The 288,358-nt window shown below is 36.3% G+C and overlaps 1 long non-coding RNA gene across 1 annotated transcript; it reads left to right on the top strand.

Annotated features, from left to right (window-relative positions):
- The first annotated feature begins 7,995 nt into the window (after nt 1-7,995).
- On the top strand, nt 7,996-11,599 carry LOC136767018 (uncharacterized). The gene is made up of 3 exons (XR_010821801.1): nt 7,996-9,925; nt 10,325-10,407; nt 11,536-11,599. It is a non-coding gene; the product is annotated as an uncharacterized LOC136767018 (long non-coding RNA).
- Nucleotides 11,600-288,358: the final 276,759 nt, after the last annotated feature.

Here is a 288,358-nt window from a genome sequence, read left to right as displayed (position 1 = left end):
GAAGACAGAATTGCAAATTCCAGTCTTTGTTGAAAGTTTAAATGGAGTAAACTGTAAACATGAATTAAAAAAAAATGAAAATATCTTCCTTTGTTTGCCATGATGGGTGACAGCTCGGGGACCAATCATGCTAAATTCTTGCTCCAATATTTGCTTTTAATTTTTTTTGTATTATTTTTTTTTAGATGAGAAATTATGTCATTGAAACCACTGATTAAATGTTCTACAAATACTTGTTTCCCTTTGCGTCCCTAGCCATACCCAATTCTGCTGAAGTAAACTTTAATTAGATTTGTGCAACTCACAAACACATTGTGTCAATATTGTGCAATGTGAGTCTCATTATAGATTTTACCCAAAACACGTCAATCTACAATTCCCAAAATGCCATCCATCTTGGGTATTTTGGAATATATCATTCATACGTTATTTGATCAGTTGTTCATAAAGTAAATAGCTAAGACACTCTATGACTGCAGCAGAAATCATCTATTTGAAGAATGATATCTTGTTTACAGAAGGGTCGTGGAGGACACTGGAGAAAAGAACGTATTAGCATACATTAAGGTACAATGCATGGTACATATATCTGAGAAAGTATGATTAAAACATAATGCCTTGTATCGTACACCTGAGGTACAATTAACAGCAGTATGTAAATGATGTACTAAATGCAATGAAATTCCCAAGGCTTGCTTGAAACATATCCAGATGGGCATTCAATATAGTATCAGATCTTAACGGAAATGTAAGTTGATAAAAAAGGGTGATTTACAAGTTGAAGACTACGCAGGAAGATGCTGTACTGCATGCAAATGATACCTGTTAAAAATATATTTAATGCGTGAGTTCTAACGGTAGGTGTCTCCAAATTCGGGCACTCATAAATCAAAGTGACCCAGTACCTGGTTATCTCTGAATAATTTGCAGCTCTCCCTTACCAAAATCCCATCTTGAAATGTTTTTCTATGCATTATTTTGAACCCATTAACTGCAGCTGTTTCACTGAAGGATCAAATTCTGCATTTTCTAAAATAAATTAATAACAAACAGTGAAAAATATGATTTTTAATGTAAAGCTGCACTTCCCCTTAGTGCTTTCAGGTTTTACATGATTTATGTACAGGTACATGGTGTATTTATTATAATGTATTACTAAACACGTAGTTACAGTATATTAGTAGATACAAATCAAGCCAGGTTATGCAAGATACTTTGTATTGGAAGTATAACAAATCCTTCCACTGTACTTCTCCACCTTCTTCATCTATTTCTTCATTATTATTATTATTATTATTATTATTATTATTATTATTATTATTATTATTATTATTATTAGCATTTAATAAGTACAACATATAAATAAGAACATTTTAACATTACTGTGTTGATGTTAGAATGCTAATGATATAAATCAAAATAATTGCATGAAGTCCATGGAAATATGGTAACTACCCAAGCACATCTTTTCATGAAAGTGCTAATTGGATGCATTATCACATTCTTTCTTTTGAATGAGTTGCTTGCAACCCAATTTGCAGATATAAGTGTTTTTATGTATATATTCAAAAATATGTTTCTTTTGTTTTAGTGTAGTTATTTAATTGTACTGTTTATGTGTAGAACTACTATAGTTAGTGGCTACTATTTATATATTAATGTACATCTCCACTGGAACAAGAAACATTAAACATTTATTCTAATTTATTTTGTGCCTTGTGGCTTTAAACTGCTTTCTCAATGTGATAACAAGCAGAAGTAATGGAGGTGTATACATTTTTGTTAATTATCAATACACGTTCCTGTCATATATGTAAGAAAGAAAGTTTGACTTGAAAAAACCTATTGAGATGAGGTCAGGGTATCTGGAACAGCAGAAGTAATGTTGGGTTGCCATGAAATGCAAACCCTGAAATATATACATTTGTTTCCCAAGGTATCTTACCATTTTCATATATTTTCTAGCTCATCTCAATGTAAAATTACATTTGCTCTTAATACTTTCAGGTGGGCTATATTAATCTTTGGAAATATGGAAATGCACAGCACAGGAAAGTGAACATTACCTCATTTTTTGGAAACAGGGATATTAATGTACATTACACAATCTCCTTTTTTATGTGTAAAATTGCTAATATTATGAATACTACAATGTTTATTTAACAATTTACGTACTTTACATTTTAACATATCTGTAAAAGGTCACTCTTTGTCCATCATATTTAATACATACCTACAATATATTTTTGTTTACGTGGCTATTCTTGAGTCCTGATGTTCATTTGCTGTAAAGAAAACTGAATATACTGTCCAGAGCTTCTGCAAAATCCACAGGGTATATACACACCTACTGGGACTTAGCAGCTTGCTGTAGAGTGCTGACACTTACCAGTGGTATTGGCCTACAAAAATCCACAAGGAGCACCATTACAAAATAAATGCTGCCTTTGCATTTTTTTTTCACATCATCATGGTGCAGGGCGGGTGTGTATCGCAATCCATTTTTGTGCGTTAGCTTCACACAGTGAATGCTGAATGAGTGAGCTCAAGGCTACAGATTTTCTCACTGAGTTAACCATTTTATGTGCATGGGCACCCTTTTCAGCTTTAGTAATTTTTAGAGAGAGAAGTGCATTTTTTCCTGACTAGCCCATCAAACCACTTTCAGATACTATTGTTCATTGTTTGCATACCTTTTGACTTAGTTAGAAATAGAATTAAACCAAGCATCTAGGACATAGAGCATCATCAAATATATACACCGATCAGCCATAATATTATGACCACTGACAGGTGAAGTGAATAACACTGATAATCTCGTTATCATGGCACCTGTCAGTGGGTGGGATATACAGTGAGGGAAAAAAGTATTTGATCCCCTGCTGATTTTGTATGTTTGCCCACTGACAAATAAATTATCCGTCTCTAATTTTAATGGTAGGTGTATTTTAACAGTAAGAGACAGAATAACAACAAAAAAATCCAGAAAAACGCATTTCAAAAAAGTTATACATTGATTTGCTTGTTAATGAGGGAAATAAGTAATTGACCCCTTCGACTTAGTACTTGGTGGCAAAACCCTTGTTGGCAATCACAGAGGTCAGACGTTTCTTGTAGTTGGCCACCAGGTTTGCACACATCTCAGGAGGGATTTTGTCCCACTCCTCTTTGCAGATCCTCTCCAAGTCATTAAGGTATTGAGGCTGACGTTTGGCAACTCGAACCTTCAGCTCCCTCCACAGATTTTCTATGGGATGAAGGTCTGGAGACTGGCTAGGCCACTCCAGGACCTTAATGTGCTTCTTCTTGAGCCACTCCTTTGTTGCCTTGGCTGTGTGTTTTGGGTCATTGTCATGCTGGAATACCCATCCACGACCCATTTTCAATGCCCTGGCTGAGGGAAGGAGGTTCTCACCCAAGATTTGACGGTACATGGCCCCGTCCATTGTCCCTTTGATGCGGTGCAGTTGTCCTGTCCCCTTAGCAGAAAAACACCCCCAAAGCATAATGTTTCCACCTCCATGTTTGACGGTGGGGATGGTGTTCTTGGGGTCATTCCTCCTCCTCCAAACACGGCGAGTTGAGTTGATGCCAAAGAGCTCGATTTTGGTCACATCTGACCACAACACTTTCACCCAGTTCTCCTCTGAATCATTCAGATGTTCATTGGCAAACTTCAGATGGGTCTGTACATGTGCTTTCTTGAGCAGGGGGGCCTTGCGGGCGCTGCAGGATTTCAGTCCTTCACGGCGTAGTGTGTTACCAATTGTTTTCTTGGTGACTATGGTCCTAGCTGCCTTGAGATCATTAACAAGATCCTCCCGTGTAGTTCTGGGCTGATTCCTCACCGTTCTCATGATCATTGAAACTCCACGAGGTGAGATCTTGGATGGAGCCCCAGACCGAGGGAGACTGACAGTTATTTTGTGTTTCTTCCATTTGCGAATAATCACACCAACTGTTGTCACCTTCTCACCAAGCTGCTTGGCGATGGTCTTGTAGCCCATTCCAGCCTTGTGTAGGTCTACAATCTTGTCCCTGACATCCTTGGACAGCTCTTTGGTCTTGGCCATGGTGGAGAGTTTGGAATGTGATTGATTGATTGCTTCTGTGGACAGGTGTCTTTTATACAGGTAACGAGCTGAGATTAGGAGCACTCCCTTTAAGAGAGTGCTCCTAATCTCAGCTCGTTACCTGTAGAAAAGATACCTGGGAGCCAGAAATCTTGCTGATTGATGACTTGGAGAGGATCTGCAAAGAGGAGTGGGACAAAATCCCTCCTGAGATGTGTGCAAACCTGGTGGCCAACTACAAGAAACGTCTGACCTCTGTGATTGCCAACAAGGGTTTTGCCACCAAGTACTAAATCGAAGGGGTCAAATACTTATTTCCCTCATTAACATGCAAATCAATTTATAACTTTTTTGAAATGCGTTTTTCTGATTTATTTTTGTTATTCTGTCTCTCACTGTTAAAATACACCTACCATTAAAATTATAGACTGATCATTTCTTTGTCAGTGGGCAAACGTACAAAATCAGCAGGGGATCAAATACTTTTTTCCCTCACTGTATTAGGCAGCAAGTATTTTTCAGCATTTTGTCCTCAAAGTTGATGTGTTAGAAGCAGGAAAAATGGGCAAGCGTAAGGATCTCAGTGACTTTGACAAGGGCCAAATTGTGATGGCTAGACGACTGGGTCAGAGCATCTCTGAAACTGCAGCTCTGGTGGGGTGTTCCCAGTCTGCTGTGGTCAGTACCTATCAAAAGTGGTCCAAGGAAGGAAAAGCAGTGAACCGGCGACAGGGTCATGGGCGGCCAAGGCTCATTGATGCACGTGGGGAGTGAAGGCTGGCCCGTGTGGTCCGATCCAACAGACAAGCTACTGTAACTCAAATTGCTGAAAAAGTAAATGCTGGTTCTGATAGAAAGGTGTCAGAACACACAGTGCATCGCAGTTTGTTGTGTATGGGGCTGCGTAGCAGCAGACCAGTCAGGGTGCCCATGCTGACCCCTGTCCACTGCCGAAAGCACCTACAATGGGCACGTGAGCATCAGAACTGGACCACAGAGCAATGGAAGAAGGTGGCCTGGTCTGATGAATCATGAGTTCAGAACCAAAGTCCCCAGATCTCAATCCAATCGAGCATCTGTGGGATGTGCTGGACAAACAAGTCCAATCCATGGAGGCCCCACCTTGCAACTTACAGGACTTAAAGGATCTGCTGCTAACGTCTTGGTTCCAGATACCACAGCACACCTTCAGAGGTCTAGTGGAGTCCATGCCTCGACGGGTCAGGGCTGTTTTGGCAGCAAAAGGGGGACCTACACAATATTATGCAGGTGGTCATAATGTTATGGCTGATTGGTGTACCTATGCAGTATCATGTTTTGATGGACATCCTATCTTTCCTCTCATTACGCACCCATTTTGAAATCTCTGAAAGGCATAACTCTCAGTTTAAAACAGGGTATGGCAATGGAAAGCACCCGAAGGTATCTGCTTTTCTTTTCCATCCGGAATGAGACCAGCAGGATGCCTTAGTATTCACCCAACAGACTGTTGAAAGGTGATATATTATCAAGAATATGATGAGCAGCATTTGCATATCAATACGTGACAGATAATTCTTTACATGTTATATGCAGTTTTATGCTTTATATTTTTATTATTTTTCATTGTCAAGGTTAAAAACGTCAATACTTGATAATGAGTCCTGTAGATCTCTAAAATGGGACAAAAAAGCAACACTCAATCAAATTTGTGAATCCTACTAATTGTCAATTTTGTTCAGCAGAAATTATTCACATGGCCATAAGACAAATAGAAATACATAATAAGTGCACTACTTCAATTCTGGCTGTATATGTTCAGCTGTATGAGTCAGTTTAACTCTCATTGGCATTAGTGCAATGATTTCCACTTCGATTTGTATTTCAAAAGTATTTTGACACAGAGTTAAACTTTCGTTTTTCAGTTTCACCCATTCAACAAACAGTTACATTCCCTTTCAAACTCATATAAATTAGTTAACTGTGTTAAGGGTTTAATACAGGAGAATCTGAAAGTAAAATCATATATTTTACACATTTATTATAATACCATGCACTCAGATTGATGGGTTAAGTTGCTTCTGCAATCAGTTCCAATTGTATTAATGCCTTATCCATCTTATTTCATATACACAATTATAATATTGCATTTTATAAAGTTTTATGTGCAAGCTCCACATTAATTACACAATGTTTGTGTGTGTTTATGCAAATGTACAGAAGCGGAATACTCTCAAAACATTACGAAATGCATTAGCGCATATGTTACATGGATACAGCCGACTTAGAAATTCTGCTGCAACAAATATTAAAATTAGGGGACATGAGCTGCTCAGGCAGTTTCACTGTCAATAGAAATGATGCAATCAGAAGAAACAGTTCACGGGAGAAAATTCAGAAAATAACACATTAAGGAAAGAAAGAGAACTAAAAGAGAAATCTAACCCATACTAGTATAACACTACATTTATTGTACCTGGTGATGCACATTGCTGTCATTTTTATGTGAATCCGTGGTGATAAAACAGCAACAAATGATTTGCATTCAGTTGTCTACCTTAAAATCCATTGTATTACAGCACATCAGTTACATTAGTACAGAGATCTTAGGAACATATTTAATCAAAGGAGGGAAGAAAAAAATATGTATCACTGTCATAGCTGTCTGGGTAAAACATACTGGTGGGAATACATTTCTCTGTACTGTATGGGTATATAAATATACAGAAATCATGCAGAACACAGTTATGTGGAAAGATAACTTGGATTGTGAAGTTCAGTTGCAAAATAAATGCTGCATTCTAACTGGCAACTCCATGGGGGGCATAATAACTAGAATCTGATAATTGATTCTATATATATATATATATAAAGAAAATGTCAAATATGTGATCTGAGCATAAATATGACTCAAAGCTAAAACATATACTGAAGTTTGTCTCTGTTTGAGCTTTTTTGTGTTCACAAATTGTGTTCTTGATTTGTCTATTACGTTTCAACCTTAGCAAAACATACATACATATGTCTATACATTCAATGAGCATGAACACTTACAATGAGACACTTTACTGAAATCAGAAATATGCAGATGATGCGATGTAAATGTGACACAAATGAGTTGGGAAACAGAAAGAAATGGGAGCATATTTCACTTTTCAGTTTAATTCTTCCAGGTCAAAATAGTTCTGTATTCTTCACTCATAACCACATCTTTCAGTACCCTGACTCTTAATAAAAACATATACCAGACACACACAATCTCCCATCCCATTTCCTGCATCAACACACAGAATGCCATCCTGCTTCATCACACAAAAGACTATTGCAACCATCAGTCAATTAAAGACAAGAAAGATAATGTCTGCAAATAATAAATCAGGCTACCAGATAATAAATATAAATGTGACCCTGTTACAAATCCACCACTTTACTTTGTGGGGAGAAAATTACATTAGAAGGTCAAGTAAGTTCTAGAATATGGTCCTAACCCACACTGATTGTAACACTAGAGTATATATCTGCCTGAATGGATTTAAACTGTAAGTAGCCTCTGTAGCTAAACACTACAGTGTATTTTTGCCAAAATCTTGTCATGGACATGACAATTAACATTCATCCTGGTTACAGCACCAGCTGGATGTGGATTATTTAATATCCAGATGGCAATACCAGCACTGAACATATGTCAATGGCTATTGTGCCCATATTGCTGTAGTCATTTGGTTCCAAAGATTCTTTTAACATGTCTCCTGGGGTTTATTGTGACCACAGACAATTAATCCTGAATGGTTGCAGAAAAGAGTACTGCCCTGATCTCTCTATATAGCATAATTTATACTCAGACAAAATAATCCCATCTCCTTGCCAATGAGTTTCTGTGTAGCTGACATTATTTATATATATTGTGGCACTGTGGGGGTATGTCCATAGTGCTGGGCTCGATATATTGGCGAGGTCTAGGAAAACAGGCTTACACAAAGGCAGGGGCAGAGTGAGTTTATTATTTACAGTGCCCAGGTGAATCAAAAGAAAGAGACATAAAGGTGAACAAAACCATAGCTCCTCTGGAGTCTAACTAAACTTCAACACAGGTCCCTCACAACAAGACACAAACAGAAAACAGTCCCAAATTGCAAATCTGTAATAAAATCCAGTTAAAATCTAAAAATGTATTACCTTTACTCTTCCCTTTGCTTTGATTTCTCTCTCTCTCTCTCTCTCTCTCTCTCTTTCTGGCAGTCCTCCTTATCTCTCCACAACAAGGAGTCTGCTTACTGTCTCATGGAGAAAGGAAACAATTTATGGGGGTGCTGCATGCCTGGTGCTCCCTTGTTCAAGTCACCCTCTCCCTGAATCCAGGGAGGGACACTGGCCCCCTGTAGCAGTCCCACTGTGCCCCTCCCAGCAGAAGACCACACTATATAACTCTTTCACCATATAAGTGAGATTGCGCTTTACGTTGAATACTATTTCAAGGGATACTGCATAATTGAAATGGAAACTGAATTACTCGTTATGTACCTGGAGTACAGTTTATTAGCAATACATGTAATTAAAATATATCATGGACAGCTTTCCACGACAAAACAATATTCTTCCTCTGTACGTTCACAGTGATTCAGTGAATATGTATTTATGCTGGATATAGCCCTTTCACAGATGTTTTCCAATGCAAGATGTTTCGATTCTTTGATGGAAATGTGTCTTTTGTGTGGGAGCTGACACAATAATGTCAAGCATGTCATATTTGTATCCGGTGCTGGTGTTCCCTCCCTGGCTTTGTAGTCCGGAGTGTGTGGGTCCAACAATTCATTTAGTCCGCAAGCTGAGTTAATATTTTGTGATATCTATGTTTGGCACACAAAACAAGCTTGGGCTAATATGTGTTTAATATTAATGATAATTAAAATAGTATGCTTGACTTTGTTCTTGTCATAATTTCACATTATACAAAAGTGAAGAGACTCCATATGTGATACCAACATTAGAGCATATTGGGTACACTCTGCATATGTTAGTCATTTTAACATGGAATATGTATATTTCTGGAAGGATTATGGATTGATACATGTTTGATGGAAAATTATCAATGTAAGTTAGAAGGTTTAAAGAAGGCAGAGTGCTGACGGATTTAACAAAATATTTGAAAAGAAGACTGAAATACTGTTTTGAGATACAGTGTAGGTGATACATTTTGTTTTACTGTAAAACAAATCCAGGCTCTCGAGCTGATAGTAATATCTATGCATACAGAAATATTTGTGCAGTTGAATTATTTCCTCAGGCACCCAAGCTTGACAAAAAAGGAAGGACGCAGCAGATGAAAAGGCATTCAAGACATGATAAAGTAAAACATTCCTTTCAAAATATATTATTCAAAAGATGCTAAGACTCCATAGAGACACACACACAAAAACCTTAAAGAGTAAGTACCCTTAAAATTACTATTTGTAGGTGTAGTGTACCGTTCCTGAAATCCAGGTGGGTACTTCACAAAATGTCAATAGTCTTTTTAGATTTTGCTCTGTACATATTTTCATAATTATATGGATTTGAATGCTGATATACAGTCATTATACTGCCACTACTCCTCTATTTAATGACTTGAACCGTTTTTTGTTGTTTTAATATCTTTAATGGAGGTGAATTCTTTTCTTAGCAGCTGACATTTGTAATCTTAAAAGCAATTATATTCCCAGTAGCTTGCTATTTCTCTAACTGCTGTAATCATTTTTGATGACACAGGAACCAGAGCAGCACACAGCTGCTTTGAAGTAACCTCCACCCCAGAGAAAGCTTTCCTGTTGACCTTGGATTCGGTGGTGCCAGAGAGACAATTGGCAGACATGTTTATCTGACTGGAGTTTCAAAGAGTATGTGTTAAAAAAACTAAAGTTTGTATTGATACATTATAAAATGTATTATGATTTCATTCTTATGCCTAAACATCAGACATGGGTCCAAGTCAAGGTTTTGCAAGTCAGAGTCAAGTTTCAAGTCTTAACCTTCGAGTCTCGAGTCAAGTCTATGATAGAAGAGACTTGAGTATATAATCTGAAATCATCAAATTTGTATACGTTTATTGGCTCGAATTTAATAAAATGATTTAGTAGGTTAACCCTTTGGATTGTATGGATGGGGGGGAGGTTGTACCAGTACTTTAGTTAGAAAGCCTGTACAGTTCCAGGGGAAGCCGTATGGATACCATTGGATACTATAAACACTTTGCATTACTATATTGGCTTCATCTTAATTGTTTTTTATGGATGTAGACTGACTAATCACTGCGAAACACCCCTTATATGGCTGCATACCGGTGAAAAAGCTTGAGGAAAAGAAAGGAAAGGAAATTGAGGTAAGTGAGCATTTTGATGAGGTTAATTTTGATCTGTGCTTTGTTTCTTTGTTTTGCTCCTGATTTGCTTTGTGAATTACACTGTGTATGTAGGTATCTCTCTCCTACTAGTTCCTGAAATAAGGTTGAACCCCAACGAAACAAAACATAAAATGAGCTTCTGTATTGAGTTGCTTGAATGAAATACAAGTAAAATAAACATTTGTTGTATACAATTACATTACTAGAAAGTTAGATCGATTTGCCATGTTTTTATCCGTGTATCTCTCTGGGTTGCGGAAAACAATGGCATTTAGAGTTACTCTACAAATATGCAATGTTCAAGGAGCACATCATTTTTTTGTTTTGCTGATGTTCAATGAGTACCTTATTACAGTAGCTCAGTTTTATTTTATTTTGCTTCTGTCTCGCTGTGTGTAAGTAATTACACTGTGAAGGGGTCAGTATCTTTCTCTCACAGTTGCACTTATTCTTCCAGTGTGTTTATTGCTGTGCAAGTTTGTGGGTGGGGGAGCTTATTCTATCTATCTTTCTAGTAATGCAACTAATCAATACATGTTTATTTTTGTTCCACGGTTTTGCAGACAGCAACTGTGTTTTTCGATGTTACAATCAAATCTTTTAAATTAAAAGCAATTACTTTTGGAACTGGTCCAGACATGATTAACTTGCTAGTTGGGATGTTGCGTTTAGAAAACTTAACACACAGCAGATGGCGCATTATTTGTTTTCAATTACATCATAAAATGGTGTGATCCCACGTTTGATGCTTGCCTAACAAATTGCCACAATTTGCCGGCAGAAAGAGCAACCAGAGGGAAACTCAGTCTGTGAATGAATGACTCTTCTCAAGTCATTGACTCAAGTCCAAGTCAATTCACAAGTAATTAGGTTAAAGTTGAATCTGAGTCTCAAGTCAAGACTTAAGTCCTCAAAATTGTCACCAAACCTCAAGGAGAGAAAGAGGAGGCAACCTCACAGTCAACAATCTTGGCTTTTCATATAATGCTTCCTCCATTCACATGCCTCTTTTAGCCATATTCTTCCACACCACAGAGATGCTGCAGGTAAGTGAAACCAAAAAAAACCCATGTGCCGTGGGCTAATTACTCTCTTTTCCTTCTACAGGTGTTATTGAAACATTCAGGACAGCCAGTAATCGGAGGAGGCGGCAGCAGTCAGCACAATAAAGTCCTTTCCTCTCTTAACTCTTGTATTGTTATCTTTCTTATATCACCAGCTACACACATGCAGAGACACACATTTACCCTTATTAATTCCACACAGTTACAATACTTGGCTTCAGTGACTGCCATTCTTAGCAGCTGTCTTCCAACATCCTCAGCACAAAACACCCTCCTGTTTTTTGATGCTATTTTCAAAAAGGAATGCTGTTTGTGTGTGTGTGTGTGTGTGTGTGTGTTGGGGCTGGTGGCTGTCGGCTGGTTGCTCTCTCTGCCTCTGGTCAGGATCTCATGCTGCTGTCTCTTCCTAACTCTCCAGCCACTCCACTTTAAAACCAGTTGGCTCATTAAAAGAGAAGGAAATCCAGATGTAAACAGTTCTGTTTGAATGAGAGCCAGGTGATACCCTAATTCAGCCATAAGTGTTTGTGGCATTGGCTCAGTAGGATAAAAGAAAATTTCAAGTGTAAAAGGAATACAAATCGAAAGAAAAACATACCAGCAGTGTAATGTTATCAAAAAAATAATAATAACAAACAATTCAATCAAACAAATACGTTTGTGCAATATACAAGGCAATGCACATTTAAATAATGACTGAGCTTTTGTCACCCTCTGAAATTGTCAAGTTATAAGCTCTGCCAGTGTCCTGTTTTTGTGCTCTGCTTGTGGTTTACTTCACTTGTCACTAGAAGGGAAAATATCATGAATATTAGTACCACCCCATCAACAGCGGGCACCAGGGGGAAAACAAGCAACACGGGTGGCTGAAATTTGTCGAGTTAAAGGAGTGGAACTTAATGGTAGCTCAAAGCATAGAAACTATTGCTGTCATAAGACTGTGAGCTCATAGAAGACACAAATGAGGAATTCTACAGCACACTCAAACACTGTGTATAAAGACAAATAAGAATTCCCTTTCCCTGACTGCAGGGGACAGCCTTATAAAGCCATTCCAAAGGTTCCTAGGGATGATATTAAATTTCTGGTTTCTCCGAGAATAAGGACAGACAACAGAGAAGAGTCATTAGATGACATGTAATTGTTCTGCATAACAGCAGTGAGGAAAAAAGCCGCAATTGCAAAAGGAGGATATTTATATTCAGCAGTTATGCTTTAGGATCTATTTGAGTGTTTGAAATTCAGAATGAATATTCATCACCAACTTTAATAAAACTCTCAACATTATTCAGCTTTCTCTGGCACAGGTATAATGCAAACAGATACATCAGTTTAATGAATACAACAGAGGAAGCCATTTCAGACAATTAATCTATTAGTACAGAATGTTTTGGAAGTTTCCATTGTAAGCCTTACGTTCTAAACAAAAAGTATAATTACAGGAATGCTACTCTGATTAAGACAGAATACCCAAGATGAGCACAATGTTTATTAAAGCAGCATCAACAATGAATAAAAAGCAGAAGCCTTACTCTTTGGTTCTGTGTGTTCTGTTTAGTCAGTTTCTCTTTTCAATTGAATAATTTTAAACTATTTAAATGTTTTCTTTCAGTTTAGTCTTGTATTTGATCTCTTTTTTCATGTTCATCATACAGTATACAAGACACGGATGCAAATTCCAACCTTGATTGAACATCAACCCTTACATTTATCAAAATCAGTACTTTCAATTATCTGATCAAATATTGTGACAGATGAAAGGAATAGTATATATTTTTTGTATTCTGAAGTCTGAAGCATGTGAGAAGAAAGGGGAAAGCATAAATGTAACACTCTAGGTTTATTCGTTATGTGATTGAAGTTTATTTATTTATTTCACCCAGAAGCCAGTTTTAAATTAATATAATCTGAGATTTCTTTTCATATCTTTGTTTCAAAGACTTGGCAGCCTCATTACATACTGTATATCACCTGACAATTATAACATAATTCAGCATTGTCAGGGGGAGAAATTGGGCCCAGTAAGCCCAGGGGTCACATTAATTCAGTCAATAACAGACATTTTAACCATCCCAAAGAGCTAACCTCAACAAAAATAGCACCTAGTGTGACAGTGCCACTGGGGTACATGCACACTGAAAAACTAATTTCACTATGCAACCCAGATATTTTATTTACAGTGAGATGGGGCTTGCGAATCCCCTTCTCCCTATGTAGGTTTTGCAGAATCTCAAGGAATGCACCACGGACAACTGAGCACAGGTAAATGGTTTATTTACACAATCAACTACAGCAACAGGGGTGCAGCAGGGCACGACGCCTGCTGCACACAGTCAAGGCCTAAAGCTACTAAGTTACAGTTAAAAATCACCTATAACACAGGGCGATTAATAAAACCTACATGAACCCCTATAGCCCTAAATAAAACACTAATTAGCACCAGGATATTTACACAAGAGAAAAAGATTATGAAGAAAAGTTCACAGTCTCAGTCCAATCAAAGTGCATGGTGTCCGAGTCTCTCGTATGCTGCAATCCAGGCAATCTGTTATCATTGGTTAGAATGTCTTCAAAGAAACAGTATTGCCAATAAAGTAAGATGCACAGTATAATCCTAAAATTATCTTGTTAGCCTCTATATAAAATGGTTTACAGCAAATGGGTATTTGTTAACCAGAAAATATTTTTGATTTATTCCTTTCCCCCCAGGATATATTTAATTGTTACATAAAATCTGCACCTGCTGTGCTAAGAAATTGGAGAGTTTTTTTTTTCCCCTTTGGGAAACATAACCACATCGTGTTATATGTTTCTCATAAACAAAATGAAAATGCTGATGCACGCAGCCACCTTTGGTGAAAAATGCCTACAGAAATTTACATTATGTGATTTGTTGTTTTTCATCTCAGACGTGGGTTTTAACAAGATGTAGTTACTGGAGAGCTGCTAAAACTCTTATTACAAAATTACAAATTGTTCTAAAGACATACATGTTCACTCGATACCTTTTTAGTAGTACTCTTTTTTTAATCATTGCATTTACTTTTCTTCATTCTCAGTTAGTATTAGTAAGTTTATCATTAAAATCAAGTTTCTGAGTGACCAGTGAATACGAGTAACAGATATAAGTCAGTTTTGTATTCATCAATATCCAAAATGCACCAAATGGGATAATGTTGTCCCATCAACTAAAGAAGTAATATCAGAAATACTTTTATAAACTTGAAACATATGACTTCATAACATTAATGCAACTTAACCATCTCCTTCATTTTAACCTTAAGGTAAACAACACAGTAAAACTTAGAAACACATTCTTGTTGATCTATTGTGTAATTTATAACTGTTACCATGAATATGCTAATCAAAAGACCAGAGTTCACCACCCTTTTGGGATCCATACTCTATATCAAGATGAGTGATGGTTCTTATCATAGTTTGGTACAGGCTTCTCCACATTGAAAGTTTCTGAACTCTCAGGTGCCATTTGAAGGTGGCCACAGTGTAAAATCCTTTCCAAACTACTTCATCAATCACTAAATGGTTCTGGCAACATCTTTTTAGTGCCGTTAATTTATTTTAATTAGTATCTCAGAGTAGCATACACACATGACTGCCCTTGATGCTGTAGCAGTGGTTTGACATGCATCCTCCTTTTTAAATATACTGGGAGATGTTTGCCTTTTACAATTTGTAGTGCACTTTTTTCAAATGTGCTAGCTGCATCACATGATCAATCTAATTTGCATTGAATAGGAAGGACAGATGCTGATATTGTGGCCAGCTAATGCATATGTACTATCAACAATTATAAAGACAGATCTAATTAAATATATTTTAATTTAAATATTCTTCCCTATCTAATATTGCATTTCATTTGTATATAAATTACACAGTTAACTTTAAAAACTATATTATGAAACAGAAAAGATTAAAAAAGTATACGGAAGGTCGTATTGCAATGGTGTCCCAGTTTGCTGACACAATTAAATATGCTAGAGAAACTGATCTAAAACCTAAGATATCCCCCATGACTTCTCTTAACTGGGCTAAATGCATTACAAAGTAATTAAAAAAAAGAAACAGTGACATGCAGAGATAATATTCTTTTTGACAGAAACATTTTCAGCATTGCTTTCATTAAAAGTGGTAATCTTTTTTGTCTGAGTTCAAGTACAAAGCCTTGAGTTCAAATGAAATAATGAAATGATAAGATTGGAGTAGACATTTGTCCAAATTGAAAGTCAAGACGAGGTAAAAAAAAACTAAAAACATTTCTGGGCCTATTAGTATGTCCTCTTAACTGTCGCTACGGTCTTCCAAATTAAACAACAAGTGAGAAGTGTACACAAGTAGAAAGGATCTAGCAAAAATAAAAAGAGAGAAAATATATTTTAAGTTTTGGGAAATAAAACATATGCCTAAGGTGTTTTTCTTAATGCAAAAGAAGTGAAGCCCATTATAAGGATTTAAGTAAGTTACTAAGATAATTTTACTTGATCTTAAGGACCTGTACTTACATTTTCTTATTTACAACAAATATATTCCAGCATGCTGTGGAGAAAAGCTTTTACTGAAATGTGCAATTTGCATTGTTAAAACCATTGCATTTGACCTTTTTATTATTATTTGTTTCATCACACTTAGCAATGACACACACATGTCCATTCACAGTGACCTTGAACATTAAGTTGAGCAGGTAGGATGTTTTGGGACCACCTGGAAGGAATTGCTACCTTGTATGGACAGAATTGACACAAAAGTGAAAAAAGGCAGCTAAGGTGAAAATACAGATGTACAATCAGCATGGTGCCTGGGAGAGGAGAAGGAAGTCAAGCGTGTTATTGAAATAATACAATCTATGACCCTGTATTCATTAACCTTTTTTAAAGTTATCTAGAATCAAATAATAAGCATGTTATGTACACATCATGTATTATACAAAGCATTCGATTTAATGAACCATACTGTTTATTTATTTATTTTTAAACCAGAGTACTTCATTTTTACAACAGAAATATCCTTGGAACAGATCAAGTAGCATCAGACAGTTTCAAATAAAAATAAGTAGGCCCTATCTCTATTTTGGTGTAGTGTACTTTGTTTTGTAATGGCTTCTCTTAAACTGCAATAAAGTGTTTAATGGAAAGGCAATTCACATCCTGATATCTGAAGTGAGTAATTATCTTTTACTTTTTATATTTTCTGTACCTGATGTTGGTTTTGGTGTGTATTGTTCAGTCTCATTCAGGAAAGGTAATAGATACAACTTTCTGATTCCAGTTGGAATATTGGTTTAAGTTTTATACCATTTAATGCATGTGGATTGTAACACATCAAAAGCTTACTGAGGTTTAAATTCTTGTCATCTCAATGAATAAACTACTAACCACAATATATTAAAATAAATTGATTCTCCAACACCCTAAAATGGCTTGTTTTATAAAATATTTTCCTGCCAATATTACATTAACTAAAACTAAAGTACATGTTCCTTGCCAGCAATTATTTTGAACAGAAAATTATATATATATATATATATATTTCCATAAAATCTAGTGTTTTAGCAAATAAGCATTTTCTATTGTCTTGCCATTGTGCTAGAGTCACCTTTTGTAAGTAAAAGGATACCCTTACAGGCAGTGTCTAAATAATTACAGTAACTAATGCATACTTTAAATTAGGGAAAAAAAAACAAGGGCAGGGAAAGCAAAATAATTGTATAAATGTAAGGAAAATATGAAATAAGTAGACTCGTTAAAGCTGAGAAAAGCACAGCATCTGCACAAATGTAACAATAGAAAATTGATTTAAATAAGACATAATACAATGCATGGAGGCTAGTTGCTTACTTTTTCATCATAAAATGAAAGTAATTATGGATAATAGAGGTTTTCTATCATATGTCTTCAAAACAATTGCTTGCTTTTTGTTCTGTTGTATACAGCTAACCACAAGCACTTCCTTAACATGTTTCCTGTTAGTAACAACCTATTTTCTCTTTAGAAATTCAGCTTAATTAGGCTAATTAATTTGTATCACCTGCAGTCACACTAAAAAGCTTTTAATACTCTAACCAGTTTGAGCTAATGTATGTAGAATCAATTTACATCGGCTAATGAGTCAGGAGCTCTCCAAACCACTTGTCGTGAAAGGTTCCCACACCCGTCTTGCATATTCTTGCTTCCCCCTATGGTGTAATATCTCCATGCTTTAACCTAGCATTAAAACTAACTTGGAGACCTTATACAGTAACTTAGTTAGAGCAAAATTCCAAATGACTGAAGCGCTGTGTGTAGTGGTGGCTTAATAAATAACACAAGCGGCTGATTGAAACCCTAAATCACTTGATTCAAGTTAAATGAGTTTATAGATGGCACTGCATTATAGGGAGAAGCAATGTAATTTGTCTTTGTCTCCGAAGATGAACCATATGTACCTAAGTCGCCAGTGTTGATCTCATGACCCTGACCTGGCTATCCCTTTTCCACACAGCACACTCTCCTCCCGAGTCCATGCAGTAAGCTTCGCATTTTCCACCGAAGAGATCGAACAAATTAGTTTCTCATTTTGTTGAGCATTTTATCGATCAATATGAGATGAGAACAATATAATTATGTATATTTTACTGAATGCACTTTCTTCCCATGATGCTCCATCCTGGCCACCCCCTCCCTGTTTAACTGGCAAGTGTTTAACTCAAAAAGCCAATATTTAGAGAATGTTGTCCGCAGGGAGACTGATGGGGATACTTTGTGGTGTAAAGGGACGTCTTGTGTGTTTGTGTAATAGCTTTATCATCACCGATATATCCTTGGTATCACTTAGATCTGGACAAAAGTCTCACTGGATGCGTTTTACTGATAACATTCTTATTGAATTATCTCCAAATTAGATTGTGATCGCACAGGCCAAAATGTTAATTGCTTCATTGATCGTTGAGAACCAGGCATGTTAATCAGATGCACAGTCTGACACTTTTTGGGTAGCTTCCTCCACTGTGTAAGCCCTTATGTGCAAGGCACTCTCAAAGTCAAAGGAAGAGTTTGAGCTGGGGACAGCCACATGAAAGAAAACAACAATAACAAATAAATAAATATGAATCCTGCTAGAATTGAACAGATAGTGAATACACATACAATTATTTGTATTATTATAATAAGTCGTAGTTGTTTACGGACACCTTTATCCAAGGCAACTTATGTTTTTATCAATGTAAAATACCATATAAAACAAATGAACAAGACGACAAGCCATAGAAAGTGTTTGCATCTATATATTATTGAGCAAAGCTTCATATCAATGCTTCACATCTGTGTTAAGGGTCCTAATGACTCTTCCGCCAATATTTTTGTCTCCAATAAAGATGCATGTTTTACATTCGATTGATTGATTGATTGATTGATTGATTTAATTATCTGTGCTCAGAAGTGGAGGTCAATGTTGGGGATTCAGCCATTTACACAAACAAAAGGTTTCATGACACGTTGCAAGTACATTTCTTTAATTTGTGAATAACTTCTGCTGTTCACTTCTGCTCTGTCCCAAAGTAACACTGCCAGTTTTGTACACGTGTGTGTGTGTAGGAAAAGGAGTGGCTTTCTGGCATGTGCCCTGGGACACCGTTTCAAAAATCTCATGTGCTAGAATTGACTAGATTAGACAATTAGAAGAGTCTAATAATACCTGGGTTATTTCTCCTCAATATGATTGGCTTGGAAATGTCATGTGCCTTGTCCTATTTCAGCATTTCAGAGATGTGTTTTTTTACTTCAATATTTCATATAGGAATGCTAGGAGGTTTAAATGGCAACTGAATCAAAGGAGTTACAGTTTAGAGACAGGAATGCAGCCAGACTTGACTTTTTTAGCAAGCCTTATGGCTGCTGCCAAAATCTCAATTTTAACAAAACAAAGATAATGGCAGAAACTTCAGAAATCCAATTAAAAATGATTAGCCTTTAAAAAGATAGGTGTGTCAGATTTCCTTGTTAATTTGCTATCTTAACATATAATGAGTCCAGTTAATTAGTAAGCATTGTTTCAATCCAGGTCCTTATTTTCATTTAAAATTAAATACTTAAATTACTATTTTGTAAAGTTGTTGACTGTAGCTAAATCAGTAGGGAATCTGAGGTTTGCTAACAAGGCAGCAGTGTGTCTTATATGGAATTTAAGTCTCTGTAATTCACTGATAAATAATGTCTTTTTATTTTCTCTATTAGTATCGTTCTAATCCATCAGCCACACATTTTTTGCCTTTATAATTATTACCACAAATAATTTATTAGTAATGAACCTCTATTTAATCTTAATTAGAGTATGTTGTGGGTGAAATGTGAAGTGGTGTTCAAACAAAAACAAGAAACGGAGCTGCGGACAGGACGGTCAACACACTTTAGTTATAAAAAATGGCTGGGAACTGTCTGAACAAATGAAGACTGTCTTCTATAATTTAAATAGCAATAAATAACATCAAGTTAGAGCCTTGCACTGCACTCCTTTGCTAATTTGTCTTTTAGTCTGCACCATAAAGATAACAAAGTGCTGCACTGCTTAAAAAATGTATTAGTTTGCTGTACACAGTTTTCATCACTGGAGCTGGGAGTGCATTGTTTGCTAATTTCCTGACGGCTGCCATCAATAAAATTAGCATTTAGTACACTTGCAAAACCAATGCTCTTTGTTTCAAAATGGCTGCAAAATGGGCTGAGGAATATCTAATTTAAATTGATGAGGCTGTTACTGTGCATTCCATTAAATTCATGACTAGACTGCCAAAATACAAATAATGTATTGGCAAAAATATGATTTAAAAAAGACTATCCAAAAAAACCCCAGAAAAACCTAAACGGTTCCTAATGTCTTACAGATAACACTGTGAAGGTAGGGGAAGTGGCTGAATGTAGTCAGAGGCATGCCTGCAAACCTTGTGCAGAAATACATGAGGATATGGAATTAATTGTGGCCAATAGTAATTCTACAGTATAATGAAAATATGATTCACATTACATTAATTCAGTGACTGTGCAGGTTAATTCAAAATATACCAAACAGAATTTAAGATTTTTTTTAAAAATTAAAACTATATATGCACATCTATTTTAGAACCCCTTTAGTGTCTCCTGCTGTTCTTCTCCAGACCACAGCAACTTACATAGGCTTGAACTTTGTTTCCTTCAAATTACCTGTGCTCTAACAATGAAGATAAGAGTGTGGAACGCAGAGTGAACCCTTGACAACCCTCGCCTGGCCTCATCGGACACAGTTCATTAGGTTGCTACCGTCTGTGTTCTAGTCTGTCAAAAGAATCCATGCAGCCATTCTCTCCCTTACTCGGGATATTGAACTAGACCTCTGTCACTTTCCTGTGGGTCCTCTGCCAAGATCAGTGACTTGGCTCAGCTCCATGATCTCCTGAGCAAACAGGTCACCTCTCATTATCCCACGAGCAAGTTTAGTGAAGTGCATCCCATCTTTTATTTAGTTCTGTAACTGCCCGAATACTTAAATACAGAATTCTGCACTAACACTTAATTATTGCTTTGCTATATTGATTTTCCTTTTAAGGATGTAAGAAGAAGAAGAAAAAAAAAACTAAAGTAAAAACACATTAAAGTAAAACATAAAGCTGCCAATGTATAACAACAACAGTAGGTGTTTGAAGACCTGTAATTAGAGATGACACATTTCGGTTTTGCTCCATCCCATCCATTGCGGTGGCAGGCTGTTGCATACACATTCTAAATAGTCAATCATTGTTTATCTTTATGACAGACTCTATTGATAAATCTTTTCCCATTTGCCAAATAAATAAATAATCACATTTCTATCTATTTAAGGCATTAGGAAAGAAGCAGTAATCGCATAATAGATCCTACTGTGAGATACAAGCTTTAGGCAGTTGCATTTTTTTTAACATTGTCATGATTAGAGCTTTGGTGCTATTCAGAATGTGGAGCAACAGACAGATATTAATATAGATATTAAACATAATATATTTTTCTGGATCTCTTTTAATTGAAAGACTGCTCTACTGCAATTGCACTGGCACCTCCATGCAGGGGGTAGCAACATTTCAAAAGCAACTTGTAGAACCTGTGACCTTGGAAACTTTGAGGACTGAGACCCTTAATACTATGAGGATGTGTTTAATAAAATTAAGGTGGAGTAGGCTGAGGAAGTCGCCACCCAAGAATGGAAACACAATATTCAATTTTTTAAATTAGTATTAGATTAATGACGGAAAAGAATATATACAAATAAATAACCTTTATTCAGTCTCTAATTAAAAATACATACAAGCACTTTGAGGTGATAACACAGTTAAAAGAAGGTTCATTCAAAACACCCACCTTAGGTACTTCTTGGCAACTTATTCCTACATAACTTTCATGATGATGATTATTATTATTATTTTGTTATTTATTGACACCATCTCTTTATTGGTGTGATATTTTTGATATATACATGTATACACCTATGAGCCATAACATTATGACCACTGACAGGTGAAGTGAATAACACTGATAATCTCGTTATCATGGCACCTGTCAGTGGGTGGGATATATTAGGCAGCAAGTGAACATTTTGTCCTCAAAGTTGATGTGTTAGAAGCAGGAAAAATGGGCAAGCATAAGGATCTGAGCGACTTTGACAAGGGCCAAATTGTGATGGTTAGACGACTGGGTCAGAGCATCTCCAAAACTGCAGCTCTTGTGGGGTGTTCCCGGTCTGCAGTGGTCAGTACCTATCAAAAATGGTCCAAGGAAGGAAAAGCGGTGAACCGCAACAGGGTCATTGGTGACCAAGGCTCATTGATGCATGTAGGGAGCGAAGGCTGGCCCATGTGGTCCAATCCAACAGACAACTACTGTAGCTCAAATTGCTGAAAAAGTTAATGGTGGTTCTGATAGAAAGGTGTCAGAACACACAGTGCATCGCAGTTTGTTGTGTATGGGGCTGCGTAGCCGCAGACCAGTCAGGGTGCCCATGCTGACCCCTGTCCACTGCCGAAAGCACGTGAGCATCAGAACTGGAACACGGAGCAATGGAAGAAGGTGGCCTGGTCTGATGAATCACGAGTTCAAGGTGTTGACAAATTCCCCAGATCTCAATCCAATCGAGCATCTGTGGGATGTGCTGGACAAACAAGTCGATCCATGGAGGCCCCACTTCGCAACTTACAGGACTTAAAGGATCTGCTGCTAACGTCTTGGTGCCAGATACCACAGCACACCTTCAGAGGTCTAGTGGAGTCCATGCCTCGACGGGTCAGAGCTGTTTTGGCGGCTAAAGGGGGACCTACACAATATGGTTGAAACTGGGGGAACACAATATATTTTTTTCTGTAATTGTTGAATTATATATGACATAAAAACAGCAACTACAAAAAAGACATAAACCTTTGAGAACCTCACTTATATGTTTCCTATAAGAACATAAATGGGAGCAGGCTTCAGATAAAGTAGGGACTATGGATGTGTAGTTTTTATTTTCATAAAGAATGTAACAGACTGACCGTTTTGTTTAGTTTTTTCTGTAAATGGAAGAGATTGGTGGATCGATATGCTATGAGGGACCAACTAAGTACTGAACATGAACTGAATAGGCCAAATTACTTTGTAACTGTTCCTTTAAGTAAGAATATTTCAAACTTTTTCAACAATGAGTCATTAACATTGTTGAAACTTTTTTTTTAAAACAGCACACTAATAAGAGATTCTTCTCTTAAATGCCTCAGATCTGAAGGGTCCTTCTACTGTATCTGGGATAATAATACAGAACACCACATTGTTAAGTATGATTACAGTGTATTTCCACAGGCACAGAGCACCTACACTGGTCTGGGAAAGAAAATCTATTTGTCTTTTTATATTTCTCTTTGTATCCAAAGATACTCAAGCAGAAAAACAATATTAAGATATATGAAAATCCATAAAACAATATATGAATGTTAAATGCAATTGAAATTGAAATGTTTGATTTATTGCAATTACAGCATTTGTCTACTCAAAAGCATTAAGCACAGAGACCAGACACTAGAACACATGTACTGTACATTATGGAAGACAGTGTAGCGTAAGGTACACTTATAAATTTCAATTAAAGAAGTGAATTTATAGTATCACCTTATCACGAATCCTGGAATCTTGTAGAACTCAATTTCTGTAATAATTGGACGCAGACACCAATTCCAAAGATATAAATTGTCAAATTTATTCAAAACAAAGACTAAATGTAGCACTACACTAATTATACAAAAGGGAAAAACTAATTAAAATTCAACTCTAGATCAACAAATCAAAGACAAATCACTTCCGTGACCAAATCAAAGACCATGGGATCGCATATGATAACACAAATCGTTAAACAAAAAAAGGTTATAAACACATTGACTACAATACCGATTAGTAAGACAAAGGGGAGTCTCTCGTTAGTATTATTAGTCAGACATTAAATAACTACGCAGGTTAGTATTTATGTCAGGTAAATTCTCGTTATATATATATCAGTCTCATTTACGTTTAGGTGCCGAGAAAGATCCTATCATTACTTGTTACCACAATTTCCCTTAACTGATTATTATTCAATGATTAAGGATAGGCAGGGCAACCAATAATCTAATGTCTATTAACTTGTGTCAATTTCAGACTAAACAGTTAAACAGGAATGAGAAGATATTTCTCGGCGTTGACAGATTTTATTTCTAAAATTATCAACAAAACAGTTTAATGCAACACACATTTATATTTAAGAAAGCTAAATGATATTACACATTCTAGAGTTATGAATCACAGATTAACATTTCTAATTGATTTCTCAAATGTCATGAATCATGAACTCCAAACTGTTAAACTTATCTGAACTTCGTCGCAGAGAGGCCTCTCTGTCTTCGGGCTCAGATAACAGCACACGGCACGAGGTCCGTGTGGTTTGGAACAAAGGCAGTCCGGTTCGGCTTTGGCCAAGAACTTCCACTCAGTCGATGCACCTGGAAGTTGGGGTTTCGCGAAAGTAGAGTCGTTTCCAAACAGATTTTCCACTGGTTTGAAGGCTCCAAGGTTGTGCACAAAATCTTCTTGGCAAGCAGGGTCTCTCACCGTACTTATTTGAAGACAAAGTCTTTGAGGAAAGCAGGGCCCTATTTGTTCCAAGGGTCAAGTTTCTTAAGACTCAAAAAGCTATTTAAATGACTGACACTTTCGTATACAGTCGACTTAGTCAATTGTCCAGCTGTAAAACTCCACTGATCAGGTGGGCACAGGCGGGCAGCGCAGTCTGTAAAGTTCTTTATTTAATAAAGTCCTTTAAAAGAATTCTTCGTACGGCTCAATCTCCTTCTCCCAGTTTAACTCTTCTGTTGCCGGCAAAGACTTGGTTGGTTTCTGGTTCCGGTTCTGGCAACAGAGCTACAGGTTGAGCTGTTGCAGCGAGTTACTGGTTCAGGTGAGAGAGAGAGAGACTGACTGTCCGCTGTTCCTTATAGTCTGTCAGATTAATAGGTGATTGGTTCCTGAGTTCTTGAGATTGGATTTCTGTTTCAGCCCCCAGTGTCCTATTGGAGGGGGGCTTGATTTATGACTGATGTCAATCCATGCCATCTTTTGGAAATGCCGGTTGGCCTGGGTTCGTAGCTCTATGTCGGGATTTCGGCTCTCATCCACTTCAAAGAGTTTTTATCACCTACAGGCCCCTTTCTCCAGACATCTCATAGCAGAATTCCAAACTATTTGGCCTCTTCTCGGTGCCATCCTCCCCAAAACTGTCACTTTGATGCAAACCAGTTCCAAGCTGATGAGCTAAGGAAATCTGATAACTTTGGGGGGGGAAGAGGTCTTCTTTAGATCAGTGCTTCAGCTCAGAGCCCAAATGCTCTTATCCAAATACACCCAACATAACGCTACAACAGCAATAGTCTGTAGCATTTGGGCTCTGAGCTGAAGCACTGATCTAAAGAACTTTGGGGGGGGAGAGGTCTTATCAGATTTCCTTAGCTCATCAGCTTGGAACTGGTTTGCATCAAAGTGACAGTTTTGGGGAGGATGGCACCGAGAAGAGGCCAAATAGTTTGGAATTCTGCTATGACATGTCTGGAGAAAGGGGCCTGTAGGTGATAAAAACTCTTTGAAGTGGATGAGAGCCGAAATCCCGACGAACCCAGGCCAACCGGCATTTCCAAAAGATGGCATGGATTGACATCAGTCATAAATCAAGCCCCCCTCCAATAGGACACTGGGGGCTGAAACCGAAATCCAATCTCAAGAACTCAGGAACCAATCACCTATTGATCTGACAGACTATAAGGAACAGCGGACAGTCTTTCTCTCTCTCTCTCTCTCTCTCTCACCTGAACCAGAAACTCGCTGCCACAGCTCAACCTGTAGCTCTGTTGCCAGAACCGGAACCAGAAACCAACTAAGTCTTTGCCGGCAACAGAAGAGTTAAACTGGGAGAAGGAGATTGAGCCGTACGAAGAATTCTTTTAAAGGACTTTATTAAATAAAGAACTTTACAGACTGCGCTGCCAGCCTGTGCCCACCTGATCAGTGGAGTTTTACAGCTGGACAATTGACTAAGTCGACTGTATACGAAAGTGTCAGTCATTTAAATAGCTATTTGAGTCTTAAGAAACTTGACCCTTGGAACGAACAGGGCCCTGCTTTCCTCAAAGACTTTGTCTTCAAGTAACTACGGTGGAACCCTGCTTACAAAGAAGATTTTGTGCACAACCTTGGAGCCTTCAAACCAGTGGAAAATCTGTTTGGAAAAGACTCTACTTTCGCGAAACCCCAACTTCCAGGTGCATCGACTGAGTGGAAGTTCTTGGACAAAGCCGAACCGGACTGCCTTTGTTCCAAACCACACGGACCTCGTGCCGTGTGCTGTTATCTGAGCCTGAAGCCAGAGAGGCCTGTCTGCGACGAAGTTCAGATAAGTTTAACAGTTTGGAGTTCATGATTCATGACATTTGAGAAATCAATTAGAAATGTTAATCTGTGATTCATAACTCTAGAATGTGTAATATCATTTAGCTTTCTTAAATATAAATGTGTGTTGCATTAAACTGTTTTGTTGATAATTTTAGAAATAAAATCTGTCAACGCCGAGAAATATCTTCTCATTCCTGTTTAACTGTTTAGTCTGAAATTGACACAAGTTAATAGACATTAGATTATTGGTTGCCCTGCCTATCCTTAATCATTGAATAATAATCAGTTAAGGGAAATTGTGGTAACAAGTAATGATAGGATCTTTCTCGGCACCTAAACGTAAATGAGACTGATATATATATAACGAGAATTTACCTGACATAAATACTAACCTGCGTAGTTATTTAATGTCTGACTAACAATACTAACGAGAGACTCCCCTTCGTCTTAATAACCGGTATTGTAGTCAATGTGTTTATAACCTTTTTTGTTTAACGATTTGTGTTATCATATGCGATCCCATGGTCTTTGATTTGGTCACGGAAGTGATTTGTCTTTGATTTGTTGATCTAGAGTTGAATTTTAATTAGTTTTTCCCTTTTGTATAATTAGTGTAGTGCTACATTTAGTCTTTGTTTTTGAATAAATTTGACAATTTATATCTTTGGAATTGGTGTCTGTGTCCAATTATTACAGAAATTGAGTTCTACAAGATTCCAGGATTCGTGATAAGGTGATACTATAAATTCACTTCTTAAATTGAAATTTGTAAGTGTACCTTACGCTACAGTCTTGTAGGGAAAATACTTGCAATCCTGCTCTTAAGGGCCACAGCTCATTGCGTGTAATGTGTATGAGGTAGTATATTCTGTGGGACTCTTTTTCGAAGATTAGTCAAGGATAGTTTTTAATGATGGATTGTCATACTGTTGGTCAACAAAGGAACTATAACTTGAAGAGTATAAAGCAAGATTCTTCCAGATATTAATTTGCCTTTAAATTCCAATGGTAACTTTTAGGAAGAGGAAATAATTTTTATAGAAGGCGATGCCTACCGCATACAATGCAATGACTGAAACAAGAGCCTTTATTTCATATTGTGCCTTTATAAATCCGAGGCACTTTACAAAAAACAAAATAAAACTGAATGCATGACAACATTTATCAATCAATGATTAAGTCATTCAATAAGAAGGGATCACAAATTTAAATAAATGGTAGAGAAAGCTGAAAATAATTATATATATATATATATATATATACACTCACCTAAAGGATTATTAGGAACACCTGTTCAATTTCTCATTAATGCAATTATCTAACCAACCAATCACATGGCAGTTGCTTCAATGCATTTAGGGGTGTGGTCCTGGTCAAGACAATCTCCTGAACTCCAAACTGAATGTCTGAATGGGAAAGAAAGGTGATTTAAGCAATTTTGAGCGTGGCATGGTTGTTGGTGCCAGACGGGCCGGTCTGAGTATTTCACAATCTGCTCAGTTACTGGGATTTTCACGCACAACCATTTCTAGGGTTTACAAAGAATGGTGTGAAAAGGGAAAAACATCCAGTATGCGGCAGTCCTGTGGGCGAAAATGCCTTGTTGATGCTAGAGGTCAGAGGAGAATGGGCCGACTGATTCAAGCTGATAGAAGAGCAACTTTGACTGAAATAACCACTCGTTACAACCGAGGTATGCAGCAAAGCATTTGTGAAGCCACAACACGTACAACCTTGAGGCGGATGGGCTACAACAGCAGAAGACCCCACCGGGTACCACTCATCTCCACTACAAATAGGAAAAAGAGGCTACAATTTGCACAAGCTCACCAAAATTGGACAGTTGAAGACTGGAAAAATGTTGCCTGGTCTGATGAGTCTCGATTTCTGTTGAGACACTCAGATGGTAGAGTCAGAATTTGGCGTAAACAGAATGAGAACATGGATCCAACATGCCTTGTTTCTACTGTGCAGGCTGGTGGTGGTGGTGTAATGGTGTGGGGGATGTTTTCTTGGCACACTTTAGGCCCCTTAGTGTCAATTGGGCATCGTTTAAATGCCACGGCCTACCTGAGCATTGTTTCTGACCATGTCCATCCCTTTATGACCACCATGTACCCATCCTCTGATGGCTACTTCCAGCAGGATAATGCACCATGTCACAAAGGTGGAATCATTTCAAATTGGTTTCTTGAACATGACAATGAGTTCAGTGTACTAAACTGGCCCCCACAGTCACCAGATCTCAACCCAATAGACCATCTTTGGGATGTGGTGGAATGGGAGCTTCGTGCCCTGGATGTGCATCCCACAAATCTCCATCAACAGCAAGATGCTATCCTATCAATATGGGTCAACATTTCTAAAGAATGCTTTCAGCACCTTGTTGAATCAATGCCACGTAGAATTAAGGCAGTTCTGAAGGCGAAAGGGGGTCAAACACAGTATTAGTATGGTGTTCCTAATAATCCTTTAGGTGAGTGTATATATATATAATAGATTTAAAAGTATGTGTGTAATGTGCTAAGAATTCCAAAGTTTATACACTTTAATACAGAAGTGAAATGCCAAAGCTGTGTATTTAAGTAGTGTTTCCACCTTTTCAACAGGGAGTTTTTCATTTTGGTGTCTCATATGACTGTCCTAAGACTTTGCTGGTAATATCAGAGGAACTCTGGGCTGTACTATACTATCCAAAGGCTGTGAGGTTGCATGTGAGTCTTTGTATCCAGAAAAAAGAGGCTAAGTGTTGGGGAGTGGCACTAGATAAATCAGACAGGGTAGGGAGGGTCTGCCTGAATGACACTTATGATGGCCTATAGAAGCAGCTTTGTTAGACAATTACATTCACTTAGCTCCCATGAACAATGTCCCACCCCCTTTGAGTAGTATTCTCTTTTTCAGATAACTGGTGTTGCATTTGCAACCTATAGTTTTTTCTTTCATGTCTTGTTTGACTCACAGGCCTATATTTCAACTTTAAATTTACAATGGATAGAAATGGATGAAAATGATTTCAAAGCGGAAGCTGAAGGTCACAAAAATTGAATTACACACCAATATTGTTCACCTTTTAGCTCTATGTAATACCCAATATTTTTTTTCTGTCATGAAATATGTTCCATACAAATGACATACCATGGAATTGTGTGCCATCTGGACATAAATTTGTGGGACCTTCTGGAGATTAACATTAAATTTATTGACAGTTGTCCTAATGCCCTCAATGCTCAGCCTCTTTTTATGTACAACACAGAAGGCATAAGGGGTACTGTTGTGAGCCAATCTATGTAAATATCAACAAAAGGAAATAAAATATGCGCATGCTTGAATAAAGAGGCTATGAGCAAACAACAACAACAACAACTATATATTGTAGTATTTGGAGTTTGGATTTGGTTCAGACGAGAACATGTCAATTATTATATTGCCCTCAAAGATATATTGCCCTACTATTCAGACAACATTGGACAATATAACAAGAATCAAAATATAGTGGCATTGTAGCTCTCTGTTGGCAACAAAGGTATTCCCTTTGGTTAATCATTTACCCCTCCTTTGAATTCAGTATTTATTATGTAAATGTTACCAACTCTAAACTAAACTTACTGATTTGTCATTTTAAATTTCACAAATCATCTCAATACAAATATCTGTGGTTTATCAAAACAAGGGATTTCTGTTGGTCTTTGTTTTTAGTACTTTAGTATGCTTCTTGAAAGTATATAACACATCAACACAGACTGCGTAGGTAACACACCTGTTATGTTTTTCCCAGCTCACCTCCTGATGATTTTTGAATCTTCTATGTCTAATACAATCACATTCAAGATGTCAGCTTGCATTAGTGCAGAGGGTGTGTAGCCAAGGCTGCTGTCTGTCTTGCATCACTCACTGTTGCTATAGAATAATTATTCTCAGAAACTTAATGCAGTGGAAGTGCCTGTAGTTTTCTATACCACAGGGCTGTTTTTCGAGCAGCTGAGAGATGTTTGGCAGAGAACAGCCTCAAAGACACATATCTTGCACAAAGTCAGGCTAGCAACTAGAAAATTATCGCCTTGAAACTGGGAGTTAGAACAATACTCAAAACTGATGTGAATAGTATAAAGAAAAAATATTTGAGATGTTTTGCTTAAACTTGACGCAACACCCAATGACATGCAACTGAAGTACTGCAATTATTTTAAACTTATTTACATAAACAAGTTGAATGTATTTATCCAAAAATGATGCCATAATTAAATAATGTCAGATGTCTGTAAACTTTAAGGGATATCTGAGAGATTCAAACTTCTAAAGAGCCTTAAAAAATATCAGTGCTCCTAGGAGAGCCCAGTTTAGGCTCTTCAGGGTCCATAGATGAAAAATATATTCTAAATAAAACATAATTCAAGATTCAGCTGATCCCATGAATATATTGGAAGGTGAAACTGATCTAAAATATGCAATCTTGTGTTTAAATGACTCTTCTTTTACTGTAAAATGAGAATTTGACATTTGATATTACGTTTTGATTATAAATTAGATTTAGGTTAAGTCTGAAATATTAAATTACTTCCTAGTGCAGGTTTATGCTGCCTCTTGTCGTTAATTTCTCCTGCCTTTCAAAACCTCTCAGCATAGGTCTTTAGGTTTTGCATTCCTTCCTTTAGTCCTCCAATTCTTTTACGTTAAGTTATTTTAATTTCACTTCTGCTTAGCTCGGTCATAAGACTGGTGAATCCCAAAGGGCCTGCAGTAGCTTTGATCATTTTCACAATGTTAATTTCTGGGTTCTTGTGTGCCTGAAAACTGCATCCCAATTTCTTGGTGATTTCTCTATGGATTTACATCATGTTTTGCTAGAAAATGGTCTCTCGTAATACACACATCTTTCTTTTAATGAACAATGTTCAGCAGAATGCTTACCCTTCCTTCATTACTTTTTAAAAATGCAACAGAGTTTTGGATAATTTAGCAAATATAAACTAAAATGCTCCTTTCCCTGTTTTTACAATAAAGGAAAAATAAAACATCAGCATGCAGAACATACAATTTTTACACATAAATATTCTTAGTAAATTTCTTAGTAGAATTTATTTAAATTAAAAGAAGTATGTTTTATTATTGGTGATCCCCTGATATTTTTAAGTAGGAGCTGTAGACCTTTTATTATTATTTCAAACTTTTAAATCATTCATGTGATCTATTCATGAAAAAAAATATTTTAGATTTGTTTCTTTCATATTGTTTTACTCTCCAGCTACCAAACATTAAGATGTGTCTGTAGTCTGCAAGAAAATAATGAAAAACTAAACAGCTTAATTTTGTAGTTCAACATATCCTTCGCTAATTCTTGAGGGTTTATCTGCTTTTTGTGCATATGAATATGATTATGAAGCAGTCTTAAAAGTACCCAGCTCATTTGATTGCATGATTCCATATTGTGGTCACATTTAAGTTGATCATCTATTATTATTGTTATCATATTTTTAAAAGAAATTCAGTTATGGAAATTATTGATGATAAAATCGAGTATAAGATGAGAAAACAGATGCGCACTATGACAACATTGCTATTTGCCCTAAATACACATTTATCTTTGCCTACAGCACTAAATTCGATTAATAGCACATCAAGCTGAAAAAAAGAGGAAATTAAACCTCATTTAAGAAATGCAATTTTAACACAGCAGCTTCTGACAAATTGATACACAACTTATTATACGGCAGACTGTAGTGCTTTTTAAGAAGTAACTCTTGCAAGATGTTTGACCAGTAGAGCTCAATTCATTTGAATAGACTGGACACAAACATAAGTTCAAAAGAAAAAAATAGCTCTATATTATAAAACAAAGGTACACTAACTATGTTAAAGTATTAGAATAATAGATAAAATAGCCAGACAAAGGGATAGAAGTCATTTGATTATAATAATGACATTATCCTACTTGATACTTTTGGTTACTCTTCATATTCCTTATTGTTACTCCTGCACTAACTTCATATGTTAGTATTGGTTAGTTATTGCAAAGTTCATTTTATCAGTCTCAAACACTGGCTTGGGAGAAATGTTGGATCACTTAGTTATTAATGGACACCAAACGAGCATGATGGGTTGATTGGCTTCCTCTCATTTTTAAACTTTCTTATGTTCTTAACACGCACATGGCTTGGAATGTGAATGATTGAGGCAGATTATTCTTTAACTCTGGTGCCATGAGAAAGAAGTGTAATGAAGAGAGTGCTGGTCTTTGTAAATACTGACAGAACAAAACAAAACAGTCAGCCACAGCAGCAGGTCAATGGTCTGTGATCCATGAGGTGATGCAGAACCATCAGAGAACTCTTCTGAAACTGTATGTTGATCTCATAAAGAGCTACTGGAAGTTCTGGTGTAACATACGTGACTGGGAGTTGGCTGTATGAATATGTGTGTCTGGTTACTATTTTTGTATGTCTATTTGGAGTCTGAATACCAAGGTCAAGATATCAAAAGCTACAAGTTGATGGAGCTCTGGCCCCTTCACTGAAGAGTTAGTATATGGTGCGCAAAATAACTCATGATATGGATGCATGTGGACTCACTACCACCTAAAACTTGATGGGATATCATCACAAATTAGCATACTCATCTCTTTATCTTTGTTACAAAAAGGGTAAGTGCTTATACAGGGCAATGACATCCTTTGGCGCATCATTAAACACCTTGAAGCACCTGAATCTCACCGTTTCAGACAAATGACAAACCTGTCACAAGGGGTGTGAATAGTGTTCAAAATCTAGGGGAGTGGTGTCACTATAACAGGCTCATATACATAATGAGCCCTGTACAGTCGCTTCTTTGAAATTCCGCAGCAATTCCACAGAGTGGCATCACTGTCATTGACCCAAGTAATGACACCATTACAGCATACAGAGACAAACCTACTTCATCAAAAGACATGACCTCTGATGCTGGGAGATTGAACACTCTTCCAATCCTAGGGTAATGACATCACTGTAACACAGTGGTTCCCAAACTGTGCGAGACCCTTTGTGGGGGGTGTGGGGAAAGAGCTGAACGGGTAAAACGTGAAGGGGATCTGACAACCGTTGATTGCCGCCCTGCTGAAATCACATTGGATAATCTTATTTCTTTTGATATACCTATCTCTATGAAATGACTTTTTCCACACTTACACACATTAAAAACAAACTGTACTGTCCCGAATAATAAGAGTGTAAATCAGTTCTCGGTTATTGGATTCTTCCATATCCAATCAATGAGATTCAGTCCAATGAAAATAGTGGATTGTCAGATAGCAGCGTCTGTGAAAGCCACTAATTGGTAGTTTCAGACCAAAATACACAGCATGTGAGGTGATAATTACGGTCAAATAAATACATAAGAATAACTTGCAGCTCCAAAATGTCATTGAGTCGTGGGAAATGAGCTCGCCAGGACTCTGCTACATAATATTTTGGAAACGCATTAACATAGAATATATATATATATATATATATATATATATATATATATATATATATATAATTAGGGATGAGACCAAATAGTCGAAAATATATATAAAATGGGTAAAATCGTACGAAATGGAAAAAGGGTGTAACTGTATCTTCATGCTCACTCGTTTCATTAATTTGAGTGAGCAGCACTAGATGGAGTAAGAATAGATTCATGCAGAGAGATTCCAATGTAAATGGCCGAATAGAATTGTGAAAAATGAAATGCAAACAAGTATTAAAGTGTATTCATCCTTGTTAAGAATTAGGGCTTTCAAAAAATAAATGTAAATATAAATATGACCGTGTTAGACATGGGGGGGCATGAGCTGTGACTCAAATGTATTTGGGGGGGCGCCACCCAGAAAGTTTGGGAACCACTGCTGTAACAGACGCATATACACAATGCACCCATGTTATACACAGTTATAGATTGATTTGGACTATTGTAATGGTTATGTGTTTTGGAAATGATAACTGAACCTTTAGTTAAGAGTAGACTTTATATACTACATCGAGAGCACTGAATGTTAACTCACATTCTTAATAAATCCCCTTAAAAACTCTACCGACATAACCATCACTGTTGTTGTTGCTGATACTTGTAAATCCAGTCTCCCCCAGCTCCCAGATAAATATAATCTTTTATAAGACCTTTGCCTTCATCTCTAGTAATCCCTGGGACAGGATGCCAAGAAGTTTATATATATATATATGAAATTGTAAAACATCAATGGAAAATTCCATAAATATCCACAGATATTCCTGGAATTTGTTTAACTGGATGAATGGACAACCTGCATGTTACACAAATTGATGAGGTTTGTGGTTACTACTGCCACTACTTCTTATAATAATAATAGTAATAATAATCAGAAATAAGTCAATAAGTCAATGAGATGTGACTATTCAGCAATGCTCATCAGATTTCTATCATGAAGTCCCAAGACAGGCAAGCAATCCATAATTACATTGTTCTTCAAAACACAAAACATGACGAAGTAATTGACTCTCCTCTGATATGCTCCTAACACTGATATTGTGAGTATGGTATACAAAGTAATTTCAGGCTGGTTGTTGCCTGCTATAAGCACGCTTCATTAGCTGCTATTGTAAATAGAATCCATCTGGAAAAACATGGATGAAGGGAACTGTTAATGACAGTCAGACATGAAGCACAGCGTGATGAAAGCCGTGTGCAAAGCGTCCAGTGAGCTCACTAATTTTATTCATAACCCTTTTGTATTCTAAAAATATAATATCCCTTTGCTTGTGTTGCACACACGTAGAGAATAGTCAATAGAGTTCATTTAAGCGTGTGACCTTAGTAGTCAGTGGAAAGCACAGTACTGATCAGTTATTTTTATTTGTGTATTTCAGTCTGCACTCGACTTAATTACTAATACTGCCTTTCATATCCTCCATGCCAGGAATATAGAATACAATATATACAATGTACCAAAAAACAACAACGACAACAATTGGATGCAAAACTCCACTGTGTCATGTATTAAGTGAAACCAGCTTTCTCCATACTGCCCCCCTCCCCCACAAAAAAATAATGTTTTTTTGATTTATAAAGCATTTAAGGATATATTAACTAAGTTATCATTCTATAAATGTATGTGTTTATTGATGGCAGCAAATTATGTGATGCAGTGCCAAACTCATACATTACATACCAATCTACTACTGTAATGTGTAGCAGAGATAATAATGGATGGATCATGTGAATCATGACATTGTGATTATGGTTAAAATAACATTGTAGTTACGAAAACCATAGATGGAAATGTGGACAAATTGGGTTTACATCTTCATGGTTAAAATAACAAACAAAATGGTGCAATATGGTGGTATATACATTTTATTTATATCTATATTGTAACATAGTAAGCATGTTCTAGTGTCTGAAAATATTATTTCTGTGTAGGACTACCCACAGGTTTGAGTGTCTTGAACAGATATGTGGGAACTGCAGACTTACATATAGTATGTATAAGTAATTCTCCATAATCTCCTTAGATTTTGACATTTGCTCATATTTAAACTGAAATCCTGGGTTTTAAAATCTAGAACTGCACTTGGTTTAACTTCTTGAGTTTTAAGCATCAAGGAGCTATAATTAGTCATTTTCAAAAGAGCATATTTACATTTATTCAGCTGTTTGCCATTGATGTTCAACAAGTTCTACCATTTTGCTTGTCAGGAGTCTTCCAATTTTATTTTTTAAATTAATAATGGGAAATAGGTTTTACTTTTAGAGAATAGTCTGGGAATAATCCACAGTGCAAATGGTATTCTTCAAATGTAAGTGTACTGCTGTTTTCATGATTGTTTGTGATATGATAACCCAGGGCCGGGTTAAATCAAAACCTTGACCCACCCTCTAATAGCAAACTACAAACCTGTTCATCATAGCGGTTACATTTATGATTAGAAGAAAGTGGCATCTTATAAAAAATTAAGCCTCAACTGTAGTCTGTAGTTTTCTATTAGCAGGTGGGTCAAAGTTTTAATTTAATCCGGCCCCTAGTAAGCAAAATGTAGTTTATCATTACAAACTAACACAGCTTCAGCAATATTAAGAAGATCTTTCTATAATTGTAACTTAGTCATTCTAGACTATTACACTTCCACTCTGCTCCACATTAACTGAAAGTGATTGTAAACTTTCTGATGTTTTTCATTCCCCTCTCCCCCCTCCGACATATCACAGGTTCATTAAGTTTCAACTTGATTCCATTCTGATTTTAACAAAAGAAAGAAAGAACTGTGAAGGGGTTTTAATGTGCTGTGCCACCTAAAATTAGACCAATATATTTCAATTTTTCAACCTGAAATGAAAAGCTTATCTTTCTACAAAAGAAAAAAAATGATCTCCCTCCTTTTACTTTCAGTTTCTTTCTTCTTTCCCATTTAAAGTAATTTAGATTTTGATATTGATGGGAAAATGTCTATTTGAATTTATACAGTAACATTAAAAATGCATACTGAAGCCTCAGCAAATTAAAAATTCATCATTTACCTTTAATAATAAAAGCACTACTTTTTTACTTAGATATGTGAATGTTAATGTTTGATATTTTAAGTCTATGTAGAGAGAATCTTAATAAGACAAGGGTGAATTCTCACATTCTCATCTCAGAACCCTCTGATATGAAGTTGATTCATAAATACAGCAGTATTGGATTTCAGTATATCTTCACCTCTCTATTATTAGCTGTTATGTAATCTGCTATTAATTATGAGTATATCAACACCCATGGAACTGGTGTATTTTTAATTAATTTGTAATTTGACTTGCTATTCTGTTTAAAGGGCATTATGTTTCCATAGCTGTTAAAGATTATCACAGTAGCTGGTGGACGCACTGTCGCTGTGAGATTCTCATTTGCTGGTGTTAAGAAGCACCTGAGTCTAGCTAACATGTTCAATATTAAAGCTCAAAATAATGATGCTTCATACTGACCAGCAAGGCAGCTCAGCAGACATCTGATAATAGGAGACAGTATATGAAGCACACAGAGACTGATACAAAGCAATTTTTGAATTGTTTGATCATATCATGAAGAATGTTGTTAGTTTATTTACTATAGGAGAAATAATACATATTTCTGACCACAGAAATGGAATCTAAACCGAATATAATTGTTCACATTGTGAGGCTGACGCTTCATTAAACTAACCTTTCCTCTCCATCACAAAATACTTACTTCTTTATTAATATGGGGAATTGGATCTGACTCACCTCTGACATTTTATACCTTTCGATAGCTGTTCTTATCGAGGTGCAACAAGTAGTTTTTCAGTCAATGTTTCTCCATCGTATTTCAATATGGGATGCTCACTATATATTCTTACATTGCCTTATATTAAAGGTCCTTCTGAAAATGAACAAAAGCTGTGGAAATGAATCTGCTAAGAGCAAAGTCTTTTACAATCAACTTTCATTTCGAATCACATTTGCCAATCTCATATACAATCTCATTGGCCGATGTCTTTGAGTGGCCTGCTAACATCAGTGTCCTTGCTACTGTGGCAACTGCATTAACTGAACTCATAGTCCAGCATCCAACATTTTTTGATGTCCTTGTTTCCAGTAGGCCTTTTGCACGTGTTACTCCTAACAGTAAATGGTATTGAGGGGATCACATGTCATTTCAAGCCCAGAATCATTTTACACTTCTATGTAAGTGATGCCCAATTTATATAAAGATGAGAAAGTATATATGCGCTTATAGAAATCCATGTCAGTCAGTGTAAACTACCTTACTGCACCAAATAACACTCTTTAAAATGAATGGTGTCAATACTTTTAAATACTAATGCACACAAATATAATGTATTCATTTTTGTTTGTTAGCCTACAGTCACCTCTTTAATCTATACATTGGATGTCTGAGGCATAGGTGCTGAGTCCCTTTATTTAAGTAACCTGCTCTCATCATAAATAAAGGTATGGAAACACCAACATTAAAGAATTAGAAGATAGTGCTGGCTGGTGACATCATTGTGGGGAATGGGGACCACTGAGAGACCGACATGAGAATACTACTCTTACTGACGACGGAGTGGTGCTGGCAGAGCTTGCACCGTTGATTCAGGATTTACTGGTAATAATTCTGAGAACAACTTATTTATCATTTAATCATTTAATCTGTCAAGGAAATGTTCCATGCAAAATAAATTTATAAATACATATTCAACTTCTTTTCAATAGATGGCACTGCAGTTCCTTAATTGTATTTTATTATATTTCATATTTATAGTTTTTTTTAAGCCATGGTTCTGTTTTGCTTTTCAATTTCCATCCATATCAAATCAAACGTATAGCATTTACTGAGACACTGACATGGAATATGTGGCGTTTTGTCCTGTTTAATTATCCCAATTAAAAGTATACTGACACCTCTGAGAAATGTTGTCATAATATTCCATCTGCTTTAATTCTGCTATGCTGTGGTTATCATATGTGTGCTTTAAATCTCAGATGGTTCAAGTGGTATACTTTAAAGCTTGTTCCTGCCCAGCTTGGAATTAAGTGTATATATGATTATTTCTGCTGTAAATCTATACAAAACGAAACCATTTCAAAATAAAATGTAACATTTTTATACTGGTATAGACAAATCATAAGTATAGCACTTTCTGTGTTGCAAGGCAAGTTTAGCAATATGCAATATGGCACACCTATATTGAAAACATTTTCTTATATATAAGATAATGATCAAAGGAAAAACTTTTAAAATGGATCAAATAAAACATCCCTTAATTGAATTATATTGCATATTCTATATTGTTGTTTTATTTAATAGTTTTTTGCATTCTTTTTGTAACTGGATGATGGGATTAATTGGATCAAAAAACAATCCTTTACTGCCGAAGAAAGAAAATTTGCCATTCTGAATAATGATTTTTTAATTCTCTGTGAATGCTCTAGGAATTTTATCCCTCTTTTCTGATGTGTTTAAAGAGAGCTCCTGCTGCTCCCTGTACTAATTAAATGTGTGCACGGAAGCAGCCCGTCAGTTAAGACCCCCAATGTTTATGTCTTCAACGGTTCTATTTAATGTTATGAATCAGAAAGTCAATATGCAGTAAATATTTTACTGCTTCCCCATTTGCTTACTTTATTCTGCATTGTTCAGCGTGTTTTATGTGTACTTCTGTTTCTTTCTCATCTGCTATCTCAAAACCATTATATCTGACTGCCTCCATTGAGTTCCGTAATGCAATTAATGATACACTAAATATATCAGTTATTTTACAGGTTTAGGATTTGTGTTTATTTTAACTAATTTGTAAATTGAACAGTCAGACAATTACTAGAATAAGAGCACTGGTCACAGAAATAGTCATTTGTAAAAACCATGAGAGATCCCCTTACACAATGATTTAAGTTAAAAGTTGTAGTTTTCTTTTCTAAATGTAATGCTCTTCAAATACTAAAAGAAAAGGACTTGGACAGAGCTAACATGCTGTGTTAGACTAAACTGTGTTAGTGTGTGAATGGAGACATTTAGGGAAAATGACACTTCTTGCTGAAGTGATGTTGAGAAGTACTAAGTGCATTCTCAGTACTAAAAATTGTGAACCTGCAGGAGTTGATATGAGAGGCTGAAATGAGGTCCTGTCCACACCATGAACACGAAATATCCCACGACTCCTCACCAGAGCTTGTATGCTGAATCAAAATAAGTTATAAACTCTGGCCCACAGCCCCCTTACCAATTCAGTTTAACATCTGTTGCAGTCCAGGCACTGCTACTTCAGCTTGTAATTATTGATTTATCTTTCCAGGGCGTTTCTGGCATCCAGTTTACAACATTGCTGATATGTTTGTATGTGTTTTATTTAGTTTTTTACACAACCAAACAAAAAAACGCATGCAGTCTTGATTTCTGTGCAGTTCACTCTCCTTCTCTCCATGACTGCTATTGTGAACCTTGTTTCTGTCAGGAAAGATTTTAGGACATTCCAATTCATTCTTTGTTGTATTGTCTATATATAAATGTATACATAGTAAAATGTTCACATTGCATGCTGTACATGATTGTTTTGATCCACAGTACTAGTAATAGCACAGACTTCCAGATCCAGACAAGACTATATACAGTATGTGTATGTGACTGGTGTGACCTACAATCTATTTCAAGTTAAACATGAATGTCTGACTCTGAGCTTAAAACCCAAAATGTCAGACAGATCAAACAAAATACAGAAACCATTATGTTACTATCAAGCACTGCCAATTAAAAAAAATAAAGGAATGGGAATGAATTATAAAGCTATTTAAAGACTTAATGAAATGTACGTTTTTTATCGAAGGAATCATTATGTTTTCCCTACAAGGGACTTTACTATCCCCTGTCAATTGTTTTATAATTATCTAAACCGGTGAGCCATATACTGTTTCTTTAGTGTCCTAGTGACACTGCCACAGGGATACAAACATGTAACATAATTTTCCACATTTGTATCTTTACCCTTTGTGTAACTGAAGCCTTGTGTTGCTGAGATGAAAAGACGTTTACAAGAATCCAGTGAAAACAGTGCCTTTGAAATGTTGACCTAATCCTATGCACTTAAAGAAATATGATTTGTGGATTTATTTGTTTTATTTTAGCATTATATTCTGTGATTGCTGCACTTACTTACTCACTTTAATTCTCAGCTAATAGGACACGATAAAGAAACTGTTAATGCAATTAGTTTATATTTAGTTTGGTACAAAGGGAGAAATATGATATATTTCTGTCATAATAAAGTGGTTTTGTTATTTTCTTGTGCTGAGTATAAAATGCTAAATGGCATAATTGTTTGAAATAAATTAAATAAATAAATCACCCTAGATATGCAGTTTTTAAGAGCACAGTGTGAACACTCATATAATTTTCTATATCTTTAAATTAAATAATAATAAATAAAACAGAAAAGTGTTCTAGAAACCCAAATATGATATATTGTATATTTAAATATTTTGTTTGAAATCAAAAACTAACTACAAGATTTGCTGTGTAAATTGTTTAAAACTGGCAGGAAACAAGGGATATATATATATATATATATATATATATATATATATATATATATATATATATATATATATATATATATAACATCCCAATATATAAACCCAATATTACTCTGGTTAAAGAACAATTTGACTCCAATCTACTCCTTGGACCCAGCTCTCCCAGCTGGTATTTTATCAACACAACAAGCACCATGCCATCTGTATTGTGAGCCTCAGACCAGAGCTGGAAAATTCCTATTGTTTTAATGCTCTTCGAACCTTGGGAGCACTCTATCAACTCCACTGTTTGCCAGCAGAGCTGAGACAGCGTCTGTTTATTCTGGTTGTTCACTCTTTAAGACTGCTGACCTGAATATATCAATCTTTACATCTAGCTATGGAAGTGTTGTTCATGGCTCCTCTGGTTTGAATGTCTCCCTAAGCTATTATTTGGTTAATTTGACAATTGTGTTGCTTAAAAGGACTTTCAAAACTGATACGTGGACCACTATAAAACTGTATAGAACTATAAGACCTACTGGAATACACCTCAAGAGCTGCAGTTGTATATCAATAAACTATGACATATCTTGTATCACCAATTTGTTTCATTATGTGCTATGTACCATTGTTTTACTTCATCACATTCTGAAGTGAGAATTGTAATGATAATAAATGTAGAGATTTCAAACTCCCACATGAGTGCAACTGAAGCACATGAAATCTCATCACATTACATCACAGGCAAGTGCAAGAGTAGAGAATTTTATCATCCACCCTGGAACCATTCTTAGTCTTTCACATAGTGTAGCTCAGACGTCTGCCTATAATTAATAATGCTAATCACTGCCTCTGATGTCTCAATGCTATCGGCGATGTTTCCGTGTTATCTGACTGCATCCTCTTCTACAGTCTATAACACCACAGTGATGCAACCATTGCAATCCCAGCAGGTATTTTTAGAAGGCCTTGAGCATTCCCTTGCCAAAGGTAAATTTGTGATTTCATATAATTACATATAATGGCTTGCATTTATAGTTCATATTTTTAAAGATTGTTTAAAAGGTTGCTGTGTTCCTCCTGTTCCTTGGCCTTTCATCAAAAATACGCTCATTTCAAGATCAAAAAGCACCTACACTACAAGGCATGTTCAAGCTTTCAGTGAGATTATAACTTGTGGATTATATCAAATGTTAGTTTCACAGCCTCTCTTTCCGTCACTTTATATATTAGCCCATAGTCACATAAAAGATGATGGTTTTCATATTTACTTTGTCAGCGGATATCAGAGTGTCATTATGTTGTACTCAAAACAGTAGATTTTGACACACCAGAAGGAGCTTCTCACGTAACAGTATCCTTCAGGCCTGTCTCTCATATGCCCTGGGGTGTTTTTATAACTGCCAGGTGTTCTGTTAAGTGACATAAAATATGGTACACGTTCTAGAATGGAATACGTTTACAGTGATGGGATTGAAACAGTTTTCGAAATTTCTAAGATGTCACACATATCCAATAGCATCCCCAGATTATCAGTGCAGATGTTTTAGTTTCATTACACGTTCATCACTTGTTAAATTATTGATGACAAATTAAGAGAGTGTGCTCACTGATGTGGGCATTTCGTTTCTTCTTCTTTTTGTTTTTTTATTCCAATCTTACCCCTGCTGTGCCGCCATTTGCTGAAATATCTGCGAAATATGTGTTTTCCATCACTCTATCATACCTAGGTTTTTGCCACAGATGTTCGTCGCTTTACCCACTGTTGTGCTGATGCTCACCAACGCCATTGTAATCACTGTTGTAGCAGCAGGTGAGGATGCTGATGGTTTATGTTGATATCTGCTAACAGCTATCTTGGGGAGAAAGGTTCTCCTTTATTTATAGACCAGGCGAACATATATGAGTAAGGTCACCCTCAAATCCCAGAAGAGCTGTTTGCCATTTGCTACTGTAACAAGATCTCAGATTCTGTTTTATATGATAGAGGACCACAGACGAACGTAGGTCATGCAAATCAGGAAGCAAAGAAATAAATGACCCAATCCATTTAAAGGAAAAAAAAAGTCAAAACCATCTTTTCTTGACCTCAATATGTGCTTCATTTGAATCAAAAAAGAAAAATCTAATTGAAAAAAAGGCTGGGACTTTAATACTGTGAATTTAATTATCAATATGTCATGCAGACATAAAATGTAAGATTGCTCAAAACGATAGCACCATGTATTAGAAAACTAAGGATCTTGCTGGTCAATCATGAGAATAGAAAGCATTCAAGATGAAGCCCCATGACATGAATTAAACAATAAGGCAGAAATAGCAATTGACCCAAGCTGGTAACATGCTGAATATTATAAAGTATGGGTTTAATTTTTATTCAGTTAACTCATAAGGGTTTATCAAATCTGAATAGATGTAGCATATTGTGTATACCAGGGGCATTTCTAGACTTCAAGTTTTAGGGGATCCAGGATCGGGGTGGGGGTTGTTGACAGTGTTTTGCGGAGTTACTTCTTCATTCTTGGATTCTTTTGTTGTATTATTTTAAGGGGGGCTGAGAGAAAATACAAGGGGCGGGTGACGGTGTTTTGATGGACTGTTTGACACTGCACCGTTGCTTCATAATCATATTATTTTTAGGGGGGCTGAGAGAAAATACAGGCTAAATAGAGTCTAGCGACCAACTCAAACCAACTAAGCTATGCATTTAAAGATTACCCTTTCCACTGACTTTTACAACCCTAAGAAACATCCTACAGACTAAACTACTTAAATTGTCTGTGCTACATCAGGGGATGGCTAAATAATATACATACAAAAATAATTATATAAATAAATACATAAAAACAATCCCTAAAAAATAGCAATTCTGGTTTATTTATATCAATCAAACAATCTATACAAATATGTATAATTCAAACTGCTGCCTAAGGGAATTAATTCCACAGAGTATGGGACATACTGTACCAACTAAGGAAAGCTAATCAAAAATACCCATTTGGAAGGCAGAGAGAGGTAGAACGTTAGTATCAGCAGAAAGCAATGTGAAGCATGGAGCGTAACAGTGTATAGACTGGGAAATGTGGACGTGTGTTGGTCTTATTTTAGCAAGAAAAAAAGTAAATTAAATTCCATGAGCAACAGGAAATCAGTAGAGTCTAAACTGGATTGTGTTTTCTTGTGATGACCTTTAGCGATTCAGGACCCAGTTTGTGTGTTTGAGATTAATTCAGATGTTTCGATTTTAATATAGTCAATATCCTGCTGACTAATAATCCATCTTAAAAACAAATAAAGGCAAGAGTAGTGTGTTGGAGCTTTGTATCTGTAAGGAAATGGATATCAGAAATGTTTCTATTAGAGGGAAATAATGCAATTGAATGGATACAATTAAAATGAATATTAAAATTGGATTAGATAGGAATTATTTATTTATTCATTTATTTTTGGAAGTTACATTAGCCTGTTCATACAAACCAGTGTAGGCGAGTGGGATGATTCCTCAGGCTGGAGTGTTGGGAAAGTCACTTTTCACTTTTCCTGCAGTGGTGAACACAGGAACACACTGGAAACTATAATTACTAATTGAGTAAGACCGTACAATGCTATGATTTGGTTGACTTGATAATAATTTCTGTTGTTTCATGACACTGGGCTCTTTTGTATTGGAGACTTGCTATTATTATTAAATATATATTTTTGTTGATACATATATGATACATATTTGGGCTTGAGGTAGCCGCCATGGCTTTTGTGGCTGGTCGGTATTCTGAGATCCCTTACTTGAGCACATATTCCAGCTGTGATAAGGGGTCCTTTCCAAGCCTTTCTAAAGTTTTGGCAATTGCTCCCTGAGAGATGTGTAGGGCTCTACACTCCCTGGGTTTGTACTCCTCATGCTTCTCCTTAGTCTCTTTCATCATGCCTTGAGCCTGCCTTATTACTGGCCCACACCTGTCACTGAATTCAGTGCACTTATTCTGCTCAGTGTGGGCATAGGCCTTGCTGCGTATTGCACAGTATTTGATTGCTTGGTGTGGGCAGCCTTTAGTGTGGTGCGTATCATGTGGTGATAATACAGTTTAGCTTTACCTATTATAATATAAATATAAACTTATAAAGCTTATATATATATATATATATATATATATATATATATATATATATATATATATATATTATTGTGGTGAGTTTTCAACATTGCTTGGTTGGCTCACACAATAGCCCAACAGTCTGGGCCCTCTCCTGTTCTCTCTCTAGACCCACTCTCTGGGCCCCCTCATTATATCCCATGGGTTCTCTTACCACTTCTATACAGATGACACCCAGATCTTCCTTTCTTCTACCTCTTCTAACACTTTAATCACCTATCACATCTTTTCCTGCCTCTCTGCTATTTTCTCCTCGATGCACTCGCATCATCTCAAGTTTAACCTTTCCAAATCTGATCTCCTCTTTTTCCCCTTCTCCTCCTCACCTTCTTGATCTATCTATTTCAATGCAATCTGCCACACTCTCCACCTTATCTTCTGCTACAAAACTTGACCCCTCTGTCCTACACCCACATCTCCACTCTACACACACTAATTCTTTCTGAGCAGCTCACCAGAGCAGCTCACCAGCTACTCATCTCAGCTGCTCGTCCAGACTCTGGTTCTCTCCCATCTGGATTACTGCAACTCCCTCCTGGCTGGTCTGACTCAATCTGCTTGTCGTCTGCTCCAGCTCAACCAGAACTCGCAACCAGTTCAAGAATTTGACTCTTACCTAATGTTGTCTTGACCAGACTGGACCTAGGCTGGGATTAAATCTGTAACTGCTATGATGTACAGGTTTTTAGTTTGCTATTAGCAGGTGGGTCAAAGTTTTAATTTAATCCAGCCCCTAGACACCTTCAGACCCTCATCTCCTTTTACACTCCCTGCAGACCACTTTGGTCCTCCTCTTCCAGAAGATTCTCTGTACTCCTTATCTGCTCCCTTTCCTCCAGAGCCCACTCATTTTCATCCCTTGCCCCTAAGTTGCGGAACGACCTTCCCACTGAGGTCAGGACAGCAGAGTCCCTGACCACCTTCTGGCAATTACTCAAGACACATCTTTTCAGACTGTACCTGTAATACAGCAGCGTGATCTCCTTGGCTGCTCAGCACTCTTGCTATTTTGCACTTTATTAAACCATGCTTCCTTCTGCTCCTGCATACTTATGTATTGTTAGCACTTCTATTGTTTTACTGCAACTTCTCTTATGCTCTCTCCCTTTAGCACATACCTAGGACTTAACTGCTTATTGTATTTTGTATTCATGTTATTACTGCACCTTTGTAATGCTTATTGTTTGTTGTGGAAGGGCCTCTGCTAATAAATACATGAACACATAAATATATACATATATACAATCATAAATAATAATACTACTACTAATAATAATAATAATAATAATAATAATAATAATAATAATAATAATAATAATAATAATAATAATAATAATAGCATGATTTAGCTCAAATGTAAACAAACTAATAGTTAGGCTTCATCCAAGCCAGACTAAAATGACTGAAATGAGTTTTGACATATTGGTCATAAAACTTGGTGAGCATGAAATCAGACATATTTAAGTTGTTAATAGAGTGTATTAAAATTTCAGTCACTGGAGAAGCTCAGTGATGCCAGACTAAGGAGACTGCTTATAAATGTGTGATGAGATGTTCTTATCTGTTTAAGGTTGACCTGTGTTGTAAAGCCACGCATATAAAACAGTGGGCATAATGTAGGTAGTTAGCTTTCTGTGTATCAGGTAAATAAAGCATGACAGGGATAGACATTCATGTATGGAAGTGTTGAGTGTAAGATTAGTTTTATATGAACTTCTGAAATGATACTGCTGACAAAGCTATGCCTTCATTATCAGGTCACAGAGCACAGACTGCCAATGCTATAAATGGCTGCTCATGCTTACCCTCTGACTGCTTTAATATTCATAAAAATAAGACCATCCTTTTGAAATCAAATCATTTCATTTTCCAGGTGACTTCAATGTCTATAAATCATTGAAAATTGGTAAAGAGAGGACACACAATCTGTTAATAACATGTGCAGCCATAAGACAGAGCATCTGATGAACTGCACGAGAGGAAACGTTAAAGCATGGTTAAAATGAATAGTTGTTTTAGTTGTCCTCAATTGCAGATGCCTGCTTAATAGCACCCTCTCGGGCAATACATTTAAATATCTTAATGGCTTTGTCATTTAGTATTGCTCCAGCAGCACAATTTTATTATTTTCATTAGTGCGTAGCGGTGAAAGTGTGTGGGGTGTGAGTCTGTGTTTGCTAATGTACTGTGTTCGAGAAATTAAAAGTGCTGGTTTGTAACAACTGACATGGCACTGTTTTCTAATGAAAGGTTCTTTAAGTAAATCCTTGAATGGACATAAGCTGAGGTTAAAAAATACCTTTTGTGTGTTTTGTGGTTGTGTAAAACATACAATATATCACCAGTCTTGTTTGGAGGGGTATCAGCAGTTAATACAGGAATCTTTGGAGTTTCTTGAAGTGGCTTATATGTATATTGAGATTTACAGTTTACTTAAGTAAAAATATAAAAAAAATTGATTAATTCAGTTATATGTATGGTTTGATGAAGTAAAGAATAAATGTAAAATATGCTTTATCTAAGTTCAAAATTCATTACACAACTCATATGTTATATTCTGTTCATGCTGCTGAGTTTTGAAATCCTGGTCACCTTTATGAGAATCAGTGGCGATTATATACTACTACTACTACTACTACTACTACTACTACTACTACTACTACTAATAATAATAATAATAATAATAATAATAATAATAATAATAATAATAATAATAATAATAAAAATAATACTCAGTATTAAAATATTTTCCAAACATACAAACTTATTAATTGCAAGATGAAATTCTCAGTTGTCTGACTACCAGTGAGTGATAATAGGCAAACAATCTGTTGCCAAACTGAACTAGAGAACGCCTCTGTGCAATTCAAGTAGGCAAATTTCTGATCAGGGCTGCAGTGTATTTGCTGTAAAGTGAGATACGGATCAAGCTATGTACTTGTAAAATGGAAGATTGAAACCCCATTGATATTCTGATCACATGTAGTGTTGACAATGTTTACAGTGCACAATACTGGAGGTTTTGACGCTGGTATATGAATTTAATCTTCATTTTGATGCAATATCTAGTTTTCTCCATTTTAGCATGTACTATAATAATAATCAGTACAAAGTGTATCTATAACGTTGACACATTATTTGCTTGCTGTTGTATACAGCTTGCTCATAACATGGTTGAACTAGTGAATTTTTCTTTCATTTGTCTCTTTTTTCCCCATTCCTAAAATAAAAACACGTAGTACAATACATCTTTTGTGAATAGGTCCTCAAAATATTAACTTCAGTGCTTTGGTATTGTAGACTAAGGATAGACTAAGGTATCTAAGGATAGCGATCTAACAAAAGCTCACCTCTTCTCTGAAAGGGATACAGTGAAGGAAGTGTTGTGCATGTATTATATGTAGGTTTGACCTTTATGTGCTCACAAACACAATGTACCATACAGCCTGTGGCCATGAGCTTTGTATGAAAATTGATTTCAATTTAATATCAGAAGATTTATTTGAAGTTCTAACTTACTCTCAAAAATCCCATTGCCTTAGGGTGCCAATTAATTTTTCATCTCTTTGTGAATGAATGTTTTCGTCGAACTGAAGAACAGCTGGCAGTCAGGTATGTGCAAAGCCTCACTATATGGGAAGGCTGCTTGGCTGGATGGCACAAAGGCCACGAGGTCTTAAATGGTACAGAGTAGGGATGGGAAAATATATTATTTATTACAAAATAAGTGGTAGGAAGATCAACTAACTGCTTGAAAGAAAGATAAAGGTCAGGTGCATTTTCTTTTTTCAGTTAACAGTAAAGATAACACAATGTTTCCATCCAGGAGTCTAACAATGCAAAATATTCTATCTGTATCTCTACTTGGCCCCAAGACCCATCCCTGAAAGCTCTGCAAGAAATGATTAAGGCAAGACAAAAATACTACCTTTAGGTCTATCAGACCATGACAGGAGGGTTAAAATGCAACCTAATTATATTGTGCTAAACTCTCACGCTTCATTTTCATCTGCCACTTGCACTGACTTGAACAACTCAGCTACTCTTTGGTCTGTGAGACAGAGCTGATCCACATACTCAAGTGGAATTCCCTGACTTCTCACACAGGATTTGTGTGCATTTCAGTGTCACTTAAATGTGACGCCTAACTTTGTCTCTTTTCTGGCCCAGAACATCTGTAAATAAGTACAGCCCCCTGGGGCTCAGAATCCTTAAATCTTTCATTCTATTTACATTTTCAGCCACGTATTAAAACGATTTATTTGCTTAACTGCACATATGTTTTCCCATGTGTAGTGCACCACATAATTCAAATATCCAAGTACAACACTTATATTTAAAAATAAAAAAATAAATAAACAAATAATTTGTTGATATCAGTAATTCAAAGGTCAGGATGAAATCATAGCAGACTATAACCATGACTACAGGAGGTTAGAGCATACTGTACTGTTAGAGTTGCTTAGAGGTTTGAGGAAACACATCCAGTTTGTAATTAAGTCAAGAATGTTCAGACTGTATAAACAAGTATGACAATTATTGGTGGTGAGGTTAATGTTTTATTGTTTGTTTGTTTTTTTCTGGAAATAAATGCTTAGTTTTCAAAATCCAATATGCTCATATTGGAAAGGGTCTGTAGCTGAACAACCAATGTGAGAATGTTTTGTTGACATTAGTTACCACCTGAAATATTATTTTTGTGTACAAATTCTTTATGGAGTTGTGATTTTTGCAATTTACAATCTTATACTTCAGCAGGGTCTAAAGTGAGAATTAGGCCACTCATTCTAATTCATATCACAGTGTCTTTGTGTTATAAGATGAGCTTGTGTTGTATTTAAAGCAGTAGACTGTTGAAATACTCACCAAGGTTGACTTCTAAATATGTCTGGGTTGTAAATGGGTGGTTCTGGGAGGTGGGTGCAGTAAAGGTTTGGAAACATGCAGGCAGATGGTGCTCTTCTTCCTCCAATATTTATGTGTGTACCAAAGCACGTTTCAGGAACAAAAGTATTCTTTAGCTGGTCTCCTGTATTCTTTAATAAGCTATTACTGTATGAAAAGTAATAACCAGAATAACAAAATGTTACATAAAAGTGAACCCGAAAAGACTGTTGTGAGGTTATACAATATATATTTGGAAATACAATAATCAACATTTGTGGATGTGCTCGGATGCAGCTGAATGTTCTTCATTTAATGGTGCAATAAATTTAAAGCATCACCCATGTCTGTTTGCATCTTTAGAAAAACTGCCCTTTAGATGCATGCTGTTTCTTCTCTAGAGAAATCTTGTCCTCATTCCGTCAGTGTAAGTGACTGCACAAAAGTCTGCTCTTTGCTTGATAAACATACAAATAAACAAATTCAAGTTTATTGTGCACTGCGCCTGTTTGTTTGCAAGCAACTAATCAGTATGAGCTGAAGTTTAATGAAGGAAAAAAGGTACAAGAAGGGCAACTGCTTGGGAACATGAAAACAAAATTCATAAAACCTGCAAGAAACAGCTTTCCAGCAATTAATTAAAATGATTTGCTGGCAGTATGACTCGCACAGCAGGTTAGATCACATAGTCAGATCATTTAGTTTGTGTATTTATTTATTTCCTATCATCCTCAACAAACTAGTTGTTTGTAAGTCAAAGTATAATATTTATGTGGCCCTTCTATCAAGAGGGTCTATTAGGATCACAATTTCCCTATATTTACTTCTTGAATGACGTAATCTGCTGTATAGCTTAAATGACTCCACAGTGTCTCTCATGATGAAAAGGCTGCATTAAAAATTATTTCAGTCAGTGCTGTTATGACAAAGACAGTTGTTCTTTTTTCCCTTTTCCCCTCATCTTCAACAGTGTGAATGCCTGAGCTCAAGCTTTTTGTGCTGTTTTTAGCTTTCTACCAGTGATCTGTTTCATAAAATATTTTTGCTTTACTTTTACTATGTGGAAACTAGATCCATTTTGGTGAAGTTCATTAATATTAGCTTTTAACTTAATTCCAGTAATGTTTTCCAAATGTTGTAAGACCTAAAATAATCTCCAGTTACATTTTGTAATTAATTATATATGTTATATATGTATATATTATATATGTTTGCAGCATTTATGTAAACATATATATGATGTGGTTATTAAGAGAAAGTTCTGTCTCTAAAATAGCGAAAAAACTAAAACAAAACAAAAAACTACAATTTGCATCACAGCACACACACACAGGAGTTTCCATTACTTTAGGCCCCTACTGTAGTACATTTATTTGATTAAAACCATTAAACCATAGCAATATTATATAGAAGAAAATTAAACTGTGATTACTAACATAATGCATGATTGACTCTCTCTAGGAAACAGGTACTTGCATATTTTCCTTATTTACACTCAGTAATTACATGCTTGGAAATGCTTTAAACAAGCCGCCCCATTTTGTTAATGATTTTTCATAGGTCACAGTATGCGGATACATCGTATGTCTGATTTTCAGCTCACATTTACTTATCATATCCTATATTTCCATAATGTATTGGACCTGGACAGGGTAAGAATGGGCAATGTACTCATCTCAGTCACTAAGTGTCCCTTAATGGATTGTCTTGCTATTGAATTGTAACATTGGTCATGGAGAAGAAAATGCGTCTATTACAATTCAGAGAACAACTTCAGCAACAAAACAAACAAAACACATAATGCAGATTAGAAGTGATTTTAAAGTATTCAAAATATAGAATTGTTATTATTTGACTTGTGTTGTTTGTTCTTGGCATTAATTGAATAGCTACACTTTGAATTCAGAGACGATCCCTTCAGGGTCTGGGAGATACAAAATCAATTAAATAAATGTCCAAGTTCCTCCAAAGAGGGACTAACTAATTACATTTTAGCGGTGATGGGGAACTCCTGAGAGTTTGCTGTTGCCAAGAAACCTGAAAAGTGATTCATTATTTACGCAAAAAACTATTTACAATATTGGTTGCATGCAGACACCTTTCAGGAGCTACAGTAAAGATCTTCCAATGAATCCCCTACTGTGGCTACATACCCCAAGGGACAACCAAAAGGCAGACACAGGGAGGGTTAATATTGTAACATGCATGTAAAGTGCATCTCAGCCAGTGATTTTCAACCAGCTGTAGAGCTTTTGGTGAAGCAGTAGCTTGTGCTGCTTGGAGATCAAGATTCATTGCCTTGATTGCATACCCCTCCTGCAGTCACACTCATGTCAGGATGAAAATGAACTCTTAGAGAGTGCCAGTGTAATGTTCTAGGCTTTAGAAGTGGGCACTGCTATATGTCAGTGATCTGCATATCTAGGGCATGGCAGATTGCATGCCTCTGCAGAGTTAATATATATGTATGTGTGTGTGTGTGTGTGTGTGTGTGTACGTGTGTAGAACTATAACCTGTACTTTAAGCAAGACAACATGGTCAACAGAAGTGTGCATATTTCAAAATCCTAAAGTAAGAATTGTATTAAAAAGTTTATTTAGGTCAGGTTTCATTATTTGAATACTAAATAAATAACACTTGGACAAATATTTACAGTGGTTTGTAATTTATTAGTAATTTATGTTGTATAATTTGCTACAGTCATATGTGAGAGTTAGTGCCCATAACTGACAAAAGTCATGTTTAGTTTTTTTTCAAAGATGGAAATATCTTCATAAGAAATTGGTTTGACAAGGTCACCCTGCCATAACTGAAAACAATATGGAATCTAACTTTTTCCTTATACTCATAGTGTAATATAATGATACAATGCTTTTAGATGCCTTAGGAATGAAATGTTACAATGACCTACAATGTAGAAAGATAGATCCTTTAAAGACAATGTAATTTGTAAACACCAGAAAGTTGGGTAACACTGCTTTATTTGAAAGCTGACCTGAGTTGACAGTACTACAATGCAATAACATTCCACCAGACATTGATCAGTTTTTGTACTGTACTACAAATCTCAATTTAGTTTAGAAAGCCAGAGAGAAACAGTTCAATTAAACTGATGTGTAATCAATTTTTGACAGTTCTATACGACAGTCAATTGACAGTACTATATGTAATAGTGATAAAATAGTCCAACTGCATTTCAGATCATGAAAGTGATATAACATTTAACAAATATAACAATTCAAATACAAAAATATAGAAAAATATCTGCATAACCATAATTTGTCTTTAAGTTGCATTTATTTCTCACACTAAATGACCTCAGGTTACTTGTAATTCAGTTAAAGGTTTATGTTATATATGTTTACTAATGATACGCCAGCACAGATTGATCATGTGATCTCTGTAAAGTAATTTAATGGGTTCTTGAAAATGCAGAGATGAAATCTTATTACGGTCAGTCTGTAAGACAATGACTAAGAGCCAAGCTGTGTCACGTTCAAAAGGATCTGACAGTAGGTGTCTGTTCAGCAGGAGTGTCATTATTACACACAGTATCTTTGACTGGCTTTTCACAGACATCTGTCATCAGAATCCCTTAAGAGGTAATCAAAAAGGAAAATGTCTGCCACCAAGAAAACGGTGACCACCAGCTGCTGGCGACAGACCAGGAGCACAGACAATTGAAAAAACCTGTAAGGTGTAACAATTTTCTAACTGTGACCTAATTGACCAATTACTTCATCTTGGAGGGAACGTGCCATGCTGGGTCCAGTGCTTTCAGAGCTGCAAACAGATCTGAAGGGGGTCCAGTCAAATTGGCACTCACTATATATTCTAGGAATGTGGCACTTCTAATTCATGTCTGTTTCATTCCTGCTTGATATGGTTTCAAACTTTGTAGTAGCAGACATGTGGGCTGCTATCTTAAAACCCAAATCTTTCTAAAAGTGACTCATTAAGGAGAATCCAGCATTGCTGTAAAATAAAAGATAACCCCAGGGAGAGAACCTAATAACTGCCACTAAAACAAAATGGATCACTGTGACCCAGACAAATGGATTAGTGTGACATACTCAAACTGAGCAGTCTGACTCTGAAAAGTGGATAAGTTAAATTATAAAGAGCCCAAATTGTGGGCCTGGGCTTCTGAGACGCTAGGGAAAGGTCATGGAGATCTGTAATGTATGGTTCTGATGTCAGGACTATATATAATAGTTTACAACCTTAGAACATGAACTGTCTCCATACTATAAAAATGAAAAATTGCAATAAATAAATATATAATGACCACAAATGAAGATACAAATGCATTAGAGAATACAGTCAGGGAATGAAGACTGTCCTGGATATCATAAGTTGTACAGAAGCAAATGCAAAAATGAATTATAAATAAAACCTAGCTGAAACCGCCTTTCATCCCTGAGCACTTAAAACACTAAAAACCCTACACAAAAAATATAACAAAGAGGAAATAAGAAAAGGAAACTAGTAACATATTATAAAACTACTATTTCCATACAACTATAACACAAACACACAAGGACACTAATAACTCTCTTCCCCTTTCTTTCACAGGTGCGATCAGCGCTCGACCTGCACAGGTCAGTGAGGTGGATCTCCCATGCTTTCTCTTCTTATGGATTCACAGTGGATCTTCCCTTTCTCCTCTTGCTTTGCTTGAGGCATCTCTTGTACCTTGAAGGCAACCTAAGATACACATGCAGCAGGTGCTTTTAGATATATACACAGAATGCAATGAAGGAAGCAGATCATTAGGTAAGGACTGTTTAACCAATGAGCATAGCTAAAATATACAAGTTAGTCATTCCTGTAATTTAAATATCACCCTGCTTTTAGCAATCGTAGTAAAACAATACTCTGAATATACTACACACAGTCTCACCAGCGCATTCCTGGTTCATTTAGACATAGATTGTATTTAAGTTACAAATAGGTCAGAGCGATTAATAAAAATAGATTTGACTTTCCAAATTACTTATCAAATATCACCAAGTAGCTGAAACACATGAATAATGTACACAAAGTATGTTTTTATTTCTATTAACACATTTTTTTTTTTTTTTTTGGAATATCATCTTAATACTGGCAACTTTGGTAACCAGCTATATATTATGGTTCTCGACACTCTCATTTCTATGAAATTAGCTTGACCCGCAGGGGACAGAACCATTGTATTGGAATTGTAGTATCATTTTGTTGCCATGGCAGAGCTACAGCACTGAAAGCAACCAGACCCTCTGTCCTGATTGTGTACGTTTAAATACAGCAGTTATAATATATTTTAGGCTTGCCAAGAACAAATGGACTTGAGTAGGGCCACACAAAAGAGATATCAAGGGGGCTTATTAACTTTCACAAACAGAGAAGCATTCCTAAATTAAATTCAACATATTAATACAATGTATATCTCACTAAAATCAGAGTGTAATCAAAAATAATTTAATGTAAAAAAATCACATGGTGTTTTTAGAGGCAGTTGAGAGTTTAGGTAATGTAATGTAAGGCATGTCTACTGGAATTTAGCTTGAGGCTGCAGCTTAGTGATTTTCTGCCCTTCGGGATGACTGTCACATGGACTTAGAAAATAAACATGCACTTATTTAAATTGTTTTCACATGCTGCAACTTCACAAAATCATTGCAGCATCCAAGAGAACATATATATATATATATATATATATATATATATATATATATATATATATATATATATAGGTATATTTTAATCAATACAAAATACATAAAATGTGTGTTGTGGGGTTAAGACTGTACTTTGTGGTACTGTTCTAATTCACTAATTATTTATTAACTTACCACACAATAAATAAATTGGCTCATCTGTCAGACATCTACATCAAAATGTGTAGCATCAAAATACATAGATATTTGAATACTAGTGTACCCTTCTTTGCAAGAATTAAGAATACATCTAAAATAGATCTATCATAAGCAGTACAGTCTTCTAGAATTAAGTTAAAATGTAATATTGTATTCCTAAGTTAGGCACTTCTTTACTAAACGCTTGGAGAGAGTCTCTTTGGTTCTCACGTCGTGGCACAGCTCTGAGGTAGATGTTACTACATAGTCAATTTCAAAAACACATTAATTACAGCTGTCAATAACAAAACAAGTACACTAGTTAATTAAAACATTATTATACACCTTATGTAATGGAAGACATCTAAAGAAGAGTAAAAATGTAATGGAGTGCATTTGGAAGAAACCGCATGCTGCTGAAAGGAAATCTACCCACTTGCCTGAAGAGAAAACTACTTGATCAATGCATATTACCATTCTTACTTATAGCTGTGAAACCTGGTCATTTAATGCAAAAATTATACAGAAACTGCTGACGACACAAAGGAGCATGGGAAGATGTATGCTTGGAATAACAAGAACAGATAGAAAAATAAATGAATGGATCCAAGAACAAACGAAAATATGTGACATAATTGAAAGAGTGAAAATGTTAGTAATGCAATGGGCCAGACAAATTTCAAGAAGAACACATCAAATATGCACAAGAGAAATTATTGAATGGAGGAGGCCTTCATTCACCAGTGGATCGATTTAGGTTGATGATAATGACGGGTGGTCAGTCCTTTTCTTCCTCTTCTCTTGTCTCATTCATGTTTTAACTTTTAATCTATAGTACCTCCCCTCGTGTACAACTCCTCATACGCTGTCACTATATATATTTATTTTCCACAGCCTTGCTTTATATTATGGTTCCCCTTTTAATTTGAGTAAGAGATTTTCAAATGTGATGATAACACTGAAAATCTTGAAAAGGGGTCAGGCTGGTCAAACATCATTGTCTACCGCTCATTAACACCGGAGGGATTATTTGATTCGAAATTTCCTGACATTGATTTCACAGATCCTATACCATCTGCTCTTAGGGGTACCCATGGAACAATACATGAATAAGAAGAAATACAAATTAAGGTAAAAAAAATATAAATCAATGGACTGGCAGTGAAAAGCTCACAAACACAAATCATTGTGTAGCTTGGACATGCTTGGGTAACATTACTTAATGGAATGGAAACAAGTTCATATCAGTCTACTAAATCAACAAAACTAAAATGGTGTCAGGATCTGAATTGCATAAAAACAAATAAAAAAGTAAACAAATAAACAAAAAAAGTCTAACAACAGGGACAAGGTTATGTACATAAATGCCCAATGGAAGATTAAACGAAGGGAAGTTAATTAGTTTTGAAATATTCACCAGCAGGAGTTGGCCCAAATATGCAATTTGACATATGAATGGGAGGTAAAATACAGGCAAAACTGGAAGAAATTAATGAATGAAATGTAAATAAATAAATAAAAGGTCAGCGGTTGACATTGTCTTCCTTGCTTAAAAAGATCATTAATTTTGATGTTATTCCTTTCATCTTCTCTTCATAAGATTATTTATTAATGAATTAAATCTTTAATTAGTTTGTGAACGTGCCGCATCACTGAAGTAACATTAGGAACGTAGACAAATGTTAGAACATCATTCCCAAATTCATTAACTTTTATGGACGATTAGTAACCTGTCAATGTCATTATGCAGACGCACAATAATAACGGGGAAAACATATTTCCTAAAGAGACATTTCATATAAATTTGAAACAGCTTTAAATCTTGGTAAATTGAAAATACATTTTGTAGAATGAGTAGTGCTTAAATACAATAGGATCATAACCAGATCTTTATCTTTTTTTTTCTTCCTAATTATGGACCACATTGGTTCCATTAGATGGCAGCATAGCTTTAATATTTCACCTGAACAGGTATTTTCTTCAAAACATATTTCCTTTCTTTAAAGATTAAGCTTGTTTGATTTTTCACCAAAAATTCAGAACAGAGAGCTTTAAACCAAGGACTGAATCTGCATTAGGACCACCTTGCATTTCAGGCTTAAAAAGGTAAAATAAAATCCAGTATTTTTCTTTTCATTTAGGATTACATTTCAATATTTATGTATGCATGTGGTGGTGATTTCAGTTTTTGAGAAATGTAGGAAAAATGGATATCAATTCTAACTTACTATAGATATACTTTTTGAATAGCAGAGTCAGTATTTAGTGTCTTAACCACCATTCTAATATAACATTGATAGATACTGTTAAGGATATGTTCATATTGCAATCTCATCTATGCACTATATCTGTGTAATGCAATCTGATGCCGTTATTCTGTAAAAATTGTACAGGACTTCTGTATAGCTCTATAAATGGATTTCTCAGGAAACAGATTGTTGAAACTTACATTCTGAAACCTTGAGATATATATACAATTCAAAATAAACACATCATATATTTTCATACCAAAAAGTAATGTACGGAAACAAAGTCACTCGGTTTTAAATAGACCTGGATTTCCAAAATTATTCAGTTTGATCAATCATTAGAATACCTCCCGGCATACAGAAACATGAATATTCCTTATATTGTATGGATTTACTGAAATGTGTGACTAAAATCGAAAATGAATTCTTAACATGTAAAATGTCAAAGTAATGAACATGTTCCTGCATTTTACAAATAAGGTACATCAATAGAAAGCTTTTAGTTGTGAAATAATGCCATTAAAAAAAGGGAAATGTAGGTGTTTTCCTGGTTTAAGGTTGCAAGTCAACCTTTTTTCACCTATCACATGTACTGACACTTACATTTTCCTGGGTTCTAAGACATGCCACTGCAATTTAGATATGGTCTTTGGACTAGTGACTTTACATCTTCAATATTGCTCTCCAGTAACCTCTGCCTTCATTGCCATGGCATTTTCCAAATTGCCTTACATATGTGGAGGGATAAATGAGTGTTTTATATTTTACAAATGTAAAGTATGCTGCAGGGGCTCCTAATACAAAGAATCCTGACATTTCTTTAAGCAAATACACATACTTTGACAAATGATAAATTGGTTATTTTGTACACTACTGCATCTGTTGCTGGACAAAGAGCATTGCATGCATCTGCGGGCTCCAGCCACCATGACTCACTTTACAGCTTGGTGTATTTCTGATGGACAGAACGGAATGGATGAGCAATTTTCATAAACACCCACTATCATGCTTCTAGTGAATTCAGAGAGATAATTTTGCTCTCATGATATTGTTGCTGATCAGCTGCTCAGAGCTCTCTTGAATCTCACATACAATCTTTCACCACATCACACAGCAATACAGTGTGAAGTAGAGGATTTTTAAGTTTTATAATCATTCTCCATTTTCTGAGCTAATTAGGTTAAGCTTTGTCTGATTACTTGAAACACATATGGTTTTAATGAGGGCACCATCAGTAATGTATCTGCTACATATAAGCTATCTATATAAGAAACAAAAATAATGTAATATGTTCATTTAAAATATGCATTAGTAAAAAGTGATGTTTTTTCCCCAAATTCTAGCAAATAATTCTATCTATCTATCTATCTATATATATATATATATATATATATATATATATATATATATATATATATATATATATATATATAATGGGTTTTTACACATAATGGGATACTTACATTAATAGGAAATTGATGTGATATCAATTTTTGTATTTAAATAGCTCAAAAATGTAAATAATATTGTTTAATTCATTGTCAATTTTGAAATAGCAACTCAAGGCATCATATCTCCAGGCATCATGTTTTCCATGTATAACTACAAAGGTACAAAGGAGAAATATGTATGAATGTCATGTATATGTATGTCACCTTCTGATGCATTCCTTGTCCAACTGTGACATATTTTGTAATGTCAGCCTTGAACTATACACATTGTGAAAATAGCGAGTAAAGCATTTAACACGCAAGCAACATACCATATCTTACAGGCAATTACTGGTTGACTGGCACATTCTTATAATATTTTTATATCCCCCCTTGGACTTTATATTACCTGAAACCTACTTTTTCTTCTGATCTACGCAATCTACTCCACACTTTCAATGTGGGAAGTAACAAATCAATTCAAATTAAAAACCTTCATTAGATAAGCATTCATCCCCCATGGTATGACACTTCTAAATAAGCTCAAGTGCAACCAATTTCCTTCAGAATTCACACAAAGGATGAATGGATCCATCTGTCTGCAATAAATGTAGTTCACATGATTTCAGATTAATTACAACTGTCCCTGTAAGATCCCCACATGCATTCCTATGGTGAAGCATGGTGGCAGCATCATGGTATGGGGATGCTTTGTATCGACAGTGACTAGGAAGCTTGTCAGGATAGCATGGAGCTAAATACAGCCAATTCCTTTAGGAAAATCTGTTTCAGTCTGCAAAAGACCTAAGACTAGAACAGAGATTGACCTTTCAGCAGGACAACGACTCCAAGCACACAGTCAAAGAGTGAATGTCCTAGAGTGCCAAGCCAAAGCCCAGATATGAATCTGATTGAGAATCTCTGTTAAGACTTGAAGAACCTGATAGATACTTACCCCAAAAGACTCACAGCTGTAATTGCTGCCAAAGGTGGTTCTACCAAGTATTGACTCTGGGGGGTGAATACTTATCTAACCAAGACATTTCAGGTTGTTTTTTTTCATTAACTGTTTGAAATGATCTTGCCTCTTCAAAGTGTTGAGTGAAAGGGGAAAAAAAACATTTATATGTATAAAAATGTCAGGTTGTAACACAACAAAATGTGAAAATGCCCAAGGGGGGTGAAAACTTCTTATAGGCACTGTATGTGAGTGTACGAAATGTATTTGTATTAATGTTCCAGAAAAATAACATAATTCATGTAAAATGCCATGCGATATCAACATATTTGCTCTCTGTGCATCGCCAATATATTTGGTTTGTATGGATGTTTGGTGCAACATCTCATTAGTTATGCATAGTTTATACATTTACTGCAATTACTGTAAGCATTCTATATTTTTACTGTACACACAAAGAGCCGTGGAGGTGTATGGAAATGCCTGTATAACACTTGTATTTCTTATACATTTGCCAAATGGGCTTAGTTTACATTTTGGTATAACTGTGAGACGCTTCTAGACAACTTTGAAATGGTCTAAAAAAATTAGGAGCTGCAAGAGTATTTGCAGGTTTTTTTACTCACGGGTATTTTTTTAATTGATTTTTAATACCGCTGGAATCTGACCAATCCCACGACATTGTTGTGCAAAACAAGATCTGCAAGAAGCCTGTGTACCACAAATCATTTCAGATTTGATACCACAAATTAATTTGCAGTAATGTTGCTAATGCCTCTGTGAGCGATTCACAGTGCAAACACTTTTTTATTTAATTGAACCGCCTCTTGACAATCAAATGACAGATGTTTTTGACTTGGGCTACAATAACCAACGTTGCATTTTCGAAATCTCATAGAATCTGACAGAGAGAAAACAAAAGAAAGCAAGCAAGCTAGAAAGGAACAAACAAACAAACACAAACAGCATACATGATTGTATGTTGGTAATTCCAGGGTTAAGCTCTAGACAAAGTTTAAAATTAAGCCCATTACCTGTCAAGTGTTTATCACTTTTTGGACAGTAGTTCATCTTGACACTCAGAAAATCTGTAGTGTCAATCAGAACAATCTATTTGGAAACCAATTGCCTAAGCTACTTTACTTTGCAAGGTTTGCAGCAGTAAAATGTTGGTTAATGTATATGCAGGGGGAAGAAAAGCAAGGGAAGAAGTGACTGTGGAGGAGGAGCAACCAAATCTTCTACAAGGTCCTGACAAATTATTTTCTAACCAAGATAATATTCAGAATGGCTGAATGATGCATTCAGTTGTGGTTGTCACCAAAGTAGAAAGGCTTCATGGCATCATAAATGACTGTTTAGCAGGAAGGATATGGGGGATGCTATATTGACTGAAACAGTAAAAAGAAAATTACATAATCAATTGTTTACTGGATGCCACATATAATCTAAAGGAAGATTCAATTACATAGGACCACTGAGGCTTTTCATCAGCCGAGTTACATTTATAGCAGCAGGTTATGGTCCTATTCAGGTTAAAATTGGCCTCAATTGTGAAGATGTTTTTGGACACATTGCCTGTTTCACCAATTCACAAAATACATTTTAACATACTGGTTTTTATTTCTGATAATGTCTTTTCTCATCTAATCAGATAACTTGAGACATCCTCTATAAAAACATTCAGAGTACTTGCTTTTTGATATTTTTAACTGGTCTGTTTCTGCTGTAAGATTAACTGTAGGTTACTTTCATACACACTATGAAAAGTGTGTTTTCCACACCCTCACATTCATTTGGCGCAGTTAAATATTTTGTAATGTTTTGTTGACTTGCAATCAGGCTTGGCCTATTTTATTTTTCCACAATGATTTTTCCCTTTGGGTGATGGTGTACAAGTATATTTGAAAAACTATTGGTCGTTAACAAATTACTGACATCTCTAAAGACTTCAACAGCCAATTTAAGAGGTTTTATTTCATTGGGGCATTAAAATTTAAGGGAGATTTTGGGTGAGAAGGCAGGTTTAGAAGGTATAGACTGCATGTGATCCTTGGAGTTATTAATGGACACCAAACAAGCACAATGGGTCAAATGGCCTCCTCTCATTTGTAAACTTTCTTATGTTCTCATGTTCTTAAAATGACATGTGATGTGGAAGGTGATTAAGTGACAGGGGCGGGTCACAGCACAAATAAAAACAGTAAGAAGATTAATATTCACACCGGATATGTAATGAAATTATGATCTTCTGAAAATAATATTTTTGGATATTCCATTTTGAATTTTTAAGATTTTTCAGATCATTAAAATAAATAAAACAAATAATGTTTCTTCTTTCATATCCTCACAGAAACATGTACTTCCCTAGGATTGCAGAAGAGAAGGGACATTGATGTACATTTTCATTCCAAAAGAAAGTTAATCCTTATTATAAATTCAGTTTGCAATTTCAAAGATCTCCTGGAGCACTAAGAGATATGGAAACAGAGCAAGGGAAACCAGAAAAAGATAGGTCATAAAAATTAATTTCTCTTGAATGGAACTTTTTTAAACAAATAAAATTTGCATTGCATGCTTCATAGACATCCATTTTAATGTCTGGAACTCCAGAGTGTGATTTGTATCATTACCATTTTTATTAGGAAAGTTATTTTTCCACACAAATGAGTAGGAACTTCTGCTGTCTAATCTATAGTTTGACTGCCAGCACCATCCGTACCATCAATCACATATTGTTAATATAGTTAAATGAACTGCAAAAGTCACCTGCAGAGATAATTGCAGTTTTTATATTGTCAGAATAACTATTTGAACCACATTATATTTTAATTGTAGGAATTAATTTTAAATAATGTGCTATACTTCATATATGTGGAAGTATACTTTATCTGTACATATTTCCAGGAAACATTTTTAAATCTATAGCATTAGTTCAAAAAAATAAAAGCAAAGGTTAGATTCTTGTCTATCTTTGGTCTTGGCAGGGCTTCGGGTAAGGAGAAAAGCACAAAAGAGTCATGGGAAGAGAACATACATGCATGAGCATGCTTGCAATTGACTGCGAAAAGGGAAAAGGAACCTCACCCTGTCTCCTTGTCATAAGAGGTTATATCCTGAGTTATGATTTATTTTATTTTATTGCCATGTGTACAATATGACCCTGTGTCTATCCGGGGCATTTTAATAAAGGAGGACCCATGTAAACCATCTTCTTGTCCAGAGACTGGAATGCCTGCCACAGCAGTCTTAGATTTCAAGTGAATGGTTATTCCATATCTAAGGCATTACATGATGCCTATGGAGTATGACATATGAGGATTCACAAACAGACTTTATTTTACAGTGTCCAATGGTGGTCACCTTTTGAATTTATACTAATTAGAATTATACATTTTAAGACATTAGTTCAGCAATGCCATATTTTAGTGCAATTACAGAATGCCTTGTGTCATTGAGGGAGTTTACATGCAGTATTTTTAACTCATGTAGTGATGATGCGTGTGTACGTTTGGATGGAAACCTTGACAGAATTAGGTTTGTGGACAAAACAACTGCCACAGAGCAGGACAGGGTCAATACTGAAGTAAATTATGTAAAAATTATGAAAACATGGGAAAAAATATGCCCATTTCCACACGGAAATATGCATTTAATGTGTAAATGCTACTTAGATAATTGGGTAACACTTTATGTTGTGTCCATAATTACTGTGTATTTACACTGTAATTATTTGGCATAATCACACTGGTAGTTAACAAGTAAATATGCAGTAATTAGGGACACTAAATGTAAAGAATTACCCTAGCACAGTAAAAACATTGTAACCATGGAAAATTACAGTGTAAATACAGTGTAAATAAACATAATTACACTGGTAGTTACAATGTAATTACAGTGTAAATACACAGTAATTAGGTATCTATCCTTAAATGCATTATAAGTGCAAGAATACTGGTCAGTTTATTGGGGGTTTCAAGGTAAAGTAAGTTTGCTGATGGTTAGCAATTTTTTTTTTTTAAGGTAATTGCAAGGCAGAACGTTTCCCCCCATAATCATTATGCTCTCTATATTTTTGTGGGTCTATTGAGAATTGTATAGTACTGTACATCATGTTGTAATGCTAACTTTATAAAATGCTTAAATTCATGGCTTCATGGCTAGCTCCATCAATGACATGACAAAACACTCAGGTAAAATCAGATTAGTATCATTTACATATTAGCATCTTCTGAGAAATTAATAAATAAATACTACTACTACTACTACTACTACTACTACTACTACTACTACTACTACTAATAATAATAATAATAATAATAATAATAATAATAATAATAATTAATTCCATTGCCCTTAATATGTATGACGTTGTGTAAACAGCAGCTTGTCCTGAGTGCAGTAAGCTAAAACCATGTAAAACCTGAGAGAGAGAAAAAGGTCATTTAATCTTTGATGCAAGCATATTGTCTTTGATCATGTAGAGTTATGTATTTCTTTAATTTCAAAGTAGGTCCATTACCACCCATCAACTGTATATCATTTGAGTGAATTCTTATTAATTTAGTTGATATTTAATTGTATTTTAAGCTTATAAAGAACAATACAATCTGATTGGAATGCTACAGTGAAGCAAATATAGTATATGATACTAGTAGAAATTAGAGGAAGTGGATGATAAGCAAGCAACCTGTAGAAGATGAGCAGAGAGAATGAGAATGAGGCAAAGTGAAAGACAAGGGATTGGAGATTATGTCATTTTTACATAAGTGAAGGGGCATGAACCATGGTTTCAAAACAATGTCTGAATCTAACATGACCACAGCAGTTTCTTATCCAATTAAAAATCTTGTGAGCTGACTGCCCCGGAAGAAGAGTTCATTTGCAGCAGCAAATGTAACACAGAATCCAAATCCATGTAAAGTTCTTTTCCATAGTACACCTTTAAAAGTGGTGTACAATTTTAACAAGAAAATTACGTCCCTCAGGCATAGCGGCTATGAAGCTGTTGCTACATCTGAGTGAATTTGAAAAGAATGAAATCAAAGTAAACTATTAATCTTTCATGAAGAGAGCAAATTAACATGCACTAGTAATAAATCTGAGCCTCAACAGATCCTTTGCAATAATAATATCAAATAATCAACATTTCTCTTTTATCTTACACAGAACACTGAGGTAGAATGAAAAGCCATTTTATTCTAAAGTAACATTTGAGGGAGAAACTAATTACAGCAAACATATCCATACCGAAAGAATAACAATTGGAAGTGTGATGGCAAAATAACATTATTTTTGTTTGCAATTAGGAACATGCTGTTGCAATTTAAAATATCATGGGTTTGACTTTTAAAGTGTCTCCATTATAAAGCAAACATGTGAAACTGCTTGATGCACAGAAGTTAGTAACAAATTAAAGGAGTGTAGGAATTGAAACAGGTGAGATATGTACAAAACAAATATTTTGATCTTGACTTTGGAAACCCTGAATATGTGGTTCTACATCACATTTAAAAATAGTTGCAAAGGCAAAATAGCTATACAGTATGATGCTGCTTGATTGAAACCATGTGTTTATGGTAGTTTTAAATCGTGTTTTTGTAATAGATACAGTACATAATACACAAGAAGCACACATTCATGATATGCATCTCTACATCTGATAGAAGGAGGGAATGTCTTTTAAAGCTGAACTTCCTGACTAGAGATATTTTATTGTATCTAATATAATTGTAGTAAGTTTAAGACACGTAACTTAAGAAAACGGCTTCTGACGAGCTTCTCTTGCTTCTGGGGTCCTGTGTGTTTAGTCTCTATCTGTATTGCTTGTAGTCAGCAAGTCACGTGAACCCTAAAATTAGATCACTTCTAACCTTTTCACCCAAGACAGAAATTATAGTGTGCTTATCTTGTTGCCTTGGGTTGGCTATAATTGCATATCACACCTGGCTCCAAAAAAGAGGGTGAAGGAAAAGAAACTATCAGTAAAAATGTCACTTTTGAGGGATTTACAATCTTGCTTTTCTAACAAAAGGTCACCAATGCTACAATAGTGATTAAAATGTCTTTGGATTTCAAGTTAGTTGAACCAGTTTAACATTCATTATGGACAATTATGTCATGTCATATTTATATCACAAAATAATCCTTTATAATGCACGGGTTCTTCCTTTTGAATATAATTCCTTGTCTTATCTGGATATAAAACAAAAAAAGTTTAAATTTGTCTAAAACTTTAAATTGATTTTTAACCAACTTTGGGGGATCTTCATCATGAGTGTACTTTTCAAATAATTTAACTGCACTGAACCATTTTCCATAAAAAAAAGTTGAGTCAAACACATTATGAACAACTGTCTTCTAGTATTTGTCTTTTGTTCTAAACATTTTGTAGTGCAAGTCTTTCTTTTAGTTTCCTTGCTTATCTCTCAACAGCTCTGGCGTAACACCATTCAAAATACAATGTGTACATAAAACATTCATTTATTTTGCATTGATGTGCAGATAGAGTAGCCTTATCTTCCCACAGCATCCCAACTGTCACTTTTTATCATCCCCATGTACCTCTCTCTTCCTTGGTAATCATCCAGCAATATCAGAAATGGAATAGGCATTTCTTGATTAGAGTAACTCCTGTAAATAAGATTTACTATTTGCATTGTTGCATGTTTCTTTTTCAACAGTTGTATATTAACATGCATGTTCTGCGTTGGATCCCCACCAGTTCTGCTTTTCAAAGTAATTTTTCCATCATTTCGTTTCTCAAAGCCTTTCTGAAAATGTTGAAATATTGCATCATGTGCTCTGCTGATATGCTCTGCTTATCTGGAATTGGTTTAATTCCAAGATGGGTGGAAATAGAAGTGTCTTTAAGGTGGCCAAGTGTTGTATATCATTTTTGGCAGCAGGCAGTGGACAACAACTGCTTAGTAAAGTAAAACAGACCCTTTTTTTCTGTTTAAACAGCATTCATCAGCAGAAGCTTTAGCACACTTGTCCATACAGAGCATGCAATTCCTCATTGCTGTCTGTCATTAAAAAAAATTAGTACTTTCCAGCAGCATAGTGACCTTCACACCAGGTTTCAGCAGACTTATATCACTGGTGTCATATGTCTCATTTCTAACAGAAAAGCTAGTTCATCAAATGGCTGAGGTCTTCAGCGATTTACTTTAGATCCAGCTAGGATTTCTCTCAACATCATGTCTTCCCTTCAGACATAAATTCAGAATCTTTTAACCAATCTATATTGAATGCACATCATTTTTTCCTATGAGGCACATCTGGAAAACACCTGATTAGTTTAGCATGGAAGTCAATTCATATTTTAATTTGTAAACATGTGCTGTATTTACTTATTTATGCACTGAGGCTGTTATTGATGGCAATGGGATCTATGTTTCAATCAATACTCCAAAAACTGCCCAAAGGTTATATTTATTTGAGATTCATTATAAACATTTGTATACATATTCATTATAAGTGCATTTGGTTCAAATCCCTTCTTTGAATCCAGTCAGTAATACAGATATATGCTTGGTTACATTCCTCCAGCAGAGCTCTTGCAAATCCAAAGAGGGAAATGGGTCTCATGTCCCTGACCTATAGGCGGAGCACCAAAACCACCTCCTGTCCTGCATCTCAAACTCACACCTCCCAGATGATAAGCTTTGCGCCAATTAAAACAGCGGTGAACAATGCATTGAATTGAACTTTTTAATAATGTAGAATACTACAGTGGAAAAAAGCAACAAGCAAATCTTAATGGAATTAAATATTTACCAGGCAGTTTGCACATTGTGCTATCAGCTCCTTTGCTACAGAAATCCCATGCCATGTTCCTTTGTTTAAGCATCGTTTTGCTTCTTTGCTAATAAGTGTAGAAAAAAAACAAAAGTGTGGACATAATGTATTTCATTGTTTTCAGTCCTGAAAAAACTGCACTAAAGACATGGTAAGAGGAAGAATTGTACCATGAATAGTGTATAATTGTATCCATACCTTTCAAACTTTCATTAACACAAAATATCTGGCATTACCCTGGGTGATGACATAATACAAACACACACACACACACATTATTAATATTAGTATTCTAAACACACAGAAGCAAAATTATACAAAATGAGCTTTGTGTAGTGAATTCATATTCTGTAGAATATCATGTATTGTTTTCAGTTTGAGATTTTGAGACAGAACATGTCCTAGTGGATTAACACAATCATCAAAGCTGCAGGAACTAAAGCACCTTCTAGCCAACAAGTATAATAAACAATGTTTAATTGTATATTAGTAACTATATTTAACATTTCACATGGTGCTTTTTCAATTGGTTTCTGTGGATCATTAAGATTTTATTTAATGTTGCACAATTTTTTGGATCACAAATTTGTCTGTTTCAGTTGTCTTTTAATTTCTGTGTACTAAACAGTCTGGTTGCCATGGATACCCCCTAGGTATTATTACCTGCATCCTGAAAAAATATGATTTTTTAATTACCATTAACATCACGTATCCCAATATACCCATGATGTACAATTGCATGTTATACCTAGGAAAAGCAATATGCATGATCATTGTGGAATATATATATATATATACACACACACACACACACACACACACACACACACACACATCACACTATCTGTGCTGTATAAGTCAGCAACTGCGTTTATCAACCTACATACAACACCTGAGGTGATTGACAGAACTGTTGCTCTAATTCAGGAGTTCACACAACCCCAATATACGCATGTAGTAGAAGGTAAATTGAGTTTATTTTGGCCTAGACTTGCTTGACCAAGGGATTGATGACCTGGCCATGAGGACGAGGCCATCGGAACCCCCCACTAGGTGGAATGAGCCAATGAGCTGCTTCAGGGATGGTGTGTGGGTTGGAGTAGGGATGCAAAGCGATGAATGCTTGGAAAGTGTGTGTGTTGCCGGATACTTATGCTTGAGAGGGTGGAAGTCAGGCTCAAGATTAGGGATTGTCTTCCTCCCGAACCTCAGTTTATAAACTCCATCTGTTACTTGTGTAATTAATGACTAACAGATGATCGGGATACAAAATGTGTTTGTCTGTCCAGGTCTCAGAAATTGATTCTCATGATCCTCATGTGACCTGGAGAGAATGCCAACGCACTGGCATCTGCTCAAGACAGAACAGCAGGCCAGTTAAAACTATTATAAGGGATAAGTGAAGTGCCTTGAAACAAAGAACCAGTATCCAACAACAACAATATACAGGTGAGAAACTAAATCACCTGTAAACATATTATGTTTTCATTATTAATATTATGGTTGAAAAATAAAGAAAATTAAAAGGTCGTGCTCATCTGCCATTCTCCTCATAACTTCAACCAACTAAGAGGTTCATAAAATGTTCATTGTATATTGTCATAGTCATGATTATTTTATTTATGGTATGCCCATGTATTGATGTATTCCACAAAGGTACAGTACATCTTGGACAACCTTATTGTATATAATTTGTATCTAGAATTTGTGAAACCCTTCCTGCTTTCCTGCAGCATCAGAAAAAGGAGGAAGAAAAACATAAATTAGTAAAACAGTAAGAATCCATAAAACGTGTTTGTATATCTCTCAAGTTTTTCAAGTAACTATTGTGAAACATTCATTACAAATTCAATAGTATTGATCCAGCAGTCTTTTAAACATGTCAAGGAAGAGAAATTATGATTATGAATACTGACCACCTGCATGGGAGCCTTTTTTCAGATGCTGGGATTGTGCTGCTGTGCTTACTTGGTCTTTTACCAGTTACCTTCTCTGCTGCTGAACAGAAATTTCTATATATTTGTCCAAGTATTGATTCTGCTGGTATTGTAGATGACAGTACTTTAGTAATTTTGTCTGTTTGTGTCTGTGTGTGTGTGTGTGTGTGAAAATACAAGAAAATACAAGAACTATTACACATCCACTCCTAAAAAACAAACAAAATAGCAAATTATGAAAGAAGAAACCATGACATCAACAGGTTATGCTGTTTAAGACAAATTATCTTAAAATAATAGGTACCTCATATACAGTAACTTTAAATGTACCCCATGCCTGCATATTTAAATACTTTAATGGTAATACACATTAATGGTAGATTTTTCCAAATGGTATGAGATCTGTGAACACCTGTTACTGTATGTATAAGTATTATCTAGTGTTATATATATGACTGCAGTTGAGAAAGAAAATACGTTTATTTTTTCTCATGTATACCGTCAGTTTTGATGTAGTGCATTCATACATAGTTATAGTTAGGTCACGGAAGATACATTATTATGATTATGAATAGTGGCCACCTGCATGTTTGCAGTTATAAATATATATAGCCTGCCAGCTGTCTAAGTAAGTCCAGATAAGCTGCCACTCAATTAATCATGAGAAGCAGAAATCACACTTGGAATGTAAGGATCAAATACAGATTCTATGGTGCTTTATTCTTCATTCTCTAAGATGCCTAGGTTTTAGGCACAATAGATGGCCATTAATGTATGTGCTATTTAAGAAAGAACTCTAACACTAGAGATTCACATGTTTATTTGTTGTTTATGTTTAACTTTCCTTAATCTTTGAACTATGGGAGAGAAATTGGTTTTGCAATTTGAGTGAATTTCCTATATATAAAGGCAGTTTCATCATTCAGTTTTTGAAGTGTACAAACATGAAGAAAGAAAGGGGTTCCAAGTGTAATGAAAATGTTCAAATGTGTGTAGAAAAGACTTAAAAAATGCTACTTCAATGAATGTACTTCTCATGAGATTTTATTTATATAGTCCTATCTTTCAAATAAATCAAGTTACCATCTGATAGAAAAATAATTAAATTGTGTATCAAGTCTATAAAATAAATATTAATGTTGATTGGCATGCATCTTTTGCTTTAATTCAATGTCACCCATCTCTAGATTTATTTAGCTTTACTCCAGCAAATTAAAATCCATTTCATAAGTGCTTCTTGGGTGAAAGCAATGGCACAGAGGAGATTCATTTTGTAATAAAAATGCTCATTTTTACAGTGGTTACAATGTTAAATATGCTTTACCTGGTATATTGGCAATTTTCAAACATGTTGTGAAATAAAATGTTATATATCCACAAGATGTTCTCTCACTAAACTAGTTGAATCATTTAAAAATACAGAAAATAAAACTCCTATTAAAACAAAATGCTTTCCATACCTGCATAAGAAGTGTATATGATTTTATTTTTAACTTTTTGTCAATTCCAGACCTATTATTTCTGAGTGGCTTCTTAACAGTATGTTTCTAACAAACAGAAAGCTGTAATTAATGGACACAGTTGGGTATTCTGTGTCTTTTGAGAATTATATCTAAATCTAGTATCTTATTTTTTGTTTCATAAAATTAAGAGCACTATTCTCCCTGATCAAAGTCCACAGTTATCAACAATTAATTGAGAGCAAAGTGAAAGCTTTAAAATGGTGTTATATAAGCCACAGAATTGGACAAGCTCTTCTTATTCCTATCTGATGTTTCTTTTTTTCTATAGATTGCAGCACTGGTGACTTGACAAAGATGAGAACACTCTACACTCTTACATTCAGCTCTCTTGCTCTAATAAGGGTCATTATCATGATTCTGGCAGTTTTTTAAACATCCCAATTATACAAGTTACAAAAATCTGCTGCAGTGGATTTGGCATGCACGGTGAAAGAGCAACGAAAGGATGAGGCTTTCCACTCATCTCTTCACATTGCTGGTAGACTTTCAGCATACAATGAAAAGATAGGTTGGATAAGTATATAAGAGGGCAGATGAAACTCAACAGATGGAATATGAAAACTGTTGTGTTTAAATCAATTTAATTTACCTCACAAGGTGCCATATTACTTCTCGCTTTAAAAACACAATCTGTTATTGTTAGAGAGATATTCTTATATTTTGGCTATGCTTATGCGTTTATCATTAAAAATGCAGAAATTAAAACAATGCTGTTATTTTTTATCGTAGTTTCTGTACATTTCAAACTTTTGTTTTTCAGTTTAATTATACACAATGACACAAAAGGTGACATGTCACTTTGAAAGCAGAATTTGTATCATATGCTGCAAATATGTAGTACCTACTTAGAAAAGCATTTATATGAATATTGCAAAGAAAGGGAAATAAAAGTAACAAAGCCATATAAAGTTACGAGCAAACTAATTAGAATACAAATTGGGGAAAGGTCTATCGGGTTGAACACTATTATACAACAATTGCGTTATTTTTCTGAGCATTCACCTTTTCCTTGTCACTTGCTTTTAATCATTGTCCTTTGGTTTTAAGTCCATCCCAGGGGACAGATGTGTTTTGTGAACACCAGAAAACAGCAAAAAATACAAATATTTTCAGAGTCACTCAAGAGTAGGATTACCACAGGTTCTTTGTTTAAGTGATGCATCTCTACTGGGTATAAAAATCATCAGATTTTCCAAACGATAAATAATGGCTGAGGTCACAGACACAGAAGGCACATTCCTCTTCGTGTGGCAGATGCTGCTTCTGAGGATATCTGTAAAAGTGGTGGTTATGTTTTTTTGGAGGGAGTGTATTGGGGCTGAAGCTTTGGCATTTGCTAAATTATATCTGCCTCCCATTTATAAGCAATCCATATGTAAAAGAGGTTGGGCTGTTAACTGTATTGGAGAAGGGACGTGACTGATGCGAAAATGTGGCTACAATACTATTGATAATTGTCATTTCAAGTAGTGGTCACTACGGCCACACCGGCCAGTTCATACATAAACACACACAACATCTGTCTTCAAGCTAGAACAGGATTAAGTGGTCTTTGACTCTGCAAAGCTTTGATTGTGTGATAAATTCAGACCAATGTACTATCTATGATGCTGTCTCTTGCACCTGCTGTTTGAAGTGCCAATAAGGATATTGTTAATTCATTTGATAAAAGACTGTTTATTCTCTAACTCCTGCTACTCTTCACACTGTGCCTGGTCTACATTCTTTCATCTGCAGCAAAGGCATCTCAGGAGGTGAATGTCTAAGTCTATATATGTGTGTTTCATCAGCCTGCTCAATTATTGATCTTGATATTTATCTATGCATTTAATATATTAAGAAATTAGTTGCACTGGACTGTATGGGAAGGTATGTGTGTTGACAATCCCCAACATATGGTGTCACGATTGCCCTGACACACACTATGAATAAATAAAAAGAAATGTTGAGGTATAATGTATCTTTGGGACTATAATCTGGACAGTGCACTAAGCTGTACCAAAAAACAAGAAAAAGAACAAGAAGAATCTCCTTCAGCTCTTTGTGGCAACCACCTGAGACTTGTGAAGACAAAAGATGAAAGGATGGATTGGGAGGGAGATGAAGACTGCCGGGATTAGAAACAGTCAAGAACAGGGTCCAGACACAGTCTCTAACAGTGCAAGTGCAATAGTACTGAGTACTCTGGCTTAGAACAAGCGATCAGAGACATTTGGATTCGAACCAAGTTCTCAGGCACATCTCTGAATATCATCCACCAGCAGAGTGACGTATCTGCTATGCCAAAACCAAAAAACAGCCCATTGCTGGGGGGAGGGAGTGCTTTGTACACTCTATTAAGCTCAGAGAGTGATAACGTCACCATAACGAGCACATACACAATGAGCTCATTTACACACTGTCCTGAGGACCCATGCTCAAGTGGCCTCATTACAAACTGCACTACAATAGGGATAATTCCATTCCTAAATGAATCACATGAAATTCAATATTCAAAATCTTGAACGTCAAAAGTCACACATTAATATATTTCCAGCTCACCAGTAATAGAAGACATTATTTAAAAATGTAAACAAATACAGTACAAAGGACCCCAGAAAACAAAAAGAACCTGAAAAAGACTCCCAGTTAAAATAGCATAATTTTAAAGGTAATTCTATGCCAACTTGATTGCCAATGTTTCTCCTTTATCTTTTATAGTGGATTATTTAGAGTGCAGTAATCATCATCGTGCATTATCATAATTGAGAGCGTTTCTAAAACTAAAACGCTCTCTAGCTTGTCTGCTGATTGCTGATCCTCGTGGTGTTTGTACTTAGCCTTTTGTGCCCATCATCTTGTAGCAAAAGATGTCAGCTATAAAAAGCTCAGATATTTCCATCTGTATATTTCTAAATATTGTCAACTTCCACTGGGAATTCTAAGGCAAGCATAATGACATATAAATTAAGTATAATTACTTTTAGGTTTCAGAAAGGGAACCGTGTCCTGAATAATTTTATTGTTGGAATAAAGCAACTGGTAAAACTGATTTAAGGTGTATTTTTGAAGTAAGAACGAGTACAGATTATTTGTCTATAGCTGGCTCAATTTCTACAATGAAAGTGATTTGATGGATTTAACTAATTTGTGAGAGATTTCTATGTAATAATGATGAGATTTAGCATTAACTACTTGGTGTAAAGAAGTGTTTCAGAAGCAATGGATTTATACCATCTGGAGAGACTTAGACAAAGCAATCTTTGCATTACTCCAGCACTTATAGTAGTGCATACAGTTTAAATACAGCGTGTAATGTTTTAAAAGGTTGTGTTTTAAATATTTAACAAGCCTTTTGCTATTTACAATAACAGTTCAAACTAACCACCACCCATTTTAATAATTACATATTTATACTCTGATTTATTGTAGATTCTTGTACATTCGCTGGTGTATACAGTATGAGAATATCCTCTCCAGAGGTGATGTTTAGGCATTATTAAGATGCAGCAATTGCTAATTATGTGGCTCAAATTTTTTCTGGTGGCACATAGAGACAACACCAACTCCATCTGTCCCCTCGGCATTGACTCTTAGTCTTATCAATCAAAGACTAGATATCATGCAGATGCTGCTTTTTCATTATTTAAATAGTCAGGGATTTCTTACCTGCAGTAATTCCAAACCCATGCACAGCGAACCAAAAAGTCAATCTGTTACTGTAAATCTGCTACTTCAGAAGACTGGACTAGTCTGTCTAGGGGTTCTGGTTAAAAAAGAATAGGGAACAGCTGTTGAGCTTTTGAATTCTGTCGGTATCTAATGAGGCCATATTTGAAATGGCTGAATATTGCTTTTTATTTATTTTGGTGAAATTGAAGGATACAGTGTTTGTATTACACACATTTAAATAGTAAAGTTAATATAACCACCAAGTGTACAAGCTAGTAGACTCTACACAAGTGATTTGTTAAGACCACAAGAAGAAAATCTGTTGTGATCTATTCGATGTTTTACAAGCTGTTGACATATTTTATCTCAAGATCTCTTTTTTTTTATTTCACCTTTACAAGACTGTAATATTTGCCATGCATTATAATAAACTTTAACTTAATGTTTGTTCATATCTCCTACTGCACAATCTAAGAAACAACAAATATTTATGGCAGATTAAAACTATGTGTAACAATACTTTTTGGGTTACAAAGGTTTAGCGTCTTTTACATTTGTTGGAACAAGTAAATATTTAATTATTATTAATATCATAATTCCAAACATAATTTTACTTCCCTTCTGGGGGATTGTTAAGTGCTTTATAACTAGGATATTTCCTTAGGGAAATAAACTTGAAACTGTTCTTACAGTTGTCAACAGAGAGAAACAGTTTCTCATAATGTGGACATTTGTATGCCAACAATCTTTCCATCAATATACAATTAAGTATGACTATGCTTTGATAGTTTTTATCTTTGTATAGCTGCTCATTTTTCTGCAATATATGATACCAATCCTTATTTAATAACCGTGACATGTCCTATTTTTAATTGTGTCAGTAGCATTATGCATTTAATTGACTGTCATAAACATAAATGAGCTCCAAACATCTCAATATGGCTTATTACAAATATTTTAATCACACTTGATCTATTTGTTTGTAAGCAACAGAAGTAAAATCAGCAATATGGTGAGGCAAAATCTTGATTTTATACCCTGTGGAATTAATCTTGCTGTTCAGAACTGATTCATTGCATAAACCTCAAAATGTGTTGGAGCTGCATTAAAAAATAAATATGACGTTTTGCTGTAAATATAAAAGACTCCAAACAAAGCATAGAACACCAATTGTATTCACATTCTGGTATAACATAAACTACCATACAACATTGGTTATGGGTAACCGCAGCAATATGTACTGTATTCAAAACCACTTGTAACAGATACATTGAGATATTTTAGCAACTTTATAGATCATGCTTTCCAGATTGGGTCCATATTATATGATACGTTTGACATACTCACCCCCGATTTCTTTCCCAATACGAGACAGGGGCTTTCTAATTGGATAGGATAAAGAGGCCTCTGGCAAACAGGAAACTGCCTTCCATTGATATGATTGTATTGGTACCAATGTAATTGTTATTTTTCTATTCTCTGTTTACATCCTTATGAGATATTAAACTATAATACAACTCTATTGGAGTCTAAAAGTCTAATTCAATGGCCTTCAACATTTCAGCCTGTAATCACACAAGGGCTGTGTTCTCAATGTTGTTGTCCAGGATGTGCATCTCACAGAATCTAAAGAAACTGCAACAAAAGACTCCCAATTTCAATAAACCATTTTCTCTAGTGCAAGGTGACTTGAAAGTGACTGACTTGTGACTTATAACTTAGAAGTGTAAATACTCATGGGGATGTAATCAATTAAAATACATCATACAGACACAGCTGTTTAAGTAACATGGTGATGTATATTGCTATATTTTCCTTGCTATATTTTCTTATTATGTATTCTTTATAAAGCAGTTTCACTGTAAAAGCAAAGTGCTAAGGGCTTATTGAAAATTATGATTGCATTTAAGATGATATATTATTTTAGTCTTCATTATTTTCACAGCCATATATTTCTTAACTGCACTGTTGTAATAGCAAACTCTATGCTAAAGCTTCAAAATAAAGATTTTTTGTTTCTTCTTCTTCTTCTTCTTTTTTTAATCTGTGAAGGCCTTAAAAAATACAGCTTGGTTCAAAATGTCAGTGGCCTTCAAGTTTAATGAGGCCAAACATTAACAAGCTAATTTGCATATTATGTCAGCTGAGAGGTGATAAAAATGTATGATCAACCTAAAATGCTTTTTAATATTGAATTACAATATTGAACTGTCTTTTCTTTTGCTCAGTTCCCAGAACACTAAGAATAATAAAAGCAGTTACAATAGCACATATCAACCGTAAAAATACAGAATAAGGCTTTGAATATATTATATTCTATTTGTATACATTTGAATGTGTTTTTGTTACTTACTTATGTTTTATTTCTTATTTAGGGGCCTTCATCGCAAATCAGGAATCTCCACTAAAGCTTCTGGTTTTCAGTCAAAATTCAATCATTAGCTTTATTAGTCAATATTAGGGCTGTCAGTCGATTAAACTGTTTGATCGGTTAATCAATGTGCATTAACGCAAATCAAGTCGCAATCTCCTCACCGGTCTGCAGTCTTTCAAGTGGTTGAAAAACACACGCATTGTACAGAATTACAAGTGTCCTACAACTGTAGTCAGATTGAGTAGACACTGAGAGTGATTACACTGCAAATAAACACTCGTTTCATCTATGTGTTTTGACTACAGTGTTGCGTTTATGTTCATATTTCCATTTAAATACCCTACCACATTTGTGCTAGTTGTATTCAATCGTTTGCCTTTCATTATTATACCACAGCGTTTAAAGAGCTATCGGTTAAAATGAGCGGTTTTGGCTCTTATAAGTAGTTTGAAATGTCGCTCAATTCATTATTTGATTAATAGACCCGATTAATCAATTAATCGAGGCAGCCTAGTCAATATTAACATTATCTTTAGTCATTCACGAAATACTTCTATAAAACCTGGGGTGTGGAGTGGGCTGTCCATAACACATAGCCTGCTTTGGCTGTATAGCTGTAGATCCTGAAACAATATAATTTGGACCTAAACCTAAGCCTATACCTTAACCATAATTAAAAAATGTGTGCGCTGCAAATTACTTGTATAGGCATTATCAGCATTACTGCAAATGGATTTCACCCAGCTAAACATTCGTGATATGAATACTAATATGATTTGCGGTGGCAAACGACCAGCCTTTGTAAATCACTCTTATTATCTTACACCATTATTTGACATTGCTATGATTTGCAAAGGTGAGTTCAACTTTTAATTTACATTCATATATATGTGGTGATGATTCTAATATTCTGCGTATGTTAAGTATTCAAAAGGATGGTGCATCACCTCTATCTGTGTTATACTCCGGTGCCCAGATTTTAAAATTATGCTATTTATTAAGTGGTATTCAGAAAACATTAATTGGGTTTGGAATATTGATATAGGAGGACAAAGCCATGGAAGCATATGTGCTAAGTAGATATTAAAATGGTGCCAAAAACTTGCCTGCGTTTCAGCCAGTGAAGTGACACCTATTGATAGATTGCCACAGATGTCAGTTATCAAGCTAGAAGCATATGGGTTATGACTGAAATACCACTGGGATGATAAGCTTTGTCACTCTTTATTTCTGTGTAGCAGAAAGTGCTTATAACATAGTGATGTGGGCATTTTTACTAAGTATTAGGCCTTGTAAACAATACTACATGTAAATACTACAATTTTGCTGCAATATTTGCAACACTTTAAATAAAATACATATATGAACAGATAACTGTGAAATAAAGTTTTGGAAATAAATTAAGATACATATTTAATAATGCATGTTAAAGAAAGTGTTAAATTCCTCTGTTTTTCAATTTAAGATGCAAATATATAAGATGGTTATTAATAAGCAGGTTTGTGGTGACTTTTCCCTCTTGCAGATGCCAAGTTTGTCCCTTAACCCATTTCCATTAATATCGAACAAGAATGTTATGTTCACTGGCAAACTAATACAAATTCTCACCAGCAGCACAAAAAAATACAATACAGTACACTAAAACAAATGTAATTACGTAAAGCATTCCAAAATGTTGTTGGTGTCTTAAAAGTGTTTAGCTATATAAGCAAATTGTACTATAGGGCACAAAACCTACTGCAATGTAAACAAAATATGTTACATAAAAGTTATTCATTTGTATGTAAATACTTTACATCAGCTACAGACCTGCTCCCCTCTCCACAAGAGACCATATATGATCCACTGTGAAGCCTATTTCAACATCATACTTAAATCATACAACGGCTTATCACTATTGACAGCAACTGCAAGATAATTTCAGTACTGACATATTCTCAGCATAAAGTGTAAAGAAAAACATCATTTTCACACAGGTGTGCTATTTCAGTTGTATATTTAGTTAATCACAGCATGCATATTTAATTACATTCTTGTCACTTATTTATTTCTCCTGCTGTACATAACTAGTTGTCAGAATGAACTTGAACATTCACTTACAAATGTAGACCAAGGCTCAAATTCAGCACTGCTCACATGTGAAATGTGTTTGTAGGTCTGAGCTCAGTCCCCAGTGAATATTAGTCCGCATCACAAAATCACCATATGGTTTGGTGCAACCTGACAAAATTCAACAGTGGTCTTTGAGGCGTTGGACAAAATGGCAGGTGGAATTCAGGTCAGGAGCTGTGCTTACTGAGCTGTGAGAGGAAACTCTCACGGCACATTCTGGCAATCTGCCTGATTGTAACTAGTGAAATTGTTTTTTACTTGACTTGAGTAGTACAAGCCCAACACACGGCCATGAGGTAAAGAAATAACAGAATAACAGGGTACTGGCTTCACCTCCCTCCTTTTCCATTATTCACATGATGTGGAATATATTAAATCTGGGTATGTTACTAAGCGGTACCTACACCCCCCACCCCCCAGACAACCCCCTCTCTCCCTCATCCCTCTCTCTCATATATACACATATACAGTTAGGTCCATATATATTTGGACAGTGACACAATTGTCATCATTTTGGCTCTGTATACCACCACAATGGATTTGAAAGGAAATCAAGTGGAAATCAAAGTGTAGACTTTCATCTTTAATTTGAGGGTAGTTACATCCAAATTGGGTGAACGGTGTAGGATTTACACCCGTTTTTATATGTGGTCCCCCCAATTTTAGAGGCTCAAAAGTAATTGGACAAACTAACATAATCATGATTTAAATTGTGAGTTTCAATACTTGGTTGCAAATCCTTTGCAGTCAATGACTGTCTGAAGTCTGGAACCCATAGACATCACCAGATGCTGGGTTTCTTCCCTGGTGATGCTCTGCCAGGCCTGCACTGCAGCTGTCTTTAGTTCCTGCTTGTTCTTGGGGTGTTTTGCCTTCAGTTTTGCCTTCAGCAAGTGAAATGCTGCTCAGTTGGATTCAGGTCAGGTGACTGACTTGGCCACTGCAGAACATTCCACTTCTTCGCTTTAAAAAAGTCTTGGGTTGCTTTCGCAGTATGCTTCGGGTCATTGTTCATCTGCACTGTGAAGCGCCGTCCAATGAGTTTTGAAGCATTTGGCTGAATCTGAGCAGATAATAAAGCCCTAAACACTTCAGAATTTATCAGCAGTCACATCATCAATACATACAAGGGAACCAGTTCCCATGGCAATCATACATGCCCATGCCATAACATGCTCCACAGATGAAGTGGTATGCTTCGGATCATGAGCAGTTCCTTCTCTTCTCCATACTGTTCTCTTCCCATCATTCTGGTACAGCTGCAGTACAGTCCTGGCAGAGCATCACCTGGGAAGAAACCCAGCATCTGGTGATGTCTATGGGTTTCAGACTTCAGGCAGTCATTGACTGCAAAGGATTTGCAACCAAGTATGGAAACTCACAGTTTAATTCATAATTATGTTAGTTTGTCCAAATACTTTTGAGCCCCTAAGATTGGGGGGAACACATATAAAAATTTGTGTAATGCCTACCCAGTTCACCCAATTTGGACATAACTACCCTCAAATTAAAGATGAAAGTCTACAGTTAAAGGACATGTTGATTGTTTCATTTCAAATCCATTGTGGTGGCATACAGAGCCAAAATTGACAATTTGTCACTGTCCAAATATTTATGGACCTAACTATATATACAGACAGGTGACAAATTAAAGGAAAAACTTGAACAAATCCACAGGGCACGAGGGGTCAGTGAATGGTTTGTTGAGTATGAAAATTATGTGAATCATATGCTATGGCCTTCGCAGTCACCAGATGTCAACCCAGTTGAACATCTATGGGAGATTTTGGACCAATGTGTTAGACAGCACTCTACACCACCATCATCAAAACACCAAATGAGGGAATATCTTTTGGAGGAATGGTGTTCATCCCTCCAGTAGAGTTCAGAGACTCATAGAATCTGTGCCAAGAGCATTGAAGCTGTTCTGGTAGCTCGTGGTGGCCTTACTGAGACACTTTATGTTTTTTTTTTTTCACCCATCTGTCTTGTAAAAATATTAAGACCCTCTTATAGTTTTCATATTTTGTTGTTGGTAAGACAGAAGCCATTACTAAAACTAAGTACCTGAGTAATCCTCCAAAAATGTGTCAAAAGATGTTGTGGTCAGACAAGTCCAAATTGGAAGATTTTTGTCTAAATGCCAAGCATTATGATTGGCACAGACCCAACACAGCACATCTCCCAGTCAATACCATCCCTACAGTCAAGCATGGTGGTGACAGCATCATATTATGGGGATGCTTCTCCTCAGCAGGGACTGGAAAGCTTGATATAGTTAAAAGAAAAATGGAGCAAATACAGGCTAATAAAACAAGAAAACCTGAGTCATTCTATTAAAGACTTAAAATTGGGGTAAAAATGTACCTTTCAGCATGACAATGATTTTAAGCACAAGGCCAAAGCGACATTGGAGTGACTTAAGAATAAGAAAGAGAATGTCCTTGAGTGGCCCAGTCACAGTTCTGACTTGACTCCTTTTGAGAATTCATGGTAAGACTTGAAAACTGCTGTGCATAACTTATTCCCAATCAACGTGAGAGAGCTGCTTGGGCAAATTTGCGAAGAACAGGCAAAAAATGTGGTAGAGACGTACCCAAATATATTTGTATCTGTAAATGCTGCCAAATATTGAGTTGACCCTTGTGTATGGATCATTTTGTAATTTCACAAACTGGGACACCATAGGAGGGATTGAATACTTTTGCAAGGCACTGTATATATATTCCAAATAAATTCATACTCCCAATGAAGTGTTAGAAATAAAGAAAATACAGGTATACACTCAGTATTTATTAGTGCAAATATATTTAAAATTAAATAACGTTCAATAGTGTATTCTTATTCTCCTTTTCACTTTCTTATTAATTTGTTTTAAAAATCTTGCTGTTTTTATGTCACTTCTGATAAGAAACCATAACATAATGTATTCTAAAAATAGTTAAGGTATTTCCTCACTATCTGTTTCTTTCAAGATTAGCAGTTGTCTAGCAGAATATATACATTCAATTCCTGTACCATGTTTGTGCTAAAGAAACATATTACTTGGTTCTAAGATGGGATCTGTAAAACAGGATATATTTGAAGATAATATCATGAAAAGCTTTCTTACCAAGCGAACATTACTGAAATGCATAGCAGTTAAGTTCACTATGTAGAGGCTATGGTCCTGAATCAAATCAGGTTTTGAGAAAGTCTGGAAGCAGATCAATGGGATTTAAAATTATATCACATCCAAAAGCTGTAATCCATTCTTTGTTGTTTCTTTTAGTTTGATATTACCCTCCAAATGGGAATAACACAATGCACGTGATATGCCACAAAGCAGCGAGATAAGGATTTCTGTAGTCCGGTATTAATTTTGCCTTATCTGTTAGTTTAATTGGATCACACAGTATTACTCAGTGTAATCATTTTGAAAATGAGTCTGTAAGTGATGAACCTCCATCTATGTAGGACAAAATATCTGACATGTTAAAGCTACAGAGCCACAGAGATAGATGCAGATCAGAAATGCTCTTTATATTTACTATATTATTTTAACATCCTTCATGCACTTTGCATAATCTAGAGTTGGATTGTTTTCAATTAAATAATGGCAACTTTAATCCACAATATTTATGTGAAACAAAAGTCTGTTCAAATTTAATCAGATTTTGCTGAATGAAAGGCTTAACTATGGGAAGCAAGGCTTCTGAAACAAAAACAAAAATAGAAAGGCAGTCATTTGTCTGTTTCAATATAACTCATCATGTTCTCTTGATCTGCATATCTTAACAACCAGAAAAACAAACAACTTTGTCTTTTTCACACACCTCACCTGAGGTTACTATGCACAGAGTGCTTTAAATCTTCATATCACAATTTTACATCCAACCAAAACCTCCAAAACCTTAAGACAGTAAATTCAGTTAAAAATGCTGTCTGACAATATACCAACATCACCACAAAATGTATTTGTTTGTATACCTTGTTTTCAAATTTGAACATTACAAATTAGCTTAATTTACCCACTACCAAATACCACAGAAACACAGGAATACTTTTTTGAAATCTGTGTGTATATAATATTTTATATATATATATATATATATATATATATATATATATATATACAACATTTCCAGGATAAAAGCGCAGTCAAGGGATCTGTAATTGTGCACTAAGCCTGCCATTATGTAACTCCACCAATGACTGTGAAGAGAAGTACCTTTCATGTTCCCATTGGAGAGTTTTAGTTTAGCAATATCTCAGATCAAAAACCTGATTTATACCACATAATAAAAAGGATAGCCTAATGTATTATGTATATTTTTGATACTGAAATACAGCACTAGATGTTATAAAAAAAAAAAAAATATATATATATATATATATATATATATATATAAACATTATGCCAATATACATAAACAAGCAGTGGAATTGTGTGTGTTGATACTGCATTTCTCTACAGTTGTTTCCAGGCTTATTTTGGCATACAGGTTAAATGGGTTCAAAAGGTCAGAGCCCCTGCTGGCACAGTTTCTTTTGAATATTCCCCTATGAGCCATGCCCACTAAAATGACTGGAATATTTTTTTTTCAGATATTCCATTCAATGATTTCTTTGCTTATATTCAAAATGAAATGCACTTCAAACTTCAGCATCTGTGCTACTTAGTCATTAATTATCAGTAGCGGATATTTTCCTAGATTTATTTTCATTTTTTTTAATTCTTTACCGCACATCTTTTTTGATTTATTTTCAGAAAAGTTTAGCGGTGCAATAATGACTTAATGCTGCTAATGATTCTGCGAATGATTCGTATTGTATATATTTATTAATGCAAAGACTTTTGACAGGATAGCAGAAAGTGAAAAATACATTGTATTTACTTTATTACATCTCTGATTGTCTCATTGCAAAGAGTGATACAATAACAATGTGTAATTGCCCTTGAGAATGTTAAAGCATTTGAGATGTCTTTGATATGGAAGGCTAAACATTATATGATGTTTTGAACCATCACATTTACAAGCAGGAAATCCTTCATGGGTTCCGAAGGTCATGGCAAGTTTACCAATTTTTTACTGGCTGCTGATTGATTTTGCTGTTATATTGTAATGATCTAAGTTTTCTTTCTGGAGGAGGTGGGCAAACAAACTCAACTAGAGCTTGCTTTGCATAAATATTATATTATTAAATTGATTTATGTAGGAGCACTATGAAAATTGCTTTTGGTTTTAATATTTTATGCAGATATAATTCTCAAAAAGAGGTTTATGAGGATACACTTTCTGTTTGTATGGTTTGTTTTTCTCCATTCCTGATGAAATTGTAAATTTCAAATATTGACCTTACATGCAAAACCTTGGTCAATGGCACCTGAATAACATTATTATACATGCATATAAAATTCCTTTTCATGAGTTATTAATCGACACAGCACTCCCCTGTGCTTTCTCCATTTCACCCAGTGATTTATTTATTAATATATTGTGTTCGTATATCCATATCTATCTACCTATCCACACTCACACACACACACATCTACACGCACACATATACATAAATATCACCATCAACCTATATATATATATATATATATATATATATATATTACACTTCAGTTTTGTATTTTTAATATATATTTTTTATACTAGCGAAAACTTTTTTCCCTTAAAAAGGTGGAGTATGGTATGCAGATGGGACAAATTCCTAATTTAAATTAGGATGGGGCTGTAGATTTTCTATAGGCATTGATTATATATATATATATATATATATATATATATATATATATATATATATATATATATATATATATATATATATATATAAACATAACTCCATTTGGCTTATAATTAATTTAATTGAACACTAAATATCTGCATTTCAGTATTGCTTGGACAAGTTAGTCACTTGCGATGGTCAAAATATGCCCCACTAAACCACTCCACAGAAATACAGCTCAAGCATAAAGAGACATGAATATTGACCAACTCTGTTGCACCCTTCATATGATTTCACCAGGACATGATTATGGATGAAACACTATATATAAATATTGTTGCACATATTGCTGTTGTGCCCAGTGGATTGACTACTATAGACTTCCAAAAATACCCAGAATAAAAAAAAATAAAGCACTATGAATTAAAAATAAAAAGAACAACAAAAACACAACATTCTTCCTCACATTTTAGAAAATACTAATGATACATATTTAATAATAAGTTACCCTGTGACTTTAAAAACATTAATTGAATATTGCATGTATTTATTAATTTTCTTCCCCAGCTTGTGTGTTAGTTCTGAGACAAAATATGGTTAGGGCAAATATTTATAGCATTTACTAATACAATTAAAAAAAAATCTATATTGCAACCTAAGGTGGATTATCCCTCAATAAAAATAATGAATTCATACATTTAATCTTTATCAATATGATTTAATGTGTTGGTTGAAAATTAGATTTGCTGCTATTATGGATCATTGTGGTGGTTAGGATATATTGCACTTTGGTCCATGTTTGAATAAGTGCCAAATGATTTATCATCTCTTTCTTCAAAAGCATACACTATCTTTTCCAGATGATTGGGGACTGTGTGGATTTGTTAATTGAACTGATGTAAAGGTATGCTGCAATTTGCTGAACTGAAGGGGAATGCAATAAGAATGTAATGAACTTAAAAGAAAAAAAAAAATATATCAAAAACTCTTACTAAGAAATCTCACCAAATTTTCTGCTTAATTGATGGTCTCCAAATAGTGTTATTTTTCTCCTCTCTCTCTCCCCCTGGGGCAGACACTGGACACAACACACGGGACACCCTGGACAGGACACCTGTCCATCACAAGGCAACATGTATTGCAGGTAGTTTTATAACAAATAAACTACTATTTCAGCACTTACAGCAGTATGAAATAGAGCAGATGTTGCAGTTAGTTCTGTCACATTAGCCAGAAAAGATCATAGCTGAGCCACTGTATTCAATTTTGGAAGGAACACATTTTCAAAACATTTCAGACAATTAGATGAATAAAGTCATTGTGTGTTCAGAGAAACCAATATATTTAAAATGCAAGGACCGTAAATGGATTCATCATGCAACACAAGAAACGTCCCTGGTGTGTATGACTTTCTTAGAAGGAGGCAGACACACATGACTATCATTGCATTTCTGAGAAAATGTCTGTGGTATATTAATAGAGGAGTTAGTTGTCTGTTTGGGAACTGAAATATATTAGATATATATGGGGTATGGAGAAAACAAATCAAACTGTATATTATCTTTTGCTTCCACACTTCTGCCGGTGACCATTTAGTTCTGTTATTCCCACCACAGCAACCTACACATGAAATTGGAGCCTGTGATGGCTTGCCAGATATTATGCATTCATAATCAGCATTCACAAGCAATAGTATTTGAGGGGATAAATTAAATAAAACAATCAGCATAGAGCTTATAGATATTGATACATAACTATACACATTTCAAATGAAGGGGTATTTATATGTATAGAGATATATAGAGAGCGATGTACTTTTTGCTATGCAGCATTCTGCTTTGATAAGTGACTGTACTGTTGAAAGCAGATGGTAACTGAAGTACATTTTACTGCAGAATTTAGTCCTCAACAGAACAATACAAATACTTAAACGTCACTTACAGTACTAGAGAAAAATAAAAACCCAGCATTATTGACAGGATACAACTGGCAATGCAGCAGGATCTGTGAATAAATGCACTTACCAATCCAGTGATATCAATGTCCCTATAACTGTTCTCATTTGCATATGTTTAGACGTCATTCTTGTAATTAGGTATCTCTCACAATAAAATAATGTGATCTCCCAGCTGGTTTGTACACTGGGTGGGGTTGAAGTTGTCACTATCTATTGCAAAGAACATCTTGGATTAACAAAAACTGAATACAAAATTGAATAAAAGTGACATCATAGGATGTAGTCTGGCTGTAGTCTGGCAATTCAGATTTTGAAGTAAGAGTAGATTTGCAGTTACCAAAAGTAATATTAAAATAAATGCAGAGTGATCTAAAAAACAAACAGACTGGAGTTTGATGTACAGCAATGGATGACCTTTAACGAACAGCTACAAACAGCACGGGAATCTTCCCCATTTGTTTCATTGTCTCTTTGTAATTTAGTCCGATTGCTTCAGCTGTGTTGAAAAAAAGTAAACATATCCTGCTGTTTATTCGGAGTGACGGCTTCACTGTTATTCTGTGCAAACTCCCCCAGTAAACAGAAATTGACAGACATGAAAGCGGCGCCTTGAAACTCTCCCATTGAAAATATAATGTTTCACCTTTGAAAAGGATAAGGAGGACTCAACTACAAGACAGAGTGCTGTTTTCTCAAGAACTGGTCTCAGCTGACCGCAAATGTCATCTGAGTGCCGTCTGCCCGGCCCGAACTGACTTATGGTGCCGCTCTTGGTGGCTTTGAAGAACATTGTGTATTGACCGCGAACAGAGGGATTGGCACCTGTCTGGATATTTGAAACTGTCTTCAGCCTGCCTCTCAATACTTTTTTTTTTGTTGTCATGGTGGAATACAGCCACATACCAGCACATGATATATAATGTGTCACTTTTACTTTGGAGTGTGCCCTGATGTGTTCAATGACATCATGTAAATTATGCAACTTGTGCAGTTTTGTAATATAAAAAAGACCATTATAAATTACACATGGGTTTTAAAATCATAAAGATGCCTATAAGAAAGCATGCACTAAATAGGGTTTCCTTTATTTAGCTCTGACCTTGATGATGATTAGGTAGTATAGATCCAAGAGACAAAGGTTTACATTTACATAAAATTCCCCATGATACGTCTCAGCTGTTATTGTGCTCAGTTAATACTCAGCTGGGAGCAAAGGTTCCCACAAGCACAGTGAAATATTAATGACATATTTTATCGAGGCATTTGAAAACTGTAATGTAGTGGCTCTGTGGTTTTTAGATCGGTAATGTGTTTGCAGTTCCAGAAAATGAGTGGCGCCAAACCAGGTCTACATCAAACATCTCCACACATCTATTATATGATACTTCAGTGTCTTCAGCAGGGTTTGCTTTAACTAAAAGTAAAAGTAAAGTGAACCTACTATGAGAAATTATTAATTTACAGATTTCAATGTCAAATCTTAACCTTCATGTGGGAAGAAATTAGGGAACCTTTTCTCACGAGAAATCAGAGATGTACATGAGTTTTGTAATTGTATAAAAGTTCATAGCATATTTAATTATATTCAGACATCTCTAAGGCAAAGGACAATTATATTTGTGGATGGCACACGCTATAAAGTTTGGAATGTAAGAATGCCCGAGACTGTTTTCCCATATCCTCTTAATTAAAGGTCATGTGGTAATTGTACAAAAGGAAACAAAAGTATGCTGTCAATTTAGATTGTAAATTAATTTCAAGCATGCAGAGTTGTACCAACAAGCATTTTCAGAAATAACCATTAAGATGACCAGATACTACCATTTCATTGAAATACTAAAGTCACCTTGTTTTCTGACAGCTGCAAAACACTGAACAGATGTGTGCCAGTGGCAAGAAAAACAAAAACATATTTTATGTAGGATATGATGTTGCATACTGGCAGTTACTGATGTCCAAGTTGTTATTTTGCCTAGTGTGAGATTGCATTAAATAAACAAATACACTCACCTAAAGGATAATTAGGAACACCTGTTCAATTTCTCATTAATGCAATTATCTAACCAACCAATCACATGGCAGTTGCTTCAATGCATTTAGGGGTGTGGTCCTGGTCAAGACAATCTCCTGAACTCCAAACTGAATGTCTGAATGGGAAAGAAAGGTGATTTAAGCAATTTTGAGCGTGGCATGGTTGTTGGTGGCAGATGGGCCGGTCTGAGTATTTCACAATCTGCTCAGTTACTGGGATTTTCACGCACAACCATTTCTAGGGTTTACAAAGAATGGTGTGAAAAGGGAAAAACATCCAGTATGTGGCAGTCCTGTGGGCGAAAATGCCTTCTTGATGCTAGAGGTCAGAGGAGAATGGGCCGACTGATTCAAGCTGATAGAAGAGCAACTTTGACTGAAATAACCACTCGTTACAACCGAGGTATGCAGCAAAGCATTTGTGAAGCCACAACACGTACAACCTTGAGGCGGATGGGCTACAACAGCAGAAGACCCCACCGGGTACCACTCATCTCCACTACAAATAGGAAAAAGAGGCTACAATTTGCACAAGCTCACCAAATTGGACAGTTGAAGACTGGAAAAATGTTGCCTGGTCTGATGAGTCTCGATTTCTGTTGAGACATTCAGATGGTAGAGTCAGAATTTGGCATAAACAGAATGAGAACATGGATCCATCATGCCTTGTTACCACTGTGCAGGCTGGTGGTGGTGGTGTAATGGTGTGGGGGATGTTTTCTTGGCACACTTTAGGCCCCTTAGTGCCAATTGGGCATCGTTTAAATGCCACGGCCTACCTGAGCATTGTTTCTGACCATGTCCATCCCTTTATGACCACCATGTACCCATCCTCTGATGGCTACTTCCAGCAGGATAATGCACCATGTCACAAAGGTCGAATCATTTCAAATTGGTTTCTTGAACATGACAATGAGTTCACTGTACTAAACTGGCCCCCACAGTCACCAGATCTCAACCTAATAGAGCATCTTTGGGATGTGGTGGAACGGGAGCTTCGTGCCCTGGATGTGCATCCCACAAATCTCCATCAACTGCAAGATGCTATGCTATCAATATGGGCCAACATTTCTAAAGAATGCTTTCAGCACCTTGTTGAATCAATGCCACGTAGAATTAAGGCAGTTCTGAAGGCGAAAGGGGGTCAAACACAGTATTAGTATGGTGTTCCTAATAATCCTTTAGGTGAGTGTACATACATACTAAGTTCTGATAACTTTACCCAATGTTAATGCAGGTGAACTGTTTAGAATGTAATAGACTCATAGGCAACTGAAAAGTGTTACAAATGTTACAAAGTACAATACTGAAGTGTTTTGATAAATTGTAGGATACAGCTTACAAAACTGCATACCATTACATTGTGAGGCAAAACTAAAGTGCAGGTTACAGTAAGGACAATCATGGCAAATCAGGCCCAGGGTTATTATGCAAGCAATATTCTTGAGCTGCAAGTATATAGCAGGAGAATGAGTCAAACAAAGACTATTCTTTTTTAGTCTCGTCTAGTTAATAGTTGTTTATAGGTTACAAGGAATTCATCTCTAGTAGGATCTATGGGTGCATTCTGAATAGATGATTTTCTTGCATGTTGAGCTTATTGAGAGTTGTTCTGTTAAAATAACTGTAGGTTGAATGCTCTTTGAGTATAAGTCTGACTACAGCTTTCTTCCACATGGACAGGATTAAATACTTCACATAGAAATAAATGACATTCTTAACAGTCCTCCGGTATTTAATGCTGTGGTGTAATAAACTGTGTATTTTCTTTAAAGCAGTTTACTATGTACTGTTTATATTCCACAAGATTGTAAAGGAAATAAAAACAAATATGCTAAGTATGTTTTATTTAGTTTTTAATTAAATTGCAAGTGTACCGTACAAGCCCAATTCCGAAAAAGTTGGGACAGTATGGAAAATGCAAAAAAACAATAACAAACAAAGTCATTTTAAAATTCAATTCACCCTGTACTATATTGAAAACACATTATTAACAAATTATTTGATTTTTTACTTTGTGAATTTAATTTATTTTTGAAAATATACACTAATTTCAAATCTGATGAGTGCAACACACTCCAAAAAAGTTGGGACAGTCGACTGTTTACCACTGTGTAACATCACCTTCTCTTTTAATAACACTTATTAAGTATTTGGGCACTGAAGACACCAGTTGGTTAAGCAGAATTTTCCCCCATTCATCCATTATGCATTTCTTAAGCTGCGCAACTGTACGGGGCCTTCGTTGCCTTATTTTGCACTAAATATGCCACACATTCTCAATCGGAGACGGGTCAGGACTGCAGGCAGGCCATGCTAGCACCCGCACTCTCTGCTTACACAACCATGCGCTTGTAATCTGGGCAGAATGTGGTTTGGCGTTGTCCTGCTGGAAAATGCAGGGACGTCCCTGGAAAAGACGACGTCTGGATGGCATATGAGGCATATGTTGCTCCAAAATGTGTACATATCTTTCTGCATTAATGGTGCCCTCACAGATGTGCAAGTTACCCATGCCATGGGTACTGATACTCCCTCATACAAGACAGAGGCTGGCTTTTGGACCTTTTCCTCTTTGGCCCGGAGAACACGACGGCTGTTTTGTCCATAAACTATTTGAAATGTTTACTAGTCAGACCACAAAACATGGGTCCACTGTGCTACTCTCAGATGAGTCGGCGGCGCTTCTGGACAGTGTTGACGTATGGCTTCTGATTTGCATAGTGAAGCCTTAACTTGCATCTGTTGACTGACAAATGTTTACCAACGTATTCCCGAGCCCATGTCAGGATATCCATTACAGACTCATGACGGTTTTTAAGACAGTGACATCTGAGGGATTGGAGATCACATGCATTCTGAAGTGGTTTTCGGCCTTGCCCTTTACGCACTGAGATTTGACTGGATTCCTTGAATCTTTTAATTATATCGTGCACTGTATAAGGTGAAATGCCCAAAATCCTACTGATTTGTCTTTGGGGAATGTTGTTCTCAAAGTGTTGGATTATTCGCCGATGCATCTGTTGGCAGATTGGCGAGCCTCGACCCATCCTTGCTCTTGACGGACTAGACCTTTTTTGGAGGCTCCTTATATTCTATGATTACATGATTGCCTTACCTAAATTATGAAAGGAGCATGTAGCAAGGTGCTCAAACTCAGCTCCTGATCAAATGCAGTGTCTTCAGCACCTCTTGGTAGTTTATGTAATCTAGTTATAAGATTGTTTTCAAGTCTTTTACAGATGATGGCTTTAAAGATTCTTCTGTCACCATCTTGAACACCATTTGCAGCCTGTATGGAGTTATTCAGTTCATCCAAGTAAATAATTGAATGACAAATTAAGTAACTGGGAAATCAGTAGAAAAAAACAAAAAACATAAGACACTCTGGCCCTTCCAGGTGGTGTATAGTCAGAATCAAAAGCCAAACCTCTGTTTAGTTTTCAAAGACAAAGCTTCATAAAATCGTAAAAATGTTTATACCTGGTTTCCAGAATGCTGGAATGTAGTGAATACTGTCTCTGCAAAGTATATAAGGTGCATTTAAATTTAGACTACTTCTGGAAGCAATTCTGACATGGAGGATTAGTGCTTGGATCTCTCCAAAAACAGTCCATTAGATGTGCACCACTTCCATGAAATCCATAAAGGTCTGGAGCGTCAAACAATGTAGTGCCATCATAGTGCAGTCACGGGATGTATACATTGGGTTGTTGAAACTAAATCGTATTCTGGAGATCAACAGCCCTATGAGTTTTATAGGTATCTTTAAACCGGTAACTACAAATGTCCTAAAACAATGGTAATCTTGACTAATTTCCACAATGTCTATTGAAGACTAGGGTGGCTAAAGTATTGCAGTAGTACAGAGTAAATTGCAGAGTAAATAGAAACCTAAACCAAAAGTTTGAAAGCATGACATTTGTAAAACACTGGCAGAAGAGGAAACGTTAATTTTTCTTCTCTCTGCTTTTTAAATTGTAAAGTGTATTCCAGTGGTTCCGAAACTATGGGGCATGCCAAGAGCTGAATGGGGAAAAAGTCAAGACACGACACGTAAAAACCATGAGGGAATCCGACAACAATTAGTTTCCCCTCCCCCTTATATCGCTTTGGATAAACCGATTCATTTTGCATCAACCAATCTCTGTGAAACTAGTTTTTCCACACTTACATTAAAAACAAACTACGGTCACAACAAAGCAATCTGTGACCCAACTGCATAAGGGGTTTACCAGCTAAAAACTTTGGGAACTGCTGCTGTAATCATTTTGATCCCACGGGAATCACACCTGGATATCTCATCACTTCCTCCATGCTCTGATGTTGATCACGTGTATAAGTCCTATCTCCATACCTAGTATGTAACCCATCCCTAACCTTGTTACACATGTGATTAACAGCAGAACTCTGTTCTTCTGGTATTCATGTGTTATTCCTATGGTATTCAAACATGAATTAATTATGATTTGGTGCCCATTATTGTAAAGTTTGACCATATAATTATATCCTTAACCCTGACTCTAATCCTAACCTTATCTGTTATACATTTGATTTACATCAGAACTCAGAGAAAGTGAATGAGATTTGCATTTTTTTTTCATAATTGCAAAGTGTAACCAATCTGTACATTTTCTTAAAGTATATTTTTTCCAAGCATAAACAATTGTGCAACAATCCTTTCACTCTTCATTGTAAAAATACAGTGCCTTGCGAAAGTATTCACCCCCCTTGGCATTTTCCTATTTTGTTGCCTTACAACCTGGAAAATGGATTTATTGGGGGTTTGTATCATTTAATTTACACAACATGCCTAGCACTTTGAAGATGCAAAATATTTTTTATTGTGAAACAAACAAGAAATAAGACAAAAAAACAGAAAACATGCATAACTATTCACCCTTCCAAGGTCAATACTTTGTAGAGCCACCTTTTGCAGCAATTACAGCTGCAAGTCTCTTGGGGTACGTCTCTATAAGCTTGGCACATCTAGCCACTGGGATTGTTGCCCATTCATCAAGGCAAAACTGCTCCAGCTCCTTCAAGTTGGATGGGTTTTGCTGGTGTACAGCAATCTTTAAGTCATACTACAGATTTTCAATTGGATTGAGGCCTAGGCCTTAAGCCATGGACCCCCAGAGACTTATTTTGTCCTACATGCATCCATAGGAGTTTTTAGTTTTTCTCTCCTCCGTGCCTAAATGGTTTATTTATTTAAATGTACTTTATTTTAGATCATGTAAACTGTTTAAAGGTGTATTTAATTTATTGTATTATTTAGTTTGCTGTACATTTGTTGTGATGTTTACCAGTCTGTAAAGTGCTCTATGGCTACCCTGCGAAGGGTGCTATACAAATGAAAATTGATTGATTGATTGATTGAGGTCTGAGCTTTGACTAGGCCATTCCAAGACATTAAATGTTTCCCCTTAAACCACTTGAGTGTTGCTTTAGCAGTATGCTTAGGGTCATTGTCCTGCTGGAAGGTGAACCTCTGTCCCAGTCTCAAATCTCTGGAAGACTGAAACATTTTTCCCTCAAGAATTTCCCTGTATTGAGCACCATCCATCATTCCTTCAATTCCAACCAGCTTCCCAGTCCCTGCTGATGAAAAACATCATGGATGGTGTTCTCGGGTTGATGAGAGGTGTTGGGATTGCGCCAGACATAGCATTTTCCTTGATGGCCAAAAAGCTAAATTTTAGTCTCATCTGACCAGAGTACCTCCTTCCATATGTTTGGGGAGTCTCCCACATGCCTTTTGGCAAACAGCAAAAGGGTTTGCTTATTTTTTTCTTTAAGCAATGGCTTTTTTTTGGCCACTCTTCCATAAAGCCCAGTTCTGTGGAGTGTACGGCTTAACGTGGTCCTATGGACAGATATTCCAATCTCCGCTGTGGAACTTTGTAGCTCCTTCAGGGTTATCTTTGGTCTCTTTGTTGCCTCTCTGATTAATGCCCTCCTTGCCTGGTCTGTGAGTTTTGGTGGGGGCCCTCTCTTGGCAGGTTTGTTGTGGTGCCATATTCTTTCCATTTTTTAATAAAAGATTTAATAGTGCTCCATGGGATGTTCAAAGTTTCTGATATTTTTTTATAACCCAACCCTGATCTGTACTTCTCCACAACTTTGTCCCTGACCTGTTTGGAGAGCTCCTTGGTCTTCGTGGTGCCACTTGCTTGGTGGTGCCGCTTGCTCAGTGGTGTTGCAGACTCTAGGGCCTTTCAGAACAGGTGTATATTTACTGAGATCATGTGACAGATCATGTGACACTTAGACTGCACACAGGTGGACTTTATTAACTAATTATGTGACTTCTGAAGGTAATTGGTTGTGCCAGATCTTATTTAGAGAGTTCATAGCAAAGGGAGTGAATACGCACCACTTTTCGGTTTAATTTCACTTCACCAATTTGGACTATTTTGTGTATGTCCATTACATGAAATCCAAATAAAAATAAATTTAAATTACAGGTTGTAATGCAAACAAAATAGGAAAAAGGCTTAGGAACTCATGAATGTCTAACAAAGCTGCCTATAGGCCACTGCACACAGACCTCACCTCTGCCTGCAACAGACACCCACATTATGCTAGTCAGCAATACCAGGAGCAGGGCTACCAGACCAAGCTCCACTGGAAAACAGCAAATGGAACGTAAACCAATTATCTAATTTGAAAATCTACAATATGTATTAGAATGCTGCCTACTCATTTAATCAATCAATCAATCAATTTTTATTTGTATAGTGCCCTTCGCAGGGTAGCCACAGAGCGCTTTACAGACTGGTAAACATACAACAAATGTACAGCAAAATAAAATACATAAATACAATAAAATAAAATTTAGACCTGTAAACATTTTACATTATCTAGAACAGGGGTGTCAAACTCAATTTCACCATGGGCCATATGATCATTTCAAGTTTCATTCGAGGGCCGCATAAATATTTGATCATCCCTATTTATAATTCACTGTCTATTGAAAGAAATTGGCAAATTTAAAAATAGTTAGTTAGAATTATACTTTGACATTTACGATTATTCAAAACACACATCTGACCTAATTGCTGCTCGGAGGGGGTTCATTTGTGGAGGAGACTGGACACCTTTTTCGTGAGACTAGCTTGTCAATGTACAGTGTGATGTGTTGTGCTGAAGCGATCTTCAGTATGCAGTGTAGATGGCTGTCATTCAGTCCTGATGTCTGGGGGGGATGTGTTGAACTTCGGACTGCACCTCGATTCCATTACCATGCTGTCCACGCTGGTGCCAGAGAGAATTGTCTTCATATGCGCGTGTCTCTCCCTCTTCCAGTTGAGAGCCCGCGTCAGGGTGTCCCTTTGCCAGAGGCTGCTGGGCCTTCTAACGGCTGTGTCCCAAACCCTCCCCCTCGGCCTCCTACATCTAAGGCCTCTGCAGTGGTGGTTCGGGTCCCATGGGATGCGTCCTCGCCGCGACAGAGCACATCAAGTGACAATTACTCAAGTGTGCTGGAAGGCACTCCGTTGGTAGCGGAGCCCTTCGAATGTAATCCTCATGCCCTTGGGGCCAATCTGCCACCGAGTGGTGTTGACAACAGACTCCTCCAAGCAAGGTTGGGGAGCTGTCTGCAATGGACAGGGAATCCGGGGCAGTTGGACGGCGCCCGTCAGGGCCCTCCATATCAACGCCCTGGAATTACGAGCTGTGCTCCTCGGTCTCCATCACTTCATGCTGGCCCTTTGGAGCAGTCATGTTTTAGTGCAGACAGACAACACAGGGGTGGTTGCCTACATCAACAGGCAGGGAGGTCTCCGGTCGCACACACTATATCGGCTAGTGTGTCATCTGCTTCTGTGGATGCAGTCTCAGCTGCGCTCCATCAAAGCAGCCCACCTCCCGGGCATCTCCAACACGTTGGCGGACCTCCTGTCGGAATGGGGCCTCCACCCACTGGTGATTCAGCAGCTTTGGAGCCGCTACCGCAGGGCAGAGGTGGATCTCTCCACACATTGCCCCCTATGGTTCTCCGTTCGGGATCAGTCAGGGACCCTGGGGATCGACACGCTAGCACACACGTGGCCGTGCTGTCTCCTCTATGCATTCCCACCATTCCCTCTTCTCCCAATGGTTCTGGAAAAGATCAGACAGGAACGAGTAACAGTGCTGCGGGTAGCGCCTCGCTGGCCCCGCAGACTGTGGTTTGCAGACCTGGTCTCCCTCTTGGTCAGAGAACCTTGGCAGCTTCTCCTGTGGGCGGACTTGCTGTCTCAGGTGCAGGGCACACTGTGGCATCCCAACCCGGGCCTGCTCCAGCTCTGGGCCTGGCCCCTGATCAGGATCGCCTGATGGCTTGGTTGGGTCTCGCCACACACCTTTGTTCGGTTCTACAGGCTGGATGTGACGGGCCCGGTTCCTTCTATTGGAAATCCGGTGTTGGCTTCAGTTGAGTCTCAGTAGCTTGTTAGGCACTGGCTCCTGGCTTTTCTATCCCTGTCTGCCCCTGTTGAGCGTGCTTGGGAAAAGCGATGCAGAACCGTTATCCCTTCCTACCAGACTGTGATTTGTATACAATTAATTCTGTAGGTGGGAGTGCATGTGTTTTTTACACCTGTACCCCGCCATTGTACATAGTTCCTTTGTCAGCAGGCCTTGGCCCCGCCCTAGCTATACTAGCTGTGCTGAGGACCGCTGCTGCTGTATTCAGCGGTAGGCTTTGAGTTTGCTCTTGTGCCCCGCTGTGTATATAGTTCATTTATTGACATCAGTAGAGCATCTGTTGCCGCTAGCTGCGGCAGTGAGTAACCTGCTCCTGTGTCCTGCATGTGGTGCATGAACTGGCTCCTTCGCCCCGTAGTATATATAGTTCTTTAGTATAGACAGTTGAGCTTGTCCGCTCCTTATTAAGTTGAGTGTGGACAACTGCTCCTGTTGTTAGCGAGGGCACTCGTGCTTCGCTATGTATATAGTTCCTTTGCCAGCAGTCTGTGGCCCCGCCCTAACTATGCTAGATGTGCTGGAGGCCACTGCTACGGTGTCCAGCGGAAGGCACTTGTGTTGGTTCTTGTTGGTCCGCTGTGTATATAGTTCCATTATTAATAATTGAACTATCCAGCAGTGGCTATCTAGTCTGGTTAGCCCGCTGTATGTTGAGCACAGGGTGCGAGACTGCGACCTGTGCTCATATGGTGTGGTCTTGGTATTGGCCCCGTTCCTAGCCCTGCTAGTAGAGCAGGAGGCCGCTATTACTAGGCTTCACGGTAGGCACAAGGTCTTGTTGCCCGTGGATACACCATTGCTTATTTCTTCCCAGTTCAGCATGATTGCGGTCTTCGCATCTGAGCAGCCCAGATGTGGCCCAAGGAGCCCCTGTGGTTCTATCATAGAGTTGGTATGGCTCCTAGTAGGTTCATCTCGGGGCAGGCTCTCTTACCAGCTCGCTGCCTCCTCCCTTGTGACGGTTTGGTTATACTGTAACCCCTCCCCCTTGGGCAGTGCTTCTGACTCGAAAGATAACGATAGGTTGCATATGCAACCCCGGTTATCTGAGAAAAGAAGCACTGCCCAAGGGTTGCAAGGTCGCATGGGAGTTTGAGCTCCCGGCAAAAAGAGGAAGTCCTTGTGCAGACGTCGCCTTTTATACAAACAGGAAGTGGAAGGGTCCTGTTTGAGTGACGGGCACAAGGGCCAATGGCAGCTTTGATAGACAAAAGTCTTCGATGCATTCCAGCGATGCGCGCTGAAAACCCCTCCCCCTTGGGCAGTGCTTCTTTTCTCAGATAACCGGGGTTGCATACGCAACCTATTGTTTTCACATGCAATTTCCTCATTCACAAGCTGTCGCGTGCCTAATTACTTAATGATACACCACCTTTACAGGGGCCGGATTAAAATCATTGAGGGGCCATATTCGGCCCGTGGGCCTTGAGTTTGACACCCCTGATCTAGAACAAAGTGAACATTTAAGTAAATAAGCCATAAAATAAACCATAAACCATTTAAGTCCTTGATTAAATCTAAAAATTATTAGAACACCTTCATTGTTACTTTTTTCCCTGTTTGAACAGTATGTATCAGAATAAAGCATTTTTTAAAGTAATTACATAATAATAAAAATACATGTTACTAAATGGAACAACAACTGAATGGTTCAATTCAACACTATTTTTAAATTAAACCAAGACACTTTTCCTCAAAACGTGGAATGCAAGTAACCTTTTCTCCAATTGGCACCGTCATAGTGAGTTTAGAAATCAAATATTTTACCATAATGATAAAAAAATATATATCTTGGTAAGCATCAGTTCCAAATTCAGTTTTTTAATTTTGTTTTCTGAAATAGTTCCAAAGTGTATTTCCCTTTATTCTGCTAGAGGTTATATAACTAAAAAAAGATACAACACTGTAAAGAAATATGCAATATGTCTGTTTTTACAAATATGTAAGAACATTATTTGATTTTGTACTGCATAATCATTATCCTGTCCAAGTATATAAGGAGAGTAATGTTATTTCTAATGAGGAATTGCCCCATAATCAATCAATCAAATTGTATTTAGTATAGCGCCCTTCAGAGGGTAGCCACAGAGCACTTTACAGATTGAAAAGAAACAAAATAAATAAGCAAATAAATACACCACAAACAATATAAAATAAAACAAAATGAAATAAACCATTAGGCACAGAGGAGAGTAAACAAAAAATCCTATAGGATGTTATATTGTTAAAGGAATAGGGCTAATAGTTGCCTCCCCTCCAGGCATTATAACTATGTGATACAACAGCACGAAGATCAGGATGTTCTTAAACGGTGCTGCTGACTGTTGTCTTCCCTCTGGTGGGGGCTATTCACCGGCCCTCTGGGGGTGGGGGGCGGGGTGCAATGACTTGGGGGCTATTGCTGGAAGACAACTAGAGCAAATTGTGCTCAGCTACTGATAATAAAATGCAGGACATGACACACACTACATTGTACATAGCATGTCCATGGCACACTGTATGTTATGGTGACTAAGTCTAAAAAGATGGGTCTTCAGCCGTGATTTAAAGTCTGAGACAGAGTGATCTCTTACATAGACTGGAAGATCATTCCATACTTCCAGGGCCCTATATCTACATACTCTGCCACCTGAGGTTTTCTTGTGTATTTTCGGGACCAATACAAACTGGTTCCTGGGATGGCAATGGCCTGGAGTGCATTCGATAAGAAGATCTTTTAGGTAGGGTGGTGCTAGTCCCCTTTAGGGCTTTAAATGCTAATAAGAGAATTTTGAAATATGTTCTATAGTGCACTGGGAGCCAGTGAAGAGAAGCTAATACTGGAGTGATATGTTATTATTTTTTTTAGTTTGTTCAGATCCTTGCAGCAGCATTTTGAACTAACCTGAGTGCAGAAATAGCTGTATTTGTGCTAATTGACAGAATTGCATTACAGTAATCCAATCTAGACGGAACAAGTGCGTGTATCAATTTATCAGTGTCATGAATTGAAAGGAATTGTAATAACAAACCACAGCCTGGTTCCCATTGATGAAGGGAGAACAATCAACTAAATTGTGATTCGCTGAACTGGGCAGTTGTGTTTTGTGTTGACAAATTGCACACACACACAAAACAATGATTTGACATATGTTCAATATATCTGATTGTTAGCAAAGGCTAATTATTCATAATCAAATTTAGCAAAAAAATCTTCAATATTCTATTACACAAATACTGAACTGATATATAATAAAGTAAAACAATCCTCTATCAAATGGGCAGGAAGCGTTCAATTTAATTTTAATCTGTTTTAAAGGGGCTGATATTACACATCACTCAGAACTGTGTATATACAAGTCTGCCAGCCACCCTTTGAAACCTTTGAAACTTGTATGTCACAATAGATCACTTGTCCTAAAAAATATTATATTCATTGAAACAGAATAAAATGGGTCAGCCCCACAGAGATTTGCTATCAAATGCTTTATCTAGCCTGGGTTAAATCTATAAAAATACTCAAAGAAATAATTCAAAAACAAATAAACTAGAGACTTCCAAATATCTTGCTGTTTTCTTTAGCTGTTTTTAACTGTTTAGTGGACCACACCTTTGTGTTCAGCATTACTTTGGGTTATCTCATAAATTATGTTTTTAGCTTTACTTCTCTACTCAATAGAATGGGAAGAAGCTAACTGGATGGGTTTAATCTACTGTCCAGAGCTTGAGAGTCAATTTCCTTTTAAACATTTGGCCAGCAGTTTGCTGTATGCTACATTATTCATTCCTTACACATTCAGCTCAAATTATGCTCGACCTTTCCTGATGTATTCCATGCGATTAGGTGAGGGATCTAAATGTGACTGGTGACCTAAGATTTTTCTTTCATATGGTGTTCATTTCTCAATCTGGCATAAGCACACGCTACATATCCTCCCTTCAGTGATATATGACCTTTAGGATCTGAGAGTCCATTTTTCAAAAAATGTTAAGCAATATAATCCGGTTGCAGTGTGGGATTCTTCTTGATTGATTGCTTCACTCACAGGAGTCTTTAAAGGAAAGCAAGCCTAAACAACGGGGGTCATGTAAGGATTCACATGAAAAGCGTATCCCATGCTGAAGAGCAAGAGCGAGGGTCAAGTGAAGTGAAGTGAAGTGAAAAACACAATGAATTATTTAATCCCTTTTTACCTAATCCAGACACAGAAGTATGTCTAATTAATACAAAAACTCTTGTCATTTTAAAAACAAAATGCTCTGCAGGATAACTAAAGATTGCCAGCTGCATGACCAATTCTATACACACTTCAGGATTGAATGCTTGATGTGTCCAGGTCCCTCGATGCCCAGTCTCCTGTGTGTAAACTGAATGTTCATTAATTAATGTCGAATTTTAAAATGCTACATCTCCTATGGCTCATTGGAGGTCTCCCATCAGATAGCAAATAGTAAGTGTAGAATATAGTAAGCTCTCCAGAAAAACAAACTGAAAACATAGTTGTAGCGTAAGGTACACTTATAAAATTCAATTAAAGAAGTGAATTTATAGTATCACCTTATCACGAATCCTGGAATCTTGTAGAACTCAATTTCTGTAATAATTGAACGCAGACACCAATTCCAAAGATATAAATTGTTATTCAAAAACAAAGACTAAATTTAACACTACACTAATTATACAAAAGGGAAAAAATAATTAAAATTCAACTCTAGATCAACAAATCAAAGACAAATCACTTCCGTGACCAAATCAAAGACCATGGGATCGCATATGATAACACACAAATCGTTAAACAAAAAAGGTTATAAACACATTGACTACAATACCGGTTAGTAAGACGAAGGTGAGTCTCTCATTAGTATTGTTAGTCAGACATTAAATAACTACGCAGGTTAGTATTTATGTCAGGTAACTTCTCGTTATATATATATCAGTCTCATTTACGTTTAGGTGCCGAGAAAGATCCTATCATTACTTGTTACCACAATTTCACTTAACTGATTATTATTCAATGATTAAGGATAGGAAGGGCCACCACTAATCTAATGTCTATTAACTTGTGTCAATTTCAGACTAAACAGTTAAACAGGAATGAGAAGATATTTCTCGGCGTTGACAGATTTTATTTCTAAAATTATCAACAAAACAGTTTAATGCAACACACATTTATATTTAAGAAAACTAAATGATATTACACATTCTAGAGTTATGAATCACAGATTAACATTTCTAATTGATTTTTCAAATGTCATGAATCATGAACTCCAAACTGTTAAACTTATCTGAACTTCGTCACAGAGAGGCCTCTCTGTCTTCGGGCTCAGATAACAGCACACGGCACGAGGTCCGTGTGGTTTGGAACAAAGGCAGTCCGGTTCGGCTTTGTCCAAGAACTTCCACTCAGTCGATGCACCTGGAAGTTGGGGTTTCGCGAATGTAGAGTCTTTCAAAAACAGATTTTCCAATGGTTTGAAGGCTCCAAGGTTGTGCACTTGTAAGCAGGGTTCCACCGTACTTATTTGAAGACAAAGTCTTTGAGGAAAGCAGGGCCCTGTTCGTTCCAAGGGTCAAGTTTCTTAAGACTCAATAGCTATTTAAATGACTGACACTTTCGTATACAGTCGACTTAGTCAATTGTCCAGCTGTAAAACTCCACTGATCAGGTGGGCACAGGCGGGCAGCGCAGTCTGTAAAGTTCTTTATTTAATAAAGTCCTTTAAAAGAATTCTTCATACGGCTCAATCTCCTTCTCCCAGTTTAACTCTTCTGTTGCCGGCAAAGACTTAGTTGGTTTCTGGTTCCGGTTCTGGCAACAGAGCTACAGGTTGAGCTGTGGCAGTGAGTTTCTGGTTCAGGTGAGAGAGAGAGAGAGAGAGAGAGAGAGAGAGAGAGCCTGTGCGCTGTTCCTTATAGTCTGTCAGATCAATAGATGATTGGTTCTTGAGTTCTTGAGATTGGATTTCGGTTTCAGCCCCCAGTGTCCTATTGGAGGGGGGCTTGATTTATGACTGATGTCAATCCATGCCATCTTTTGGAAATGCCGGTTGGCCCGGGTTCGTAGCTCTATGTCGGGATTTCGGCTCTCGTCCACTTCAAAGAGTTTTTATCACCTACAGGCCCCTTTCTCCAGACATTTCATAGCAGGATTCCAAACTCTTTGGCCTCTTCTCGGTGCCATCCTCCCCAAAACTGTCACTTTGATGCAAACCAGTTCCAAGCTGATGAGCTAAGGAAATCTGATAACTTTGGGGGGGGGAGAGGTCTTCTTTAGATCAGTGCTTCAGCTCAGAGCCCAAATGCTCTTATCAAAATACACCCAACATAACGCTACATAGTATTCTAATTAAGGACAAGCAATGGAGTGGTCAAGAATGTGTATATTTATACAAGTGTATGTAAAGACATACATTGCTTTCACAAAATAGAGGATATCTGAATTCAAATCGAGTCGCAAACAGATCTGGGATTTAACTGCGCAATGAATGTATCTCTGCAATATGATTCATATTTTGCATCATTGAGTTTAATTTACGTACTAAGTGACAACATGTCTGGATACCAAAACGTGATCAGGTTACCGCTTGCATTTTTACATACTGTAGTGCTTTTTGCAGCAACAAGGTGTTCAATGAATGTCAAAAGTGCATGAATGCATATAAAACAATGAGCACAGGGTGTTCACTCACTCTTGTTTTGCGCAAAGACAGATCTCAACATGCAACAAACTGTGACAAAAATGGCAACCGGCCATAGGATTGCACTGCCTCTCACAATTATGGGATATGTGGAAATCTCACTGACATGTGTCCTACCTGTAATTCTGACAGAAAGGTTTCCAACGGGCATTTCTCTGTGGCATTGCACAGTCAGTTGCCACAAGCAGCTAGTGCAACTCTACCATAATCTTCATAATCTCATAAGTACAAGATGGTATCTCCTAGTTATGAGTTATTATCTCATACATATGAGATAATCCCCATATTTATGTTTTGGGAGGGGGTTAATGCTGGGTAAAAAGTAAATAACAAACAGAGATCCATAAGCAACTACTTCCAAAAATAGAGTATTAAAAAGATAAATAATCTCCAGATTCTCTCCATAGTATTTTATTACTGAACAAGACGATGTTTTGGTCACATTTTGGTAAATTACCCCAACAAATCTATGCTCAATACATTAATTGGTTGCACCTTATCTTTATTTAAATCACTTGCAGAGTCCTTAAATTCAACATATTTTACATATTAGGGTGAGGGTGATATTAAGGTTTTGACATTTTATGGGAAATATAATTTCTTTGAATTAGTGGAGAAATATGGGAAAAACTTTATTATGGGTGCTGTTCAGGAGAAGGACTCAAATTAGTCTCCTGTGAGATATGGGAGAGTTGACAGCTATGAAATATGATTCAATAATGCTTAGTCTTATTTTTGCTTTTTTGTTCTAATGAAAATGTTCAAGAAGATTCAAGGACAAGCTATTCTTCAAATTGTATTTTAACACAGTTGAAACCTATCAATTAAATAATTACATTCAAAGATAAGCCAACTTGTTATCACACCTGCACACAGAGACACATCAATATATTACACACAGCTTAAAATATGTGTTACATCAAAACAATTTAAATGTAATATTTTTTAAACATGTAGGGATAATATACAGTTAGGTCCATAAATATTTGGACGGTGACACTGCAGCTGTCTTTAGTTCCTGCTTGTTCTTGGAGTGTTTTGCCTTCAGTTTTGCCTTCAGCAAGTGAAATGCTGCTCAGTTGGATTCAGGTCAGGTGACTGACTAGGCCACTGCAGAACATTCCACTTCTTCGCCTTAAAAAGTCTTGGGTTGCTTTCGCAGTATGCTTTGGGTCATTGTCCATCTGCTCTGTGAAGCACCGTCCAATGAGTTTTAAAGCATTTGGCATAATCTGAGCAGATAATAAAGCCCTAAACACTTGAGAATTCATCCTGCTGCTTTTGTAAGCAGTCACATAATCAATAAATACAAGGGAACCAGTTCCCTTGGCAGCCATACATGCCCATGCCATAACATGCTTCACAGATGAGGTGGTATGCTTTGGATCATGAGCAGTTCCTTCTCTTCTCTGTACACTTCTCTTCCCATCATTCTGGTACAAGTTGGTCTTTGTCTCATCTGTCCATAGGCTGTTGTTCCAGAACTGTACAGGGTTCTAGATGTTTTTGGCAAACTCTAATCTGGTCTTCCTGTTTCCTGAAGGGGTTTTACTTCACCAGGGAAAGAATTCTTCTGTCATCCACCACAGTTGTTTTCCATGGTCTTTCAGGCCTTTTGGTGTTCCTGAGCTCACCAGTGCTTTCTTTTTAAGAATGTACCAAATAGTTGATTTGGCCACACCTAATGTTTTTGCTATCTCTCTGATTGGTTTGTTTTGATTTCTAAGGCAAAACGCCCCAAGAACAAGCAGGAACTAAAGACGGCTGCAGTGCAGGCCTGGTAGAGCATCACCAGGGAAGAAACCCAGCATCTGGTGATGTCTATGGGTTCCAGACTTCAGGCAGTCATTGACTGCAAAGGATTTCCAACCAAGTATGGAAACTCACAATTTAATTCATGGGGGGACCACATGTAACAATTGGTATAATTCCTACACCGTTCAGACAATTTGGATGTAACTACCTTCAAATTAAAGATGAAAGTATACACTTAAAGAACATCTTGATTGTTTCCTTTCAAATCCATTGTGGTGGCATACAGAGCCAAAATTATGAGAAATGTGTCACTGTCCAAATATTTATGGACCTAACTGTATTATCCAAATCGTTCTAAGATATGTATTATATATGTTTATCCATCTATTATACAGTATATTACTGTAAATAATTCCATTATGTAATGTATTGTAAAAATACATTAAAACTTAGGAAATGCAGGCCAATATTAAAAATCATCATTAAAGGGGATTATATTATAGTACATTTTGGCTGTGACATGAATTTCAAAGAATGTGTGAAAGTAATTGGATGGATTAAGATCCCACAATAAACATAAACCAGTTCATAAGATTGAAACAGGAAGTCTTGATTACAATCGAATGAGATGAGGTCATGATGTTACCATTTTAGTGACACTTGGTGACTGTAATTTCCCACATTTTTGATACTAATGTCAGTGGGCTCAGCAATTTATTTTAGTTGTTCTTCACAGTTTCGGAATACCCAACACCAGCACCTTCACAAGATTATATTAAATTAGTTTCCCATAATCTTACTAACCTGCTACATTAAGTGTCTTGTAGCACATTACCTTTTTATGCTTTCAGCTGGTTTTCATTCACACTAGTGCACAGAAGTTGCCCTATTTAACCCTGTCACTTACCAACTGATCACTGCTGTTATTTGGCCGCCACATAACGTCTCTTCTTCTGGATTTAAAAGTAACCTTGGATACTATTGATCATGTGAATTTCTTTAAAAACAGCCTTGAAAAATGAATATGTCTCTCATGTACAGCCCAGTGATACCCTCCTGCTTGCTTGGATGTAAGAAGTGTGTTCCTTTGCAAGTTAATGGTCTGCCCAGAGCCACACTAAATGTGCTGTCCCACTGGGTTCACTTCTTGGGCATCTGCTTTTAACCTCTATATGCTTCCCTTGTAATGTCACTTCAATTTCTTCATTAGGGAATCCCAGATGTAGTTTAGCTTGAGTCCTACATGTTTCTCCATTGCTTATGTTATCTCTGCATGCTCTAAGATACAGATGAGTGAATGTCCAAGGACTTTCTTCAGCTGACTAAACGTTTACTGTAGGATTCCCAACTATAACTTCAGACACATCGTTCCTGCATAATTATGAATAGGAGGAATTTATTTTAAAAAGTAGAATCGAAGGAACAAGCTAATGGGTGTGGGGATTTGCTGGGATTCATGAGGAAATGGTTTGATTAGGTTCTTCAATCAATAAACTGCTAGCAACCAGACAAGCAAGACACAATGAGTGCTTCACAGGTACTGTTTTTGAATCTTATACACTGTGCCACTTCTTGAACCACTCAGTTACTGTACCAGAACCACTTAGTTTACAGCAAGCAGGTGGATTACGATGGGCCGGGCTGCTTCTTATTCCACTCTCTTGCTATATGTTTGAAAAACCTGAGGTCTTGTCAAATTTAAATACAATAAATGACATATCAGCTCTGCATAAATATTCAAATGTATATGAATATGTATATAGATTTCCTTGAATGGAATATATAAAATATTGTTGTATAGTTCTGTCTGTCTGTCTCTCTCCCCCTGCACACTTTTCTGGTTACACGTGCAAAACACATGGAACAACTCTTCCCTCCCCCTGCACAGCGACTTTTCTCTTTGTCTGGTTCCACATGCAAAACACGTCGAACCACTCTCTCCCCCACAGTCCTTTGTGCATCCCAGAATGCTTTGCGGAGGAAACTGCGACATCACCCCCGGTGCTTGGTAACCCTACACTCCAAAGGAGGAAGAGGAAGTAGAGAAGCAGAGGGCTGAGCCAATCCACATGCACATCCGGGACACTGCCCTCTGCTGATTGGACATTATTCACCTTTTGTTTAGAACTGTATAAAAATGCAAACCCAGAAGAGATCTGTAAGAAAAGCTGTTTGAACCCGAGACCGCCTCGTGTTCGCTCTGTTTTCCTTCCAGGCTGGCCTGATTAAAAGACTTCTTTACCATTTGCAACACAACTCCTGCACTGCTGTTTTTGTCAATTCAAGAGGGTTTCTTCAATGTTCCCTCTCTTAAATTGTTAGCTTTCATGTGCTCATATACATTTGAAATCCACAAGGAGTTACATGGTACATACAAGGGTGTGAAATGGTGCACATGTTGGAAACAAAAGAAAATGATCTGATAAATATCTGATAAATACTGTACTGTATGGAAAATGTTCACAATGATTATTATATTTGTAAATTGTTCTAGGTCACCTGATCCCCGCGATTGTACATGCATTGAAGTGCTTGGTAGAAGAAAATGTTATGCAATCAAGGCAAGTGGGAGCCGCCGTTGTAGCTCCTGGAAACAAAGACATATGCATTGAGCCTTCACGATATAGCCCCCCATTGTAGTATATGGAACAACTACAGCAGGTCCCTGATAAAACCCTGCTTTATCCTATGCTTTCCCGGCCCCCCAGAAGCTGGCATTCACTTGCTTCAGCCTTACATCTCGCAGCTTCCAGGTGCCGCACGAGGCATGCTTTAGCCCATGGGCTCCACGTTTCCAGGAGCCGATATGCCCTTGTTTAAGCCTTATTCTCTCAGTTCCGTATACAGCGCTGCGTTTGTCACCTTTCATTTGATCCCATGGAGAGGCAAATTGATAGGCTACATTTTAAACGTGTTGTGTTTTGAAGGTGGGGGGGGGGTACTGCGGGGCTGTGGATGAATTGTCAGGCGAATCAGCAGTGGCTAGTAACGACTGATATATCACAAAGTTTACCCTAAGCATGAACACAAAAGTCATGCAATACATCACATTTCTCAACACCATATATAACTACTTCAATCCTTAGAATGTGACTGTACTGAAAATAAAACATCAATTGCAGGAAATATTGTTACTTTAAAACAATAATAATAATATAAACACATTTGTAATATAGCCATGCTGGTGATTTACCTGACCTTAGCACAATAAACAAATGAAAGCTTTAAGAATAATAAAGGTATTGCACGTACATGTTTTGTAATTCCTGTTTATTCCAGGTTAACATGATCGTGATTTGATTAAGCCATTGAGTGCATCCAATATTTTAAATCTTCAATAGTACAATAAAAGACAAAAGAGAAAGGAGCTCTATATTGACTAGGTGCAGTGACATTTTAAAAGCTAAAGTAAGTTTTCAGGTCTGGATTGTGTTTACTGAACAAAATGCCATTCAAGAACTTAAAATGTCACTACCTGCTGTTACATCATTTCATCTTCCGTGGGAATGATTATACTCCTTTCACATTACAAATTCCCCTGGGGTTCAGAACATTTTTTGACACTTTTTTTAGTGAAGAATTTTATCTATCAGTCCTCAAGGCCCCATGCAACCCAGGGTGGCAATAACCACACTTCATAAATCAAGCCCTTTACTGCGAAAACAATGTTTGTCAATGTAAAACAATGGCATTCAATATAAAATAGCCATTACCTGAGCCCCAGATGTTCCTGCAAAAGTGATTTATTTTTAGACATACATGTCCCAAAGGAGGCCTGTTTATGCAAACCCCTGCACAGTTTCCTTTATGGAACACAATAAAGAACTGAACATTGATTTTTCATTACAAAACAACCAAACACAATGTAAAAGCTTATTATTAATGTATTTGTTGTGATACCTTGCGAAATAACAGCTTAGACTTTGCTTCCGAAGAACTGAATAAACATTGTAGAGTAATTTGTGGATACATTTTTTATAGTGATACCCCTGCAAAACTATGTATATGTAGAACATTTATTTTAGTGTTTGCCAAATGAAGTAAAGTACTTTGGATCAAAGTAAATACAAAAAATAATAATGTATTTTTTTAGTTTACATATCTTTTAATATTAAGGCCAGCATAAATTATGCATAATAAATGTATATATATATATTTAACATTCTTATTTCTTAAAGAAATACAAAAGAAAAATAACATTGGTAAGGTAGGAACATCAGGTGAAAGATTTATTATCACAAACAATATGGGTGTGTATATTTCGCGAGAATTTCCAAACGACTACAATACAAAACCTTACAAATGTAAAGTAGTCATCATAAACAACAGTATAGAGTACAATAAAAGTACTTGTTAAAGTGGTATGGAGCTGCAAAACTTTGCAGTGTGTGTGTATATGTGTATATATATATATATATATATATATATATATATATATATATATATATATATATATATAAGGAGGTAATCAGATGGTAAGCTCAAAGGCAAGAAGCATATAAACAAATAGAATGAATGACATTCAATCTACAAAGGGTCTACTATCATCAGCTTGTCTCCAGATAATTAATTCATCTGAAGATTTCATAAAAGTGATCTTAGTATGAAAGATCAAGGCTCTATGTTAGTCCCGTCATCCTTGATTATGCAAGATTCCTTATGGACTGGGCATTAAACCAGTATGGGTGTGCATGGAATAGTAATGTAGGTGTTATAGGCCTCAATTCAACAGAGTACAGTGGCTGTGAAAGATACATGAGCCTGAACAGAACCATGGCATTCTAGCCAGGTGCAGAGAACAGCCAAATTCAAGATGGATACGTCTTCCTACCTAAGGAAAAAACCTCACAAGACTGTTCGAGATAGTAATCACCATTGTGTGCAAATAATGTGCTTTACTGTCTTATATATCAGTATCAAGTTAAGCGACTAATTCTTAAAGAAGAAAAGTAAACCATTTTAACATTCAACATGATGAATTCCATTAATACAGAATCTTATAAGAAAATAAATCACCTGGGTGTGTCCTGTTTAACTCTAATCTAGGACAATCGATGTCATCAGCTACTTTTAAATAGAATGCAGTGTTTTTTTAGTGTGCAGTGGGATTCACAAAAACACCACTCAGTCAATTGTAATTGTTTTTTGTTTTGATCATTTAGATTTTAGTCTCAGGAATGCAGATGAAGCTAAAACTTTTAAAAGGATGACTAAAGGTTGAATACACAAACATAATTTTGCAAATGTGTATTAACATTAACAAGTACACATCCAATTTATTATATCCCTAGTTCCCTTACTGCATTTTGTTATAAACCGTTACACTCCGTTGAGTTCATAATAGTTGCCATGGGAAGGACAAATCCAGTGATTCTATAGTTGTTCCGTTATCTAGGATGTTATATAATATTATTGAATTAAGATACTTTGTTTGTACGTTCGGTTGTATTTCGATATATATTTAACGTTACTAAGGAATACTGATTTTTGCTTAATAATATTCAGAAGCAGTGCTTTTAATCCAATTGGTCATAGGGCAGATACCATCAATTCTGGTTTCTTTGTAATTAATCTCTGCTAGCAGGCATTATAAACATTTGGAATGCCTCAGGGCTATCAAAGGAATGTCAGATATTTAAGACTAGAGTAATACAACAGTGATTTTTAAAGCAGTCTGATAAGCTTGTTCGTTATACAAGATAATTCCTACCTGTGAAAAAAGCTTTAGTTTCTCAGTTGAGTCTTTTCTCTGAAGAGATTAGCTGGGAGCACATACTGCAGTATTTAACAGATCACTTGTCATACTAGTATGAAATAGAAAAAAACAAAAAATCTTGCTTTAACAAAATAAAGCTGAAATTACATCTACATTTATACCAATCATTCAATCATATAATGTAGATTATAATCCTTGTGGAACAAATCATTATTATAGATATGCAAAATATAAATTTCAAGTTTAACTGCAATTGGTAATACTCTATCCATGTAAATTATAGTATTTAAAGTATGTATGTGCATACATATTTGTGCATGTATGCATATTCTGGGGAAATCCCTCTATTCAAGAACACCAATGTTGCAAGTGTCTAGGTTACTATAGTCTAATTTGGACGTTTGTGGCCTAATTACAGTTTCTTTGTCACAATTGTCAATTGTGACCCACAGCTGAAGACTCCTCACAAAACCTTAAAACAGCACGACATTATATAGTCATGTTGCTGACCTTAGTCATGTTGCCAAAATAAAACCTAGATGGTTATGTAAAAGTACATTGCCCACTGTAACGAGATGCAGGGTTTGGCTATTGAAGCCAATGATGGATAGGTGGGGATCAATGTCAAAACACAGGACTTGGGAAGAGCAATAGTGTAAAACAGACCACAGGCTGTCATTGTATTGGTTTCCTTTCTGGGCATGGAAAATGTAAAACGAAACCTAGCATGAACCGTAGCAGGGATGGTCTGCTACACACAAAACCTAGCTAGCCATGGACAGCTAAGCAGTTTCCAAGGGATAACAAAAACACAGCAAACAATCTTGAGGGGTCAGGCAGTCTCATGGTCAATGGACTTTTCACAGGGGTCATTACCAGCCTTCAGCCTTCAGCCTTCTCCCTTCTCCCTTCTCCCTTCTCCCTTCTCCCTTCTCCCTTCTCCCTTCTCCAATTACTAAGGCAAAGAGAAACCACAGGGTGGGGTTTAAATAGTTGGCAGTCTGGGTGATTCTTAATCCAAGGCAGGTGTGGCTGCTCTGCACTGTGAGTTTGTTTTCCCCTCAGTGTTGTCCATGGTCCTGATCCACGGAGACCTGGCTGTGCTGTCCGTGGTCCTGTCTGTGGCAAAAGAAAGCATTTGAGCAGGCACATAATGGTGATCAAAGACCCTGCCACTCGCCTCGTTACACCACATATCAGGATCTCCCAATGATTTCAATATTCCCACCTTTGCAACTAGAACATACATTCCGTACTTAAAACTGTTAATAATGATTCATTTAGAAAAAGTCAGCTGGGATATCCACCTCTTGAAGAAGTCTATGTCTATACTATAGATTGCAGCTAAACGTTACTTCTATTGAACCTGAGTCAAATTTAAAAAGGTTCCAGGAAATGTCCTTTTTGACGACAAAGTCAGTAATTGTATAATACACACTTATTTACAGTTAAACATTCCCCTTAACACCATAAGACTACACTTAATATATAATTTAAATTACTACTGAAATATGATGTTGAAATAAAAGACTGCATACATATTGTAACATGCATTGCCTTGGAGCATGTCCACAAAAGATTGTGGTTTTCTATAGTAACACTTTTGAGCCTTTTTTCAGTAACCTATTTGTATAGTGTGTATCTGTCATTGTATAGATGTCCACAAATGTAACCTTTTCGCATAACCTCCATAACCTTACTATTCACTGTAGTGTACTTTCAATATCAGTCTCCTGTTGACTGTTGACCTCTACCACTGCTGCTTCTTCTTGGATCTTCATGCTTCAGACACCCAGGATGCTGTTTAGCAGAATCATGGCCCATTACCTCAACTCTGAAGAGTCCAGCACACTTGTTGGGGAGATAAAAAATCCTGGAAACACATTAATTTGTACTGCAACAATCAAACTTGCAGTTTCTCCTCATGTTTAGTCATGTGAAATCTCACCTTGGTTACCTCTAAAAATTTGTATCCAAGCCATTCACACTCCTGATGTCAGGAACAATATCACTAAATGTCTTCGCACTCCCAGTTCCTGACTTGTTTCCCCTGAGGAAGGAAAAGTACAGGCTCAAATGTTTCAGATATGCTTCTCAGGGAGTTGCACTTACTGTTGCAGCTTACTACTCATGTTATGACTATTCATGCAATCAGCTCTAGTCTCTTCAAAAGCACTTCAGTACAGATGTGCATAATTTCAGTGTTTAGCATTCCAAAAATCAGTGTCATGAAAACCTCAATATGCACATCTCATATCCAGTAAACATTCCTATAGTTAAATATAATTTAAAAGATTGCAAATATTACTATTGCATTCTCTTGTCTGTAAACATATGTCCAATTTGTGAAATCGGTTGTTGAGAAAATGCAACTGGCTAATAAGACACATATATGTTCAGAATATTCAAGTATGCATAGTTTTTTAAACTGCCTTATGTGATTTACTTATATTTTTAAGAATAATTACACAATACTCTTCTTTTGTGAAATCTTAATATATATATATATATATATATATATATATATATATATATATATATATATATATATATATATATATATGAATCAAATAACAAAAGTACAATCTTTCTATTTTAGGTGCATAGTCTGTATAACAAGGATTTATTTTATTTTATGGTCAAGTGTTAATTAAGCTGTGAATAATTACTGTACATAGAAAAATTTCTGAGTGTGTATTTAATAAATAATAGTATTATTTATTAAGTGTGTACTTCTGTTATACAGTGATGATCTTCAGTAAAAACATGATTATGCAAATGCCCCATAGCTTTCTTGTCATTTCCCTTTTGTTTTATGTAACACCAATGTATGTATTTTTATTTAGATTTCTTGCTTACTGTAGTTAATCTTACATTAAAATTTTAAAAGATTGATCTCTTTAGTCATATTTTTTTATTTCATTTGTATAAACTCACAATTTGAAACTATTCTGTGCTGTCCAGAATATATTTTATATATGCTCCATATATATATAAAAATATACCAAAAGAATAACTGAAAAAAAAACACAAATACTCTGTTCAATAATTAATACATAATGTTAGTGTTGAACCCTATTGTATTGAAGCAGATTGAGTACAGAGAATAATATATTTATTTAACATGCACAGCCTGGAAGCCCCCGCCATGGGAGCTCCCCAACCTCAGCGGAGTCTCTCTGAACAACAAAATGTAACAGCCTTTATAGAAAGCATGACATGTGGTGCTGTGGGCAGGGTCCAGTCACATGCTCCCAAGAAGTGTTGCCTTGGGGTCAGGTCTCTGGCCTTTGGAATGGCTGTAGTTGTCTTCCTGGGGGGAGGTGGTGGATCTGGAAACCAGATGGCTTCCTTTGATGTACTCCAAGAGGTCCGGTTCTATGGTTATCATTAACAACTGTCAATCAATCATTATGATGTAACATCTCCTTCCTTTCAGGAAAAGCAATTAAGTCCACAAACAGACTTTAACAAACAAGCAGCTACTGACTATCTATGCACTGTGTGATCCTTTTATCAAAGAGAGAAATTTCTAATAGATGTACCTTGTTCGTTTTTGCTAGCTAAATCCAATTTGCTAGGTCTGTATATATGCTATTATTTCGAATGCTAGTATTAATATAAAACATTATACAGTTACTACAAAACTATACCAGTTCTTTAGTTGGGTTGCGGATGCAAACTTGGTTATCTGAAATTAAGAATCAGTTCCCAAGGAATTATGGGACATCACCTTTCACATGGAAGCACATGAAAAGCCTTGCAGCAAAGCTACCGATAGTCTCATGCCCACTTGGCCTGCCCCCTACTTCAACCCAAGTACACTTGACACAGGTGAAATGCTTTATTTTGTCCAGCCAACAGTGTGACTTCAGAAAGCTGGGAACTGTTTCTTCATTTCAGATAACCAAGGTTGCATTCACAGTTTCAAAAATGTGATTATGGGATACTGTGTACCCACCCTGTCGTGAGCGAGGATTAAATGGGAAAGACATTCACATAATGGAACAGTGGTTTCTATGTCCACGGAACAATAGCAATCATCAAGCCATAGAGAGCAGGGAGGAACTCAAACCTGCTCAGGCAGCTTAGCAGAAGTCATTCAGGCAGCTGAAGAGATGAAGCAGAACTTACAACATCCAGCCTATAAAAACGCAATTTACGGTATAGATCAACTTGCAGCAGCACAGACTTCAGACCACAGATCAGCCTGTTGACATGAGATGGTGACAAAACTTTGGGAAAAAAACTGGGGTTTGGTCCCAGGCTCTTGAGCCATAACCTGCAAAACAAAAACAGGAAGGATGCAAAAAGAGTGCATACAACTCCCTCACCCACTTAGTTGGCACAGTGTCTTCAGGGAGAAGATTTACAAATCAGGCAACTAAAGCAGCTTGAAAGGGACCTTGGAAAGTGCTTCCAGCACTACATCAAGGTGCCACACAGGGAACATACAGACATGGCCGAAATTATTAGTACCCTTGCATTTTATTCAAATAATGCACCATTCGCCCTGAAAAGTGTTGAAATTAAAAGATCTTTTGTCATCCATACATGCATGTCTTTGGTTTGCAGTGGAACACAGCAAAAAAACTGTGAACAGAACTGAATTCTTGCTTATTCTATAAAGACATTCTAAAATGGCCTGGACAATATTATTGATACCCTTTAGAAGTTATATGAAATAATTGTATTGTAGTGATACCACAAGCAGACCATTCTCTGTTAATTAGTATCACAGGTGTCTTCAATCACATTAACACTCATTCAGCCAGTTTAAATGGAGAAAAGTACTCATTCACTGTGTGTATCACACATGAACTGGAAAAGAGAAGGAAAACCAGAGAGTTGTCTGAGGAGGTTAGAAAGAAGATAATAGCCAAGCAAGGTCCTACAAGACCATCTCTTGATGTTCCTGTGAGCACTGTTGCCAATATTTTTAAGAAGTTTAAGGTCCATGGTACTGTAGCCAATATTCCTGGATGTGGCCGCAAGAGGAAAATTGAAGAAAAAGGATTGTTTGAATGGTGGAGAAAGAACCAAGGAAAACCTCAAAACAGATCCAAGCCGATGTTCAAGCTCAAGGTACAAAAGTCGCACCATCCGTCGCTGTCTGAATGAAAATGAGCTCCATGGTAGAGGACCTCTTTCTAAGAGAGAAACACAAAAAAGCCTGACTGGAGTTTGCCAAAATGCATGTGGACCAGCCACAGTCCTTCTGGGACAATGTCCTTTGGATAGATGAAACAAAAGTAGAGGTTTTAAATCACAACAACTCCATGTTTACAGGAATAAAAATGAAGCTTTCACAGAAAACAACACCATCTCTACCGTGAAACACTGGAGGCTCAGTGATGTTTTGGGGTTGCTTTGCTGCCTCTGGCACTGGGTGTCTTGAATCTGTGCAGGGCACGATGAAATCAAAAGCAAAACGTACAGCTCAGTATCAGAAAGCTGTGTCTGAGTCGCAGGTCATGGGTCCTCCAGCAGGATAATGACTCGAAACATACCTCAAAAAGCACAGTTTGCTCAAGAAGAGTGGGCCAAACTAAAAAGAAGTGTAGAAATCTCATTCAGAACTACAGACAGTGCTTGATTGCAGTTATTGTCTCTAAAGGCTGTGCAACAAAATTATGTTTAGGGTACCAATACTTTCGGCCATGTCTGTATGACACACAGGGGGGTGAAGATGTCTTACCCCTTTAAAAAATTGTGATGCCAGGAAATGAGAGCCAGGTTAAGCACTGTCAATTCTAGAATGGCAAGCTAATATGGCTGTCAACTAGACTTTAAGTGTGGACGCAGATTTGCTTGTGTCCAGCACCTCCTGCAGAGATTGCATCATGACAATGGTGGATTTTGAGATTGAGGCAAAGACATTTTGAGAACTAAGTGTTTAAATGAAAGTTTATCAATGAAATTGAAACCAAAATTGGCAACCTGATTCAACAGGAGACAGTAATTTTGTTGATGCCAAGTTTCAGTCAGACAGAGAAAGTTAAGACTAATGTAAGTAATAAACTCACGCAACAGTTTAAGATACAGGCATTAATTTAAGCCATTTTTAAAGGTCTACAAGGAAGTGAGTTAGCCATAAATGATGAAGGTGGGTTGCATCAGAACTGACAAGACAAGCAAATCAACAAAGATAGCATATAGTTTTGTAGCTGATAAAAATGAGAAATCATGCCCTGAACCACAATGCAGATACACCACTACAGATGGATGGTGTCACAGTAAACACACGATCTGGAGTAGCTGCGGACGGTTTAATTTGAACAAATTGTCACATGACAGCCATAACAGGAGGCGGGCCAAGTGATTCACAACACCCAAGGGCCTATTAGCAGTTTTGCTATAAGGCTGTTCAAGTGCTTCCTAGTGAAAGGTGATGTCCCATAATCCCTTTGGAACTGTTTCAAAACTGAAAGATAACACGTTATGACTTTGCAAAGTTTATACAGGTTCATATTTTTATTTACAAAATACATATATACATCAAAGAAGACTATAAATAGACAATGCTCCCCTGATTCTGGGAAAGTAAAGTAAAGACAAGAGATGTACTTGGCATAGAATATATAGCACATACTATATTTTATGGATTTGACAGATGGTGTCAGTTTGATAAGACTACAATTATAGAATCTTGCCTCATTGTTTTATGAGGACTTGAATGCTTGCACTGACCGAGGACATGCTGTGCCTGTGCTAATCAAAGTAATCAGTGCCTTATCCTTCCTTGCAGCCGTATCATTCCACAGTGAGGTTGCTGATGCTATTGGGATAAGTCAGTCTTCCATTTCAAGATGTGTTTCCCAGTTTGTTGAAGCAGTGCTGAAACACACTCATGAGTTTATCCGCTTCCCTAAATTCCACATGGAGAATTGTATAATATATATAAACACACACTCACATTACTGTGATCATGCAGCAGGCCCATCCACAGCCAGCTACGAGCTTCAGAATTGTGGACCAGAAAATGAATAAAGTGCAGGCATGTATCCCGCACACAACCAGAAGCACACAGGGAATATACACTCACCTAAAGGATTATTAGGAACACCTGTTCAATTTCTCATTAATGCAATTATCTAACCAACCAATCACATGGCAGTTGCTTCAATGCATTTAGGGGTGTGGTCCTGGTCAAGACAATCTCCTGAACTCCAAACTGAATGTCTGAATGGGAAAGAAAGGTGATTTAAGCAATTTTGAGCGTGGCATGGTTGTTGGTGCCAGACGGGCCGGTCTGAGTATTTCACAATCTGCTCAGTTACTGGGATTTTCACGCACAACCATTTCTAGGGTTTACAAAGAATGGTGTGAAAAGGGAAAAACATCCAGTATGCGGCAGTCCTGTGGGCGAAAATGCCTTGTTGATGCTAGAGGTCAGAGGAGAATGGGCCGACTGATTCAAGCTGATAGAAGAACATGGATCCATCATGCCTTGTTACCACTGTGCAGGCTGGTGGTGGTGGTGTAATGGTGTGGGGGATGTTTTCTTGGCACACTTTAGGCCCCTTAGTGCCAATTGGGCATCGTTTAAATGCCACGGCCTACCTGAGCATTGTTTCTGACCATGTCCATCCCTTTATGACCACCATGTACCCATCCTCTGATGGCTACTTCCAGCAGGATAATGCACCATGTCACAAAGGTCGAATCATTTCAAATTGGTTTCTTGAACATGACAATGAGTTCACTGTACTAAACTGGCCCCCACAGTCACCAGATCACAACCCAATAGAGCATCTTTGGGATGTGGTAGAACGGGAGCTTTGTGCCCTGGATGTGCATCCCACAAATCTCCATCAACTGCAAGATGCTATCCTATCAATATGGGCCAACATTTCTAAAGAATGCTTTCAGCACCTTGTTGAATCAATGCCACGTAGAATTAAGGCAGTTCTGAAGGCGAAGGGGGTCAAACACAGTATTAGTATGGTGTTCCTAATAATCCTTTAGGTGAGTGTATATATATATATATATATATATATATATATATATATATATATATATATAGCCTTATATTTTGAGTTCAATAGAAAAACACATTTTTAGGATACCTACTATGATAAATATTACAGCTATGAATGCAGTACCCATGGATTAAAATGTAAATGTATCAGACAGACACAAACTCCCCATTGCTATACACCAGATGGGTATTAAAATAAATACCCACACACAACATACATACATAAATAATCTTCCAAAGAATGCAAACATGTCCATGTTCTATTATATTAATACAATTATAATAATATAAATATTATAATATTTAAATTATATATATATATATATATATATATATATATATATATATATATAAATAATTATATAAAGGTAATGTTTTAAAGAGTACCAAAGCAACAATCATAATAAGGGGTAGACTAGACTAAACAATGCAGGAACTAGATAAAGGCATGCCACTTGGTTATCTTGCTTTTTCAAACCACTTAAGCAAATCAGCTAGTGGCAGAACTCCTACTCTTTTATTTATTATTCAAATTGCTACATACAATGTCCAGTATAAGAACCTTTTAAATATATAAAGTTTAAAAAGGGTAAGAGGCAATTGGGAATTAGCACTAGGAGCAGAGGGCCATTCATCTGGTGAAGTGCTGCTACATCAGCTGGTAACCATAGATACCCTCTTAACATATCTAATAAAGCCATTTCCAATACAGAAATTGTTAAAGGAACACCAATTAGCCCAGAAAAACTACATGCAAAAATAAAATCAAGGTTTATTAGGGCTGCACATATATAATTTGAAGGTAAACAATGTACTTCACATACAATCATTCACTTATATACAAATAAAGGTTTCCTGGCAGAACATGTAACAGTGAAAGAAACAAAATGGACTGTGAATAATAATCATATATTTTAATCACAATTAGATGTACAATTGAACATACTAAACTGAATATTTCTGTTAACATCAGACCATAAGCAACTTGTTTCCCCTTATAATCAGTGTTGTGTTTCCATTGGTTCCATTGGTTAAAAGCAAGACAGAATTGGAGTTTGGTTCATATTTGGTTTGGCTTAGGGTCCCATCTAAATGTAGGGCTAATATTAAATTAATCACAGGAACCACCAGATATTGTCAACAACAAAACTGAAACTGGGTAATTTTATCCTTACCCTAACCCAAGTTCAATTTCAAAATTAAGTTTATTTTGTTTTGTTGGGGTTCAGAGATACACTAATACCTTTGCACGTCATGTAATTCACAAAGCAAATCAAAAGCAACACAAAAAAACAAAGCACAATCAAAATTATCCTCATCGAAATGCTCACGTACCTAAATTTCCTTCTCCTTTGCTGTGCTTTCCTCATGCTTTTTCACCGGTACATCCTTAAAAAAAACAGCAGGCAGCAGCAAAGTGTTTATAGTATGCAATGGTAACTATACAAGCTTTCTAATTCAAGTTCAAAGTTCAGGACGTACCGGTACGGCGGTACTCACTTAAGCCCAGACAGCAGCAGCCATACGTTCCATTGCAAGAAATGGTGGTACCATTAACTTGGCTTTGGGAAAGTATTAAAAGTTGAATAATCAGACCTTCCCAGAGGAATAACCGTAGTCGGTATCAAAACCTTGCAAATAAGTTTAAATCAGTGGTGGATCAACTGTTATATATTACAGCTTCAATACACCATTTACATAGTTTTATACAAAATAGGCCTAATATTTTTTTGTACATAATAATGATTTGCCTGTTATGTGGCAGTTGAAGTCAAATGTAGTACATACAAGTAATTTTAAGGATCAGTACATTCTGTAAAATTAAAATGAAAAAATAGTAGGTTAAACTACTGAGAAATAAATCAGATCACATAAATTGCTCTCAACTCAATTTCATGAATAATAATTGTTTGCTGTATGCACTAAAATAAGGGTATACTTAGTGGTGTGTAAAAACTTCATTTGGCATGAAAAAGGAAATTGTCACATATTTAGTTTCTGAGCATTTTTATTTTCAAATTCTCATTAATTTATCTTTTGCTTTTGATGTTTGGGCTTTATTATGTTTTTTCTTATTTCCTTGCCTGATATATTTGTGGAATTATAAGTGCCATCTTTCTCTGCTGGTGGTGATGTATTGCTTGTTGAAAGAAATACCCCACTAGTGGTGCTTATGGTGAAAATCCCTGTATCTGCAGCAATATAAGCAGGTTTGGTATCTGTATAGATACACATACCATGTGACTATGTGGCCAACAAGAGTCAAGCAACACATTATGCTACCTTTTGATCCTTACATCAACCCGATTTCTCATTCAACTGTCTTGATATTTATTTTGCTAGATTAACATGAACATATTTTTGTGGCCTAGGGAATGAAATGCATGTCATACTATATTAATATGCTTTATTTGCAATTTCATAATTAATCAAGGTTTTCTCTCCTTGAATATGATTTTCCAAAATGTACTATTTACATATTTTTTTGTTTTCTTTAGACTTAAATCCAAATTCAATTCCATGCTCAATGCTTTGGATACTAATTAACTGTATTCAAATATGCAGATGAAAATGAATTGCATTGTTATGTAAATAAAAATACCCTGGTTTATCCCACAGTCCCCCTCATAATGTAAAGATGGAGACAAAGTATTCTTCTAAAAATGAATACGCACTTGATCTCTAGCAAGTAGGCACATGGAAACGTAATATGTTACTAATTAAGTGAAATGCTAAAATTACCCTTGTGATTGAAAACAATAATGTTCTAGAATCAAAAATATATTCAAAATGTTTTTTGTTTTTCAAGTATAATGTGATTTTCCTGAAAACTACTAAAGCCTGAAATAGTTTCCAGCTAGTATCTCACTGAAAAGGAATAAATAAATAATGTCCTAATCTTGTGCATACCTACCAATTCATTCACAAACTCTCTTTTAATGTAGCTACTACTGTAACATTACAGTTGTATGAGATTGTCGGCATAACAAGACAGAAAACTGTGCTCTGTTAAAATCCACTTTAAAACCATTTTAGTGATATACTCACATTAATGTAATAAAGGTACTATGCATGTTCTGCATAATTCAGGTAGCTTTGGGTTTTCTTGTATGTATTTATATATTTATTTTCAAGAAGGTATTAGCATTGTAAATACTTCGGTCAAGTCTACATTTCTGGAAAGTATTTTTTGTCTGTCTGTATAATTTATTTATGTTTTGCTTTTGGGGATTTGAAATAGCTGCCATTTAGTAGTGCCCTTACTAGCCACTGATGCAGAATAGCCCTAATTGCAGTGCATGTTCAGGGGCTATTATAATGAGGTGTTGATTACTTAATTTTTCTGCACATTAGTTTCATTTATGTAGCCTGAATGATATCTTAAGGTTCCCAATTTAAAACCAAGCAAGTTGGGGGTTTAAATTTCCGCTCATGTTCTGTTAATTAAATGGCTCATTATGTGTTTTGTAGTGAGTGCTCATTTTCTGGTGTACTGTGGAGGCTGTATCGACATCTTCAGGATGGAAGACTAAATTACACCGAAAATAAAAACAAAAAACTTATGAAAAACTTAAAGTCTTAAGTATGAAGCATCTTTGCATTTTTCATTTCAGATGTAAAAGCAGCAACTACAGTCATAACACAATCTGCAGCACATTATTATTATTTATTGCTTAGCAGACTATGCAACTAGAATACAACTCACCACATGTAGTAAAAGGATGTAACTAAATGATGTTGAGTTACTTTGGGTAACAGTAACTCAAGTATGTTTCATTAATGTCAAAACTCCAAAGCAGTCATTTCCTTAACCACTCAGTTTTAAACAGCTGTAGTTATTTTTGTTAGCCTCATTAATTATCATGCAAATAGATTTTCATTTTTCCACAGAAATGAAATGCCTCCCTTGTTCCTCAGTACTGTTTGTTATTTAAAATCAAACCCTCACCTCACACGTTGCAAAGCAAGCTGCTGGGCCACTCACTAACAAACAGCAGAACAGAGAAGGTAAATTTGCGTTTTTATGGAACATTCTGTAACACAAAGTTTAAACCAACAGTAAAAAAGTTTAAATAACAAGCAAATGGAAAATGGTCTTGGTCCATTGCATTTACTGTGAAAGATTGAATTCCATGTTTTAGATCAAGAAAGTTCTTTCATTCTCCATGGATTTTCTGCTGCTGTTATTTTCTCACTAAGGACAGTTTGGGACTTGACAGGTAATTATTTTGTTTAATATCTTCTGACAGATTAATTCATTCATCATTTGTTGTGAACAGTTTTAAATCCCACTGAGGGGGAAACATCTCTTTTACAGGCCTTACATCATTGTCTGAAAAGCAAAAACATTATTCTTCGTGAAGCATTTAAAAAGGATTTGGATTAAATTAAATGAACTTTGATTTTTACAAGCGTGTCTTACACTCAGAATGATATTTGCATTGTTCACAGTGCCTTGAAAAGGCTGCTGTAAGAGCAAGCCACATGTTTCAGATTCTGCTGGTGAAGGATACTCAAGGTCACATGGTACAACTACATAAATAACTATTTTATTTAACCAAGGTGAACAATTAAAGAATACATCTATTAAAGAATGATCCAAACACTTGAGTAGTTTTTAGTATTATAATAACAATAACAATAGTTTTAGTATTACTGCTGTAGAGTTTTAATTAGTTAATTAACTATTAACATAAAAGCTGATATGAATAATATATACATTCAGGAAAACAAAAATCAATCACTTACATTTTTTATGATTTTCTATTTGTTTTTTACTTTTTTCCCCATTCTAAGAAACAGATCTAGCAAAAATAGCCATTGAAAAGACTCTGCAAAGGTAAAAATAAATAAATAAAAATGTATACCAATATTCCATAGACTGAAAGAAGTATTGCTGACCAATGTTCCTTTAAGCATTGTATAATAAAATGTAGTATTAAATTATGTATGTATTGTAGTGAAAGCTTAACATATTTATGGTTTGTTCTAATGATTATGAGTACATATTACCAATGAAAGTGTGATTCCATACGTTCTGTTTCTGATGAATCTCAAACTAGAACAGCGCACCCCCCATAACTCCTCCAATTCCAGTATTTGTATTTATAGTGATTTGGTTTTAGAACACCTATTATCAAACACCGCTGATATCAAGCATTTATCATTTCAAATCCAATTATTCAGAAAGTTGTTAGATAATTTGTTTTAAGGCACTGTACTTTCTTACTGTTAAAGTAGTATCATAAATATTATAAGACATTTTTTTATTTGTTTTCTTTTCCCTCAGTCTGAAAATAGACGGATCTTTATCCCAAAGGATCTTCTAACTGCAGTTAATTAGTTTTGTCAGTCAACTGTCTCAAATTGGATTACTGAGTCTTTTCAGACTGAAAGAAAACTGAGAAAAAAAATAACTAACAGCTTGAGGTAGCCTGCAGGAATATAAATAATGTGGGGACATAAAAGGATTTATGAACCTTCTTTTAATATGCATATCTTAACAATACTTGCAGATCAAAGAAATTTCTTTTAGTTGCAAAGAAACAAGTCCTTAGTGTATCAGAATTAAGGTAAGATTATACATAAAGACACTAGACTTAAGCACATAGGTGCCCAAGTTTGAAAAGAATACCAGTGGACAAATAAATAGCTCTGGCAAAATATGTACAGGTTTACATTGTGTGGTACCTGCCTATGTGGATGTAATCGGTTTTCCTGGTTTGCAGGGTTGCAGGTGATTCTTTGCACAGCTTGTATTTAAGGTAAGCTGACTTACTGAGACACTTGTGCATGGAAAAGTCAATGATATGATGAGTAGAGATCTTATGCTTTGATGAGCCCCTGTCCAGTTCAACAATCTAACTTGCATTATTCACATGGTCATGCTGAAAAAAAGTCTAATGAACTCATTGATGCCAATTATAACAGGAGATTCACTGATAGGAAAGTCAGCTATTTGATGCAGTTTTTTTTTCTCTCACTCTCTCTCTCTCTCAAAACTATCCCACACTAATGGCATTAGTTCTGAAAAAAATAAGGTTTCCTTTAGATTCGATTTAATAGGTCACAGTCCTCCTCCTATAGAACATAACATTGGTCCTTCTCAAGATTATAAGGAAGGACAAAAATTGAGTTTTAATGTTTGGAGAGTAATTAGGTTAAACTAAGTAGAAATATAATGTTTTGCCTTAGGTAGATAGTTAATGTGAACAAAATCACCAAATTATAAAGCAAAATCTAATTGTGAACTCAAAGTCATTTACATAATGTTCTCCTTTTAAATATGTATATTAATGAAGAAAAGTGACTAGGGATGTGGGTACATTAGCATGCTTTTATCAGTATTTCCCCCCCTGCTATTTCAAGCTCTTTCAGGGCAGACAAGATAATACATTCAAATGTGGGCTATATTTTCATAAAGATTGGAAGCAGAGGGCAAGTTGATGTGATTAATAATTTAATTCCAAATTGTTATAATTCGCTTCATTTGTTCAAAAGATTATTTTTATTGCACACCATTTAAATTTACTAATTTAAAAGTAAATTAATATTTTAGGGTATTTTCTTTCATACTTGAGACCTGACAGTTTTACATTGTACCACTTGCTGTGCATTACATGATATATGTATTTCTTTGTTCATTAATTTAGAATTTAGGGAATTTAGTTTCTTCTCTCAAATGTTCCAGAGAGTATCCAGTCTCCTTAAAGTTTGATATTATTCCAGTGGAGAGTTGTTTCTCTCTGTTCATTGCCAAGCACTGTCAGAAGCAATACTTACTGGTCCTTACATATTTATTATATAGTAGTAATGCATTTCTTACTTGCTTACTTACTGGAAACACCCTATTGGTCCTTTCTTTCTTTCTTTGGCTGTAGTTTGGTCACTGTTTTGCCTCATTTAAACATACTGATTTTCATTGTAAAAAATACCATACAGATTGATTAAATGTAAAATTGTTAGAACTGCAGCATACAAATCTGAATGTAAAATATGTTCAAATTAATTAATCATGCTTGGATTTCACTGTTAGAGCAGATAGTTTGCACGTTAGAAAACCACACCCTAGCTGGTAATAATTGTATTCTGAAAGTGCAAAAGTTGAATTTCAAAATAAATTATGAAGTATAAAGAAGAAAGCTGACACAAAAGATTACTGCCCACACACCAATTATCTCTGAAATGATTGTGCCACCTTCAAAGTTTTGGTTTAGTAAATTTACCACACTTAGACATGTTCTGCAACTATGAAGGAAACATTGGGTAAAAAGAAAAATACTTTTTACTGACTTTCTTTCATAAGCATATTTATAATAGATGGGCAGCTCCGTTTAAAAAATATATCCTGGGGATTTGTTCTTTATGAATTGACTCTGTCAACTGTCATTGAGTATCATTTCTTTTGAATTATTGATATGATCACAATGCTTCTTTTTTGTATGTTGTAAGTAAATGGCTTCTTACTGTCTGTCACTTGAGGATTTGTTAGATCCTACTAGAAATTACCTGTGTGTTTGTTTTACCTACATTCATGGCCACAGAATAAGAATAATAAAACTTATAATACATATAATAATAATAATAATAATAATAATAATAATAATAATAATAATAATAATAATTATTATTATTATTATTATTATTATTATTATTATTATTATTATACTGCCACTGCTACTGTCTAGTACTACTTATGTTACTACCACTGCTATATTTGATAATAAATATAGCCACAATGTAAGATGTATCATTAATGATATATAATAATAATAATTATTAACAACTATCTGTGTATATATTGTGATATTTGGTTTTCTCACCTTACTGAAGACTGCATTTAATCTGAATCCACTATGCTTGTCTAAGGTCATCATGCTGGTTCCTAAAAAGGCTCATATTGGAATTAATAAACATAATTTGTCAAACAAGGAAGATATGGTACTATGATATGTAAGATAAATGTGTTGGAGGTCCTTAGTAGTTCATCTGGCAAAAACCTCTGAGTAGTCTGGAGACTACAAGTATAGAGATGGGTAGATTGTGAAATACCCTACATTGCTCCAACAGCAATCACACACTGCCCCACATTGGGTGATAGTACAATTAGAGACCAATAAATCAATCGGTCCTTCAGTCATTCGCTCTACATTTTCCTGAAATATTCTCATGCTGTAATGAGAATTTCCTGCAGTTGCTCTTTTTAGCTGCCTGTTGACCTGTGCAAGGAAGTGGCTTTTTAATGAACACAGCTGCACTTCAATTATTTCTCATTAGTTCAGGACTGCTGTCTGTTTAGTACACAGGTGACATTGATTGAAAGTAATCATATTCCTCAACATGCACGTCTGAGTGACATTTTATCCATTTATGGCTTAAATTGTGGTGGTGTTGTTGTTTTTTGTTCAACTATTTTTGCAAGTACTTCACTGGGCTTATTGGTGTTTAAGCATAATTAAGCCTTTTAATGGAAATAGCACACTGATCAAAACAGACTCCCAGCATACATGAACTACTTTGTGGTTGAGCAGCCCATCTAAAAATGTTAATCCAAGCTGTGCTGCTCGCAGACTGTGCCTTGCATCTCCTCTAAATTGGCCCGAGAGCTGCTGGGATTAGATTGGATAATTCAAGCTTGGGATCCTCCTCTCTTGGTTCTTTTCTGACATTTATCCTTGGTTTATTTTATGTAAAGTTCAGTGTAATACAACACAACAATATTATGACAGCTGTGTTTTGGTAGATCAAGGCTAAGACGCCTGTTTTCAATAGGACAAATACTCCATATTGATTAAATCCTTTGATGTCATTAATTCAGTTATTAAGTGCAGTTATTAAAAACAACAGCAACGCTAGGTGTCACAGATTAGAGAAGTGACAAGAGTGGGATTTGAATTATTTGTATTTTTTAGAAAAATAGTCTGTGGAGATGATTTGTGAGGTTGCGTGTTTATCAGGGTATTTCATACAGTTAAAGGTTATACTGCAATAACAATGGACACTGGTCCTGTGTAAGAATGATGTACCCAATAGGTACATTCATCATAGGTTCATCAATACATTAAAATAGTTTCTAAGGCATTTAAAATAATCAAGAATTAAGAAAATGGAAGCATTAAAAAAAAACAGCAGTGTTATCTGCACTGTCAGTTTTTATGTGACAAAATGTTTTGCGAACAGCTGTGTGCTTTAGAGTGTGCTTTACAGGCAGATCATTATGAGCTTTTAACTAAATTGTTTGTTTAGGTCCATTAAGCTAATAATCTAAGGTAATGGACACAAATCAATGTGATACAGAATGACAGACTTCATATTTGCAATAGAAGTGAGTAGCAAAGAAACCCTGATCTTTATTTGTGTTTTTGCTGAAACTGAGTCCTGTGATTTCTGAGAGAGGTGGTTATTCCATTCTGCGTCGTTGCGTGTAAAACCAGCCCACTACCACACTGCTCATTTCAATTTAAGATTTACATTTTATTTATGACCATTATAACACTGAAACTGAAATTTGACAGGTAAGCATTCAAATTAGAAAAATGTAGATGCTATAAGTGCCATTCACCTTACATGGCAGTAACTTGGCAAAAAGAAACAACAACAACAAAAATCACCAGTGGCCTAGTTGTTGGTAATTTATCCATTTTGGGAAACTATGGCCAACTGATGATTTATTGGCAGGGTTTTAAATTAAATTATTCCCATGTTTTTAATTTAGGATTATATTGCAAACTGCTATGTGTGCTATAACAATTATTGTTATGTAGCACAACTAGTGGAATTAACAGATTGCTAAATGGGGTGAATCAGATGGTTAGTTGGGATAGTGACTGGAGGTACTATGCTGGTATAAATTGTGAAACAGCTGTACTCACAGTCTGTCTAATCACTGAAGATCACCAGAGTGGAGTTGAAAATGTTCCATGGCTACAGGAGAGAGGGAGCTGTCTCCATGCTGTCTGTAAATTACCTTAATAAAAAGCATGGTCTGGATTTGTTCAAATATAAATCTAAATTCATTATCCCCTTCTTCCTGACAATGGAAACCATATCCTCTGGAGGTCACCTTAACATATTAAGAAATATATAGCTAGTTGTAATGTAGGCTGTAGATTGTACTTTCACATTTTCTCTCAAAAGGAATTAGAAAGAGGAATTATAGTTGCTGTGTCTAGATTAATGTCTAACGCTCCACCCCCATCTCCTCTGCTCCTCACAATTGTTCCCATTTTGACAATTATCATTGTTAGTAATTAGCACAAACTACTTATTCACATGTAGCAATTTCATAAAACATCAATTTTATAACACTCCAGCTGAGCTGCCATTAGCTGCTATTACAGTACTGTTCCATTAGGATATCTGTGTTACAGAGCAGATGTGCTGCTATCACTTATTGTAGCTCTGCCGTACTTTGCAATAGGGTTGAAACACTAGTCAGTTATATATATATATATATATATATATATATATATATATATATATATATAATTGTGTGTGTGTGCACCTTAGCGAATGTTTAAAAATATAATCAAGAACATTTAAGCATGCATACATTAAAAGTCTCCTATGGTGTTTTTTATTTTAAGTATGAAAGGGTAAAAGAACAAAAGGTGCCCCTTTAAAATGCAATACAGTTAATTATATGGTGATACTGAAGGTTAAAAAACGTATTTGCAGTGGGTATGAAAAGGTGATAAACATCCCCTGTTTAATTTATTCTTAGCAACTGCATATGCCAGATTTATTTTCAATAACACCAAATATGCTGCCACAACAGTTTGGATCGTGGGTTTCTGAAGCAAGCAAACGTTTGGCATTCTTCGTGTAATTGGCTGGGTTCTTAGATCAGAGTAAAATGAACCATGACTGTTATAGTTATTTTAATACAGTTCTACTGATGTGTTATTGTCAGCCAGCATGACATTGCAGTTTGTCAATCAGTTTTGTTGGTTTAACAGTCATAAATGGACAATAATGTTGAAAATGTATAGTGACTGGACCACAGCTTTGATATTTACACCATCATGGTTTTTAGGATTTTCCAGTAAGATAGTTATACATTATTATTATTAGGCCTAGACCAAAACTAAACACCAATGTACTCACAGATCGCAAATTACAAACATGTACATAATTTTATTTTAAAGAGGTAAAAGGTGACTTCTGACAATATATTTAAGCATGATAGGTCAACATTTTGATATAAACAACATTCAGGACGAATAGGAAAACAATAATCAGTTTGGCCAGTTTGTGCCTGCCCTGTCCATTCAATATAGTATGTGTACTAGTACTTTATGTTATAGATCATGGTATGGTTTATCTATAGGAGCTGCTAACTGTTATGCCGTTTAATATTTATTTTATTGTATTGTTTAAGATCATTGCTTTTTAGATTTGATGGAAATTGAATGTCTTGGATGTCTACCCAGGGACTATCAATGCAATCTAGCATATTGGCGAAATTGAGCATACAAAGCATAGCATCATGGTTATATGTGTGCTTGATAAATAAACAGTCTAAAAATAAATGTTTCCTTAGATAGTATGTTGTGTTAATTTGGTATGCATGGTTGCACAGATAATATCAAGCTAAATAAGATAAAAGATAATAATTAAAAAGTTAGTTTAAAAGGAAAAATGCAATCAGTAATTTGTGTGCTAACGTGATGTGTGCCAGTGTACCTGTCCATTTCTCCTTTAACTCAGTTTGAGATGAATGTTTATACATCTAGAACATCAGTGATACCTGTTCAACACCAAATTGCTATTCTGAGAACAGAGAATAATGTCACAAGATGTGTTACCCAAGAATGGTTTTGCATGCCACTTCTGCCCCTTGTTTGTCAGCTATACAAAAATAAAAAACAGATTGCTATTTAATATGCAAATTATATGGAAACAAGTACATCATATTGTGTGGCGGAAGACATTTGCATATGTGGCTGCAAACTCAGAAATCTACCAACCTGAGCACATAGAGAAAAGGAGAACCTGTCAAGATTTATAAAAGGATTTTTTAATCACATGTGAGATTGAATGTTCATCCTGTTCTTATTCCTAAATTAATATTTTGGTTCCTAAATATAATAATATATATTTTGCTTTTAGGCTAATATATTCTAAGATACAAAATTACATGTTTCATTCCATGCTTAAAATATAACAATATATTTGTAAAGGTCAGGAAATGCTGGAATGATTGTATAGCACCTCAAAAAATTACAAATGAAACTGACTAAGCAACAAAGGCAGTATTAAGATTAGAATTAAACTGTAAATATTTCCCAACTGCCTTTTCAGCTATCAGTGAGCTCATTAAATGTAAGCATTGAGTAATTTCACTTTTTGTAGAAACACATCTTGCTCCATCTGCTAACTATGAAGCTATGGAGAATGTTACACTGTGTTGAATGAAATCCAGTTTTAGACAGAGAATTCAGGAAATTCAGGTCTGCAGCTTTTGGAAGCTCTTGTTAAGAGGCCAGTGATACAACAATTTAAATGTATCCTGCAAATGTATTTAGAAACATTACAAAGTTTACCAAAGAGAGGAGGCCATTCGACCCATCGTGCTCATTTTGGTGTCCATTAATAGCAAAGTAATCCAAGGATCACATCTCACATTAATGTTTCCAAATTGTCAGCTTCAACCACATCACTGGGGACTTTGTTCCAGATTGTAACAACTCTTTGTGTGAGGAAGTGTCTCCTGTTTTCTTGAATGCCTTGAAGCCCAATTTCCCCAGGTCTGTGTCCCCCTGCTGATCTGGAAAAGCTCCTCTGGTTTGATGTGGTCGATGCCTTTCATGATTTTAAAGACATGGATCACGTCTCCATTTAGTCTCCTCTTTTTCAGGGTGAAAAGGTTCAGGTCCCTCAGTCTCTCAGTAGGACATTCCCTTCAGACCTGGAATAAGTCTGGTTGCTCTCCTCTGAACTGCCTCTAGAGCAGCGATATCCTTCTTGAAGTGTGGAGCCCAGAACTGCACACAGTATCCAGATGAGCTCTAACTAGTGCATTGTACAGTCTGAACATTACTGCCCTTGTTTTCAATTCTACACTTTTGACAATATACCCTAACATCCTGTTTGCCTTTTTTATTGCTTCCCCACATTGTCTGGATGGAGAAAGTGAGGAGTCCACTTAGACTCCTAGGTCTTTCTAAAGCATTACTTCATCTAGTTCTATTCCTCCCATAGTGTAATTATAGTGGACATTTTTGTTACCTGCATGTAATACCTTGCACTTGTCCACATTGAATTTCATCTGCCAGGTGTCGGCCCACAGCTGAATATTATCGAAGTCCCTTTGAATAGCCTGTGCTGCCGAGATTGTATCTGCTGAGGCACCTATTTTAGTATCATCTGCAAATTTGACAAGTTTGCTAACTATCCCAGAGTCCAGATCATTAATATAGATTAGAAGAAGCAAAGGCCCTAGTACTGATCCCTGTGGAACTCAACTAACAACCTCACTCCAGTTAGAAGCGACTCCTCTAATCGACACCCTCTGTTGTGTAACCCACAGACTAATTGCAAATTAGAAATTTATTGCTTTTTAAGCAATGGAAATACACCATTAATTACTGATTGGTATGTTGCTGTTGCTGGGTGGGTCTAAATTTTCATTTAATCTGAAAATTCATATCATAATAGGGGGGGAGTTATGGAAACCCAAAACAAGTTATTGTAAGAACAGAATCCTCAATTAAATATATTCTTAAATAAATCTCTCACCTTCTAAGCCACTAATATGGGTTTCTGAAATTTATCTCAGCATGAAACAGACAAAATAACTATCACAATTTATGAAAATTTCTTCTGTTGCATGCTGATGTTTCACTGTTTCAATGAATTGCTAATAGTATTCAATTTATACTTATAGTCACTTGGCAGCAATGAGGCAGCAAACTGTGATAATTCTCAAAACTGTTAGTACTCACAAAATGCACTTTCCTGTTACTTCTGAAACCATAATGAGATGCCTAAGATAGAGATAATCCTCACCTGAAGCACAGAAGAGAACATTTTTAATGCTCATCAGACCTCGCTAAGGGTTTTATGGAGCTGTTGAGCACTGTGCCTTTTGGCATTTTTTCATTCATTATGAATAATGTGGGATCTTTTCATTCATCTGTTATGACCTTTAAATAATACATAACTTAAATCAAAACATTTCTTAGAAGGCCCCTTCTTGGAGCACAGAAAGTCCATGAATGAAATACATAATACAACAACAAATCTTATTAACATACACTCTGTTCATTATCAGTGAGATCTCCAATCTAATATTTGCATAATTAGACTGTAGTTCATTAGAATTGCCTGAATGGAAAAAGCAGACTCAGTGAGGATCCATTTATGAGTTGATGAATACATTTTATTTGTAATTTATTGGTGGTGGATCAACACAAACAAAGGTGACAGAAACTTCGGCCCAGATCAAATCAAAATGTAAGCCCACCAACTGGAAACACCCTCCTAAATCTTGACTTAGGGAGAAGGAAGAATGATTTGTCAAGCACAAAGCCAGAATCAAGTATTGGTATTGGAACATCAATCAGGAATTTTTAGGTGTGTCAAGGTTTTGTTTTGGTGCAGGCCTTAGTTGTGTTTCTGCTGTGTGTGCGATAATTAAAAAGAAATGCGACAGAAGGGTCAATTAAACTAAACTACTGAATTAATCAGTGTATCGATGAAAATAAAAACAGGACATTCAATTGGGATTTTCAATACATTGGACCTTATGGTTCATAATCCTGAAATGTTGCCGTTTCTGATTTTCTCAATGGGAAATGATTAATGGCCAACAGGAGACTGAATACATGACAAATGTGCATTATCTTTTGGAGGATATAGTCTATTAATTCATATTGATTATGAACAGAATGTAATAAAAAATGAGTGTCATTTAATACAATTCTGCACAAAAAAGCACTCAGGGATAATGTAAACCTATTATTTTTTAATTAAAACACTTTCAAGGAGGTGTCATAATGTGCTCTGATTTCAAGCATATTAACTGTTATATCAAATGGAAGGAAAGCAAGCTGTAAAAAGGCTGTTATAATAACCAAATGTGCTACTAATTTATATATGATGCATATTTACATTAAGAAAAAACAAAATCTGTTTTCGTATGGGAATGTATGTCCCTAATGTCAAATTAATTTAAATGTACAATCTTGACACACTAAATAAACATTCTTGTATTTCCCTTCTTTCTAATTTTGTGAGATAAGCATAGAAACTACAAGCATAGCTAGAAGTGTAGTTCAGCAAACAAATTGGGAGCCTTTCTCCCCTTCTTCATCGAAAGGTTTCAGATTAATGTGAGTTTTCCATATCAAGCCTATTTGGTTTACCTCTCCAGTATGGATTATTTCTTGCTGAAGGGAAAATACCATTCTTGATGAGTCTGAAATAACCAGTAGAAACAATTGCTTTCAATCTACATTTTAGATACACATATAAGTAATTGGACAATAACAAAATAACAGTCTGAGTTCATACAATCCCTTTAATCTATTGAATTCAAAATAAACGCTGACCTAGGTATAGTGGTTGTCGTTGGTAGATGTATATGCTATTGGGATTACAATACAAAGGCCAAGAGCATTGACAATCTCACACTGTGTGTACCTCCTAGCCTTTTTTTAAATAACTTTTTGACTAAATAACTAAATGATCTATGTGAAAACAATGTTTTCTTAATCCTTGTGATAGATTGTTTTTTTTAGCACTCATTTTGATAACTATTATGAAGATCTCTGTAACGTGTTTGTAGTGCGTTACATTTCTCAACATGACATAAATTGTACTGCTCCACATGAGAACAGTGTGGAAATCACTGGAGCCAAGAAAGCCACAGGTAAACCCCTGGCTGTCTGTAAGACGCCCAGCCCCCACAGTGTTTAGCCTATCACACATGCTCCAGAGACATGTCACATTTTCCCGCTTGTAATCCATAATCGCCTACTTTACCTGTTAATAATTCATATCAGGCTATTTCATTATTTTTATCGTGCAATTCACTCAACTGATATAACATTTAAATTGTCTGTATAAGTGATCAAATTATGAATGTGGGTCATAACCTTAAGTATTTTCTCAAAATTATATTTGCCTATGAAACACAAGCTATGTTTCCTGTGTTGTATTAACCTACAAAATACCTTGCAGTAACTTACAAAAGATTGGATCTTCAGTTGCTTATTGTATAAAATAAACCATTTTTAAAATATGGAGGAAGCTGTTTTATAATACTTTACTTATTGTGTTTACTTATTTGTTCTGATTAATCCCTGCATTTTTGCTGCAAGCCCATACTTTTAATAGTAAATGCTATGAAAAAGGCTAATCTCTAGCAATCCTAACCTCAGCATCTCTCCCAGTTGAAGGAATTCAAAGAAGAAATAGTGATGAAAATATCTCAAGGCAACGTGAACTTTGCTTAAACCTTCACTAACAGAAATGTTTGCAAATAAAAGACAGCATATCTAAAATGGACATATCTCAATAGCTGCAATAACTGTGCCAACTGTGTTTGAAGAGTAAGCTATTTATTTGGATGCCCTGCATGCCTTGGTATGACAAGTAAAAAGTGGGAAATCCTCCAAATAGAGGTCCATTTTGTGCTTGTATAAGACTTCATGTTATTTTTCATTTTCATCATGCAATACAAATACCACTACCACAATAAAGGCACATGTTTCACAATATTGTTACTTCCTAATGGATATCTTGTTGAGATAAATATTATACATTAAATAATACATGAAAACATGTTTAAAAACAAGCATTTGAAAAATGTAAAGTAGGCAACTAACTATATTTTTGGGATTTCTTAAGCATTTTGTCATGTCTCAACCCTGACCTCACCACTAGATGTCGCCCTTGCCTTAGCTTTCTGCCTCATTCCCTCACTGATAATTCAATAATCATCGCGGTCTCTTACCTTGATTACGGCACCTGTCTCTCATTCCCTTGCACTACACAGCCAAGTCTATATATACCCCTTTGTTCAGGACAGCCATTGCTAAGTCTTGTTATCGTTTCCAAGCCCTGATCTCTTGCTAGCCTTCTTCTTGTACCCGACCCCTGCTTTCTGGATTTCCTCTGTGGACCTGTTTGCTTGATCGATTGACCTCCTGCCCGTTTCCCGACAACGACTCCTGGTTCAGCCCATCTGTGTACTTTTGCCTGGTTTTCGTCTCTGTTTCCCTTTACCTGTTAAGCCCCGCACCTGGGTCCACCATGCTCCTGTCTGTCAAGCCATGACTGACCCGACGCATTTACTGTACTGTAATACTCAGATCTTTATAGCTCGCTTTATATACAAAAGTGACAAACAATACTCTTGAAATCAGATACAGAGCATTGTAGACTCCAAATAATGCTTACATATACGTTATTAAGGTATGGTCTGAGTCTGGAACTTGAAAAGGAAACTTGTAGGACATGAAAGACAGATTAACTATGGAAATATTTCCGAAATTGACTAGCATTTTTCCAGTTTTGTCAAGTGCACCTCAAAGTTCAGCAGCTGTCACATGGAATCAATGCTATCTTTTGTTATGTAATAATATGATTTCAGAGTCTGACAATTAGAAGTGATCCCCTGTGACCCTGAAAAAATAAATACCCATGCAGATAATCAGGTTACTTCATACATAGCGTCTGAGTCTAATAATTATATTGGCAAGCAGGATAATTGAGATGGTACATTTAAAGTTCTTACAATCAGAGGGTGAATCTTTATTAAAGGAGAAGAAAATTGCATTTCATTTCCTCAAAGCCTAAGGTTACAACTATGAAAGAGAATAGAAAAGACAAACACTGAAGTGTCAAATCTTGTTACTGCTGTGGACTAACTGCAAATAAATGCTTTTTCTCTGTATATTGGATTGATTCAAGATTATTTTTCTGTATAGTAATACATTGGCAGCTTCAATCATTGACATGTCATTTGAAACACAGATATACATACAAACTTAAAATATATATTGTAGCTTTACAAGAAGGAAATCAACTTTTAATTAACAATACATACATACATAATATTAGATTTTCAATTAATGCTCAGTTAAAAAAAATAGTATAGGTTTAAGAAAATAAAGTAGAATATTTTAAATGCAGGCACATATACACTCACCTAAAGGATTATTAGGAACACCATACTAATACTGTGTTTGACCCCCTTTCGCCTTCAGAACTGCCTTAATTCTACGTGGCATTGATTCAACAAGGTGCTGAAAGCATTCTTTAGAAATGTTGGCCCATATTGATAGGATAGCATCTTGCAGTTGATGGAGATTTGTGGGATGCACATCCAGGGCACGAAGCTCCTGTTCCACCACATCCCAAAGATGCTCTATTGGGTTGAGATCTGGTGACTGTGGGGGCCAGTTTAGTACAGTGAACTCATTGTCATGTTCAAGAAATCAATTTGAAATGATTCCACCTTTGTGACATGGTGTATTATCCTGCTGGAAGTAGCCATCAGAGGATGGGTACATTGTGGTCATAAAGGGATGGACATGGTCAGAAACAATGCTCAGGTAGGCCATGGCATTTAAACGATGCCCAATTGGCACTAAGGGGCCTAAAGTGTGCCAAGAAAACATCCCCCACACCATTACACCACCACCACCAGCCTGCACAGTGGTAACAAGGCATGATGGATCCATGTTCTCATTCTGTTTACGCCAAATTCTGACTCTACCATCTGAATGTCTCAACAGAAATCGAGACTCATCAGACCAGGCAACATTTTTCCAGTCTTCAACTGTCCAATTTTGGTGAGCTTGTGCAAATTGTAGTCTCTTTTTCCTATTTGTAGTGGAGATGAGTGGTACCCGGTGGGGTCTTCTGCTGTTGTAGCCCATCCGCCTCAAGGTTGTACGTGTTGTGGCTTCACAAATGCTTTGCTGCATACCTCGGTTGTAACGTGAGGTTATTTCAGTCAAAGTTGCTCTTCTATCAGCTTGAATCAGTCGGCCCATTCTCCTCTGACCTCTAGCATCAACAAGGCATTTTCGCCCACAGGACTGCCGCATACTGGATGTTTTTCCCTTTTCACACCATTCTTTGTAAACCCTAGAAATGGTTGTGCGTGAAAATCCCAGTAACTGAGCAGATTGTGAAATACTCAGACCGGCCCATCTGGCACCAACAACCATGCCACGCTCAAAATTGCTTAAATCATCTTTCTTTCCCATTCAGACATTCAGTTTGGAGTTCAGGAGATTGTCTTGACCAGGACCAAACCCCTAAATGCATTGAAGCAACTGCCATGTGATTGGTTGTTTAGATAATTGCATTAATGAGAAATTGAACAGGTGTTCCTAATAATCCTTTAGGTGAGTGTATGTTAATTAGGCTGTTCCAGATTGGTTTTGAACTCTGTCAATATTTTTGAGATGCTACACAAAAGCTTTGTTAATGAACAGGTGCTGAGAGTTGAATGTCTTCACTGCATACAGCTTCTCAGATTATTAATTGCATCACACATTGCGAAGCCTAAGACCCTTCTAAAGAGAACCTGGAAATCCTGCTCATATGCTGCCTTTGATCTAAAGCTTTAGGGAATACTTAAATGGCATTCTTTCCTAATGATTATTTTATCAGGCTTCTCCCCCAAGGAATGCCACTTTATCAAAATCAGAACAATTAAGTAGAAAATAAAAAAAGGAATAAAGTAGGAACATATACATGTGGTTTAATGTAGAGGTTTTATTTGTAATTAGACAAAGTATCCTGAACAATCCAAATAACGAGCAACACTCTGGCCTTGGTTCTTTAATCTGATAGCTCATAATCAGACTGCAGAGAATGATTTGCAGTACAAAAGCCTTCTTTCAGTTAATACTGACATTTCAACATTTCTAAGCCAATATACAGTATAGAACAGACAATGTACCTAAACCATTTTTGGAACTTGACATTTGCCGGCTCTTAACCAGATCTATAAGAAGTACATTTCATGGTTGCAGATTACGCTGTAACACTGTAACTCAAACATTGCTAATTGAGAAGCCAAAAAGTGTAATTTACATAGCATTATTTATATATATATATATATATATATATATATATATATATATATATATATAGGCCTATACAGTGCTGGAAAAAAATTAAGAGTTCAGAAAAGTTCAGAAATCAATGTTAAGTGGTCTATTTTCTTTCCAGAGCTGTATATATATTGCTGTGAATGACTGTGGATATTGCTGACAATAAGTGGAGCAAGTTAGCACCATAAGTGTACAATATACAGTGCTTAAAATAAAGTCTGACCCTTACTTTTGTTAGCAAAATATTTATACATATGAACTTGCCCAATAAATTTAATTATTGTTTTTTAAACCAGTAGTATGCATTACTTGTTTTTGCATACTTACAAAGATGTATTCCCCTGTAACAATTTCACAGAAGCTGGATTGTTGGCACAGAAAAATAACTTTACAGTGCAGTTACCACAGAATTACGTGTACTTCCCTGTGCAAAGTGTACACAACAAAATTGGAAGACGTCCAGGGGAGGTGAATAATTCCTATTGCCACTGTATAGTATATAGTCTTGCAACATAAACACATTATGAATATAATAATAATAGTAGCTTTTTGTGTTGTGTCTGTTGTCTAAGACATCCATTCAATAATTTAATAGGTAAATAAAAGTTTGAAGCTCCAGTGAGCTCCCATCATGATAAGCAAGACTGAAAATATGACAGACAGACACAGGGGGCTTATATCAGGTATTCATTTGGCAGGTGGTTTCATATTAGTCCTTGCACTATTCCTCATTGCCTAAAAGCTTCCTTAAAACAAAGCTACAAAAGACTTTCAAATAATTAGAAGTATGGTGTTAGCAGAGCATAAAACAAATAATAAAGAATCTCCTTTGTGTTCCTGACTGTCAAACTATAGAAAGATAGAAAAACTGTGACATATTAGTTGTCAGCTGGGTTCAATGCAAGTGTGAATTTAGTTTTGGCAAAAATAGATAGCAGAAATCTAAACTACTTCATCTCTCATTATTATACAGTGCTGGCAAGTTCACAATATGCGGACTCAATATCCATGGGAAATGTAATACAGCTGGATTACTTCAACTTTCAACTTTTTTAATCAGGTAGCATTATTCTATGTGGCAGCTCTTCAACAAATGTAAAGTCTAACTCATAAAATATTCAGTGGTACCAAATGATTATTATCCTGTGAAACAAAGGTTTCAGAGTAATAAAAAAAGTATTCAGTGTTAACTTGTTTGTCAAGATGTGTTTACTAGACTTTTGTATTATTTGTTGTTTGTTTTGGTGTGGAAGTTGCTTTAGGCAACATAACACATTAATTAAAGATAAAGGTTCTGCAGTAAACACAGCCATATATTTAATGTTGTCATGACTCGAAGACTTTGTTTAACTTTCAAGTCTGGGTCAGCTAATCTGCATTTCGTGTCAGATATGCAGAACAATAACATATTATATCTGATAATAAGTCCAATGTCTACTGTTTATTCTATTTCAATTGAATGTATATTATGAGTACAACATGCTAAGGAAACAAAATGTCAAATTAATTTATATCGCCTCCCTATTTTTCTTTATAAATGGAAATTAGTTATTTTTTTCTAAAGCCATCCACCAATTTCTCCTTCTTGAAATTGCTGCTCCTTCCTTGTAAGTCATGTAGACGACTACAATTCCCCATCCTCTTCCTGTCCCAGAACTCATTTTGCATCTATGTGCTTTCCAAATCCAAATGTCAAATTCTTAATTTACCATAACCCCACCTTTTCAATGCACATTATAGTAAAGCAGACTGAGCATCGATGGGTGTTGTCTTAAAATGGCATATATTTTTCTCCTCACGACTTCGCAGCTGTTGCATTAGCTTCTGAACCATGGACTTCAGAGGTCATTAGCATTCATCAGTATAAAGCATCATCAGACATTTATTTTGTAGACTAATTTATTAGAAATATCGACATTCCATGTTTTTCCTACCAGGCAAATGTTCTGTCGGGACCCAATCCAAGTTTAAGAACTATAGCGCCTGGACTGCCATCAGCAATCTCCCTGACATACACCAAACCTAAAATGCCCAATTGTTTCAGTGTGCTATACCATTGAGGACTGCTGGGGAAAAGCTATTGATTGTTCTTAATGATATAAGGAGAACGCGTCTGAATAATGTTCAAGTCTACCTACAGAATAACTCGGGCTCCTAGACTCTCTGCTACTTCAGACTAGTTTCATATGATTATCTAACACCCTTTTGACAGCAATATGCCAGATGTCTGTTTTGGTAAGAAAAGGAAGATAGAATAAGACTAAGGAACTGTTAAGTCTATATGTGCCTTTTCAACTTCACGTATTATAATTTAGTCTCTAAACAAAGGAGCAGCATTGAATTTAAATGTAGATCACTGATTTATACTGAAAAGGTTATCAATATTACAAACATGAAGACATTTAAGTTGATTTATTAGCCGTATGGGATGTAATATCCAGTATTTGTTTTACTACTAGCTTCTAAAATCTAGCTTTTTAAAATACAAAAACAAAGAAGCAAACAAACTAAATGAAAATGGAAATGAGATTACTACATTTAAAATGTATTAATAGATGTATAGTTTGTTATCACATAACTGTGTGTGTCTATGGAGAAAGCTATAAAAGACAGGGTAAATTCATAACACTAATCCACACAGATCTTAATTGACCAAGGGCCCAGTGGGGACAGAGGTTGGCTGATCAAGCTCAACCATTTCCTCCAGGGTTCAGTAGTTCAGTAAGATCTGTGGCTTGGGTTCAACACTTGGAAAAACAAAACAAAAAAGCAACAGATTGCAAATCAATATATTGCTTTCATTTTGACTGTAATTTTGTGTCAGAGGCTTACAATCAATGTCTCAGATATAATCAACAATGGTAACTACTGGTTGGAGGCTGGGAGGAGGATACATTCTCATTTTGATGCACAGTGAAGGAATAAGGAAGGAGAAAAGCTTTATTTTAACTTCACTGCAACCAAACTAGATATATGCAATCTCTCTTTCCTAATAGAGCTGAAGCCTTTGCCTGCAGTGTTTTCTTAAGCAGGTTTCAAAACCTCTAAATCAATCCAATGTAAAACTGGAACTTATTGCTTTCTATCGGCTGCTCCTTACCACTCTCTGCTGTCACACAACACACATTAGTGCCACTAAAAACACTTACTCTGTTTCTTATTTAAACTGATCATGGTACACAACAAGAACTAATTTACCAAAGGTTGTATTCAACGAGTAACTAACTGTATACCAACAGTACATATTCAGGGGTATTTCTGAACCAGTATATGAGAAGGATGACTCTGGAGCAAAGCTGAAGCAAGATTAAGTTATTTCCCTTAGCACTTACTAGAGTTTTCAAATAAGCGGATACTTGTAATTATTTCCATTTAATTCCCTGCATTCTAGCAGGTGAATATGAAGCTTTCCTTCCACAGTATTATTGCCTCGATGTCATGCATTTTTTATTAATCAATAGGTGAATGGTTTCATTTCGTTTCTTATTTTATTAATTATGTTAAAAATATGGATCCCCCCCCCAAAGCATTATACAAGATATGTTGTCACTAAAATACATATATGAATGGAAGAGTTGTGAGAGTTAACTGTCCATTTAGAATGAAATATGAAAAAGTAACAGTAGGTATATTTTTATTACGCATTTCATCTTAATTAATCTAGTTTCCTGAATGAAATGATTATCTCTTTTATGCAGTGTCAATTCCCCTCTCAAACATGGAGATGGTAACATTAAGGTTTGATTGGTTTTTCGTGTAGGAAGTGAAGGTGTTATGTGAGGGAACAACTGGTTATCAAGATGCTGGACTCACCACCAGAAAAAAACTGGTTTTAAGAATGATGGAATGGCCTGGCCCTGTTTCATTGGATGAGCCAAACAGGAGAGAGAAACAGACTAAAGTCAGAATGATATGTTCTGGGTTGTGATAAAAAATGAATAGACAACAGAACGAAGGAGACTGCTAAAGCTGCGTGACTGAATGTCCAGTGTATATTGCCTATTTTAATTGTATTCTATATCTTTATGCTGATATTTAATTTACATTATATGTAAACCCTTTGAGAGGAGTTTATTAAGTGACCCAAGTTAAGATTTAAGAAAATTACTTTGCAGCCAATTTCTTGTTTTACGCAATCTGTAAATGTCAAACCCCCAACCCCCCCCTCCCCTCCCCTCCCCTCCCCTTCTTGTTGGGAATTATTTAAAAATTAAAATCAATGACCTCAGTCCCCCAACATTAGCTTCATTTATCTTTTAATATTATGCCTGGGTTATCCTACTATCTAATCAATGAGCCCAAATGAAGCTAGGCTTGGATCCACTGTTTAACAGAGTAACACAATTATCAAGTCAAAACGTATTCATCACCTGGGGCCAGACCTGCGCTCAAAAGAATTTCCATTACAAGTCAACTACATGCGCCATTGCTTCAAATGTCTGTCATGTCCTTACTGATCATCACGAGACAATTGAGAGTTGAACGATTCCTCTGATTTCCTTTTCTCATTCCTGCTTTCATTCAATTGCAAATTCTGTCCAAGATTCTTAAGCATTTCTGTTAAAACAATAAAATATTTACCAGTCCTGGAATACATGTACATATAGTATACTTGGCTCTAAGTTTGACATTTAGAAAAATGTTGAATCAGTCATGACCTTCTAAAAAACTGACATTCCTAACACATTCCTTTGGTTCTAAACAGAATGAACTTTGGCATGAATTAGGCCAGTATCACCCAAGACTGTGACCTTAAAATCTTTAGATCTAATCCAGAGTAAAAAAATAAAATAGAACAGTACTTTCTGAAGTGTTCAAGGTCTACAATAGTTAACCTTTGGCAGGGACTATATCTTGTCAGCTGTAGCTGAGATGTGGTCTGTTGTATAAGTCTCCCGCTCTAAGAAAACTGACCTTTTTTTTACCAGGATGGCAGTTATGTTATCTTTTCCATGTAAGGTTGGTCTGCAATAAACACCTTGTTAAGGAATCTTCATAAAACTGCATGTGTGCCATCAATTATTCAGGTATAATTTAAAATCTCAGTGGATTACTAAAGCACTCATTTTGTCACTTCAGTAGGTTTGAATGTTTGTAGCTATGCTATTGCCTTGCCTTCTATAAACAAATAACAACATCCACAACCCAAACAACTTGCTTTTACCAATTATGAGAAAACAGCTGCTCTTAAATAAAAAATATATACTTATCTTCAGGAACTTTCCAGGCACTGCCAACAGTAATGATGTATTCATACGCACACACAAACACAAATCCAAATTCAACTTTCAAGTGCAATTATCAGTGAATGGAAGAACAATCGAGATGAGACAGAAGTGCTCCATCACTGATTGTCACCACATTTCAGCACGTTTCCTGCTTTGTGTCAAAGAACAGTGTGTTGCAGAATAGGTTGTCTTTGCCAACAAACTAATGGCTTCACTGAATGAAATTACATTGTCATAAATCAATGTTTTAATTTTAGTTTGTGAGGTTGCTGTTTGATTCCAAGAAAATATTATCACAAATTCCATCTGTATCTTTTGCTTTCTATAAAGAAGAAAGCAAAACTATGTCTGCTCTACATTTTGATCATTTTGATACAAGTATGTCATCTTTGCTTTCAATGTGAATTATATCCAAATCCATTCTAATTAACTTCAGATGCTGAAATTAGCAAGACCCAGCTGCCCACCTCATTCCCTGAGGAACTGCTTATTTCAATGGTTGTATAGTCAAAAACAGGCAGGTGGCAAAACAGTTTTTTAATGTGAAGTTCTAAAATGTTTATATATAAATTATATTAACATCCTAAAATTGCTGAATATCACTCCTGTCATGTTACATAAAATATACATTTTGTCTGAAATTCTACTTGTTTATAGGTGCTAACATTTAAAAGACAAAATGGATTAATCATTAACCCTTTGGGACATATGTTTGAAATCACACTGCACGGTTTTGCCAGGTGCGTTGAAAATTATTCTTTCTTCTGTAATTTAATAACTTTCTTATTTAATGCAAATGTAATTTATTCCCAAAGCATAAGCAGCATCTTCGTTCTTGTTTCTGAATTCTATTGCATACATATCTGCACTCAATGCTGCCTTGAGGCAATCACTGAGGTTAGCATCATGAAAGGGTGGACTTAGCAAAATATGTCTAGGTTTCTTTTTATTTGATTTGAATGTAACTCCCATTGTGAGTCAGCTAAAAAGCCAATCGAGGGTCTGGTACATTTCGAGAGCTTCTGTCTGTCAAGGTTTTGCAATGATCTCATGGAAACCAGTCTTATCTGGAAAAAATCTGTTCTATAAATTGTACATTTAATTACAATATTGTGTTGTTGTTTTTATTCTTATTTTTAATCTTCTTCTTATGACCAAACAAAGACTGAACAATTTTAGACAAGCATAAATTACAAGGACTGACATGTTAATTAGCTACTGCACCAATGCAGACCCAACAAATAAGACCAGTACATTCATGACTAATGGTATATATATTTGACTTAAAGAAATAAAAAATGGAGACCTGTGAAAAGTTAGAGTTCTACTGGACGACTATTATCTTACAGTTTAATTAGATAGCCTAACTAGTTTTGTTTTATAATGTTGTAATCTCAGTTTGTCTTGCCCACTTTATTTATTTGAAAATACCATTCATGATCCAGAACTCTGAAGTAATCTGCCTAATTGAGTGGCCTTTCTGGATGTGGTGTGCTATGCCTTGCACAATCTCCATTACTGGGTTCTCAGCCCATTGGTGTCATGTCTGTTGAGAAAACCAACAGTTCCCAGCAGTTTAACATGAAGTAGGAATGGTCAGCACTCCTTGTAGGGTCTGCAGATGTGTGGACAGCCTCCACATCCAGGTTTGAGGGTCCAGGTCTCCTCTGTGTTTGGACATGCTCTTTCTACAGACAGATGACTTTCAGCAAGTGGAAGGGAAGATAGCCAGTGACTCTGTACAGACTTTGAGCATGGCATTGAGGACATTGTTCCAATACCATTACCAATGTGAGATCTTCCTTGATCCTTCTCTCCAAGTGCAACCACCAACTGCTGGTGTCCTGGAATGGCTGTGCAAAGGTATGCAGACCAGTGTCCTGGAAGACCTTCATGGACCTTCACCTGTTTTGTTGTAAATTCTCCATTAAGCCCACCCAGTAGAGGACTGCAGCATTAAATATTTAATACTCCAGCACTTTTTCAGCACTGAGTGATTGAGTTGAGCTTAAGCTTCACCTGACAAAAAAGAAGTGAAATATATATGATCATAATTATTGTATGTATCAACAGCATATCTGTCCAACATTACAACATTAATTTGAAATACACCTACTCAAAGTTTTAATCATAGCACTTAATTTGTGGATTGTAGTATTTGTGGAATTTTATTTGGCTTTAATATATATGCTAAAGCACTTCTTCACAGTAGAAAAAGGACCCTTCGAGCAAATTCTCTCCAGCTCTAGCAGGTTGCATTCCTTGTACTCGTGTTTTCTTCCATGCATGCCAAAGCATTGAGATCTGCAGATAGTGACCCAACTGAGATTTTATGCTCAACTTAACCATTTGGTTGTAGATGTGGACATATGCATTGATTTGTTATCCAGCTGGAAAGTTAATTTGCGACCAAGCTTGAGTTTCATGACAGGGGGCACCAGACTTTCTAGCTAAAAAGTGATTGATTTACTTTAGATTTTGTTTATTGTAACAAAGGGAAAGAACAAGGGGATGCCACTCAAAGTAAAAGAAGATCCATCTCAAAGCTTGAGAGAGGATGACATTCTTCTCAACATGTCCCCCACTTTCTTAGAATGAACATTGTGAGACTTCACATAAATAGATTTCTTGGGAACACACATTGTCTTATCTTATCTGCTCTCTCTCAGTCCTGAACAATACTTTACTATGGAATCACAAGTAAATTGATTATTTGTGGTGCTTTCTGATGGTCAATAATTGTTTTCAACATATTTATTTTGATTGAATGTTGTAACATTTCATCCCTGATCCTCTTTTTAGTGCTTAAAGACCTAGGTACTTTACTAAATCTGAATTTCAAAGCATGCACTTCATCGTCAGCTAACCTAAACAGCTGCATGAATGAAATACTCCTTGAACTGATCTCGCACTTGATTTGCTTTGTTTGAAGCATGGCTGCTCCTCACATATAAGCTTTGCTGTGCCTCAGTAGTGCTGCTCGTCTCGCTGTCAGCTTCACGCATATCAAGATTTTCTGTGGAAAGTTGTGAAGCACACATGTTGCTTTGATCACACTGTCTTCTGAATCTGCTTTTCAGATTAATGTGTCTGTGATACAGGCCACTCCACCTTTCTTCTAAAATGCTCAGAAAAATATGCATGGTTTGGTGACATTGAGGTTACATTAAATAAACTTGTAGTTTTATGATATTTGCTTTCCACATTGCACTTTCTGCTTGTGCTCTCCAGTATAATCATAGACAAAAACAGCACCTTTAAAAAAAATATCGAAGAGCCTTATATTTCAATAGAATTATACTCTAAATTACATGAAATCTGGTTGAAGTTTATAACTGGAATTGTGTAGCTATAATGAGCATGTTAACATCCTGGCAACTGTGCTTTTTTCTAATGGCGGTACCTGTTGGGACAAGGTAATTGTAAATTCTGAGAATATAAAGTGTGTATGTATAGCATTATGACTCTTTCAGATCATTGTTACATAGAACGTCAGGGTTACTGATTTCAAACCTGACAGTCTCTGATGATTTAGAGGGAGATAAATAATTCATTTGGACAACCTACATTTTGGGTCTCCTTGCACAAATAATATTATCATTATTAATACTCATACTGCTACAAGGTTAATGAGAGAGGTAAAGTACATACATATGTAAGTTATGGAAATTAAATTACAGTACGTGATTGCCTGCTGTGGACTGAAGAGCCTCAAAGCACAATAAGAATTCCTAGCACAATGTATCTGTCTGTGGGACTGAAAATTAATTTGGTACACCATCTATTTACTCCCCTTGCTGTAGAAATGCTGAATTTCAAATGGGTTCTTTTTGTCCCAAGTATGTAAAAAATGAACTTTATGTACACAATGAAGGGGGGAACAGGACCTCTATGGAGAGACACGTCTTTTGTTTGAAGGTAAGATGCATAGTGATTTTCAATTTGGCTTCATGCACAAGGCAGCTATCCAGCTAGCGTCTAGTTCAGGAGGAACTCGTGACTGACTTGTATGACTGAATACCCTCTCCTCGGGTGTAACACATTTCATTAAAATAACTATTGAAACACAGCTCTGTATATTTAATATACTACCTGGTTTCATGACTATTTGGAAATTGAGCACAAATGTTCCAGAGCCTCATGACGCACAAGGTATGTGGCATTCTCTGGTAACAGATGCCCCTGGCTTGTCTTCAAAGGTACCAAGCTCAGATACTCAATTGAAGTTACCTTGGTTACTCCAGTAATAGCAGTCGATAAACACATAATGCTAAAATGATGTACACTAAATTACAGAAAGTCCTGGGACAGAGAGCAAATTGGTAAAGGTTTAGTGGAAATGAGTGAGACCCCTTGACCCCGTGCAATCAATGATAGTTGTGTCAGTTTTCATATGCTGTTGCCTCCAGCTATAGGATAGTGTAGCAATAGACCTTACACGGGCATAAAGACCTTTTTGGTGCAAAGTTATGTAAAAACACAATGTCACTATGCAATGTATACTCTTTATGAATCCTAAACAAGATTATTTAATTGAATTAAGTATAAGGTACTTGACAGTACTTATAGGCTCAATACACAACAACACTTTTTAGATAATGTGTTTTGTTTAATTTAGTTTTTTAACCTTGTGTTCTTAAAATATTTGTGTACCTACTGTTTGCGCTTAGCTACTAGTGTCATTGTCATCAAAGATGTTTTTTTTCTGAAGATGAAATTTAGGAAAATAAATAACATTCCTGCAGGGAGGAGATATGACAAATCTTAGCTGAAAAGCATGACAGTATATGCATACAAAACGTAAGTAAACAGCAATTTGTTAAAAGTCTCACAACCTATTATTTCTGTGTGCTTTTCATAAGAGCTTTCTTGATGAACCGTATCACAAATCCATTGGTAGGCTCATGATAAATGACCATTTTACATAATTGGTGCTGTTTAAAAATGCATTGAGTCCATTGAAATAACATCAGTTGAGATAATTAAATTCTCACTAGTATCAGTCAGCTATTGAACTGGAGCCTTATCCATAGCATGATAGTATTGTAAAGGTCTTATGAATGCCTTTCCAAGAATATCACTAACATATCAGCTATTTTATAGACTTAGGAGACAATTCAAGGTTCGTTCACGTTCTGAAGACCAATTTAGGATGATTTATAAACATGAGAACGCTTGTGTCTGAACTAGCTTACTTCAACAATCTTTTTAGCACAAGCTAGATAACATTACTGACACTGACCTCCAACACTGTAAAACCTGGTAGATTAATATTGCACTTCTGCAGGTGGTCTATGTAAATGTATTGAATCCGAGTGATTGCTTTGAATAACAATGTTTAAATATAAATAATAAATGTCTATGTATTTATTTTTGACATCAATTTACATAGACTGCCAATAAAAAGTAATGCACAAAAATGTGTTTTATCTAGAATATCTGTAGAGACATTTGAAAAGGGTATGAACAGTGCTCACTTATCTTTCAGCCCAGTTCATTTGTTTCTGATAAGGTGTTTTATTTATGAATTTATTTATTTATTTATTCACAAAGAAAGTGCTAGTTGCTGTTGTGCCATAAAAGGTGCTAAGTCCATAAGATGTGATGCCATGTCAAAGATATTCTGACCTTGACATGCCCTTTTACAAGCATGCTTTAAACAAAAGTGATTTCCTTAGTCTTGTGTTAGTTTTTACCCATTATCTATCTAGAAATGTTATTAAACATATTGTTATGTAACTGAAATTTAGTATTTTTACTTATTTTTTGTTCCATTTTTATAACCTGGGTTTATTTTTTTTGTTAATTTTTGTTCCTTAATATAGCAATTCAGAAGAAAAAAATGAATGAAGAAAGTTCAAGGCCTCAATTGTCTTATCTTTTAGACGACTGCGTAGCTTTGTGCACAGAACACCTGCAGCCGAAAATGTCCTTTCGGACTCCACGCTGGGTTGGTGGAGTGGATGTCAGAAAGTCATATGTTAATTGAAGGTACAGCCCTCATCTCCCACCACTTTCAAAGAGGGACAATTCTGTTTTGATGCAGTTCATCAAATTTGTAAATGCTGCTCAGTAACGTGCACAACAGGATATTAAGAGGGCATCAACCGGGAGAGGGGGCTCGAGAAGTGCCAAACGGGCGGGAGGTAATCTGCAGTTGTACTTCAGATTCAAATTTTGAGCAGATGACGAGCCTCTGTGTTAATTTTTGTACATTTGTAGCATTTTACGTTTCAATCCCGTTATTTCGGGACTTGAAAATTGTCCGGGGTTCCGGGATTGGATTCCCTACTTGTATCTTTTAAACTACAATAATGTTTAATGTTCGATTTCTTTAGCATGTTGCAGTAGGGGAACTTAGGAATTCCCCTGTATAAAGTCTTTAAATTATATGAACTACAACAAATACTAATGCACAATATAGGCATTAGAAAATAAACTAAATAAAACATTCCAAGCATACCAATATTTCTTCAAGTTAAAATTAAATCTGTACATACATGCAATAGTGCTTATGTATTTCATGCAAGAAAGCTATCCTTGAAAAAAAAAAAAAAAAAAACATTAATATCATAGTTAATCACTCAAGTTGTGAGAACAAAACTATACATTCCAGTAAAGCAATTGCCTAAAGGTCACACTGCCACCATTCAGTCTTGACAAACCTATCAGCAGAATTACTAATTGCTCCATTGACAAAAGCATATTGTCGTTAATATATAACATGGAGTGATGGGAGAAATCCATTAATGTGTGTCTTAACAGGATCTAAATGTGGGTTCTGTGGTTCCCAGCCATTATATGAACGCTGTCAGCAGTTAGAATTATGGTAGTGTGCACACCTTACTACCAATAAGATCTGTCAATCTGCCAAGGCATTCGGCAGTTTCTTAGATCAAGGAAAATAATAAATGTTGTAGTATCAGCTTCTAAACGTATTCTCGGTTGAGGCTGTAAATTTTACTTGGAAATGAAGCCCTGTGAAATAATGGAACTCAGTTTTGTTAAATAACAAGAAACCTGTACCAGCAGGTGGTGGTCCCTTGAACTGTGGGGAAATTGTATTCTGCTTCATAGAAAGAATAATTAAAATTAAGACACGGGTAGTGAGTTCATTTGATCAAATTTTGTGCAGAAGGGTTGGTAACATCGTTGCCAAAGCTATTATCAACATTAGTGACATCAAATGTAGAGGCAGAAGTATCTGAAACCATATTCATCACCTGCTGCACAGAAGTCTTTCCAATCTCCTTTCATCTGACACTCTTTTTATGAAATATATTCTACACTTCAGCTTTCCATTATGAGTCTTCCTTTTCCTTATTTGTTTCGCCACATTTCAAATACAGATCTGTTTAGCGATCTACATAAAATATCAATTTTAATATCATGATACGTAATGTTTTGGGATTTTTTTCTATCCCTTTGCAGGGATCTCTTAAACAGATTTTAGGATAACGTATATGAATACAGAGAGTGAATCTTAGTGATTTGGGTATTTTTTTTGTTGACTTGCCTGAACATCCAAAGAGTAAAACCATGATAGTAATGGCTGGTTAATTTTTTTCCCTTCACAATTACTGCAAACAGAATGTTTAGCTTTTCTTTGGAATGATTTCAACCATAAAGATATGTAAAAATTAGACTTGTTTCTGCTAATGATTACTCAGCTCAGTAAAAGAGAGGAACTTTTTGTGCGTCTGCTGATATTATGTTTTATGTTGGTTGTTTTTCTATATGCAGTATCGTTGTGGTTCAGAAGCCTTGGCACATTAAAGAAAATGAGAAAGATGGAATTGACTACACTTGGGCGAATACCTAAATATATTCTGTATGTTTACTGCAAGTACAAGTGTTAGGGAACTTTGTTTGTATAATAAGTAAAAACAAATTTTGCATGTGAATATATTATTTAATACATATGTTTCATTGCGAAATATTTTTTTTTAGATATACCTTTTTTGTTTTCTAAGTAATGTTCTTGTTATGTAATGTTCACTATTTTTACTTATCAATATATTTTTTTCTTTTATCCATCCTCTTTATGTTTTGGGACAACAGTATATCTACTCGACTTTCAATCTAAATCAGATGTTAGTCACTTAATTGAAACCTTAATTGGACTAATAACTTGCTTAATTAGACCATTTAGTTGTTTTCAGCTCATACAAAGCATGGTGGTTTCAAGTTACTTATAAGATTTCCAAAGTACATTAAAACTCAAACTGTTCAGAATGAAGAACAATTAAAAATGTCTAATTAAGCAAATTGTTAGTTTAATTAAGGGTTCAATTAAGTAATAGAGAGCTCAGTAGGAATGAAACCCAGCAGACACAGGAGTAGGGCAATGTACTACCTAACATCACAGAGTGATTAGCAAAAAGTTTAAAGCATGTGATTTCCATTTTCTTTTAGTAACTCTATGGGGGTTATTTTGAAAGGAGATCCACTCTAGAATAATGTAACTGGTAAATAGTTAATTATTCTGACAGTGCTTTGTAGTCGGATTCACACTGAAAACAGCCTTTTCCAAAGACAAACAAGTGGCAGATAAGAGTCCAGACAATATACATATCTAATGCATGTGGAGGCAGTAATTGTCTGTATGACTGTGGGACAGGTTTCATAGGTTTTTATGAATTTGACCCATAATCATTTTGTTGAACCAGTGGAAGTGTTGTAAATGTAAAGCCCACAAGAACCACAACAAATATGCATGAAAGGTGATCCTCTGGCAACTGAAATTGAAGAAAACTTTGCAAAATAGAAGGACATTTGTGATGGGTTAACATTCAGTATTATATACTGTTTCTGTATATAATTATGTCCCTCACAAACATGAATCCTCACAGGCTTTAAACACAGGTCATACATAATTTCAGTGGTTTGGATGAAAGATTATAAACGTATTTTCTTTCACCCACCCAATATTCAGACTATCTGATCAGATTCAGAAACATTCATTATAGCTGGACATTCCATGATTGGATTTGTTTTAAAATAGAGAACTTACATGTAGCCAGTAGATTTCCTCAAATTTGACTTATACCCTTTTTCCCACTAGGCTCTTCATTCATTTAGGTTATCAATTCTTTCAAGAAAGTGTTCATTTAAGTGATATCAATCATTTCTCATGACATAAAAGTCACCATGTTACAGCACATGCCCCTTGGAAACTAAATTAGAAACCACTTTGAACCTAAATTAATTATTGATGGCTACCTTTATGATGCATGGTTACATATATGGAATGAAATAATGCAAGATAAACAGCTTTGGAAATATTAATTTAAGTGAGTCCTGTTGATTAATTTAAGGCAGTGAGAACTATCAACACTACACTGCAACCACAATTTGTTTCACTTGCTGAAGGCAAAACTGAAGGCAAAATGCCCCAAGAATAAGCAGGAACTAAAGACAGCTGCAGTGCAGGCCTGGCAGAGCATCACCAGGGAAGAAACCCAGCATCTGGTGATGTCTATGGGTTCCAGACTTCAGCAGTCATTGACTTTGCAACCAAGTATTGAAACTCACAATTTAATTCATGATTATGCTAGTTTGTCCACATACTTTTGAGCCCCTAAAATTGGGGAGAGCACCTATAAAAATGGTTGTAATTCCTACACCATTCACCCAATTGGGATGTAACTACCCTCAAATTAAAGATGAAAGTCTACATTTCAAATCCATTGTTGTGGCGTACAGAGCCAAAATGATGAAAATTGTCACTGTCCAAATATGTATGGACCTAACTGTGTATATATATAAGAGAGAGAGAGAAAGATAGAGAGAGAGTATCAGCTCAGATGGGGACACATTTACATGTACATTACAGTTTGAATATTTATGGACCTAACTGTATATATGGAATATATTTCAGTGCTTGGAGGATTTGATGGGTGTGATTGTGGTTCTTACAACCCTTGAGTGTTGTCAACAGCTGCTTCAATTTACTCACTAACCTGTCTGAACAGTCACTTCCTCTAATGATATATAGACCTTCATCCACTGCTGTCTCACTATATCATGTTTAATGCAATGTGTACATTTTGTCACTCTGGATGAAGGCATCAAAGACATATTATTATTATTATTATTATTATTATTATTATTATTATTATTATTATTATTATTATTAATGGATTGACAAGGGCTGGAAATGCAAATGAGAATTTGATTTGCTGGTTATGACCTTTTCTCATCAAAACATATTTTTTTCAAAAATTGCAGCTGCATCTTGGTCATAATTTCACAACATGTAAGCAGTGAATTGCCATCATTTCCCAGATCATAAACATGCTGTCTGCACTCTTCTTTTCTGCTCTCCTGTCAACTTTGCTCTGTAATATTTGGGTTGGGTTCAGGTCAGGGATTATATAGAGTATAGCCCTTTGTCTTTTAACAGTTAGTATGAAACTGCATGGTCTTTGGGCCAATTCTGTAAGTTCTTAACTTACAACAATGCAGAAAATGTGATGAAAATATGGTATTGCATTTAAGTTTTTATGGATATAATTCGAAAGTTTTTGATGAATGTATGCAGGGTAAGTGTTAAAGAAAAAAAAGAGTAGTAATGAAATATATAAATCTTTAGGCGACTGAAATAATGCAGCTGTCAACGAGTCCAATTTGAGTCTTATGAAGATAGGTAACATTTGTCAGGTGGAGGATGTAGGCTAGATGACAAAGACTTCAATCATATAAAAAGAACCTTTGCATTTTCACAAGATGAAGTAGACACAAGTTTCCTGATAAATTATTTTCAGAAAGAGAGAAACATTCAGAAGGCTGCCATACTGCTTGATTTTCTTGTCCATATTTGTTCTTCAATATGAAATGTAAATTACATTGCTTTAACATAATCTAAATATCAAAGATATGAGCTATTTTAAATTATTGGAATATATCTAAAACATACTACAGCCATTTAAATTCCGATATGATATAATTTAAAATATTACACAATACATTTACCTTAATAAACAAAACAATATATGTGTTTTTTTTTACTTTCTTGACTTAATTGTACTCCTTCCATATTAAGAACATTGAATTGTATACAGACAGGTGACAAATTAAAGGAAAAACCTGAATAAATGAGTGGAGGAACATAACAAATGCAGATGCCTCCAAACTGCACGATACAATTAAACAAATTAACATCCTATCATGCTCTGTGGCATGTATAAAAATGCTGAGCAGGCCCAGTTGACCTCGATGTTGGATCAAAATGGCAAAAGGAAAGGATCTAAGTGACTTTGAAAGGGGGTTCATTACTGTGGAACAAATGAGACAGACTGCTCAACTGGTTCATGTTCTCGACAAGTGGGCGAGTGCATGTGTGGTGACACCAAGAGAATGTTACAGGCCTGACTGCTTGACCCCTACAGTGATGGGATCCGGAGGCTCTGTTATGGTGTGGGGGGCATTTTCCTGTCATGGTTTGGGTCCACTTGTCCCCTTAGAGGGAAGGGTCACTGTAATTCATTACAAAGTTATTCTGAGTGATAACCTTTATCCTATGGTGAAACATTTCTATCCAGATGGGAGTGGTCTCCTCCAGGATGACAATTCCCCCATCCACAGGGCACGAGGGCTCACTGAATCGTTTGATGAGTATGAAAATGGTGTGAATCATATGCTATGGCCTTCACAGTCACCAGATCTCAACTCAATTAAACACCTATGGGAGATTTTGGACTGACATGTTAGACAGTGCTCTAAACCACCATCATCAAAACCCCAAATGATTGATGGTGTTCCATCCCTACAGTAGAGTTCAGAGACTCGTACAATCTGTGCCAAGAGCACTGAAGCTGTTCTGGTGGCTTGTGGTGGCCAACAACTTACTGAGACACTTTATGTTTGGTTTTCCTTTAATTTGTCACCCATCTGTATATATATACAGCTCTGGAAAAAATAATTGTTTTCAGAGCTGTATATGTGTGTGTGTGTGTGTGTGTGTGTGTGTGTAGATATCACTCAATGTAATGTAAAAGATTAATTTGATGTAGATATTATGTATACTGCCAACAACAATATACAGTAATGCATGCATCCTACACTTAGATTACTGTTACAAGAAAACTGAGCATTTAATACAAACAGACAATCAATAACCTTTAAATTCAGAATTGGAAGGAACAATTGCATACTTGCAACCTGTATTTAGTTCAAGGACACATTTTCATAGAGACAATAAAAGGTTAAATTAATCTGTTCCCATTTTACTAACTTATATTAATGACTTCCAAGTCTCAGAAGGCATAAAACAAAATTCAATTATTCAATATTCTATAACATTTCATAAATAACCTTATGCCTTTACAGGTAACCTTGAATCAGGTAAGTAAATATGTAAGCACATTAATTCTGATTTGTCATTGTTAAGTAGCAGATGCTGAAACTTAATTATGTTCAACTAAACACCAATATGAAACACACTTTTTGTCATAATCAAATTGAATTAATTACTGAAAGATTGTTCTCCTGTTTAGCACAAGATCCAGTTATCCTTCAATATCGAAACAGTTCTCAAGGGATTATGGGACATCACCTTTCACAGGGAAGCACATGACAAGCCTTATAGAAAAGCTGCCGATAGGCCTGCATATGCAGTAACCCACTTGACTTAATATTAATTAACTTAATATATATCTCAGCTGCATGGTGCTCCTGCACAACATTGTCTTGAAAGAGTGAACCAAAGCATGTATTTAATACATGTAAATAAAGCACTTGAGATTTAAAGTATATTTTTGTCTCTCTGAAAGGTGTTTAAAACCTTCCAGGAACCTATTAAATTCAGTCTGCAACTAATTATCACTACAGGCTTCATTACTCTCTTATGCACTGAAATAGATCATCATCTGTCATCAAAACACATTTAAAATCCCCCCCACAGAGTGGTTTTTTTTACCTTTTAGTTACACTTTAATTCAAATGTCAAATGATGGAAATGTGCATGGTTATAGTAACAGTCCTGACAAGCACAGTACTTCAGGTCATTGATCACTGCTTTTCTGGCAAAAAAAAATTAAAAAATCCTAGGATGTGAGTGAGCTTCCAGACAACCTGATGTTCGCATTCATAGTTTGCTCACCATAATGCATCATGACTTGAAACCTGATGTTTCATCCTGTAGATAAATACTTCAGTGATAAATACTTTGTGATTAAGACAAGCAAACTGAATTTATTTTGGTTGCACCATTGTTTGCTTTGTCTTTAATGTAATTATAAAACAACAACAAAAAATCTTTGTATTTGCATCTACGCTGTGAAGCCAATACCCTTGTCCAACATAAAATCTACTCTGATTGATTAAGGACTAAGGACTTCCCTGATGAAAAAATAATAACCCCTCAACAATCCACTGTCAGACTTTTTCTTAGAGCAGGAGGTAATAATGCTAACCAAATGTGAAGGAGCTTACTACATTTTATGTACCACAGTTACTTTTAAGTGCTTTTCTATCATCATTACTTGCATAAATAAGTTTCTTCATAAGGTTTATTTACACAACCCCTAAACCTAACAACTCAGCGAAACAATAAAAAGATCCACTGAATACTTTGATATATGGCAAAAACGTCAGACTTCAAAGCAAAGGAACTAATACTACACTTGACATTGCTGCAGTGTTGTCTACTGAGTTTATAGGTTAATAGACTTTCATTAAATCAAGGCACTGTGATACATTTACAGTACTGTTATTTAATGTGGGTGTTAGCAACCAAAACATATTTCAACGCTACAAAATACAATAAACAATAAGGAGCTATAATACTCTAAAGCTTTAACACAGAGACTTTGCAACTGCACATAGTCATTTGATATTCTAAATGCATGGGCAGGTTAATCTCCTTGCTAACTTGATATGCATTTGATCAAAATTAATTAGTTATCTGTGATCTACCAGATCCTGCTGAGTCAACATCTACATTTGAACAAATGCCAACACCCAACTTGAGCTGCAAATAATTTCAATATTAATAATTTTTAAATAATACAAAACATAAACTCTTGTCTATGTGCTGTGCAATTGATCTGGTGTATTCCATAAAAACATTTTATGAGAACTGTGATATAATTATTTTGAGAAAAGTTCAATCCACAAATGTGTGTTTAGTACTATTTAGAAATAGACATTATAGATAATTATAGTGTGAAAGAGGAATTAAAATTAAAGAGTGAAAACAATTAACTCAACCTGAACCTGAAGGGTTGAATCTTTTGAGCTTTGCCACTGATGGCTTCATCATAAAAAGGCTTAGTAATGGAATTAAAGACACAGTTGACATTGGTCCACGTAAGTGAATCACCTTACAAGTTGGAAGAATTGGACACTGCTAAAAAGGTAGACATTGATGTGGGGTCTGTTTTTGACCCTGCTCAGCTGGTGATTCTTTGGAAGAAGCAGCTCTACCAAAATTAAGTTTGTGGGATTGCATATTTTTTGTGAATATTGTAAATATTGTATAGGTATATAAATGTAGTACATTTATTTTGCACTGCAGTATGGTATATACATGTTATTAATTTCTTATGAATCAAAACACAATTAGGCTTTATAATCCATGGGGTCTGATGGAATCTTGCATTAATACATAATGATGGCATTTAATTTAATACGATTTGTAGTATTTTACTAAATAGAAGTAATTGTGAAATTGGTGTAAACATCTAGAACTGTAAAGTGTAACAGAGAGAATGTAGGTCACAGCATATTCTTGTATTAAACCTTTTTCCATTTGTATGGTACAATTTGGCTGCAAATATTCAGTTAACACAGCAAGTGTAATTGAGCACTGGGCTTGTGCTTTAAAAATTGCTTACATGTTGAATTTATATTGAATTTAAAATTGAAAGCATGAAGCATATGATCAGAATAAATCAGAATCCCAAAACTTCTGTTACAGATTTCCATTAGTTACAATGTTCATGTTTGCATGGATTTCTTTCCTACATAATTCCAAAAAGCTAAAGTCCTCCATAATGCATGGCAATGCAAATATAAGTGAAAGAGATAGTGAATGTCCTTGAGCTCTTATAAAAATCATATTGCTGCAATATTGATTTTTAACTATTTTTGCTGACATATCAGTTCATGATTCAAATCCGCCATAAGTTATATCTCAACTATTGTTGTATAACACAATCTGTTCTAACCCTTAAAACTTGAGATTCAAAAGCACAGCTAAAGTGGATATTGAAAAAAAACAACAGTAATACTTATTCTCAAGTTGTGTTTTGCTAATTCTGTCGTAATTGTATCTCCATAGTGTGCAAAATCTATACGGAACAAATCTAAATGAACCATTGATCTGTACAAACTTTTTCTCAATGTCTCCATGTTTTGCTTGTCCTTTAATTCCCAATCGAAATATTCTTCCCTATTGGCAGTTACAGCTGCACATACACTAGTCATTCTGTTGTAAAACATGACCAATAGGGAGATACAAAAACATTTGATCTGACTAATGTAGTTGAATTTAACATATGATAAGAAACAATGTACTTACATTTTCAGGACACGTTGGTCTTTTTTTGACAAGATACTCTGTAAAGGTTCTAGTCTACAATTTATGTCAGACAAAATCAACCCTACTTTGTGCTCAAGGATACATAATTGTATTTTTTTTTCTTTAAGTATTACACTCAAATTGGGGTAAGGTACACCATTCTACTGGGACCTAAGGCCCTTCTCATCTGCATAAATTACCTAGACTCTTGTAAAATTAGAAAACTCATTAAATTCACTAATGGCACAAGTCAGTAAGTAGCTAAACCACTGATTGCAGACCAGGATCTCCAATAGGATTTGGTGAAATGCAAATCTGAGAAACTAAAAAGAAATAAGCAAACGTGTACAATGAAAACAATTACATTTTTTTTCACATTGAGTACTGAACTTGGGACCTTAATTTAGCGAGTTGAATTAACTCTTTTTACCTTTTTTCTATCCTCAGTCCTTGGTTTTAATAAATACCCTGTTTCGGTTTGGTATTGCCAGACACCCAGCACACAGAACTTTGTTCAGTTTGCCACAATATAACATTCAATAGTCTTCCAATTAATGATGCACAGACTCAGGTGGTAATTATATTATATCCAACACTCCCATAATAAGTGTGGTTAATTACCAGAGACCTGATTATTAAAACAGCTCACCTAAATGAGAAGAGTTCTGAATCTCAGCACATGGCACATTTTGTTTTCTAATACCACATTATCCTGCTTGCTTTTGTTTCACCTAAACTCTCAATTAATTCAACCCTTAACTGAATTAATCATTTGGCCAACCTGAGACATTTCAATGTTTTAAAAGGATGGGAGAATATGTTATAAGGCATTTGAATTATACAACTTTTTGTAAGCTAAACAATTTAAAATGTCAAGTGACAAATTATCAGTTCAGTTAAGGTTTCAATGAAGTGTATGAGCTCAGTTGGATCAAAAATATGCAGGACAGCGGGGCCTTAGGACCAGGGCAGAACACCACTGTTCTAGATGAATCACTCTGAATTGAAATTAGGAAAGCTAGCTTTAAAGTTTAAACCCTTTTGGTAATGTATTAACAAACACCGATATGTGACTGTGGCAGAGTGTTGCATGAAACTATTTGCATAAATACATTTGAAATGTGAATTTGACTTTTTGAAGTAAACCACAGGATAAAAAAAAAAAAAAAAACTTCGGGGGAATACATGTTTTCATAAGTCAACACCAGCCAAAAATAATTCTGATTAAGAACTGAATATAAGAACCACTTGTAAAACAGTCTGGTGAAAGCATTGGACCATTTAGCTATTCATGTTGTAGCTGCTCCTACAATTCTTTTTTTCAAGGGATGATTTTATGATGACCTTAGATTAACAAAGTACATCCCACTATACAGGCATGATATGATGAATGCCTCCTTTTTCAATTCTAATGACCAATTAACCTGATCTAGAATATACCTGTATTTAACGTTACATTGTCCTCCCTCTCTCTCTCTCTCTCTCTCTCTCTCCTTTTTGCAAAACTCCAATATTCAATTTGAAAGGTCATTAAAACCAAACATCCACTTTTTCTGTTTAATTGAGTTTATAAAGTGGCAACTGATACATAGACAATAGTAGTAGCGTATGGTGAACAATAAAGCTACATTCAAGTATTGTCGTTTGAGTCTGTACAGTATTGACAAGTTAGGGAAATGGCTATATCCTTTTTCTTTCCAAGGCTTATTCATCTATATAAATAGTATTTAAAAGTGCTGAGCATGTTCTTGAAATCTTAAATTAATAGAGATGAAGACTATGTTTGAACCCCATGTCTATATTTAATATATTTAATATGTTATGGCCTCCCTTACAATCAAGCACATCTAATAGTGTTATGAGGTAATTGAAATTTACCAATTATTAGCTTAAGCAGTTGCTAATTTTAATAACCCCACCCATTAATCTGTCTCACTACTCTAAATATGGAAAATCTGTTTATGGGAAATTAAAAGTGACCTCCCAGTCATTTCTACAGGTGATTCAGTCTCCGATGAATGGGTCCATGTGTTGCTTGTTTGCAGGTAATGTATACAGTCTTGCAATATCAGTCTGGTGGTATTGTGATCTTTGTCATTTTCTGCTGTTAAGGACAATACATTGTAAATGTAAACATTGAAATGCCCCCCTTACATATCCATGTTTGATACAATTTAAGACATAATTAGCATGTTTTCTAATTGCTGTTTTCTATCATTTTATCATATAGAAAATTCTACATCTCTAAAGTCTTATTAAAGTTGACTCTATGAATTATCATTTCATGTTTTGTGAGTCATTTTCTGAAGCAACAGAAATGAGTTAAAAAAAAGAAACTTCAAAGTCTCTCTGAGACATTTTAGATCTGGTGAGAGTTCAGAGGGACACATTGAGGGAACATCAGTGTCAAGGGATAATATCAAAGAAAATCACAGTTTCAAAGGAGACTCTGAAATCATATGCCAAACAACGATGGCTTCTATGTGTATTATTAAGGCAAAGAAAGACTTTTATTAATGGAATCTTACAGATGAGACTCATGCATACTGGCAAACTTATCTTTTTACACTTTTCTTTGTACTTGGTTGTATATTTATAGTATATATTGTTACAATACACGTAAATAACACTAATTTTGTTTTGTGACTTCTGATCTACTTTTATGTGCTGTCCAAGTGTGAGGACAGACACAGACCACTGCAATTCACATTTCAAATAATTGCAGTCTGCTTAAAGAAATTGATTGTCACTTTTCCAAAGGAGTTATTATTTAGAAAGGTCCTTTATTACACACATTTTCAAGCATATATACAATGGATGCCTGATTGGAGAAGATGGAAAGATGGAAATATATGCAGTGAATGGTGCCCTTAGACACACCGCTATGTAAGATAGATAGGAACCCCTTCAAAGAGAAACCAACAGTGTAATGAGTAAAAGCAGCATCCCTGGAATCTACCAGTAATCGAGGGATATTGCTAGAGTTAGATTTAAAATGGGGCATTGCATTGCATGTTAAGTGCATTAAGTAGAGAGCCCTGCAACATTTACAGAACATGCGTTATAATATCAGCTGAGGAAAGTGGGTTCTGAGAAATAACTGTATGCTTTTCAGCAGCAAGGAGACTTTTCTTTTTTTCTGAACATGAGTTTCGCAGCATTAAAAATAAATAGCTTTTGAAGATGTTGCATTTTTTCTTTGATTGTAGACTTTTGTTTTGACATTTACATTGTCTGTGTTCTATGCCATGTTTCTCCCTTTGTTATTCAAAAAAGCAATCTCCATGTTAATTGAATTGAATTGTTTTTAGATCCCAGTAAATTGATACTTTTAACATTGTATTTCCACTCACATACGGTGGCATAAACAGGCAAACAAACGGAAAAAAAACATTTGCTCCATAAACAGAATCTGGCAAAGGAGACGGAGAAGGCTTTTAAAACCAGCAGAGACTTTACCGCAGTCGCAGAGAAAACATCACATCTGTAGTATTTAATACAGATTAAAAAAGATGCTTAAAATGCTAAATGTAATGCAGAAAGCTTAAGATTTGCTTCTGAGTATTGTGTTTAAAATTGCTGCATGAGTACTGAATGCATCACAGACAATAATATAGCTTTATGCACAATGGCGACTGGGGGTCTATGTTGATTACTGGACTCAATTTATAATGTTGGCAGAAACCCATTATATCCCAAGGACATGTGCCAGCTTTACTGAAATTAATACAGGTCCTATTGTTTGATCTCTTTTGTGATTTAGGTTTAATGTGCTTCTTCCAGAGCCAGTAATAAAGAATAGCCTTGTTTTACAGCTTGTTCTAGCAAATTGATATAGCAGCAGGTGTTTTCCACAGCTGGCAGCAGGCAAAGCTGCACTTGGTGCCTCTCAGAGTATAAAGGAACTAACTGATCTAACAATTAAAGCTGACGTGCTCCATGCAGATTTATATAGTGCTTTGAAAAACTAAGAGGGCAATTTTTTGAATGATTTTGGTGTGATATAGTTGAAGAACATGAAGTAAATTGTAACTATGTTTCCATTATTTGCAAGAATTCCTTTTGAAATAAAAAGTAAAAATAGTAACCAATGCAAGCAAAATTGAAGCCAAGTGATTCAAAATGGGAATAGTCCATTCATCAATGAAGAGCTATTAGTTTTGAATATGCCAAACATATGTGTGTTTTAGTTTATATTTCTGAATTCCCAGAAGAGACATATATCTAATGTAATGATATGTGATGTAAGTTCATTTCAGGCTTCCCTCAAAACACATGCAAATATTTTATGCCTCAAGTCTCAGTCTGTGTTAAAATACACCCTATGAAGTGTACTTCGAAGGGTGGAATTGGGCGGCGGCCATATTAAGGGATGTGTCAATCATTGATCTATATATATGGATGTGCATAGCATGGGTTGAGATGAAGCCAACATCTGCCATCTTACCTCACCCAAGTAACTCTGCCCCATCACTGAGTGTTGAATACCTGTTAAATAACAAATTACACATCAGCAGATGATGAAAATGATGTAACAGTAATGCTCCTATATCATGTACATTAGGTTTATTGTAAATTAATAATTAAATACAATATCTTGTAATATAAATGTAATGCTTATTCAACCATATGAAGGAAGCAAATATTCAAATATTCAACAGGCAAACACAATATGAAAAACAGAAACATATACAATTGTAGCATCATGTTGGTAATGTTATACAATGCTGAAGTAATAGAAATGAACTCCTGACCGTGGATTTTAATTAAAATAATTCTCTCTCTCTTTTTGTATTTTTTTGTCTGCGAAACGGTGAAACAATCCTGTGGCTAACCCTTCTTGTTATCGTTAAGTATCAGCTAATGTCAGTGAGGTGAGAACCTGTCCAGGACACAAGGCAGGTTTTGGTAAAGGGAATGTTGGGGCCACTGTGGCTGCCTGGGAACAATCCCCTGCTTTCAGATCTAGAAAAAGTAATACGGTGCCATGGGGTCAAGTTTACTCCAGAGGTGTTCTGCCGGCTGGAACAGTGTGCTGGTGGTGGAAGAAGTGGTCAGTTGTAAAAATATAAGATTGGCATCGATCTTTATAAAGGCAGGAAACTATTAATGGGGAAGTGGTGGGCCAGGTGCACCCCCCCCATTAATTCACCTCCCCTGGGGTCTGGGGAGGGGCAGCGCATCTTGGGGACATCTCCCCATTGCTCACCCCGCATTGGCATTACAATTTATATATATAATCTTTATATGGCAGATTGGCCTTTCTGCAGCTGTTAGACTAAGAATATGTTACTCTTAGAAACCTAATTCGGTAGTCCTATATGAGGAATTGTGAAAGAGAAATATCTAAATTCTACAACTTTTGATTTGTATTCATGCAATAGAATATGAATGAGAAAGTCTAGGTTTCTTAGTTGTCACCCTGACTTTTAAGTCGCTTTGTGACTTCTTGCACACAACCATGATTTTTCAGATGGCTTTCTTCTTCATTATTCATGTTGCAAAATATTTTTTAACTCTTTCAGTTGAAAGAACCATGTCAATACAATTACACAGCTTTGTGATACATATTTATTGGAAATACAATCCTGAGATGTTAGTAATGTAAATATTGTCTCTGTTGGTCTAAAGTAAGAATATTTCTCTACGAACCACTGTTAAAGAAATACAATGTATATTAATGTATGTATATAAATGTATTTCTCTCTACTGATCAAAATGTAATGGGTATTTCATTTCTATATGAATCAGTTCTATATTCAATGCATATCAATTCATTGCAGTGCTTTCCACAATTCCCTTTCATAATCTTGCTGGTGATTTATTTCTGGAAATAATTTTAATTTACTATCACATTGAATAGCATTTCCTCCAATAAGGCTGATCTGTAGCTTCCAGCTTTGAATATATGTGCACATATTAGAAGTTATTTGTCTCTACAGGTGTCTGGAAAACATCCCTAAACTCAAAAGGCTATTTTCACTCTATTTGTTATTTGTGTCAGAACTTTACATTAGAGATTTCAGTAGATGACAGTAATATTCCCCAGGCATGTTTGATTTCAAAGACCTTTGCTTCAACTCGTTTAAAATTTCGAAATGTCACTGTGTTAAGGGACAGGATTTAGAGGTGCTATTCCTTTGAGTTTTTTCATCTGTATGGAAGGGAATCATATTGTGAATACATTAGTCTGTGAATGCACTTCAATGAATTTAAAATGGAGGAAGAAGCCTTTTTCCTCACTCCTTTGTGGATAGAGTAATTGAAAATGCATGTAAGTGAGACACTGGCCAATGCCTGTTAATGCACAATCTGGTACATTTTGATCTACTATCCTATAATGTAGTGCTTGTTTGTGAATATGGGAACCCTTAGGGGGATAAGATGTTCTCCCTCCTACTGCTAAATGTCAGACTATGATCTTTACTCGTCTTTTTCTATGAAACGCAGTGGGTAAATTCTGATCAATAATTCACAATTCCAGCCCAGGTTATGTCTTGTTTATAGTTCCTAAAAGCAATGTTATCAGAGGTTACTGCAGTGCATTTGCATGTGTATGATAATGTGTGGATTGTTTGAAGTTTGCTAATGCTTGAATAAAATCTCTGATAATTTTGGTAAATTATGTCAACTGCTACTTTGAGGAAAAGGACACTGCTAAAATATGTTTGTATGCCAAAGAGTGTGAATCCTGATGCATTTAGATACACTACAAAGTATTTTGGAAAGTAATCATTGTGCAATCAATGCATTTAACCAACATTAAATAACGGAACAAACTTTAGACTCGTCTGATATCCCCTAGGCTTCTAGCTATTGATCTGATTCTCTGATTTACTTAATTAAAACCGCTGTTAAATCAATCATCTATTTATCTATTCATCATCTTATCTCTGAAAAAATGTATAGATAGCTCCGAATCTCCAATTGTGTAAAAGTTAAGTTCATATCACCCTAGAATTCCAGGCACTCCAAGCCTTTTGGTGAAGTGGACAGGTAGTTGACTGAGGCTTGGGAGATCAAAGTTTGATAATTGTCACCGGCTGTTATTCCCCCATTCCCTCCAGCATTAGGTGAAATGGAGCCCCTGGCGATGGTCCAGTGTGGTACAGCGCAGTGATGTGCTGTGACTGAGAGAGGGGCAGTATAATGTGCACTACCTGGGAGCAGGTCCAACAGGAGGTTGTAGTCACTGCCAGTTGGTTTGGGCCATTTAGTTATACAAAATTGTGCTTGGCTAGGGTGCTGGCAATCTGGATGTGCCTCAGTTCCTGCTGCAGGCTGTTGTTTCCCTCCACTGTTGTTATATTTTAAACATCTAATTACATAAATTATCACATTAATTAGTTAATTAACAGAGAGCTCTGCTGGAATAGACTCTAAGAAAGTACATCCCAGAGAGTCTAGAAAACACTGGGTTAACATCTATCTATTTAGTTTTAGCCAGTTCCCAGCAAACCAAAACATCCTTACAATTTGGAGCATTGGTGCCTTTTAAAACATTTCTCAGTTTCTCAGAGAACCAGCGGTCGATACATGAAAGAAAACAGCTCCAGAAAGATAATATAAAACCAATGGTAAAATAAAAGTCAATACCGTGCCCAAGTTAAGCTATTGAACATTTCTTTCCTAAGCAATGAAAGACACAGAATCCCATGAAACAAATATTGGTACAAACTTAGGCCTATATTTAGGCAATATGGGTTTCTTAAGATTATACACAAGGACAAGCAATTTTGCTATTATGTTAGAATAAGATGTTGTTGGTTGGAACTGGAAACTGAGGTAGTAAGAGGGTAATCTGTTTGAATGTATTAAAATATTAAAGCAAAATCCTTCTTTTAATTCCCAAAACCAGATATTGAAAGTGTGAATTAAAAAATAAATATGCGGGGAAACGATTACATTTCATTTGTATATTACCATTGCAGTTAAAATAAATGCGCAGTAAGTGTCATATTAGTTTTTTATCTATAATCTTGAAGGGACCTTAACAGCCATGATAATTGAGTTATATTCCAGTCCATTCCTGATAGGGACCACCTGTTTTCAACTGCCTTTTATTGAACCTGGGAGCTACATTTATACTTTTCTCTCTGCCCATTACATTCAAAATGCTGGAAAAGAACACAAGGACATTCATACATAGGATGAAATCTTAAAATGCCTAATTTAGCATGCAAATCTTTTAATGATTTTTTTTAAGAACCTTCTTTACCCATTACACATTTACGTTTCGCTCCCTGTCAGTTTAGACAATTTACAATTTGAGGGAACAAGTGATTACATTGTGAAATTAATTGTATGGACATTTGCTTCTCAGATCAAATCCCTAGCAAATATATATTATAGAGAAGAAAATGCATTTGATTTTGATTAGAATATAAATATAAATACCAGCATACCTGGAATGGATGACCTGAAAGTCATTCTGTTTACAAATGCTACTACTGTTTTTGCTAGGCTGTAAGCAGAACATGCCATTCATTATTTCTTTATATGAAATCACTTATTCCCTTTCCTGGGGATCTGTTTTCAGAGCAAAGAACTTGGTGTCATTTTAAATTACTTAAATTAGTGACAATCCCAGCTGTTTCAATGATAAGGGTACTCTTCTGTTTATGTATTGGCAAGATTCCACCGACTAACCATTCTTCCACAATGTTTATCAAAATGGGAGTGGGTTGATTTTGTGGATTCATATTTTGTTTTCCAAATCAAAAATATGGAAAGGGTCACGCAATCTTTGAGAAAATATGATGGAGAAATATTATTATTATTATTATTATTATTATTATTATTATAAACAGACACACAAAAATATTTTGGCAATTGAGCCATTAAAATGGTAAAATACAATAATACAAACTAGATTGCAGCTTTCAGGCCCCAGTATATTCATATGCCAGTTCGCTTATCAGCCCACAAATCAGTAAAACCCTTTACAGAAGACACTCTCACCAGTAAAATGGATGTCTATCACACTTTCCTCTGCCTCCCAAAGTCTCTGCCCTCACAAAAACAAAAAGTAGTGAAGGTCTTCCCTTCCCTGAGGATTTAGACACTCAAACCAAGTGTGTTTGAGAACAAATATATTACATTTTAGTTTCATATTACACACACACCAGTCCCCTTTCCAAACATTATAATGGAGCTGTCCAATCTTCTCAAATAATTTCCACAGAAATTATTAATTTGTAAATTACATTTCATATAAAACCCAGTTCTTCTGTTGAAATATTCAGGCTACATGAAGTTTTTAAACATTAATTAAAAACACTGCATGTTGGTGTCGAACAGCTGCAGATAACTAAATTATGGTCTAGAGTGTTGGCATGTGTTGGAACCTTACTGGCAAAACAAGAGTGATTGTTAACTTGTTTTTAACTTTGCATCAGACAAATTATGTTTATGCACACAGTTTGATCTTCTAAACATCCTCCATATTAACTGTTGATTGTTTGGTGCACACATTTAAACATGAGTAGTATTACGGGGCACACTTTACAGTAATGGGCACCAATTCTTCATAAATTGAAGAATGACTGTCTCAGGAATAACATATGAATACTGTGTGCACTTTATCTCAGCTGTTAATCATGTATCAGGGATAGGGTTACAGACTACGTTTGGGGTTTGTACTTATACATATGATCAAGGATTCATACATTCATTCATTAAAACTCGGTGCCCATTATTGTAAAGTGTTATCATAGTATGTCATCTTAAATTCAATCCAATGACCTATTTCCTTTGTATTATTGTATCCCTCAGAATTAATAATCAATTTTAGATTCCATATTTTGCAGTAAGGAACTTTGCATTGTATGTACATTCATATAATGTGTGAATATATATATATATATATATATATATATATATATATATATATATATATATATATATATATATATATATATATATATATAGGGCTCAACACATTTTGTGGGAAATTTAACACAATCACAGTATCTGACCATTTTCAGTAAAGTTCTCTCTCATCTGTTCTTTCTTTCTCTTTGACTGCTTGCCAGCCATCATCGCCAACCTTCCCCAATGGGTTTACATACATCTGAGCAGTATAGTACACCAGCATGATCCTTGTAAGGATAGTTCAGAGGGTTGGCTCTTTTCTACCCATGAGGACTTTCATCAAGTGAGATGAGAACAAGATGGACCTGTAGATTTTGGAGAAGAAGAGACAGGTTTGCTATTAAATCCCCAGCTCTGTCTTTCATAGATAGTCAGTTGTTGCTGCACCTGTTCTCTTTCTCTCAAACTCTGTGTGGCTCCTGTTTTGCCCACTGGAACATGTAGGCCTTTGTTGAGCTATCTGTAGTTCAGACAGAACATTTAGTGCGTGTGCGTGAGAGAGAGAGAGTGAGAGATGCTCAAAGTGTGTTTTATATTACACAGGCACTTTGTATTGCTTTAAAAACCTATATACATTGTGTAAAGATAGAATGAAAACAACACTGCTGGGTTTGTCTCTTTAGCATCTTTAATAATTACATGGCATCTTGCAGCTACCAGTATATGATGCTTAATAACAATGTAATACTAGAAAACAGAACTAACCATCTAACCATATATCAAGTGCAAGGTACACCTGTCATTTAGTTGAGCTGGTGAAAAGACCAGTGTGTGTGGTATTTAACCACTTGAGCTGCATACAGAGTGAACCATGGTTATTAGGGGACTGTTTGACACAATATAATTACCACCTGTATCTGCACTTCATTAATTGGAAGATGATGTTGGCAACCTGAACAAAGTTCTGTGTTCTGCATGTTTTGGCAATAACAGACCTAAAGCGGGTTATAAATACCGCTCATTAAAATTGTTAAATTAAGCTAAGCAATTAAGTATTTGGTTGGAATGAAAACCTCAAGACACAGTGGGTCCCAAAGAGCAAGACTGTGAAACTCTGCAATAACAGAATACAGTGGAAAAAATAAACATGTTCTTATTTGAATCAAATATATAACAAGTTCAATCTGCAAATTGCAGTCTTGGCTCCTTTAGTTTAGAGATCCATCATTTTGCTACTTTACAAATATAAGAGAACATAATGTAAAAACAAATACATATGTATTTATTCTGGTATTATTCAGATTCTGTAAGAGATTATTTAAGATATTCAGGTGTAAATTATTAGAATAATGATGATACTTTTCTTTAATCAGGAACAAGACAGATCAAAACATGTTTTTATGCAGACATTCCATTTGAATTGTATCATTAACATATAATTCAAAGCCAGTTAAAGCTATATGTATTCTTGGAAATATACAAATTGAAAGTACTTAAGAATGCTCAAAAATATTTTATTGTTACGTGTGTTTATTATTTATTATATATATATATATATATATATAATAAAACAATGAAAGAAAATACATACTAACCCTGTGTTAATTCAGGATACCAACACAATATATACAAACAATAGCTGTGCTAAATACAACCTTTATTTAGACTGTTAAGATAATACCCTTGTGTTTTAATCTCCTAATGGGAAAATATACCCTTAGGATACAATTGTAAACTCTTTGAGATATTGGTGTTCACAGGCTTATTCAACAAATGCCTTATTTCAATTAACTGAACACGACAATTGAGATCAATTGAATAGACCCTTTAGTATTAATAAAAAAAAAAAAAAAAGAGCATAAATGTACCCTTAACACCACGGTCACAATTACATGGCATAAAGATCTGTCAGTGTATGACAGCTGAATAACCCACTTGATTATCTTAGACACAGAAAATAAAATGTGAAATAGCATTTGAAAGGGCACTAAGACTACTGACAGGTTGAAAACAACAAATAAATAAGAACTGACATGATCGAACAAACACAGTGGCACATTTATGTGTTAAAAATAGTGTCCCGTCAACAGGGAACCACTAAAAGATCATTTTTATAGTAGCTGGAGTGGAATAGGAGGAGGTGGAGTTACAGTGCAAACTATTCATGATTATTTGTGTTTGAGAGGCTATAGTTTCTCTCTTTCTGGCAGAAGTGGGAATGTATGGCAGCAAATTAACCCCTGCATTTTTTTTTTTAAATGTCCACTTTCTTGTCAAATCCTATAAAGGGATTTCAATACTATTGGTTTGAGGGTAAAGCAGAGGGATTTAAGAAAGCTGTTAACAGCAGAGAGCAGGGCAAGAATGCATGTGGTACTGAAGCTGAAAGACCTGGGACTTGGTGTGACAAAGACAAAATCTCCCACAAGAACTAGAGTAGGATTTTTGGGTGTCAGTGTCTTAGAGCTTAATTTAAGAAACATATTTTTTCAACCTGAGAAAATGGCAAGTACAAGCTCCAAATTCCAGTATGTTTATGACCCCTGTCATGGGACCTCTTTATGCTTCAGTGATATTTACAGAATCATGTAAGATATATATATATATATATATATATATATATATATATATATATATATATATATATATATATATATATATATATATAGTTTAAATAGATCATGAAAGTCTGAACCGTTGTATTTATCTGGTATTCCCATTCCTACCCTGTTTCTTTTGATTTTCAGTAACACTGAAGTTACAACAACTTGTATTTATGAAACTAGGCTTCTGTGCTTGGCTTTAAGAGAGCACGCACGTGAGGGAGAGAATGTTGTAAAGAAAAAGAGGAAAAGGAACATAAGAACATTTAGTACATAAATGCACCCAGATAGGACCAGATCAAATCAAAACATTGACCCACCTGACAAATTGCAAGTTGCTATCATCCTAGACTTCACTGTCAGTTAAACTAACATATGTAATAGAATATGTACAAAAAATCAAGTAAGCACCAGATAATGTTATTCACATTTAGGCCCAAACAAGATATAACTTTGGTCCAAGCCTATACTATGTTGTGGAGCTTGCTTGTAGCTTTCTATAGCAGATTTGTAAGGGCAACAAAATTAATCATGAGATAGCAAAGACTATAAACAGCATTTGTGTTTTATAGCAACAATAAAAAAAATGGCATGCACACCAACGTATTATAAAAACAAGCATGAAACCAGCATTTCAAAGGTCATAACACAACTCCTACAAAACAGAGTGAAATAGAGCACACATAAAATGTCTATCAGCAATACATTAAATGACTAAAGGTTATTCAATCAGATTTCATTTTTGATACTAGTGTAATATATCATATTTCATCCTGTGGCATGTTTAGATTTTGTACATTTATCCCTATGCACATAAGACATATATAAGAAACAGATTATATATATGCACACACACACACACATAAACACACACACTACTATTGTACTATGTAGATAATTATGTTATTACATTTGATAAAATTACTCAACTCTCAATTATTTGTGCAATGGTTTATGCAGTCAAATACATACAGGCCTTGAGGAGTGATTGATTACATTATGGGGGCTTCAATATAGAAATGTCCCAGTGCATTACTATGAGAAAGTTAATTACCTAGCCTGGTTTAAATCCATTTGATTTAATATTGAAGTTTTGAGGGATTATCAGTCCAGGCTTAAAGATGAATAACATGGCTAAACTCGATACATGCATTTCCTCTGTCTGCATATCAAACTTAAAATGACATTTGATATGAAGGGCTGCATTTGGAGACCCTTTTTAATCATTTTCACAGCTAATAAACATCTCCTTTCATTGTGTTGGATTACTTTGTAGAAGTTATACACACCGTATTGCAGATATTTGAAAAACAAATAAATCATGGTAATGACTGGCAAGGATCTTTTGAGAGATCATCTTCTCTTCATGTAAGAATATACATGCTAGGTCTCCCAGATGAGATAGCACTTTCAATAAAATTCTTATCTAATGGTGCTCCCAATGTCCTGATACAATCAAAACATACATGGTCTCACCTGTAAATGTACTGATTTGGCTTTGGTGGGATGCTATTGTCTCTAGAGTCTAGACCACTAACCTAACAATTAAATCCCAGCAGATACAAATAGATTTTTGAGTCCCAAGCATTGTGTGAATCCCAGGAGTTTGTATTTCTTCATCCATAACACTACAACTGACAAATCTTTTTAATTTAGAATTTCTGTACATCATTTTGATTGACACTATGAATATAAGCTTACTGGGATTTATGTATTCTGTACATGCAAAACGTTGGGGAAAATGTAGCTAATGAAAACCCATATGATTTTTTTTTTTTTTTTTTTTTGCTATTGCAAACTGAGCAGTATGAGCTTTTATTATCAAAGTGTATCATGTTTGGTCAGACCTTGCTCATCTGCCAAGTTCAGTGGAATGACATCACAGTAACGAGCTCAAGAGCCCTGTTACATAAGCTAAATAAATCTACTTTTTGTCTGATCAGGGCATAAACTCTGTAGCCTTTAGGCTAAAGTCTTACCAAAATACATATTAACAAGCTAACAATTTCTTTTTTAGTTATTTGTATCTGATTTTCCCCCCCTTGCAACTCCACACACTGTCTGCATCAATATTATATTATATTATATTATATTGGTCTCCCTAATAATGAGGAAATACACTTTTCCATTCATCTTTTTTGTATTTCTGGTATATATGTCTATTCCAACCCTATGATTCAATCTTTTCTCTTTGTTCATAATGAGTTATAACGTCTCCATCACCATGTTCACCAATACCTAGGTGATCAGAATTGGCAATGGTACCAATCAGGTATTTTCAGACACAATTACTAGCAGGATATGTTGTAAATGTATAGCAATTTAGTTATAATTTTGAAGTTATTGATATAAATAATTCAAAATTTGAACTGCCAAATAATTCTGGCATTAATCAACTGGAAGCATATTAATTTACACATTTTTAAGCAATATAAAATATTGTGTTTCTAGTAGTAAAGTTTGAACATTTAATAAACAGCCACCCATATAACTAAGCAATGTATGGATCAGTAATAAACATAAACCTATTTTAAATGTTATGGTCAACCACAATTTCTGATTTGCATTTCATCAATATAAACATCGTACGAGCTTTTTTCAGCCGGTTTTATTTGCTAAAGCATCCAGAGGGTTTTCTGTACTAAACTGGAAGCTGGTCTTAAGAACTGTTTGGTTCATTTGATCAGTACTTTATCTCCAGGGTGCTCATGGCTGAGGGAAATCATAAAGCAATGTGGCTCCTCAATGGGTGAACACTTCAGTGATTTACTTTGGCTTTTTCAACCATCCCATCTAGCTGACATTTTCAATTAAATTAATGAACTCAGCCTATCACTTCAAGGATGGAACAGACACATGGCTACTCATGAAGACAAAGCGTTAGCTTTCCTAAGGATGCTTGAGTATATGCTGGTGCTACAGACATGATCCCATTTCTCACTGTTGTCCAGGAAGACAAATCATGTCATTCAACTTTCATGGCACAACCCATCATTCAAAATGTCCAGTCAATGAAGTGAAAAAAGGAATCAGTCCCTTCTTTTCTAGTCCTGGTGTTAATACTGTTGGCATTAAGATCAGTTTTATTCAGTAGTGTTCAGTAGTCCTAATAAAACCAACATTGTCTCTATATTATTTAAAATGTGATTATATAATGAAAAATAATTACAATATCATTGATTTCAAATGCAGCTGTCAATCACAACTTTATAATACAATACCACAAGTATCTGAAGTATAATTGTTGAACTATAATGTTTTTTAAAGTCTTTGTTCAAGTCTAGGGGAATGACATCACTGTAACTGTACTGATCAGACCTATTGATTTTTTACATTTTGATTAATGGTTGTATTGTTGTATAGTTACTGTCATTCCCAATAAACAATATTACTGACCTGCCTGTTCTTGTGGTTTAGGGCATTGTGCAGTTCTGGAACATAAGGTCATTCATTTATTTTACATATTTCTAAAGAGAATTTATAAATTGTATTAGGCCTTAACATTGAATCTTTTTGTGATTAATTTTGTCATACAAATATTTGTGTCAATACAATACGGTATCCTGCTGTTATTTAAATTAGATTTGAGTTTATTCACAATGTGGTCCATTTTCTACATCACACTCTACAATCCTGGACAGATTAGTTTCTATTTTCAAAATTGCAATCTCTATTCATCACACCTTCTGGTTATAGTTTTCTATCAACCCACAGATTAAAACTTTTACTCATTTGAATATCAGATATATAATTCTTATTGTACAATCCTCTTATGATGAGCAAACTCCATTCCGTCTTAATTTACCAATATATATTTTTAAATCTGTTATTTTAGTCAAATAATATGGAGAGCTACAAATGTGAAATTGCTGTTAAATAGAGCATATAAACACAGATTTACAATTAACTTGCTGTCATTATCTATAAAAGATGATTATTGAAGCTCCTCCAGGAGACACATGCAGAAGTGTGATAAATATGGTTGATTATTCCAGTATAACAATGAAAATAAACTGGTTTTGCAAGGGTTGTTTTTCATTAAATGATTTGATGCTGTATTAGGGGATATATTCTTAAAATAACACATAGGGGAAGACTGATATATGTATCGTGTTTAACAGAAGTATTGCAACTAATTAGATTTGACCACATACTTATGTGGATCCATATGTTTTCTATTAGGTGTGTATTCAAAACAAACAAAAGGACTGCAAAATAACATGGAAACATGTTCAGGGAAAACTAAATGCCAGTGAATGTCATATGTCATTTGTAAGTGAATAATCCACATGTTGATCATGGATAATATACATTGCTGTATTTATATAGTAATTAATACATATCATATTTTATTCAGGTATTGTTCTGTTTTTGCCTTCTTTTGTGACAGGTATTGTAATCCTAGGTGTCATAAAACATTTGCGGTTGTCTCTTGCAGTTGTTACTCTGTAACTGAAAAAATGAATAAGACATCCTATGTAACACAAAATTAAATCTATTATGGACCCTTACAATCATTTTGATTTAAAATAAACAATGCCAACAGGTAAATTGATGTAATACCTGCAGGAAAAGTGATGACATTTAATATATAATAAACTCCTATTAAAGGAAAGAAACATTGATCAGTTCAGAGTTGTTTTTCTCTTATATGTATAATATATTTTCTATCCCTTGAGTAAAATAATATAACTGAGAACTGTATTGCATCTTTTTTTATCAATATATTATTTACTTAATGTTATCTTAAAATGCAATCTAATTTAGTTGACAAGAAAAGTAAAAATCCATTATTGGAAGTAGCAATCTGTAGAATAATATAATTTCATCCTGCATCAAACACTGCTTTACACTAAAGCCAATTCACTTTGTTCCCCTTTTCACATCTTAATCCCTACTTTTGTGATTATTGATTTGACTGAAGGTCAATCAGTTCATCTGTTGTGGTAATTGGTCAATGGTTCTTTAATTAATTAGCTTGGTGAAGAGGAGACTTCAGTCAGTAATGGAGTAAAAATGGTGGGAATTGCACTATTATTATATATTATAAGGTGCCTCTCAGGAAAAAGTGATTTTATATATATATATATATATATATATATGGGTGTGTGGGTGTGTTCAAAAGTGGTCTACTGTATAATTTAAGGCTATTTCTCCTACTTATAATGTAGACATTATCAGTAAGACAAACTATGTGTGTCTGTGTGTCACGGCCGATGAGAGACAGAGGAGAGTTCAGCAGTGCCTCTGCCCTATTGTGGTCAGTCTGGGCACTTCCGGGTCAAGTGTCCGACTCATCCTGGTTCCTCCTTCACTCCTCCAGTAGACCCTGTGAGCGCCACCCTGTGCCCTGCTCATCAGTCCAGCTCAGTGCCATGTTCACGCTTGGATCCAGCTCGGCGATAAACATGTCTTTGTTAATGCGTTGCTGGACTCTGGGTCTGCGAGGAATTTCATTAACAGGGCGACAATCACAAAACCAATACTCACTGTGTGTGACTCCTCTCCGTGTCCGTGCTGTCAACAACCAGCCCATTGGTTCCGGTCAGGTGTCACAAAAGACAAGTCCCATCACTATGTCCATCAGTCTGCTCCATTTAAAACAGCTCCCCTTCCTTGTGATTGAATCCGGGAACGTACATCATCCTCAGTCTGCCGTGGATTGGTCACCACAACCCGGTCATCTCCTGGACTGATGGGGACATAATTTCCTGGGGGCGGAGCTGTTTCTTCCAATGCCTGTCTTACCCCTGCCGGGGCGACACACATAGACAGCCCCCTTCTCTCCGCTCCAACACAGATCCCCCCTGTATACACAGACCTGGCGACGGTGTTCAGCAAAACCCAGGCTTCCTGTTCGCCACCGCACTGGCCCACGCGGGACTGTGCCATAGACCTCCTCTCAGGGACCTCTCCTCCCAGAGGGCGCATTTACCCTCTCTCTCTCCCGGAGTCCCAGGCCATGGAGGAGTACATCAAGGAAGCTATGGACCTGGGAATCATCCATCCATCCACATCACATGCCGCCGCCAGTTTCTTTTTTGTCTCAAATAAGGATGGGGGGTCTTAGGCCTTGCATTGACTACAACCTCATACGGATTCGAGAGGGGGATGAATATTCATTACACACACCGGCTATTACAAATATCTGGTCATGCCGTTCAGTCTCGCCAATGCCCCTTCTGTATTACAAGCTTTTGTGAATGATCCTGTCTCCATGGCTTTGTCATTGTCTACATTGACTAACATCCTAAGCTACTCCTCCTCCCTCTCCGAGTACGTCTCCCAGGCTCGCCGCCAGAAGACCGCAGCAGACCAACATCGCCATCCAGGGCCTCAATATCTACTGGGACAGGAGGTTTGGCTGTTTACCCGGGACATCAAGATAAAGCTCCCTTCCAAAAAGCTCAGTCCCCGATATATTTTTCCTTTCTGGATTCTGAGCCAGATAAATCCACTCACCTACCGCCTGCAGCTGCCCCCTCACTATTGGATTGGACCCATATTCCACGTCTCCTTGTTAAAGCATGTGGTGTCGGATCCCTTGCCTTCTCCTCAGCCTGTCTCATCTCCTGCTGCTGCTCCTCCTCCCCCTCTGGATCTGGATGACAGTCCTGCTTACGCGGTGCGCTCCCTGCTCTGCTCCTGTCGCCTACGGGGCCACCTGCAATTCTTGGTTGACTGGGAGGGATAGGGTCCAGAGGAGCACTCCTGGGTTCCTGCCTCTGATGTCCTTGACCTTCCCTCATTTCTGACTTTCATGCTGCCCATCCCTCTGTACCTGCTCCTCAGCTCCCGTGGCCGTCCCCAATGTGTCCAGTCTGGTTTGTCCCCGGCCAATCATGTAGTGGGAGTAATATCACGGCCACAAACCAGCACTCTTCTCCCAGTCCAAGCACTTCCACTTTTCCCCACTAAATGTCACCATCACCCTTCCTTACCAGTCGCTTCTCCCAGTTCAGTCATTCAATCAACATTCCTGTAACCCCTGTGCACTCATGCGCAGCCTCTGCTGTCATTCACCCTGCACCTCCCAACCTGGTTCTCTGCTCCATATATAAACCCCTCACTAACACAGTCATCACAAAGTTGTGTCAGTTTATCTAAAATCCAGAGTCAGACACCCTGTGCCTTAGTATAGCCTTAAATCCTCAACCTCTTGTTTGACTTCCCGCCCAGGACTTTGATCTTCCCCTGAATTCCTGTTTGCCTGATCGCCCGACCCTTGCCTGTGCCCACGACCATGTCTTTGCCTAACCATTGATTGCCCTGTCCTGCCAATATCCGACCACATCTGTCTTGACCATCCCACCAGCACCGCAACTGGGTTCCCCTGTTCCCATGCTCGTGGTACATTACACTGTTGTAGCGTTATGTTGGGTGTATTTTGAGAAGAGCATGTTGGGCTCTGAGCTGAAGCACTGATCTAAAAAAGACCTCTCCCCCCCAAAGTTATCAGATTTCCTTAGCTCATCAGTTTGGAACTGGTTTGCATCAAAGTGACAGTTTTGGGGAGGATGGCACCGAGAAGAGGCCAAATAGTTTGGAATTCTGCTATGAGATGTCTGGAGAAAGGGGCCTGTAGGTGATAAAAACTCTTTGAAGTGGATGAGAGCCGAAATCCCGACATAGAGCTACGAACCCAGGCCAACCAGCATTTCCAAAAGATGGCATGGATTGACATCAGTCATAAATCAAGCCCCCCTCCAATAGGACACTGGGGGCTGAAACCGAAATCCAATCTCAAGAACTCAGGAACCAATCACCTATTGATCTGACAGACTATAAGGAACAGCGGACGGTCTTTCTCTCTCTCTCTCTCACCTGAACCAGTAACTCGCTGCCACAGCTCAACCTGTAGCTCTGTTGCCAGAACCGGAACCAGAAACCAACCAAGTCTTTGCCGGCAACAGAAGAGTTAAACTGGGAGAAGGAGATTGAGCCGTACGAAGAATTCTTTTAAAGGACTTTATTAAATAAAGAACTTTACAGACTGCGCTGCCCGCCTGTGCCCACCTGATCAGTGGAGTTTTACAGCTGGACAATTGACTAAGTCGACTGTATATGAAAGTGTCAGTCATTTAAATAGCTATTTGAGTCTTAAGAAACTTGACCCTTGGAACAAACAGGGCCCTGCTTTCCTCAAAGACTTCGTCTTCAAGTAACTACGATGGAACCCCTGCTTACAAAGAAGATTTTGTGCACAACCTTGGAGCCTTCAAACCAGTGGAAAATCTGTTTGGAAACGACTCTACTTTCGCGAAACCCCAACTTCCAGGTGCATCGACTGAGTGGAAGTTCTTGGACAAAGCCGAACCGGACTGCCTTTGTTCCAAACCACACGGACCTCGTGCCGTGTGCTGTTATCTGAGCCTGAAGCCAGAGAGGCCTGTTTGCGACGAAGTTCAGATAAGTTTAACAGTTTGGAGTTGATTCATGACATTTGAGAAATCAATTAGAAATGTTAATCTGTGATTCATAACTCTAGAATGTGTAATATCATTTAGTTTTCTTAAATATAAATGTGTGTTGCATTAAACTGTTTTGTTGATAATTTTAGAAATAAAATCTGTCAACGCCGAGAAATATCTTCTGTTTAGTCTGAAATTGACACAAGTTAATAGACAACAGATTATAGGTGACCCTGCCTATCCTTAATCATTGAATAATAATCAGTTAAGGGAAATTGTGGTAACAAGTAATGATAGGATCTTTCTCGGCACCTAAACGTAAATGAGACTGATATATATATAACGAGAAGTTACCTGACATTAAATACTAACCTGCGTAGTTATTTAATGTCTGACTAACGATACTAATGAGAGACTCACCTTCGTCTTACTAACCGGTATTGTAGTCAATGTGTTTATAACCTTTTTTGTTTAACGATTTGTGTTATCATATTCGATCCCATGGTCTTTGATTTGGTCACGGAAGTGATTTGTCTTTGATTTGTTGATCTAGAGTGAATTTTAATTAGTTTTTCCCTTTTGTATAATTAGTGTAGTGCTACATTTAGTCTTTGTTTTGAATAAATTTGACAATTTATATCTTTGGAATTGGTGTCTGTGTCCAATTATTACAGAAATTGAGTTCTACAAGATTCCAGGATTCGTGATAAGGTGATACTATAAATTCACTTCTTTAATTGAAATTTATAAGTGTACCTTACGCTACACTGTGCATATACATAGTTCACTGCAAGTATTATTGTTATTCTCCAAAGCTTTCCTTTGCTATTTAGACAGTAAACTTAGTTATTAGCAAAGCACAATGAGAATCCAGCAAGATTATTGAGCAAATAAGTTGCTAGGAAACACTCATTCTGATTTTAGATTTGATTTACTTCAATTAATAAAACACATGCTGTGTAGCTTAGAGAACAAGTAATATTAAGGTGTGAATTAGAAAAAGTACATTTGATAATATAATCATAATTTAATAATAGTAGTACAACATTTTCTTGTCTTCAAGTATTTTAATAAGCTACCAAGAGGTCACTGGGAAACATTGACAAATATTACAGATTAAATTTGCTTTGTTAAATGAATATCAGAGTGTACTCTATCTGTAGTTCATTTTTACAGCTGTTTTGCCCTCAGCTCTAACAGGCACCAACCCTGGAGGATGCTTGGCCATGCACCACACTGGGTTTTAATTTGGTCTAGGTCTGGTCTAGATATTTCTCCTGAGATGAACTTCACGTTTGTTTTGCGCCTCGTGTACCACTGGTCTAACTGCATAAAAAGAAAAAGCATCTAAATAACCCTCCTGTTGACTGGGACCACATTTTGCGGTTGGATGAAAACAATTAACTTTTTCGATACTATTCATCTTCATACATCTTCTCGGACATCTTTTATCAGACAGATAAATAGTCAATATTGTGAACAAAGTGCTGACAGCTCATTATGTTATACAGTATAAAATGAATGTGTTTCTAACCAGTGTAACAGTTTCTGGAGTAGATCGTGTACTAGAACTCAAGTGTGAAAACATTGCAAGACTTCAGTCAATTATTGTGAGAAGGTCCTAGTCATATAAATTTGTCTATTTTGTAGGTATTTCCAGCAGCTATGTATAACTGTTGCTGTGATCTTATTGCTCTTATATCTTTCCAGTCATATGTTCAATGTCACCTCTATTATTCTCAATTAAGGCATCGATCCATGGAATAATGTGGCTGAATACAACTTGTAGCATTTCCTTTTGAAATGGCATGAACTTTTAGGTGAACTACATCTTTTGATCTCTGTTGTTGAATTATAGTTGTAAGTCTACATTTACCAGTCCTGATAACTGACGTGGTTCAGCATCAGGGTCAGAGTCATTATTTTGTGGAAGGGGCTTACCCTTATGTTCATAGTATATGCCAAGAAAGAATGATTGTCTCTGTTTTTCAATTACAGTGGGTGTACAACCGCATACAAGCAGAAAAGCAATATTTCAGTCATTGTGATTTTGATTTTTTCATTGCGATTGTGATTGTACAGCCTTTTTCTGGGCAAGTCTAACTCCCTTCTAGAACATCTGAATCACATGCAATCAAAGGTCATCTCAATGTATTCGATTGAAGAAATATAATAGCCAGTGTGAGTGGAAAACAAGAACAGTGTTTTTATTTTCTGTATTTCCCACTGTGACCAAAGGCAAATTACATGTTGGGACTGGAAGACATTTGGAGACATCTGAAGAGGCACACAATCATAAAAGGCAAAACTGCATGACAACTATTTGTTTATTTGTTAGGTTTATTAATTAGGAATATTGTCCATTTACTAATAAAACCAGGCATTGGTGATTGATCCCCATTCACTCCCATACATTCACCACTCCACCTGCCCGTAGTGATGAGTAATGGCTTCCTTTCCCAAAGCCGAGGACACCAGTATAACTTTGCTTGCTGGTGTTGGCTCCTTGACCACAGTGCATGGTCATTGGACCCTCATATTTGCAACAAGCTGACTATTTTTTGTAGTTATTTTGCCCTGTTGCAGTTGCTGTTGCTGCTGCGTTTTAATGCTGTAATCTATCACCTAGAGACAAGCCATTTGTCCTGATGACAGGTGGTGCATGTGGGGTAAATATGGGCATGTAATTACATATATCGACACATGTTTAGAGGATGTGGCGGGATATACTAGATTGATTAAGACATTTTTTTGTGTAAACCTGAAACGTGAAATCATGTACAACATTTTTACATTGCATACTAGTATAAACCTCTTTCACCAAAAATACTGATATTTGTACACATAACAGCAATGTTGCCCTTTGTCTCACTGGAAATTGTCTTCCTTTACATTCCTTCTCAAACTAGGGGTATCAGATTACACATATATTTTCTAATTATAAGGTTGTGAAATGTCCTGATAAACCAAGTCGTAATAATGTAAGTGGTAGATTCCAAATTTTCATGGCTTGGGTTCAGTTGTGCCTAATACCTGATTGACCATTTCATATAATTACTTAGATATCATTGGCTATCCTAAGGGAAAGGTATTTTGGGTGTGAAACAAAAGTGCTCAGTGTATAGCATTCTGGGGAGTTCTAAGTTCACCTGAACTCTTTGGTGCTGCTGCTGTCCAAAGAAAGACAGGACTTGCTTCGGTGCATTTCGAAATATTAGGTGTCCTAGCAAATATTATTTGTATTATGTGTTTCTGTGATTAGGCATGATATTGCTGTAGCGTAAGGTACACTTATAAATTTCAATTTAAGAAGTGAATTTATAGTATCACCTTATCACGAATCCTGGAATCTTGTAGAACTCAATTTCTGTAATAATTGGACACAGACACCAATTCCAAAGATATAAATTGTCAAATTTATTCAAAACAAAGACTAAATGTAGCACTACACTAATTATACAAAAGGGAAAAACTAATTAAAATTCACTCTAGATCAACAAATCAAAGACAAATCACTTCGTTGACCAAATCAAAGACCATGGGATCGAATATGATAACACAAATCGTTAAACAAAAAAGGTTATAAACACATTGACTACAATACCAGTTAGTAAGACGAAGGTGAGTCTCTCATTAGTATCGTTAGTCAGACATTAAATAACTACGCAGGTTAGTATTTAATGTCAGGTAACTTCTCGTTATATATATATCAGTCTCATTTACGTTTAGGTGCCGAGAAAGATCCTATCATTACTTGTTACCACAATTTCCCTTAACTGATTATTATTCAATGATTAAGGATAGGCAGGGTCACCTATAATCTGTTGTCTATTAACTTGTGTCAATTTCAGACTAAACAGTTAAACAGGAATGAGAAGATATTTCTCGGCGTTGACAGATTTTATTTCTAAAATTATCAACAAAACAGTTTAATGCAACACACATTTATATTTAAGAAAACTAAATGATATTACACATTCTAGAGTTATGAATCACAGATTAACATTTCTAATTGATTTCTCAAATGTCATGAATCAACTCCAAACTGTTAAACTTATCTGAACTTCGTCGCAAACAGGCCTCTCTGGCTTCAGGCTCAGATAACAGCACACGGCACGAGGTCCGTGTGGTTTGGAACAAAGGCAGTCCGGTTCGGCTTTGTCCAAGAACTTCCACTCAGTCGATGCACCTGGAAGTTGGGGTTTCGTGAAAGTAGAGTCGTTTCCAAACAGATTTTCCACTGGTTTGAAGGCTCCAAGGTTGTGCACAAAATCTTCTTTGTAAGCAGGGTTCCACCGTAGTTACTTGAAGACGAAGTCTTTGAGGAAAGCAGGGCCCTGTTCGTTCCAAGGGTCAAGTTTCTTAAGACTCAATAGCTATTTAAATGACTGACACTTTCGTATTCAGTCGACTTAGTCAATTGTCCAGCTGTAAAACTCCACTGATCAGGTGGGCACAGATGGGCAGCGCAGTCTGTAAAGTTCTTTATTTAATAAAGTCCTTTAAAAGAATTCTTCGTACGGCTCAATCTCCTTCTCCCAGTTTAACTCTTCTGTTGCCGGCAAAGACTTGGTTGGTTTCTGGTTCCGGTTCTGGCAACAGAGCTACAGGTTGAGCTGTGGCAGCGAGTTTCTGGTTCAGGAGAGAGAGAGAGAGAGAGAGAGAGAGAGAGAGAGAGAGAGCCTGTGCGCTGTTCCTTATAGTCTGTCAGATCAATAGATGATTGGTTCTTGAGTTCTTGAGATTCGATTTCGGTTTCAGCCCCCAGTGTCCTATTGGAGGGGGGCTTGATTTATGACTGATGTCAATCCATGCCATCTTTTGGAAATGCCGGTTGGCCCGGGTTCGTAGCTCTATGTCGGGATTTCGGCTCTCGTCCACTTCAAAGAGTTTTTATCACCTACAGGCCCCTTTCTCCAGACATTTCATAGCAGGATTCCAACCTATTTGGCCTCTTCTCGGTGCCATCCTCCCCAAAACTGTCACTTTGATGCAAACCAGTTCCAAGCTGATGAGCTAAGGAAATCTGATAACTTTGGGGGGGGGAGAGGTCTTCTTTAGATCAGTGCTTCAGCTCAGAGCCCAAATGCTCTTATCAAAATACACCCAACATAACGCTACATTGCCATCTTCTATAATAACACTCACTGCACTTCCCTCTGTGTGTATTTCAACCCTAAGTAACTATTTTAAACCTAAAGAGGATGGAGTGCAATAGACTTATAATTAAATGAGTAGAAGTTTAATAATTCATAAATGTAATACTCCTCTCATTGCAAATCCTATTTGTGTATTGCTGAACATTTTCAAAATCAGTGTTTATGAAAAAGTAATACAAAAACTGCAGTCAGATTTAGAGCTGTATATTGCTGTGTGACATTTTTATGATTTGATGTTTCTGAAAAATTAGAGAAAAACATACCATAAAACTTCCAATAGTCGCCAGGTTGATTTGCATAATCATGTAAACAAAAGCCTGTCTCTAATAAATGCCGGGTTACTTGACAATGTTTTATAATTAAAGAAAAGGGAAATCGATACAGTTTCTAAAGATGCATTAACACATTTGAAAGGACCTTCCACAACATATTTACATAAACTTTTATTTTTAGATTTTGCAGCTTTCTTGTTTTCAGTAAATATATATACTGTATATTAATTAAAAATTAAAATCATGTGTTTTTATTAATATACTGTATGTCTTGCTTTAAATATATATATATATATATATATATATATATATATATTGCTGTTAATTGTAGTGATTGAACTAACTGTCAATTGTGACATAAACAATGCATTAATGAAATATAATGTTGATGGTTTTAAAGCGTATTTACACAGTGCCTTTTGTTTATTTAGCGAGAGTTCACAGTATATCCACTGCTAACAGAATTACCGGTATCTTGTTTTCAATCCAGTGTACAGTTCACCATACATTGAAAGTGATTTGTTTGCATCTTTGGAAAGCAAATTATTAAAAAATAATAATAATTAAAAAATAATAATAATAATTAAATCTTGGCCTATTAGCCTACTTCTACAATGAAGCAATGTTTCAGGCTCTTCTTACCCTGCATGTGTCCGCAATGTGTTTTATTTATGAATGTTTAATACAATCGTCGATCTCCAATTGACGCCGGGGCTTCTTGCACTTATTTGTAATAAATCCCGGGGGCGTTTAATTGAAGATTTACGGTAACTAACTAAGGATAGGAAGGGAGGCCCATGTTAGAAGCAGAGTCATGGCATGTATAGCCTAGGAGGTGGGACTGAGGATAGAAGCAAACCTGCTCAAAATGTATGTAATGTATATGGTGACATTTCAGAACTCCCGAGTCATATTTTCAGTACGGATAGTCTAAGTTCAAGACCAAACCTCATTCTAAATGTTGAGGTCTCAGCTCTTCCTTCAGGGAATGGAGATTTCTTTACTTATAACCTGTTTTGTTTTTTTAAATGTTCTTATCTTCATTTACAGTTGCCTCCAGATTTATTCAGGCTCTTGATGAAGCATAACCAAAAGTTAATTTAGTACGAACATGCAGGTGTGACAAAATGAACTGCTGGTCTGTGTGTCCTAAAAGGAAATAGGAAAAAAGTTTACAAGAAACAATAAGGCAAACTTGTAAGTCAAAATTGTTTCTTATAACTTGACTAATGGGTTTGATATCTCCATGCAGGCAAAGTTTGCTCAAATAGTTTCTTATAACTTGACTACTAGGTTTGACATTTTCACACTGCCAATGTTTTTGGTATAAAAAGTAACTATGAAGTGATCCTTGGACTAAATGTGATATCTGTCTTGATCACAAGATGATCAAGGAATATATTTGAGAAACTAGAATCAGGAATTATTAATTAAAATGAACATACAATCTGAATTTGGTCAAACAGATATACATAATATATACATATATATATATATATATATATATATATATATATATATATATATATATATATATATATATAAATGCAAAGTGTACATCAACCTTACAGAGGGGGGATTTGACAATTTTAGAATGTAAAATATGATGGAGTGATTTGTGTGGACTAATTTATGTGTACTATAGAACAGATGGCACACACATTGTAGAAGGCTTCACATATAATTTATATTATAGGCAAGAGCAATTTAAAACCATGCTTCAAAGCATAATCAATAAAAAGGTAATGATTACAAAACATGTATTATTGTTATCAAGGCCATTTTAGAATGCCTTGTGGGAATAAGTCCAAAGTTAATCGAAATAAAAAGACAAACATCCCTAAGATACAGATTAAATGTTAGTGAATGTATTGTATTTAAAATATCTCAATACAGATACTAGAAGCAGCAAATAGTAGAGATTTGCACTTTGCACATCTTAAATTCCTTCTATATGGACAGAATCATCTCTCTCTCTCTCTCTCTATATATATATATATAAATAAATCAAATATGAATATCAATTAAGGTATCTTTCTTATTCCTAAACCCAAATAAAAGGAGAGGCTATGGTTAGAAACATTTGAAGAAATACACTCCAGATGATTTCATATTCTAATTGATATCATTATCTTTTGCAATTCACATACACATCTATTACAACATGAAAATTAATGTTCTTTAGTTGGCCTGGCCAATTTTTTTTCTTTGGCAGGATGCTTTATAGAGAACAAGTACAACACATTAAATTAGCAACAGTAATGCACATATCAGTGGCTTATGATTAAGAGAAACTACAACTTATTGTCTACAATAAGTGCTGTCCTTCAAGAGCATTAATGGGTTTTCTGCTATTTACTGTCATCTTGTAGGAAACAAAAGGCCCTTGATAAGTAGGGAGTTGGCGGTGTTATAATCATTGTTCTTTCAAATTGTGTTGTTGAGCTTGTCATCAATGCACAATGCTGAGACGGTAAGTAACATTTACTCTTTGAATGCCTAATCTGAAAAGAAGGTTTTTGCTTTTATTAGCCAAGCATACATTATATTTGTTATTTAGTTAGGGTTGACATCTATTCAAAATTGTAATACAGAGGAGGAAAGTGTTATTTTACAGGCTTAATTTCCCTTATGTGTAAAGCATTCAACTAATCATCTATATATCATCATCATAATCAAAGTCAATCCAATGTCAGATAAAGGCCTCCCCAAGATGTTTCCACTTTTGATCTATATCTAACCATCTATCTATCAGACTAGACTTTCGATTCTACAGAGGAATGGAGACTCTGGACAGGTTTGAGCTCATGTGGTGTGTTAACAGTGTGTTGTGTGAAGCAGAGGGGTGTGAATTAGTGATGTGCATATGATTTATCTATGATGTTTTTTCATTTTTTCTTATCTTTGCTTGTAAGTAGTCAGCAGTGTGTGTGTGTGTGTGTGTGTGTGTGTGTGTGTGTGTGTGTGTGTGTGTATGTATGTGTGTGTGTGTGTGTGTGTGTGTGTGTGTTAGCATCTCCTGTTGAGTTGCTGGTTTATATGGTTTGGTGTATGTGTTAATTATTTTTTGGGTCTGTTAAATAAAGTTCATTTTAAAATGATCTATATCATCTGCCTTTTCAGCCTGATTCCAGTCTTACAGCAGTACCTATTTTCTTTTAATTTCTTGGGATCCATTCTATAGCTTATTTTGTCCATCTTTAATGTGTTGTTCTTCCAAGGTGTCCAGCCAAATGCCACTTTTACACTTCCACTGTGGATGATGTAAAATACTTCAGTATGTTCTCTCATCCATTTATTTATTTTCCTGTTTATTCGTGTTACTCCAAGCATGCATCATTCCATGCTTCTTTGTATTGTCCCCATGTCTGTATCATTTTTAAATTTAATGACCAGGTTTCAGAGCCATGCGTGAGCACTGGCAAGAACACTGTTAAGAGCCCTTATGATATTGATTGAAGGCAAGAGCTAAGTTTTCTTTTGGTTATCTTTATATTTACTTCACACCTGCACGAAAAAAAACTCACTATCCTTGTGAACCATACCCATTGCTTTGCATCTGCTTACCCAGATCCCACCTATTTCAACAGCCCAGCACCATGGGAATCCCCCAATGTACAATATATGTATGTATTTGTAGTCTGAACTAATTCTAACTTTAGTTAATGTACATTTGTATTTTCCTAATATTGTTTTACTTTATTTATGGTTTTCATAATGTAGAGATACTCTGCTGTCCTTTGTACTTATATCATCTGCCATTGTGAATTATCATTCTACCAAAATCATTTGGCAAAGATGGAAAAGAGGAGGGAGAGCATAACAGCACTGAACAGGACAGAGTTCACAAGGCTTAATCAATGGGCTACTGAACATTGCATGACTCTCTTTTTATTCTCTGTCACACATCCATGGAAAATGCTTAAAGAGCCCTTGTCAGCAGAAGTTTTTGGTTCAGGAATTAATGCAACTTTAAAACCAACAGCATCAGATAATCAGGCAGAATAAACTTCATGTAGCATAAGAAATTATGGAAAAGATACATCATGACGTAGACTACTCCTTGAAGTTATCAAAAATAAATAAATTCCAACATGTCATTGGTAGAGAATAAATACTAATGCTCAACATAGTAATAGGAATTTGCAGCTGTATTTCATTATCTTGCACTTAAGCTTCATTGTTAGTAGTGCCAGATTACTTGATTTACTTGCAGTCTAACTTTTCCATTCTGCTGGTAATTCTAATTAAACTGAAGTGGCTCAGAGTAGTGGCACAGCTAATCAGGCATGCATAAAAGGTTACCCATAATTTTAATTTACTTTAACAGAGCACAACACATCAGATTTATGAATTTTTAGATAAAAGCAAGGTTAGAATTAATCATAGGCAGACTATCATTTATGCCACCATCAGGTGAAAGGCTTCTGTTCCTTTGATGGTTATGAGTTCAACTTGTGGCTTTGTATTTGATTATCATACATTTAAATTAACACCCTGCACAAATTTAAAATATTATCATTAGCTCATTTATAAGAACAGCTTCATGACCGAAAAAATATAGAAGCAGTAAGGGGAAAAAATACAAAAGCAATGACCCTTACGACCAGTATTGGGCTCAGTAAATATCCTGGCAATACTGAACTAAAAGGTGGGTTTAAACAAATTGTACTATTGTTCGAGATGTTTCGTACACAGGCTAAGTAGTAACACTACAACTCTCCAGAGTAAAAAAATACAATGTTGTTAATCAAATAATTCATTAAAAAAATCTAACTTGAACTAGAATATTATGTCTGCATAGAAACAAAGTTTGTAAAAATGTCTTCCACCAATATTGATTTGCTCCATGCACTCAAATCTTAATAGAGCTGACATTTTAGAAATAATAAATGCCTGATTCTTTTTCTTAAAAAATGTAAATATATACATCAAAACTCTGTTGTCAAAAACAATTAGCATTTGCCACACACTAGTAAACAGTGACCAAACATATAATCTGCTCAATGCTGCTACCACCCAGCTGAGGCTACATGCCATGACATAAATACATGCATTGTTTTGCTTGTAAACATCTGTATTAAACCCTAAAATATTTGCAGTCCATCACTGCAAGAATAGACAAGAACTATGAATGCCTTGCCAGCATTCAAAGACACAGGGGTCAGTTGCATAAACAGAGATTAAATTGGATTTCACACTGCTAAACTTTATTGGTATTAAATATAAAAAATGTTGTGTTAAATGTATGTGAGTTTTGTGTCATTTGCTGGGTATGGTCAAAGAAGGCATCATCCATGCATCGTACATTAATATTATGCTATTCATTTTAATTGAGCATTAATCTGCTCATCCACCATTTATTGAATATCACAGTTTAATATTATCGTTGCAGTAATGACTGAAGTTACAATTTAATCACAGCTCTGTCTTTTTTATAATGAACCATTTGCGGGTAATACTTTATTGTTATTATTTTAAAACATTGCTTACATTATAATATCAAGCAAACGTTTCTTGAACTCCTCCATTAACTAGGCAAACTGCGATCCTGAAAAGCTTTCTTATTAACCTGCTGCTCAATAGCACATCACTTTTCTGACTATTGGCTTCTGCAAGTTGAAAGGTGAATGAATTTTGATTTTACTGAGAGTTATTGTATACATATCACATATAAAAATAATCACTAATATGTTTTTCCTCTATTTTAATTATTTCGATATCTTCACTGAGCCTCCTACTGTTCTCTGATTGGCTGATGGATGTTTACGTCATGGAGCGGTGTAAGGTGAAAATATTTGATCTCTTGCATGACGCTTCTTAACTCCACCCCTCTGTCATACTAACGATAGGCAGTCAGTTAAAACCGTTGTATAAAACAGTCTTCTGGTCTAACTTAGTCAATCACACAATGCATTCTGGGAATTTTAAGTAAAAAAACAACAACATAGCAGACACTTCAATAAAACAAAGACGATCCCAGCTCATAGTAACTGAAAATCTATGCTAGTTACTGAAATATAATGCAGAAAAAATATATACTTCTGGGGAAATATTCTGAAACTTTTACTAACACAATCAATCTCAAGGCGTGACATAAAATAAAAAGTTAACCATCAATCCGCTTTGTGTGCAGTCTGTAAAAGACGTGAGTAAACTAATATTGAAAAGGAAACATCAGTGTACTGGAGGACCTCCCCCAAAACTTACATGGACCATAGAATTGGTGATTGAGGTCTTTGGGAAGGAGTCTCGATGTTTTGGGGGATTGCCGATGGGCGGAGGGTGTGTGAGCGAATGGGATGCTCAGCTTGTCAGCATCAGTGACACTGTCTCCTAGTCTCAGGCAAGCAGTTTCAATGGTAAGAAATACTTTAAGATATATCAGATAGTCTGGGGGTGAGAAGGCTAACTGTCAAATTAAGACTAGTCAAATGGTTAAGACCTAGTCTAATATAGTTTTTTGCAACCGGCCCCAGATCACAAGGCTTAGGCGACTTACAGCGGTTTGGTTTTGTTTCAAAGGTAACAGCTTCTTTTTAAAAAATCAGTAAAAAAATAAATAAATAAACAACAACATTGTAATACATTGCATAAAATAATATGTTGTTATTTGATGGTGATTTCACAAATTAATTATAACAAATTATATTGTTATGGATGGCTTATGAAGCCATACATGACATATGACTATTTCTCAATAGCAGGTACACCCCCAAAAAGACAGAAACCAGCAGCCAGATTAGTTGCAACACAAACCCGAGTAAACCAAGAAACTGTAAATAAACATTACACAACTGATACACAAGAGCCCTTCATCAGAATTAATATTTATAAACCACTTTTGATAGTTCCTTTAACTTTAATTATGTGCTATGAGATGATAATTGAGGCTTGTGTGAAAAGGTGTTTCAGGAACATAAATTGAATAAAACTGCAAACCTGTTAAATACATCCTTTTTGTGAAATGTGTCTCTGGGAGCAAAATGTTCTCTGAATGCAGTACATTCTGTGGACTCTCAGACTAATGTATCAGGTGCGTGTCCTTTTAAGCAACATTAAAAAAGCAGATGACAGTGTTATTTAGACAGGAGCGTAGTTTAAGAAAATCTTTTACCTGATGTGATCTCCTAATATACTGCCACATGTTCCCTTTTGCCAAGCTGACATAGCAGTTAGTAAAGATTTTGCTTCCCAATTTGCAGGTTTACTGTAGTGTTGAACTGTTACAGGTCACATATATTTGTGAGAGCTACTGAGTTCAATGGCTGAGATGGGAGAAAATGTGCATCGGTCAAAAATATCCAGAACACTTCACAAAACAAGCCTGTATTGTAGGAAGCCATTACTAAAATTTCAATGCACCTGAGTAATCCTGCAAAAGTGTGGCAAAACATGTTGTGGTCACACGAGACCAAATTGGAACGTCTCCGTCTAAATTCCAAGCATTTTGTTTTGCATAGACCCAATAAATGTCCTGGTCAACACCATCCCTACAGTCAAGCATGGTGATGGCAGCATCATGCTATAGGGACAATGATCCACAGCACAAAGCCAAAGCTATGCTGGAGTGGCTAAAGAGTTTGAGTGGCTCAGCCAAATTGGGACTTGAATCTTATTGAAAGACTATGGAAAGACATCAAAACTGCTGTCCATAAACAATCTTAATCTTAATCAATAAGCAACTTGAAAAAGCTTGAGCAAATGTACCATGAAGAATTGGCCAAAACTGCACCAAGCCAATGTCCGGAGTTTGTAGGGACTAAACTAAAAATACTGCGGCTGTAATTGCTGCTAAAGGTGCTTCCAACAAATATTGAGTTGAGGGATCTGGATACTTATGCAATCAACGTATTTCTCTTTAGCTTTTGTTGGCATTTACTTTAAGCTGTCTAACCAGTTAAAGTCTTCCAGTTGAGCATTCAAGTTTTGAATAATAAGTTATAAAACAAAGTGTATGTAACATGTTGTAACTTCATAAAATAGGACACCATAGGAAGGGTCTGAATACTTTTGCAAGGCACTATACATCTTGTAGTTAACCTTTGTCACTTTTTTCCTGTATGCAATGGTAACCTTTCACAAGGACAAATACATCAGTGATGGAGAAGAGGGTTAGTGGGAGTGCTGAATCCAAAAGGTGTGAGCAGAAGCAATCCTATAAAGAGTTTAAGCCTCTAGTTTTCTTCCTGCAACAAAGCTGCTGATTTGTTTTTAATGCCTGCTGTCATTTCTATGTCAATCAGTTTTCCATTTGATTTCCCAGAGTCTTTAAGTTTTACACCTTGTACTGAGTTTTCCACTTTGTCAGTGACCTCTTTCACACATAAGGACAAATCATCTAATGTCTGGCTTTCTAGAGAAAATAACAGCCGAATCTGTTCCAGAACCCAGGCTCTGAAACACATTTTGTACTATATCATTTCAACATTAATAAAGAAAGGAAAATCACTGATTCAAACTAAAATAAAAATCAAGTTGCTATGATTCAACATTATCCTTCTTTGGCACTTAAAACAATATTATAATTCGAATTAACCAGAAGGGGAATATCATTCAGATACATTTTGAAATATACAAATGTGTATTTAAATATCTTTATGCAAATATGTATATTTTTCATTTACTTGTTTCATTTTAAAAGTGTCTTTTACCACATTAACATACTGTTAACATTGACATTTTATTTAAAAACTGCAACCAATCTCATAAATTACTGCTCTAAAAATACACGTCTTATTTTCATGTCAAACTTGATGCTTTTCATTATGCAGCAATTGAGTATGAGAGGCTAAACCAAGAGCTTAGAGAGCTGCCTTTGTCTCCGATGAGATATTGCAATTTTTCTTTCTTAAAGAAAATTACTGGCAACAACCAATGACATTTTATATTTAAATTAACTTGTACTATTCTTACAATGTCAATAGGGCTGATGATATACTTTATTCTGTGGCTAGATTTGTACATGAGAATAATTTTCTCTGTTAAATACTTAGTATAGCTTTGTAAATCAAACCATTCAAAGAAATGCTAAGAAAGTGAACATTCTCTTCACTGAAATTCAATACTCTAAGAAAATGTAGGTTGTTCAAGGTAAATTCATGGCATGTCATGTAGCATCAGCTGGGTTCTAGTGCTTGGTAATCCATTTTATTTGGGGGAAAAATGACTGACACAGAGGATAGCTTATCCTCGGGAGAAAATCCTACAGATTGGCTTGCTTTTTCTGCAGATATTGTAATTGTTGCTTTTCTGGGTGCCAGGTAGGGAATTATTTCACTGTGGAAATGAAAGAAATAAAGGCTTCCACATTATCTGGACAAGGTAGATTTTTAAATTGTGTAAATACAAAATAAATAACATTAACGACCCAGTTACAATCATGTTGATCATACATTTTAGGAAAAGTATACAAAAAATCAGTACAAGTAAAACACTGAAAACACTAATACTACTAATAATATGTTTTACTCTTTCAAATCTGGTAAAATTACAATCCTACATTTATGTTTACTTCAATAGTTTAAAAGAGAATATAATTAAAACAGTACTTTGTTATGAACTTATCACCATATACATTGCTCATCATATGGTTTATCTTAACATGTACTACATCACGTAAACCTCAGGAAAGATAGGATAATTCTTGAAAACTAATTAAACACATGTTCTAAACATCTAAACATAATGGATATAAATAGAAAGTCATTACGAACACATTAGGATAAATAACTACTAGGCATTTTTAAGTTTTTAAATAAAGAAATATGTTGTATTTTTATTCTGCACCTTTTTATTTTCTATACTGCTCATTTATATATTTTACACTCATTCAGGGATAAGACTGGCTGTTGCAAAAAGGACCAGGTCACATATATCCCATACCAAGTTTCATTGAACAGAGAAAATGTATGAGACTATTATATATATTTTTAATTATTTTTCGAGATTGAATGGTTATAATAGATTAAATATCCTAGTTATGTTGATATACCTTCTTCAATAACGTCCTTCTTAACATCTTTTATAGTTGAAAATACAAATATTGGGGAAACATACACTCACCTAAAGGATTATTAGGAACACCTGTTCAATTTCTCATTAATGCAATTATCTAACCAACCAATCACATGGCAGTTGCTTCAATGCATTTAGGGGTTTGGTCCTGGTCAAGACAATCTCCTGAACTCCAAACTGAATGTCTGAATTGGAAAGAAAGGTGATTTAAGCAATTTTGAGCGTGGCATGGTTGTTGGTGCCAGACGGGCCGGTCTGAGTATTTCACAATCTGCTCAGTTACTGGGATTTTCACGCACAACCATTTCTAGGGTTTACAAAGAATGGTGTGAAAAGGGAAAAACATCCAGTATGCGGCAGTCCTGTGGGCGAAAATGCCTTGTTGATGCTAGAGGTCAGAGGAGAATGGGCCGACTGATTCAAGCTGATTGAAGAGCAACTTTGACTGAAATAACCACTCGTTACAACCGAGGTATGCAGCAAAGCATTTGTGAAGCCACAACACGTACAACCTTGAGGCAGATGGGCTACAACAGCAGAAGACCCCACCGGGTACCACTCATCTCCACTACAAATAGGAAAAAGAGACTACAATTTGCACAAGCTCACCAAAATTGGACAGTTGAAGACTGGAAAAATGTTGCCTGGTCTGATGAGTCTCGATTTCTGTTGAGACATTCAGATGGTAGAGTCAGAATTTGGCGTAAACAGAATGAGAACATGGATCCATCATGCCTTGTTACCACTGTGCAGGCTGGTGGTGGTGGTGTAATGGTGTGGGGGATGTTTTCTTGGCACACTTTAGGCCCCTTAGTGCCAATTGGGCATCGTTTAAATGCCACGGCCTACCTGAGCATTGTTTCTGACCATGTCCATCCCTTTATGACCACCATGTACCCATCCTCTGATGGCTACTTCCAGCAGGATAATGCACCATGTCACAAAGGTCGAATCATTTCAAATTGGTTTCTTGAACATGACAATGAGTTCACTGTACTAAACTGGCCCCCACAGTCACCAGATCTCAACCCAATAGAGCATCTTTGGGATGTGGTGGAACGGGAGCTTCGTGCCCTGGATGTGCATCCCACAAATCTCCATCAACTGCAAGATGCTATCCTATCAATATGGGCCAACATTTCTAAAGAATGCTTTCAGCACCTTGTTGAATCAATGCCACGTAGAATTAAGGCAGTTCTGAAGGCGAAAGGGGGTCAAACACAGTATTAGTATGGTGTTCCTAATAATCCTTTAGGTGAGTGTACGTGTTAAACAAACCTACTCACACATATACATTATGATCCAAAGTATGTACATTTTGTCACCCAAGATCATTGTTTTGATATGCAAGGGTCAAGGATATGCAAAATCAAGGATTTTTGCAGATCAAAAAACTGATTTGGAGTAAAATAAAATATAAATATTGGCATAACCTATGTTTGATTGCTCTTTGTTTAACATCAAAATATTTGTTTTAAAACCTTTTAAAATCTTTGAGTATGTTACTTCTTGTTGGAAATGGGTACTGCCATTTTTTATTATTATTTTTCTAATATTTGATTTTGGAAAACTTAATCTTAGTCATAAACTTAGTCAATATCTGTTATCTGTTACTATTGGTAAGTTTAATGGACCAACCTAATAATCAAGCCTCAGGGTTAATCATTATGAAAGAAACTGCAATCTTTATGAAAAAATAATCTTTCTGCATTAGTAATTTCACTAAAAGGTATTAGGGTAATCAGTGCAATTGTTCAACATAATTGCAGTGCAATCTGATGTCAGAGGAGTCAGCCAATACAAATTGTGTGTCACCAAGCTTTTAAATACCTGTTCTGTTAACATTTTCAGTATGAAAAATGTAGTATAACACAATGGACCTTCTGTGCAAGTCTATAGTCTGCTGAATATACATATGAAGCCCTGCGTGAGTAATACACAAATCAATACTGCTACTACTACTACTACTACTACTACTACTACTACTACTACTACTACTAATAATAATAATAATACATAAATTATATATGTATATATATATATATATATATATATATATATATATATATATATATATATATATATATGAATTCATAAGAAAATCATGTGTCTGTTTACAGCTATTTGGAAACTATTACAGTTGAATGTAATGGGAAAGTGGAGCATGCAGCATTTTCTTTTGATAACATATGATAGTTTCTAAATTGAGTTTTTTGTGAGCTGTTATTTTTATTGTAATTGCAAAAGTTCTCTGCTTTCATATGCAGAATGTAGGGAGTTTACACATGAGAGAAAATACAAAATATACCCCAGGGGCAAGCTTTTTACTGTAAATAAATACAGGATTTACAGAAGACTGAGCTGACATAATGGAACATAACAGTAATCTGGATCCGCAGTACAGGATGTTTCAAATTCAAAGCATGCAAATGTGTGCATTCAAGGTCAATTCTGAGTCCGTGTCTTTTGATTTCAACTGGTAGAATACTTGAATATATAATCAGAGAACAGAGGTGCATATCAAAATTATATTTAATCGTCATTAATGAAAATTTTAGTTTATATATATAGACACATACTCACACCAAAATTAAATATGAAATACATTTATTCACATAATATATGTTTTACTGTACAGAAAAATACATATAAATGGATCTGATCAATTGGTAGTATCCCATCTTTTCTAAAGATCAGGGATTTGTTTGTGAAAAAAAAACAATGTTTACATACACATAACATGGTGCATCTACTCCAACTATTTACCAATACCAAAAATGACATGAACACAGCAAAATATGTGATAAGGCATTAAGATGAGATCAACCTTTTAGCTTAAAGATGGTCCAATGTAAAAATTTGGAATATTAAATGTCTTGCTATTTACTTTCTGTCACCTCAGATCAGCTGTGTAACCTAACCTTAAAAGCCTGGCTGTTAAATAAATTTTGAGATCATCACTGCAAGGATAGTGCATACAGCTAATATGGCGTCAAACAAAGAAAAAGCATATGATAAGCTGCATGTCAGTTCTTTGAAACACCCTTTTTAAATTAAAATGATGGAGATGTTCTGTTCTGTAAAGCATATGATTCTTAATTTTTCTTTTTCTTTTCTGGCCAGTTAATTAACTCCATTGGGTAAATATATTTATTAATTATTGAATTACCTCCTAGAACAACATATATACTGTATATGATGTTTCCAGATTTTTAAATGTATGTTAATTCCATTTACTACAGTATTTGAATTGCCCAGTTTTGGAAACACATATTACCATTTTGGATTGATTTCCTTACTGCCAGGAGTTCACTTCCTACTGTTTGTGTCACCTACAAATGTGCTGCATCAGAGTCTATGCCATTTATATAAATGAGAAAGCTGGTCTTAATATTGATCCCTGACAAACTCTCAGAAGCAAGAGGCATCCATTTCTTTACACAGCTTTCTGTGTGGATGGAACAAACTCATGAGTTGTGTTGTGTTTGTTGATTCATAGGAAGCACTGAACAAGTCTGGATGTGATTTGGCATTTGGGGTCATTAAGCTGCTACCAATCAGTTGAGCAAAATGGAAAACAGCTTTCTCTAAACTGTAACCTTTCTAGTGTAAATTCCACTGTTCCCTGGATGCTCCAAACACAGCCTAATATTTGAAAACAAGCAAAATGCATTAGCATGTCAGTAAATAAAACTCAAAAGCACTTTTAGTTTGAAAATATAAGTAGATTATACTTAGTTCCTTTAGTGATTCTAGAAACATTACAGAACATTTCTCTGATGTAATAAGAGCAGTCAAACTAATGTATTTGTATCCTTCTAAAAATCTATACATATGTTGAATTTTCTTTGGATAGTTTTTATTTAAATTCACTCCACTTCTATTGTTGAAGCCTTCTGGCACTGAGAAATTGATTTTATGTTGTCCTAGACACCGATAAAGCAGCTGTAATATTTCCTTACTGATTATTTTTAATCCCTCATGTGCTCAGATACACACATCTTGCCAACCTATGAAATCAGCAGGCTTTGCACTGTCTTATACATTTAAATTCTTTCAAATCATTTCACGACATTTCATTCTAGCTTAGTTGTACACTAATGGGATAAAGAGAAGATCAGGTAAACTGAATGTTTAACCTTGATATTTGTACAAAAGTCTTATTTTGCCTCATCATGTCTAGCCTCGGATTAATTAAAAGTGTATTTTATATACAAGTTATATAATTTTAAATGTCTGTTATTATTATTATTCACATCCTCTTTTCTTCTGGTTGACTTCTTTCAAACCCACGTAGGTTCTGAGGAAAGTTATTGTGATTATCCTCATCAAAGAAAACAATATCACAGCATCTCCAATTTGAAAAGTAAGAGGTTTTATGCATTCTTAACAAGCAAGCATTTAAAACTTCAGCAAACACACCTAAAGGCCTTGATACATTATTTATATGAAATCTGATCACATCCTATCACATGCGATCGATTGGCATCATAATTGCACCATGCATGCCAGCTTGATCTAATGAAATGTTTCAAATAGAGCAGGGAAGCTGAATGTGAAGAAAGAGTGAGAGAGAGGATAAGAATGTATAAAGTATGGATGTGTCCTTTAAAGCATTGTGGAGTCCAATTTTGTTTCAGTAATCGATCCATGAAACAAACTGAGTGATGGAAGACTATCAGAAACTTGCAACTGCATGTGCTACTTTGGTGATTAATTATACTGTGGTAACAAGCAGAGTTTTCACTTATGACTCTGCAACAGAACCATCTGGGCTAGAGAGCAGGTCTTTCAATCATCAATATGAAGCATACAATAACCTGAAGTGCTGACAAATAATGTTTGGTAGCTGAACGGTTTCCTTTTGCTGTAGTCTTGATCCTTGTTTCCTTCCTGACTCCAATCACCGACAAACAGGGATTATGACCATGTGATTACAAGCCCTTCACAATTGGATATTTGTCACATTCAATGGCACCACACACATTAAAACAGAGCAATGTTGTTCAATGTTGTTACATTTCCAACAGCTATCATATTTCTGTCAATCACATTCATTTTCCATTAAATATTTTAATCAAATGTTTTAAGACAGATAGAGGCTGCACTTGGTCAACTGAAAAACAACATTTTCTGCCCAATCAATTACAAATTAATTGAAGATAATAAACTTGTTTTGCCTGTCAAATTAATTAAAAGTCTATAATTGTAGATCTTCATGATTTGAATTAATAAGCACAGTCAAATTAAAGTGGTCTTTAGAACAAAATATATTAATAACTGATTTTTTTTAATTACGATTTCAAATTATTAACACCAAGGTGCATTTCAGTTGCATCTGCAGGCAACTAATAAGTTTATGTGTGATTCTCACTTGCTCTTTCCTACTCTCAGCATATTTCCTCCTGCTGTTTCTTTCTGAGCAACAAATACAGAATACCTCCTTTTCATATTGTTACTCTACTCAGCGTTTAGTGCTTTTCCTATCAAGTTGGACTACTTCTGTCTGACCTTCCTATTCCCACCATTCACCATCTTGAACATATTCTGCTGTTGACCTTATATTCTCTTCACCTCTCTTAGATCACTCTGCTCCTCTACTCCGTACTCCACACTGTTTTCATTTTGCTGCCTGTATTAAATTCAAGACCCTAATCTGTACACACTGCTCTGTTCATCAGCTGGTCCTTCCTACCCTCAGTCTCTCATCTCCACATATCCCCTCTTGCCCTCTCCTTTAATCTTCTGCAGGTTGATTAGTCATGCCTTCCCTCGGGTGTCCGACTTCCTAGACTCATGCTCTCTCTTCTCCGGCTCCAGAGTGGTTGAATGAGTTGCCAGTAAGACGTAGAGCAGCCGTATCTCACGACCTTTGGATGTTTCTTCATGAAGCATTGGTTTCAATTCACCATTAGGACATACTAATCTATGGCAAGCCAAATTATCATTTAGAGATCTCTCTAAATCATTTCAAGATATCTGCAAATATTTCAAGATATCTTCAAATAATTCCAGATATCTTCAAATATTTAAAGATATCTCTAAATCATTTAGAGATATCTGCAAATCCATTACAGATATCTGCAAATCATTTAAAGATATCTCATTTAAAAGTACATTTAGAGATATCTGCAAATCATTTAGAGATATCTTCAAATAACATCCTGTTCATTTAGAGATATCTGCAAATCATTTATAGATATCTTCAAATAACTTCCTGTTCATTTGGAGATATCTGCAACTCATTTAGAGATATCTTCAAATGACTTCCTGTATGTAGCCCAAGATTATCACTTCCTGTTAACTTGTTCATTCATTTCTATGTAACTGAATAAGGAAACAGGAAGTGATCATCTCAGCCAAAATACAGGAAGTCATTTGAAGATATCTTTAAATGATTTGCAGATATCTCTAAATGAACAGGATGTTATTTGAAGATATCTCTAAATGATTTGCAGATATCTCTAAATGATTTGCAGATATCTTTAAATGATTTAGAGATATCTGCAAATCATTTAGAGATATCTTTAAAAAGCACCTTATTTAGATATCTCTAAACCGTTTGCAGATATCTCTAAATCATTTATAGATATCTTTAAATGATTTAGAGATATCTTTAAATATTTGAATATATCTTTAAATGCATTTAGAGATATCTCTAAATGATAATTTGGCTTGCCATACTAATCTTCTCTTGTACCTTCATTGTATTCACTATAATAAAGATCATTTTTGATATGCTTATCTTTTAAAGAACATTGTATGTAAATCACCTTGGATAAAGTATATCTGATAGATAAATTGATACTACTACTTATAATAATAATAATTTGATTTTTGTTAAGGATTCACCTTTTAGCTACATTAAACAAATAATACATACATTAGATTCCTATCTATGACTTAAACCGGTGTCAGGTAATACTTTTCATCTGTCATCAGCCTCTTGTCTGTGTAAAGGGACTGTACAAATTCACTTCAATTTAGCAGTCAGCAATCTCACATGACACTCTGGAAAATATATACAGTACTGTGCAAAAGATTTAGGCAGGTGTGAAAAAATGCTGTAAAGTAAGAATGCTTTCAAAAATAGACATGTTAATACATTATATTTATCAATTAACTCAATACGAAGTGAGTGAACAGAAGAAAAATATATATCAAATCCATATTTCATGTGACCACCCTTTGCCTTCAAAACAGCATCAGTTCTTCTAGGTACACTTGCACACAGTTTGTGAAGGAACTCGGCAGGTAGGTTGGCCCAAACATCTTGGAGAACTAACCACAGTTCTTCTGTGGATTTAGGCAGCCTCAGTTGCTTCTCTCTCGTCATGTAATCCCAGACAGACTCGATGATGTTGAGATCAGGGCTCTGTGGGGGCCAAACCATCACTTCCAGGACTCCTTGTTCTTCTTTATGCTGAAGATAGTTCTTAATGACTTTCGCTGTGTGTTTGGGGTCGTTGTCATAATGCAGAATAAATTTGTGGCCAATCAGATGCCTCCCTGATGGTATTGCATGATGGATAAGTATCTGCCTGTACTTCTCAGCATTGAGGAGACCATTCATTCTGACCAAATCCCCAACTCCATTTGCAGAAATGCAGCCCCAAACTTGCAAGGAACCTCCACCATGTTTCACTGTTGCCTGCAGACACTCATTCGTTTACCAGCTCTCCAGCCCTTCGGTGAACAAACTGCCTTCTGCTACAGCTAAATATTTCAAATTTTGACTCATCAGTCCAGAGTACCTGTTGCCATTTTTCTGCACCCCAGTTCATGTGTTTTCATGCATAGTTGAGTCACTTGGCCTTGTTGCCACGTTGGAGGTATGGCTTTTTGGCCACAAGTCTTCCATGAAGGCCACTTCTGACCACACTTCTCCAGACAGTAGATGGGTGTACCAGGGTCCCACTGTTTTCTGCCAATTCTGAGCTGATGGCACTGCTGGACATCTTCCGATTGCGAAGGGAAGTAAGCATGATGTGTCTTTCATCTGCTGCAGTAAGTTTCTTTGTCCGACCACTGCGTCTGCAGTCCTCAGCATTGCCCATTTCTTTGTGCTTCTTCAAAAGAGCTTGGACAGCACATCTGGAAACCCCTGTCTGCCTTGAAATGTCTGCCTGGGAGAGACCTTGCTGATGCAGAATAACCACCTTGTGTCTTGTTGCTGTGCTCAGTCTTGCCATGATGTAGGACTTTTGACCGTAAACTGTCTTCAGCAACCTCACCTTGTTAGCTGAGTTTGGCTGTTCCTCACCCAGTTTTATTCCTCCTACACAGCTGTTTCTGTTTCAGTTCATGATTGTGTTTCAATCTACATATTGAATTGATGATCATTAGCACCTGTTTGGTATAATTGTTTAATCAAACACCTGACTATATGCTTACAAAATCCCTGACTGTGTGCAAGTGTACCTAGAAGAATTGATGCTGTTTTGAAGGCAAAGGGTGTCACACCAAATATGGATTTGATTCAGATTTTTTTTCTGTTCACTCACTTCATATTGAGTTAATTGATAAATATAATCTATTAACATGTCTATTTTTGAAAGCATTCTTACTTTACAGCACTTTTTCACACCTGCCTAAAACTTTTGCACAGTACGGTATATTTTGTGATTGTTTGTCTATATTAAGTGTATGTTTAACATAGAAAATGCATAGAAAATGGATACACATGACTGGCATTAAAACATAAACAATTAGCAGCTTTCTACTTAAAACAAAACATATGGTCATTTCAATAGAACATGGAAAAAATGTGCCGGCACATTAGACATGGTAATTGTTATGCTAGAATATATTTTACTTACTTAACCAAATTAGGTAAATTAAATACGTCCATAATTCTGAATATGTAGATTCACTTCTGACTCTTTCATTTAATATACTTTTTTTCAAAATTCAAAATGCCCTTTGCTGTCTATTGCAGATGCACAAGTGCTCTTAAAGGAATGCTGAATCCTTGTTATTTGTAACCCTTCTTTTTTTGGGAGGACACTGCTTGATGTGCATTCTCAACCTTGTCTGGCTCGCTGTCAGTAAGGACCCCCTTAATTTAAACATCAAAGTAACCTGAAATGTATAATTATTATAAATCATGCTCTATAATTGTACAACAAATTAAAGTCATAACCACAGTTCAACATATCCACCATGAGCTTTTTCAAACTAATTCTACTATCGGTGCAGTACAGTTGCCTGCTAATTGAGAGTATTATTGCATACAAATCAACAAACTTAAGTTAAAACTTTTTTTTTTTCTACAGACCCTTTAGACTGTCCCTGAAGAGAAATACCGTTAGAGCACATATCAGAGACCCAACTTCTAAATAGGGTAATCCTCTGAACTGGCAAGTAAAGCTGGCTGTACATATATTTGTTAAATAGGACTTTAATGGAAACCAAATATGGAATAATCAGTACTCAAAGATGCAGAGTCTGATAATGTTTTTGCACACTCAGTAGACTGAGGATATCATAGCATTTCAAACTATTCTCATACCTCCAGTTTTGAATCTTTAAATCTAATCAAGAATAAATGGCCATTAGCTCATGCATACTCTTGAATCTAGATGTCCTTGTTTGTGAGCTGTTAAAATGACAGCATCTGATATTGATTTATTTATTTTAATTGCTAATGATGTACAGTAAAATTGGAAACAATGTACAATTGTACTAATTATATCAGGTGGAAAGAGTAACTTGTTTAACATATGTTAATCTGAAATACTGATCCAATAGACTACACACTCTGGCCAAAATAATTTATCATCTGTCACTGAATGGGTATTGGCATTTCTGAAGCAAATTTATACAAATGTATAAGACAGTCACATATCATACCACATTCTTAAACAAGTGTTAAATACAGAAGGCATGTAAACAGGTTTCAGTAGGGTACAGGATAGGGGAAACCACAGGTGTCTCAGATATTAAAAATGGGCTTATTTACTGGTGCAAAACTGGGGCAACATTTGCACAGAAAATGCCCATCATAGGACTCTGTCTGTCAGCAAATGCTAACGCTGTTTGATTGGTGGTAGGAAGAGATGATTTGGGGCTGGACGCTGGGGAAATGAAGACTGAAGAATGTTAATTAACCAGCAAGCAAAATGCCTTCATGAACTAATAATTGACTTAATTATGATTAATTGACAATAAATACAATAAAATAATGAAAACCAAATTCTTTGGTGTATTAAATTTGCAGGCAACAACAACTATTTTGAAAAGGTTTAATGATTAATTGTGTTAATGGGATTATGAAGCCATAGGGTCACCATACTTTTGATTCTTTATTGTTTTGTTCCGTTTGAAAGAAGGCTCACCCACAGATATTAAATAGTACCTTATAATTTGTACAAGGTCCGTCACTGTGGATTCCATGTTGATTTATATTTTCCTGAAGGCTGTAGGAGATCTTGACACACAGACACAGACACACACACATATATACATATATATATATATATATATATACACTCACCTAAAGGATTATTAGGAACACCTGTTCAATTTCTCATTAATGCGATTATCTAACTAACCAATCACATGGCAGTTGCTTCAATGCATTTAGGGGTGTGGTCCTGGTCAAGACAATCTCCTGAACTCCAAACTGAATGTCTGAATGGGAAAGAAAGGTGATTTAAGCAATTTTGAGCGTGGCATGGTTGTTGGTGCCAGACGGGCCGGTCTGAGTATTTCACAATCTGCTCAGTTACTGGGATTTTCACGCACAACCATTTCTAGGGTTTACAAAGAATGGTGTGAAAAGGGAAAAACATCCAGTATGTGGCAGTCCTGTGGGCGAAAATGCCTTGTTGATGCTAGAGGTCAGAGGAGAATGGGCCAACTGATTCAAGCTGATAGAAGAGCAACTTTGACTGAAATAACCACTCGTTACAACCGAGGTATGCAGCAAAGCATTTGTGAAGCCACAACAAGTACAACCTTGAGGCAGATGGGCTACAACAGCAGAAGACCCCACCGGGTACCACTCATCTCCACTACAAATAGGAAAAAGAGGCTACAATTTGCACAAGCTCACCAAAATTGGACAGTTGAAGACTGGAAAAATGTTGCCTGGTCTGATGAGTCTCGATTTCTGTTGAGACATTCAGATGGTAGAGTCAGAATTTGGCGTAAACAGAATGAGAACATGGATCCATCATGCCTTGTTACCACTGTGCAGGCTGGTGGTGGTGGTGTAATGGTGTGGGGGATGTTTTCTTGACACACTTTAGGCCCCTTAGTGCCAATTGGGCATCGTTTAAATGCCACAGCCTACCTGAGCATTGTTTCTGACCATGTCCATCCCTTTATGACCACCATGTACCCATCCTCTGATGGCTACTTCCAGCAGGATAATGCACCATGTCACAAAGGTCGAATCATTTCAAATTGGTTTCTTGAACATGACAATGAGTTCACTGTACTAAACTGGCCCCCACAGTCACCAGATCTCAACCCAATAGAGCATCTTTGGGATGTGGTGCCCTGGATGTGCATCCCACAAATCTCCATCAACTGCAAGATGCTATCCTATCAATATGGGCCAACATTTCTAAAGAATGCTTTCAGCACCTTGTTGAATCAATGCCACGTAGAATTAAGGCAGTTCTGAAGGCGAAAGGGGGTCAAACACAGTATTAGTATGGTGTTCCTAATAATCCTTTAGGTGAGTGTATATATATATATATACCCATATATATATATATATATATATATATATATATATATATATATATATATATATATATACCCTCATTCACATTGCACTAGAAAAGTTTACTATAGCATTTAATGAAGTGACACCCCCCAACGGCAAAATCAGTACTGTGGGAATGTGCCCAGCATAACCCTATGTTTATGCACATGTGTGATATGGACTGAGAGTTAAAAGCAGTAGAATCCAGCATGAATGAAGTAACTTAATAGTCACTCTGTGTCTCTATATAAAAATATAGCATTTAATTTTCATTATTGATGTGATGTGCCACTTTCCACATATAGTTCAGTTCCACAATTCCATAGAAAAATGTGTATCAGCAAAATAATGCACTCGACATGCTATTTGCTCGAAGAAAATCTGTTGTTGTGTCAGCTGTTGTTTACAAAGAATCAACTGGATTCAAAAGTATTTAAAATAGACAAAATATAATACCATAATGCGTATGGCAACTTTAACAGGAATCAGCTAGAAATGCTTAGGAAATATCTATGGGTCAATGGCATTAGTTGAATGTGCAATACTTGGGAGCTTTGGACTTCTTTATTGTGGGTTTAAGTCAGACAGGGATATGTGGTATGACTTTTCTAGCCCTGGTAGGTAGTGGTACACAATCAATGCTCAGAGGTTAAAAAAGTTAGAAGAAATAATAAGTATTTGATAGCCCTTATTTCTGTTATGACATTTGCTCTCTAAATTTAAAAGTATAAGCAAGACTGGCATCTTTGAATGACAGTCAATAACTTGCAAAATCAAACAGCAAGGGTAAATATAAATGGAATTTTAAGTTTCAATTAAGTAGCGAGTGCAGGTATGTAAATATGACTTGCTTTAAAAAATCTAATGTCACATACTGAAGATCATTCCTAGCGTATCTTTTAAGAATCAATGGAGAACAACATTGACAAAATTGAACAAAGAAAAACCCACCCACCAATCCAGCTGCAGTGCTTTTATCTTTAACAGGATGCATGCATGACTGCATACATTGTACTTATGAGTCCCTCTTGAAAGTTTGGAAATAGAACCCCGTAAGTTCATTTTATTGTCAATATGGTTATCAATTAAAACAAATAAGAAACACTGCTTTTCGCATGAAAGGCATATGTATATTGAACCGGTGACTAATTACACACCCTCTGACTTTATCTTAAACTGAGTGCAACCATTAAATAATGATGTGCAGATTCACCAGACTCTCATTGACTGAAAATCCCAGAGTCCTCTGCTTAAAATGTTAAATTAATACATTTAAATGCAAATGTTTAAAGTCCAGCAAAGATGTATATCATAAACAGCCATAGACTAGAATAATAAAAAAGTTAACGATGATTAGCTTTCACTTCATGTGTCAAGTGAGCTACTTCTCTACTGATATACAATTATATTCTGCATCCCTTGGTGCTAACCTAGTAATGTACAATATGATATTGTACATTAATGAAATTAATGTATCTTGCCATTTAAAATCCCCATAGCAGACATCCTCTATTTGAATTATTGCTCTGAGAATTGAACTACCTTATTTAGCATGTTCATTATCGTCGGTCAAACTGAAACTCTTAATCAAACACTTGTCTTCATTGCAAATCGGGAGTGTAAAAAAAATCTAATATTAAGCTGAAACCCACCTAAAGTTGAGATGTAAATGTGTATGAGTCAGTTACTCAACAACTTTTGAATCATTTTAATTGATGGCATCAAACTGCTCACTAGATGGATTTGAATTATAATTCTCAAGCCTTGGGATAGGTATAAATACACTGACACAATACTCCCACAGAGCTGGTGTCATAGGTCTAACATTTCACATAAAAGCATTTGGGATTTGGATAAGGGATTAGGTACCACATTGGACCCTAATGAGATCATGTTTGTTAGATCAAATTTGAAATGCAAGTGAATTGAAGTTTTTACATATATTTTACGTATGCTATATATATATATATATATATATATATATATATATATATATATATATAGCATGATGAAGGGTTGGGTCATAGACAATTGCTATGTACCGTCGTGCTTCCTTTTCTAGCTTGCAGGACCACTGAGAGCCACAGGTAGCTCTCCAAGCGTCAGGACCATGGACAGCTATATGTGGCTCTCCCTGCATCCGGACCACGGACAGCTGTGTAGAAATGTCCACAGAGCAGTGGAGAAGAGCACGCTTGCTGCAAATAAACCCAAATACAAAGCACTCACCAGTGGAGCTCATCAACCTGTGCTATATTACTGAGACCTCTGCCTTCCAAAGTGTGAGCTATGAAGAGAGTGAGTAGAAAAGAAATGGAAACAACCGGCAACCACTACATTTCAATAATGGGCTTTTCTGCTTAAAGTGTACAAACTAGGTAATTGCCAGCCAATACCCTAGTGTGTCCCAGACCTTTTACATGCCTGTCATGTTTCAAAAAGTCCTGAAACCTGTTTGCGCTTGCTGTCTATGGGGAAATGCCCTGTGGTACAAGGGACACTAATTTTACTGGCATAAATTAAGTAAAATGCCAGTTAGATGTATCCAATTATATATTAAATTCAAACCGATAAACCCATGTATAAGTCATTGTTTAATGTATATTCCTACATTTCCCAGTTGGATTTTAGTAATTCAAATGTGAATCATTCTGATAACAACTATAGACAGTATATCAGTATACTGGCTTTACCTGCTTGCTGTATGTCTATTTCTCATGCTAATTTTCTCCATTGGACTTGGCTGAACTCAGAGAGATTGGTTGGGCTCTGTGCTGTGGGGAGTGGTTTGATTGTCATATGTCCTTGTATAATGTTGTTGGTTATCTATCTTATTGTTGCATATACTGACAGGTATCAAATTAAAGGAAAAACCTGAATAAATTAGTGGAGGAACAAAATGAATGCAGATGCCTCTATACAGATGTACTGCATGATACAATTAAGCAATTAGCATCCTATCATGCTCTGTGGCATGCATAAATATGCTGAGCAGGCACAGTTGACCTCAGTTTTGGATCAAGATGGCAAGAGGAAAGGAAAAAAGTGACTAAGTGAAAGAGGGGTCATCATTGGGGCAGGAATGGCAGGAGCTTCAGTCACAAAGACTGCTCAACTGGCTAGTTTTTAATAGGAACAGTGACTAAAGTTACATCTGCATTTAGATCTATGGGAAAGACATCAGTGAAAAGGCTTGGAAATTGTGGTCAAAAGCACATATTTGATTAGCGTGATGCTCGTGCATTATGGCGATATGTAAGGAAACACAGAAGAGCAACTCTTTCCCAGGTGACAGAATGTCAATGCAGGATTTAATCAGACTGTGTCAGCAAGAACAGTCCATCGAGAACTACACAGAGAGGGATATTATAGTAGGGTTGAGGTGCATAAACCCCTCATTACAAAGACAAATGCACATTTGAGAGTTCATTGGTGCAAGAACCATAGGCACTGATCTACAGAGATGTGGAAAAAAGTGATATGGTCAGATGAGTCGTCCTTCACCATATTCTAGACAAGTGGGCGAGTGCATGTGTGGCCAAGAGAATGGTACAGGCCTGACTGCTTGACAACTACAGTGAGGAGGAGAAGACTCTGTTATGCTGTGGGGGGCATTTTCCTGGCATGGTTTGGGTCCACTTGTCCCCTTAGAGGGAAGGGTCACTGCAAATCATTACACAGTTATTCTGAGTGATCACCTTTATCCTATGGTGAAACATTTCTGTCTTGATGGGAGTGGTCTCTTCCGGGATGACAATGCCCCATCCACAGGGCTCACTGAATGGTTTGATGAGTATGAAAATGATGTGAATCATATGCTATGGCCTTCACAGTCACCAGATCTCAACCCAATTGAACACCTATGAGAGATTTTGGACTGACGTGTTAGACAGCGCTCTCCAACACCATCATCGAAACACCAAATGATTGATGGTGTTCCATCCCTAAAGTAGAGTTCAGAGACTCGTAGTATCTTTGCCAAGAGCACTGAAAATGTTCTGGTGGCTCGTGGTGGCCCAACACCTTACTGAGACACTTTATGTTGTTTTCTCCTTTCATTTGTCACCCGTCTGTTGATTTCCCTAAGTCAACATAAGTGAGCCATAGTTCTCAGTTCTTGTAAATTAAGTTATGTAAAGAAGTAAAATGAATAATCATCTCCTTTCAGACCCCTGTTCCTGTTGTGTTAGTTTGTTGTTTTGTTTTTTTCTTCATTGCTCCAATTATAATTATATAAAGCAAACTGAGTATTCAGGACTTGTATATGAAAGTACTTTCACAATACATTTCTCACAGCAGATGAAACATTCAGTTGAAAACCAGCAGATATTAGATAAATAAATAATAAAGAGTAATGTTAAAAAAGATACATTGTAAAACATTAAAAAATAAGAATTATACATTAGAATATATTAACTACAATGCCAGCATACATTTTATAATTGATATTTGTCATCAAACAGAAAACTCATTAGTAAATGAGTTATTTATTAAATACAACTCCATATTTTTGGTAGTGATAGGGTTTATAATTTCTTTATTCCATACTTTCACACCAAACATATAGCTTGTTTTCCTATTATGTAATACTACAAAAAAAAGTGCCATTCATCGACGCTTCATTACCTAAGTAAGGTTATAAATGGGTATAATAACTACAGTGCTGCAATTACTGCTAATTTGCATTTTTAAATTATTCTAAAAAGCTACTTAACCTAATACTCCACATGTGTTAAACTAAGCAGTTTCAATTAAGTGTGGGAGCATTTCCCTCTTATGTAAGCCTCTCAGGTTATTCTATACTAGTTACTATTGAATTAAGTTGTAAAATTAAAAGGGTGAATTCAGACAAACCTAAGAAGACCCTTCATTGTGACATTAGTACAATAAAATCAATAAATATTGGAGATACTGTGAGTGCCTAACTTTATTTCCTCTGATTCTGTACATGCTATTTCACCTATGTATACAATAATAATAACATTACCAAAACATATATATATATATATATATATATATATATATATATATATATGGGTATATATATATATATACACTCACCTAAAGGATTATTAGGAACACCATACTAATACTGTGTTTGACCCCCTTTCGCCTTCAGAACTGCCTTAATTCTACGTGGCATTGATTCAACAAGGTGCTGAAAGCATTCTTTAGAAATGATGGCCCATATTGATAGGATAGCATCTTGCAGTTGATGGAGATTTGTGGGATGCACATCCAGGGCACGAAGCTCCCGTTCCACCACATCCCAAAGATGCTCTATTGGGTTGAGATCTGGTGACTGTGGGGGCCAGTTTAGTACAGTGAACTCATTGTCATGTTCAAGAAACCAATTAGAAATGATTCGACCTTTGTGACATGGTGCATTATCCTGCTGGAAGTAGCCATCAGAGGATGGGTACATGGTGGTCATAAAGGGATGGACATGGTCAGAAACAATGCTCAGGTAGGCCGTGGCATTTAAACGATGCCCAATTGGCACTAAGGGGCCTAAAGTGTGCCAAGAAAACATCCCCCACACCATTAAACCACCACCAGCAGCCTGCACAGTGGTAACAAGGCATGATGGATCCATGTTCTCATTCTGTTTACGCCAAATTCTGACTCTACCATCTGAATGTCTCAACAGAAATCGAGACTCATCCGACCAGGCAACATTTTTTCAGTCTTCAACTGTCCAATTTTGGTGAGCTTGTGCAGATTGTAGCCTCTTTTTCCTATTTGTAGTGGAGATGAGTGGTACCCGGTGGGGTCTTCTGCTGTTGTAGCCCATCTGCCTCAAGGTTGTACTTGTTGTGGCTTCACAAATGCTTTGCTGCATACCTCGGTTGTAACGAGTGGTTATTTCAGTCAAAGTTGCTCTTCTATCAGCTTGAATCAGTTGGCCCATTCTCCTCTGACCTCTAGCATCAACAAGGCATTTTCGCCCACAGGACTGCCGCATACTGGATGTTTTTCCCTTTTTACACCATTCTTTGTAAACCCTAGAAATGGTTGTGCGTGAAAATCCCAGTAACTGAGCAGATTGTGAAATACTCAGACCGGCCCGTCTGGCACCAACAACCATGCCACGCTCAAAATTGCTTAAATCACCTTTCTTTCCAATTCAGACATTCAGTTTGGAGTTCAGGAGATTGTCTTGACCAGGACCACACCCCTAAATGCATTGAAGCAACTGCCATGTGATTGGTTGGTTAGATAATTGCATTAATGAGAAATTGAACAGGTGTTCCTAATAATCCTTTAGGTGAGTGTATATATATATATATATATATATATATATATATATATATATATATATATATATATATATATATATATATAAACATCTTGGGGAGGGCTTCATTAAAGAGTGGATTGATGAAGACATTAAGGAATATATAATGAGAAAATATACACTAGCATACATAATAAATATGAGAAAATATCTGAATGGGTGGAGGAATGGAGGCAAGAAATGTAAATCAGTTTTTGTGAGGAGACACTTCTGAACATATGAAACATATATATTGTATGACTTTTGTATGGTTTTCTCTTGAAGACACCTTTTCCACTGTACATGAGACGGTGAACTAAACATAACATCTTATTTTTATAGAACCCACGAGTATTCAGTTTAGCAAATCTTTCAGTGTGAACTTTTGATGTTAATGTTCACCCTGGGTATACTTTCACCTACTATTAAGTTCCCATGTATTTTATAATGTCCTTGGCAATATGATAAATGATAAATATCCTGCTGAATCTTGATACATTTGCCAACTGAGGTCCCCTGACACTAGTATTTACTTCCACATTGCATATGCAGTTAAATTTAAATGAACCATGCAATCATTCTTATGTAAGGTCACAGAGTCAGTTCTCTAAGAAGGGAGAATCTTACAGTGATCCACAAGGTGTAGGAGAAATCCTGGATTGGAGAACCAAACACTACTTTACATTTCAAACAAAAAACAAAATAAATGAAAGAAAACCATTTCTGTCTTAAAGGAAAGTAACAAAAAATGTATTCCATAAATACCTTGAATTATCTCAGTCTATGTTTTTCTAAGCTGAATCAGTGTTCTGGAAATTGTGAAAAAGTAACATCTTTTATTACACTTAAAAATACAATTTTCAATCTTTAAATATTTCAAATGTAGGGTGTGAATATATTCAACTACATATACACACATACACACACCCCATATATGTGTGTGTGTGTGTGTGTGTGTGTGTGTGTGTGTGTGTATGTAATTTTGTGAAAATGACAGTGGAAGATCTTTAGAAAGATAAAAAAATTACAGTGTCTTTGGACTGATTAAAAGACAAGTATGATTTTTATTGGCAAAAAAGTGTTGACAGGCTATTTCTACGATGGTTTTATGGGCTGCTATTAATCTGTCTACCCTGGAGCAATCGAATTGCTCAGTCCTTCATTGTCTCGTAGATTTCACATGGTCTATCCACTAGCTCTCAACATTATGTGGCAGCATAATAATTATTTTTCAGACATATATTTAAAAAAGGAGATATTAGCTTCAACACTATATTTACATGAAGCAATCCATATCAAAATATCTGAAACAAAAAAGGAAAAAAATCATTCCACTTTCATATTACCGAAACGTATGTGTATAACTGTAATTGTAAGTGAGCTGGGCAATTTCATAAAATGTGTATTCATAATCACTAGTTATTGGTTCAATTCATATACATTATTGTAACTATTTTTCTCTCATTATTAGCTTTTATAATAAGAGTGTTCCAGTATTTATGTACTATATAATCTATATAATTCCAGTATCCCTGTCCCCCATTCAGGCACAATACTGATTAAACTAAGGTCAAATGATAATCATATTCATGTTCATTAATATCAAAATAAAAGCATTTTTATGGGTAAGCTTTGACTGTTGTGTCAAATCCAGGTACTGCTCAGCAAATCATCTAAACATTTACATGCTTACAGTTTATCTACTGTACATCCACCTCATGTACTTAACTCACACTCAAGGTTTGACGCATTCATACATACATGAGGGTTAGAAAGAAATGCCCCACATTCTGAAACAAATTAGTTCCTATAGAGAGAAAAGTGGGGCATTACTTTCTGGGTGACCAGCTGTGGGTGAAGGCAACTTTTAAAGAGAAATAGTAATAATGATTTGAAGAGACATGGGTCTATAACATGATTTATAAATGTGACTGTAAAATTGAAACAATAATAATAAATCACATTAATTTCAACCTGTGCAACTTTACAATTGAGCAATACAAATAAAATGCAAACTATATTCATATTCATATATATCTTCACAATGGCATAGTTTGACTATCCTCTAGAGGGGCAAAGCAATGTAAGACTGTATTCTTCCCTTCTAATGGATCTCATTTTTATATTTACAATTAGTATTTGTATTATTATTATTATTATTATTATTATTATTATTATTATTATTATTATTATTATTATTATTAACATTATTATTATTATTTATTAGGATATCTATAACATTTTGCTTCCTCATTGAAACAGAATCTAGACCATTATATTAATTCACTGCGATATTCAGAGTCTTCTGCAAATTTTTGCATTAGCGGCTTGCAAACATTTTTCATTTAATCGCTGCCCATTGTCTCACAAGAAAATATTAAGAGATATTATGCCAATTCACATTCCAAAGGAATACCGTATTGTCATTATATGTTTTTAACCATCTATTCTTGTAGGATTTAAAAATTATGTTTAGGTCTATAGAGACAAGTATTGCTGTACTTTCACATGTATAAAAAGCATGTTACAGGCATTACTTTTCATTTCATTTTAGTTTTTTTTTTCTTTTTCATCATAGAGCATCTGTGAAGATGGCCTCCTTTACTGAACTCTTTCTTCATTTCCCCAGTCAATTACTTCATTTCATTTGTCCCAGTTTTGAAAAGGCTCATCAGCCCACACACAATATGTTGATAATCTCCTTTCTTAAAGCCCTAACAGAGAGGACCCGGGAAATGGAAATGATAGAGAGTAAATTAAAATTTGATGCAATGTTAATATAACCGAAACTAACCAAGTACTGTCTTATGTGTAAGTAATGCTCTTAAAAAACAAAGCAGTATATTAAATTAAGTGAAGACACATCTGATATAATTTAGTTTTCAGATACATGGAAGATCAGTAAAGCAATATTTAGAATTATTAATGTTCTCAGTTAAAGCAGACTAATATAATGCACTGTTGCTACACAGTTCAATGAACCCTATGGTGGGGGCTGTGAAATAAATTATGAGATTGACGAAGGTATCTTACACATACTACATATACTGTGTGATGTCTGAATTAAGTATCAGACAAGACCTCTATTCAAATTAACGCCCACGGATACAGAGTCCAACTTCTTAGAGAATAAATCGTATTAACTGTTTTGGATTACAAACACCACAGTAAGGAAAAGTGATTTACAAATGGAGAATTATTTATAATACACACACTGTTGGTTCTTCTACTCTGTACTCTGCTGGATTACTAAGTTATTTTTGTACCTGAAAAGGTCCTTTTTATAAAAATACACATCTCGACAATGTGGAACTTATTGTCTGAGAACTATAATTGAAGTCAAAGCTGTACAACTGTAGACTACTACAATAAAAGGCTTAGAAATATATGTAACTACCTCTTTGAAAGATACAATGATAGTTTATGAATTATGATGATTACTTTTTGGTTTGTTTCTGTCAAATTCTATCAGATAATTGTACACCTGCTATTTCTTGCTAAATCAAATTTTAGTTCTACTTCTTGAAGAGTATGAATACATTTGGAGGCAATACACAACAGAGACAATACGCACGTTTGAGCAATATCCCAATGTCAGCTTTTGACTGAATTACACATTTACTGTAATTAATTAGCATGTTTAAATAATGCCTGAGGGGAAATCTCAAAACTTTGTGTTAATCTTGTTTTATGCCACATTACAGTTTACAAATGAATTATTCTTATTAAAAGCAATTTCTGAACAAACTAGTAATGTCATATTGTATATAAAAATCATGCAAGATTCCCTTTTTTCATTAGTCTGCTCTCTGCAGCCATACAAAGTAAATTAAAACAATAATGTAATATGATGTATACTTAATAACAAAGGAAGGGGTTGCTGATAGTTTTAATCCCAATTTTTAAAACTGAAGATCGGTTTTATTTGTGTTGTTGTTGAATGTTAAACATAGCAACTGTAAAAGCAAGTAATCTATAGAGTTAATACCAGAAATACTACTGTAGTTTGCCCCCGTTGGAGTCAACACTCTTGTTTACCTGTACAGTATAATAATATGTCAAATCAAACCTCAAAACTGTGACTCAGTCTTAGTATTTTAGGTTTTCAAAAACATTTTAAATCTTCACCACCAGCAGTAGAGATGCTCTGACAGTTGGGAAGTTGGTAACATTTGCATGCACTATTGGGGGGTGGGGGGGCACAGTGAGAATAGTAATGTTCTGTTTGTGCCTGCAAGGGACTACCATAGTTTAGTGGGATCAGAAAACATTCAGCCTGAAATGTAATGGGTTTATATATACATTCTCAGCTTCTGAGTTTGGAAGCAAGTCATATTTGTGTTTCTATTTCCTCACCTTTCAGATGCTGAAATGTGAATTTAAATATCAGAACAACTGTAATGATATTTGACATGTTATTTCAGGACTGCCTTCAGCACAGTAGACAGTCATTTGAAGTTGTTAGCTGAACCACGGGATGAAAATGGGACTTTGGGAAAAGCTTAATACTTTCACATCCCACAGCTGTACCACTGCATTTTAACAGTGCTTGGGTCTTTAATATACCGAAATTCCACACACAATTGACCTAGTACTGTCCCCAAAATGAAACACACCACTAATCTATCATGGGAGGGTGGCATTTCAATATTTGACTTAGATGTTGTTTGTCAGACACTTCAATCCACATACAATTCACAGATACAGTATCTGATCTGAGAAACAAAGCTCAGACAATGAGCCTGGCAGTTGGGATTACTTCCTTCAGACCCTGGCATGTCATGGCTAGGGTCAGCCGCAATCCGCAAGCTCAGATTTTTTACAAAAACACGCCAGAAAATCATAAAATAGTACAATTTCAGTATTACCATTTGTCACACAACAACAATTACAAAATATCACACAATCAATAAAATCACACAATCACACAATTAAATAAAAAAGTTATATAATTACAGTAAATGAATCCATAAATCAGTATAAATTGTAACTTGTTTCCAATTTTATTTTAGTGTTCACTTAATACATCCGGATTCATTGAGGTCATTGGTTTGACAGTTGCATTTCTTTGCTATGAAAATTGAATTTTACGTTTTTATCTGAGGTACAGCACTCATGTAGCTGACAATCTGTCTGAGGCTTAAAATAAAGAAAAATAAATGTGGTAATACAAATGTAAAAATATATAATTATCTCATTGGCCTTGATGTATCTGTTGTGTTGCTTATTACAAGTCTGTGCACTGGCATTAAGATTCTCCCTTGATTGGACAACTACTTTTTCTTTCTGACAGCAAAAAATTCTGCTTAACTGAAATAAGCCTAGAGGAAACATCCTGAATTGGTTGGGAAAGGGGCAGTGCATACACATACTACATATGTGTAATTCTGTCTTCCCTTTCCTGTTTGCTATGCAATAAACTGCTTTGTTTTATCAGTACTAGTTATGTAAGCACTTTATCTAAGACTGAAACTACCCTTAGGCAGTGTACTTTAATTTTAAATGTCGTCTTTTTTCCCATTGACTTCTGATGGTCTGAAGGCTGAAAGGTAATTATGTTTCTACATTTATCCCTCTCTATCTGTGCCACTTCCCTGTTATACTGTCCCACCTGTTATCTTTGTGTAAAAATGAAAATTAATTATTTCCAATGAAACAAGCAAGGCCTCCTTTAATTAGGCTGGCCATATGCTTTAGTTGGAAGGGTATTGTTCTGGCTGCAGCTAGATCTGTCTGAGTTCCATTGGCGGCAGCAGAAATCTTATTTTTTTCTTTTTGAAATTGGAACAAAGTTCCTTCAATTAATAATCTCAGTTCAATAAAACTGTCTTGGAAGAGTTGCTGTGAAGATATGGTGTCTTTTCACTTTCCTGTCACATTAGTGAGTGTTGTCAGACATCTAAGACACTTAGGAAAGGTTTTGTTTCTTGTATCTTGTATTGAAAATCTTCACAGTCAGGGACTGTATTTAGTGATAAAATAAACAGAATTAGAAAACAAACACATGCAAATTAAGTTCAGGCGCTTTCAGGACTTAGAATAGATGGCTAACCTTCACAGAAAGATTGGCACAAACATATTTTAGAAATTGGAATAATATAAAATTCAGCTTCTACTACTACAATGACAACAACAAAAAATTGAATAGCTCATCTAGATATTCAGAAGATTGCATAAATGCATGTTATTTTCTGCCACTGAGAGAATTGCAGTTGCCATTTATTTAAATTATTTTAAATACATTTAAGTGATGGGTAGAGTAACATTCTTCATTCTCAGTGAAACAAATGTTTATTATACTAAAATGAAATGCTTATTAAATGAAAATGTACATTTATTAACATTGAGGAGTAAAACAAGCCTTTAATATCTCACTCCATGGTATAACACAAGGAGAGATTTCTAGATATATTTTTTTGAGAGAGAACAGCTGATTATCACCAAAATCTCCATAATGTTCAAGGAGAAGAACAGCTATATTTATTAATTTGATAGATTCAAGACAAATCTCTTTCCCTTTCCCCAGTATCATTATTTATACAAGAAAAGTTGCTTTATTGCACACACTAGTATATTTGATTATCTTCATTCATCACATATACTTCAAATCATTTTTAAAAAGTATAAAAAAGTTTCATTGAAAGCACAAAGATTATTTGAAAGAGATGATGATTTGCAAGTGCTCTCTTAGAACTAAAGTGCACTGCTTCCAAGTGCAGTAGAATAGCACGTTAACGAGCAATCTTAATCTGTTTTGAGTAAATTGAGAGAAAGTGCTTGAAATATAAATGGTATGGCATCTCCAAAGGAGAAGAAAAAGTCATTGCAAAAAGAGGGAAAAATATTCAGGAAACTGGTGACAGATCATCAGAGGGAATACAATTCAGAATTGGGTCACAGATAAATTTATTATTTATACATTTATTATTTGGGATTCACCAAGCCGTACTATTTGCACATCAGTTGTTAAGCTTCGAGAAGTCCATTTGGTCTAGGAAGGAATCTTCTTGGACCAAATACAGTCTACTATACTCATGAAAGATTTACCAGAATGGAGAGCACTTTATTGTCACATAATTCAGCTACCTTATCTCTGAAGCTGAATTAAATGCTGACCTCTCATCATCTTAAAATTCTCTGATAATTACTCTTAATGATCTCTGGTGCAGAGAATTATTTTAATATGTCTCACAAATAAACACAAATTATATATGATCTTTACAACCAATTACTTGGGATATATTCTTCATGTGCTGTAGGCCCCATTAAGACATGTTAATAGGTTGTTTTGTTACAGGTGTTAATCATAAATTATAAGCACAAGTTTCTGACAGGCTCTCTCTTCCTTCAGTAATAATATTTATAATTTTAATTATAAGTAGGTTCTGCACTGTCTAGGTTCTTTAAATTATACAGCAAGCCTTCTATTATGTGGTAAAGATAAACTATTAAAAATGTTATTTATACAGCAGCTGTTGTATATTATCATTACTGTATATGTAGGAGTCTGCCTTGAAGATTGTGTGTCATCTATCCAAATTATACAGGGATTTTCCTTATTTCTTATTTCTTTTGAACCCTCAAAACTTAGTCAACATATGATCACCTATAATAGAACCAACACACAAATGTAGAAAGATACAATTTGTAGAGGAAACCTAGAAAGTCTCTTCATCTCTCACTGCCTCTTCAGCAAAGCATTGTGTGAATGCAGGACCTCTGGATACAGACCCCACTACTGGATCATACATAGATTTCTCTGTTTCAATTTGCAAATACATTAAAAACAAGACACCACATCATCAACACAAGATTTGCACCATCGACATGTATCTTTATGAATAAGATTCAGTTTGAACCCACCACTATCCTGCTCTAAACAGCAGTCTGAGACATATATAATCAGTTTTCTTCTGAATCACATCCATTGTCTTCTAAGCTCATTGCAACTTGCCCTTGCATCTTATTTAGAAATGTTGAAAAGTATGCCATTTTGGTAACACTTTACAATAATGGGCATTAAATCCTCATGAACTCCAATAGTACAACACAGGAAAAACAAATTAATACATGATGTAATTCTTGTGAACTCAGATTAAATTAATTTGTAATTCAAGTATGTGAATTCATAATGATTGAAAGGCATTCATATGGAATTCATTTTTAATAAATGAAGTAGATCATATATATATATCATGTCTTCACACATTCATTCATGTTTTTCCACAACCCCCTGGCGAGCAAGTAAAAGGGTATGAATTCATTATGATTCATGGTTATTAAGGGTCTTCTTTTCTCCAGTATGTTCCTCATGAATTCATGCGTAAATCCTTTGCAACAAATGGTGTTAATCACGTGTACAAATCGGGACTGGCTATATGAATAAAAGCAAACAAAATGTATGGATTCATCACAATTATAAATTTTAAAATGTATTTTTTCTTGCAATAATCGGTGTTATTCCAAGTTATATTTTCTTGTAAAGAATCATGCTTATTTACAAGCTAATCACATTTTTTTGTTTATTTAAATAATATAATAGAACCATAAAACATAGGTTGGGTTCTATAATGATATATATTTAAACACTTTTTTCTACCTTGGTCAAACACACTTAATTTTGTTGAGGACATATTCCTGTTCAAACTGCATTTTTCAATCTGGAAGCAACAACTTTGGCAGACATTGCCTAGTTATTTTGATAGATTTCGTATTCTTTCTGTTTGACAAATTTCTACTAATGTTTTTCTCATGTTTTCCACCTTTGTCTGAAGTTACTTAAACCGTAATCTTCAGTCTTATTGACAACATTGCTCACGGTTAGATGGTGTTTTCATTGCTGTTTTTCTGTAACTTCCAGCACAACCCCTTCACCTTTACCAAAAACTTTTCCAGACGTCATAATACTATTATCTTTCTATTTATTCAAAGGGCACCATTGATCTTTAAACAAACGCTTTTCAGTAGCTACATTAATTTAACTATTTGTTACCCAAGTAAAAAAAGTTATGAATAGTTTCTGGGTTAAAAATGACAACACAATGCATGTTTTAAAACGTCAGTAGAATAATTTCTATTTTCAATAATTTCTATTTATATGTGTGTGTGTGTGTGAAGAAAACAGCTTTATTGAGGGAACAGTTATCCTCGTTTCATTTCTCGTGGTTAGAATTAGGATATGTATTGTCTTTTCCCCTGCCGTGGGGACTGTCCATTGCGGTGACAGGCCGCATCTTTGCACAAGGACTTGTTTACATTGCTTCGTTTTGCACAGGACTTACCTTATTGATCTCTCATTTGCAGGACTCCTAAATCTTGCATCTAAATCTTTGCAGGCACAACTAAGAAAGGCAAAGGTTCTGTGTATACGGCATTTTGCACTTACCTGCGGGGTCTGTGCATAAGAACATAATAAAGTTCACAAACGAGAGGAGGCCATTCGACCCATCGTGCTCATTTGATGTCCATTAATAACTAAGTGATCCAAGGATCCTATCCAGTCTATTTTTAAATGTTTCCAAGTTTTCAGCTTCAAGCCGTCTGTGGGAACAATCAAAAGAGGTGGCGAGATCAGTATTTAGTAGTAAACTTTTAGCTAGATATTTAATTAGTGTTTTTCTATTCCTTTGTTATTATTTTTGGTTTGGTTAGGGTTTTAGAATTTTAGGCTGCCCACATATATTAAAGGCATTTTAGCTAGTTTTATTAGTAGTATTATTATTATGATTATTACTACTATTATATAACACTGTGTGTTTCATTGAATTTAATATCTTGTGTGTGCTTTGCACTGAACAGACTCTCCCGGGGGGAGAGAATCTTAGTGGGTGTGATGAGCTCACAGAACTGGCATAGTCGTGTTTGGCGTGGTCACCCCTAGCACCCATAGGTGGTGACATGTTTGTAGTACAGAACTCACTACATAGGATTGTAGTAACATAAGTAAACTACAGTAAAATAAATTAATACAAAATAATAGTTGGACCTCACTAAAGATTGACTTAAGGTTAAAAAAGATGATAACGTTACTGAAAACATTAAATAAGGTAGGTAGGTAGCTTCTGTATTACAAACCTATCTCTTATAGATGTAAATTCTTAGACATCATGCAATTACTTTGATAAAAGCAGATACATATTAGCCTGGAACCAAAAAGCTTAAAAAACTAAACAAACTTCCTGCAGAATTAAAAAAACAAAAGTATATAATAAGAGCATAAAAGTTTAATCAAAATGTATGTATTTATTTATTGGTGATTTTTGCATAACTGAACCACATTACAGTTAGTGAATATCCATATAAATGTATAAAGTATAACTGATAAGTATAAATATTTACATGGGATGCCTGGGGAGGTTCTAATTGACAAATCATTTATTTATTATCACTATCATATACAAAAAATAAAATGCAGCAGAGGATATAATTTTCCTTCTATTTAGTGGAATCATTTCTTATCAAGAATAATGTATCAGCTTCAGTCAGGAAAATAATCCCATTGAGGGGTTCTGTGAACGGTATATCTCTAGCAGAGCTGCATGTCCACTTTGAAACAGGGAGGCGGATCTGTTTTGCTCAGACAGTTTTTCTGCATCCCGACTACTTTGCATAGCAGTCATAATTAGATTGTGGAGAAGTCTGAATTTCAAGCAGCACTCTGGGACAAGACTTACTTTTCCCTTCATCCAAAATAACTATAAATTAGTAACATCTTGACAACAGCAGAAGTAACAAACACCATCTGCTTTGAAAACGTGCGTCTCAGCTAAAAAGGTGTGTTGGTTAAAATATGTAATGTTGCAAAGGGACCACTTTGGGTCTTAACAACAATGTTATTTATGTTATTAAAAGGAGTGAGACTTTTACTTTAATTTAGTAGCTGTGAATTTATTCAAGATGTACTACTGTGTCACAGTTTCAGAACGTGCAATACGAGCTCACTTAGACAGCTTTACAAACATATTTTAGTTTTGAGCCGAGCATCCAAGTTATTGAGTTCTGGGTCTCTGCCAACTGAGACTAATGAATTGTGCCGTACTGCGTATGGGGCTTGTGATTTGGATTTACATCAATTGGGCGCTAAAGTGAGACCATAAAGCTCAATCATTTGTTACATATACTGATTGTGTGGCTCCTGATTTCTGAGTGTGCCATTTTCAAATAACAGGTGAGTTCACAAATGTATGAATTAGTTTATTTGCTTTAAAATGTAGGCTCTGTGGCAAAACACATCTAATTATATAAGTGTTTCTACTGCCAATTTTATTAAAAAAAACTCTAATAATAACATGACATAAACAATAGACAATTGGTTAATGATAATTAATAACATGCTCACACAGAATTCCCTCTCTTATAATTCCCAGATAAAACCATTAATACTGAGCCTAAAGCCTACTCCCACAAAGTCAGAAGCCCCAGAAGAAAGCAATGTATTTTTCAGCAAATAAAATGCATTTGTTTTGCAAGTAAAATAACACTGATTTGTATTAAACATATTAATTCATCTATTTTAATTAAAGCTAAATTGAATTAGTATTTTGTTTCATTTATGTCTTGAATCAATACAAAATGACAAAATATCTAATATTCAGAGTCTGGGTAGGTAAGGTAATATAGTGCTTTAAGATTGTGCCACCAAAGCACCTAATAAATACTTAGAACATTACCTGCCTATATAAAGAATGATAGATTTGAGTAGCACCCAGTTCCAATCCAAGTGCCAATGCTGTTTAGCAAACTCCAGGCACTTACATTTGTTGGTTGCTCTCAATAAAAGCGTTTTCTCTGGCAGCCTTTCCACATAGGCTATTTACATTAAGGTGACATGTAATTGTAGATGTGGAGACCTGGTGACCGCAAAATGCACCCAAATTCTGTAACTCTCCAACTGTGGCCCTTGGATTCTTGTTTGCCTACTGAACTATGAACTTCCTCACTGCGTGGTGGCAAGATGTACTTGTGTCCTCTACCATTCATTACCACTGTTACACTGGTTTGTAACTGCTTAACTATTGCCCTAACAGTGGTAATTGGCATAATTATATTTTTAGCTCTTTTTTGTACCCATTGCCTGATTTATGAAGGTTGACAACCATTTTCCTCTGTTCATTTGTGAGTTCTTTGCCTTTCCCCATGGTGATGGATGACAAATGGGTTTGATATGGGTGTTACCTCATTTTTATACCCGGTGAAACAGGAAGCCATGACAGGCCTCAATACATTTATAAGAATCTTTAATAATAATTATAATTTTGAGACCTATCTATTTGTGAGAAAAAATATTACTTGTTAAAAATGTACACTTTCACTGAAAATGTGTATTTTAAAATAATATAGTTATCCCATATCATTGAGCTTAAAATATAGCTCATGACCTATATTGTTTAATTTATAAAGCCTTTTTTGCTCATCTTTATCAAAGGTGCCAATCATTTTTGAGGTGTATCTACTCAATAACTCTATATCCAGCTTATTCTTTGAGTCAATGGTCTTTGATACAGAGCCACAGCTATAGCAGTGATTGTATATACATTTATAAGTAAATAGCTTCTGTACCCTTATCTCATGATCAATAAAGTTATTAAAATCAAGTGTTTTCAGGGAAAACACATTATTCAAAAATAATCAATTTACAATCTGTTATGGAAGTCTTATAAAAAGTTTTAATCTATTCAAAAGATAAAACTGACACATGATAACTAAATGCAGATTCATATTGGAACCAGTATTGTTTTTTTAAATAATAACACATTCTGTATTTTTTCACAGTGTATACTTTGCAAATAATAGACATTGTGCAGATATAAGATATAGACAATCAAATACCATTAAAACACTGTTAGTCTGGCTGTTTAAGTTTCATTGTTTAGTACAGTAAGGCATGGCAACCACTCTGCATCAAAAATAACAGTGAAACCATTGCACCCTAGAGAAAAATAATGGGATCATCACCTGACTGTTGTCATTTTTTAAATGTAATTTAAGTTTCTAGACCTTCGGTAAAAATGTTTCAGGAGCCCCTTTACATTGTTACTATATTTGCTATATTTGGTGGGCATTAAAAATGGCCGCATTCCAGAGGTTTAAGGGTGGTATATTAAATTAGGATATTAATCCATCATTCTGCCGAAGGCCCAGTTGTGTCATTTTATATTCAAAACACTGCTTACAGAGCTTACCTTAATGTTTTAAAATATGGCTACTCATTTATGTGCATACAATCTCAGATGAATCCAACAGGACTTATACTGTCCCAGATGCAAGCACTATATTCTGTTACTCAGGTTTTTAGGATGTGCAAATTCTCTGACTGAATGCATTTTACCAAGAACAATTCAAGAGGTGTTGAATATAGGCTGATGCTGACAGCAGATTGTCTTGGGTGATGCCGCTAGACATGAACACAACTGTCAGTGGCATTGTGTCTACTTTCATACTGCTCATCTAAAGGCTATATAATCAGCCCTGAAACAAAAAATAAATAAAATGGGGTGCCAAACAGAAAAATATGATTCTATATATTTAATGAATTTCTATATTTATTGACATTTCATATTTATACAATGGAACACTATATATAGATACAATTTGAAATATCAATTGAAGTTTGATATTTATACAATGAAACTTGATATTTATTCATTGAAGTTTAATATTTACACAATGAAATTTTTATATATACATATATAAAATCGAAGTTTGAGCTGAGGCACATTCTTACACAATCTTTGTCTATACTACAATTTGAGTTTTTTTTCACTTAGATATGGTGAAGATCCACTTTGATGCATCTATGTAATATCAGGTATCATTGAATAAATATCAAACTTCAATGTGTGTATATATATATATATATATATATATATATATATATATATATATATATATATATATATATTGAACTTACATATATTAAACTTTGATCTACATAAAACTAGTTTCATTGTATAAATATCAAAATTCAAATGAGGACCTTCAATCCTTCAGATGTCCCCCTGAAGTGATAACTTTTCTCGGTGTGTACACGTCTCTGGTGGGGTCTGGAGACACTTCTCTGGTAAGGCAAATGTTCTGCTGGTATAGCGAGGACAAAGGGCAGGATTAAATCAAACATTTTTACAAAGTGCAAAAGCGAAAAGATGCAGAAGAGTCGCAGGAGGGAATCTCGGAGCTCAGCTAATGAAATCTAAAATATGAGGACCTGCGAGCGGGGAGGAGAGGCCCCGCCATTCCAGCCAATCACAGAGTCTGAAACTGAAGAGAAACCGGAGCCAATCACAGAGTCTGAAACTGAAGAGAAACCGGAGCCAATCACAGAGTCTGAAACTGAAGAGAAACCGGAGCCAATCACAGAGTCTGAAACTGAAGAGAAACCGGAGCCAATCACAGAGTCTGAAACTGAAGAGAAACCGGAGGCGGGAGAGCAGGACGGGCTGCGGGAAGAGCGATGCGTCAATAAAGCAGAGAAACGGCGATCTGGCGCTCCGTGCTGTGAATCCACAGCGTTAATCTCCCCGCTGACACAAAACTACAAGCCTGTACTTCATAGCGGTTACAAATATGAGTAGAAGAAAAAATAATACAATAAAAACCGACGCCACCATTGATGAAAGCTGTGTAGTTATTATTATTATTATTATTATTATTATTATTATTATTATTATTATTATTGGCAGACGCCCATACCTAGACGTTATCTATTAGCGGGTGGATCAATGGCTGGGTGAATAACAGATCAATGTAAACATTTTATTCAGCGTTCACTTCCCAGCTAACACACAGCATTGCCACAATGTTGAATTACGTTGCTACATCGTTGGGGCAACATTGTGTGTTAGCTGGGTTATGTGTAGTGACGCAGATTAAAACCAAACTGTGACGCACCGGCTACAAAACTCATAGTGGTTACATTTATCATTGGAAGAAACTAGCAACTAAAAATAAACTGCAACTGTTGATTGGAAATCAGCTGTTTCCGCCGCTATGTTGGAGTTTCTGTGAATGCGAGTCTCTGTTGTGACGCCGAATTCATCAATGACATCAACAGACATCGGTGTGATCCTTATGTACAGGTGCGCCGCCATAAACACTTTCTTCTGTCATAGTGGAGGCAAACATGTTTTAAGTAGTTTTAGCTCACTGAACATAAATATGAGCACATTAGAAGTGACATAACCTTTCCGAATTAATATGTACAGTGTTAAGCCGCTCTTTTCAACATATCTGCCTGGTTGGCCTGGCGGGTGTGACACAGTATCGGAGCTCTGAGTGTCTGAGCTGCGGGTCCGAGTCCCACAATGGAGCTCCGTCTGCGTTTATTGTTTTCAAAATTGCCCTGGCACCATGCCCCCCCCCCCCCAAATATGCCACTGCTGGACACGGTGTTGTGATATAAACGCCTATTACAATTTGTATTATCATCACTTGAAAATGAGCAGTGATATGTACATCATTTTAGTATCACTCGATACCATCTACTGTAAGATGTACTGTGTGTGGGGGGGTGTGTGTCCATGTAACATGCATAGTTATCACTTCCACTTCGTATATGTGCCTTGTATAAAGGCAACACGTTGACCACCCCCTAGAAGATGATCTGTTCAGATTACTTTTTCTAAGATTATATTTGTTTCCAATCCTGAATGAATGACAAACACTTTGATTGGCTCGCGGTGCTTCTCGCGTTGCCAGCCCACTTTGGAAGCCACACCAGCAACCTCCCTGATCTCAGCTCCTGCTATTCCTGCTTTTAATTCAGCGAGAAGCTGCGCTGTGAGATTCCCTCCTGAGACTCTCCCACAACTTTTCACGTTTGCATCTTGGGAAAAAAATATAATAATTAATCCCTTAGTCACTGATATTCCACTGAAATGACTTTGCTGTGTACACTGTCTCTAGGGGAAAGTAACTACTAATGGACTGAATTATTCCAATTCAATTTGATTGCCAAAAAAATTTAAACTAGCCACTATCCCGGGGATCAGTCAAGAATGATAGATTTGAACAACACATTACACACAATGTGCAATGACTTCTTAATATGGTCTCTGCTTCTCAGACTGGGCTGTTGGCTGTGTTCAAAGTCTATTCTGAGTTTCAAAGCACAAATCACAATTCCTTTTATAAGAGTGTATTTGGAAGAAGCAGCACATGGTATATATATATTATTAGAACTCGCGGTGGAACTCACCTCTCCCTCTCACCTCTTCCTTCTAGTTCTCCTCCCGGTCCACTTGCCTCCTTCCTGGATGAACTCTAATTTCTTCTCTCCTCCCTCCCCTCACTGTCCTCACCTGCCATCCTCCTTGGAGACTTCAACATCCACCTCTCCAACCTCTCCCACTCTGCTGGATTTTTTCCTCTCCTTCACTGCTTTAACTTCTTTCTCTCCCCATCTCCCCCCAATCTCAGGGCACGCTGCCAGCTAGACCTCATCTTCTCTAGAGGCTGCTCCCCTTCAACACTCTCCGTGACACCCCTGGACATCTCGGACCATGACTTCATCTCCTTCTCCCATTCTCTCCCCTGCCTCTCCACCCCACCCACTCCCTCTGTCAGCTTCCACCATAATCTCCGCTCCGTCTCCCCCTCCACCCTTGCTTCCACTGCCCTCACTCTCTTACCTTCCTTTGACTGTTTTTCCCATCTGTCTGTCAACTGTGCTACCTCCTCTTTGTTCTCCTCCCTCACCTCCTCCCTTGATTCTCTCTGTCCTCTCACGTCTCATCCTGTCCATCCCTCCACTCCTCAGCCTTGGATCTCTTGAGTTCTCCGCTCAACCCGATCTAGTCTGCGTGCCACTGAACAGAAGTGGAAAAGGACCAAACTCCCAGCTGCCTGTCTACATTCTTCCAATCACTCTTTGAATCCTCTGTCAACAACCCCCACAAACTCTACTCCACCTTCTCCTCCCTCTTCACCCCCCCTCCCCCTCCTCCTCCTTCCTCTCTCACTGCAGATGATTTTGCCTCCTTCTTCTCCAAGATCACAGACATCTGCCAGCTCTTCAACAGTCCCCCCTCCTCTCCCATTACACCCAAACCTCCCACCGACCAACCTTCTGAATGTTCCTCTCTCCTCCTAGGTCACAAACCTACAACGTGTGCCCTGGACCCTCTGCCCACTTGCCTCCTCCAAGCGACTGCTTCTGATCTACTCCCCTTCATCTCCTCCCTCCTCAACTCCTCACTCCTCTCCAGCTGTTTCCCCTCTGCATTTAAACAAGCTGCTGTCATCCCACTCCTCAAGAAACCAACCCTTGACCCCACCTCTCCTCAGAACTACTGCCCCATCTCCCTACTCCCCTTCCTCTCAAAGACCCTCGAGTGTACTGTCCACCATCAGCACTCTGCATTTCTCTCTCATCACTCACTCCTTGATCATCTGCAATCCAGCTTCCTCACAGCTCACTCCACTGAGATGGCTCTCCTGGCCACTGACTCTCTCAGCTGTGCTCTGGCGGCCTCTCTCTCCTCAGTCCTCATCCTCCTTGATCTCTCCACAGCATTTGACACTCGATCACTCCATCCTCCTCTCCTGCCTCGCTGACCTTGGAATCTCTGGGACTGCTCTCACCTGGTTCTCCTCCTACCTCAGCAACCGGACCTATCAATTGGCGAGGTTCCTCATCCACCCCCCAACATCTCCTCACAGGCGTATCCCAAGCCTCCATCCTGGGCACTCTCCCGTTCTTTCTCTACACTCACTTCCTGGGCCCCCTCATGGCATCCCATGGTTTCTCTTACCATTTTTATGCAGATGATGCCCAGATCTTCCTGTCTTTTTCCACATCCGACACCCTCATCCCCTCTCGCATCTCTTCCTGGATGCACTCACACCACCTCAAGCTCAGCCTCTCCAAATCTGATCTCCTCTTTCCCCCCCTCTTCCTCACCTTCTGTTGACCTCTCCATTTCAATTCCCTTGGAATCTACGACACTCTCTCCCTCCTCTCCCGCCTGGACTACTGCAACTCCCTCCTGGCCGGCCTGCCGGCATCTACTACCCGCCCGCTCCAGCTCATCCAGAACTCTGCGGCTCGTCTGGTATTCTCTCCCCTGATTCACACACGCTACTCCCGATACCAGCATGCATTCAGTTCAAGACACTGACCCTCACCTACCGTTGTCTCGAACAGAACCTCGTCTCTCCATACATTGCCTCCAGACCGCTGTGGTCCTCCAGTGCCAGAAGACTAACTCTGCCTCCTCTCCACTCCTCTTTCTCCAGAGCTGCTTCTTCTCATCCCAGGCCCCTAAGTGGTGGAACAACCTTCCCACTGAAGTCAAGACAACAGAGTCCCTGACCTCTTTCTGGTGCTTACTCAAAACACATCTTATCAGACAGTACTTGTAATTTAGTCATTCATTCTCCTATAACGTTTTTTTAAACTACTTACCTTGCGTTACTAGTACTCGTATTGTTTATTTTGATTTCCCCTATGCTCCCTTCCCCTTGGCCCCTGACTGTGACCTAACATCTTGTCTGCATTTGGCTTTTACAATCCAGGGTGTAAGACCTCATATATTGTATATGCTTGTGTAAATTGAAATTTGAAAATGTATTATGGTTTGAATTGCACTTATATCTTGTAAGTCACCCTGGATAAGGGCGTCTGCTAATAAATAAATAAATAATAATAATAATAATAATAATAATAATAATTATTATTATTATTATATTATATATATATATATATATATATATATATATATATATATGTATACATTTGATATGTATACAATGAAACTCAATACTGTAGATAAAGTTTAGAATAATATACTCCCACACTGTAAAGATCATCATGCTGCTGACAAACATGTGAGCATCCTCAGTGTTATAGCAGTGATTTGTCCAATCATGCTATAACTATACACCTAAAGGTGAAGATTTTCAACTAAAGTTGATATGAATGTGAAGGGATCCTAGGATAAGGTTATACTAATTAGCAAGGATAAAATAATACATGCACTTCATTGCATGACATTTCCACTACAAGATGAATCAAGAAGAAGTGAAAGCAGTTTAAAAAAGAGCCAGCCTACTGGCATTTAATTTAAGCCTAAATCTTAATTTAGTAATATTCTCAACACGCTTTGCCAAAATAATTACAGCCTTGTATAAAAGGTTATGAGTTTTTATATAGCAAAATAAAATGTCTTAAATATCACAATTTTTTTTTATTCACAGCAAGCACATTGCATAAGAGAATACTATTGTATTTTAAACATGCAATACACAGTTAAGATCAGTTAGACAAACATACCTGATATACATGCCACACAAGTGTTTTTTTATCCATTTTATTTTACTTGAATTTTATGGGAGATATAGTAACATGCAATTTCTAAACTACCTGAAGTGCTACCTAGGCTACAGCACGATGGGAAAAAAGTATACCTGACTTGATGTGTGTAAGAAGGATGTTCTTTGATCTCTGGGATTTCAGATGTCAGCTTGTGATAAAACGTGTTGATGGATGACCTGCGAGATATTCATTCAATCAACGACTCCTTGAACATTTATTTTAAGCTACTTTCATAATGTATTTATGTTTTCAGGTCCCCACAAATTGTGTTTTATCATGTTTAAAGTAATTAATTCCCTAAAAGCACAAGGGTAATTAGGTCATTACATAGTTTAAAATATGCAGTAATGGATAAAAGTTTGTTCACGGTTTGTAGGACACAAGCTGCTCAAACTTTTTGTACATAATAGTTTAACGTGTTAACTGTTAATCTATATTTGATGGAGCATACATAGTGTCTTTCTTTTATGTTAGATATTAAAATTACTTTCACTACCTTTTGTTGTGTCTTTAATATAATAGATAATGCAAGTTAATTTATTCCTTTGCATAATCGTTGTGTTTAATTGTGTGGTTTCCATGTTTCGCATATAGTTGTAACTGTATGTATGGTTCCTATTGCAGGTATTCTCATCTGAAATGAAACACCAAAGTCAAGTAAAAAGGAAATATGATTTGCTTAGCTCCAAATGTAATGTAAGAGCATTAAGAATTTAATCTCCTTGAATTTTTGTGCCACACAATAACTGAAATTGTATAGAGCAATCACACAGATGGTGTTGGGTGACTGCAATTACAAATGTCTTTAGTTAATATGAATTACAGCGCCTTGCGCACATATTCACCCACCTGCATGAAGAATGAAGAGGAGTCAATTTCTATATGAGGATTTCAATTTATATGTTTTCTTTGCAGGGTTTTGTGACATTGAGCCTCCTTAACATATAACAGTGTTACATTTGATGATTAGAGTTTTGAATTAAATATTTGGTAGGGGGTGAAAACTTTTGTAAGGCACTGTATGTTTATTAGATCAATAAACTGAAATCTCAGTTAGTTAATGCTTTGCTGTAATTTAATTATTAATGACCAACCTGTGATGATTTTTTTATTAAACATTTTTTTAAACATTTTATTAATAATTTAATGCGCAGTACCCCCTCCCTGACCTGCACTTTTTTCATTTTCCTAGCTTGCCTGCCAGTGGTGGGACTAGACCATCCGAACTGCATCGATCTCTAACCGTCTCCCATCTACTCCTGGAAACTCACCTTTTCAGACTATAGCTGTAGGCACAGTGATTCATCTGTTTTTTGCAACCCAAAGACTTATAACCACTACAATGCTACTTCACAGTGCCTAATACTGCAGATATGATCTCAAGAACATTTGTTTTTTTTTGTTGTGAACATGCCTTCTATTCAATAACACAATTTTTCTGAACCTCACTGGTTATATATAGTAATATATTTTACTCCACTGTATAAATTACACTGCTTTACAATATGTAACCCATACATGATATGAATTAAAAATAAATACAATATCTGTCATGTAAGTGTCAGCTGAATATGGTAAATAAAATAACAAATAATTCAAAATATAAAAATATGGCTGTAAAATTAGTATCTGGAACATGGATTATGAGATAGATTGTGATTGAAATGTTGGCAATAAGTGGGGTTTACATTTACATAAAGGTTAGTTATCGATCAAGTTGAGAATACTACCCAGACAAGGATGGGATGTTGCATATTGCCATGGGGAACTCATGAACGCTTTTTCTAACTACGCTGTCCCTAAAAGCTGTCTGCAATGACTCAGACTCGCTTTGCAATTCACCCGTTGGACTTGAGAGCAAAAAGTGGACAGTGCCCTTCTTCGGAGTGCTCTCAAACCTGAGCCTCACCCAGTCCATCCGTCCTGGCGATAGGCTCACCACGGTGGATCTCAAGCACACTTACTTCCATTTCTCAATCGTTCCATCACACAGGGAGTTTCTCTGTTTGTCTTTGAGGTCAGAGCATTCGAGTATTGTGTCCTTCCATTCGGCCTGTGGATTCAAGGGGTCCACATCTTGAATTATCCAGAGTTGTTGCGACAATTCAGTTAGCAAGAGCTCCTTCTACGAGGTCACAGTACTCCCACTGCTGGCAGTCTTTACAGTCATGGTGTCTGGACAGAGGACATGACCCGGTCACTAGCCCCATGGCAGTGATTCTGCAGTTCCTAAAGGAGCTATTGGGTAAAAAGTAATGGACAGTAAATCATATATATATATATATTTCCATACCAGAAAACAACCCCACAGAATCCTACTAGCCTAATATTTATTTTCCTCAAAAGTGTAATAATAATAGACTTGAATAGAATTACATCATACAGGCTATATACATTTGACACTTGTAAAGAATACTTTATAAAACTCAATAAAGGTTCTGAGGTCTGGTAAGAACTGTGATGCCTTCTCAGTTAATTGAAAGAAGGCAGCATCAGCTACGAAAAAACAATAGTAGAAAACAGGGTTTCATGTTCTTAACAAAGTTCTCCTGGTTTGTCATTATGTTCATATGAGACTACTCATGAATTGTATCTTGCTTTTTGTTGTTGTTTATGTATTTATTAGGTTTTTATAAGAGTGGTATAGCAGAACTGCAGTGAAATTCAATTCATTGTTTTGACCAGATTAAGGTTTTGTGTAATTGTATTTAATATATGTATATACTGGGTTGTTGTGCACTGCTAGGGTGTGAAGATGCACAACCTCAATAAAGTATAGTGTGATATGATATTATTCAATTTTAGGGAGGAATGAGAGCCCCTCCAGGAAATAAGTAATAACAAAATCTCTCAAAGTATTTGTCCTCCTTTCTTTCCTTCTAGTGTGGATGATGCTAGAAAGTCATTGAGGACCAGGCTCTCAGGCATGTCTCCAGCACCTGTCATATGCGAGGGGATACTGACTTTCAGGAGATCATATCTCTCTTGGCTGAAATGTTCTGTTATAGCTACAGGCACCATAATCTTTCATTTTGACTTTGTATTAACTATGGTGGAGGTTTGTGAGCCAGAATGATGAGAATGAGAATTACGGAGTTATCTTCGTAAAGTCATTTTTATATGCTTTTCAAGTAACAAAATGCATAGCTCTTCTGTGTGTTATTCTGTCTTCTGGAGGACTGACATTTTTATATAAAGCATGCATTACACATAATCAGTTTTTTTGCAGTATATTAAAACACAGCCAAATCAATCTGTTGGAGATTTTAGGGTATAGTCAATGTTGCATGAGATGCATGAGTTGCTAAGAAATAAATAATAATAATAGTCTTTATTACACAGTAAGATTAAAGGCATTTTCTTGGCCTTTTGTATTTCTTCATATATTGTTTAGATAAGGAAAATATACAATTATCACATAGCTTCTAGAAAATAAAATAGATTATATTTACTTACTGTTATCCACTGCCATAGTCACTAGTTCAAATAAATATAATACAGTTACTTTACTGCTGACTATAGCCAAGAAAAACATCTATAATATAATATGCTAAGATTATATGTGAGTTCATTTTGACGTTTTCAAAAAATATAATTTCACTACACACTTTTAACTCTCCAATATCTTTCTTTCAGCATCAATGCAAAGCAAATGGGTGTTTGAGTCCTACAGTCACTCAGGAAAGACTATTAAGAGTCTGCTCAACTATCTTTGATAAAACAAGTAAAATTGTATTTACTGTTTTGATAAAGACCATTTTTCAAGTAAGCGCCACAGGTTGTATTTAGACTATAAATAATTTCCCTCATTTTTCTTAGTACAATTGGAAAAATACAATCAGGCACAAGCAATTTGTTTTTGACACTTCTAATCCCTGTACAAGTTCAGCCTCCTTTGTGCTAAAAACTGTTCTGTGTTAACAGAGCACTTCTTTAATCCAGTGCATGTTTAAATCATCTTCCTTAGTGAACACTTATGTGAAATATTCATGCAATATGTTATTGATTTTGTATTCATTCTTTATAATCTGTCCATAGCTTTCCATTAAATAACTTTTTCTGTTACTTTTATTTTGCTGTTGTAGTCCAGTCTTTACTATCTTAAAATTAGCCCCCTTGGTCATATCCTTGATCTTTGTAATATATGTTTTGATGTGTGCTTGCAGCTCAGTGTAGTCTTTGTTTTACCTGAGTTCCATGACAATTGTATTTTATCATTCTGCAGGAACACATGGTACAATCACGTGATCACCTATTTAACATACAATTCTATAAGGATTCTAATGCCCATGTGAAGTTCCTTATTTGTCCCATTTGACTTTTTCATGAATAAAATGACTGTTTGTCAGCCAAGGATTCAGTTCTGTAAATGTGCAATGTATTGTTGATGTCAGCAAACTGTCTTTATATAAATTAACACATTTTAAAAAGCTGAGCTCTGAAAATGTAAATCCAAGATTATTTTTACCACCATATGGAATGATGACAGGTGCATCTTGTACTCTCTCCAATCAACAATATTGTCAAATCTTTTCCCTTGGACATATACCATATGTCCTTCACAACCCCATGTTTGTGGGGTGGTAGGGGATGTAGTGGGGGGCCTCCAAACAACATAGAAATACACCGATCAGCCATAACATTATGACCACTGACAGGTGAAGTGAATAACACTGATAACCTCATTATCATGGCACCTGCCAGTGGGTGGGATATATTAGGCAGCAAGTGAACATTTTGTCCTCAAAGTTGATGTGTTAGAAGCAGGAAAAATGGGCAAGCGTAAGGATCTGAGCGACTTTGACAAGGGCCAAATTGTGATGGCTAGACGACTGGGTCAAAGCATCTCCAAAACTGCAGCTCTTGTGGGGTGTTCCCGGTCTGTAGTGGTCAGTACCTATCAAAAGTGGTCCAAGGAAGGAAAAACGGTGAACCGGTGACAGGGTCATGGGTGGCCGAGGCTCATTGATGCACATGAGGAGCGAAGGCTGGCACGTGTGGTCCGATCCAACAGACATTACATTATTTGTCATTTAGCAGACACTCTTATCCAGGGCAACTTACATTTGTACCCAATTATACAGCTGGGTATTTTACTGGAGCAATCTAAGTGAAGCACCTTGCTCAAGGGTACAACAGCACTGCCCCACCCAGGATTCAAACCCACAGTTATGAGTCCATAGCCCTAACCACTACTAAACAGTGCCACCAACAGATGAGCTACTGTAGCTCAAATTGGACCACGGAGCAATGGAGGAAGGTGGCCTGGTCTGATGAATCACGAGTTCAAGGTGTTGACTTGGCCTCCAAATTCCCCAGATCTCAATCCAATCGAGCATCTGTGGGATGTGCTGGACAAACAAGTCCGATCCATGAAGGCCCCACCTCGCAGCTTACAGGACTTAAAGGATCTGCTGCTAACGTCTTGGTGCCAGATACCACAGCACACCTTCAGAGGTCTAGTGGAGTCCATGCCTCAATGGGTCAGGGCTGTTTTGGCGGCAAATGGGGGACCTACACAATATTAGGCAGGTGGTCATAATGTTATGGCTGATTGGTGTATATTAACTTTAATGAATGAGGGCCCATGAACTGAACTTGTACCTTTGTCCACCACTCACCTTGTGTTGAAGTGCTCATTGCTCACCCTATATCAGTGATTAAAATTAGTCTGCATCTGAGAAAATGCAGAATAATGTTGTCTTGCAGAATCTGTATTAGTCTGTATGGGAAAACATGCAGTCTTGTCCTGCTGAAGTAGCTTTATTATTACGTTATGTTATGTTTTGGTACACAACCTATTCCACACATTCAAAGCAAAAACATAATGAAAGAAGTAAATAGACAATTAATATGAAGTAAAAATGGAACAGTCATGATTGCATAAATATTCAAAGCCTTTGGTGTGGCAAACCTAAATTAATTCAGGTGCAAAAAGACTTTATCAAGCCACACAGTTGAATGCCCTCATTGCAATAATAGTGGTACTCATGATTTCAGAATAAAAACACTAGTCTCATGTGAGGTACCTTGGTCAGGTATAGAATTTCAAACAAAGACTGAACCATGAAGACCAAGGAACTTTCAAAACAAGCCAGTCATTGGAAAGCACAGGTCAGGAGAAGGGTACAAAAAATATTCCTTGTGAGCAAAAGTCTTCTCAGTCATAAAGAAACAGATGGTGCACTGCATCACCCAGATACTGTTTAGAGCAATGCTGGAAACTGATGAGGGATGCCATTGTGAGACCAACAACAATTCTGAAAGAGCTACAGAATTCAATGGCTGAGATTTGGCGGAGAAAATGTGCATCAGTCAATATATCCAGAACATTTCCCAAAACTAGCCTATATGGTAGGGTGGCAAGACGGTAGCCATTACTACAAATAATCCATCTCAAAGCACCTGAGTGATCCTGTAAAAATGTGGCAAAAGATATTGTGGTCAGATGAGACCAAATTGGAATGTTTTGGTCTAAATGCCAAGCATTATGTTTGGTGCAGACCCAACACAGCACAACTCCCAGTCAACACCATCCCTACAGCCAAGCATGGTGGTGGCAGCATCAAGCTATGGGGATGCTTCTCCTCACCGGGGCCTGGAAAGTTTTTTAGGATTGAAGGTGGATGTGATTATTTAACTGATATGTTGTGTTATCTTGTGGAGTCCCCCTTTTGGACCTCAGACAGATAAGGGCTGGGTTCCAATCTAATAAGTTTGGTGGTTTGTGATTTTGGAAAAGATCATCCGTTTGGCTCCATTCAAGGACCGTAGCAGTGTCCTTCTTCTCTTGGACTCCAGGGGTCACTCTTGTCCTTCTAAGAGGGAGTGCCTATTTTACACAACATATTTAGTTGTATTTGAATACTGATTGACTTTTTGTCATCACTGTTGTTATTACAGATATGTGAACTATGTTTCAGTTTTAGTTTGCTGGAAATTGTAGTTCCTCCAGAAAAAATAAAATAAAAATGTGTATATGACTTGCATCATAATAACCAGCTATGTAAGGTACTAAATTCACAATGTAAGATCAAATATCCTAACATGGTAAAAAAAAAAAAAAATATATATATATATATATATATATATATATATATATATATATATATACACTCACCTAAAGGATTATTAGGAACACCTGTTCAATTTCTCATTAATGCAATTATCTAACCAACCAATCACATGGCAGTTGCTTCAATGCATTTAGGGGTGTGGTCCTGGTCAAGACAATCTCCTGAACTCCAAACTGAATGTCTGAATGGGAAAGAAAGGTGATTTAAGCAATTTTGAGCGTGGCATGGTTGTTGGTGCCAGACGGGCCGGTCTGAGTATTTCACAATCTGCTCAGTTACTGGGATTTTCACGCACAACCATTTCTAGGGTTTACAAAGAATGGTGTGAAAAGGGAAAAACATCCAGTATGTGGCAGTCCTGTGGGCGAAAATGCCTTGTTGATGCTAGAGGTCAGAGCAGAATGGGCCGACTGATTCTAGCTGATAGAAGAGCAACTTTGACTGAAATAACCACTCGTTACAACCGAGGTATGCAGCAAAGCATTTGTGAAGCCACAACACGTACAACCTTGAGGCGGATGGGCTACAACAGCAGAAGACCCCACCGGGTACCACTCATCTCCACTACAAATAGGAAAAAGAAGCTACAATTTGCACAAGCTCACCAAAATTGGACAGCTGAAGACTGGAAAAATGTTGCCTGGTCTGATGAGTCTCGATTTCTGTTGAGACATTCAGATGGTAGAGTCAGAATTTGGTGTAAACAGAATGAGAACATGGATCCATCATGCCTTGTTACCACTGTGCAGGCTGGTGGTGGTGGTGGTGTAATGGTGTGGGGGATGTTTTCTTGGCACACTTTAGGCCCCTTAGTGCCAATTGGGCATCGTTTAAATTCCACGGCCTACCTGAGCATTGTTTCTGACCATGTCCATCCCTTTATGACCACCATGTACCCATCCTCTGATGGCTACTTCCAGCAGGATAATGCACCATGTCACAAAGGTCGAATCATTTCAAATTGGTTTCTTGAACATGACAATGAGTTCACTGTACTAAACTGGCCCCCACAGTCACCAGATCTCAACCCAATAGAGCATCTTTGGGATGTGGTGGAACGGGAGCTTCGTGCCCTGGATGTGCATCCCACAAATCTCCATCAACTGCAAGATGCTATCCTATCAATATGGGCCAACATTTCTAAAGAATGCTTTCAGCACCTTGTTGAATCAATGCCACGTAGAATTAAGGAAGTTCTGAAGGCGAAAGGGGGTCAAACACAGTATTAGTATGGTGTTCCTAATAATCCTTTAGGTCAGTGTATATATGAAAAATGTTATGCCAAAACTAGTCCCTTTGCTCCCCCAGAACAGGTCAACATGTTATCATTCTCGTATACTGGAGGCTGATTTTTAGTGATTGGTCTTATGAGACCTCATTTCCAGATCTCCACAGATTATGTTATTTAGCAAGCTAAGTGCATTAGGCACAGATACAATCCTTGAATTTTGTCATGGTGTATACCTACTTATGACTTTCTATTTCCTGTTACAGTGATTATGAAAACATGCAGAAATGATGATCTTCAATTTATATGATTAGCATTCTCATATTTCCTGATTCAAATAAATGTCTCTTGCTATTCATTCCAGTTCCATTAATGAAACAATTTGTTAAATAGGGTGCTTAGGAGGACATCCTTTTTACTTTGTAAAACACTCATCTTCAAAGAGGGAGACAGATTGCACAGCTGGAATGACTGTATTAACAGTAAGCACTTCTCTTGTCTTCAAAGTCTACCTTTAGGCTTTACTAAGGTATGCATTGTGGCAATAGTGATTTTATTCTTGTGCTGACAGTAACTGACAGTCATATAATGACACTTGACAGCATCTAAGAAAGCATCCTTTTGGCATATGGGTATTAGAGAGACTGGTCTCTCCAACTTAGAATAGTTAAGACAATTATCAGTGCATGGGACTTAACAGTGAGTCACATTACAGTCTTGATTTTCTATGATTTGATTAGCTATTGTGGATGTCAAGATCAATGAGGAAAATTAAACAAAACTAGTCATTTAGGCTTATAATTTCCTGCTTTTGTATACAGTGCCTATAGATAGTTTACACCCCCTATTAAAATTGTTATATTTGTTTTGCTTTAAAGCCTGGAATTAAAATAGATTAAAATAGTTCTTTTTGGGAGGCAATGACACAACAAAATGTGAAAAAATTAAAGACTACAAACTTTCTATAGGCACTGTAAATCTACATGTATATTGTATATGTGCGTGTGTGTGTATATATATATATATATATATATATATATATATATATATATATATATATATATATATATAATATTAAATATAATATTTAAAAACAGTAAAAACAGCAGAGTGGCAAACAACCAAGAAAAGGAAACTCCAGATACCACAGAAACGTGATACATTCAGTTCAAGTGCAGAAGACGAAGATCCTTCTCTGGAAAGTGATTCAGAATCCCGAGACTCTGTGATGTCAGATAGAGAGAACAAACAAAATTAAAATACTACCTGTGTAAAAATGGGAGATAATGTGATTGTCCAGATTCTGAGTTCAGTTATTTATTGGTGTTGTTCAGGAATTATATGGATATGATCTGTACACTGACTTCAAGAAGCACTTTAAATCCCCTTCACCCACACTACAGTACTTTATACAGAAACCAAAGATGAATGCCAGGCAGATGTTGTAGTGATACTGCCTAATCACATACATGTCGGTGGCATAGCTCAATCTTCAAAAAATATAATTATTTCCTGAGTCTTGGAGGCTTACATATAAAATAAACTAATTTGAGAGGTAACCTACTCCTCAAAAACCTTTAGAATTGTGTAAGGGATTTTTCTCAAGTTAAACAATCTCCAAGTTGGCTACAATGTTGTTACGTCTATTGTAACAATCTAAAAATAACAATTCAAGGCTTTGATTGTGATTTACTGAGAAAAAGTGTAATACAAAATAAATAAATGAGTTATGTTGTCAGTAATCTCTTTTCTTTACTGTTATTATTATTACTGTTTTTATTACTATCATGTGTACTCAATAGTGTATTAGCTTACCCTACCCTTGGCTTTCTCTCTGCACGGAGTAGGCTGAGACACTTGATTCCTTTTTTTTTTTTTGGAATGATTAAATTGCACTTGCCAGCCTGCTTTGTAAAAGCAGATACAACCAAGCTATGCATGATGCAAAGTTGCATAATTTCCCCTGTATGCGATGTTTTCCAAAAATAGCCTCAGTTTGCCCCAGTCTCCCCTACTACTAATGGGAGAAGTGTCATATTCAGAAATGTAACAAAATGTTGTATTATTGAATCACAATCCTTATTTGCCACAATGATTTAGTTCCCTCGTTTGCAAAGGGCCCTCTGTTTACAATCCACTATTGCAGACGTTTGTCAAATCTGAACATGATGCTTAATATTCTATTTGTCCTGCAAGTTGACTTGTTTATTAAGTATTGTAGCTTAGCCCCCTTGTGTGTGTAGCTGGTAAACTTGCAATTGTTTTTACTTCTTCTACTAAGTATGATTGAGGTCTGAAATGTAACAGTATGCAATGTTCAGGTGTAAAATGCATTGTGAAATTGTGATCGGAACCAGGTAACTTTATTCACCGAATTTTGCATTAAAACAATATAAATTTAACCGAAGCAGGTTTCCAGTCAAATCAATGCATTTTAAAATGAGACCAGCTGTTTACTATCCAATCCGAAATGCAACGACTGGGATGATGCAGAAATTAAAGAACTGTTTACAATGTGGATGGAAGTTAAAGTTAAAAAACAAACCGCAGGAAGTGTACGAGCACTGCTGTCTGAGGATATAACTATAAAAGCGATCACAGAGGCTTCTTTCGATGGGTATCAATCACTCTCCCGACCAAGTTAAAAGGAAACTACAAATGCAAAGATCAGACTTTAAAGATGACAACAAATGCAGTGGAGTCCAGAGAAAAGGTTGCACATTTTTCCAAGGAACTCTGAGAAGAAATACTGAGCAGCAGCTTGGATTGCATGGGACACATTGACCAGCAGCAAACAGCACAGAAGAGACAGACACTTCTGAAGTACTACTACTATATTATAGGTACTGTATGTGTGTGTGTGTGTGTAATACACATTTTCAGATTATAAATCTCAATAGGCTATTGATAACTAATGCATAAGATTTCTTGTGATTTTATGTAGATAACCTACTAAATGTGCTTCGTTTTCGGGTGAATTGTATAACAACACTTTTAGAATTGCAAAACCGAAGATAGACATTTGAAAAGGGAAATTTGATTCCCCATTGAACCAGCAATTATCAAAAAAATATATTAGAAAGCTTTAAGGGTTAAGATTACTTTCAGTGAAAATATAGAACCGATCAATAGCCTATATATATCAGTATGAATAAGTTGTGATTATAAATACATCGCATACACCTGTAATGTCATGCGTAACTGGTTTGTTTGAGCAGATTTGTTTAATTCCCGGCATGCAGTTTGTTTAGGCCTCCTTTTTGCCCGCACCTAGGCCTCCTACAACTTCAACTGTGAATGGGGTCAGAAAATAAGACGGACTAAATTTGAGGCGTTCCAGGGCCGGCCTAATAAGTGTTAACAGGGTCTTAGTGTATTTGAAGTAGATCAAAAACAAAGTATCTGCTACAAGTATTATATTTGTGTTCATGTAGACTGTGGGGTGTCCCTCAGGTTAGAGAACTGAAGCCCTCTTCCTTTACGATTAATGGTCTTTCACATGACTGAGTCACATCCTTTAGACAGTGCAAACACATATAGCCCTCTCCAAGGTTCTGAAATATACACTGCTACTCTGACTTGAGTTTCTTATTCCTCAGAGGATTTGTTATCCAAAGTCTTGAACATTACCTACCCTGTACCTCCCAACTGTTTTATCTGTCTGAACCTTTGCTTTTTAAGGTCCTGAACTTGACCCACCTACCTCATGTTGCCTGCCTGAGTCCTCCTAATTGGAAATGCTTACACTCTAATGTTGCCACTGAAATGGGTTAACCTTCAATAACTACAAAAAAGATATTCAATGTAGCTAATCTTTTTTTTGTAGCCAACACGGCTAACTATCTGTCCGAGACTCAGGCCATACAAACATAAACATTCTCCAATTCATTAACGGAGATGCTGGAAAGACAAAATTAAATACACAACACATATATCCAGCAATATAATGAGTCTGGTGTTTACACTATGATTTTATTTCTAATTATGTTTCTTATTTGAGCTGCTCTTTAAACCTTTTGCTACACATGGTTTCTCACCCTCACTTCACCACCTCTGTAGGTGGGTTAATTTGGATAATTGAGGAGGATTCACATGCAAAGATCCTTTATCTAAGCAAAGTGTCCCTGGATTTCTGACTTTTAAATGGGAAAGAGGAAAACATTTAGATTGTGGTACTGCAGTACCCGATTTTAGAAATCTCCACAATTATATTTTCAATATACACTTTTTTGTATGATTGCTTATTTGTCTCAATGTGTTGAGCAAAAGTCTGGTATGGGAACTGTTATGAGTCATAATTTAGCCCAAAGAAAGATAAATTTGGTCATGTTAGTTGTTATTTTTATATTTAAAAAAATTAAAAAATATATATATTTTACATACACACTCACTCATATACACAAGCAAAACAATGCATATAAGATCTGGGCTGGAGATACTGCTCAGTTTTCAAGGTCATTAAATATCAAAGATTTCCTTAACATGTAACTACCTCTCCATTTCATAGAGAGTTATGAGGAAGGCATTTGATAAGCAGCCCATATTGTATGCAACCAAATCAATCAAATGTTCAAAACCTTTGAATATAATATTGGTTGTTAGAGCTGTCAATCATACTGGCACATTCACTTGATATATGAATAACAGCTTGCATTCAAAATCTACCAACTTGTTATGTTGCCTTTTATCATACAAAGTACAGAAATATTAAAATGTTTCAAGAGCATAGTGTTTTTAACACAAATAGCACCCTGCCACAATTTCAACACTCTTTAAAGCTTCTTATTCTGACATTTGCCTTTTGCCCTCTTCTCCTGCTGAACACAATTGTCAAATATGCAAGGATAAAATACAATACACATTATGAAATAATGCAGTATTACCCCATTTTAACCAATACATTATTTCCTCTTTGATGATCTTTGTGCAAATTCTTCAAGTGATTGTGGCAATGTCTTGACATCTTGGACTGTTAATAGTATTATCAAAGATTTTCAATCAAAATATAAGATTAAAATGCATTTACAGACTAGATTATTTACAGAGCAAGTCTGAACAACATTTTGTCTGACAAAAACTAGATTGTCTATTTCGTTAGTTAGTTAGTTTGTTACATTTGAAAATAATCACAGATCAACATAGCTTTACCTAACATTTACTGATTCCTGCTTTCCCCATCACTCCAATCTTTTCACAGCTCCGCAAACATGTGTCCACAACAACATTCACCCTTAAAGTCTAAATCTGCACGTCTAAACATTAAATACTTTTTTCCATTTACAAAGTGTCATGAAGGAGCGTGGTGTTTCATTCACAGATCCAAGAGTGAGTTATTTTCGACTTGACTTTCTCTAAACAGGAGGTAGTCACACTAATTCACTGGGCAGCAAAAATTAGATTCTCACTGCAATGCCAGCTCTTTGTGTAAGGTCCCAACCACAGGTGTCCATCACAGTACCTCTACTTGTTGGTTAAAAAAAAAGCATGCTGCCCTTGCAGCATATGACTGCTGGCAGTCTGACATCACAAAGCCAAAGCTCCTGAATTGGAGTTTCAAAAGAGCGGTCTGACCCAAATCCTGCCCACAGCACATAAATACAGGGCTCAAACTGTACTTTTCCAACATATGTTGCTTCAAAACCCTCCCTAAACACCACCTTTAACCTCCTGGCTATTCTACACCATCAGGGGGTTCTGATAACTACACATCAAGATCAAGACAAATCTAAATAGCTTTTATACTCCATCCATCAAAGTCTTCTTAGGGCTCGACCAAAGCTTTTGAATATATGTTTTGCATGTTGTTAAAATATATATTTTATTGAGCTCTGATACTCCCTTCCCATTGAAATTCTGCAGAACATTCAGACAGATTAATAATAATTAAAAATGTAATTATGCTTATTTATTGTTTATTGTTTACATTCTAGTTTGTTTCCTCAAAACAAAGCATGTCTCTGCATATAGATTAATTAATTCCACCCTTTATCTTACAGCTTGAGATCTAGCATCTAGTGATGTAATGCAATGCTGGTATAAATCACATTAATTAGCCTTGTCAAACATGGACTATTTTCAATTTAACAGAACAATTAGTTGCCAAGGAATCAGCTAGCCATTTAAAATAGATATTACTGTACACAAACAAACCATATATATTATTTCAACAATTTAAAATATGCATTTTATTTTTAGATTCTTAGCATTTGTTTATACACTTAGTTTCCAGTTTTTAGTGGACTGAAGAGGAAATTATCCCCAAAAAGCATTCCTTTAGAATTGCAATACCTCTGCCCTTTCATAATTGTCATTACAAGATATTCAGATTTGAGGATTTTCAGAAACACTGCATACTTTTTGAATCGGTTTTGTCTTCATGTTTCCAATTATATTTCTTCATATTTACAGTAACATTTTTAAAATTATTGATATCATTCCACAGCAATACATTTTCTTTCCAGATATGAACTGCAAACAAAGATGACTTCTAATGTTCAAATAGTGGGTCAAATTTTCCACAGGAGTATAACTTTCAATATGATCAAGAACATCAGCTGAATTTTTCCACTTGTCAATTTGTTACAAAATAGCCTCCAACTTTTATAATGGTCTCCTGATTCATCCAATTGATTACATGGCTTTCAATGGGGTTGGGAAGCTATTGATGCATTCATAATAAACATTTAATCATATCTCCAAATATAAATATAGGAATTCTATAGCAAGTGAGCAGAAACATGTAACTAAAGACTTACTGATTATGATACATTAGAGTCAGAAAGTACATTAAATAAATAGACAAATACATGTTTTCAGAACATTGGCTTTAGAATGCTTTAGTGTAATCAGGAATAATATTGTGGTCCAGAGAGTTTGCGAAAGAGACTTCTAGTAATACAAATCTTGTAAAATTAAGACAAGAAATCTTAATCATTGAAAGAAGAGTTAGAGGCATTTAGGTACTTCAACTCTATGCAGGACATGCTGCAAATTGTGCTGTAATAGCTTGTTCTAGATAAAAAAATTTAAACGGTCCACAAATTGTGTGGTAGCTTTCACAAAACAACCTTTTGTTTATATGCAAAACATAAATGTAAAGAGCAAGCAAGGTGTTTAAATGTGTAACTGGATTTTCTTGTTTTTGGCTTCAGTTTCATCTGCCATTGTTATTTATTGCAGTGAAAAAAAAAGTATTTAATTTGTATAGCAATAACAACAAACCATTGTTTTATTCATTGGCTTGTGTTGCCAACTACCCTGTACATAGCCAAAGATGCCAGTCTACACTCTTAAAATGAATATATTACAGCTCTAAATAAAATGTATTAATAATACTGAGCAATGCTGGCCTGTGTATGTTACTGTGTTTCTCTGAAAAAATATCAACACAGTGCCCGTATCTCAACACTTAGGAGCAAACAGGGAAGGTTTCTGATCTATAATTCAATGACTATGCTGGTTTTCATCTATTGCAGTGTGTGATTGGTGGGTTGAGTAGTTTCACTAAATATCCCTGGTATATTTATACGCAGCAGTGTGGAGTATTGCTTAGGGCTCTGGATACCTGAGTGGATGGTTGTGGATTCAATCCCAAATGGGGAACACTGCTGTTGAACCACCCTTGATTAAGGGACTTTACCTAGATTGCTCCAGTAAAAACCTAGCTGTATAAATGGGTAGCTGTATGAAATAAAATATTGTATGTATTATAACAGTTGTAAGTTGCCCCAGATAAGGGTGTCTAGTAAGAAAAAGTTAATATTAACAATATACAATTCCAGATGCCAGTTTTACAACCAGTTACCACCAATTCACAGATCAACACTGTGCTTTTCCATGACTGTGTTGAATAAGCAGAGAGGTAGTTATCTCTTATTGAACTGTGCTATGGAGAAGAGTGCTTTTAGAATGGAGTTAAAGATAGTACAAATTTTGATTAGATTTTTTATAGTATACTGGAAATACAGTTTTCTCCTTTTGTTGTACTTGCATCAAGAGCCAACATTATGGTGTTACCAGTCCCCTACAGATTTTAAATTATGTTAAAAACACTTTTCCTTTAATGTTTAAGATATGGGAGTCCTTAATGATTTGTAAACATAGAAGACAATCTCTAAACTCCTATCACTTGCACACCCTGCTAGGCAGCTTCTCCGAGTATTAGCTAATGTTACTGTGTACCCTCGACTATAAGCACTAACAGTAATGTCAGGGGGTGAAAATGACATTTACACCCTTTAATTATTTATTGACTAGGCCACCCCAGTATTTAAAGAGGTTGGGAAACCACACTATCACCCTTTAAGAGTTCCCCAGGCACATCTGGCTCAGGATTTTGGTACACCCACACACAGACTCGGGCAAGTACCAATTCTTTTCATTTTCCCAACACACAGGATTAAAACATACGGTGGAAGGCAGGAAGTCTGCACACAATAATTCAAAATCACAGGGGGAAGTTAATTTAAAACTAGAAAATGTAACCATTTAAAGCTGCCTTTATTAAAATTAGCAATAAAGTAGCTATTTAAAATCCAATAATACTAATGAAAAAAAAAAAAAACTATGTACTAAATCTTACTAAAACTAATCTGTCTATCCCCCTTCTCTGATTACACATAGTTGGAGCAGCAGCAAATTATAAAAACGGAAAGTTTGATTCTTAATAGTGATTTCTTTCCACAAGTTAGTCCATTCAGACCTACAACCCACAGGTCCAGGTAAGTCCTTGTCTCTTGGCGGAAATACTCCCTGTGCACGTCCTGTACTTTTCAGGTGTCCAGGGCCAGTCCCTGCTTGATGGGTTCAGGAACACAATCTGGGAAAGAGAGCACATGGGTGATCTGAGCAGACAGTTCAAAAGATAAGACTATAACCACCTATTCCTTTTTACATTCACACAGTCGGCTACTCTAGCCGGTTCACGTCCCTCTCTCTCTGTCCCCCATGTCTGCATCAGAGCTCGGATCACAGGGATCCTATCACTACTGGAGGAGCCTCACCACACAGGAGCTACAGGCAAGTTAAAAGACACTTCAATTAACTCCAACCCCCTGCACACACAATTAATTCCTTTACAATCTCTTGTCTCTCCTTTCCTTCTAGATCCACAAAGTACTTGATCTCTCTTTACACAGTGGAGCAAACACAACAGCAGGACACAACAGAGCTGAAAAAAAATCTCTCTATTTTGTGTCCAATTCTCTGTAATGCTAAGTCTCACATGGACAAGGCGTCTCATAGTCCAATAAGCCACTAATACTTAGGGTTACGGAAGTTCCTGCTTTTCGCAGTTCCCACTCCCTCCACGGCACTAAACACCCTCCCTCCTATGCGGTCTCAGTCTGTTCTGCTACTACTGTGGTCTCAGGAGGTCTCCATTGCTACTGCTGCTGGCAACACTTGTCTGCAAATGCTGCTCACTCCCTTTTTAAGCAGCTCAATCAACAGGGGAGGGGATGCAGGTGTGGAGTAGCCTGCACAATGGAGCTGGGCGATGCCCTAATCCAGCACAGGTGTGTCCTTCCAGTGCTTTTGCTCAGAGAGAGAGGAAACAAAATGTGCAATTAATCAAAAAGAAAACATAAAAATTAAGAACCATAATTAAAGATACCCAAGGAATAATTACTAAGAAAAGAAGGCAAATCAATCAAAAGTATGTGGCACTGTGGGAGATGACCACAGTGTGGGGCTCTTGAATAGGAAAACAGAAAACAGAAGTCCAAATCAAAAATTCTGAGTCATAATCAGGTCGATAAATCAAGTTACCTTAAACATTATTCTTTTTTGTCTGCACGCTCGCTCACTGGCACTTCTCCCTGCATCTCCACACCAGGGAACGGCCCACTTCCTGCTTTATCGAGATGGGGATCCACTCACAGGAAACACAGCCAATCAGGTGCTCCCCTGCTAACTCCCCTTGCCTGGGATCTGAAGGACATCCCCTCCTGGGGTGGTCCTGGCATTTCTTGCCCAGCACAGCATCACAAGTGATAAAATAAATACTTAACATAACAGATGGAATAAAATAAAATAAAAAAGAATGAAGTGCAATACATGTGACACCAACACTCTGTATATTGAGTTAAACACGATGCCACCTGAAAACATGGACTTCCAGGTAAGATTCTCACTTGTATGCTCTCTTGTGAAATGGAGATGGAAATGGAAACCACATTTTTGAGAGATATGTGTGAAAACAGCATGAAAACTCTACACATTCCTAATGTATATATCATCCCCTGCATTTAACCTTCATTTTCATTATTTGAAGTTATTCTTGGCTACTGTACACAATACACAATTCTTGAGTACACTAAGACACATGGAGGCTTCACCAATGTCACTGATTGACTGTTCACTTGTATGTAAATACTACAATGTGCTGTTTGCTCACACTCATACGTAATATTGTTAGTTTATTCAGTCAGAATACAGTGTTAATGTAATTGTGCTGCTATACGAAAATAAAACAAATATTGGTGCATTCTCATTGGGATTTGAAGCAGAATTATTAAAATTACAAATATATTTAAAATCTATGTAAATGTCATTATCAAATCCAAACTTAAGGTTCCTTGGTGCTATTAGCTGTAAGAAAATCTATGATGACTTGTGCTTGGAATGAAAACTGCTTTATACAAAACATAGCCTAATACTTTAAAGGTGTCGATCTATGTAGAGAGAAAAGAAAAAGTCTAATTAAAAAATGTATATATGAATTGAAGTTTAAATCTTCAAAAACCTCCTAAAATGTTCTATCAGAAAATGTGCTATCATAATCTGATTAAAACACATTGACAACCTATTATTCTATTAATTTTTAACAATAGTGTATGTATATATACTATCTTTAAGGTACAAAGCCACCTGCCGGTTTAATATAATCTACCATATGCACAATCACAGTTGAGGTTTTCCTTTGCATTTCTAAGTGCCAATTTGAGAATGTTTTACACTGAAATTTAGAACTAAAAATAACATTCTTGAAAATGTATTCAGGGGCATTGATAACACATTCAGCAGGTCTACTCTGTTCATATGTTACATTACATTAGAGGGTGTATAAAACTCATACTTCTGTGATTTTTCATTATAATATGCATTCTAAGAACATTACAATTAAATCCAAAATCACAACTATGGCTTTTATAAACAATGTTGCACAATATTTAAATGCCAAGAAAAACATATTTCATAAAAATAGACAATTATATACACCCACATACATATAACCATTTTCAATTACATTTCAATTCATATATATATATATATATATATATATATATATATCTTGGAAAACAGTGACTTCTGGAGTGTTATATCGAGGTTGGTCACAAAGCAGGGAGTGCAATGCATTTCAAGGTGATGGAGTCTGCAATGGATGACAAAGGGCACAGTATTTCAGTCTATCTATTAGACAGCTGTATCACTATAGCCAAGCATGGTCCTGTATTGAATACGATTGTGGCTGAAACTCAATTACATGTCTACTTTAAAAGCATGTCCTTTGAGTGTTCTTAGTGCCTTTTGCCGTTACTTGTTACACACATTAATATTAAAAAAAATATATATATATATACACAAATTATAAAGGAAAATATACCTGCGGCCACATCAGTTTGGAAACTGATAAAGAAAGATATGCTCAGGCTTGGTAAATGCATGTATGCCAGAACATGCTGGGAATTAATGTGGTTTGGAAATAAAGGTTTATGTGGTAAGGGAAAGTGCAGTCGCTGGGAGCCAAAGTCATACTGATGCTCGCAGCAGAATATGAAGGAGCTCAGTGCTGTAACATCAAAGGCCTGCCAATGCTGGGTGTATTAAAGATTCGACACTATATCCTTTGAAAGAGCAGGTGCACTAATCCAAATCCAAATCCAATACCGGTTTATAAAATTTGTTCCGCATTTACTATACCATCCACTGTGGTGTATTTCTGCAGTAAATTCTGTCAATTAACTCCTTTAACTTTGGGACAGACCCAAGTTTATCGCAATCTCGCTGTGTGTTAATGATGTGGAGTGTGACCCAAGCACAGTGGTGAGATTTGATTTATTTTTTTTAATCAAAGATAAAACTCACTTCATAATAATGTGCAGTTTGAACCAAGTATTGTGTATTCATATTATATTGTCCTTTCACATTAAAGTTTGAATGCAGTAGCCATTTTGTACAAGTAAATAACACGAGCATTTGATCAGCTCAGAAAGCATGTGAATTTGAGGCCAATTATTATTATTAATTTTAAGAATCATTTGTTTATGCATTACCTTCTCAGTTAATAAAATGTAAAAATAGTAATGGGTAGTTTCTTAAATAGTATTGATATTATTTACCCTTCCACTTTACCTTCTGTGGATTCAAATGTTTTACCTGCTAAATAATAGATCAAATTAAGTAATAAAACCATTCAGATTTGGAGAAAAAAAAAGGAAAACCCCCAAAGACATATTTTTCTCAAATTTTGTGTATGTCCTGGGGTTGTGCAATCTGTTTGTCTGTTTAATATATCAATTAAAAATCTGCATGTTTAACCAGAAGCTAAAATCAGCACTGTCTACTTAATGGTTGCCTGAGGGGTCATAACAGAAATAAAACACGTGTGGGGAAACCTTTCAAAAACTCAAGGTAATGCACAACAGCTTCATTAATTATTTACCCCGAAAAAGTATTTGAAATTCATGCTGTAAACTTTTTTTGTCCTGATGTCAATATTTGGAAGGAAAAAAAGTTGCATTATTAATGGGATTTATGCAAGTACAGTAAAGTATGTTTTTATCCCAGTTAGTATTATTATTGTGTGTCCACTGCAGTCCTTGTGCCACACAGGCTTCTAATGTGTAGGATCAGCAAGTTTGAGCGGGTCACAAATGCTAGAGATCTATTATCCTTTGGGCTGTTTTGCATCAACTTATAATGGGTGCCCTTAGGATTGAAAGATGGATGTAAACGTACACCAGCATATTAGAAGCAAACAACAACAACAAAACTTTCAGGAAGTTCTAGTTTGGTTGTAAATTGACATTCTATTGGGATAAGGAGCCAAGACACGGGTTATGCTTAAATGGGAGCATAGAATAAACATTCCTTAATAACTATTGCAATCTACAGACCTAAAACCAGCTGTCTGAATTAAAGATAACCAAGCAAAACTAACTTCTTTGAATGGAGAAGTCATCAGCAGTGCCTTCTGAGAAGTTACAGGAAGTACTTTTCCAAGGTTATCCGTGCCAAAGGATGTTGATTTTGCCTTTAACCAAATACCTTTGAACACCATGCTCTTACACCTGTATTTGCTTTGCTTCATGAATTTGGTTTCTTTCAGACTTTCACAACTCCACACACCAGAAGAAAAACATCCTTTCTTGAAAGTAACTCATCATTAGTAATGTGTGTATAGGGCTTGGTCTTCTTAACCAACTGTAAGATAACATTTTATGAGACTTTCATCAGTTAATTAAATATGTTGTAGCGTTATGTTGGGTGTATTTTGATAAGAGCATTTTAGCTCTGAGCTGAAGCACTGATCTAAAGAAGACCTCTCCCCCCCAAAATTATCAGAGTTCCTTAACTCATCAGCTTGGAACTGGTTGACATCAAAGTGACAGTTTTGGGGAGGATGGCACCAAGAATAGGCCAAATAGTTTGGAGTCCTGCTGTGAGATGTCTGGAGAAAGGGGCCTGTAGGTGATAAAAACTCTTTGAAGTGGACAAGAGCCGAAATCCCGACATAGAGCTACGAACCCGGGCCAACCGGCATTTCCAAAAGATGGCATGGATTGACATCAGTCATAAATCAAGCCCCCCTCCAATAGGACACTGGGGGCTGAAACCGAAATCCAATCTCAAAAACTCAAGAACCAATCACCTATTGATCTGACAGACTATAAGGAACAGCGCACAGTCTGTCTCTCTCTCTCTCTGTCACCTGAACCAGAAACTCGCTGCCACAGCTCAACCTGTAGCTCTGTTGCCAGAACCGGAACCAGAAACCAACCAAGTCTTTGCCAGCAACAGAAGAGAGAAGGAGATTGAGCCGTACGAAGAATTCTTTTAAAGGACTTTATTAAATAAAGAACTTTACAGACTGCGCTGCCCGCCTGTGCCCACCTGATCAGTGGAGTTTTACAGCTGGACAATTGACTAAGTCGACTGTATACGAAAGTGTTCAGTCATTTAAATAGCTATCTGAGTCTTAAGAAACTTGACCCTTGGAACAAACAGGGCCCTGCTTTCCTCAAAGACTTTGTCTTCAAGTAACTACGGTGGAACCCTGCTTACAAAGAACATTTTGTGCACAACCTTGGAGCCTTCAAACCAGTGGAAAATCTGTTTGGAAACGACTCTACATTCGCGAAACCCCAACTTCCAGGTGCATCGACTGAGTGGAAGTTCTTGGACAAAGCCGAACCGGACTGCCTTTGTTCCAAACCACACGGACCTCGTGCCGTGTGCTGTTATCTGAGCCCGAAGACAGAGAGGCCTCTCTGCGACGAAGTTCAGATAAGTTTAACAGTTTGGAGTTCATGATTCATGACATTTGAGAAATCAATTAGAAATGTTAATCTGTGATTCATAACTCTAGAATGTGTAATATCATTTAGTTTTCTTAAATATAAATGTGTGTTGCATTAAACTGTTTTGTTGATAATTTTAGACATAAAATCTGTCAACGCCGAGAAATATCTTCTCATTCCTGTTTAACTGTTTAGTCTGAAATTGACACAAGTTAATAGACACCAGATTATAGGTGGCCCTGCCTATCCTAAATCATTGAATAATGATCAGTTAAGGGAAATTGTGGTTCAAGTAATGATAGGATCTTTCTTGGCACTTAAACGTAAATGAGACTGATATATATATAACGAGAAGTTACCTGACATAAATACTAACCTGTGTAGTTATTTAATGTCTGACTAACAATACTAATGAGAGACTCACCTTCGTCTTACTAACCGGTATTGTAGTCAATGTGTTTATAACCTTTTTTGTTTAACGATTTGTGTGTTATCATATGCGATCCCATGGTCTTTGATTTGGTCACGGAAGTGATTTGTCTTTGATTTGTTGATCTAGAGTTGAATTTTAATTAGTTTTTCCCTTTTGTATAATTATTGTAGTGCTACATTTAGTTTTTGTTTTGAATAAATTTGACAATTTATGTCTTTGGAATTGGTGTCTGCGTCCAATTATTACAGAAATTGAGTTCTACAAGATTCCAGGATTCGTGATAAGGTGATACTATAAATTCACTTATTTAATTGAAATGTATAAGTGTACCTTACGCTACAATGTTAATTCATATCTTAAGTGAGTGGTATTACATAATCTGTTTCCTAGAAGAAGAAGAATTAGAAAAACAAGACAGTACTATCCAATATATGTCAGTGATATTTAAATACTCAACTATGGAAGAATCACATGCTATTTACAATAAACCTATGGATTATTCATGCTGAAGCAACAGCTATGTGAAAGCGTTTAATCACAGTGTTCAGGATTGGTCACAGAGGTCTGTCTCACTATTCCATTGTGGAAAGCCTTTCTCTGAGAGGTCAGAATCAACAGCTGCTGAGCCTTCCAGGCAGGGTGCTGAAGGTCAATAACTCCAGAGGCATAAAGCAAAAAAAAAAATCAGTTAAACATAAAGAGAAACAAGTGAGGCCAGCTTCCAAAGTTCTGGCAGCTGGATTTGATTAACACTGAATGAGAAGGAGATTTTTCATCTTCCAGTCGTGTCAAGACCTTGAATAATGTTTGTGGAAGAAAAAAATACTCACTTAAAAGCACTTCTAGATTAATATTTCATAACTTATGTAAATGTGTTAAGTTCCCTGGGTAAACACTTGTTCAGACATTTGTATTTGCATTTACTCCATGACTAAGACCTTTGTATACAGCTGTTTGCCTTCAGTTTAGTTTATTAAAGAACATTTTTAATTGGATTGGATTTATAAAGCATTTGCCGTTATCTTTCAAGTCGGAAGCACTGCCCAAGGGGGAGGGGTTTCTGCGCACTTCCGTAGGAACCCGATCGAAAACATCACTCTATTAAAGCTGCCGTTGGCCCCTGTGCTCGTCACTCAGAACAAGTCCCTTCCACTTCCTGTTCTATAAAACATGACGTCTGTGCAGGTTCGTCCTCTTTTGCCATTTCACTGGACCCGAAAACGTGAGCTCTCTGTATCTGTGTGTAGTTACAGGGCCAGGCGATTTCAAAGCAGCACCTCTCGCATTGAATTGTGGACACCATTACCATGGCCTACGAGTCCACTGGGATCCCAGTGTCTGATCACCTGGTGGCCCACTAGACTCGAGGCGTTGCCACATTGTGGGCCCTTGTGGCAGACATTTGTGCGGTAGCAGCATGGGCCTCGCCGCTTACATTTGCCCGGTTCTACAGGTTGGATGTGACGGGACCGGTTCCTTCCATTAGGAACCCGGTGTTGGCTGCAGTCGAGCCCCAGTAGCCTACGGGCTCTGGCTCCTGATTTTCTCTCCCAGTCTGCCCCTGTTAAGTGCATCCTGAGGGAGCTAGTGAACTGTGTCTTCCCCTCCACCAGACTATGCCTTCCAGTCGAGCACCCACACGAGCTGCTCCTGGATTTACTGACAGCCCTGTTGATGTGTTCCCAGGGTCTGTCATGCGGCCTACAGGTACGTTGCCTTACAAGGCCATCCTGTATATAGTTTATTCATTATGCATTGTGTCGCGGTGGTGCATGCGTCTGGCCTGTACCCGGCTCTGTATATATATATAAAATGGGTTAAACAGCAGGACTGTGGCTCTGTCTGACCTGTACAGCACGGAGCTCACTGCCGCTGTTCCCAGCTGATGGCACTCGAATATCGCTGCCTCGCTGAGTATATAGTTCCTTGGTCAGCAGGTCTGTGTCCCGCTCTGGCTGTGTACGCCATGGAGCAAGGGGACCGCTGCTGTTGTCCTCCAGCAGGGGGCACTTGAGTTCTCCAGTGCCCCGCTATGTACATAGTCCATTTATTCACACGGTAAGAGCTGTAGCTGCCCTGCGCTAGCTGCACTATTCGACAGGTGTCAACTGCTCCTGTGTTCCACGTGTGGCGCAACTTGTAGAGCTGGTGTGGCCTCGCTCCTAGCTGGGCTAGTGGAGCAAGCGGCCAATGCTCCCAAGTTATGCGAAGAGTGCATGAACGGTTTCCTGCACACCACAATGTTATTGTTTGATGGTCATGGTAGAGCCTGCTGTTGTCCTGCATTAGCTGTGTTAATAGGTGGCAACTGCTCCCATGTTACCTGGTGGTGCAATATTTGCTTCCTGCACCCCGCGATGTGTATATTGCCATATATCGTGCAAGTAGATATACGGCCTCACTCCTAGATGCACTAGTAGAGCAGCCGGCCTTGCTCTTGTAAGCGGAGGGCATAAGAGTTGACCTCTGTAGCCCTACTTTGTATATGCTGATTGCAGACAGTCCCCGGTAGAGCATGACTACGGTCCTCGCTCCTGGACAGCCCAGTTTGGCCCCAAGGGGCCTCTGTGGCTCCTGTCTGGAGTTGTGTTGCCAAGGCCCCTAGCAGTACACCTCAGGGCAGGCTCCCTTATCCGTTCGCTGCCTCCTCCCTTGCGACGGTTTTGTTATACAGTAACCCCTCCCCCTTAGGCAGTGCTTCCGGTTATCTGAAAAAGGAAGCACTGCCCAAGGGTTGCAAGGTCGAGCCGGAGTCCTGGCTCCTGGCAAAAGAGGACGAACCTGCGCAGACATCACATTTTATAGAACAGGAAGTGGGAAGGGACCTGTTATGAGTGACGAGCGCAGGGGCCAATGGCAGCTTTGATAGAGTGACGTTTTCAGTGTGCAGAAACCCCTTGGGCAGTGCTTCCTTTTTCAGATACATACGCAACCTATCGTTATAATTTCCCTTGATGTTTTCTAAAAAGAGGATACAATTCATTTGTACCATAAAAATTATGTTTCACTTCATAAATTAATTTATTAAATGAAAAAGCTCCATCTGAGTTACACATTCATGTTGTTAAAGTGTCATTAATGGAAAATGGAAATATAAAGTTAATTACACATGTTTAGTGGTTACATATAAATGACCAAACTGATCACAACATTGCTTACTCCCTAAGATTTGTTAGTGTCTACCATATGATCTTCAGCCTGTTGTTAAGCAAATCAAAATTCAATTTTGAACAGTTAAGACAATAAAGTGAAATGATACTACTTCAAATGAATGTTTTTTAATTGTTTATCTGCCTATGGGTGGAAAGCAAACACTGTGTCAAAATCAAGTTTAATTATCCTTTTCCAATTCAACAGAAGACTGAGGGCACGTGTAGTGCTTAACACAATTTATGATGGCATCAGAAAACCGTTCCACATCTTTTGCCACGGACAATTGACTAATCCCTGCTAATTTAGATAGGGTTTGTGGAATACTTTCAAGTGCTTTCAAATGCAGGCCACTCCACCAACTCTTTAAAGATTTGTCAGTTGACATCAATTCATATTCTCGTTAAATAAATAACTTTTATCATTTAAAACTTCTTATTAAAATGTGCATAATCCAAAATAAGCATTCAATAAAGCAACTGCTTCTGATTTTATTCACTTCTTCACATTATCCATGCATTCAATATATCTTTAATTAGCCATTACTAAACACTCCACACAGACCTTTTTTTTACCTGCAATACATAGTACCTTTGAAATGGTTTGTGCTTATATCAGCCATAATAATGCTTTTAAATATAAATGAATTTGTAATTATCCCAGACAATTAACTATTCAAAATAATAATATTTAAGAAATGATACAAACATGCATTTCTTCTGCACATAAAAACCTCTGTTTTCAAAAGAAGTACAGAAGAGCAACACCTCTAAAGAAAAAACAAAGCCCCTGTGATCAGTCACAAAGCATAATTCTCTTGAGTACTGTGGCTTTTCAGTAACTTTCAGAAACAGCCGCTTTACCAAACCAAACCATAAGAAATGGTAACTTGAGCTAAATGGATTATATATTAAACCAGTATGAATGTAAAACACTACCACAGATGTCATTGTATATTAATAGTATCAGAAGGTTTCAGATATGTTACAGCACTCATATACAGAACTCATCTTGAAATAATTTACATTAGTGATGCTATTCTGGTATTTCAGAAAGTTCTGGAACTTGGTACAATTCTATAAGGTGTATAACTGTGTCTAGGTATTTAATTGTGTATTTCTTAGGTATGCTTGAACATGTGATACGTACTACAGGAAGCTGAGATTTGGTTAATCTTATCTAAATAAAGAATCTGCAACACAGTAGTGGGTACCTTCCAAGGAATGCATTAGTCCAATGGAATGTGATCACTAAGCGTGCCTTTGCAATTTATGGAGAGACTGTCATTGTACCTGTATTAAGTTCGATGCAAATCACTGGTGCAGCAAGATCAGGGGAAGGAACCAATCTTCTTGAAGAGAACAATACAGTTGTGTGAAGGAGTTTAAATCTGTAGAATCTGGTTTTCATGTGTAACACATTCTGTGACTGTTTTGTTTTGTATAATTGCACAACGTTCTTTATTTTTTCGACATGTAAGTGGTGTATTTCAAATACATAATTACTCGTAAGCAATATTATATTGGGGCAGCAGCAACTGCTGGATTTCGTTGTAACCCATTATGAGATAATATAATTTCACTGCTGGCCTTATTGAAAAAAACAAATCCACAGGTTTTAATGAGTTGCTACTTAAAATATATCTACAATATCTGTAGGACTACATTGCCCCTGAAGAACCGCATTGATAACTTCTAAAGATTAGGTATCAGTTGTTTCACCTCAGATGACTTTTAATGTTGGTTTTCTTTCAAGATGAGAATGTTACCCAAAGGGGGATGGGACGTTGCACGTAACCATGGGGAACTAACAAATATGCCTATAGGCTGCTGTGTGCTGTCACTCAGGCATACCCTGCTTCTGTCTGCTTTTACTAGTACAGTGCACAGCAACTCCTGTCGGACTTGTGAGTAAAAAGCAATTTCTCCTGTTTTAATATTAAAGTGCCTTGAATGGGGTAAGGTAGAAGTTGCCAGACATGCTTGTTTGAATGTGTCAAGAACTGCAACGCTACTGTTTTTTTCATGCCCAAAAGTTTCCCGTAGGCATCAAAGATTGTCCACCTCTCAAAGGACATCCAGACAATGGCAGGCCAGTGGTTGAAAATGGCTCATTGATGAAAGAGGCCAAAGGAGACTGACTGGCTACAGTTAGTCAACTGAAGGTCCAATACACCATTGGTGTCATAAGACCCTTAAACGAATGTAGAAATCATCATATCTTGACACGAATGGGGGATGGCTGAACTAACAGAGTTCAACTTCTTTCAGCAAAACATATGAAACTGTGGTTGCAGTGGGCTAATGAACTAAAATACTGGACACTGGAGGATTGGAAAAATATTGCATGTTCTGATAAATCCTGGTTCCTTCTATCCATCTGCTAATGGATGTTTTCAGCAGGATAATGCCCCATGCCACAAGGCTAGGATTGTCCAGGAATGGTTCCACAAACATATCAGTGAACTCAGCTTACTGCAGTGGCCTAACCAGTGACCAAATTTCAATCCAATTAAGCATCTGTGGGATGAGATGGAATAAGCTATTCAGAGTACAGATCTGTTACTAGCCAACTTGACACTACTTGGGGATGCACTGGAGTCAACATTGGCCAGCATTCCTGTGGAAAGACTTAGACACCTTATATACAGTCCATGTCTGTAAGAATTGAGGCTGTTCTGAGGGCAAAAAGGAGTGCAACTCAATATTAGGGGGTGCAACTTCTGACTACTGCCTGAAAAATTATACAAAAACCACTAATACAAAGTTTTTAAATGTCATAATTTAGGAACCCTGATTGATGCTCTTTAAAGGAAAAAGTAGGAGCACAGAAGAATACTTTACCCTGCTCTTGATAAATTGGAAAACATTGAATAGCAGTGTCCTCACATCATAATTGCTAATTGCATTTGAGCAGCTTTGCTTGGCTGTCATTTAATGATTTACCTTCTGCCATCTTTTCACATTCTAAATTATACTAGATTCATTTAGGTCAGAATAGTTACGTTTTTCCTCACCCAGTCACTTAACCTCTTGATCTTTTCACTTATGTCTCAGATGACTTTGACCTTAAGACACCATATAATAATTGACAAGATGAAAGGATATTACAGTCATGACTGAATCTGATTTACATAAAACTATAAATACCATCTTATTAATTTACACCCAACCATCTATTTAACCCAGGCACTTTCATTTATCTCAATATGTACTTTCTAAGAAAGTTCATAGTTCGCATATAAAAATGTGGGCAACCAAATACAGGCTACTAACTTTACAAAAAACATACATAAATACATACATACATGGTATTTGACAATATGTAGTCCGTTAAGTCCTTTCAAAATACCATTCATGTTTTTCACTCAAAACGACTGCATTTCCAGAGTGTTATACTTCGAACTTATATTTTCCCCATTCACACAGAAACTCATGCCGTTTTTGCTTTTTGGAGGCAGTTTGTTGCAGGCAAGGTCTGTGTGAAAGGGTTTACATTGCTTGCATTTTGCTGGCATTTCAGTGTGAATGTCAATCACAGAGCAGTATTTCCAACTTGTGTATAAGTGCAGATACTTATCAGTATTTAAAAATTCTTCAGTTACAAATTATGTTTCAGGACACTTAAATGCTAGTGATGCAAGTTTCATAGGATGTATTTGCTTTTAATAAATAGTTTTGTTACCTTATCTAGCATGCCATCACAACACAGATTGTCTACTGTAGGTCATTTAAAACAGATCCTGGACCAAACCACTTATTTGATGGTTATGGCTAACTTTTTTTTCCCACTGTAAAGATATGTGTGTGTCTAATCCTTATGTCTGTGAGTTATAATAAATTATCGCATCATGTGAAATGTGTCTCTCAGCTTCGCTTTACAGTCCTCCGACGTATTAACTTATACACACGAACTGCTAAATGTCCAGCAATAAAAGTAAGCATGCTTAGAAGGTATTAAAAAAAAATGGTATAAAAAGAAGAAAGAAGAAAGATGTCAATGCTGTCTCCTCTATATCCCCAATATGGCTTGGATTGTCAAAATAGGTGACAGAATGGAAGAATAAAAATAAAGCAGCACAGTTCCATAAATAATCCATCAGAGCACGTGGTTGCTGTACGGCTTGTGTTTTAACCTGCAGAGGAGGCTGTACTTGCTAAAGATTTACAAGAAACTGAATAATCCATCCAATCCAGTGAACACTCTTGGACACATTTTTTTTTTTTTTGGCACAGCATTTACAACACAGGAAACAATTTTCAGGGTTTCAAGTCACATCCATAACTACCTTGGACAAGTTTTTAGTGGATAAGAGAATGATTAAACAAATATTTAGTTATAATAGATACGTTTTTACTAAGTTAAATTCATTTTAATAGTACAGTAGTACAGTAGTACAGTAGTAATAGTACATTGCATATCCATTCACTTGTAGTCTGGAAGCTGCTTATGTCCTTATGTCTTGTAGCTTTAAGCGGTACATTCATCAAAAATGTGCTGTTGAAATGTATAGAGAAACTATTTACATTTTTTTTGTTTAATTAGTTGTCATTTGTGCCCTTTCAGATAAAACCTCTAGAGCTTAGTAATGTGTTACAAGCTAAACAATTATAATACATGTATAGATTGTTTCAATGTAATTTTAATTTTAATCACCCCATATTGACAGTCACTCTGTATAAAGTACAGTGAGGGAAAAAAGTATTTGATCCCCTGCTGATTTTGTATGTTTGCCCACTGACAAAGAAATGATCACTCTATAATTTTAATGGTAGGTGTATTTTAACAGTGAGAGACAGAATAACAACAAAAAAATCCAGAAAAACGCATTTCAAAAAAGTTATAAATTGATTTGCATGTTAATGAGTGAAATAAGTATTTGACCCCTTCAACTTAGTACGTGGTGGCAAAACCCTTGTTGGCAATCACAGAGGTCAGACGTTTCTTGTTGTTGGCCACCAGGTTTGCACACATCTCAGGAGGGATTTTGTCCCACTCCTCTTTGCAGATCCTCTCCAAGTCATTAAGGTTTTGAGGCTGATGTTTGGCAACTCGAACCTTCAGCTCCTTCCACAGATTTTCTATGGGATTAAGGTCTGGAGACTGGCTAAGCCACTCCAGGACCTTAATGTGCTTCTTCTTGAGCCACTCCTTTGTTGCCTTGGCTGTGTGTTTTGGGTCATTGTCATGCTGGAATACCCATCCACGACCCATTGTCAATGCCCTGGCTGAGGGAAGGAGGTTCTCACCCACGATTTGATGGTACATGGCCCCGTCCATTGTCCCTTTGATGCAGTGCAGTTGTCCTGTCCCCTTAGCAGAAAAACACCCCCAAAGCATAATGTTTCCACCTCCATGTTTGACGGTGGGGATGGTGTTCTTGGGGTCATTCCTCCTCCTCCAAACATGGCGAGTTGAGTTGATGCCAAAGAGCTCGATTTTGGTCTCATCTGACCACAACACTTTCACCCAGTTCTCCTCTGAATCATTCAGATGTTCATTGACAAACTTCAGATGGGCCTGTACATGTGCTTTCTTGAGCAGGGGGACCTGAGGGCGCTGCAGGATTTCAGTCCTTCACGGCGTAGTGTTACCAATTGTTTTCTTGGTGACTATGGTCCCAGCTGCCTTGAGATCATTAACAAGATCCTCCCGTGTAGTTCTGGGCTGATTCCTCACCGTTCTCATGATCATTGAAACTCCACGAGGTGAGATTTTGCATGGAGCCCCAGACCGAGGGAGACTGACAGTTATTTTGTGTTTCTTCCATTTGCGAATAATCGCACCAACTGTTGTCACCTTCTCACCAAGCTGCTTGGTGATGGTCTTGTAGCCCATTCCAGCCCATGTAGGTCTACAAACTTGTCCCTGACATCCTTGGACAGCTCTTTGGTCTTGGCCATGGTGGAGAGTTTGGAATCTGATTGATTGATGGCTTCTGTGGACAGGTGTCTTTTATACAGGTAACGAGCTGAGATTAGGAGCACTCCCTTTAAGAGAGTGCTCCTAATCTCAGCTCGTTACCTGTATAAAAGACACCTGTGAGCCAGAAATCTTGCTGATTGATAGGGGATCAAATACTTATTTCCCTCATTAACATGCAAATTAATTTATTTTGTTAAAATACACCTACCATTAAAATTATAGAGTGATCATTTCTTTGTCAGTGGGCAAACGTACAAAATCAGCAGGGGATCAAATACTTTTTTCCCTCACTGTATATCATGACAGGAAATTAACTTCACATTTCAGAATTGTATCATTTATAATATTTCATATATAATCATCTGCAGGAGTAAAAATAGCTGCTTTCTTTTACACATACATACTGATGCATGACCTGTCAAGTTGTCAATTTTGAAATGAATACTCATCATCAAGTGTCTCCATAGATCCTAGAGCTTGAAGTTTTCTACTACTTGTAATACAGCAAATTAAACATAATTTTCTGTATTTTCTGGGATCACACATGACCTGACTGTAAGTGTGGATGGAGTCTATTATTTCTGCATATGCAATCATAAGAGACATCTGATTTCATACAAAAGAGGAACTTAACTGGGAATTTTGAATTTACTCATTGATTTTCCTCAGCTTAATGGAGTAAATTGCCAATATTAAAACACAGATACATTAAAACTGAAATCTGTGCAAAAAAAGTACTTAAATTCTGTTTAAGATTTAGTAAATCTCAGATATTCAGATTCACTTATCACTTGGGTTAATTCAGGTTTGCACATGTTCCTCAGGAAATTCATTATTAAAAGTTTACTCAACAGTGTATTAAGAAGAATTAAGATAGGTTCGATGTATCTGTATCCTCATTATTCTGACAACCACCGCCCAAAGCACATCAGTTCTTTTTATAAAGATAATCCCTAATATGTGATAATATAAATGTAATATTTTCAATTCCACTATGTATGATATTTCTTTCAAAATGAATCGCTTGTTCTGGCCACAGATGATTAAGGATTTTCAACATGAAACACATTGTATTATCTGTTTTGGGGGGAAAAAAACTGTTTTCAACCAAACCATATAATTGACTTGGGATTTTCTGATGTGCAGTTGAACAGATTTGCATATGCAATTAGACTAAGCATTTGAAATAAACTGTTTGATCCCCTATATGATATACAATATGCATCATGTGGCCTGAACTCATCTATACAAGTGAAAGATGACTCATTCAGATAGCATTGTGAGCACATTTCATCATTGTGCTGGTTGTCAAAAAGCAGATTAATCTAAGTATACTGTATGCATCCTCCACGTTGACTCCACAGAAAGCAGTTGTGGAAAGAATAATGGGCATCATTCAGTCAATCATATGCAGAAAAGCAGCCTTTGAGAACCCAGTGATTATAAACAGTAGCTTATTTCCAGTCTGCCTGATGCTTGTTTATCAAGATTTCTACCATTGAGTTGGCACTTCTATGTGGTTTATATCATGAAGTGAGGTGCTCGTGTGGAAGTGTTTTCCATACGAGTGTTTCCAATAACCCAATATTAGCAGTTGGTATCTTTATAAAGTTGCTGTGATAAATAACTAGGTCTGTGACATCCATACCAAATCATAAGAAAATCTAAATAAGGATACACCCACACACCTCTAATGTACATTCTATAGAGGAATGTAAAATAACAAAACCAAAAAAAGCTGCAGATAGGCCCTGTGTGCTGTGACAAACTTACCAAACTTGCACACAGGTGAACGTCATCTTTTGCCTTTCCTGAGTGTAGCAGAAGCTTCTCACTGTTAGTGCCTATCTGCTCTTGCTTGCCAATGAAAATGACCACTGCAGATATCTCTATGTTCTTGAATTGCATAATGCTGGGCAAGTTCCCTTTGATTTAAAGTTTTTAAAAGGATGCATCCAGATACCTCGAAGACCATTTTTATATTATCAAAGCTCATATTATGGCCCTGAGTTTATTTAATCTGTCTCTGCACATGTAAACCCATCTCAAAGTGCCCAAATGAAAACTTCTTATTAAAAAAAAGTTTTGATTTCATTAGATAATAGACAATATATATTTGGTCATCATTCAGTCAATCATATGCAGAAAAACAGCATTTGAGAACCCAGTGAACCCAATATATGTATATATATATACAGTGGGGGAAAAATGTATTTGATCCCCTGCTGATTTTGTACGTTTGCCCACTGACAAAGAAATGATCACTCTATAATTTTAATGGTAGGTGTATTTTAACAGTGAGATACAGAATAACAACAAAAAAATCCAGAAAAACGCATTTCAAAAAAGTTATAAATTGATTTGGATGTTAATGAGGGAAATAAGTATTTGATCCCTTCGACTTAGTACTTGGTGGCAAAACCCTTGTTGGCAATCACAGAGGTCAGACGTTTCTTGTAGTTGGCCACCAGGTTTGCACACATTTCAGGAGGGATTTTGTCCCACTCCTCTTTGCAGATCCTCTCCAAGTCATTAAGGTTTCGAGGCTGACGTTTGTCAACTCGAACCTTCAGCTCCCTCCACAGATTTTCTATGGGATTAAGGTCTGGAGACTGGCTAGGCCACTCCAGGACCTTAATGTGCTTCTTCTTGAGCCACGCCTTTGTTGCCTTGGCTGTGTGTTTTGGGTTATTGTCATGCTGGAATACTCATCCAAGACCCATTTTCAATGCCTTGGCTGAGGGAAGGAGGTTCTCACCAAAGATTTGACGGTACATGGCCCCGTCCATCATCCCTTTGATGCGGTGCAGTTGTCCTGTCCCCTTAGCAGAAAGACACCCCCAAAGCATAATGTTTCCACCTCCATGTTTGACGGTGGGGATGGTGTTCTTGGGGTCATTCCTCCTCCTCCAAACACGGCTAGTTGAGTTGATGCCAAAGAGCTCGATTTTGGTCTCATCTGACCACAACACTTTCACCCAGTTCTCCTCTGAATCATTCAGATGTTCATTGGCAAACTTCAGACGGGCCTGTACATGTGCTTTCTTGAGCAGGGGGACCTTGCGGGCGCTGCAGGATTTCAGTCCTTCACGGCGTAGTGTGTTACCAATTGTTTTCTTGGTGACTATGGTCCCAGCTGCCTTGAGATCATTAACAAGATCCTCCCGTGTAGTTCTGGGCTGATTCCTCACCGTTCTCATGATCATTGAAACTCCACAATGTGAGATCTTGCATGGAGCCCTAGACCGAGGGAGACTGACAGTTATTTTGTGTTTCTTCCATTTGCGAATAATCGCACCAACTGTTGTCACCTTCTCACCAAGCTGCTTGGCGATGGTCTTGTATTTATTTATTGGCACCTCATAATATACATATTGTGAGCTGGCACCCAGGAGGCAGAAACAGGATTAAGGTTAAACTAAAGTATATAAAGAGACTGAGGGAACTTTTGAAAACTACATGGGGACTTGATTCAAGTCTTCAAAATCATGAAAGGCATCGACCACATCAAACCAGAGGAGCTTTTCCAGATCTGCAGGGACACACGCACCCGGGGACACAAATGGAAATTGGGCTTAAAAGGCATTCAACCATGGTACACTCTAACCATGGTGTAAGAAACGTGTCTTTTAGATGTAGCTTTTAGTGTGTATTGGTTTTTAGCTTAAACCCTAGCAGTGGGTTCTTGTTTTTCATTTAGCATTTTATTCTACAGTCTATTTAAGACTACAATTACTATTGGATTGCTATAGAGATCACACTTTCTTTTTATGTACAGCTCTGTATTCTTAACTTAACACTCTGTAACCAGCTGTCTTTTAAAGGGTTTACATTCTAGTTTTAACTTTTTTAGATTTCATGGGAAAAGGGGAGTCGCTATATAAAGCTTCATAAATTGGACTTGGGGAATCCAGGCTTCTTTTAGTCTACCCTATGTGGGGAAATGTTTTATCGGGACACCTTTTTGTATGTTGGTGTTGGGCTTTGTGATTAGTTATTGAATTGAGTGGTGCACATTACTGTAGGTTGTGTTCTAGGCTTAGACTAGATTATAGGATATCAAAGTGCATTTACTGGCACTTGTTTTATTTTCCCCCATATTCCTCTGTCCTCTCCCCTTTGGAAGTCAAGGAGCACTCCCTAACCTTCAGCAGGACTGCTGGGTTCTTGGCATCAGTGTGGACTCTAGTCCCCCAGGACTCTCCTGTTTTATTATTTCAGTGTTTTATCCCGTTTGTATTAATTGTTTATTATTGCCTTTAAATTGGTATCTGTCCTGTGCATGGTGTTGCTCCACTCACCTAGCAATAGTACCCACCTTCCCCCCGTCACACTTATAAAGGGGATAAAGGCAACCCAGGGGATACTTGACTGATAGGCCAACCACACATGAGGCAGAAATGTGCTGCATGCTCTTGCTGACCAATCAGTCAATTAAGCCTCACAGGAAGTCCATGTGGCAGGGGGGAGCCCACCCTGCCAAACAGCAAACATAACATCAAAAACTTCTCACCAACAAATGTGTGAATCTCTTTGGCTGGAATGTGCCAACTACCTTGGCATTAATGTCTGGTGCTCTAGCTTCAAAATTAACCTTTTGCATCCATTTGAGTCTGACAGGGTCTTCATTACCATACCTGCTTTCTACTTCAATGTTTCATCTAACTCGACTTGTAGGCACACAGGACTTAAAATGGAAACAGCCAGATAAACTACTTAATTCATTACCCATCCAATTCTGAAACAAATACAGTACATGCAGATCTGTCATGTCTATGTATGTCATGTCAGTGTAGGAATTCAAGGTAAGGAGCCATGGCAGTTGTCTACATGTGTTAATACTGCGGTTTTATTTGTATGTATTCATGATAAGTATGTCTCATCTTTCCCTTACTAGGTGTCCAAAGGGACATTTGCACACAATGCCTTTAATTCCTTTCTCCTCTTCCTTCTGTGACCTTTCTCACTCCCTTGGCATCGTCTTGTCTTATTGTTCCATGACAATACATAATTACTCCCAATGATAAAATAAACTTTAGTAACCCTAATATAATACATGCAGAGAACTTTAACCTGCCACAGTTAAAAATGAAATAGAACATCAGGGGTGCATCCAACCTTGTAGGTTGATCGGTTCACTGAATTATTCCATTTACATAAAAGGTCCCCTGTGATTAACGTTCTCGACATATGAAACAATGTTGTTAGTTTTTTATTTATTTATTTATTTATTTACACAAAGTCTTACTTAGTAATCATTATATGCAGTGCCTATAAAAATTATACACCCTCTTTCAAAATTGTCATAATTTGTCAACTGAAATTAAAATGCATTAAGAAATATATATACACTACCGTTCAAAAGTTTGGGGTTACTTAGAAATGTCCTTGTTTTCCGTGAAAACATACGTGAAATGAGTTTGAATACAAAATATAGCAAAATGAATAGGAAATATAGTCATTGACAAGGTTAGAAATCATGATTTTTAGTTGAAATAATAATTGTGTCCTTCAAACTTTGCTTTCGTCAAAGAATCCTCCATTTGCAGCAATTACAGCCTTGCAGACCTTTGGCATTCTAGTTTTCAATTTGTTGAGGTAATCTCATTTCACCCCATGCTTCCTGAAGCACCTCCCACAAGTTGGATTGGCTTGATGGGCACTTCTTATGTACTATACGGTCAAGCTGCTCCCACAAGAGCTCAATAGGTTTGAGATTCTTAGAAACTTAGATTCGTCTGTTTCCAATCCTCCTCTGTCCAGTGTCTGTGTTCTTTTGCTAATCTTAATCTTTTCTTTTCATTGGCCAGTCTGAGATATGGCTTTTTCTTTGCAACTCTACCTAGAAGGCCAGCATCCTGGAGTCGCCTCTTCGCTGTTGATGTTGAGACTGGTGTTTTACAGGTACTGTTTAATGATGTTGCCAGTTGAGGATCTGTGACGCATCTGTTTCTCAAACTAGACACTCTAATGTATGTGTCCTCTTGCTCAGTTGTGCACCGGGGCCTTTCTATTCTGGTTAGAGCCAGTTTGCGCTGTTCTGTGAAGGGAGTAGTACACAGTGTTGTACGAGATTTTCAATTTCTTGGCACTTGCATGGAATAGCCTTCATTTCTCAGAACAAGAATAGACTGACGAGTTTCAGAAGAAAGTTATTTGTTTCTGGTCATTTTGAGCCTGTAATCGAACCCACAATTGCTGATGCTCCAGATACTCAACTAGTCTAAAGAAGGCCAGTTTTATTGCTTCATTAATCAGCACAACAGTTTTCACCTGTGCTAAAATATAATTGCAAAAGGGTTTTCTAATGATCAATTAGCCTTCTAAGATGATAAACTTGGATTATCAAACACAATGTGCCATTGGAACACAGGACTGATGGTTGCTGATAATGGGCCTCTGTACGCCTATGTAGATATTCCATTACAAATCAGCCATTTCCAGCTACAATATTCATTTACAACATTAACAATGTCTACACTATAGACTGTACACTGTCTGATCAATTTGATGTTATTTTAATGGACAAAAAATGTGCTTTTATTTTGAAAACAATTACATTTCTAAGTGACCCCAAGCTATTGTACACCAATCAGCCATAACATTATGACCACAGACAGGTGAAGTGAATAACACCGATAATCTCGTTATCATGGCACCTGTCAGTGGGTGGGATTTATTAGGCAGCAAGTGAACATTTTGTCCTCAAAGTTGATGTGTTAGAAGCAGGAAAAATGGGCAAGCGTAAGGATCTGAGCGACTTTGACAAGGGCCAAATTGTGATGGCTACACGACTGGGTCAGAGTATCTCCAAAATTGCAGCTCTTGTCTGTAGTGGTCAGAACCTATCAAAAGTGGTCCAAGGAAGGAAAAGCGGTGAACCGGCGACAAGGTCATGGGCGGCCAATGCTCATTGATGCACGTGGGGAGCGAAGGCTGGCCCGTGTGGTTCGATCCAACAGACGAGCTACTGTAGCTCAAATTGCTGAAAAAGTTAAAGGATAGAAAGGTGTCAGAACACACAGTGCATCGCAGTTTGTTGTATATGGGGCTGCATATCCGCAGACCAGTCAGGGTGCCCATGCTGACCCCTGTCCACTGCCAAAAGCGCCTACAATGGGCACATGAGCATCAGAACTGGACCATAGAGCAATGGAAGAAGGTGGCCTGGTCTGATGAATCACGAGTTCAAGGTGTTGACTTGGCCTCCAAATTCCCCAGATCTCAATCCAATCGAGCATCTGTGGGATGTGCTGGACAAACAAGTCCGATCCCCACCTTGCAACTTACAGGACTTAAAGGATCTGCTGCTAACGTCTTGGTGACAGATACCACAGCACACCTTCAGAGGTCCAGTGGAGTCCATGCCTCAACGGGTCTTGGGTGTTTTGGTGGCAAAAGGGGGACCTACACAATATTAGGCAGGTGGTCATAATGTTATGGCTGATCGGTGTATATGTTTTGTTATCTACACATCCTACCCCACAACTTCCAAGCGAAAAAAAAAATGCAATACATTTGTAGAAAACTAATTTAAATTAAAAACTGAAATAGCTTGGTTGGATAAGTGTCCACTCCCCATTGCAATAGCAATCCTAAATTGGCTCAGGTTTAAGCAATCGCCTTCAAAATTAGATGGCCTCCATCTGTGTTAAATTGTAGGGATTATCATGATTTCACGACAATTTCAGCAGCTCTTCTATGTTTTGCTGATGTACTGGAATGAAAGTTTCTATTCAACTGGTGAACACACACACACACACTGGTACATTCATTACAGTGCATTAGCCAATTCACACAAACCAGCGTAGGCGAGTGGCATGATCGAGTGATGTAAATGTTGGAATGCACTGTGATCATAGTGATCGTTGCAGATTGCCATTTTTTACTTTTTTTGCTTATTGCACAAACAATCTCCCCTGTGGATTAATCTCTGTTTTTGGAAAGTAGAAAGGATTTACACCATCTTAACTGTTTTTCCCTCAGCCTTGGGCATGCACTTCATGTTGTTAAAGAAAACTATAAATACTATCAACAAATAAGACCGTCATGCTAAATCACAGATGACTTGATAATAGTTGCCATGGGGAAGACAAATCTGGTGATTCCATAGTTTTAATGCTATCCAGGAAGTTATGACACGACACCTCTGAAATAATTGAGAGATTGTACATGTTTAAGTTTGACATCTGCCATCATTTGGTACGTTTTTTAAAATGTCTTATATGATACACTCGATCTGAAAGAGTGGTATTTATCTTATACACTATACCAACACATAAAGATCCATAAGCAAGATTGTGTATATGGCAGACCTTTCCTTTAATAGTTGCTAAAGTTATGGAAATTAATAATATTTACTTCTCTGACAGTAAGATGTAGAAATCTTTAACGTATGTTGTTTCATGTTTCTGACTGTTACTGCATACATACTTTTAAGTATTTCTGCATGCATAACCTATTCACTTTCATGGTTTTGATTTTAGGGTATTACATGGGCTCACTTTGATTTGATTCCTTAATCATAATTAGCCACCCTACTGGGAAGCACCTTAGGGGCTCTCAAGATACTTTAAAGAAAGGAGTCACTACAGATGAAAGAGGTTGACTCTACTTTGGGAAAAAGTTTAAATCTGCTACTCTTATCTAGAGGAATGCTCCACAGAAACTTGCATGCCATGCTAGTAATACTTGTGTGTTACACATCGTAACAAAAAACACATAAAGATAAAAAAAAATGTTTTATCAGTTATCAAAATACTGGTTATAAAACACTCATGTGATGCTATTCATCAGTCACAAAAGCAGCTGGAGGGATAAGTGATGCCACCAGTTAATGTTTTCAGATGTCCCATCCCAATTTCTTCCTTTGTTTTGAAATACAAATAAGGTCTTCACATGCAATATGTTTTTATATGTAAATTTAGCTACTCATTAATAACTTTCTTCTCCTTTTTCTGCTTTCTCCAAGGAGCCTGCCTTCCACCCAGGGCATCGATGTAACAATCCTGAAAATTCCTGTGAGGGTAATGCATGTCTGTGAACATACATGATTTGTGCAAAGGGAAAACAATATTCCACTGAGAATACAGAATACTGTGGATGAATGGTTTATGTGGTGAAAAACCCTAATTTATTTATTTCATGGCATAATATACACCACTTATTTCAATAGCAAAATAATTGCTAGAGTGAGAAGTCTCTGAAGACAAACACTGAAGCAACTGCTTGATCATTGCACTTTTTTGTCATGGGCACCTATAGTTCACACCTTAAATCACAAAGGACTTTTTTCTTTACAATGCTTAAATAGGCTAAAATACATGGGGAATTATTGACATTTCTGCTTAGTTTCACTGTATGCATCCAGATAATCAGATGAAATCACGGACACCACCATACTAACAAACACCTCCACCATGTCATGTTTCTTGCTATGTAGTATTTTATTGTTAGAAATTAATTAATTTACACAGCCATTCAATTAATACAAAATAATGTGCTTTAGTCGCATAACAGGGAATAAAATAAAATGTACCAAACCGTAATTAAACATAAATGTCAATCAGACACTTGAACAATACCTTACTGGTACGAAGTGTGGTTCAGGTTAAACTAATTATGTTTAAAAATACACACATCAACACAGATCAGCCTAATAAAAGAATATCTACATAGTGAAAACATACAATGAGAGGTGAATATTCAAATTCTTGTCAACACTTCCTGAGAGGGCCAGACTCTGGTGACAGTGTGGTGATTCACAAGTGCACACATTGTCCTGTTTGTCTTTCCTACTGTCGTCTCAACCAGACTGCAGCGACTGTTGTCTACTGTTCTTTTCATTAAAATGCTTTCAAAGTGAACTCACTGCCTATAAATCTCTCATTTCACTTTATATCATCTGTATTTTTTAAAATACATAATAATACAAAATCTCTAGGCACTATTTAATTATTGTTTCTTATTTATGCAGTTAAAACATGTATAATTTTTAATTCATGTTTAATTAGTGTATGATATGGTAAGAACATTAATGGATCTAAATTAAAAGTGAATTAGGACATTATAGTTCTGTTGTTCAGTACTCTCATTAACTTTACCTTCTATGTACATAATTCCATTATTTTAAATGGTGACATAATGGAATCTAGCAGGTAATTATTAACACATCATGCAAAGCATATGCTTGAAGGGTCTAAAACCAAATCCATTCAAGTGATGGCAAAAATCCAAAAAATATGTGGAGGATATTTAAATGTTCAAAAATACTGAAAAAAAAGTTTAGGTTAGTGACACAATATCCATCTCCAGTTTCTGTTATTTGATTTAATGTTCAAATAATCACAGGCATTTGCTCCCTGTCTTATAACAATAAAATGAACAGGGCAACATAATTTTTAATTTTGTTATTATATTGAGTGAAAGTCGATTGAGCTGTCAATGCTGTAGTTCACCCTCAGTCGCTGTACATACCTTTGTATACAATCATCTGTTAAATTAGATTATTGTTGTTTTTGTTCTTGTTATTATTACTGGCCAGGGGTGACCCACATGGTGAAGCCTGGATTACAGTATGAGCAGCCTGCTGTCAGAGGGCTGCCACCTGTGTCCTGGAGGAAATTAGCATCAGGGTGCACCTCGGCAAGGGTCTTGCAGGGTATTGCAAGTTGCCCAGGATAAGGGTTTCTGCAAATAAATAAATAAATAATCATTAACTAAAATACATACTTTCAACTATAAATGTTATAGGGTGAAGTTTTGCTGTAGTTTATTGGAACATAATGTGATTTTATCTGTGATTTCTTTCACCTAAATTGATAACAAACCATGCTGCTGTTATTGCCTTGAGCACTTTAGTTTTCACTTCTCCAGGTGTGCTTCCATTTTTAAATCTCTCAAGCACATGCTGGATTCTTCTGTTGAAATGTCTGTTTATCAGTGTATGGTTGTTAATCCAAAGAAGTGTGATCCACATTGCATGGTAATTCAGTCCCAGTGTGTAAAGAGTTTCATGGGAATGTTTTGCCCAAGGACTATTCCTGTTCCTATTCTGTCTTAGAAATAAATACGTTCCTTTAATTGGATGAAAATATGAGTATAGAAAAAATACTTTCTAGCCTAAGAAAAACAGGTTGACGTATGGGAGGGAGAATGTTTACACTACGCTCTTTTAGCTTTTATTTTCCGTTAAATATGAGGTGAAGAAGTGCAAGTGAACCAATTAATTTACTGCAAGTTTTAATCAAATTTTCTCTTCGTAAAATAATAATAAGAAAATGCATGCTCTTTCAAAAATGTTTTTTAGTGCATTTTATTGGTTGCACATGGGAATAGCTCTCTGGAGAGCCTTGAAAGCATTCAGGCTGCCCATGAAAGTAATTACTCTCTCTATCAGCAGAATCATCCTCATATTACAACCTTGGATGTTTCTCTGGTTGTAGTGTGTATATATATATATATATATATATATATATATATATACAGTTAGGTCCATAAATATTTGAACAGTGACACAAGTGTCATCATTTTGGCTCTGTACGCCACAACAATGGATTTGAAAGGAAACCATCAATATGTGCTTAAAGTGTAGACTTTCGTCTTTAATGTGAGGGAGGTTACACCCAAATTGGGTGAACAGTGTAGGAATTACACCCATTTTTATAGGTGGTTCCCTCAATGTTAGGGCCTTAAAATTATTTGGACAAACTAACATAATCATGATTTAAATTGTGAGTTTCAATACTTGGTTGCAAATCCTTCACAGTCAATGACTGCCTGAACCCATAGACATCGCCAGACGCTGGGTTTCTTCCCTGGTGATACTCTGCCAGGCCTGCACTGCAGCTGTCTTTAGTTCCTGCTTGTTCTTGGGGGATTTTGCCTTCATTTAAATCATGTATTGCTTTCATTACAGTAATAATGCATGGGCAAAGAACATAATTTAAAATGTGCTTTAAAACTATCTACAAACCACTAATTAGAGCAAATGTTTAATGTATAGTTTGTTATTAGTTATATTTGCAAATTAGTAATTTAAAGCATTTGAGAATGTTACTTTAAGTAAATGAAAAATATTCTGGATTATTATTTTTTAAGTACGTTATTACTTCATTTAAATTCAAGCACATACTTAACCTAATTATTCATACATCATATTTTATGTATAATGTCTTTATGAACGTTTTTCTTCTAAAGGCAAACACAGGATAAATGTTCCAGATAACAGAAAACCTTGTTCTTACTGTTTTACAGATTCTAAAAGTTTTCTCACTTTTACAGTTTTGTGATTAATTTTACAAAATATTTAATTTTTGAGGGGCTTGTGAATCTTCTATACTACAGCTGTCAAATAGATATAATCCAGAGTTTAACTATTTAGTTACAATTTTATAACAAGGTGTTGCTACAGTCAGAACATTCATAGTGTAAAAATGTATTAAATCTTCCTTTAGTATTGACACACTCTTGGTATCACATGATGCCTTCTAGAATGGCCTGCCACTCACTGAAGGGTGTTGTCATTGTGCCACACACCTAGAGTTTATGTCCCACGTGCTAAATCCAGCTGGTTAAATAATGTAGGATAACCTTGGAAGACAATCCATAACTTCAATGCTTTCTTCCTTTGGAAAGGCCATAGACAACCAGAGCAGTATGGAAACAAGCATTGTCCTATCCAAAGAGATGTTATTCCTAATGGTGCCAGCAAGTGGTCTCACAGTGGATTTCAGAATACATTTAATTTGTCAATAAACCTGCTGTTAAGACTTTGCTACGCAATGGTTTGCAGTCCCTGAAGAGATAAAGCAGGTTCATACAATCATGAAACTGCTGGACTGAAGATACAATGAACTTAATGACAAGTCATTTAACTTTCATGGTTGCACTATGGTGTAATTGTAGTCTTTTCTTATGAGCCGATGTAACATACACTGCCAGTCACTCTGATGGTGCTTGGCTGTAAATCTAGAGGTTTGCAATAGCATATCAAATCATTAAATCATTTTATTCAGGAACAATCCTGCTAGCACCAATTTTCATACTTCCCAATAACTGATTGTGCCATATGTCTAGTGAAATCAAACTTGTTCATTGGTCATCACGTTTGAAATCTCCTCAACTCTTCTTTAGCCTGACCATTCTACAAACAGCAAACCCAGTGAAAATGTAACATGACCCATACTGTGTGCGGAAAAAGCCTGTTATGAGGAACGTCATAAACCTCTAGACTTAGTAGAGCTTTTTAAATCTCTATAATTGTGTGACTGGTCGTTTGTCAAGTTTGTCCTGATTGTAGGGTTTTGTAGTTGCTAGGAGGTATGACTAAGACTGGCTTGACTCCAATTGGGCCGGACTGCACATGCTACAAAAGAAGCCCACTACATCTATTTCCTCGTACTTACTCATTTGTTCATATTTAAACAGGGTAGCCTGAAATGTGTATTCAATTTTGGGACAGTTTAACAAAAAGCTTGGTTTTCCATTTCAAATAAAGGGTTAATACTATCTATGATTTTCTGCTTAGCTACTTCAGGTAGGTTTATATATGAAATGCACTGTTTGTTGTACCATTCCAGGAAACATTCTTAGGCTTTGCACGTAAGATCCAAAAGAAAATTCTTAAAGAACCCATAAGGAGCAAAGAGTCAATTATCCTTAAGGGCTTACTCTCCTATATCAACATTGGCACAGCTGGCAGGCAGACTAATGTATTTCAGCAGCTACATTCATGGTCAAAGCAGAAATGGTGAAGGTTGAAAGGAGCAGAAATCAATATCCTTCAAATCAATTAATAATTGCTATATTCAAATGGACATGCTATCAATTTAATGTTTTTTTCACTAAAACTGTTATTCAAATTGGTTCACTTGAACAATACCACATGACTTTAGTGATAAGACCAACATAATTAACTTTGGCAGGAGTTTTGGTAGAATTAATGATGAATTTATATAATGTAAACTTAAAATTATAAATAAATAACAATCTTATAAAATTAACATACTTTTTTGCCTATTCATGGAACAAGGTCAGATATACCACTTTATATATCACAGTTATATTATATGTTAATAATGTGTTTGATTTCATGCATGAATGTTATATGTATGTGCCAGTTGGGGCACAACATTGCAACCCAGAAGGGGGTGAAATAAGCAATTATGAGCAAATGAGCTGCTGGACTCTCCTGATTGGCCTGGCTCCTGCATAAAGGCAAGAAGTCAGTGATTGTTGGGCAGAGTTGGAGCTAGAGGGGGAGCTGAATCAGGAGAGTTTCTGACAGAGGTAGAAACCCTCCCCCACTACCTCCTCCAAAGTCTTGTAATGCATCCCTGCATATTATTTCTACCACTGGTAGCAAAGTTTCTGATAACAAAGTGACGTCTTGGAATGCATCTACTTTGTTAACTGAGACATTGCTGCATATATAGTTTATTTTTGCTTCCCCACTCAACACCCTGAAAGACTGATCTTAGTGCCTGATTACTGAATGCATTATTGGGTGGGTGTGGGGGACATGCAAAAGAGGTGGGCATCCTATGTGTTGTTATTTATTGATATTTTGTCTGTGCAGGAGAGGAAACTTGATATGAGATGTTAGAAGAGAAGAAAAAGGGTGTTGTTGTAAACCAAGGAGTGTATTTGATTGACTATATGAAACTAAGACAAGTTCATTAGGTTCTTTCCTCTGATGGTCAATTGAGTGTGGATCAATTAATTTTCTCCTTTTTAATAATTTCATTCCATAAATTATCAATCTTCTGGTATGGAATTGCTTTATTATAAATGCATTGGTATTTTTTAAATTAGTAAAATAATTGATATTACTTTGCTCATTTTTGGATACAATTTTAAATAGTTTAACCTTGTATTTTCACTGGATACCACAAAATCTTGTTGAAGCATTACAATTTGATCCCTCAGACTTAGCTTTCAAAGCTTCTCTGAAGTGTCAGTCCTGTGAGTCTAATCTCAGTGTAAAGCTTGTTCTTATTACAGGCTCAGCAGTCCAGAAAACGGTAAATTTATGTTAATAAAAAAAACGAGACAGGAGTAGACCTTGAATTTGTATTATGCCTGCAAAGAAAAAAAAAAGAATTGTTATAACAAAAATAAATGTATGTATGGAGTAAAACGGATAACCAAATTGCATATTAAGTAAATGTATTTTTGGTGTGTGTAATATTAAGTTCAAGTGATTTATTAAATTTTGCATAAATGTATTGTTTAATGTCTACAATGAAAGCCAGTTATAGTTGTGTTGTTAGTAAAGCAAAACCTAGCAAGTAACTTATTTATATTCTGTGAAGTATCTGAAGGTAATTGCTTTTCGAGGTTTAGCCCCATACTGTATGAGATTTATCAAAACAGGGCTCCAGTAAGTGAAACACTGAGGTTCATAACATTTATATGAGAAAAGTTTGCTCTACACATTGCTGTTCTAATGTGTACAACATCCTTGAGGTGCTAGTTAATGCACATGAAATCTAAAAATTAAAATATTATAAGTGTAGACTTTAATTCTCTGTTTTTCCCACTTGGAGATCTCACCTTATGTTGTCAGTGTGCCTGCATATGTTCCCAAAATGACAGTTTAATGTTCAGTGGTACTTTTGGTATATTGTGACTTAGATTGTTCCTTCAAAATGTACAAGCTCAGCACTGTGTAAATATTTAAATTCCAAAAATAAAATAAGGTCACAAAACTTAGTGTTGATGCCTCTGAGATTTTCCATACAGTATAGCAACCCTTTTTACATTTGGAAATATATATATACGAGAGTGGTCTCGGATGGAGAACCATAGTGGGCGGGGAGTGGACTCTTGTTGCAAAGAGATCCACATGTGCCCTGCCGTAACAGCTCCAAATATTCGGGACCACCAGAAGCATTATTTGAAGCGTGTGGCAGAATATAGACTCCTGTAGCACTCAGCGACCGTGGTCTGGGCCCAGGAAGATTGTGCTGAAAACGTGAAGAGAGTATCTCTCAGGATGCACGGCAAAAAGAAGCTGTTCTGCTGTACGTCATGGTCTTTATAGAAGCTGGGGAGGGCTGCTTTAGTGACAGCACACAGTGGCCAATAGGCAGCTTTTTTATACAAAAAACATTCACTGAAGCCCCATGGTAATGCTATACCCCCCCCCCCCTGTTAACAGTGCTTTTTAGGAAGTTGGGAAAATAACTATATTTGCTCTGTATTTAGTAATATTAATAATCTCAACATAATCTCTGTAAAATAGTCTGCATTTTAAGTTATGTTCATATATGAAGACATTTAATTTTTTTTTGAAAGATCTAACAAGAATCCTGTTTAAACAGTGCCAAAGGATTTACACCTACATGTGTGACAGATTATAATTGGTTTCATGAATATTTAAAAGAAGCCGTAAACTTTAGTTACAAAATAGTTAATTTATTCCTAATGTCAGAGTATATATCCTTTCATTTATCTAGGCCCTGTATCATTTGGCACACTGTGTACAGGAAAGTCTTCAATATAGACATACTTAATCTACAGTGTTTCTTTTAGGTTTTTCAGTGAGGCACTATCAGTATGGAAACTAGCATTTGACTTAAGCAGCACCATCTCTTATTAATGCTAGCCGTTTATACCTTCTGGGAGTATTGGCAAAGAATGTGTTTTATCAAAGCAAAATAAAAAGTGGTCTTTTTAGACAATTCCCCAAATACATGTTATGTTAATATTTATGGTTTTACAGTAATTTAACTTTTATATAGTAAATTTCAGAACATTCAAACACATTTAACAAAAAAACGGCTGAGCCAAAAAGCACAGGCTATATTTGTTCTCTCTAGATAATTTAATGAATTAAATGTAGTAAATGCTAAGATATTGTTATGCTTTATGTATTTGAATTTTGTTTTTAGTCAAATGATGAATACTATATCAGGGAAATGAAATTGAAATGCCTCGGTTGATTTGTATGCCTCAGTTGAGTCAAATGCAAATTCAAGGAAATCTAAAGAATTACGTGTCTTAATGTAGGACCCAGACAAAGTCATTTACTTCGGGGCCCCCTAGTGATTATGGATGCGGGATTGGACCTGTAGCCTTGCTAATAACAGTTTGAAACTGTTTGAGAGAACCAAGCACACTCTGATGGCTTAAGTTGGCAGAGCCTGCTCTACCAAGCATTGGGATCTTGGATGTAAAGTATGTATGGCATGGTGAGTATGGCATATTTTATACTCTATTTGTCATTGAATTGTGTTTTGCAAATTGTGTATATTTTATAATAACTGCTATTAAATAAATACGTGGCTAAATGGTTTATTTATTTAAATGTTCATTTACTTTTTTTTAGATCATGTAAACTGTATAAAGGCCTATTTTTATTTGTATTTATTGTATTATCTATGTATTCTTTTATTTTGCTGTACGTTTGTTCTATGTTTACCAGTCTGTAAAGCACTCTGTGGCTACCCTGCGAAGGTCGCTATACAAATAAAAATTGATTGATTGTTTGATACTGCTATAACTACAACTAGAACTTGTACTAGTATTACTACTGCTATGTCTACTCTAATAATAATAATAATAATAATAATAATAATAATGTTGTGATCTGGGACTTTTAGGGGCTGTTGTGTTGAAATGGAGGGTCTGCAGTGTGTCCATCTGTGAGTTCTGTGTGTGTTTGGGGGGGGAGGTGGATTGGGTGGATTGTTTGGGGATCTAGCTGGAGAAATTGTAGTTTCCGGGATCAAAGGTTGGCACCTGTGTGGGAACAGCAAGGTGTGCCGTGATTGGGGTAGAGACGATCATGGAGAGCAAGGAGATATACACTCACCTAAAGGATTATTAGGAACACCATACTAATACTGTGTTTGACCCCCTTTCGCCTTCAGAACTGCCTTAATTCTACGTGGCATTGATTCAACAAGGTGCTGAAAGCATTCTTTAGAAATGTTGGCCCATATTGATAGGATAGCATCTTGCAGTTGATGGAGATTTGTGGTATGCACATCCAGGGCACGAAGCTCCCGTTCCACCACATCCCAAAGATGCTCTATTGGATTGAGATCTGGTGACTGTGGGGGCCAGTTTAGTACAGTGAACTCATTGTCACGTTCAAGAAACCAATTTGAAATGATTCGACATTTGTTACATGGTGCATTATCCTGCTGGAAGTAGCCATCAGAGGATGGGTACATGGTGGTCATAAAGGGATGGACATGGTCAGAAACAATGCTCAGGTAGGCTGTGGCATTTAAACGATGCCCAATGGCACTAAGGGGCCTAAAGTGTACCAAGAAAACATCCCCCACACCATTACACCACCACCACCAGCCTGCACAGTGGTAACAAGGCATGATGGATCCCATTCTGTTTATGCCAAATTCTGACTCTACCATCTGAATGTGTCAACAGAAATCGAGACTCATCAGACCAGGCAACATTTTTCCAGTCTTCAACTGTCCAATTTTGGCGAGCTTGTGCAAATTGTAGCCTCTTTTTCCTATTTGTAGTGGAGATGAGTGGTACCTGGTGGGGTCTTCTGCTGTTGTAGCCCATCTGCCTCAAGGTTGTACGTGTTGTGGCTTCACAAATGCTTTGCTGCATACCTCGGTTGTAACGAGTGGTTATTTCAGTCAAAGTTGCTCTTCTATCAGCTTGAATCAGTCGGCCCATTCTCCTCTGACCTCTAGCATCAACAAGGCATTTTCGCCCACAGGACTGCCGCATACTGGATGTTTTTCCCTTTTCACACCATTCTTTGTAAACCCTAGAAATGGTTGTGCGTGAAAATCCCAGTAACTCAGCAGATTGTGAAATACTCAGACTGGCCCGTCTGGCACCAACAACCATGCCACGCTCAAAATTGCTTAAATCACCTTTCTTTCCCATTCAGACATTCAGTTTGGAGTTCAGGAGATTGTCTTGACCAGGACCACACCCCTAAATGCATTGAAGCAACTGCCATGTGATTGGTTGGTTAGATAATTGCATTAATGAGAAATTGAACAGGTGTTCCTAATAATCCTTTAGGTGAGTGTATAGTGGAGAAAGAAGAGCTATTGCTTAAACCACAGACTTGTTTTATCAGCAAATCCAGGAGCAGAAGCCTGAAGTGCTACAATAATACTACTACTACTAATAATAAGAAAGACTTATTGCTTATGTAGTGTAGTGTAAAATAATTAGTTAGCATACCTGTACATGTCTCTATGGACTCTGTATTGTCTTTGCCTTTCAAAGGCCAGGCATTATAGGGGTTGAAGCTGGGTTGAATAATAGTTCGAATGTGAGGTGGAGGAATGATTGATCATTCAATCAAGTTAGGACGTTTCTCTTATTAATTTACTTAAATCACAGAGTTGTGCAGAACCGAACTTCCAGCTTTGTAAAATGGATGTTTTCTTGTGGTCAATGTTACATGAATTCAAAAGTCTGTCATATGAAACGGAAGAGCAATGCTGTCAATGGAATTTCACTGTCGTGCAAGTGAAGTCGTCCTAAAATTACTTGTTTGATGAAATGGGATAACAAATCAATAGATTTCCTCAATTATACTCATCATTTGTATGCATACATATACAATAGACAGTGCCCTAGCTACCGACCTTATTTATATAAAATATGCAGCAGTTGTGAGAAGCCCTATACCCCATGGAAATAGCTATGCAAATTTAAACCTTTTAAAGGTTATAATTGTCAGGGGATGTATATAATGAGTGCCAACAAGTTAAGTGAAATCAGACTATGTATAATTAATGATTAGCAGCTAAGGCACTGTCATCAAGTGATGGATTCAAAGAGCTGTGCTTTTAATGCTTTTTAATACCATTTGTAGTTTTGAAATAATATCTATAAATTAAATGATAACAATCACAGATACATATTTTATATGCATCTGTGGAACATCTCCAATAGTTCAATAGGAAGAATATTAAAACAAACAAGGGGGCAAGTTAGGGCAACCACCTGGCCTCAGCATCCTAGGAGACATTAAGACCAGACAGGGTATTAAACTTTCTCCTTTGTTACACGCTATTTGAAAACAGTCGGTGTAAACCATGTGTGCAGGATGTTTTCAGTGTTGACACTTTAACTATAATTTCATATAGAAGAAAGTGAAGAATGTTTTTAAGGTTTAAGGTTTACTACACGCAGTAATATATATATATATATATATATATATATATATATATATATATATGAGATAACAGACAATATCTTGATATGAGAAAGAATAAGAAAATAGTTTCCTAAAAGTACCTTGAACATAAATATGAATATTAAATGTGTTTATTTGATTTAACTATTGCTATATATAGTCCAATGATCATTCCTTCTCACAATTGCACTTCTACACTGACCTTGTCAAACAGAAAACAGACATCAAATCCCCTCACAGCGCGTTAGATGCTAAGAACCTGAACTGAAACAGATTATCTTAAAAGCCAATCGGATGATATTCACAGCTCACAGAGTGCCATTCTCTCTGTCACCAGCCACTCAATGGGAGTCACATGGATTGGTATGCCAAATTGGCATCACAGAATCTCAGTGGCACTAGAGCCTAGACTAAATCAAAACTTTGACATATTCAGATATCAAAAATTATAATCTTGTACCCTAGTGTTTTGAATTATACATAGCAGAAAGCTGCTTTCACAATAAATTAAACAGCAATTGGGTACAGGTTTGGGAGTAGGTCAACATTAATATTTGTTCAAGGCCACCATCTAATTCAACACTGTCACTGTTATAGTTGGCCACAAATGCAATAGCTTGGTTTATATATGAAGCTGAATCACCCCCCTACTCCAGGTAAAGATAATTCTTAATTTTTTGTTGATAATAATATACTTTCCAAAAATTGTTTAATTTGTATTTAACATACATGAACTGGCATTTGTTTCTTTGCCTTAAGTTAAACCTTTATTAAAGCTATAAAGAGGCATTACTGTATGTCTGTATATATATATGTGAATGTGGGTGTG

Source organism: Amia ocellicauda, chromosome 13, assembly GCF_036373705.1.
Source record: "Amia ocellicauda isolate fAmiCal2 chromosome 13, fAmiCal2.hap1, whole genome shotgun sequence".
Lineage (NCBI taxonomy): Eukaryota > Metazoa > Chordata > Actinopteri > Amiiformes > Amiidae > Amia > Amia ocellicauda.
The sequence above is the reverse complement of the archived record's forward strand: the minus strand, read 5'-3'. Positions and strand labels throughout refer to the sequence as shown.